This window comes from Erpetoichthys calabaricus, chromosome 3 (assembly GCF_900747795.2).
Source record: "Erpetoichthys calabaricus chromosome 3, fErpCal1.3, whole genome shotgun sequence".
Classification (NCBI taxonomy): domain Eukaryota; kingdom Metazoa; phylum Chordata; class Cladistia; order Polypteriformes; family Polypteridae; genus Erpetoichthys; species Erpetoichthys calabaricus.
In genome coordinates, this window is record NC_041396.2 from 305,906,401 (window position 1) to 306,162,045 (window position 255,645).

Sequence of the window (255,645 nt, forward strand, 5' to 3'; positions counted from 1 at the left end):
GTTTGAGTATTTCTGTAACTGCTGACCTCCTGAGATTTTCATACACAACAATGTCTGGAGTTTAACTCAGAATGGTGCAAAAAGCAAAAACCGTCCAATGAGCGGCAGTTCTTGTTTGATGAGAGGGAATGGGCAACCTGTCTGGAGCTGACAGCTGCAGCTCATATAACCGACTATGGTGAACAGAATGCAACATATGTTGAACCTGGTGACGGATGGGCTTCAACAGCAGAAGATCCCATTTGGTTCCATTGCTGTCAGCCAAGGATAGAAAGCTGAGGCTGCAGTGGGCACAGACTGACCAAACCTGGACAGGAGACGCCTGGTCTGATGATTCTCGGTTTCTGCTCTTCTCTTCATGGCCACCATTGACCCATCTTGGAAGATCTCAGTAATCGTCAGGTAGAGGAATCCTTTCATCTGATTGGACAGCCCAGTGCTAAATCTCAGCTGTGGAGTGGCCAACAGGGGGTGTGGCTTGTTGGTCGAGGTCTCCAGGACTCTGAACCAATCGGAATCCTCTGATGTGATGTCATCTCCTGTTGAATCCTGCTCTGTCCTTGTAATATTTCTATTGTAGTGAGGATGACTTGTGTCCAGTTCTGTGTGTTGTGTTGTATTGACCCCCTTATTTTGACACCCACTACACACCCAATCTGGAAAGGGGTCTCTCTCTTTGAACTGCCTTTCTTGAGGTTGCTTCCATTTTTTTTTTCCCCTACAGGGGTTTTTTTGGGGGTTTTTGGCTGGGGGGTGGGAGGGCTGTCAAAAGGCAGGGTCTGTTAAAGCCCACTGTGGCCCTCCTTGGGTGATTTTGGGCTCTATAAATAATTAATGTTATTGTACTGTATCTTCTAATGGCCACCTCCAGCATGATAATACACCACACGCCACAAAACAAGCAGGTCTCATGAACAGGACCACGAGTTCAGGGGCCATCTCTGGGACATGGGGGTGCAGGAGACGCACGCCCAGTGGACAAACCTGCAGAGATTGTGGGATGGACAGAATGGACCAGAATCTCAAAGTGATACTCCTGATGTCTTCACTCTGAAAGATAAAGGTGCCTTTGATGTACTGCAGAGTAATACCCAAAGACCCCCACTCCCACATGAAGGTCCTAGAAAGACCCTTTCCTTATTTCATTCTTCTCCAGGTGCCAGACGTGGCCAGATGGGCACAGAAACACCAAGGGGTTGTGACTTTGAAATGGACTCTTCCAGTAGCACAGACTACACCTGTCCATGCAGGATCTTCTATTCTGCAGGTAGCCCACCATACAATAAAGACGTGAGGAAGTTCTTCAAAGCACAAAGAGCCAACTCAATGTGCCAAGACCCCCAATCCTGGAATGAAATACTGTTTGGCCAAACCATGGAGCTGTGAAGGACCACACAAGCCAGGAGAGACCCATAAAGTGCCATTACAGAACCAGCATGAAGAACTGAGACTCTTTGGAGAACTAAAGGGGGTCCTGCCCATGCAGGATTAGAATAGCGACCCCCAATGACTTGATCAGTGATACATCGTTGCCTTTTTCTTTGATTTGTGCACACTTTATGTATGGGGGCATTCAAATCACGCTGAACCCGTTTTAGGAGACCACCTTCTCCTTGATGGTCCTTTACATTAAATTGGCATAAAGTGGCACTGGACTGGATGCCAGAGCTGACACTTGACCACACCTGGCACTGAAGCAGTTTCCAGGGTCACACTTGAAACTGGAATGTCAAGGCTGGGCCCATCACCGCAGTTCCTTCATGTTCCTCTGTAAATACAAGTCCACGGTGGGCATCATCTTGGCAACCTTGTAGGCTACAGCAATGCCAACTAGAGAGGGCTATACTCTCCTAAATATCATTTGAAGGCCCAACCTCAAGCTGTCAGGTATAATATTACTTGTTGGATTTTTTTGAGATTTATCACATTGTGCCCCCCCCCCCCCCCCACATCAGGACCGTCTTAACAGCATAACAGCCCCCTCTCCGCACTCCCCAGGGGCAAAATAGTGTGCTGAGACGCCTGTTTTGATAGCACAACAATAAAATAGATAGGCATCGAAAACATCCTGGAGCCTCATGCTCCTGGGGTGCCAACTGTGCCCTTACCTTAAGATGGCTCTGCCCAACATGTTTTTCAAACAACCCCCCCCCCTTACTATTTTGGTCTGGAGCCCACGACAGTCCAGGGCCTCACCGCAAAGCGAGGGGGCCATCAAGCGCCTGGCGAGAACTTCCTTCCCATTCAGCAGACTTCCCTAAAGTAGGTTAAACCGGAGCGATGGGAGAAAAACCAATCGCGATGCGATCCTCCGGTCCCAAGTACCGATTCGCTCCCGCACTGAGAACATTTACATTTCATTAATAAATACTGCATAAGCGAACACGGAGTGGAAACGAGCAAAGACGCAAACACAAACGCATTATTATGCAAAATGGTAGAAGTCAATCTATTGATGTTGCTTTACTAATTGTATGGTGAGGGACCCGATCCAGATGCTGCATTTCAAAGCAGTTGGGCGAGCGAAGCCGATTTATGCTAAACTCGGGGCTTCAAAGCTGCATCGTGGCTGCTCGACAAATTGGACAAGTCAAGCGCGATTCACCCAGGAGCGCGCGAGGCTTCCCGGGCTCAGATCAGAGGCGCGCCGGTGCCATCCCCAATATTCCTCAGCGGGCCCCTCGAGGCGCCACAGCAACGGGTTAAAATGGAACGAACGAGCGAGCGAGCGCTGCCAACATCTCCTCACTCCGGGAGGGGGGTCCTCAAGAGCCCCACACTCCTCCAAGCAGGACCGGCCGGGCATTAGGACAGTTAACGATCGGGATGAGCGGGGTCTGTCCGACCGGTGGATCGGCGATCAGGTTACGAGGTGGGTGCGGGATCACCCTGAGTTTGGTCCTCGGGTGGCTGCTGCCTGTTGCTTCCGATTGAACTCTCGTTAAAACAATGTGGCGTAGTGGAGGAGGCTTTGGAAGATGTCAAAGAAAAACTATATATATATACGCGCGTTTATATACTAGGGGGCTCTGCTCCCTGCTCGCTTCACTGGCCTACCCCCGGGTTTGCTTTACTGGATATACAATTTAAAGAGATTGTTATTTTCATGGGAATTGTTACGTATGCATTATTTTCACTTTTACTTTAAAACTTTTGTAAAAACAATACTTGTCCTTTATTTTCGGCCCTGGCGCGTGGTTCTCTCTTTCTCGCAGTATAATGCTACTCAAGGGGGGGTGCAGGAGGGTGGGCGGCTGAACACACGCTTAGGAAATGCCGACGGATCATCTGCTGTCTTTCTGCTGCTGTTGCTGCTGTCGCCTTGCCCGTCGATCATTTTAAAGCCTGTACAGCAGTCCTTTTGCCACTTCACGTCTCTGCGTTGAAAAGAGTGGCAGAGGTGGTGGCTGGGGGGCGTTTGGGGGTGGTTGTTTAGGGTGGCTGAACGCACGCAAGGAGAAGCGGAGGGATCATCTTCTGGGTTTCTGCTGCTGGTGAGCTGTGTGTTTTGCTTGTCTCTTGTCGTTGCTTTAAGAGCTGAGAGCAAGTTAATGTGTCTCTCGCGGGACTTTAAATTGTCTTCCAAGAAGATCTCGTCTCCCTCCCAAACATTTTTTTATAATAGAGAGACGTGTGTGTGATATATATATATATATATATATATATATATATATATATATATATATATATATATATATATATATATATATTATATATATATATATATATATATATATATATATTATATATATATATATATATATATATATATATATATATATATATATATATATATATATATATATATATATATATATATATACTGCGGTGGGTTGGCACCCTGCCCGGGATTGGTTCCTGCCTTGTGCCCTGTGTTGGCTGGGATTGGGTCCAGCAGACCCTGTGATGCTGTAGTTAGAATATAGCGGGTTGGATAATGGATAGATAGATAGATAGATGTGAAAGGCGCTATATGATAGATAGATAGATAGATAGATAGATAGATAGATAGATAGATAGATAGATAGATAGATAGATAGATAGATAGATAGATAGATAGATAGATGAAAGGCACTATATGATAGATAGATAGATAGATAGATAGATAGATAGATAGATAGATAGATAGATAGATAGATAGATAGATAGATAGATAGATAGATAGATAGATAGATAGATAAAAGGCACTATATGATAGATAGATAGATAGATAAAAGGCACTATATGATAGATAGATAGATAGATAGATAGATAGATAGATAGATAGATAGATAGATAGATAGATAGATAGATAGATAGATAGATGAAAGGCACTATATGATAGATAGATAGATAGATAGATAGATAGATAGATAGATAGATAGATAGATAGATAGATAGATAGATAGATAGATAGATAGATACTTTATTAATCCCAAGGGGAAATTTACATAGTCCAGCAGCAGCATACTGATACAATAAATAATATTAAATTAAAGCTTGATAATAATGCAGGTAAAAAAACAGACAATAACTTTGTATATTATATATATATATATATATATATATATATATATATATATATATATATATATATATATATCATGAACATGATAAATAGAGAAGAGGGAGGTTAGGAGCACGCGCTGATACAGCGCATTGCCGCACCCACCACATTACAAATCATTTCAGGATCCCCAAATTAGGACCCCAGTGCAGTCATGCAACGGGTGACACCTCAGCACCACATTAGTTCACGTGGAATGGAACAGTGGGAGGTTTTTTATGGCGGCTGGAGTGCCAATTCTGCCACCAACCCCCAGGTTTTTCCTTGCCGTTTGTCGGGCCTATTTGCAGGGCTGGATGTAGACTAACCGCAGGACGAATATGATATATGCATTAAATAAAAACAAACAAATAAATAAATAATACACATTTATATAAGATAGATAAATTAAAGAGAAGTATAGCCTCGGATAAGCGGAAGAGGATGGATGGATGGATGGATGGATGGATGGATGGATGGATGGAATCGGTTGTTAAGTCTCGAAAGATCAGTCCGATAATAAGGTCATCTTCACCTGCCGGTGCTCCAATTGGACAAAACAAAAAGAACTGAAATATTTGAAAGATAAAATTCACTCAGGTCGTCTCAGATAAAGTCAAATAATAATAATAATAATAATAATACATCAATGAACCGATGCGAACCCACAGAATAGACGACGCGCATGCACGTCCACGATAAAAGAAAGCGCGCAAGCTCTTCTGTGAGAAAGTAAGCCCCTCGGTGCGACCCGCAAATTGGGTGTCAGACTTCAAAATTGTAAATGTGAAAAATGGAGAGCCATGAAAGGCGCTGAGGTGGCGAGGGCCCCTTTGAAATGCCCAGGTGCGTCGACCTCATCGGACTCCATTAAAGCCGCGCGTTTATCCGTCAGACTGGCATACTGGTTAAGGCTTTGAACTCCAAACCCTGAGGTTGTCGGGGGTTTAAATCTGGCATTGTGGTACCCTGATCAAGTTACTTCACCTGCCTGTGCTGTAATTGAAAAACAAAATGAATTGCCTCTGAGATATTGTAAGACGCCTTGGATAAAGCCACAATTCGACGTGCCTTAACTTACAAGATGGGCAACATGTGCCCAAGACAAACCGTGAAAGAAAAAGTGCAAACCAGGCACCGCAAGCTCTCTTGCGTCTCGCCCCAACCTGTTTCATTCTTAAAAAAACATAAACATGAAAGATGGGGGGCCATGAAAGGCGCTATAGAGATGCCTTTCAGATGCCCAGGTGCGACTTTCTCATCGGACCCCATTAAACGCGCTCACCCTGACGTCAGTGTGGCATACTGGTTAATGCTATGGACTTAGCTGTGGAATTGGATCCTGTTCCTGACACTGTGTGACCCTGAGCAGGTCATTTCACCTGTTGGTGCTCCGATTGGAAAAAAAAATAGAAACAAATATGAAATGGTGTTAGTCGCCTTGAAAAAAAAAGCCTAATAATAATACGTAATAATAATAATAAATCGAGGAACCCCACCAACTTACAAGTTGAGCAACGTGGACCCGCAGATATGACGACACGCACGTCCTTAGCAAAAGAAACAGCGCAAGTGGGCATGCGCAATCTCTCCTGCGAGCTATGAAGACCCCCGGAGCGACCCCCAGGTTGAGTGTCATACTCCAAAATTATAAATTTGAAAGATGCGAATAAAGCAGACACCCATGGGACCCCTTAAGTCCTCGAAGACTAATAATACCGAAAGCACACCGAGGGGTGCCATTTGTTAAGTCAAGGGGCGCGAGTTATCGCACCGGTAATAATAATAAATCGATGTACTTCGCCAGTTCACAAACTGAGTAATGTGGACCCGCAGAAAACACGACATGCTCGTCCGCTGCAGAAGAAACAGCGCATGTCGGGCACGCGCAAACTCTCCTATGAGCTGAAAATGCCCCCCACCGATGACCCACCACCTTCAGTAGATCGGCGTCAGACTTCAAAGTTGTAATCATGAAAGACGGGGAGCTATGAAAGGCGCAGTATAGAGGGGGCGAGTGCCCGTTTGAAATGCTCAGGTGCAGCCGACTCATCGGACTCCATTAAATGCGCTCGCGGCGTAAAGTGAAGGCTTTGGACTTCAAACTCTGATTTCATGGGTTCAAATCCCACTTAGTGACAGCACTGTGTGACCCTGAGCAAGTCACTTAACCTGCCTGTGCCCCACTTGGAAAAACAAAAGAAATGGAACCAGTTGTATCTCAAATGCTGTCTGTCGCCTTAAAGGTGTCCGGCACATTATAATAATAATCTTTTATGTAACGCCTCCCGAAGCCAACGCCAACGTTAAGCTCTTTGTAAAGTAAGATGGCACATCAAAAACGTTGAAGTCATGGAGGTGACGACAGCAAAGGCTCAACAGTGCGCTTTACTTGACGAGAAGCTTAGCAGGGAATCGTGCGCTTTGCTCGACGTTTGACGCCGAATTCGGAGTCCGTTCTGCTTGGCCCGGTGAGCTACGAGCGCGAGGACGGACGCGTTTAGTGTCTTCCGGGTTCAATGATTTCACTTAAACATTTAAAATGTCCACCCACCCCGCTGTTCTCTGCTTTGGATGAACGACTCTATCAGTTTAGCGCCTTGCACAGGTTATTACTTCAGCGAACGGAGAACAACAAAGACCAGTCAATCTATTACTCTTTATTTTATACAATGTCTGTCACGGAGAAGCACTATACACTGAGAATATGTCGGATGAATGACTCTAGCAGGTTTGGCTTTATATAGTGCCTTTCACAGAGGCAAGGTGTTGAGAAGAGCTCTGATCCAAACCATGTCATTCATCGTTTTGAGTTTTTGACCCCTTCGGTAGAGACCACACTCATAAGACACTGATGATAAATAAGATGAGTCAATTGACTAGTTTGGATTGTATATAGTGCCTTTCACAGACACGTTTCTAAGAGCTGACTTGATCATGCAGTGCATTAGTAATTACCACATGTGAACTTTGACTTGTAAGGTACCGATAACAACTTACATTGATTCATTTGTAACACTCGTTTACATATAGCGCCTTGCGCAGGTAACTGTTCCATATTACAGAGAACAATGTAGACATGCCAACGCATTCATCTGGAGCTCATATAGTGCCTTTGACAGAGTCTGCCAACGCTAGACCCTGCAAATATGCCATCAGTTTGAATTCTATATAGCGCCTTTCACAGATGTCCCTACCGCAAGGTGCCGAGGGCTACTTTGGTGCACCAGCCTGTTGAAATTAATTCCCATTTGTATTTTGTGTCGTGCCTTCTGCAGACATCTTTCCCGCTAGTCAGATGGATCAATTTGGCATACGTGTTTGTGCCTTGCAGATGACTCTACCTGAAGGCACTGAGAACAAGACAGACAAGCCAATGTGTTAGAGTTCACTTTGTAAAGTGTCTTTAGTAAAGATCTAAGACACTATACACTGAGAATATGCCGGATAAGTGAATCCATCGGTTTAGATTTTATAGCGCCTTTCACAAAGTGTTGAGAACAGCTCTGATAAGCCCATACATTAATTTTGATGCTGCTTGATTTTTTGAAATGCCTTCCATAGATTTTATGCTCACCAGACACTGATAACAAATGTCCATCCATCCATTTTCCAACCCGCTGAATCCAAACAGGGTCACGGGGGTCTGCTGGAGCCAATCCCAGCCAACACAGGGCACAAGGCAGGGAATCAATCCCGGGCAGGGTGCCAACCCACCGCAGGACACACACAAACACACCCACACACCAAGCACATACTAGGGCCAATTTAGAATCGCCAATCCACCTAACCTGCATGTTTTTGGATTGTGGGAGGAAACCGGAGCGCCCGGAGGAAACCCACGCAGACACGGGGAGAACATGCAAACTCCACGCAGGGAGGACCCGGGAATCGAACCCAGGTCCCCAGGTCTTCCAACTGCGAGGCAGCAGCGCTACCCACTGTGCCACCGTGCCGCCCTGATAACAAATGTAATACATTAATTAATTTATATAGCTCCTTTCAGAGAGGGTCGTAGCGCCAGGTGCTCCAAATATTTTATATGACTCAGCAAAACGGACTTGGCTTTTATATAGCGCCTTTCAAAGATGACTCCATCAGAAGACACTAAGAGAAACCCCCATAAGCCAACACATTATTTGTATGTGAATTTTATATAGCGCCTTTCACGGAACTCGTGATCACACGGCCCGGCGGTAAATCCAGATGAGTTCCTGAGTCCGTTATTTGACTTTACAGAGAGGTGACTAGCGCAAAGTGCTAAGGATCAAGTCCGGCAGGTGAACATGTCACGCTGGACTTTATGTAGCGCCTTTCACAGAGCTCGACACACTGATAACAAATGTAATAAATTAATGGATTTTCCAGTTTTGAATTTATATAGCGCATTTCAGAGAGGGTCCCTAATGCAAGGTGCTCCAAATATTTTATATGAGTCAGCAAATCAGACTTGGCTTTCATATAGCGCCTTTCACACATAACGTCATCGGAAGGGGCTAAAAGCAACCCACATAAGCCAATGCATTACGTGTATGTGTATTTTAAATAGCGCCTTCCACGCAGCTCGTGATCACACGGCCAGGCGGTAAACCAGATGAGTTCCTGAGTCTGTTATTTGATTTTACAGAGAGGTGACTAGCGCAGGGCGGCACGGTGGTGCAGTGGGTAGCGCTGCTGCCTCGCAGTTGGGTGATCTGGGGTCCTGGGTTCGCTTCCCGGGTCCTCCCTGCGTGGAGTTTGCATGTTCTCCCCGTGTCTGCGTGGGTTTCCTCCGGGCGCTCCGGTTTCCTCCCACAGTCCAAAGACATGCAGGTTAGGTGGATTGGCGATTCTAAATTGGCCCTAGTGTGTGCTTGGTGTATGGGTGTGTTTGTGTGTGTCCTGCGGTGGGTTGGCACCCTGCCCAGGATTGTTTCCTGCCTTGTGCCCTGTGTTGGCTGGGATTGGCTCCAGCAGACCCCCGTGACCCTGTGTTCGGATTCAGCGGGTTGGAAAATGGATGGATGGGTGACTAGCGCAAAGTGCTAAGGTGAACCTGTCAGGTTGGACTTTATATAGCGCCTTTCACAGAGCTCTCCGACTTTGTCACTCATTGTTTTCACCTTTTTATTTATTCTATTTTATTTTTTTTCTTATCGGCGGCCCCGTCCCTGTCATTGTGCCGTTCGGCAGCCCGGCCTGTTTGTTCGGCGCCCGCGACATCCCCTGCTAAATCTTTAATTAACTTTATAGCATCTGCACCGCCGGCTCCCCGCTCGCTCGCGCGCCCGCACTTTCCTTTTAACCTCTTCCAGCACATTTGCACACCAAGGTAGCTCTCCTTTGCTTGGCACCCTTACAAGAAACAAAAAAAAAAAAAAAATCAAAAATGGAAATCAAGTCTCAGTTGTGTTCCCACATCAAAGACGCAGAGTTTAAGTTTTGCTGTTCTTGATCTTCAAATAAAAAATGAAACACGGAGGCCGAGGTGCCGGAGCTTCTTGAACATTCCGTAAGTTTGTTGATTTCGTTCTTTTTAGCCCAGCATTCTTTCGTCTTTTTATTTATTTTTTTGCTTTATTTATTTATCTATCTATTTATTTATTTATTTATTTTTGCTCTCTGTGCGGGTTGGTACCTCTTCTCCTTCTGTCTATTAATGCCAGTGGTTCTGGCAGGCCCATCTGGTCAAACTCCTCCGTGGTGGTCCGTGAGGGTCTCGTCTGTCTGTCTTCCACACTTCTGTTTGTCTCTCTGCAGGACACTTTAGCCCGGGCACCCACGTCCAGGACAAGTCTGTCCATTGGAGGGGAGAAGTGACTGCCAAGTCTCAAAAGAGCAGGCTAAGGAGAAGAAAGGGGCGTGGCGGGTCGGGTCAGGTGGGGTGGGGCGGGGTTCGGGGCGGAGACTTCTCAGGACCACTTACTGGCCAAGCAGACAAGACAGGATGTTGAGCGCTGGAGTCAGTCCCACGTGGACAGTTCGTGCGCAAATCTGGAGTGAGCCTGTGTCAGTTTCAAAGTGTGTATGAGTGTAAAATGCATGTGTGTGTGTGTGTGCGCGCACACTGTGTCTATTTAGTTCATGTGATTCAGTACAAGTTAATGCAAATGTGTCTAACACTTGGAGTGAGACAATGTCAGTTTAAATTTGTTTGCGTGTGTGCACAAGTGTGTGTGCGCGTGTGTCTAGTGTAGAAATGTGGAAAATTTGGAGTGAGCCCTTGTCAGGATAATATCCTTCCTCTTGTGTTAGGGTCTGCACCGACCCGTTTTAAATTTTAAATGCATACAAGAACATAAATTTGTTTATTGCATGAAAGCTTTTTGACTTTGTCAGGAACCTCTATTTCAACAAAATAAAGCAAAAAAAAAATATTTTTACTAAATTATATATATTACATATTATTATTATATTTACTGATTGAAATTATGACCTTTGTGTTGTTAGGGTCGGTTTCGACCCAGTTATGATAATACGATGATAAAGCAATAATTCGAGCCAAACCTGAAATCCTAAGTGCACTGTCAGCTGACACACTGACCACCAGCTCCTCTCCTAATCATGTGACCTTTCTCATTTTGCGTGGCTTTCCAGTAGACCTGCACAAAGACGGGCAGTCCAGACATGTGAGGTGAATTCACTCATTTGAGTGGCCATTTGACTTGCAGAGTGCACATTTACAATTTGCAGCATGCAAAAATGAGAAGAAGATTTACAGTGAGCCAAGTTCTGGATCATATTTTTGGTGAAAATGAAGGAGAGGACACAGAACAGCATAGCGATTCAGATGAGCAGGTTTCTGAGGAAGAAGACAATGTTTAGTATCATCCAGAAGACACAGACACATCTGATGAGTCGGATGAGGAGGTCACTGGTGCTGAAGCTGCTCCTGCTGAAAGATTCAAGTCCAAAAATGGTAAGATCTTTTGGAGCTCAGTACCTCATGATGTACATGGCAGGGCAGCTGCTGCAAATGTCATCAAAATGACCCCTGGAATCACAAGGTTTGCTCTGACCAGAGTCAGTGACATCAAAACATGTTTTGAGCTATTTATGCCATTGTCACTAAAACTGATCATCATTACTATGACGAACCTTGAAGGAAAAAAAGTCCATGGCGACATGTGGAAAGACATTGATGATGAATACCTGGATGCTTTCATTGGTGTTCTTCTTCTTGCTGGAGTGTACAGATCCTGCAATGAGGCCACTGATAGTCTATGGGACGCATCAACAGGCAGAAATATTTTCCGGGCAACAATGTCACTTCAGACATTTCAAATGATATCAAGAGTCCTCAAATTTGACAACAGAGAGACCAGAGTGAGATCTGACAAGTTTGGTCCCATCAGGGATGTCTGGGAGAGATGGGTGCAGCTCCTTCCGCTGATGTTCAACCCAGGGCCAGAGGTGACAGTGGATGAACGTCTTGTCCCTTTTCGTGGAAAATGCCCCTTCCGGCAATACATACCCAGTAAGCCAGGGAAATACGGCATAAAAATCTGGGCAGCCTGTGATGCAAGAACCAGCTATGCCTGGAATCTACAGATTTACACAGGCAAAGCTGCGAGTGGCATCCCTGAGAAAAACCAAGGAAAACGTGTGGTCCTCGATATGACCACTGGACTGCAGGGTCACAATATCACTTGTGACAATTTTTTTTACCACCTATGACCTCGGACAAGAACTTCTCAAGAGGAAGCTTACCATGGTGGGAACAGTGAAGAAACACAAACCCGAGTTGCCTGCTGAAATCTTGCAGGTGAAGGGCAGGGCTCCACTTTCCTCAAAGTTTGCTTTTACAGACACCACCACCGTTGTCTCATATTGTCCAAAAAGAAACCGGAATGTGATACTCATGTCTACTCTTCACAAAGACGCAGCTGTATCATCAGGAAGTGACAAAAAGCCGACAATGATCCACGACTATAACAAAAACAAAGGAGGAGTGGACAACCTGGACAAGCTGACAGCCACATACACATGCCAGCGAATGACCAGAAGATGGCCAATGGTTGTGTTTTACAACATCCTTGATGTGTCTGCATATAATGCATTTGTGTTGTGGAGTCACATCCACCAAGGGTGGAACTCAACCAAAAAAACAAGCGGAGACTGTTTCTTGAGGAGTTGGGAAATTCCCTTGTCAAGCCACACATTAGGCGAAGGGAACGGGTGACCCAAGACCCAGACGCTGCAGAGCTCACCCAGCACTCCATCCTCACCATCAGCAACACAGAGAGAATCTGCATCAGCATCCTCCTCAGCCAGCCCTGCCTCAACACCAACCGAAACAGCAACAACCCCAGTCAGGCCGCCTGATTCGAAAAGAAAGAGGTGTCAGGTCTGCCCAAGCAGTAAGGACAGAAAGAGAAATGTATTGTGTTTCAACTGCAAGAAATATCTCTGCAAAGAACACTCAAAAAGTGACTCTAAACACACACATACACAAGCGTGTTCTTGCACACAGAGGTTTTTACTCTGATTTAGCTTTGTATTAGTTTTGGAACTTGTAATTGATTTCGGGGCGGCACGGTGGCGCAGTGGGTAGCGCTGCTGCCTCGCAGTTGGGAGACCTGGGGACCTGGGTTCACTTCCCGGGTCCTCCCTGTGTGGAGTTTGCATGTTCTCCCCGTGTCTGCGTGGGTTTCCACCGGGCGCTCCAGTTTCCTCCCACAATCCAAAGACATGTGGATTGGCGATTCTAAATTGGTGCTTGGTGTGTGGGTGTGTTTGTGTGTGTCCTGCGGTAGGTTGGCACCCTGCCCGGGATTGGTTCCTGCCTTGTGCCCTGTGTTGGCTGGGATTGGCTCCAGCAGACCCCTGTGTTCGGATTCAGCGGGTTGGAAAATGGATGGATGGATGGATTATGAATATTATGATGAAGATGATGATTATTATTATTATGAGGAGGAGGATGATGATGATTATTATTATGATTAAAATTATTATGATTATTATTATGATGATGATGATTATTATTATTATTATAATTATGATTACCCTATGTTCGGATTCAGCGGGTTGGAAAATGGATGGATGGATGGATGATTATCATTATTAATATTCTGTGGTGGGTTGGCACCCTGCCCGGGATTGGTTCCTGCCTTGTGCCCAGTGTTGGCTGGGATTGGCTCTAGCAGACCCCCGTGACCCTGTGTTCGGATTCAGCGGGTTGGAAAATGGATGGATGGATGGATGTAATTGATTTCTATTTGTTTGGTTTTCTTGATTGGTTTTTGTTTATTTGACATTGCAAATATATATTTTGTGTCATGACCTGTTCTCCTTTTCATTTTTTTCAGTTTATATTAAAGTTCTATTGCTGAAAAAAATATTTTTTTGCCTTTTCTTGATGTAAATATCTATGGGTCGAAATTGACCCGTAACACCATAGATGTCACTTTAGTTATTAATATTAAAATGAAAAAATAAATAAAACAAATTTATTTAAGAGATGTGTTCTGTACCCCTCAGTATTAGTCAGGTAACACAAGAACCTTTTATTTATTAATATGATTCTCTTGAGGTTCATGTTACCATTTTTTTAAATTGAAATCAAGGGGTATGCTGACAAAAAAAGGCCCAGAGGCCCACACCAAAAGTATTAAAACCAACATTTTCATCGATAAGGAAGCCTAACAAGGTAACCAAGAGATGAGAAACAAATTGGATGATAGCTTATTGTTTTTAGTGTATTTTATAGCTGATTTAATACACGGGTCAAAACCGACCCGTTAACATAAGAGATGATAACAGAAAGCTAACACAAGAGGAAGGATAAATGTGTGTGTATGCACACGTGCTTGTGTACAAGTTGATGCAAATATGTGTAACACTTGGAGTGAGACCAATGTCAGGCTGAATTTGTGAGTGAGTGTGTAAACCGTTCATGTGTGCTACATGTGTGTGAGCAGACTGGGTGTTTGTGCGTGCACAAGTGTGTCTACAAGTGAGTACTGATGTGTGCCCACCTGGGAGGCTGACACACATTTATGACCGTGTGTGCCCATGCTCTGGTCATGTGACATCATGGAGGCCAGTCTAGCCTGTGCACTCGCTTGTGCATGGAGATGACCCCGAGAGCCCACACGTCACCATGAGTGGCAGTGCCCATGCTGCAGGTCTTGACTGTCATGAAACACAATGGTCACACCCCCCCCCGTGATGTCATCGTCATGTGAAACACAATGCCAGCCTATCATGTGTGACACCAAAGGTGTTAAAATTGAGAGGAAAGTGAAAGAAACAAACAAATGTGATGGTGGGCAGTAGGTGGGGGCACAGGGTGACCCTGGTGGGACTCGGCCTCCTTCTGTCCAACTGCAGCACTTCCTCTTCTGGTTTACTCTGAGGTCCTGCTGTTTTCTGTCACGAAGGCCACTATAGTCACCCTGTGTGGCATCAGGTGCTTGACATCGTCACCCCACTCACATCCCCATTCAAGTCCCACTTAGATCACTGCTCAGAACCAAGACCACCACCAACACTTGAGCCATGCAGAAGACCCCAACACAGGCCACCACTCAAGCCTATGAAGGACTTCCAGTAATTGTCCCCCAGAGCCCATGAATGACAACTCACTTCCACACCTTGGGTTCAACCTGAGAAGCACTTCAGGACAGCATTTTCCGCCCCTGCCTATGTGAGAACGAATGAGCCAAAAGATCCTCTGAATCAGAGGCGTCAATAGAACTGACCGGACGGGCGTGCGACATTAAGCCACGTTTAAACATGACGCGTCCGCACCGCGAAAATGACATCACACTTGGAGACACGCCCCCGCGCGCTGCGCAAGGAAACGTTTCTAACTACGCGGCGCGGCTGCTGTGTATCCGGATTGCAAAGGCTGGTTACCAAAATGATGAACGAAGGGCCGAATACGACGGCACAGGTCATCAACACGCAAGACGACATGCAAAAACATTTGAAATGAATCTTCTCATCATGCAGGTCCTCCACTCACGAGAATATTACACTCGGCCTTCCTTCACCGCTTTTGGCCAATACGTCTGACTCTCCACCTTCCACAGGTATATCTTAATAGCAGGCACGGCTCTTCCTCCATCATCAGCCTCACATCCTCTGCCGTGACACTGACCTAAACACGGTCACCTGTTGACTGGGTGACGATCGAACGGACCGCGACAAGCAGAAATGCGTTTCGGTCGTTCTCCGTGCGCGCGCTTTGCGGTGCAGTCTGCGCGTCGGCTTCACGTGGTAAGTATAAACCAGGCTTTAGAAAAGAACAACGAAGCTTGTGGGGGATTGGGGGCTGTAGTCTTTGTTTTTCACCCCCAATCAAATTTTTAACTCCCCCCAACAACTCATTTTAGTGATTTTCGCACGCTAAGCGAATTTTAGTGTCAGTTTCATGCACAGATTTTCTGCCCAAAGTGACGCGGTAGGGCAATTTTATACTTTTCATTTATTTAACGTACAGTATTATCCACGCTCTAGGACAATGATAAGTGTACTGTTATTAAACAAGTATAATAAACACAGTATTAAATATGCAATTCATAGCATTTGGAAAGTGTATGTTGACCTGTCCTGCGGTGGGCTGGCACCCTGCCCGGGATTGGTTCCTGCCTTATGCCCTGTGTTGGCTGGGATTGGCTCCAGCAAACCCCCTGTGACCCTGTGTTCGGATTCAGCGGGTTGGAAAATGGATGGATGCTGACCTGTTCAGTGACCTGTACGATGAGGCCTAGTAATGGCGACACACGGCGCTTAATAAAATAAAGGAAGACACGGACCAAAATCTCCAAATATCCAAATTATGCATAAGCTCAGTGTCGAAATAAGCAAAAACAAGCTTAAGAACAAACGGCAGAAAGGGATACAGAAGTAAAACAAAAGGAAAACTACGAACTTAAATCGAAGCAAAATGAAGAAACGAGGACATAAAGAGAGTGCATGCTGGGATTTGGGAGACCACCGGAAGCATCAGAAGCATCACTAACATGTGAAAATAACATAAAACAATACAATTGGTTTAAAGGGAGTGCGACATTTGTATTGAGACCAAGTATTCAAAAATCTGTATACTTCAGCAAAATGCCGCCACCCTGCGTGACCACCTTGTTCACCTAAATGGTGGAGCTGGCCCTGGTTTTGAGTGACTGTTTCGCTCAGCTCTTAATAAATAATGAAATGTGCCAGCGCAAAATATGTGCTTTGCTCTTATTTACCCACATATCAATTTAATTATTATACACAATATGAAAGACGCCTTGAAAGGCAACCTGTCATTTTCTCCCATCAAAACTGACAGGGCGGGCTCTAGAGAGTCCTGTGTTTTGATTGGTGAATCCTCGCTCGATCATGTCAGATGCAGCGATTCTTGAATTAAAAGTCTCCCCTGCACCCAGTTGTTCTCGCGTCCGCCCTGGACGGGCACAGTCATAACGGTGAACACGCGCGCTTAAAAATCCGGGATCTTCAAAGACACGTTACTGGCTTGAGCAGATCCTTGTGGAGCAGCCATTTCATTGTGTGAAGGGTTCTGTATCCCATACCAAATGGCATATAACCAGGTGTGTGGCATAGATCTCTGTGCAGTATAAGTAGTCTCTGTGGGCCCCGTCCTCTCGATCCATGTCTGTCACACGTCCTTTTCATTCCAGACTTCGAGAACAGCCAAGCCCCCGTAATCATAATCCTTTTCCCCCCCACTACGACGCCCATGCATATAACAGAGACATAGCAACCGGATACCCAGACACTTGTGCTTTTATTAACCCATTTATGCCTAAGGTTGAAATTTTTGAGTTTGTGCGTGAAATTCACATATGTTGCGTAGAAAAATATAAGGAACAAGAATTTGAAGAGAACATTTTTTTATTACATTCCATTATTGAGTTATGTGGCGTTCCAAAATTGGAACACTATGCAAATCCACTTCTTACATTATACATAACGTATAAAATTATGTTTCTTATCTCAGGAGATGGTAAATACCTGCTATTCAGTGTGATATCCAGCAGAGCATTTGACATGTAAGGCAACATCACATTTTTCACATGGTGTTCTTATGACATTGAGCACACCGTGTTTGCTTTCCCTGTTTGACTATCACATGATTCAGGCCATCAGAACGTGAATCAATGTGGCGCTTCTGAGAAGGTCTTCCTGTTCGACCAGGGTCTGCAGGATGACCTTGGGTTTCCAAATAATGGCATGCGATACGTCGGCGAAACTCCAGAAGATCCATTGGCTTCTTATCATATGTTTTATGCAGTTGCCATGCATTTTGTAAGGCCATATTCGAAACAGAACAACAGAGGACTTGATTTCTTTCCACGGATTGATGCCCGATACTTATCAATGTTTTCATCAGCTCTGTCTATGCCTCCCATGAAATGGTTATAGACTTTGATCATGTTTGGCTGCTGGACTTGGATCTTCTTTTTCAGTTTCTGGGAATAACGATTGACAAGACACAGGGGATCGATGCCAGCACCAGATGAGGCAACAGTGACAACACTGTTATCATGCCATCTGCATACAATATTGCCATTGCCATCAATTCAATAATCGAATGTGCCTCTTTCTTTTTTCTTTTAGTACAGGCACACCCTGGACTGGAACACGAGGCATAAATGAGGGTGGACTCATCTAAGACGTGTTCATATCTATGTAATCAGTAAAGACCTCAGCATTAATGTTTGCAGTGCGCCATCTATTGGAATGTATTTTGTAATGCATACACAGTTAAACGCATTGCATTTGTGGTTCAGAGGTGCCGTCTTTTGGAATGACAACTGTAATACTTCTGTCTTTGTTTTACCATTTGCTATGGGATGTGTAAAAGCAATGTCAATGTTTGTGCTGCGGCATCTGTTGGAAAGACGAATGTATTGCATTTTATTACTAAAAATGTTTTGTTACACACCATCTTTGCAGTAAGGAGACTGTGGAAGATTGTGGGTTCGCTTCCCGGTTCCTCCCTGTGTGGATAGCGCTATTATTATTATCTGTAGGAATGACAGAGCAACCGGATGGAGACACCCCAGAGGCAGCCTTAGGGGTGTGCGGGACCTAGGGCTGACCAACCCCACGCAGGAACGGTTAAGTCAAAACGCTGTTACTGGTATGTGTGAACTGTATAAACGTGCGCGAAAATGTAATAAAAATAATGCTAACATACACCAGATTTTCTCATTAGAGTATTCAGCTACATTTTGACAAGATAACACTTATTGTCTGCCTGTATACCTGCATTGTTGTCATACTCTGTCGGTATACTGCTGCTGGAGTATGTGAATTTCCCCTTGGGATTAATAAAGTATCTATCTATCTATCTATCTATCTATCTATCTATCTATCTATCTATCTATCTATCTATCTATCTATCTATCTATCTATCTATCAGTTATAGTGCCTTTCATATCTATCTATCTATCTATCTATCTATCTATCTATCTATCTATCTATCTATCTATCTATCTATCTAGCTGTCTATCTATCTGTCTATCTATCTATCTATCTATCTATCTATCTATCTATCTATCTATCTATCTATCTATCTATCTATCTATCTATCTATCAGTTATAGTGCCTTTCATATCTATCTATCTATCTATCTATCTATCTATCTATCTATCTATCTATCTATCTATCTATCTATCTATCTATCATATAGTGCCTTTCACATCTATCTATCTATCTATCTATCTATCTATCTATCTATCTATCTATCTATCTATCTATCTATCTATCTATCCATCTATCTATCTATCTATCTATCTATCTATCTATCTATCTATCTATCTATCAGTTATAGTGCCTTTCATATCTATCTATCTATCTATCTATCTATCTATCTATCTATCTATCTATCTATCTATCTATCTATCTATCTATCTATCTATCTATCTATCTATCATACTGTATAGTGCCTTTCACATCTATCTATCTATCTATCTATCTATCTATCTATCTATCTATCTATCTATCTATCAGTTATAGTGCCTTTCATATCTATCTATCTATCTATCTATCTATCTATCTATCTATCTATCTATCTATCTATCTATCTATCATACTGTATAGTGCCTTTCACATCTATCTATCTATCTATCTATCTATCTATCTATCTATCTATCTATCTATCTATCTATCTATCTATCTATCTATCTATCTATCTATCTATCATATATTGCCTTTCACATCTATCTATCTATCTATCTATCTATCTATCTATCTATCTATCTATCTATCTATCTATCTATCTATCTATCTATCTATCATATAGTGCCTTTCACATCTATCTATCTATCTATCTATCTATCTATCTATCTATCTATCTATCTATCTATCTATCTATCTATCTATCTATTTCCCATTGGGATTAATAAAGTATCTATCTATCTATCTATCTATCTATCTATCTATCTATCTATCTATCTATCTATCTATCTATCTATCTATCTATCATACTGTATAGTGCCTTTCACATCTATCTATCTATCTATCTATCTATCTATCTATCTATCTATCTATCTATCTATCTATCTATCTATCTATCTATCTATCTATTTCCCATTGGGATTAATAAAGTATCTATCTATCTATCTATCTATCTATCTATCTATCTATCTATCTATCTATCTATCTATCTATCTATCATACTGTATAGTGCCTTTCACATCTATCTATCTATCTATCTATCTATCTATCTATCTATCTATCTATCTATCTATCTATCTATCTATCTATCTATCTATCTATCATATAGTGCCTTTCACATCTATCTATCTATCTATCTATCTATCTATCTATCTATCATATAGTGCCTTTCACATCTATCTATCTATCTATCTATCTATCTATCTATCTATCTATCTATCTATCTATCTATCTATCTATCTATCTATCTATCTATCTATCTATCTATTTCCCATTGGGATTAATAAAGTATCTATCTATCTATCTATCTATCTATCTATCTATCTATCTATCTATCTATCTATCTATCATACTGTATAGTGCCTTTCACGTCTATCTATCTATCTATCTATCTATCTATCTATCTATCTATCTATCTATCTATCTATCATATAGTGCCTTTCACATCTATCTATCTATCTGTCTATCTATCTATCTATCTATCTATCTATCTATCTATCTATCTATCATATAGTGCCTTTCACATCTATCTATCTATCTATCTATCTATCTATCTATCTATCTATCTATCTATCTATCTATCTATCTATCTATCTATCTATCTATCATATAGTGCCTTTCACATCTATCTATCTATCTATCTATCTATCTATCTATCTATCTATCTATCTATCTATCTATCTGAAATATTCCTCCGTGTGTGTGGCGAACGGGGTGAATCCTGGTAGTTGCAGAATGGAGGGGTGTGGCCATGCAAATGAAAGCCGCTTAACATAAGCAGTGGGCGGAGTTCGGCAGACTACTAATGGCTTAGAGGAGGAGCCACCAGTGCGAAAACAGCGTTCATAAATAACAGCGAGGAAGGGAAGAGAAGCGAAGAGAACTCAGCCGCGGAAGATGAAACAAGAGATGCGTACGTGCTGTGGGGTCCCGAGAAATGTAGTGTGAGAAGACAGCATTTAGCTAGGGAATGATTTTGGGGGATCAAACACGATCTAAGGAGACATGCAAGTCCGGTCGTCTTATGTGCACAGTGCGGTGAGGTTGATGGCTGGTGACTCCATCACAGTCCGATTTACAAATCTATGAACCCAAGAGTAGCTTATTGACTATTCAATTGGCACATTGACTACTGGTTATGTTTCATACCTCATCTTATTCTTTACGCACACACAGGTTAGGCGCATATTTGGCTAAGAAAGAACTTTAGGCTTATAGGAGAGAGCGAGAGAGAGAGAGAAAGAGAGAGAGCGTTTCCTCCTCACCCTCCATGTGTTCTAAATTTGCCGTTGCAATTCCACAATTCATACTCATTCAATACAAATAGAAGTATAAAGTGGTGTAAAAAACGGATTTCAATTTGGACCTTCATTGAAATACTTAGTTGTTTTGAAAAGCTTTTAATTCTGACGCTTTAATCAATTTGAATACAGACTGTTCAACAAATGGATAACAAGAAAATCAAAATTTAGTTTTAAAATATTGGATTGTTTTTTTTCTTAGTGATCCCATTTTTTATAAAATTGAAAACCGTTTATGGTCTTACCTTTATCTGTAAGTCCATGCGCCTATCCTACTCCTTGAAAATCTCCATCAGTTTCTTGTAAAAGTCCTCCTCATTTTCCTTTCAGTTTTAAAAATCTTAATCTTCCATTTTGGCAGTCAGTTGGAACAAAAAATAAAACTAAACGGCCTGCTGCAGTGCACTTCACTTTCTGATATCGCTAACTTATCGGGGCCCAGAGCGTCTACGTAAAACAGCAGCAACGAACACCTGTTGGGCTCACGTGCGCCCCCTTCAGGGCGGTATGGTACTGTCTGAACTCTTTGGTGTGAATGCCAGGCGTCACGTTTGGAGGAAACCAGGCACCGCTCATCACCAGGCCAATACCATCCCTACAGTGAAGCATGGTGGTGGCAGCATCATGCTGTGGGGATGTTTTTCAGCGGCAGGGACTGGGAGACTAGTCAGGATAAAGGGAAAGATGACTGCAGCAATGTACAGAGACATCCTGGATGAAAACCTGCTCCAGAGCGCTCTTGACCTCAGACTGGGGCGACGGTTCATCTTTCAGCAGGACAACGACCCTAAGCACACAGCCAAGATATCAAGGGAGTGGCTTCAGGACAACTCTGTGAATGTCCTTGAGTGGCCCAGCCAGAGCCCAGACTTGAATCCGATTGAACATCTCTGGAGAGATCTTAAAATGGCTGTGCACCGACGCTTCCCATCCAACGTGATGGAGCTTGAGAGGTGCTGCAAAGAGGAATGGGCCAAACTGGCCAAGGATAGGTGTGCCAAGCTTGTGGCATCATATTCAACAAGACTTGAGGCTGGAATTGCTGCCAAAGGTGCATCGACAAAGTATTGAGCAAAGGCTGTGAATACTTATGGACATGGGATTTCTCAGTGTTTTTATTTTTAATAAATTTGCAAAAACCTCAAGTAAACTTTTTTCACGTTGTCATTATGGGGTGTTGTGTGTAGAATTCTGTGGAAAAAAATGAATTTAATCCATTTTGGAATAAGGCTGTAACATAACAAAATGTGGAAAAAGTGATGCACTGGGAATACTTTCCGGATGCACTGTAAGAAGCACATATGCATTGCACTTGTCATTCCAACAGATGGCACAGTACAAACTTTTATACCAATGCATTTTCTGCTACAAATCCTTGTGATGCACCATCTGTTGGAATTACAAATGCAATGCATTTGCTTATAACATATATTAACAAATATTTATATATACTAGCTAAGCCATGCAATACCTGTCAAATAATGCAAAGAGTACACAACACCTTTGCTTCCCCTTGCAAGGATAGAACCTCAGACACCAGCACCTCAGATGTTGCACCACATTGACTGGTTCGCTTACATGACAGGGTGAAGATTGGAGTATTACAGTACATACATGCATACCAACCAAGGTACCTGACCTAACTGTCCCATCTGTCATCCACACTGCTTCTATGTCAATGTCTCTACTCTCATGAGTCATGAATTTGTTTTTTTTTTGGTGTCCCCAGAATTGTGATACCACCTTACCTGGGTTGTAACCATGAATGATGTCATGTCTGACTCGTCCCCCTTGCATAGTCGTGACAGCACAAGGCCCCAGGAAAGAAAACTTTACCCATCCCAGTCAAGAATCCTTCTAATCGGGCACGGGCCCATCGTCCACCCCAGATGGGATATCAGGTCACACATGTTCCTTACAATATAAATATATAAGTATGGTGACCTGTTATTACCTTTCCAATGATTGTGTTCAGCACACCAGGGACGCCAACCCAGATGTTCCTCAGCTTGCAACCATACAAGTTCACTCTCCAACTTAGAAGGGGATCCCTGCATGCAAGGTCTGTCCGTCTCACTGGGGCTGATCTAAGGGTGGGGGTCCGTTGTCATGCATGCAGTCAAGAGGGATGCCTTCCAGGCTCATCCAAGGTATGCAGTACCATCCTGGAACGAGAGGGGGCACTGTCACTAACGCTCTTGTCTCATCTTTTTTCCCTAACAATGACACGGAGCCACCTACTGAGGGCAACACAGCTTGAGAAACCCCTTCTGGTCCAGACGATATGAAAGTGAAAGTCCCCGGAAGGTGGCGCTGCATTTTGGACCTGAGCACCTGAATTTTGGAGCTTCCCCCCACAGCCTGACAAACCATTTTCTGTAAAATACCACCAGGGGGCGATTGTAAGGCGATTGCCTACTTCACTTTTGTTTATGTGCCACTGGAATTTTTGACTTTCTGTTATTTTACTTTAGATGTCATCAAGACCCCGTTTGCTGTGTGGATGTTCTCAGAACAGACATCTCCATTTGGTATTGTCATTTCATTTCCATGGTACATATTGTTATCGATGATGCCAGCCTATTTCTCTCATACTGTTATATGAAACAGTTTGGGAGCCCCTCTTAATTCTTTTAATTTTTGTTTCTCGTTGGCTGAACTTCCTTTTAATATCTGACATGCTTTATGGAAACAGTAGGATTTCAGCAGTGACATGAAGTTTACTGAATTAACAGAAAATATGCAGTATGCCTCATAACAAAATTAGACAGGTGCATAAATGTGGGCACAACAGAGATATCACATCAATACTTAGTTGATCCTTCTTTTGCTCCTTTGAGCCTCTAGATGCTGTCCTCCTACATCCTCTGATGAGTGTCTGGATTCTGGACCATTCTTCATACAAAATCTCTCCAGTCCAGTTCAATTTGATGGACAGCCTGCTTCAAATCATCCCATAGATTTTCAATGATATTCAAGTCAGGGGACTGTGACGGCCATTCCAGAACATTGTACTTCTCCCTTTGCATGAATGCCTTTGTAGATTTCCAACTGTGTTTTGACTCATTGTCTTGTTGGAATATCCAACTCCCGCGTAACTTCAACTTTGTGACTGATGCTTGAACATTATCCTGAAGAATTTGTTGATATTGGGTTGAATTCATGCGACCCTCGACTTTAACAAGGGCCCCCAGTCCCTGAATTAGCCACACAGCCCCACAGCATGATGGAACCTCCACCAAATTTGACAGGAGGTAGCAGGTGTTTTTCTTGGAATGCGGTGTTCTTCTTCAGCCATGACAAGCGCTTTTTGTTCTGACCAAATAACTCCATTTGTGTCTCATCAGTCCAAAGCACTTTGTTCCGAAATGAATCTGGCTTGTCTAAATGAGCATTGGCATACAACAAGCAACTCTGTTTGTGGTACGAGTGCAGAAAGGGCTTCTTTCTCATCACTCTGCTATACAGATGTTTGAATTGTAGAACGATGTACAGATACACCATCTGCAGCCAGATGTTCTTGCAGGTCTTTGGAGGTGATCTGTGGTTGTCTGTCACCATTCTCACAATCCTGCTCATATGCCGCTCCTGTATTTTTCTTGGCCTGCCAGACCTGCTGGGTTTAACAGCAACTGTGCCTGTGGCCTTCCATTTCCTGATTCCATTCCTTACAGTTACAGAAACTGACAGTTTAAACCTCTGAGATGGCTTTTTGTAGCCTTCACCTAAACCAGGAGACTCAACAATCTTTGTTTTCAGATCTTTGGAGAGTTGCTTTGAGGATCCCATGCTGTCACTCTTCAGAGGAGAGTCAAAGGGAAGGAAGCACAACTTGTGATTGTCCACCTTAAATATCTTTATATCTCATGATGGGACACACCTGTCTATGAAGTTCAAGGCGTAACGAGGTCATCAACCAATCAGCATTGAGCAGTGACAGGCATTCAAATCAGCACGATGACAAGGGGACCCACATTTGTGCACAGCCAGTTTTTCACATTTGATTTCATTTCATACAACTAAATTACTGCGTCACTAAAAATCTTTGTTCAGAAAACACCATAGTGCTCAGATGTTCATGGAAATGAAAGACATACCACTGTTATCTTTATTGTTGAAAGGAGAGTCAATTATTATGCAGGCGGAGAGGGGGTCCCAAAGTTTTTCATATGATTGTATATGAATGTTACCATAAGCCAAGAATGCAGCCATGATCCCTGGAGAATGGATTTAAATAGAGGAGCAGCTCTCATATGTGGAGATCTTGCAGGGCTTCATCAGCTCTCTGTCTGACACAGACACAAACACACACCTCAGCTTTACATAATGGCTCTGCCTCTTCTAATAGAGTCTCTCCCTCTCTCTCTCTCTCCTGGGCTCCTCCCCATCTGTCATCTTATTGCTCTCTCTCTCTCTCTTAAGCTCCACCCCTTCTAAAATAATTTCAGGCTCTGCCTCTTCTGATAGAGTCTCTCCCTCTCTCTCTCTCTCTCGGGCTCCACCCATTCTGTCATCTTATTGCTCTCTCTCTCTCTTGCTCTCTCTTAAGCTCCACCCCTTCTAAAATAATTTCAGGCTCCACCTCTTCTGATAGAGTCTCTCTCTTGCTCTCCTGGGCTCCACCCCTTCTGTCATCTTATTGCTCTCTCTCTCTCTTGCTCTCTCTTAAGCTCCACCCCTTCTAAAATAATTTCAGGCTCCGCCTCTTCTGATAGAGTCTCTCTCTTGCTCTCCTGGGCTCCACCCCTTCTAACATCTTATTGCTCTCTCTCTCTTGCTCTCTCTTAAGCTCCACCCCTTCTAAAATAATTTCAGGCTCCGCCTCTTCTGATAGAGTCTCTCCCTCTCTCTCTCTCTCTCGGGCTCCACCCATTCTGTCATCTTATTGCTCTTTCTCTCTCTTGCTCTCTCTTAAGCTCCACCCCTTCTAAAATAATTTCAGGCTCCACCTCTTCTGATAGAGTCTCTCTCTTGCTCTCCTGGGCTCCTCCCCTTCTGACATCTTATTGCTCTCTCTCTCTTAAGCTCCACCCCTTCTAAAATAATTTCAGGCTCCGCCTCTTCTGACCCCCCCCCCCCACACTTTTCCCCAGGTCCCCAGCAGGGATGAAGCTGACTTCTATAATAAAGCCCTCACAATGATGAGTTTCCCCATTGCTAGAGGATACCCTTCTCATATGGGGTCAGGACCCTCAAACCAGCTGGGAGTGGATCTTGTAATAACATCCCCTCCAACAATGAAAGCCTCATGTCGCTCACTGTACTGCTCCATTTTTGCAGGCTGATCCTTCCACGGGAGCATCTTTTCCTACACCTGCCTTGACCTCCTTCCATTGCCCACCTAACCTACACCAACTCCTCGTATGATGTCACAGAGGAGAGCCACATTTGTCCTCCAAATATGTCACCAACATCACCCTTGGACTTGGGCCCTCTGCTGAATTAAATTTTAAACAGTTAGCTCATTGCCAGCGTACTGATCTTATCTTCTTATTTCTTGTAGGAAGTGACCAGCCATCTACAGAGGTGACACAGGGGGGACGGCTAGCAGACCGTTTCAGGGAGGATGTCTGAGCCGTTAAAGCCAAAGCCCTCACAACGCCACGTCACACCCCTGATCCCTGATCTTTTTTTTTCTTAGGTCCTTGCGGCCCCACCAGAATTTTAATGCCAAAGATGCCAAACTAACAACCCTTATACAGGAAGGACAAAGCATAAAGAAGACCCTTGGTGGGTGGACAGCGGCCTTCCACGGGTTGTTTTATGTTTTCCGTTCTCTTAACTCAACGGGTCAGCTGACCGTCCTCTCGGCTTGAGTGTCAGCTAATTGGTGGGACGGGAGCCTGCCAGTCTAGCGTCCGTGTCTTCTGTCCTTGTCCCCTTTGTTCACCGTGATGGGCTGATTGATTGATTGAAGCCCCCTTTTCCCGTCTGTTAGTTTTGCCCACCCGCCTGGCTGCCCGCCCCCCCATGTTTATTTAAAGCCCCTGTTTGTTTTCCATGTCACACAATCCGGTCGTGCCAATAAATTCATTTCCACTTCGGATATTCCAAGCGACTCCTTTCAAAATCTTCCAACAATGGGCGCTCCTGCTAACTTCTCCGGCTATTCCCTCAAGTGCACTTTGCCTGTCATGTCTCATCCGGGACAGCCTTGACTTTTATTTTTTATTCTTTCTTGAACTCGATTCAATGGGGAGGAAAAGTGAATTTGCAATTTCTGTAGGAACAATATGGCAGCATTTGGACAATGGAGTTCAAGGTTATGTCAAAGGTTTTGAATTGAAAATAAATAATAATAAAAAAAAAAAAAATCGAGGGGGGGGGGGCCTTTCAAAGAGAGGGGCCGAGTCCACGGAGAGGCCAGGAAAGGACGTCGCTCCACCCGTGGCGTCCCCAGACGGGACTTGAGAGGAGATTATTTTTAACTGCTTTTTTTTTCATGTGCGCCCCCCACAGGGCAGACCCCTACTCTGCACCCAAAAAAGGAGAAGACTGAGCAGTGTAAGGCAAGAATGGGGGTGACGGTGGGCAGTCGGCATGGGGTCAGGTGAGGGACGTCGTGTTTCGCTAACACGCTAGAATTCAACAAGGAGGTAACTAACCATGAGATGATTTATCTGGACTTTCTGGACCCTTCTGATGAGGTCCACCGTGAGGGGCCGGGCATCAAACTAAAAGAGCTGGGGGTTCAGAGTGTTTGGCATGTAGGCTGATGGTGAGAGGAACCTCGTCAGAAGTGGCCGACATTATGAGGGCTGTCCAGCAGGGGGCAGTGCTGGGGCTGCTGCTGTTTTTTAATATCTATAAATGATTTGGATGGGAACATAAATAACAGGCTGGTTAAGTTGGCAAGTGATGCCAAGCTGGGTGGGTTGGCAGATCACAGAGAATCCGTTGAATCATCACAGAGGGACTTGGACTCGAGCAGAGCTGAGGACGACATAATTTAAGGTCAGCAAATGTCAAAATATGTTGACCCCAGCTCTGCTCAAGTGCCAACCCGCCCTGCTTGGCATCACATGCCAACTTAACCAGTCTGCTATTTATGTTCCTATCCAAATCATTTATAGATATGTCAAGATATGTTGGGACCACCTCTTGCACCAAAATCCGCCTACTGAAATTTAGGAATGAGTTTACCAATTTCCGTCCCTCTCTAAGGGGTACAGTTGGCATTTCCACCACAGCGCCACCATATCCACATGTCCGATTTCCAGGACCTCTGTCTGTTATGAACCAAGTGGTCTCTCACTCTACAGCTCCTTCCATCTCTGGGACCCTGAAAGCTCTCAGCCTCCTTCCCAGTTCCATGGACTTCACAACCTGTGCAGCGATGATGCTGACTTCGGTAATGAAGCTCCCAGAATGAGGGGTTTCTTCTCTGATAGAGGAGACCCTTCTTCTATTGGGGGCATGGTGCTCAATCGAGACCGCAGCAGCAGAAGGACCCCACAACATCCACTCCAACAATGAAACCCGCATCCCACTCGTCCTCCCATTCTCTCTCACAGGTCATCAAACCGAATTTTCCTGTTCCCCTCCTTTGATCTCTTTCTGCGCAAGCTTCTCGCCCACAGCTCCCTTCACAGAGGAGAGCCACAGACCCCCCCAGGCGCTGTCTTACGGGACCCTTGGACCTCACCCCTCTGCCAAATTTAACATTAAACTGTTGGTTCCTTGCCTTGGGTGGGTCTTATTTCTTGTAGGAAGTATCCGGCCATCTACAGAGGTGACACAGGGGGACGGCTAGTGGACCGTTTCAGATAGGAGGTCCGAGTCACTGAAGCCAAAGATCCCCACAGCGCTTGTTACATTCTTGGCTCATGTCTCCCTCTTTGTGTTCTTTCACAGGCCTTCAAAAACACTTTTCAAAGAAACCCAAGAGAAACTCAGCTCACCCACCAGGTCTTAATGGCCAACAAACCTTTGAATCCTCTCTTCCTCTTCTCCAGTTTCTGCTTATCCTCGTGTTCTCCTTTCCTCTGCTCTGCTCGTTCCTTTTCAGCTGCATCTTTCTCCTGCTTTTTCTTTTCATCATACATCATATCCTGTAATGTTTTTCCATTGCAGAAAAGTGAAGCACGACACTCACAACATCGGACACAAACTCAGTGGTCCTGCACTGGGCACTCAGCTGGGTATCTGAGGGCTCGGTTAGGCAACGGCCGTCCATAGTCTCATCCTGGATCTTTCAGTATTGTTTGCTGTTAGTTCAGGGTGGGGCTCCACTGAATCCCACTCAGTTAGGCTTGTTGTGGTTGGGGGATGTTTGACATATTTTTCCCTCACGTTACCTGCTCCCCTTTTTTATTTTTTGACTAACGGTTACTTTCTGTCCCTGTTTCCTGACTCTTAACTTGTCACCTTTCTGTTTGTGAACATTGGCTTGTAGGTTTGACTCAGCGACATCTGCTGACTGCACTTTAACTGCACTCAGGGCTGTGGGAGAAAAGGGAGAAATTAGCATCAGCGACATCGCCCTCATGTGTCCAAGAGTGGTACTGCTTACCTCAGATGAGCCCGGGAGTTAGTTGGGAAATTCTACCATTCACTATGCATTATGCTTATGCTTTTGTTTCCTTTTTTATATATTTGATTGTAAATATTGTTTTGCTTGTTAATTTTATTTTACCACTTTATGTTGACTATGTATATTTTTCTAATTTAAATTATGTGTCCTGCTCTTTGTGTCTTGAGCCTGGGGGGGGGTGTAGGGCCACCATGGAACTGCATAAGTGAGGCCCTTTGACACTACACCTGGAGGCGGGGCATTCTGACGTTACAGCTGGGGGAGGGTCCACTGATGCTAAACCTGGAGGCGGGGCATTCTGACATTACAGCTGGGGGAGGGCCCTCTGATGCTTAACCTGGAGGCGGGGCATTCTGACACTAACACATGGAGATGGGGCACTCTTACACTATAACTGGAGGCGGGGCATTCTGACAGTACAGCTTGGGGTGGGCCCTCTTACGCTAACACCTATAGGTGAGGCCCTCAGACAGTACACCTGGGTGGGGTCCTCTAATGCTAGACCTGGGGGCAGGGTCCTATGACCCTACACCTGGAGGTGAGGCACTCTGATGCTATAGCTGGGGCAGGGCTGTCTGATGCTATACCTGACGAGAGCCCCTCTGGTGCTAACACCTGAAGGTGGGGCCCTCTGATAGTACACTTGGAGTTGGGACACTCTGACACTACTCCTGGGTGGGGCCCTGTAACGCTATATATGAAGGCGGGGCAATCTGACACTACACCTGGGACAGGGCCTTCTGATGCTACAGCTGAGGGAGGGGAACACCTTTTATTTTAGCTTTCATCCCCCCCCCCACCACCACCACCAGAGAGGCCAGCAGCTCATTTGTGTTAATTTCTGTCTTTCAGTTCCTCTTTGTAAAATTTGGGAAATAGATTTTGAAAGTGCGTTCAGCTTTGGTAGTTGGGTTATGAACCCTCTCTTTGTTAGAGGGCATGATTTTTGGTTTTTTCTGTGAACTTCCTTTCCTGAATTCAGTTTCACTTTTGCCTTTGTCTGTTTTTGATTTTTGTTTTTATTCATAAATCTTTAAAGCATAAAGAAAGTCTGTTTTTTTAGTGTGGGCTAGGATTTTTTCTATGGTTCCCCTCTTCCCTTCAAATATTAAACATCACCTCCTTTTGTGTGTTGGGCCTTTGCAGGCCAGCTGCCTGCCCCTTGAGTTCAGGGCCCTGTTCTGAATATCATCTTAAGTTATGTGCTGAGGCCGACTCCTGAAGGTGACGTCATCTCTCAGAGGGTCAATGAAGCCTTTGTGTTGTTAGAAGCACCAGCAAGTCACGAATTGTGACTTTTTTTTCCACCACAGTATAGGGTTGGGCAGAGTGGACTTTTGGGTTGTCCAAGGTTGTGGATACTCAAAGAGAGAGAAAACTCTTCATGAGTCCATCATTGGTATCTTCGGGGTTAAAAGAACTTTAAACAAGGAAAATGTGACTTGCTGTTTTTTTCTCTTTCATCCCCACATGGCCTGCCACCTCCTGACAGGACATTCCTCGTGTCACATGACCCATGATGTCATCACGATCAGGCTATAAAGCATAGCCATGCACATTAAAGGAATATCATCATCATCATCTTCATCATCATCATCATTTTCATCAAGTGCTGTGTCTTTATACAGGTTCTCACCTCCATTTTGCTGAGTCTTCATCTTCATCATCTGTCCTTCCTTTTTGGTCATCTTTTCTTCTCACCTGGACTCTTCCCTTTAGCTCCTCCTTCTCCAGACCCCATTATTTGCCCCCTCTTCTCATGCCTGATGTGTGTCCTCCTTTCCTTGAAGTCCAACTCACCTTCACTGCTCTTTTGCCAGGTCCACATTTTGAAAGTCTCCAGTCTCTTTATGGCTTCCTTTCCCACACTTCATGACTCACATATGTCAGTGCAATACGGTGTGGCCACCAGAGGGCAGCACCAAGCCCCCCAAACCCCAGACACAAGTTCCTGGTTTCAAATCAAATGCCAGCTTTTCACATGGCACAATCCTTGTTTCTCTTTTGCTCCTCCACTCCTCCCAGATGAGTGTCCATCTCAGTTTTTCTTCACACAGAGAGGACCTCAGCCACGTGAAGTAAGTGACCAAGTAGTGGACTTTAGGGACATTCAAAACTCAACTTGACGTTTTTTTTAAAAGAATGAAGTGGGCAGGATTGGCAAGCTTTGGTGGGCAGAGTGGCCTGTTCGCGTCCAGATTGTTGGAATGTTCTAATGCTCCTCTCCCGACTCTGACCCCCCAGATGAAGTGGGGGGTCCCAACCCAGAAGTACTTTCAATGCCAGCTGCTTGTCTCTGGAAAGCACTTCTGGGTCTGGTGGAACCCGAGCCTTAACTTCCTGAAAGCTTCCCCCTGGAAGGCAGCGAGTCCTTCTTATGGAACCACAACTCCCAGGCTACCCATACTGGGGTTTGTCATAAGGGATGCTGCCACCCAGTGTACGGAGGAACAACCTGCACGTGAAAGGCAGTCTCCCATTTTTCTGACCAGGAAAAAGTCCTTGACTTGTCCTGGTTGGGGTTCTTCCTCCATTTTGTCGTTTCACATCCCAGTTGGGTATGCGATTCCCATCCACAGCTGCTTCCCTTCCCTACCATTCAATATGTTGGTCTCCCAGCTTGGTAATAATAATATATATAATATTATTTTCCATAATAAAAATTCATTAGATTTAGGTAGCACTCTTCTCACTACCACACAGGAAGGACCCCAGGACAGGAACCCACGATCTTCTTACTGCAGGACAGGAGCGCTGCCACTGCACCAAATGCACCTTTTCGGCAAGGGTACCCATTATCCTGCATGGGCTGGCGTCCCTGCAAGGATGGGTCCCAGTCCTTTACCTGGTTGGGAGGCCATAGTAGTGAGTGCACCTAAAAGAGGGCAGGACCTTGGCATGAGATGCCACTGTGGATACCTAGCGTCCCAGAGGGATGAATGAAGCAAGGACCCTTACCCACCTGGGAAGTCAATATAATGGAGAATCCGGTGGGGGGGGGGGAGATGATATGTTTGCACTATGGATAGATTTTCTAACTTGTGAAATAAGAAAGTACTCAATTTGCAACAATTAAAATACGCGGACATCTTCAAAACACAACGCTTTCTGTCATTTAAATCTCGTTAACGGTATTTGTGCCCTGAATGTGATGAAGACGGACGTAGGAGTTTCATGTCTCCCAGTAAAAGCCAAAAGGGTTAAAGGGCAGTGCCCAAACAGCGCCTCAGCCTGGTGAGAAGCCGACAATACAATGACACCTTCCCAGCATGCAGTGCGCTCCAGCGGATCATCCGATGTTATGAATTTTTTTTTTTTTTTAACATTTGCATTTATTTGCTCAGCAGACGCTTTTCTCCAAAGCGACTTCCAACATCATGGAGTAACCATCAGTTTGGGGGGGGGGGGGGGGGGGGGGGCGCAAAAGTGACCAAATACAAGAGAGTCTCGTATCCATGGTTACGAAAGCCAAACATCTGATATCAGGTAGACAAGAGCTACCAGACATCGAGGGAGTTAGCAGTGACGATAGAGGTGTCCAGCCTGGACACCACGAAGAGGTGACGTCACCAGATGTCATCCATCAGTAGAATCTGAGTGGTCCAGAAGGAGCAGCGGACCTCACAAGTGTCTCATTGCGTGACTGCTGTGAGGACAAGCATCAAGGATCTGAACTTTAACGTGTGCCACCAATGGGAAGCCAATGGAGTGATCTGAAGAGAAGAGCGGCGTGTGCCCACCTCAGCTGGCTGAACACCAGACGTGGCACTGCATTGTGAATCTTTGGTGACCCGGGCAGGTCCTCCTGCCAATCGAGGGTCGAGGTAATCCAGACGTGTCGAGACCAAAACCTGGGCCAGCATATCCTGTCAGATGCGGCATGGGTGTCGTATTGGGGGGAGAAAAAGGGGGAATGATTATCCAGGGCCCACTGCGATTGGGGGGCTTCCCTTGAAGCCTGGAATGAAAAGTTTGTTTGTTTGGGAAAGGAAGGGGCCCACAGAGGCTGCTCATGTAAAGGGTCCAGAGTTGGGGTCTGATCTTCTAGAGTGAAATCTGCAAGGCCAAGAGGCAGAAGCCACATGGTCAGTGAAGGAGGGCTTCGACTTGGTGACCCCCTCAAAATGGCCGACGTCGTCAATGGACTCCACATGGAGAACGAGTGTGGGGCGGTGAAACATGAAGAATGAAAGTCTTGAGCCAAGGTGGACAGAAACTGTATATGTCAGTGTCCCTTGAGTTGGGGTCTCAGGGGACAAGGAGCCCCTAGAATGGCCAGTCTCACACCTCTCATCTCTGGAAGATGGTGGACACACACATGTTTGTATTGTCAACTGTTGTGACACCCAGAAGTGCCAACAGTGACACAGCAGGCTGATCTTTGGTCATCAACTGTTATGTAATTCAGTGGGCAGTGACAAAGGTGACCACCAGGGCCATCCAATGATTTGATGGCACTCACAGTGCCACTTTCGGTCAGTACCCTTGCTTAACTGGTTTGCGCTCTGTGAAGTGGAGTGCCAGGTGGCAGGATGCCAAGATGTCAAGTGCCGGGTGGGGGGGCAGGCGATCAGCTGAACAGAGGAGCCTTTCCCTCTTCAGAACAATGAGTCCTTTCTGAGAGGTTGTGCAGGTCGGCCGCTCCGAGGTGGGACTCGGACTCGCAGGACGTGCTGAGGAGGCTGAAGTAGGCGGCATGGAGATGAGATAAGGAATTCCTGGAACAATAGTAGGAATCAAAAAAAAAAAAAAGTCAGGGAGACCCACCCAGCCTAAGAAGAATAGCCCCTGAGATAAAAGGCTCACCCGACCAGAGACTCTCAAAGGGGTCAGTCTGGACAGCTTGAGGGGGTTTGATTCCAAAACAGGACGAAACAAAACCGGCATTCTTTTACTTTTTTTTTTCTTCTTGTTTTGTTTTTCACGGAGTCATCCCAATGAATGCCCACTTTTGTGGCAGACAGTTCAGGTTGTGGACCCCGAGACGCGGGATCAAGTGGACGAGACAGGAGCGAGGTGGAGGAGGTCACAGGAGCAGCCAATCGTGCATCTCGCTCAGAAGATTTGGCTCCAGGATGAGATAAATAAGAAGCAAAGAACAAGAGCTTTATGATGGACCTGTCAGACTGGCACAGCGGGCACACTGACTGGCACACAGGAGGGCAGCTCCTTCCCTTCAGTCTCTGTCTATCAAATCGCACGGACAGGACAGGAGGGATAAAAGAGGGACAGTGGTGCCCAAGAGCACCTTGATTCTATATAGTGCCTTTCGCTGTTTGTCCAATGCTAAAATGCTTTAGAGGTACAGTGTGGCCTGACCGGTGACATTTGAAGTGGCTCATTCAGGGCTACATGGGGAGTCATAAATAGGTCTGATTTTATAAAGTGCCGTTCATAGTGAAGCACTGCACACTGAATTTGACATCTCTATGACTTCCATGAAGAATCCCCAGGGTCCCACAGTGCCTTTCAAAGTGAGCCCCCATATCACAGTGCCTAACGGTGCGGTACCATCGATTCTGCATTGATGCTTGTGAATGGTGGTGGGTGAGGTGACTCACACCCACTGAGATTTGGATGTGGGATTAAGCCTGTGACCCTGTGGTTGTATATAGCGTCTTTCATGATGAGTTAAACTGTTTTACAGGTACAATGAGGTAGATGGTATTATATTGTGATGGGTAGAGTGACTTGCCTGTGGACACATTGGGAGTCAGTGGTGGGACTGAGTCTGCGATTGTTAGTTCATTCCTATTATAAACTAAGCACCTTTAAAATTGGGCCCCATATGCCCAACAAGTACAGTAAAGTCAATTAGGCATTCCAGCATTTAAATGGTGTCAGCAGTGGGATTCAACTTGTGACCATGTGGTTGTATATAGTGCCTTTCATGATGAGTTCAACTGTTTTACAGGTACAGTGAGGTGGATTCAATAAAGCACCTTTAAAATTGGGCCCAATACCAAAATGCCCAACAGGTATAGAGAAAAGCCAAGCAAAATGACACCTTTTACAACAGGTATAGTAAAGTCAATTAGGCATTCCTGCATTTAAATGGTGTCAGCGGTGGGATTCAACTTGTGATCAGCCCTTTGGTGTTTATATATGGCACCTGTCACTGTGAGTCTCATACTAAAATGTTTTAGTATACATGCTGTTACCGTGTGACTGCCCGTGGCATTGAGTCCATGCTGCATCACTAAAATGTTCTACAGGCCCAGTGCACTTACTGTGATGTGACTTTTGGTGAGTAAGGGGGCTTGCCTAAGGCCACGATGAGAGTCAGCGGTGGGATTGGAGGAACTGAGCCTGCGATTGTTAGTTAATTCCTCTTATAGGCCAAGCAACTTTAAAATTGGGCCCCATAAGCCCAATGGTACAGTGAAGTCAATTAGGCATTCCTGCAATTATATGGTGTCAGCAGTGGGATTCAACTTGTGACCATGTGGTTGTATATAGTGCCTTTCATGATGAGTTCAACTGTTTTACAGGTATAGTGAGGTGGATTCAATAAAGTACCTTTAAAATTGGGCCCAATACCAAAATGCCCAACAGGTACAGTAAAGTCAATTAGGCATTCCTGCATTTAAATGGTGTCAACAGTGGGATTAGACTTGTGACCAACCCTATGGTGTTTATATATGGCGCCTGTCACGGTGACTCTCATACTAAAATGTTTTAGTATACATGCTGTTACTGTGTGACTGCCCGTGGCATTGAGTCCATGCTGCACCACTAAAATGTTCTACAGGCCCAGTGCACTTGCTGTGATTTGACTTTTGGTGAGTAAGGGGGCTTGCCTAAGGCCACAATGAGAGTCAGCGGTGGGATTGGTGGGACTGAGCCTGCGATTGTTAGTTAATTCCTCTTATAGGCCAAGTACCTTTTAAATTGGACCCCATAAGCTCAATGGTACTGTAAAGTCAATTAGACATTCCTGCATTTAAATGGTGTCGGCAGTGGGATTAAACTTGTGACCCCATGATTTTATATAGTGCCTTTCATGATGAGTTAAACTGTTTTACAGGTACAATGAGGTGAATGGTATTATACCACAATGGGTAAAGTGGCTCACCTGTGGACGTATTGGGAATCAGCGGTGGGACTGACCCTGTGATTGTTAGTTAATTCCTCTTATAGACCATGATGCACTTGATTGTATATTTGTTTGACATGTGCGCTGGTGTGTTATATTAGTAAAGGTAACACAGGCTATCGTTGGTGTGATTTTGATAAAGCACCTTTAAAATTGGGCCCCATACCAAAATGCCCAACAGGTACAGTAAAGTCAATTAGGCATTCCTGCATTTAAATGGTGTCAGCAGTGGGATTCAACTTGTGACCAACCCTGTGGTTTTATATATGGCGCCTGTCACGGTGACTCTCATACTAAAATGTTTTAATATACATGCTGTAACCGTGTGACTGCCCATGGCATTGAGTCCATGCTGCACCACTAAAATGTTCTACAGGCCCAGTGCACTTACTGTGATGTGACTTTCGGTGAGTAAGGGGGCTTGCCTAAGGCCAGAACGAGAGTCAGCGGTGGGACTGAGTCTGTGCTCTTTATGAAAATCCTTTTACAGGTCAAGGTGCACTTTGCGTTTTGCATAACATGTGCACTTTGTCTCACACACACACACACACACACACACACACACACACACACACACTCACACACACATGTGGGCCTGGGGGACAGTAAATATGCTCAGATAGTGTTATATGTCAGCCAGACCAGGGATTGGCGCTCTCTCCCCTGATCCTCTCTCCTCTTGTTCAGCTCAAGGCCCTGCCTCTCAATGACATCACCACCAGTCCAGCCTCACTGTTACCTTCACTTCCCGGCAAACCCTGATGACATCATTTCCGGTCCCCAGAATCCACCGCCCGGACTCCGCCTCTTCCTCCGATCCTCCATATTTCTAGCGCAGACTCAACCCGTCAGTCAGTTCAGTTGTGAACTCCGCTCCTGTAAGGACGTCTACCTTTCTTTTCTTTTGCTGATCTTTCATTTTACGGGGGGCTTGGGTGGGGCAGGTCATCTCCAAACCTTTTTTCTGTCTGCTGCCTGTAAGTGATGTCAGTTAGCCGGAGTAACATGGACTGTCGGCGGCATGGCTGAGCCTGTGAACTTTCTTATTTAAGATGGCATCTTTCAAGGTGAGCCCTCTATCAAAATGCCCGACAGGTACAGCCGAGTCAACTGGTGGTGACAGGTGAGGTGACTCACAGTGGGATTAGGCCTCTGACTGTATGACTTTCATTGTCATCCCATACTAAAAGATTTTACTGGTTGTCTCGCATGTGCACATGGGATGCAGCTAAAGGGCTCAGAAAAGGATAATTCCATGCCGGGCCAGGGGGTGGCAGAGCGCACTGATCCTTTCTCTTTTTCCTCTGCAGGCCGATCATGGGACATTCGAAGACGTCACATCAAGGTTCCTTGTGGAGTCAACCATCCTGCCGACTACGCCATTCAGACAACACAGCAAAAAGGTTTGGCGGGGCGGGGGGAGGCAGCCACTGTTGAAGCAAATTAGGCAGCAGCAGGTAAAGAAGGCACTCGGAGTCTCAGGACAGGCAGCAGAATCGGGTAAAATTGACAGACTCGATTCAGATGACTTGAACAAACCCCAGTGATAGGCAAACCTTATTTTTCAAAAAGTTGACCTCACTCCTCACTCTAAGTAGTTCTACTGATATTTCCAAGCCTAATGAGCGTAGCCCTTTATCTTATCTATTATGGCCCCCTGGCAGGCCTTCTCCTCTCCTTGAACCCGTCCAGTTCCTGCCACCATTAATTATCTGTAGTCCTCAGCTCGGGCTCGCCACCTAGAGAAGTGTGTGTGGGGTGGGGGGGGTGTCTGATTATTAGTCCCCTTCTTCACACTTGGTCTCGACTCCTAAAATGTTGGGAGTTTACCAGCTTGTTAAGAAATAATAAAAAAAAAACACACAGGCGCAAGCCGTTTTACCATTTAACCCTTGCTGTGCTAACGTGCATTAAGACATGTAATGCTTGTTCTCATACATACTTTATGACTCTGTAAATCGTCCATTTGAAAAATATGCTTTTAATATACTTATCTATACCAGCTGTGTACTTGAAAATAGGCTGTCAAAATGCAAGGATGGGTTCAAAGGGTCTTACCGGGTATTAGTCCACAAAAAGAACTGGTGAGACGGACAAAACACGAGGGGTTTAAAGCTGGGCGGGGGAAATGATGTCATCATGCCTGGAACCGGAAGTGATGTCATCAGGCCCGGAACTGGAGGTCACATTGTTGGGCCCGGAACAGGAAGTGATGTCATCGGCCCCAGAACTGGAAGTGACGTCATTGGACCCAGAACCAATAGTGACATCAATGGGCCAGGAACCGGAAGTGATGTCATTGGGCCTGGAACTGGAAGTGATGTAGCTGGGCCTGGAACCAAAAGTGACATCATTGGTCCCGGAACTGGAAGTGATGTCATTGGGCCTGGAACCAAAAGTGACGTCATTGGGGCCCGGGACAGGAAGTGATGTCATTGGGCCCAGAACTGGAAGTGATGTAGTTGGACCCGGAACCAAAAGTGACATCATTGGGTCCAGATCCGGAAGTGATGTCATTAGGCCCGGAACAGGAAGTGATGTCATCAGGCCCGGAAACTGGAGGTCATGTTGTTGGGCCCGGAACAGGAAGTGATGTCATCGGCCCCGGAACTGGAAGTGACGTCATTGAACCCAGTACCAAAAGTGACCTCATTTGGCCAGAAACCAGAAGTAACGTCATTGGGGCCCAGAACAGGAAGTGATGTCATCGGCCCCGGAACTGGAAGTGACGTCATTGAACCCAGTACCAAAAGTGACCTCATTTGGCCAGAAACCAGAAGTAACGTCATTGGGGCCCAGAACAGGAAGTGATGTAGTTGGGCCTGGAACCAAAAGTGACATCATTGGGCCCAGATCCAGAAGTGATGTCATCAGGCTCGGAAACTGGAGGTCATGTTGTTGGGCCTGGAACAGGAAGTGATGTCATTGGGCCCAGAACTAGAAGTGATGTCATTGGGCCCGGAACAGGAAGTGATGTCATCAGGCCCGGAACTAGAAGTCATGTTGTTGGGCCCCTGAACCAGAAGTGATGCCATTGGGCCCCCGAACCAGAAGTGATGTCATCAAATCCATGTAGAACTTTCCACAAAAGGATCGGTGCAGTCTGCCCCCCCCCCCCCCCCCCCACCCTGGCCCAGCATGGAATTATCCTCTTTTGAGCTTTTCAGCTGCCTCCCGTGCACACATTATATGTGACAGGGGACAATGCAGTGGCAGGTGTAAAGGTTAATCTCTCAGTGGCCTCTTTGAGAGTCAGCGGTGGGGTCAAGCCCATGTAAAGAGTCCAGTGAAATTGTTACATTCATTTGCTATTCAACATGAGAAGATGGTGTCATTCTCCAGCAGCACCCTCGGTGAACGTCACTACCTTACCATGAGACTCCTGACCTTCTTACCTGTAAAACCTCGCAGCACGTTTCCCAATGCAAGCTCAACCCAACAAGACAATGACACGTCACTGTAACCCTCAGCGCAGAACATACGCATTGTGAGACAAAATAAAAGAGGACCCCCTTTACGCCTGCTAAGATTGGGTGGCTGCACGTCGTTTAGTAGTCAAATGTATTTGGTGCCCCCCCCACCGGAAGTTCACATTGCAGGGGGAGTCAAAATGAAAGGAACGAGTCCTCTCAAAGTACTGAAGGGCCACAGGGTGGTGGCGTGTACACAGTATGTGTGTGACAAGTGCCCCGTTAACTGAAGGCTGCACAGAGTGACAGAGACATGGCTGGACCGGTGACATTCTGATCTAAGTGACCAAAACATCCCGAGGCCACCTTAAAGTCGATTCTCCATTACTTCGTGTGAATGGTGACTCACAAACACTGGGTGCCAGAAGTGGGCTTGAGCGGACCACCCTATGATTTTTTACAACACCTGTCATTGTGAGTGGTCTCACGGCCCTTCCTACTGGTCGGGAGGTGGCGACAACAAGGCAGTGGGGATCGCCGTCCTCGTCAGGGGGAACCGTTTCATGCTGGACTCCGTCTGGGAGCTCGTCTGCGGCCAACTGCTGGTCGTCGATGGCTCTTGGGCGGGGGAGCCCGTCAGGCTCATCTGCGTGTACGCACCCCCTGGGAAGAACGAGCGCTTGGAGCTTTTCCAGACCCTGCGGCCCCAACTCGCCACTTCCAGGGCGGTGGTGATGGCCAGGGACTTCAACTGCCCCCTGGAGGAGGACGGGCGCAGCTCCGGCACATCCGACCGACTGGACACCACATCCAGGCTGCTCAGGGAGATGGTGACGGAAGCATCCCTGTCGGACGCGGCGGGGACTAACGGGACGGGCTCGGCCAACTACACCTGGAGCCAGCCCGATGGCTCGACCCGCTCCCGGATCGACTTCGTCTTCGTCTACAGAGCAGTGACAGCCGAGAAGTGCACATTGGTCCCGTGCTTCTTCTCAGACCACAGGGCGGTTCACTTCCAGGGATCCCTCGGCCAAAACTTTTCGCATGGCCCGGGGTCGTGGAAACTGAATTGTAGCCTCCTGGAAAGGGAAGACGTCATGCAGGAGCTAAGGACCGCTTACCTCGCTTGGAAGGATGAGAAACGCCACTTCCAGAAGGTAAGCGATTGGTGGGAATTCATAAAAATTAAACTGCGCAGTTTCTTTCAGGCCAAAGGAAGACGACAGGCGTGCCAACGGCAAAGGGACTTCGGCAGACTGCAGAAGGAGCTGGGGTCACTGCAAGAGCTTCACCAGTGCGGCTGGGACGTGAGACGTGAGTTGGAGGAGACCAGGGAGAGCCTGAGGAGGCACTTCAAGGAGGAATCCAAACGCATTGTCTTTCGATCCAAAGTGGAGAACCTGGAGAAGGGTGAGAAGTGTAACTCCTTTTTCTTTAGGAAACTCCACTCCGGCCACACACCCCTGAGAGAACTTCGAGATGAGGGAGGGGTCGTCAAAACGGGGAAGGAGGCAGTGATGGGAGTGGTCCGGGACTACTACAGCGGCCTCTACTCCCCAAAGACGACTGAAGCAGACGCGACCGACCGGTTCCTAGCAGGTATTAACAAAACCTTGGATCCCACAGGTGAGTATGCCCTGAACGCACCCTTGACGCCGGGGGAGCTGCACTCTGCCGCCAAATCCTTCAGGGCCGGCAGGACCCCGGGCTGTGATGGACTACCGGCCGAACTGTACGTCGCGCTGTGGGACCTCATCGGCCCGGACCTGCTGGAGCTCTACCGGGAGATGCTGGCAGAGGGCAGGATGCCCCCGTCATTGAGAGAAGGAATGATCACAATCCTGTACAAACAGAAGGGAGAGAGATGCGAGCTGAGGAATTGGCGCCCCATCACCCTCCTGAACGTGGACTACAAGATCCTGGCCAAGGTGATAGCCAACCGGCTAAAAAAGGTGATCGGACAGGTCGTCCACCCAGACCAGACCTGCGGCATCCCCGGACGCAGGATCGCCGACAGCTTAGCCATGATCAGGGACTCGGTGCACTACGTGAAGGAACGCCGCATCACCGCGGCCTTGGTTAGCCTTGATCAAGAAAAAACCTTCGACCGGGTGTCTCACGAGTTCATGATCGGGGCTCTGCGAGGTCTCGGCATGGGTGACACGTTCTGTTCGTACATCAGCCTGATGTACCGAGACATCTCCAGCACGGTGCTGGTGAACGGCTGGAAAACTGACCCCTTCCCGGTCCTGTCCGGGGTCAGACAAGGCTGCCCTCTCTCCCCTCTTCTCTTTGTCTGAGCTCCTGGTGGAACGAATCAGAGGAAGACCAGAGATCAGAGGGATCACCGCACCGGGACCGGACAGACGAGAGATCAGATGCTCCCTCTACATGGACGACATCACCGTGATCTGCGTGGACCAGACATCGATGACGGCGCTGGAGGAGATCTGCGAAGACTTCGGACGAGCTTCAGGGGCTAAGGTCAACTGCGGGAAGTCAGAGGCGATGCTCCTTGGGGAATGGCACCTGACGCCCTCCGCCCCCCCTCCCCTTCACCATCAGACGGGACTCCATCAAGATCCTGGGCAGCTGGTTCGGCGGAGACGGAGCGGCCCTGAAGACGTGGGACGAGAGACTGGCCAAAGTCAGGCAGAAGATCGGGCTGTGGAGCCTCAGGGACCTCACCTTGGAAGGCAAAGCGCTGGTGCTGCGGAACGAGATCCTCCCTGTCCTGCAGTACCCGGCCCAGGCGTGGCCACCCCTCGCCACTGTCTGCAGAGCCATCACCAGAGCAGTCTTCCACTTCATCTGGGGCTCCAAGATGGACAGAGTCAAGCAGGCAGTCATGTACAAGGAACCCCAAAAGGGTGGGAAAGGCATCCCCGACATCCCCACCCTGCTCAGGGCCTTCTTTGCCTGCAACTGCATCCGCAGGACACTGAGGGAGTACAGCAGTGGATCATCCGGAAACTCCATGTCCCGCTTCTTCCTCCTGCCAGTCTGGAAGAGGCTTGGCTGGGACATGTGGGACAGCTCCTACCCTTACAACTGGGACACACCATGGTTCTACACGGATGTCGTCCGCTTCGTAAGGGAACACGGACTTCAGGGAGTCAAGCCGGACCTGTGGAAGCTGAAGACCATCTACAAGCTCATCAGAGCCAAAGACACGACGGAGACTATCGGAACCCTACCATCCACAACAGCCACGGTGGTCTGGGAGAACATAGCCTCCAAGGAACTAACAAACAAGCACAGGGACCTGGCGTGGATGGCCGTGCGGGGGGGACTGCCTCTCCGCTCGTTCATGCACGCCAGGAATCTGTGCAGGTACAGACATTGTCCGTGGTGCATCCTGCGGGAAGAAGACGCACTGCACCTCTTCTGGGAATGCCCAGTGGCACAGTCACTCCTTGATGCCCTAGAAGAGGAATTGGAAGAGTCGGTATCCAGAGACAATCTTTCGCACTATTCGGTGCTCTATGGACTTTTCCCGGGTACCCACTCGCTGGAAGCCACCGAGGAGGCATGGCGTCTCATGTGCTGCGTGAAGGACGCTCTATGGGTCGCCAGGAACCGCCTCGTCCTCAGGAGGGAAAGGATGACAATCCAGGACTGCTGCAGATACATCCGCAGCCTCCTCAGAGACTATTCTATTCTGGACTCCTTGAAGAACTGAGGATATGCAAAGGCACCTCTCCCTCCAAGAGGTGCATTAATGTGACTTTTGTTTTACTGCAGCCATTGGCAAAGCCCCGTCTTTGAGGACAAGCCTTCGAGGATGGGGACCAAGTCAAGACTGCAATAACCTGTAAAAAGTAATCCAATGTGGAACAGTATATTGAATGTAATGTTAACTGTGATCCAATTTGTAAACCAAATGTTATCATGGATTGTAAGATTGTAAAAGTTTTTTTTGGTTTTTCTTTTGTTCATATATTTGAGCAATGTATATATAAATAAGGTGTAATAGTAATGGAGTAGTGTAGGACTGTATCAGACTATAGCTGAATACAGTCGTTTCTATTTGAATTTGTAAACAGTTATATATTGTACTTGTACTGGATTGTGTTTTATGTATATCATATATGTAAATAAAGTATATTTTTTCAAAAAAAAAAAAAACCTGTCATTGTGAGTCCCATATGAACTGTTATAGACACACAGCAGTGTGCTCTCTTATACTGGGTGGCTGCTCTCGGCAACAGTGGGAGTCAGCGGTGGGACTGAGCCTCTGGTTGTTATTAAGCTCCTTTCCATGGGGCACCAGACGGTATGAAGTAGACTATGGATTTGTATAAAAACAATTCACATCAAAGTGAATAGAATTGCTAAGGATAACATAGAGTGTCATCTGTGTGGCTGAGGCTGGGACCTTCTGATGTCATATAGCGCCTTTCAAAGCGAGCCCCATAACAAGACGCCTCATCTGTACAGCACAGTCGACTCTGCACCTCTGAATTACTCATACACTTTGAGTCAGCAGTGGGATTAAATTTGTCACCCTGTGACTTTATGTGGCACCATACTAAACTGGTACAGATGTAGAGCAGTGCACATTCTATTACTGTGTGCTAATGGCCACACTGGACTCAGCGGTGGGATTGAGCCTCAGGTTGTTATTCAGGACCTCGTGAAGTCCATGCTGCACCAGACTGTATATTTGTATAACATTCTGAATGCCCTGCTGTGACATATTCACTAGTAAAGATAACACAGAATGTCCGTGTTGTGGCCGTGTTGGTGACCTTCTGATGTCATATAGCGCCTTTCAAAGCGAGCCCCATAACAAAATGCCTCATCTGCACAGTGCAGGCAGCTCTACATCATTACATGTGAAGGGGCTCACACACTGGGAATCAGCAGTGGGATTAAGTTTGTCACCCTGTGACTTTATGTGGCACCAGTCATTGTGTGGCACCATACTAAACTGGTACAGATGTAGAGCAGTGCACATTCTATTACTGTGTGCTAATGGCCACACTGGAGTCAGCGCTGGGATTGAGCCTCTGGTTCTTATTCAGGTCCTCGTGAAGTCCATGCTGCACCAGACTGTATATTTGTATAACATTCTGAATGCCCTGCTGTGACATATTCACTAGTAAAGATACCACAGAATGTCCGTGTTGTGGCTGTGTTGGTGACCTTCTGCTTTTATATAGCGCCTTTCAAAGCGAGCCCCATAACAAGACGCCTCATCTGTACAGTACAGTTGACTCTGGATTACCAGGTGTGAAAGGTAACTGAAACACTGGGTGTCAGAAGTGGTCTTGAGCAGACCACCCTGTGATTTTTTAATAGTGCATGTCATTGTGTGGCACCATCCTAAACTGGTACAGGTACAGAGCAGTGCACATTCTGTTACTGTGTGGCAGCTCATGGTCACACTGGAGTCAGCGGTGGGATTGAGCCTCATGGTCACAATAGAGTCAGCGGTGAGATTGAGCCTCATGGTCACATTGGAGTCAGCAGTGGGATTGAGCCTCATGGTCACTGTGGAGTCAGCGGTGGGATTGAGCCCTCTGTGCCCATTGTGAGCCTCTGGTTCTTATTCAGGTCCTCGTGAAGTCCATGCTGCACCAGACTGTATATTTGTATAACATTCTGAGTGCCCTGCTGTGACATATTCACTAGTAAAGGTAACACAGAATGTCCATGTTGTGGCCGTGTTGGTGACCTTCTGATTTTATATAGCGCCTTTCGAAGCGAGCCCCATAACAAGACGCCTCATCTGTACAGCACAGTTGACTCTGCACCTCTGCATTACTCATACACTTTGAGTCAGCAGTGGGATTAAATGTGTCACCCTGTGACTTTATGTGACACCAGTCATTGTGTGGCACCATACTAAACTGGTACAGGTATAGAGCAGTGCACATTCTGTTACTGTGTGGCGGCTAATGGCCACACTGGAGTCAGCGGTAGGATTGAGCCTCATGGTCACAGTGGAGTCAGCGATGGGATTGAGCCCACTGTGCCCATTGTGAGCCTCTGGTTCTTATTCAGGACCTCGTGAAGTCCATGCTGCACCAGACTGTATATTTGTATAACATTCTGAATGCCCTGCTGTGACATATTCACTAGTAAAGATAACACAGAATGTCCGTGTTGTGGCCGTGTTGGTGACCTTCTGATTCAAAGTGAAGACTGGACTGCTTCATCACTGTGTCTGTTCAGAGAATCCTTGGGTCCCGTTGGTTTGACTTTGTGTCGCTCACGGAGTCCCGAATGAGGCACATCACCTGCACTATGAGGGAGCGTCAGTTACGGCACGACAGCCATGTGGCGCCATTACCCGAGGGTGATCCAGCTCGTTGTTGAGGACCCGAGTGGCTGGACCAGGCCAACATAACACCTGACTGTGGCAGATAGAGGGGTGGGACTGGACCGCGTGTCTGCATGGGGGGGTTGCCTACCAGGATCCCAAGCTGTGGTGGGTGCAGCAGCGTGCTGTACCAGTGCAGGCCCCCTAACCTGACCTGACCTGACATTTCAAAGTGAGCCCCCTTAACAAAATGCCTCGTCTGCACCATACAGTCGACTCATTCAATTTGAGTCAGCAGTGGGATTACGCCTGTCACCTTGTGACTTTATGTAGCCCCTGTCATCGTGAGGCCCATCCTAAACTGTGTGATCCACTTGGGGGCACCAGAGAGCCTCAAACCCCAGGCACAACTACACAGACAGCAGTCCCTTTCAAATAAAGGCAGATTTATTTATACCAATACCTAGACAGGTTGAAAGGCATAAGCCCCACAATTCTCTTCAAGTTCTCCTCTCGTTCTCTCTCTTCTACTCCTCAACACCACCCAGGCCAGCTTTGTCCACTCCCACCCGACTCTGACTCCCCTTGGATGACGTTGGCAAGTCCTTTTATATTGGGTAACCCGGAAGTGCTTCTGTTCTTCCGCCCACGTGGTTCACAAGCACTTCCGGGTTAGGCAGAAACCCCATGCCATTTGGCCCCTCCGTTTCCTCAGCACCCCCCTGGCGGCACACAACAGGGCTGAGACAAAGGACTCCAAGTCCCATAGTGCCCGGTTGGGAATTACGGGGCACCACTACAATCCAGGGAAGCTGCCATCTAACCTTCTTGGGGAGGCAATCTATTGTTTTCCCCCAGTCCTTCCAGTATACGGGCCTGCAGGCCGGGCATTGTTCCTGGAGCTCACCCAACCAGGACGCCTGTGTATTTCTCCTGGCACCAACATCCTCTACCTCTATTCTGGGCAAGAAAGAGTTTCTCGAAGTGGCATTGGGCTGGTCTCCTGTCCGGTTATAAGATACCACCATCCTTCCCAGCCAGGATGCCCACCCCCTGTGTTTCATCCATCCCAACTGTTACAGGTGCAGAGCAGGATACATTAAATTACTGTGTGGTGGCTCATGGCCACGGTGGGAGTCGGCGGTGGGATTTGTGAAGTCCATGCTGCACCAGATTGTGTATTTCTATAACATATCAATTACTCCGTTAAATTAATTAGTAAAGATAATGCAGAGTGTCAGTGGTGTGGCTGATTTAAAGCAAAGTGAGGATGAGCTATGAGGAGAGATTGAACTGTTAACCATTGAAGCAAACGGAGATGAAGAGGAGACCATTGTGGACTGGTCAGTGGTTACGAGAACCTCATCGGATCTGGTGGTCACCGATTTCATTAAAGACTGAGCTGAGAGTTGCGTGTGCCCGCTACGTCACTTTGCACTTCAGTTTCCCAATCACAAACCGTGGACTACCTCCGGTGGACGTTTCAAGTCCAAACTGGTGACCACCAAGCATACAAGCAAAGCAAATGTGAGTACAGCATCCAACTTGGGAAGTGGACGACGGGCGCACTGAACGTGGCAGGGACTATCGACCACAGTCTCGCTCATTCGCTGCAGATGGCACATCTCTGCCTTACGAACTAAATGAGTGTTATGCCCGCTTTGAACTCTCAAATGAACTTCCAGAGGGAACTGCGACACACCGTTAAGATGCCAGCTTTACCAAATCAGTGGATGAGAGGAAGACCTTTTATAAAGCAAGCGGAGCAGATGGCATTTCGGGATGTGTGCTGAGAACCTGCAGTGTCCACCTGGCAGGTGTTTTCATAGACATCTGAAATCTCTCCTCAGCACTGCCAACCATTGCTGCTGCTGTGCCCACCACAGGACACACACACACACACGCTAGGGACAATTTAGGATCACCAATGCACCTAACCTGCATGTCTTTGGACTGTGGGAGGAAACCCATGTAGACACGGGGAGAACATGCAAACTCCACGCAGGGAGGACCCGGGAAGTGAACCTAACTGTGAGGCAGCAGCGCTACCCACTATGCCACCATGCCACCCTTCCACAATTCATATTCATTCAATACAAATGAAAGTATACAGTAGAGTGGTGTATAAAATAACAGATTTCAATATGGACCTTCATTGAAATATTTAGTTGTTTTTAAAAGCTTTTAATTCTGACGCTTTAATCAATTTGAATACAGACTGTTCAACAAATGGATAACAAGATAAACAAAAGAATATTTTACTTAAGGTCAAAATTCAGTTTTTAAATATTGGATTGTGTTTTTTTTTTTAGTCTGATCCCATTTTTTTTATAATATTGAAAGCTGTTTATGGTCTTACCTTTATTTGTAAATGAAGTCCATGCGCCTATCCTACTCCATGAAAATCTCCGACACTTTCTTGTAAAAGTCCTCCTTAATTTTCCTTTAGTTTTAAAAATCTTAATCTGCCATTTTGGCAGTCAGTCGGAACAAAAAATAAATAAATAAATAAATAAACGGCCCGCTGCAGTGCACTTGACTTTCTGATGTCGCTAACTTATCGGCGCCTCTGCGTCAGCAGCAACAAGCACCTGTGCGGCTCACATGCGCCCCCTTCAGGGCGGTACGGTACTGTCAGCCTCACTCATCTTGTGCCTTCTCACTGCGGTTTATGTCAGATCAGCGAGACTGAATATGTCACACGCATTCATTAACGATATTAGCCAGACTGTGGAAAGTCAAGGTGTATAATAAACGTGTCTGCAAACCTTATTTTAAATAGATAGATAGATAGATAGATAGATAGATAGATAGATAGATAGATAGATAGATAGATAGATAGATAGATAGATAGATAGATAGATAGATAGATAGATAGATAGATAGATAGATAGATAGATAGATAGATAGATAGAGTGCCACTCTACCATACAGGCCTGATTGGTGGATTGCTGCAGAGATGGTTGTCCTTCTGGAAGGTTCTTCTCTCTCCACAGAGGACCTCTGGAGCTCTGACAGAGTGACCATCGGGTTCTTGGTCACCTCCCTGACTAAGGCCCTTCTCCCCCGATCGCTCAGTTTAGATGGCCGGCCAGCTCTAGGAAGAGTCCTGGTGCTTTCGAACTTCTTCCACTTACGGATGATGGAGGCCACTGTGCTCATTGGGACCTTCAAAGCAGCAGACATTTTTCTGTAACCTTCCCCAGATTTGTGCCTGGAGACAATCCTGTCTCGGAGGTCTACAGACAATTCCTTTGACTTCATGCTTGGTTTGTGCTCTGACATGAACTGTCAACTGTGGGACCTTCTATAGACAGGTGTGTGCCTTTCCAAATCATGTCCAGTCAACTGAATTTACCACAGGTGGACTCCAATGAAGCTGCAGAAACATCTCAAGGATGATCAGGGGAAACAGGATGGGCCTGAGCTCAATTTGGAACTTCACGGCAAAGGCTGTGAATACTTATGGACATGGGATTTCTCAATTTTTTTATTTTTAATAAATTTACAAAAACCTCAAGTAAACTTTTTTCACGTTGTCATTATGGGGTGTTGTGTGTAGAATTCTGAGGAAAAAAATTAATTTAATCCATTTTGGAATAAGGCTGTAACATAACAAAATGTGGAAAAAGTGATGTGCTGGGAATACTTTCCAGATGCACTGCAGATAGATAGATAGATAGATAGATAGATAGATGTGCAAGGCACTATATAATAATGATAGATAGATAGATAGATAGATAGATAGATAGATAGATAGATAGATAGATAGATAGATAGATAGATAGATAGATAGATAGATAGATAGATAGATAGATAGATAGATAATTAATTATAATTTTAAAAATAAACTTTATTTAGCACAATAACAAAAACATGAACACAGCAGTAAAATGCAGTTAATAAACATGTTGCATTACTCCACTACTATTGCCCCGTACACGCCTTCTACTCCACACCTAATATTACAGAATTTCCATAATACATAAGTAATTCATCATTTGTTCATTACACCACTACTCCCTGTACATGCCTCCTAATCCACACATAAATATAAATAATTGCCCCTAATAAGTACACATTTCATAATCAGTTTACTCCCCCTGTACTCGTCTCCTACTCCGTACATCACACTCCATTATACACACAGCACTGTATTCCTCAGGACGTCTCCTGTTCTATGCTTACAACCATCCAGTATGTAAATATTGTGAAGGACATTTGGAGAAGTCACCACCCAGTCACCAACTTGTCCCTCTCAACAGAACATAAAACACCCCTAAGCCCCCATAAATCACAGAAGGTCTGCATGTCTCCAATGAGGAGGTGGTATGTGAATTCCAACTTCAATCGGCACTTCACCAGCACTTTAAACATCAGGAGCACATCGGTGGTCTTTGAGGTTTTCTCTTTGTTCCTCCTGGTTTTGAGGATTGAGAGTTTTGCTTGGCCCAGAAGATAATTGCCCAGCACACACTTGTTTCTCTGTCTCAGAGTATACTTAACACCAAAAATAAAGCAAACAGGTGACAATGACAGTCCTATTCTATCAAAGAGAATCTTGAGAAATGTAAAAAATGGTTCGAGCCTTTTGCAGTTAAAAAAAAGGTGAAAGACAGTTTCTCGCTGTTGACAAAACGGACAACAGTCTGATGTTTCCGGTGAAATAATCGATAAGAAGGAGTTGGTGGCGAGAGCCCCATGAAGAATCCTCCATTGTAGGTCGCCAATTCTTTTTTGCAGTGGGTGTTTGTAAAAAGTTCTCCACGCTGGAGTTTCATTCACTCCAACATGCAGTTCTTGTCTCCACCTTGTGTCTGGCAAGTCTCTAAGAAATCTGTAGAAAGTCACCTTAACACACACCTGGTAGAGCTCATTTTTTCCCATCATGTCATACTGCTTGTCTATTAAGTTGCCAAATCTCAGAATGGAGCCCGGCTGGTCGGTGCAGTCTGTGACGTTGGGCTTGACTTGAATGATGAGCTCCTTCACATCTGAGTTGAAGATCGTATTGTCTGAAGAGACGTTCTGGCACAGTGACCCTGCACCTAAGGCCTCCTTAAACTGGCACAGAAAGTGGTGTATGAGCCGTTCAGACCTCACGCCCAGGATCGATGTGAGGTGTGCTGCAGTGTGCCATGTGCCAGTGTGGTTATTAACAAGATGGCCAATCTTCGTAAATCCACTTTTAATAAGGACTGAGGTGAAATGATATGAGCAGAGCAGAGGAGATTTCAGCACATTATTCCAAATCAGAGGTTCCTCCAAAAAACAATGAAGATTACCGAAAACAAAACAAGATCTCTTAAACTTACTATGCCAAGTAATCAACATGGACTGATAAAATTTTGGCAGAAATGATAAAGTTAGTTTAGAAACATCTAAGAGGAGTAGCTGTTTGTCAAATTTTAACTCGTTCACTTTGTGTAAAAGTACAAACGCCAAGTCTCTCCAAGGCAGGCCGTCTGGACCATAGAACAGCCTCTGCAGCGTCTGGAGCCTGAAGGCCTCGATTTTACTCCGGACGTCAATCAGGCCCTGCCCTCCTTCTGCCACTGGTAGGTGCAGCACACCTCTCTGGACCCAGTGCAGACTGTCCCAAAAAAAGTCAAGGATGATCGTCTGTACAGATTTGATCAGAGCTACTGGTGGATCAGCACACCTGAGCTTGTGCCAAAACATGGAGGCAATCAAGTTATTCAGAATTAATACCCTGCCTCTACATGAAATGTCCCTCAGAAGCCACTTCCAACGGTTCAGCCTTGCTTGGATCAGATCTGTCCACCCCACCCAATTGTCTACAGCGGTGCCATCCGTGCCTAAATACACTCCCAGGTACTTAAAGACATTCTTGTTCCATTGGAGGGTCTCAGGAAGAGCCGGAGGAGATGCGAGTCCCCAGTCACCCACCAAGAAAGCATTGCTCTTCAGCCAATTGACTTTTGCTGACGTCAGTCTTTGAAAAACATCTAAGCAGTTGACTAAAGTGTCTACGTCAGATGAAGAAGACACAAACACAGTCACATCGTCTGCGTAGGCAACGACCTTAAAACATGTAGTGGGACAAACTGGGATGCTGAGGCCAGAAAGACGACACCTGAGCTGCTGTAGGAGGGGCTCAATTGATAAAGAGTAGAGCATCCCTGAGAGGGGGCAGCCCTGGCGAATACCCCTGGTGACAGAGAAGGGGGCTGTCAGGGCACCATTAATCTTCAGAACGCCAAAGACATTTGTGTAAAGCATCTCAATATATTTGGAGAAGGAGGACCCAAACCCAAAAGCTTGTAAGACTCTGAACAGATATTTGTGATCCACTCTGTCAAAAGCTTTTTCTTGATCCAAAGAGATCAGTCCTGCCTTTAAACCAAAAAGCTGTGAAGTCGTAATTAGGTCTCGCACCAGAAATATATTATCAAAGATGGAGCGGTTTGGCACACAGTAGGTCTGATCTGACCTGATGACGCTCCCCATTACCCTACGCAGGCGAGTAGCCAGAGCCCTGGACAGAATCTTGTAATCCGTACATAAAAGGCTAACAGGACGCCAGTTCTTGAGGTCAGACAGATCTCCTTTTTTTGGGAGCAGAGCGAGAACAGCCCTTCGACATGATAATGGCAGTTCATTGTTCATTATGCTCTCCCTGAAGACTGCTAATAAATCTGCACCTAATAAAGTCCAAAATGTTCTAAAAAATTCAACCGTCAGGCCGTCTATGCCAGGTGACTTTCCCGTATTTAGTCCGCTGAGGGCTGTAGTCAAGTCCTCCAAGCTGAGGGTTGTATCTAGAAGCTCTTTTTCTGTTTCGGGGATTTGTGGCAGGTTGTCTAGGAGACTCCTGGTCTCCGAAGAATCTTCTGTTGTTTCGGCACAGAACAGCTTTTTATAAAAATCCTGAGCTAGAGCCCTGACGGCCTCAGGCTCCTCGATGATGCACCCATCCTCATTTTTCACAGCGTGAATCACTTTACTCTGTGATCTTTTTTTCTCAAGTCCAAAAAAATATTGAGAAGGAGAATCCATTTCAGCCAACTCCTGAATTCCTGAGCGCACAAGAGCACCATGCACCCGTCTGTCCAGTAAGTCCATAAGATCTTGTTTCTTTGTCTTTAAATTCTCAAAGACACCATCACTGAATGAACTATCCAAAGATGAAGAGAGTTCTAAGATGTCTTCCTCCAACTCTGCCATTGCCTTCCTCATATTCTGAGTTACATTTTGTGTGTATTGCTGACACAGCACTTTGATTTCAGTTTTTGAACAGTCCCACCACTGCCGCAGAGAGGAAAAAGAAGATATTGTCAATCTCCACCTCTTCCAGAAGAATTCAAAAACTTCAATGAAGCGGACATCTTTCAGTAGACTGTTATTGAAGTGCCAGTATGACGGAAAAGAAGATTGAAATGGAAGAGAAACTTTGAGAAGGACAAGACTGTGATCAGAGAAGCCAGAAGGATGAATGGAGCAGTTCGCTATAAGATTGCTGTGGTGATTCAAACAATACACCCTGTCTAGTCGCGCCATGGAGATCGAGCCCGCCGAACCCTTCACCCACGTGTACTGGCGAATTCCTGGGTGTAATGCCCTCCAGACATCAAAAAGGTCGGCCTTACTGAGGACTGACTTCAAGTGAGCCGCGGAGCTGGGGTGAGACTCCAGGCCATTTCTATCTAACATGGCATCATCGGTGCAGTTAAAATCCCCCCCCACAAAAACAAGATCTTCATCTTTGCACTGCAAAAGCAAGTCATGGAGCAATGAGAAAAACTGCAAACGCTCTCTGCCTTCATTGGGTGCATAAACATTTATAAAGACCCACGTTGTGCCCGCTAAGCTGGCTTCCACTTTCAACAGTCTGCCTTTAACCACCTCTGTCACGCTAGTCGAGTCGGGTGAGAAAAAAGTAGAAAAAAGAATGGCGACCCCGGCACTAACACTTGACCCGTGACTCAAAAACACCTGCCCTTGCCACCCTCTGTGCCAGTCTGCTTGGTTAGCAGGGTCTGTGTGAGTTTCTTGCAAAAACACAACACCAAGCTGTTTATTAAGCAGATAATCAAACACGGCGACCCGCTTGTTGTCATGTCGACATCCATTGATGTTAAGAGTGCCAAAGTTACACAAAGGCATCAAAAAGCAAAAAAGAAAAGCAGTCACCAAAAACAACTTTAAAAAAGACATGGAAGGACGTGTCCAGCAGCGCATCATACTGGCTTGGGATTTAAGGAGCGTTTCACTCTGCTCATAACATTTTTCAGCCGCAGCGCTTCAGTTCTTTTAAGGCCTAAAACTGTAGCCTGGCGTAGGACCCCCTTAGCTGAGCTCAAAAACAGTTGAAGATCAGGGAAATGGTGACTAACATTCACACCCCTCTTGCCCTCAATAAATTTCACGAAGCGGATTATGCTGTCGTTACTGTAGCCACCACGGAAGCTCAGCTGAGGTGACAGACTGGACTTCACTGATGTCCCCGAGCCACCGCCGTCATCCTGACTCGTTGTACCCGTGTCTGCAGGCACCTCAGGCTCAACCTGAACATTCACAGAGTCGTCAGCTGCGGAGACTGAGCTCTCAGTTTTATTGTGCTTAACAGCAGCTTCGCTATATGCGGACCCGTCTTTCCTTTTTCTTGTCACGGGCTTTACCCGCTCTGTCTCGTCCTCCATTTCTTGAACAGCACTCTCGCTGTTATCCGCTGGGGTGCTCATCTTATCGATCGCACCTTCAGCCCTAACATTCTCCTCAACACCTCGTATATGTTGTATGGATTCTGCGTCTATGATCTCAGCGCTGGGCAGAGCCTCGTTATCATGTACGGCAGCCACACTCACAGGCTGCTCAGCGCTGCCACTCGTGTGTGCAGAATTAACAGTAAAATCGTCCGTAGACATTGATCCGGCCTCGGCCGCAGCGTCCTTCTCTGGGGCGCTCTCACCACTCTGCGAGTCTGTAATTGCGGGCTCGGGCTCTGCCACAGCCGCCGGCTCAGCTGCACGTTCAGGTGCCGGCTGCGCCATCATAGCAGATAAAGAACTGCTCTGATCCTGCACACTCTGACCAGGACCCTCCATTAAGTCCTCCTCCACATCAGAAAAAATGATGGAAGACTCACTGCCTTCATCGTCATATAATATCGAGTAGTCCTCACGGGTACTTTTTGAAACTACGGGTACTTCTGAGTCTGCTGTTACCTCAGAGCGCTTACACTGGTTAGCCTTGTGCCCCACTTGTCCGCACTTAAAACATTTCATGGACTCTGATGATACAAACACCACATAATCAAACCCATCCACTCTGAATTTGAGAGCCACATCGAGTTCACCCTGTAAATCGTTTAAAATCATCTGAACTTGTCTCCTGAAAGAGACGACATGCTTTAAGTCAGGTGATCGACAGCCCAAGGGAATCATTGAAACTTTCGATATGATCTGCCCATATCTTTCAAGTTCTTTAATAAGAATATCATTTTTTAGAAACGGGGGAGCATTTGAAATAATCACTCTCCGTGCAGGAGTAGAAAGAGGCAAAACAGAAATTAACGTGCCATGAATAATCACACCATTTTGGACAAGAGCATGGACCAAACTCTCATCATTTAGAAAAACAACAACAGTTTTATTCATTCGAGACGCTGAACGGACATTTTTGCAGCCGATTAACTTGCCGACTTCCACTACGCACGTCTCAACAGAGACCATCGGATCAACCAGCAACTTCACGCCATGCCTGCGTGTTAAGTTTTCAAAATTGCACGGCATCAAGCCAGGCGGCGTTTGTCTCGGCGCGGCCATTACGGCCACGCCGCAAATACAATACTGGGGCAAATAAGAAAAACAATATGTAGACAGCAAAAGAACCACTACACTTTAGAAAAAACAAAAATGATAAAGATTAGGAAAAAGAATAGAAAATACTCACAAGACGACTCCGCACACCACCACCTCCCGCCAGCAACCCACAGACACGCCCACGACAGACCTACGTAATCAAACCACAGACGGACAGCGAAACAGCATAGAGATAGATAGATAGATAGATAGATAGATAGATAGATAGAAAAGGCACTATATAGTAGATAGATAGATGTGAAAAACACTATATAATAGATAGATAGATAGATAGATAGATAGATAGATAGATAGATAGATAGATAGATAGATAGATAGATGTGCAAGGCACTATATAATAATGATAGATAGATAGATAGATAGATAGATAGATAGATAGATAGATAGATAGATAGATAGATAGATAGATAGATAGATAGATAGATGTGCAAGGCAGTATATAATAATGATAGATAGATAGATAGATAGATAGATAGATAGATAGATAGATAGATGTGAAAGGCACTATATAATAGATAGATAGATAGATAGATAGATGTTAAAGGTACTATATAATAATGATACACTGTAGATAGATAGATAGATAGATAGATAGATAGATAGATAGATAGATAGATAGATAGATAGATAGATAGATGTGCAAGGCACTATATAATAATGATAGATAGATAGATAGATAGATAGATAGATAGATAGATAGATAGATAGATAGATAGATAGATAGATAGATAGATGTGCAAGGCAGTATATAATAATGATAGATAGATAGATAGATAGATAGATGTTAAAGGTACTATATAATAATGATACACTGTAGATAGATAGATAGATAGATAGATAGATAGATAGATAGATAGATAGATAGATAGATAGATAGATAGATGTGCAAGGCACTATATAATAATGATAGATAGATAGATAGATAGATAGATAGATAGATAGATAGATAGATAGATAGATAGATAGATAGATAGATGTGCAAGGCAGTATATAATAATGATAGATAGATAGATAGATAGATAGATAGATAGATAGATAGATAGATAGATAGATAGATAGATAGATAGATAGATAGATAGATGTTAAAGGTACTATATAATAATGATACACTGTAGATAGATAGATAGATAGATAGATAGATAGATAGATAGATAGATAGATAGATAGATAGATAGATAGATAGATAGATAGATAGATAGATAGATAGATAGATAGATCAAATGCGCTTTTCATGCTATAAACATAACATTCTTTCTTAGCCAGATGTGCTCCTTACCCATGTGTGTGTAAAGAATGCTGATGAGATGTGAATCATAACCAGTAGCCAATGTGCCAACTGAACAGTCAATAAGCTGTGGGCTCATATATTTGTAAATCTGACTGAGAAGGAGTCAGTGCCTCAGCAGCCATGGACCATTGCGATGGCAATGAAGTGTTTGGAGAGGCTGCCACTCAACACATCAAAGACGTCATAACAGACAATTTGAGGTCACTTTACTTCAATTTGCAGACTGGCATAACAGATCCAATGATGATGCCAATATACCCCACTTCATTCTACCATGTCTCACCCCAGAAAAGTAAAACTGCTATGCCAGGCTGTTTGTTGTTCATAGACCTGCATACCACCTAAAGCCAATAGACCTGGGGACTTGAGCTGCATTCTGGACTGGCAGACCCCAGCAGGTTCAGACTGGCATAAGCAGCTCCTCCACCCCGGTGTGACGGTGCGGGTCAGCCCCACTCTACAGGGGCTCTCTGGGGAGCCCCTTGAACCCAGTACCCACTGATTTGATGAGGACACAGCACACAAAGCAAAGGGGTCATGGCAAAAGTGCTACCAACCATCCCAAATAAATAGCGCGGTGCTCAAAATGCTCAAGAATTAAATAATCCAGAGAAAGAAGTGTCTGTGGAGGTGATAAAACAAGCCATAAATAAATCCATTCAAATGAGGTTAAAATAAACCTCAGTCATGAATCTGTCCTTCAAATTCGAGTCCCCGGTGTCTCTCCATCTTATCCTATTAGGATCTCACAGCCCACAGAGACTTCAAACCAGCAGACAGAGACAGCCTTCTCTGCCAGGCCCTGTCCTCACCACCAATCCCACCCGAGCCCAGTTCCGTTCACACTCTAAGTATAATGGTCACTCCTGCTCCATAGTTGCTCAGCGGGAGCCACACATGGGCACTCCGCAGGGCAGCGTGCTTACACCTTTCCTGTATTCCCTGTACACAGTTCAAAGTCCACCATCAAGTGTGCTGAGGACACTACAGACAGGGCCATCTTGGGGGGGGGGGGGTGAGTGATCCCTCAGCCCCCTCCTAATCTCCATCTTGGGTGCTCCATTCCCATCCAACTGCTTCTTCCCGTCCAACTCCTGCCTTCTTCTCCTTTCCTTTCAATTTTCCAGTCGATTCTCCTCTTATTTCTCACGTCGGCCAATCCATTATTTGTGGGCGCAGCGTCTCAGTCGTCCACCGCAGGGAGTAGAGGAAGCAATCGAAGACAGACCGGACCATCATGTGAGTCCTGCCCCAATTACTCCACCAAACCCCGGCAGGTGCATGAGCACACACACCCACAGAGATCAAACCAGCTAATTAATTAATTAAAAATTAGCCACCTTTTTCCAAGCCATGGACTTGCTATACCCACACGGGCATTCCACAGGGCAGTGTGCTTAGACCTTTCCTCTACTCCATGTAAGCTGGGCATTGCTCAAAGTCCACCATCAAGTGGGCCAAGGACACTACAGTCAGGGTGTATGATCCCTCAGCCCACTCCTAAGCTCCTTCTTGGGGGCTCCATTCCCATCCAGCACCAGCTCTCTCTCTCTCACTCCTTCCTTTTCCCTCCTTTCCTTTCGTTTTTCCGCTCAATTCTCCTTTAATTTCTCATGTTGGCCCCTCCCTTATATGTGGGCACAGCATTTCAGTCATCCACCCGCAGGAAGCCAATGAAGCAATTGAGACAGACCGGACCCTCATGTGCGGGTGTGTCCTGCCCCAATTACTCCACCAACCCCAGACAGCTGCGCGAGCACACACACCTACAGAGATCAAACCAGCTAATTAGTTAATTAATTAATTCATTCATTCATTCATTAATTCATTAATTAATTGAAAATTGGCCGCCTTTTTCTGAGCCATACCCCACACGGGCACTCCACAGGGCAGCGTGCTTAGACTTTTCCTGTACTCCCTGTAAGCCAGACATTGCTCAAAGTCCACCATCAAGTGGGCCGAGAACACTACAGTCTGGGGGTCTGATCACGGGAGGTCACACGTGTCGTCATCTCCTTCAGTGGTGAGGCTGTGGAGACGGTCAAAGAACTTCAGATTCCAGCAATCGCCGATCGTCCAACACCTGAGAACAGCACGATGGATGTCCCCTACGGTACTGGCCAGTGTCAGCAGGCGTGCTGTGGAGTCGGCCCCCAATGAATATGTTACACCCCCCTGCACAGGGCCATAAAACCCTAAAAAGAACACAAGTGACAGGCAGTTCCCAGAAATTCTGCTGTGGACGAGGCCTCAGAATGGCAGAGGGACTCCATGAAGGACTCCAGTCATCCTGAAGTGACCCGTTCCTTTTATCTTCAGAGCCCCCAACACAGGTGACAAGTGGCAGCAGGGACACTACTGACCCACGATGTTCACTTAGAATCTCTGGATTGTCTTCCATTGTACCAATGATTGGAATATCGGCTCAGGTGGGTTACTGATTTGCCTGTTACAGGAGTGCTGGCAGTGAGCAAAAAATGGGACAGTTTGGGGGGCAGGTGGATCCCCGAGGACTGGGATGGGAACCCCATAATAGTCTTGAAGTGACTTGAGACACAATCGCTTCCAATTCTTTTGTTTTTCAAATTTGTGCACAGGAGGGTCAAGTTACCTGCTTGTGGTCACCCAGGTGTCAGTAGTGGGATTTGAACCAACAACCTTAGAGTGTGAAGTCCACAGTCTTAACCACTGCACCACATCAGTCCCAGCCCACCTGTGCCAGTCAATCAGTGTCAGTGTCCTAACCCATATGGGCCCCATGTGACACTTGGGTGCACAATTTGATGGGTCTCATATGGGCCACCCACACTAAACACATTGGGGACCCATATGGATTTGCTGCCTGGGTCGTCACTTACAGCCCTTCCCAGTCCCCCTTTTTGACTGTGGTGCCCTCATTTGAGCCATGCAAGGGCAACCGGGAGCCGCAGAGTCTGAGCTCCAGTCAAGCCACCCGGGGGGTCCCACATCTTCTCGGCCGTGCACCTCTTCTCCTCAACATCCGCTCATTTGTCTCACTGTACAAAAAAGTTTACGTTTCAGTGTTTCATCTTCTTTTGAAGCCACAACGGGTGAGCGGTCAGACAAATCACAGGGCCGCTTGGTCAGCGGAGCTTAGCGCCCATCGCGATCAGATTGCACAGATAGGCGGACATGAAAGCCCCGACTTGACTTGGTCGTCCTCTGTGATGCTCGGCTTTCTTCCAGCGGAAATCCTGACTGCAAGATGAGCAGCTTCTTTCTTTCTTTCTTTCTTTCTTTCTTTCTTTCTTTCTTTCTTTCTTTCTTTCTTTCTTTCTTTCTTTCTATTCTCCTTATTATCCCTCCTATCTGTGGGGATCATACAGGACTGCCAGTATCTGCGGTTGCAAATGAACAGCAAGTTAGAAGGGTCTAAGAACTCACCGGCCTTATATAAGAGGGGTCAAAAGGGGGCTCTGCTTCATAGGCAGACTCTTTTAGAGTCGGCCACACTGCACTGTGGATGTTCTGGCCATGCGTAGTTGCCAGTGCCATTTGTTTCACTGTGGTGTGTTGGCAGCATGAAGATACATCAGTGAAAGTTGTCTGGACTTCAGTCTGTCATTGAAAAGGCTAAGCGGTCACTTCACAGTGCTGTGGTCAGACGGAGGGGCGTTTTCATCAGGAGACTGAGCAACATAAAGACCTCCGCTGACCGTCCCAGGAAAGCCACCATCAGACTCCAGGACTCCTCTTCTGCTCAATCATCCTCACTATAAGTCAGCGTTTCTCAACCTTTAAGTATTTGCGACCCATTTTCATAACAGTTTTAATCGCACCCCCCTAACATTTTTGTGAAACCCTAATAAAATTTATTCCTATATTTTTTCTGCCGATACACCGCTAAAAGTTTAAAATTTCCCTACAAATAACAAAATTACTCCACATATGAGAACCGCTTCTATAAGTCATCCTCTCTCCGCTTAATGGATCTCCTAGAATATTATTTCAACTACTTAGATGAGCAGCAACTCGTCTTTTCCTACTCATCTCAAAAACTTTCACTTTTTTGCTCTCAAAATATGCAACACTAAAATGTGAAAAAGTTCCGCTCAGTGAAATGGGGATTAGGAAAGAGACGCAGAGGTGCAGAATATTAGAAAATTAGAATAAATTAAATTGACAGCACACCTGTAGAGCATAGCAAAAGAATATCTATCTATCTATCTATCTATCTATCTATCTATCTATCTATCTATCTATCTATCTATCTATCTATCTATCTATCTATATAGTGCCTTTCATATCTATCTATCTATCAGTTATATATAGTGCCTTTCATATCTATCTATCTATCAGTTATATATAGTGCCTTTCATATCTATCTATCTATCTATCTATCTATCTATCTATCTATCTATCTATCTATCTATCTATCTATCTATCTGGATGTATGTCTGTCTAATCCTGCCAACTACACCATCTATCTATCTATCTATCTATCTATCTATCTATCTATCTATCTATCTATCTATCTATCAGTTATATATAGTGCCTTTCATATCTATCTATCTATCAGTTATATATAGTGCCTTTCATATCTATCTATCTATCTATCTATCTATCTATCAGTTATATATAGTGCCTTTCATATCTATCTATCTATCAGTTATATATAGTGCCTTTCATATCTATCTATCTATCAGTTATATATAGTGCCTTTCATATCTATCTATCTATCTATCTATCTATCTATCTATCTATCTATCTATCTATCTATCTATCTATCTATCTATCTGTATGTCTGTCTAATCCTGCCAACTACACCATCTATCTATCTATCTATCTATCTATCTATCTATCTATCTATCTATCTATCAGTTATATATAGTGCCTTTCATATCTATCTATCTATCAGTTATATATAGTGCCTTTCATATCTATCTATCTATCTATCTATCTATCTATCTATCTATCTATCTATCTATCTATCTATCTATCTATCAGTTATATATAGTGCCTTTCATATCTATCTATCTATCAGTTATATATAGTGCCTTTCATATCTATCTATCTATCTATCTATCTATCTATCTATCTATCTATCTATCTATCTATCTATCTATCTATCAGTTATATATAGTGCCTTTCATATCTATCTATCTATCAGTTATATATAGTGCCTTTCATATCTATCTATCTATCTATCTATCTATCTATCTATCTATCTATCTATCTATCTATCTATCTATCTATCTGTATGTCTGTCTAATCCTGCCAACTACACCATCTATCTATCTATCTATCTATCTATCTATCTATCTATCTATCTATCTATCTATCTATCTATCTATCTATCTATCTATCGAATCCTGCTAACTATGCCATCTATCTATCTATCTATCTATCTATCTATCTATCTATCTATCTATCTATCTATCTATCTACGATGTGTTTAGAGGATTCCTGCAAGGTAAGCATTTTCACTCCAGGTCGAGAGAGGGCGCTGTTGCTAACTTCCTCTTTCTTTCAGTCCGCAGTTCAAAGTCCTTGAAGGCGCGTGACCTCATTTCCTCTCTTACTCTGAAGCCCCGCCCCTTCTGAGAGACTCACCATATATAGCGGCCACTCACAGGAAGTAGCCATTCCATTTCATGAGATGGAGTTTCTGCCCGGTTAACGGATCCAGCCATACTCTGAACTGCAGATGTGGCCATTTCTTTTGTTTATTTAAGCTTTTACTTTGTTGAACCATTAAACAGGGTTTACCAGGAGCTTATCCAAGGCAGACTCCACAGCCTTGTGCCACCACACCCACTGATTCTCCCAAGGATTGGCCATTATGGCTGGCCGTTGAGTCGACTCCATGTTAAGCTGCCTAGACATTGGATGTGTCAAACTTGCCGACTTCAGTTGCTGATCTCGTCAGTTTACCCGACTGGCCTTCACCAGACTCGTGAAATGATATGGCTACATGAGGATTTTCCAGCACAGCTGAACTCACGTCCCTTTTTGTGACAGCCAATAACATGATGCCTGGAGGAGCCATTGCTGTATGAAGGGTTAACAAGTACGGTGAGTTCAACGACAGTTTCACCCCACCTCCCTTTTTTTTCCATTCTGTTGTGATAAATAAAAAACGAGACATTAAACAGATGGGGTGGCGCAGTGGGTAGCGCTGCTGCCTCACAGTTAGGAGACCTTGGTTTGCTTCCCAGGTCCTCCCTGCGTGGAGTTTACATGTTCTCCCCGTGTCTGTGTGGGTTTCCTCCCACAGTCCAAAGACATGCAGGGTAGGTGCATTGGCGATCCTAAATTGTCCCTGGTGTGTGCTTGGTGAGTGTGCCCCGCGGTGGGCTGGCACCCTGCCTGGGGTTTTTTTTCCTGTGTTGGACCCCTGTGACCCTGCAGTTAGGATATAGCGGGTTGGATGGATAAACAGACGGACTTCTCTTCAGTTTGTGAGGTCCAAAGCTCCCAATGTTCCTTATTCTTTCCCGTTTCATTCTATGCTTGCACTTCCAAACTGAGCATTCATTGGTTGTCATCTGTCATGCACACTGAGCCCTGCACCATCACGGCTAAACACACAACCAAACCGATTTTCTCGACACTCTTGGTCCATCTGAGTCACTGGGGATGCCACATTACACGACTTATTTTTAAAATGTATGAAGGCGTCGACTGAAAATCGAGGCAAAAGTCGTCTCATGTGACTGGGCCTTAAGCGATCTGAAGACTCCGACGCCCCCAGGCCAGTAAATGATTCGTTTTGCGTCTGTTTAAAGACAACAAAGATTTTTCATTTAAAATGGTTACTTTATGCATCTGCTTAGGAACGGTGTGTTTTTCGAAAGTGCCACAGTATCACTTTATTGCATTTTAACATGTGGCGCCTCTTCGCAGGAGAACACAGGACGCCACCCTCCCTGCAACGCCCTGTCCTTATCAGACCCTCTTCGTCCCGGTCCCAGTGCTGTCATAAGGGCGCAGCAATAAGAACGATCGACGCCGTCCCCGTGAGGTACGATGGCTGCTTTGCTTCTTCATCGTCACGTTCTTTTACAAATCTCTTCATTCTGGGAGTGTGTGCAGCAGAAACACTTCTTAATTTAAGAGAAGGTTCAAAGGACCGGGACATTGTAAGCCTAAAAGACAAACAGACACAAGTAGCAGCCCGACCGGCCACGCGCGCCGCCCCTTGTCTGCATCCCACCGTGAGGACAATCGCAGGTGTGTCTCCAGAGCAGACGGAGGGCCGTAGGACCCCGGAGAGCGGCGTCGCGCCATCTCGTTGACAGGTCTCTGTTGTTTAAAGAAAAGAAAAAAAAGGCGACCCCTGCCTTCTCCAGGGATGTGCAGAACAAAAACAGCCGCCCAGCTCCACTCTAGCGTTTCAAGGAAGCCCGTGCCGTGAGGGCTCAGCGCACTTTTATTGGCCCGGGACGCTCACAGGAAAGCTCAAGCTGGCGTCTATAAAAGGCGGCGGGTCCGAGGGCGCGGACCTGGAGAAGGAAGATGAGCGCCTCGGTGGCTGTGTACCGGAGCCTCTACACCGAGGACCACTTCAGACAGGTGTATGGCAGCCCGGGAGAGCCGGCCTCCGGAGAACTACGGGAGCGGATCCGCGGCCGCTGCAAGTGCTCCCGGCAGGCGTGTGCCCGCGTCATTCGAGCCCGCGTCCCGGTGCTGGACTGGCTGCCTCGGTACCGGCTGAGGAGATGGCTACTAGGGGACGCGATTGCAGGACTCACCGTGGGGATTGTGCACATTCCGCAGGGTGAGTGTCATTGAGCGGAGCCGGCAAAATGGGCGCTTAGCTCGCCGCCGAAGAGCGCAACTCAAGTGCGAAACAGAGCCTCTGATTCAGAAAGGCGGGCAAGATGTCGCACCTGCTTACAGGTATGACGGGCGAGGGGCGGTGGGCATCATGAGCGATGTATGCAGTCTGAAATAGACGACGGCGACGCATAAAAGCGTATTCTGCATGGGTGGCAGGTTTGCTAAGGGAAAAATCAACTTTGGGATGAACGACCAAAGAAAATTGTTCAGGAAGCATAACAATCGAAAAGAACATTCAAATAAAAAAATAATAAGGCAACAGAACTCGATTCTCCCCGACACCTGGACCCTGGGACTGGTCACAAATCCAATGTCGGGCTTCATCTTCATCTATTCTTCTATTTCAGAACTCCGAACCTGTCATCGGGCACAGAGTCGGTCGGTCAATCAACACAGGCGGCCGTACAGGACGCGGTTTATGAAAGTTAAGGGGCGCGCGCTCCGGAATCCCCATCCCGATCCCTAACCGGACCCCCACCAACCCGCTCCGTACCGCCGGCGTTGTGCTATGGTAACACATGAGGGTCGTTTTGGGGGCGAGGGGTGTGCCAGAAACCCGGGTTGGGCAGCAACAGGAGCTCGAAGTCTAATAATATGAGTGCGCGCTCAAGACCCTTTCTTTCTTTCTTTCTTTCTTTCTTTCTTTCTTTCTTTCTTTCTTTCTTTCTTTCTTTCTTTCTTTCTATTCTCCTTATTATCCCTCCTTCAATTCCTAAGAAAACTAAAGGAACTATTAGTCTTTTGCAATCTCAGTATTTCCTTTTCCAGTGCTGTATCGCAGGGAAAAATTGTATTTTCACCAATTTAGAAAGACATTTTTTTTAATCGAAAGCTCCTATAAAGATGGCAAAGTGACAGCACTGCTGCCTCGCAAGAAGGAAACTGGGCTCATATCCAAGGTGCACCTTGTGTGGAGTTTGCATGTTCTCCCCGAATACACGTAGGTTTTGATCAACAATCCAAAGACATCCAGGTGAGGTGGACTAGCAGTCTTAAATTGACTCGTGTGTGTGTGTATGTGTGTGTTCACCCTGTGATGGACTGGCATCCCGTGGACTGTTTGCTGGCATACCCTCCAACTTCCCTGCAATCTTGATCAAATTTAAACATTTCTGCTTATATTTAAATTTATTCAAAGCAACATACAAAAGAGGTCAGCAAAATCGAGGAAGCATCAGATGGGGGTAAGTGTGACAGGACAAGAAGAAAAAAATAATTTCCACAAGTTATGCTCATATATAATTTTTTGTATTGTCTATGTTTCACATAACTGGACATCAAAATGAGTCAAATTGTATGCAATATGCGGGGATTTTATCTATCTATCTATCTATCTATCTATCTATCTATCTATCTATCTATCTATCTATCTATATAGTGCCTTTCATATCTATCTATCTATCTATCTATCTATCTATCTATCTATCTATCTATCTATCTATCTATCTATCTATCTATCAGTTATATATAGTGCCTTTCATATCTATCTATCTATCTATCTATCTATCTATCTATCTATCTATCTATCAGTTATATATAGTGCCTTTCATATCTATCTATCTATCTATCTATCTATCTATCTATCTATCTATCTATCTATCTATCTATCTATCAGTTATATATAGTGCCTTTCATATCTATCTATCTATCTATCTATCTATCTATCTATCTATCTATCAGTTATATATAGTGCCTTTCATATCTATCTATCTATCTATCTATCTATCTATCTATCTATCTATCTATCTATCAGTTATATATACTGCCTTTCATATCTATCTATCTATCTATCTATCTATCTATCTATCTATCTATCTATCTATCTATCTATCTATCAGTTATATATAGTGCCTTTCATATCTATCTATCTATCTATCTATCTATCTATCTATCTATCTATCTATCTATCTATCTATCAGTTATATATAGTGCCTTTCATATCTATCTATCTATCTATCTATCTATCTATCTATCTATCTATCTATCTATCTATCTATCTATCTATCTATCTATCTATCTATCTATCTATCAGTTATATATAGTGCCTTTCATATCTATCTATCTATCTATCTATCTATCTATCTATCTATCTATCTATCTATCTATCTATCTATCTATCTATCTATCTATCTATCTATCAGTTATATATAGTGCCTTTCATATCTATCTATCTATCTATCTATCTATCTATCTATCTATCTATCTATCTATCTATCTATCTATCTATCTATCTATCATCACACCCTAACCCTAATCTCATGCTGGACTGTGTAGAGCACACGCGTTCAGGGGATTCGCCTTTCCTTTTCTGACAGATGGCACACACTCTGTCGTTTAATGAGCCCTCATTCTTTTTTATTTATTTCCGATCAGTTTTAGTCCTCATGTTTCATTAATAAGTCACTGGCTTTGGTGGGGCGGCAGGGTCACATCTTTCGCTTTTTTATGTTTTCTAACTTACATCGACAGCAGTTATACTGCAGTTGGGTTGTCTTTGAGAAGTGACTGTCGGTAGAGATGGCAGTGAAAGGCGCTATATGATGATTGCATGGATGGATCTGGTCAGGCAGGGTCGACCCTGATGGCGTTTTACAATGAAGCTGCTCTCCTCCACTTATGGCGGTTGCTCACAGCTTCACTTCCGGAGGACCCTTGAAATGCCAGTGGGGCACAGTTGCGCCATCCCTGCAGGCTCACTTGAGTGTTCATGCTGTGTGGCCTCTTAATGACCACTTGAGGTGTGTCACACGTAGAAGTTGTGCCAGCCTGAGTGGCACTTGACAGGACTGACTCAGTAAAAGGCTTCTCCACAGTGCCATCTGCAGCTCTAAATGGCACTTCCAGTGGTTGGCACTCAGTCCATCAGCACATTTCCCCATCACCACCAGTGTGCAGTTTCAAGGCTTTCCTGCTACATGTCCATTGGTGACACTAAACCAACCTGGACATGTGTGACTGGCACTCTGGCCCCTCACAGAGCTATGAGACCATCCAGGTTGTTTCTTATTTTTTGATTTTACCTTAGATGTCCACCTTATGTCATTCATTTGCCACCACCTGAGGCCATCACTGAAGTGACCCTGGATGGCCTGTCTTCACTTATTCATTTAGTTTTACATGTGACAGACCAGAATGAGCCCCCAGGCATTTCATTTCTCTCCCTGCCAGGCTCTGAGCACAGACGTGGGTTCAAATGCTGTGGGCATTTGAGGTCCCAAAGCTTCTACAGGTGGAGTGGTGGCTCTGAGGCTAGGGATCTGCACTGGCAATCGGAAGGCTGCTGGTTTGAATCCCGTAAATGCCAATAGGGACTCTGCTCTGTTGGGCCCTTGAGCAAGACCCTTAACCTGCACTTGCTAAGTGCTTTGAGTAGTGAGAAAAAACGCTATATAAATGCAAAGTATTATTATTAAAGTATTATTATTAAAAGGTTCATGAGGGGCTGGAGTGCCAATCACACATGCCCAGAGTCAACATCAGTCAATATCAGATATCTGCAGAGTTGCAGTGCCATGAAGGAAAGGAGGTAAGGGTAGGGTTAGGTTAGGGTGGGCAGGTCTGCTTAGGTTTAGTCCGACATTCAGATGTCAGGCCCCACCCAGATATGATCCCACCTCCCGCAGCCAGGACCCTCTTGAAAGATTGATGGTGAGATTGCCTTCTTTGCATGCATGAGTGGGGACATAGTAAAGGGGAATCATGGGTAAAAGGTTAGAGATACCCGTTATATTTCAATTTCATTACATTTTGTGGTTATTTTATGGTAGTTAGCTTATTGATCTAAATTTACTTTATAAGGTTATGGTTTATGGTGCCACTTTGGGAAAAATTATGAGAATGCCGTCACCGTGACTGTAAGCAGTCAGGCTAAAGAGTTAAATACAGAGCTCTACCTGCAGGAAGTTACCTTAATATACAGAAGATTGTTTTTATTTTTTATTCATACAATACAGTGTAACCACCAGGGGGTGCCACTGAGCCCCATACTACAGACTCAGGAAGGCACAACACGACTCTGGATTTAAATCAAAGATATTTGTTTATGCCAACCACCACCCCAATAATCACCAATGCCATAAAGAACAGAAATCCAAATACAAAATGCTGTTGTTTCCTCCTCCTCCTGCCTTCCTCCATGAGTTTTGCCCGACTCTGACTGTAACCCGGGAATGCTTCTGCTGCCATAGCATGTCCTCTAGGAAACACTTCCAGGTCATATGGAAAGCAGGGTGGTCCTCCCCAAACAGGGTTGCACTTCCAGACCCCAACTCCCAAACACCCAAACTGGGGACCCCACCAGACGACAACTGTTACCTGCCGTAGGTATCCTTCAATAAAGAAGCGCGTAAATAAAGGCGAACTTCAAAAGGGCGACCTCAATTGAACGCGGCCAATAAAGGCGTTCGTAGATAATTTAGATAATTACAGATAGATAATAATAGTAGATTTTATCTAATAAATTTTCTGTAATAATTTTGTTGCGTTTGCCTTCATTCGCTGCGCCCAATTGAGGTCGCCCTTTTGAAGCTCGCCTTTTTGTGCGCGCCCTTATTGAATAGAACCCCTGCCGTATAACGAGGACGGAACTGGCTTCCATTCCGCTGGGAAATCCGTTACGTGTATTATTAGCGGCCGCTCGACCAGCCAGCCGGCAAGCTCGTCAGTCCTTCCATTCGGGGCAAGAAATGATGCTGGGATGACCGTCCATCCGCTTGGGTACTTACAATAGATTAGATCTTTAGAAAGAAAGTCATTCAGTGAGTCATTTTCCAACCCGCTAGCACAGGGTCACGGGGGTCTGCTGGAGCCAATCCCAGCCAGCACAGCGCGCAAGGCAGGAAACAAACCCCGGCCAGGGCGCCAGCCCACCGCACTATGAAAAAAAATAGTCATACAAAAAAAAAAAAAAAAAAAAGGTCATCTTTCCGGTTGGTTCAGTTCATAGAGTCACGTCTCGGTTAACAACATCCGACTAACAACGTTACGCTTTAATGACGGAACTTCCACAAAGATACGATAATAACACTGAAATGTCATCATAGGCGGTCATATTAAAGTATTCATATTGTATTGAGTGTAATATTATCATTAATACTGTACTTCTATAATACTGTATTATTCATTTATGTGATGTATGTATGTATGATGTATATTTCGACTGTTCAATTCCACCCGGGGGGGGGGGGGTAAACGTTAACATTATATAAAGTTATTGTCTGTTTTAACCTGCATTATTATCAATCTTTAATTTAATATTGTTTTTTTGTATCAGTAAGGTGCTGCTGGAGTATGTGAATTTCCCCTTGGGATTAATAAAGTATCTATCTATCTATCTATCTATCTATCTATCTATCTATCTATCTATCTATCTATCTATCTATCTATCTATCTATTATATAGTGCCTTTCATCTATCTATCTATCTATCTATCTATCTATCTATCTATCTATCTATCTATCTATCTATCTATTATATAGTGCCTTTCTATCTATCTATCTATCTATCTATCTATCTATCTATCTATCTATCTATCTATCTATCTATGTATTATGCTCTGCGGTGGGTTGGCACCCTGCCCGGGATTGGTTCCTGCCTTGTGCCCTGTGTTGGCTGGGATTGGCTCCAGCAGACCCCCGTGACCCTGTTGTTCGGATGTAGCGGGTTGGATAATGGATGGATGGATTATGCTAAAGTGGGGTTATGTTAGATTAGGGTGGGCTACGTCCGCTCAGGTCTACACCTGACACGTCATTGCGCATCCTTACAGGCGTCCTGCGGCTCTCGGAATGACGCGATACGAAGTTAGCGCAGCGACAGAGACATCAGACATCAACCATCAACCCCCTTAATCTACGTCAGGGGTCCTCACTGGGTTAGAACAAAAACCTGCAGCCACTGTGGCCCTCCAGGACTGTGATTGAGGACCCCTGATCTACGTCAACGTGCTTAATGACAAAGTCGACTGAGAACGCACTTGTCGGAACCACCCGCCGCCATGAAACGAGACGCGACTATCCTCTGTGAATGACGCCGACTAACTAACGCAACCCAACTACAGACTGCCCCCCCCCCCCCCCTACGAGCCGTGCGTCACTCACTTTCTGAATTTGTTAAACCCCCCCCCCCCCCCATGACACGTTGATATACGCGCCCCTGACTGCTCTGTCGTGCCCACCGGTTTCTAGCCGCAGATCCAGCCGCGATGCTTTTCCGCTTTCTTTCTCTCTTTATTGTGCTCGTGAGCGGATGACTTCGCGGACATCCTGCACTGGAGACAATCCGGACTCTGCAGGGTGGGCAGGATGTGGAGATGGAGGGAGGTCGCTGGTTTTCATGGTTGACTATGAGGGTGGCATCTGTCTGACGAATGATTTTTATGAATGTCAGGATCGATATTGGTAAACAGTCATATAAGATGTGAGTCACCTGCAAGATTCATTTGAATAATCGGATCAAAGAATCGCATGTGAGCCAAAAATCAGAACTGAGCTCCATGGACCTGCCGTCCTGAAAGCAGCTTTAGCAGGCAAAGTCCGGACTCAGGGGCGGCACGGTGGCGCAGTGGTAGCGCTGCTGCCTCGCAGTTAGGAGTCCCTGCGTGGACTTTGCATGTTCTCCCCGTGTCTGCGTGGGTTTCCTCCCACAGTCCAAAGACATGCAGGTTAGGTGGATTGGCGATTCTAAATTGGCCCTAGTGTGTGCTTGGTGTGTGCTTGGTGTTTGTGTGTGTCCTGCGGTGGGTTGGCACCCTGCCCGGGATTGGTTCCTGCCTTGTGCCCTGTGTTCGGATTCAGCGGGTTGGAAAATGGATGGATGGATGGAGTCCGGACTCAGACATGGCTGCCAGGGTCTGCTCGATGCACTTTCTCTAGTATCACTATAGAACTGGGGGTACACTTGGTTATTTGCGTTGCCCCCTTAAGCCTCCCTGACTTTAAGATTAGCTGTAGCTTCTCCATGAGAGTTGACACCGCAGGTCCAGCATACCTGGTGGGTTCCGACACCACATCAGCTCCTTTTCTGTGTTTCGGTCCCCAAGAGTCCCCAAGCCGTGTGGCATCTCTAATTTTGTGTGTGTGGTGGTCTATCCTCCCAGTCTGAGCCTGTGGCATCCTCTCCAGGTCCATAGGCAAAGTCACCCTGGATGAAGAAGGTGTCATTATGGGTGGGTGACTGTGCATGTGGTCTTCAGACACTGCTGGGTGGTCACCAGAAGTGTGCCAGCGTGATGTGTACTGTAGTCGGGTTTAATTTATATAGTGCCTTGTAGCGGTGCGTGCTCTTTAATGGGCACTGTGTCAAATCCGGTGCGATGATCTGATTCTGCCAGTGTGTCTTGCGTAGGATTGCCTTCTTTGTGTTTGTGCCATCTTTATATGCCCACCTCATTGAGTTACCTCTACCATCCGTCTGATTTGAGACAGTTTAGGTGGGACGCTTGATGCTGTGAGTGGATGTCATGAATAACCCTGGGTGTTTTTTAGGCGACAGAATGGCATTGTGGGATAGGACGTTAGCACCCCTGGACTCCTCAGTCTGTGCATGTGTGGGGGCAGAGGGGCAGCTGCCCGTCTCCTTTGTCCGCTAACCCCACTTTTGTATTGTCATCATGGATGGCTTTGTCACAACTCCCTGCCGACTTTGCTTTTCATATCAGTTAACAGGACAGCCTTCGTGTATCCCACTCTTCACTCATTGGTTTAAAGTTGTGAGTGACACTTCAGCAGACTAATCAGGTTTAAGAATGACGACCTAGGTGGGCAGAGGATAATTCCAGCGTCCATTTCCAGGAGCAGAGTGTTAAAGAAGCCCACCTCTGTGAAACCTGGAGGTCTGAGAATCGACTGGCGGGTTGGGTCCATGTGCTGCCTTGTCCATCATGTCGCCGTGGTCTCCTGATTTGATTTCTACAGTCCTGGGTTCAAATCCCCTGGGCTGATCGTCCCATGTCCGGCACACCGGCATCTCCACACCCCAGACGTGTGTGAGTTAAGGTACCTGGCAACTGTAAAGTGTCCCCCATCTGTGTTGGTGTGTGTGTGAGGGACTGGATTAACCCCCTAATGAACGGGCATCCTATTGGGGTCTTCCTAATACTTTGTGGCCAGCAGGCTCTGTGGTGGACCAGGCAGACTCCATGGATGGTCCAGTTTTGGTCCATTTAAAAGCCGCTCTTCTTGGACTGGAGTGAGGTGCCCACAGTAAATGCCACCTGTGATGTCCCTGTGATCCCTTCATCCATCCATGACTTGAACCCAGAGCAGGGTAATGGGGTGCCTTGTCAGACAGCATTTAAAGAAAGGCAGGAATTGGCACAGGAGGAGCCACATGTTAACTAGGGGGCACATCCACGACCTTGAGTACCCGGGCACTCCACATGGTTCTCCGCAGTGGCACAGTGGTTAGAGCTTTCCAAGGATTTAAAATAGACAAACATATTTTATATTTAAGCCAAAATTGTTAGAAATTGTATAGTCACTTAATACCAGTGCCAAGCTGCCAAGGATGCCAGAATCAGGTACCCCTCATGTAGCTGTGCCCCATCACACCACGAAGACCCAAATATGTGACACGGTTGCCAGAGTGACTTCTTTTTTCTTAAGGTCTCTTACAGCCTATTTTTATCTGCTGTGCCAGCCCGACTGGCACAAAGGTTGCCCTACACCTGCTAGCACGTGCTGACGCTGCCCTCTCTCCTCAGGCATGGCATTTGCCCTTTTGACCTCAGTGGCTCCCATCTACGGCCTCTACACGTCCTTCTTTCCGGCCATTTTGTACATGCTCTTCGGCACCGGGAGGCACATCTCTACAGGTGAGTGGGGCTGGTTAACCTGAAGATAGCGGGCACCTTGCTCCTGAATTGATCTCAGCTTCTCCCACATGTGCTAGGACACCCTAGTGGGGGGCACCTCTAAAGCAATGTGGCATTCTCAAATGAAGCCCTATAATCTGGACATTACTAGGGATGATCACGGGGAGAAACACCTGAAATAAAACACGATGCCAACCTACCTCTCTGGGCTTTGGTACACATGCAGTTATGCTGTCCCACTAGAGACCGTCCTAAGTGGCACTCACAGGAGTTACAAGATAAGCCCCCTTAAATGAGCTGAAACCCCCACAATTCATTTCCCACTCTTAATTTTTCATTTTGACTTATAGGTGCCCTCTTGCTCTCCACTTTGTACTGCTGCCAACTTTGCCAGTCCTATGCTGTAGTTCTCTCAATTCCTATGAAATGTCACCTGGGCACGCTGTGTGGTTAATGGAGGTATTGCCCTATAGGGGGTGCCAATTCTTGAACCCTTTACCCGCCTTGTGCCACATTAATAGCAACAATCGTATTGGCTTTTCATTCCACGTTTCACCAGGGTTGCCATCTTTTCAGTGACCCACAAGTTTGGATGCCAAGGGGGTCGGCAAGCTGGTCAGGTCAGCGTGTTAGGTGCCAGTGGTCTGTACCAGCCTGGTCATTAACTTTGTGTGCCTTGCAGGGACCTTTGCTGTCATCAGCCTCATGACGGGCTCAGTTGTGGAGCAGCTGGCACCCAGAGCAGTGGACCTGAACTCGACGAGCCCCGAAGCCCAGGAGATAGAGGAGCAGAGGATTGGCGTGGCTGCCGCGGTGGCCTTCCTCTCGGGCCTCCTCATGGTAGGCTAGATGGTGGCACCTTTGCCCCTCACAGAAACTGGCACTGAGTCTTCAATACCCCCACATTTCTCTGCCCCCCTTTCCACAGATCTGCATGTTCCTCCTGCAGCTGGGCTTCCTGTCCACCTACCTGTCGGAGCCCATCGTCAAGGCCTTCACCAGCGCCGCCGCCTTCCACGTCACCATCTCCCAGCTCCAGAACATGCTGGGCCTTCGTCTGCCACGCCACACGGGGCCCTTCACGATATTCAAGGTAAGTGCCAACTGAGGTGGGGGGAGGGGGTGGGCTCACTGGCACTGTCTCTAATATCTTTGTGCCCCCATAGACCTTGGCATCGGTGTTTCAAGCTCTGTCCCTCACTAACATGGCAGAGCTCGTCATCTCCATTGTCTGTCTTTCCATCCTGATTCCTGTCAAGGAGATCAATTCTCGTTTTCGACACAAGTTACGCACGCCAGTCCCGGCAGAAATTCTTGTGGTATGTGTGTGCGTGCGTGTGTGTGTGGGGGCATGCGGGCATTGGCTTGTGAGAGTGAGGCTTGGCATGGCGCACACTCACTCTGTTTTACTCATTTTAGGTCATCGTCGCCACTGGGATCGCCTATGCCTCCTCGCTCGATTCGCTCTACGAGATTCAGATTGTCGGACACATCCCTGCTGGGTGGGTCTTCTGTTTCGAGGTGCCACGGGGCACTCTCTCTCTCTCTCTCTCTCTCTCTCTCTCTCTCTCTCTCTCTCTCTCTCTCTCTCTCTCTCAGGTCTGCCATAATGCTAGAAACCCCTAAGGGTCGAGCTATGCCAGCTGCATCCTGACAGACCACTCTTTTTATCAATTGCCAGGTTCCCCAGTCTACAGGTTCCTGCTCTTGACAAGATCCCCAGCATAGCAGGTGACACCGTGGCCATCACCTTTGTGGGTTACGCCGTCTCCGTCTCCTTGGCCATGATTTACGCCGACAAGCACGGCTACACCATCCACCCAAATCAGGTGTGTGAAATGTGAACAGGTGGGCGGGTGACCTCAAAGTGGTCAGTAGCTGATGAAGGGCATTTGACAGACAAACCGGTGGCAAAACTGGTAAGCACAGACCTGCAGCAGGGTGTTGGCCATTCAACTGGACAGTCAACAGAGGTCAATAATACCTGCTGAACAGGTGATAAGGAGACAAAGGTATCAATGATCAGCCAGAAAAAGAGATGAGCTACCACCAGATGGAATGTGTCAGCCTAAGGGACAGGGGAGGTACAACTTGTAAGGACATTCTCCCAGGAAAACAGGAGATGGACAAGCACAGGTAGTAATGGTCAGCTTAGGGACAGGTGAGCTACAGCACAGCCAAACATGAGTGGTTTACCTGTTATAAAGGTAATAGACAAACTCAGGTAGACATGGTGAGCTACAGCAGATAGAAGGTGTCAGCCTGGGGGACAGGTGAGGAATAGGCTAAGGTAATAAAGGTCACCTTAGGGACAGGTGAGGTACAACTGGCAAGGACAGTCTCACAGGAAAACAGGAGATGAACAAGCACAGGTAATAATGGTCAGCTAGAAAAATAGATGACCAACACCAGAACAGATAAAGGATGGGCTCAGGTAACAATGGTAAGCTTAGGGACAGGTGAACTACACCTGGCAAGGACAGTCTTCCAGGAAAATGGGTGATGGACAAACTCAGGTGGACATGGTCAGCCAGAAAAGTAGATGAGTTAAAACAGAGAGAGGGTATCAGGGTGGAAAACTGGTGAGGAATAGGCTCAGGAGATGATGGTCACCTTAGGGACAGGTGAGGTACACCCTGCAAGGACAGTCTACCAGGAAAACAAGAGATGGACAAGCACAGGTGGTAATGGTCAGTTAGAAAAATAGATGATCTACACCAGCTAGGTGGAATCAGAAAAAAGAAAAAATAAAGGATGGAGTCAGGTAACAATGGTCAGCTTAGGGACAGGTGAGCTACAACACAGCCAAACATGAGTGGTTTACCTGTTAAACAGGTGAGAACCAAACTCAGGTAGACGTGGTGAGCTACAGCAGATAGAAGGTGTCAGTCTGGGGGACAGGTGAGGAATAGGCTCAGGTAACAATGGTCACCTTAGGGACAGGTGAGATACACCTGGCAAGGACAGTCTACCAGGAAAATGTGTGATGGACAAGCACAGGTAGTAATGGTCAGCTAGAAAAATAGATGACCAACACCAGAGCAGATAAAGGATGGGCTCAGGTAACAATGGTCACCTCAGGGACAGGTGAGCCACACCTGGCAAGGACAATTTACCTGGAAAACAGGTGATGGACAAGCAAGCACAGGTAGTAATGGTCAGCTTGGGGACAGGTGAGCCACAGCACAGCCAAGCACAAGTGGTTAACCTGTTATAAAGGTAATAGACAAACTCAAGTAGACATGGTCAGCCAAAAAGGTAGATGGACTAAACAGAGAGAGGGTATGAGCCTGGGGGACAGCCTGAGGAATAGGCTGAGCTGTTAAAGGTCACCTTAGGGACAGGTGAGGTACAACTGGTAAGGACAGTCTACCAGGAAAATGGGTGATGGACAAGCACAGGTAGTAATGGTCAGCTAGAAAAATAGATGACCTACACCAGCTCGATGGAATCAGCAAAGAAAATAGATAAAGGATGGGCTCAGGTAACAATGGTTAGCTTAGGGACAGGTGAACTACACCTGGCAAGGACAATTTACCTGGAAAATGGGTGATGGACAAACTCAGGTGGACATGGTCAGCCAGAAAAGTAGATGAGTTAAAACAGAGAGAGGGTATCAGCCTGGAAATCTGGTGAGGAATAGGCTCAGGTGATGATGATCACCTTAGGGACAGGTGAGGTACACCTTGCAAGGACAATCTACCAGGAAAATAAGAGATGCACAAGCACAGGTGGTAATGGTCAGCTAGAAAAATAGATGACCTACACCAGCTAGGTGGAATCAGGAAAAAGAACAAATAAAGGATGGAGTCAGGTAACAATGGTCACCTTAGGGACAGGTGAGGTACACCTGACAAGGACAGTCTACCAGGAAAATGGGTGATGGACAAGCTCAGGTAGTAATGGTCAGCTAGAAAAATAGATGACCAACACCAGAACAGATAAAGGATGGGCTCAGGTAACAATGGTCAGCTTATTGACGGGTGAGCTACACCTGACAAGGACAATTTACCTGGAAAATGGGTGATGGACAAGCAAGCACAGGTAGTAATGGTCAGCTTGGGGACAGGTGAACCACAGCACAGCCAAGCACAAGTGGTTAACCTGTTATAAAGGTAATAGACAAACTCAGGTAGACATGGTCAGCCAAAAAGGTAGATGGACTAAACAGAGAGAGGGTATCAGCCTGGGGGACAGCCTGAGGAATAGGCTGAGTTGACAAAGGTCACCTTAGGGACAGGTGAGGTACAACTGGCAAGGACAGTATACCAGGAAAACGGGTGATGGACAAGCACAGGTAGTAATGGTCAGCTAGAAAAATAGATGACTTACACCAGCTCGATGAAATCAGCAATAAGAACAGATAAAGGATGGGCTCAGGTAACAATGGTCAGCTTAGGGACAGGTGAGGTACAACTGGCAAGGACAGTCTATCAAGAAAACAGGTGAGAGACAAACTCAGGTAGACATGGTCAGCCAGAAAAGTAGATGAGTTAAAACAGAGAGAGGATATCGGCCTGGGGACAGCTGAGGAATAGGCTGAGTTGACAAAGGTCACCTTAGGGACTGGTGAGGTACACCTGGCAAGGACAGTCTACCAGGAAAATAAGAGATGGACAAGCACAGGTAGTAATGGTCAGCTAGAAAAATAGATGACCAACACCAGCTAGATGGAATCAGCAAAGAGAACAGATAAAGGATGGGCTCAGGTACTAATGGTCAGCTTAGGGACAGGTGAGCTACAACACAGCCAAACAGGAGTGGTTTACCTGTTCAACAGGTGAGAGACAAACTCAGGTAGACATGGTGAGCCAGAAAAGTAGATGAGTTTAAATAGATAGAAGGTATCAGCCTGGGGGACTGGTGAGGAATAGGCTCAGGTAATAATGGTCACCTTGGGAAAAGGGAGGTTGGGGTTCCACAGTTGGAAAAAGTAGTCTACTAGGACAACAGGGAATGGATAGCTTGGGAAAAGGTCTGCCTGAAAAATGTATAATAACTACCACCATGGATAACAGGTAATAATAATAATAATAATAATAATAATAATAATAATAATATATGTGTATATAGCACCTTTCCCATTCTCAAGGCGCTTTGATGAATAGACACAGGTGACAATGGTCAACTTGGGGACAGGTGAGCTACACCTGGCAGGAATGGTTTACCCGTAAAACAGGTGATGGACAGAATCAGGTAGCAATGGTCAGCCAGCAAAATATATGAGCTGTAGCCACCAGCAGTGATCCAGCAGGAATATAGGTGATGGAGACACTCATGAAGTAATCATCAGCTACAACAGACAGAACTCATAAGCCTGGACAAAAGGTGACAAACAGGCTCAGGTAATAATGTTCAGATTTGGGACAGGTGAGCTAAACCTGGCACCTGGAAAGCAGGTGATGGACAGACTCAGGTAGCAATGGTCAAGTTGGGGACAGGTCAGCAATAGGTGAAAAAAGAGTGGACTACCTGGAGAACAGGTGATAGACAGGGTCATATATCAATGGTCAGCTAGAAAATGAAGGGATTCAACAAGATAGAAGGGATCAACCTGGAGAACAGATAATGAAGAGGCTCAGGTATCAATGGTCAGATAGGAGACAGGTAAGCGGAACCTGGCAGGAGTGGTCTATCTCAAACGTAGGTGATGGGCAGACTTGGGTAGTAATGGTCAGCCATGAAAGTGGATAAGATATTTCAGATAGAAGGCATCAGGTTGCAGAACAGGCTATGATGGGCTCAGGTAAAAAGATCACCTTAGAATTGTCTAGAAAAAGAGGATTACCTGGGGAACAGGTGACGGACAGGCTCAGGTAGCAATGGCCAGACAAATAACTGTTTGAGGTACACCAGATAGGAGGCATCAGTCCAGAGAACAGGTGAGCAATAGGCTCAGGTAATGATGGACACCTTGGGGACAGGTGAGCTGCAGCTGGCAGGAGTGACTTCCTTGAAAACAGGTGATGGACAGGCGCAGGTAGCAATGATCAACCAGAACAATACTCGGCGGCACCAGATGGAGTGTATAAGAGAAGGTGATCAGGTAATGGTTGATCACGTCAGGGACAAGTGAGCTACAGCTAACTGGATGGAGTAGTGTACCTGGATAAGAGGTGATGGGCAAGATCAAGTAGCAAAGGTGGTCCAGAGGTGTCAAACGAGTAAACAGGTCTGTGAAGATTCTCAGTCATCAAGGTGAAATTATCTGGTGGTTGAGTCATGGCAACTGGACTTCTTCCTTGTTAAGAGTAAACAGGTGTCCAGCTGCTCAGGTGTCACTGGCCACCAGCTGATGAGCCATCACCCATCCAGGGCCTGTCACAATTTCTTCTGTTTTTCAGGAGCTGCTGGCCCATGGCATCTCTAACATGGTGTCCTCCCTGTTCACCTGCTTTCCCAGTTCAGCCACCCTGGCCACCACGAACATCCTAGAGAGCGCTGGAGGTCACACTCAGGTAGGGTCCTGGAGGGCATACAAAGCAGAGCTTGGCATGTCACCCGTGCTAAAGACCCCCTTCCTGTCTCCTCAGCTCTCCGGACTCTTCACCAGTCTCGTGGTTCTCTTCGTGCTCCTGCTCGTTGGTCCCCTGTTCTTCTACCTGCCCAAGGTAAGGCTGCAGGTGTGGATTGTAGGAGACCCTGCCGTGGCCTGCTTTGTCTCAGTGTTCTTTGTCCCACAGGCTGTCCTGGCGTGCATCAATGTCACGAGCCTCCGTCAGATGTTCCTGCAGTTCCAGGACCTGCCTGAGCTCTGGAGAGTCAGCAGGATTGACTTTGTGAGTTTGCCTTCAGGACATTCGGTTGTGTCGGCGGGGGTGCTGAACAGCAGGGGGCGCTGGTGTTAACACTCCTCTGGCTCATAATGGGCTGTGTTCTACAGGTCGTGTGGATTGTCACTTGGCTTTCTGTCATCGTTCTTAATGTAGACCTAGGACTGGCAATTGGTGTGGTTTTCTCCATGATGACCATCATCTGTCGAACCCAGAGGTGAGTCAGGGCATGGGATGTGAGTCAGTGGACTCTTATTTTCGATAATCTCATCATGCTGGACCCTCACACTGTCCCCTTGAATTGTCACAGGGCAGAATGCGCCGTGCTGGGGAGAGCGTCCAACACCGAAATTTACCGATCTGTGAAGAGCAACAGCAAGGTGAGGAAAACATGGAGAACATCCAACAGCATATGTCCATCATGGGACCTGCTGAGGTCCGGTGCTGGAGTCTTTTTGGAGGCCTTGCATTTGCTAGTGTCGGGGGTTAGAAGGGGTCAGTCAATGGGCTGAGGTGGACTTCCACTTGCGCCAGTAGTGCTCTGAATTTCAAACAGTCGTCCTCTTCATCCAAAGGTTAATCCATTGAATGGGAGGTTTCTGCTTTACTCACTGAGACGCAATGGACAGTCATTTCCGACACAATAAATGGCTTCCTGTCAATTGTCCACCTTCTCGCCTTTCTTTCAGTGTCAGGAAATTCCCGGCCTGAAGATTCTGTCCTACAATGGTCCCATTTACTATGGAAATCGTAGCTTCTTCCGCGAGGCCATGGCCAACATCCTGGGTCTGACACCAGAGAGGATCCGCAAGCTGGAGAAAGCACAGAGAGCCCTAGAGAAGAGGAAGATGAGCATCTCCACCGTGGTAGGGCAACCTCAGGCTCCGCTGGCCAACCTTAAGGATGTAGAAAAATGGGAACGGTGGGAAGAGACGTGGAGTTGGGGTCCTCCCTCACTCACTCACTCACTTCCTTGTGTTTGCTTCTTGTAGGATGGCAGCGTGGCCAACACGTCCTTCACATCGGAGAATGAGCTCTTCAAGGCAGGTATGAGAACCTGCCAGGTAAGCTCGGACCACATGGGGTTCGGCTCCAAAAAAATGAGGAGGGGAGGGGGCTGCACAGGGAATGCCCGAGGGGCCCCCAAGAAAAATGAGGGGTTTTCTGAGCAAGGGGTTACAAGATGACCACCCAGAGTCAAACCTGTTCATGACAGCAGCCTTGAGGCGTACAGGGTGCCAGATCTGTGATTTAATGTGACATGTGAGGTGCCCCCTTATCCAGGAGTGTGGACCCCATGAAAGTAATGAAGAGGTTCTGCTCTTTGGGCTACTGGGGGGGGGGGGAATAAATGAGGCAAATCTGTGGTGGGAGTGTAGCATAATACGCAACTAGTGAAAAAACGGGGACCCTCGAGGAAAGAATGAGGGGACGGTGACATCAAGTGTGACTGCAACAGAACCCAGTGATCCATGGTGTGTGTGGGACAAGATAGGGGATACTAAGAGACTCCATTTGGTTATAAAATGTAGGTGCAGAAGTGAGGACCCCCAAGAAGGTAAGGGTCTGTGATGGGACACACCAGGGAGGACCTAAAAGAAGAATGAGGAACTGGTGTCTTCAGGTGGGACAGGACCGAGTGACCCAACAGTCTAAGGCATGACTGAGGCAAGACTATGGACCCTCAGAGAGGAATGAGGCTAGTGCTACATAAGGGGGACACTACTTGATATCTGAGGGCCATGGGACTGTACCTTAAAACTGACTGGGACCCGGAGACAAAATTTGTGAATTGTTCTGATATGAGGTGCCACCCTAAACAGAACTGAGGACCCCAAGAAAGTAAGAAAGGGGTTGGGCTATTTGGGCTACTACTAGAGAACTGGGGGAAAATGTATGATGATGTGTAACATAATGGGCAACTGGTGAAAAGACAGGGACCCCTTAGAGAGGAATGGGGGGGGGGTGGTCTGTGTAATTAGATGTAGTTGGTGTAGGACTGAGTGATCCAGGGGTCCAAGAAATGACTGAGATGAGACCGTGGACCCCTAAATAAGAAAGAAAGAAAGAAATGCTGCATAAGGAGACAGTACAAGACGTCTGGGTTTACCAAGGCAAACCCGTAGTGATGGCGGCCTTGGGGCTGTGCTGTAAAGCTTAGTGGGACCCTAAGACAAAATCTGTGATTTGCTGTGATGTGAGGTGCCTCCCTAAACAGAACTGAGGACCCCAAGAAAGTAAAAAATGGGTTGGGCTATTTGGGCTACTAGGAGAGAGCTGGGGGAAAACCTATGGTGATGTGTAATATAATGGGCAACTGCTTAAAAGACAGGGACCCCTTAGAGAGGAATTGGGGGGGACTGTGTAATTAGATGTAATTAGTGTAGGACTAAGTGACTTGGGGTCCAAGGAATGACTGAAATGAGACCGTGGACCCCCAAATAGGAAACAATGAAATGCTGCATAAGGAGTCAGTAGAAGACATCTGGGTTTACTGAGACAAACCTGCTAGTGATGGTGGCCTTAGGGCTGTGAGGTAAAACTTAATGGGACCCCAAGACAAAATCTGTGATTTGCTGTGACGTGAGGTGCCCCCTAAACAGAATTGAGGACCCCATTAAAGTAAAAAGTGGGTTGGGCTATTTGGGCTACTAAAATAGACCGGGGGAAAACCTATGGTGATGTATAATATGATGGGCAACTGCTTAAAAGACAGGGACCCCTTAGAGAGGAATTGGGGGGGGGGGGGTACTGTGTAATTAGATATAATTGGGATAGGACTGAGTGGTCCAAAGAATAACTGAGAAAAAACTGTGGACCCCACAGACAAATGTGGTAACTGTGTCATTAGATATATTGGTCTGGGACTGAGTGACCCAGGGGTCCAAGGAGTGACTGAGATGAGACTGTGGACCCCCAAATAGGAAAGCTGCATAAGGAGTCAGTACAAGATGTCTGGGTTTACCGAGACAAACCTGCTAATGATGGCGGCCTTGGGGCTGTGACATAAAACTTAGTGGGACCCCAAGACAAAATCTGTGATGTGAGGTGCCCCCCCTAAACAGGAATGGGGACCTCAAAGAGAGTAATCAAGGGGTTGTGCTATTTGGACTAATGGGCTATGCAAGTCTGTGGTAGAGTGTGGCGTATTGGGCAACTGATGAAAAAACAGGGACCCCCCGAGGGAAGAATGAGGGGGCTGCATCATCAGGGTGACACTTCAACAAATGACATGAAGGCTAAAGAATGACAGAAACAAGAGAAGAAAGGAGTGGGATATATTTGTCTGAAACAAATTTGGGGGGACCCCTTATACAAGGATCAGGACCCCAAGAAGGTAGGGGGCTGTGCTATATGGGATACTGGGGCATATCTGGGAGAATCTGAGAGAGGAATGAGGGACTCTGTTTAATCAGGTGTACGGTAACTGGGACAGGACTGAGTGACCTGGAGGTCAAAAGGAATGACTGAATCAAGACTTGGGACCACCAGAGAGGAATGAGGGGAATGTTGAGCAAGGGGTTAACAGACGGCAACCCTGCATTGAGAAAGTGGCCTCGGGCTGCACCTTAAAGGTTAGAGGGACCCTGAGACAAAATCAGGAGCACAAGGTCCTCCTTTAAGCAGGAGTGGGGTCCTCACAGAGAATAATGGGGGGGGGGGGGGGTTGTAGCATAAGAGCTGCGAGAGCCTGATAGGGTGAAGCTCAGGAAATCCAGTGGTGGTCTGTGACACAATAGGCTACTGATTAGAGACAGAGGACCCCCAGGGGAGCAGTGAGGGGGCTGTGGTGTCAAAGATGTCTGTGAGACACCTGGGGCACCCTGACCCAAACCTGTTAATGATGGGGGCTTATAGAACCTCTGCGTCAGGATTATGGACCTTAAGGAAGCAAAGTGGGGGCTGCAGTCTGACATGTGACTTTGCTACACTCGAGATGCAAGCCTGAGGTGCTTGTGTAGGGTCTATGAACTTAAGGACCACCAAGAGAGGGAGGGATAAGGTAGTTATGAGGAACAATCGAGAGATGACAGTGGTCTCGAGAATGAATGAGGGGTCCTAGGGTGACCTTGGTGCAAACCTGTGAGTGACAATGAGGTCACCAAATGTGCCATGGGACTGTTAGGTCACATCTGGGCAAAGCACAAGTCAAAAGTAGGTGGCATAAGAAGCCACTGATGCAACACTTTGAACAGAATAGTTGACCCCCAAGTCAAACATCTGGAGTGGTCAAAGGATCATCTGAGAATGGACTGGGGTCTCTGGGGTCTCTGAGACAGACATAAGGGGGGCTGCATGGTTACATGTAATACCAACAAACCGCTCTGCCACCTTGGGGGTCCTGCCTGGGTGTCTTGACTGGCTTTATGTTGTCCTGTCGTGAGCTTCATGCTGTTTTCATTTCATGCCCCAGAGGTGACGGAGGGCAGCGTCCAGGCCGTTCTCATTGACTGCAGCAGTGTGATCTTCATTGATGTTGCCGGTGCCCGTCTCTTCATACAGGTGAGCTAGCAAAAGGACGGGGTGGGGCCTACTCGCACGGGCACCTGGGCAGGTAATGGGCTCTTGACTCTTGTCTTTTATCGTTCCAGATGTGCATCGAGTGCCAGAAGGCAGGTGTCAGGGTGTACCTGGCCATGTGCAATGGTGAGCTCCTATACAATCGCTAAGTCCACATTCTCAATGCCTGACACTGGGCTAACAATGTACCCAGTCAAAGTCCACTGCCAACATTCACCAATTCAAGCTACAGACTCTCTAGTACCCTTTCATCCATTTGGTATGCTGGCAGCTTCCGGGCCACGGGTAGCGGCTGGTGGGTTAAAGCAGACAGAGGATGGCGATGTCTCAGAAAATGCCCTCAGAGTCACAGAGGGGTGCCACGTGTGGGCTGCATAGGTGTACTCACTCTATGATTGGCACATTGTAAGCCCACATGACAGATGCATATTTTACAATTCCGCTAATAGTGTGACACCCCTGCAATGACTGACGGGCCACCCTATATATGCCAACAGGGGGTACCCAGTGCAGTTGCACTATGAACTCAAGAAAATATTAAATTCACTGCGCCCTTCTAAGCGCCAGCAGCATGGTATGGGTGGGTTGCTGGGAAGAGTGATTTGCCCACCACTGAAAGTGAGTAAATATGAAAGTTGGCAATTTTGGCATTTAGTTGTCCTCACTACCTCTCTAGATGCCCACTAGAGGATGCCATCCTATAGAAACACCACATGTTATGTTCAATGGACCAGTCTGGCTCACTTATTATGGGATGTGCTTGTGGTTGGGAGACGAGGACTTGGTGGGCTCACTTGACATGTGATGTGGCCCTGGACCAGACAAGCTCACTTCTCGTGTTGCGATATCAGTCTGTGAAGCTGGAATCGGACCACCTCATTTGAAAGTGATTTGGATCTGGCTGGCTGGACCCGGTTCGCTTAACTGGGACCAGTTTGGATCTGTTATATAAAGGAGGCTTGACTGGGACAGGTTGGATCACTGGTTAGTGATATGGACCAGGAAAGCCCACCTCACTTATGTCAGACTGGGACCAGTCGGGCTCATTTGTGACACGGACTAGACTGTCAGACCTGGACCACCTAACTCATTCATAACGCAAGGTGGGCCTGACCCTGAGACTTGGAACCCTCATTTACTTTGTTGAGGTTGAAAGGCGCTATATAATATAAAGTCTAACTGAATGGCAGAGCTCAACATGGCACATCCACTCTGGCACAGAGACAAGTGGCCATGATGCCAGTGGTGCCCAGTTCACAGTGCAGCCATTTCTCTCCCCACAGAAAGCGTTCTGAAGATCCTCACCCACAGTGGACTAATGAACTACATGAGCCCCCGGCACATCTTTGTGACTGTGCATGACGCGGTGGTCCACATTGAGCAGATGAAGGTAAGCGCTAGTAGCGGCGGGTCAAGGGCCTGCCCGGTGGTGTGTGGGTTCAGCTCTCCTTGTCTCCAGTGGTGCCCTGTTGTGTTTTGGAGAGTTCAACCTTGCACACAGAATGGCTGGCACCTGGCATTTAGACCACAGACACTCCTCCAGTGCTCAGCTGGTGGCTTGGTGACTCTTAAATGGTGGGTGGCACTGTGGCCGAGCTGGACAGTAAGTCAAATGTCTGTTTGTGTTTGCAGGAGAAATCGTCACACAAAACAGAAACCGTCTGGGTGTAGCTGCATCGCCCCTCTCCACACATGCCAGCGTGGGACTGTGCAAGTATTTGGGCATAGGCATCTGTTGCCAGCATCTGCGGGTCTGGATGCCATGGCATTGATATGGGGGGGTTGGTAATTCTCTACAGTGGGAGCCTGGGGGGAAGGAAATCACATGGGCAACCAAAACCCAAAGAGGACCCTGACAAATTAGATGTGGGGTCTGCACAGAGATGCCAGCAGTGACCGCAAGAAGATGCCAGCTGATGCAGCAGTACCTCGAGGTCTGCCCACAGACAGAGACTCCTGTAGCTGGTAATGTGACCAAAGGTGGAGGAAGGACATTGTGCCACCCTGAATATGGGCGGGTATGGTGGCACAAACTTTGGGGTGGCATTTGCACTTTGTACTAATAAAGAGGCTGCAGACGCTGACTAAAAAATTGTTTATTTGCCACTTTTTATAAATCTGTAAGATGCCCAGAGTGGCATCGTGTATCCGCGTCTTCAAAGTACAAGAGGAATTCAAATAGTTGAGCTGCCACATTGATTTAAAAAAAAAAAAAAACATGCATTGTGAGTGAATGTCCCGTCAGATGCCGGGATGGTGGGGGATTGGGCCATCATGCTGGCAGGAGGTGTGTGCCAAGGCCAGGTGTGCCCACTCTATAGCACCCGGCAGCTAGTCTGTGCCCCCTCCCTGTCCCTCGGGCGCCAACAATCTGGAGGAATGTTCTGGAAACACCGGGCGCTCACACCTGCTCACCCTTTGCTTTGTGCCCATCGAATCGCATTCACATGCTGGGAATAGGCGTCCCTGGCAAGAGAGCCCATTTACCTTTACTGAATTTTCAAGAGCAAAACTTATCAAAAATAGAACTCAATATAAAAAAATGAAAAGTAAGCAACCTGGATCAGGTTTACACGCGTTTGAAACCTCAAACAACAAAGGAACCTGCGGCAAAACAAACAAAGTCAAAAGATGGTGCCATCTGGTGCTGTTGTGTTGTGAGGAGCCCGTCCTGATGGGCGTTGCCATACTTCACCCCTGCCCAACGCAGAGGAGTGCGGCTGCCCTTCTTTGGCTCTGTTCAGTGCAGGAGTGTCACTGCGGGCACCCGTTGCATTGATTTGGCTTCTCTGTTCCTGCAGCATTGATCGGGGTTGGCACAAACACCCTGACCCTCATAAAAAGCAACAGAGCGCTCTGCACCCCTCAAAAGTGACGTGTGTGCCCTCTAGTGGCTACCCCAGCTGCTGCATCTCGCGCTAGCGGCAGTCTAAAGCTGACTGACAAGAATCCACGGGCTTAGGGGTCCCCCTAGTGGTTATTGTAAGTCATAGCTCTGGGAGATCTATTGGAAATGGCTGAATGCATTAAGCAGGATGTCTGTGACCCCCTTGTGGACTTTCTGGGTACTGCACTCGTAGGGAAGCTATTTGGATTTGCTGATCTTTCATCCTCGGTGTTTTCCTTATACAATATGCAGAAACCTGCACTATAACTGCCTACACAAAAATCTGCTCACTCCAGGTTAGGCTCTGTCTATCCAAAGTCTGGTATCTCTACTATTTTTTTTTTTTTATTCCCGGGATAGCAGAACCAGTTATAGATTGGTTTTCTGTCTGTTTGGACTTCTGCATCACTCGTATGGTTTTCACACGTTTGTTCCATGATATGCTGACCCCCAAGTGGCTCTTTAAAAGTCATTATGCCCGTAATGACTGGTCAGATACTTCAGTCAGTCCAAGTAGGCTTTCAGAATTCAGAAGGGACCCTTACTTGGGACCACAACAGGGCTCGGTTCCACTAATGCTCATTTAGAGGTCTCTTTGTCCCTGCCTCCCCCTAGTGGTCATTCGAAGGCGTATTTATTTCCACGGGCTATTCAGAATTCCCGTGGCGACCATCCTCAGGTGTGTGTGTGTGTGTGTGTGTGAGAGAGAGAGAGTTTCTGGGCCCCTTCTGAACGTTCAGAATCCCTCTAGTGGCCATTCACCTTACTGGCTTCTCACAATCCAGCTAGTGGTCATTCAGGGGTGCCCCCTAGTGGTTATTCAGAGGTATACTTCACCCTGCAGTTTTTTTCCCTCTAGTGGTGAGATTTGGAGTTGTGTGCCCCTATTTGAAATTCGCTGTCCTTCCTAGTTACCATTCAGTGGTATGCTTGGCCCCTACTGGCTATTCAGAATCCCCCTAGTGGTTATTCAGAAGTATGTGCTTGTACTAAAATTTCGGAATCCCCCTAGTGGCCATCCAGAGGTGTACAAGTTCCTACGGACTTTTCACAGTCCCTGGAATGGTTATTAAGAGGGGTCTTCAATTTTTGTTATTCAGAATCTTCTTAGTGGCTTCTCTGGGGTATATGTGACCCCACTGGCTATTCAGAGGGGTGCATACCACAACTGAATTTTCAGAAGCCCCCTAGTGGCCACTCAGAGGTATACATGTCCCTAAAGGCTTGTCACATTTGCCCCCAGTGGTCATTCAGTGGTATGCATGCCATCTACTGACCCTTCAAAGTCTCTCTAGCAGCCATTCAGAATCACGTATGTCCCTACTTACTATTCAATAGTTCTGAGGTTTGGGTGACCCTAATGGTCATTCAGAGGCGTGAATGTCACCAGACAGGGTTTTCTAAATCCCCCTAGTGGCTATTCAGAGGTATACATGACCCTAAAGACTCTTCACAGTCCCTGGAGTGGTTATTGAGAGGGGTCTGCTTCACTTTTTGTCATTCAGAATCTTCTTAGTGGCTTCTCTGGGGTATGCGTGACCCTACTGGTTATTCAGAGGGGGTGTATATCAAAATTGGGTTTTCAGAATCCCCCTAGTGACCACTCAGAGTTATAACTGTCCCTAAACGCTTTTCACAGTTGCCCCTAGTGGTCATTTCTGCTCTCTACTGGCTTTTCACAATCGCTCTAGTGGTCATTTAGAGATCTGTGCGCCAACTAAAAACTCCAAATCCCCCTAGTGGCCATCCAGAAGTGTACAAGTTCCTAAGGACTTTTCACAGTCCCTGGAATGGTTATTAAGAGGGGTCTTCTTCCATTTTTGTTATTCAGAATCTTCTCATTGTCTTCTCTAGGGTATATGTGACCCCATTGGCTATTCAGAGGGGTGCATACCACAACTGAGTTTTCAGAAGCCCCCTAGTGGCCACTCAGAGGTATACATGTCCCTAAAGGCTTGTCACAGTTGCCCCTAGTGGTCATTTCTGCTCTCTACTGGCTTTTCACAATCGCTGTAGTGGTCATTCAGAAGTATGTTTATCCCGATTTGCCGTTCACAATCCCCCTAGTGACCATTTAGAGATCTGTGCTCCAACTAAAAACTTCAGAATGACACCTAGTGGTCATTCAGAGGTATGCATGCCCTCTACTGGTCACTCAAAGTCTCTCTAGCGGCTATTCAGAATGCTGTATGTCCCTATTTACTATTCAATATCCCCTAGGGGCCTCTCAGAGGTTGGTGTGACCCAAATGGTCACTCAGAGGTGTGTATGTCATCATAATCCTCCTTGTGGTTATGTAATAATAATAATAATAATAATAATACATTTTATTTATATAGCGCCTTTCCCATGCTCAAGGTAGCAATGTAGAGGTGTGTGCGCCTACTAAAATTTCCGAATTCCCCTAGTGGCCATTTAGAGGTCCACATGTCCCTAAAGGCTTTTCACAGGTCCTGTTGTGCTAACGCAGAGGTATGTGGATGTCCCTCTGAGGCCCCCTAGTGGCCATGCCACTGCCCAAACTCCCATACCTCCTATATGCCCTCAAGTGTTTTAACTCAGACTTTTCTTTTAACCTTTACAAGCAGTTATTGGTTACCCAAAAGTCCAAGGGTGCCCCCTAGAGGCTCATCCAGGTTTCAGTGACAAGTTCTGTATCCCTGGCATTTCCCAGACTTCTACCATCCCTTCTACTCCGTGCATGCAACACTAAACCTGAATTTTAAATGGCAGGCAATCATGCAGCTGACGTCAGGACCTGCTGTCTCTTAAGTGGTCATCTGTCTCCCCCTACTGGAATAAAAAAAAAGCTGCAGGCTGCCAGCAATTTCACTGGGATTCAAAAAATCTTTGGATGAGCGGCTCTGAAGATGACAGCTTTCTCAAATTCTAAAACCCCTTTCTGGTGGCACAGTCGGGTCACGTGCTCCAGGATGGCTATTTGAAGGCTTGCGCTTTGTCTCCCCCTAGTGTCCACATCATGTAATTCCCACTAGGGGATGGCTTTCGTCAGTAGGGTTCAGTGCTGTCCGGTTTCTTTGTGTTCCGAGTGAAGCGCGGCTTCGAAGATGGGAGATGCGGGTAACCTAAGAGATGGGCAGCACTGCTGGAAAAAAGGAAAGATTGGTCATCTAGAGGTATGCTGTCCACTAAAGACTTTTCACAATCCCCTTTGCGGTCATTCGGAGGTGTCTTTGTCCTTATATGATTTTTTAGAAGTAATGCATGCTCCTACAGGCTTCTCTGAATCCCCCTGGTGTTCATTCAGAAATGTCTATGCCCCTATATACTTGTTATAGTCCCCCCTAGTCGCTATTTAGATGTTACAAGCCCCTAAATCCCCCTAGAAAGAGTGGTCTGCACCAGAGACCAAGAGTGGCCAGTGAAGGTGAATGGCTCTTGCTCACGGTTGGCTGCAATGCAGTACTAAAAATAAAATCCCCCCTCCCCAAGACACCCTAATGTCCCACGCGGAACTGTGCCCTCCTTACTTAGGCAGCATTTAGATGGTCACTCGGGGGCTCCGAATTTCCAGTGTCTCGCCTCAACCCCCAAGTGACACTTCACCTAAGGCCACTTTGCAAACAAACAAAACCGAGGGAACTTTGAAACAATCACCGCATCCCAGAAAGAGTCCAGATTTACATTCAAGAGACATAAAAGTGCCTCAATGGCGCCTCCGTGTGGAAGGATATGCATTTCTGTTTGCACACGAATTGATGAATATAATAAATAAATTAATGAAATGGCCGTCTCCATCATTCAAGTGTCTCATGTAGCAGAGCAGGACTAGCGTGTCGAGATCGTCTGCCCTCTGCTGGTCATCAATCCACACTGCAGCTCTGCACTGCCCCTTCCTACACTCCCTGTTGTCTTTGCCATGTCCCCTGTGTCACCTCACAGGGTAGGGGAACTGGCCTCCTGGCCATCGACTTTGAAAGGGGGTGCTACAGCTGCTGCCAATGTGATAATGGGGGGCTTCAGCTTGAGGTAAGAGACACAGAGCAGAGGCACGGTTTCTTAACCCACTGTGTCCATCTCTTTGTCCACTTCTCTTTTCCTCCATCTTCTCTCCTTCCCCACCATTTTACGCCTCCTCTCGATTGTCCTCTCCCTCCTGCCCGTTCGTCCACTGGCTTGGAGAAGTTCAAAACTAAAAGTCAGGGACCTTTAACTGCTTTGGCACATGTGGGAGGCTGGCCAGGTAGTCACATTCCTCACCTTGGTGTGCCCGCCGTCTAAACATATCAGGCTGGCGTTGGCCTCTCAGAACCCCCAGGAGGATGATGGGGTGATGGCACTGGCTGGCTGGAGAAGCAAGTCCAATGGGACACAAAGGCATAGAAAGAGCCACTGGCACTTAAGAAGGCACTCCCTGGCAATCAGGAGCCGCGGCCCTGGACTTCAGCTAATTGCTCGTCATGCACTTGAAGCGGTTCTTGAAGTAAAAGAGGGTCTCCTTCACGCGGGCCGAGTCATGGAAACTCTTGGGGTAACGGAACTTGGCGTACGTCTTCTCGCTGTCTGTCCGCGTCCATGGGAGCTTGATCTTGGAAGCGTGGTTCACAATGACGTCGTCACACGAGCCCACGTGGAGCATCCCAAGGCCATCGATGAAGAACTCTACAATACAAAGAGAGAGAAGGGGTGTGAGAAAGGGCAGGGCAATGAGCCGAGCTCAGAGCGTTCATATGTGACATGATGGAGAACAGCAAGCTGAGCGCACAGCACAGAGCAGTAAAACCGGCAAGAATCAGAGACAGGCCAGCAAATTGAGCGCAGAGAAGATAAATGTGACATAATGTAGGACAGCGAGCCGAGTTCAGAGCAGTCAAATTGTGTGTAAATCGGCAGGGCAATGAGCCGAGCTCAGGGAACACAACTGTGATATAAAGTAGGACAGCAAGCCAAGTTCAAAGTGGTCAGGTATATGTGAAAGGGCAGGACAGCAAGTCGAGCTCAGAGCAGAGGGCAGAAGAACCTACAAGAGTCAGAAACAGGCCAGCAAGTTGAGCTCAGAGAGGACAAATGTGACATGAGGTAGAACAGCAAGCCGAGCACCCTGCAGAGAGCAGAAAAAAACAGCAAGATTCAGAGACAGGCCAGCGAGTTGAGCTGAGAGAAGATAAATGTGACATAAAAATGTAGGACAGCAAGCCGAGTTCAGAGCAGTCAAATTGTGTGTAAAAGGGCATATGAAAGGGCAGGACAGCAAGTCGAGCTCAGAGCAGAGGGCAGAAGAACTTGCAAGAGTCAGAGAAAGGCCAGCAAGTTGAGCTCAGAGAGGACAAATGTGACATGATGTAGAACAGCAAGCCGAGCACCCTGCAGAGAGTAGCAAAAAACGGCAAGAATCAGAAACAGGCCAGCGAGTCGAGCTTAGAGAGAACAAGTGTAACATATCTTAGGACAACAAGCCTGGCTCAGAATGTTCCGGTACGTGAAGAGGCAGTACAACAAGCTGAGCTCAGAGCAAAGGGTAGATACACCTTAAAGAGTCAGAGACAGGCCCGCAAGTCGAGCTCTGAGAGGTTAAATGTGACACGATGTGGAACGTGAAGCAGAAGTCAGAGGAGTCAAGTGTGTGTGAAAGGGTCGGAAAACAATCCGGGGTCAGAGCAAAAAAACCTGCAAGAGTCCGAGACAGGCCAGCGAGTTGAGCTCAGAGAGGACAAATGTATTATGATGTGGAACGGCAAGTGGCGCTCAGAGAAGTCAAGTGTGTGTGATAGGATAGGGCAAAAATCCAAGCTCAGAGCAGAAAAACCTGCAAGAGTTAGAAACAGGGCAGCGAGTTGAGTTCCGAGAGGACTAATGTAACAAGACTTAGGCCAGCAAGCTTGGCTCAGAATGTTCAAGTATGCGAAGAAGAAGTACAACAAGCTGAGCTCAGAACAGAAAAAGGTCAGCAAGTCGAGCTCAGAGAGGAGAGACGTCACACAAGATAGGACAGTGCGCCAAATTCAGAGCAGTCAATATGAGGCAAGACAGAAAACTGAACTCAGAACAGATTAAGGGGAGGTGACAAGTTTGAAAAACTGAAAGATGGTCAACCTCATGTCCTCACAAAGAAGGACAGTTAGCGGAGTTCAGATCAGTTGAGTTCTAAATGAAAATGGAGGAAGAAACAAACAAGGGTCTGAGAATGTGCTGACAGGCCAGCGAGCCGAGCTCAGATTATGCAAATGTAAGACAACGTAGGGCGATGAGCCAGATTCAGTGGTCAAGTGTGAGAAGCGACAGGACAGAAACCTGAGCTCAGAGAACAGATCTGGAAAAACTATTATAGGGAAATAAGCCGAGCTCAGATAGAACAAATGTGACATGATGTAGGACAGCAGGCCGCGCTCAGAGTGATCAAATGTGAGAAGATTAAGGGCAGAGAGTCGAGTTCTGAATGGAATAGGGAGACAAGTCATAAAACACCTGAGAGTGTGAGGGACAGGCCAGCGAGTCGAGCTCAGAGATCAATCCTCTCGCCTCAGCCAATCATTAATCTAGCATTTTGGCATTTATAAGCCAGCATTCTCCAGAGTCTCACTCTTTCTGATTCTTGTTTGTGATTTTCACTCTTCACTGTGCCTCCTCTTCATCGCTTGATCCTGTCTTTGCCCTCCACTGGCCATTGTGCCATCCTGTCCTCCAGCCAGATATCCACATGATCAATTCTGCCTCTGTCTACACTTAAACAAGACCACTCCAACCCAGGGGGTCTACATATGAGCAGGAAGAAGTTATGAGTGAGGGTCACCTGGCATGTGAAACACTGGGTGACCTGAGATATGGTGGGCATGTGCCACTGACTCTGTTGGGCACCTGGTCAGATCCCCAGGCTCATCTGAAAACCAAATTCCAAGCCTTGTGCCACCTCCAGTGGCTCATGGTGCCCACTGTGGGAAGGTTCCTGTTAATCAGGATTGAATCAATCAGTGAGTAAGCATGGACCCCCTCATCATCAAAGTGAACTAAGCTTAGGGACAACTGAGTCAGATCGGCACCCGTAAGCTGGCACTAAACACAAAAGTGCAGTCAGGTGTCCGAGAATTCTAATTTGCAGTTGAAGGACGGCCAAAGCGTATTATTGATATTCTCACCCATCATTGGCACAAGCGACATTACACACTGGCATACAGGCAATGGGAAGGCGGTCTGTGATTTGCAGTGGGTCAAAACGTCACCTCAAGATCTCCATCACACCACAGTACAAGGCTTGCTCGCCAGGTGGGCAAGCCCCTCCATGCCCACTTACAACACTACCAAAAGGAAAGAACGGGCACTGAACCAGACACTTTACCTCACACACTCTCTTACCTAGATGGGCAACCCTGGCCAGTCGTGGGTCAAAGCCCACCTGCTGCAGCTTCTCAGTCCGGGCCAAGAAGAAGTTGATGACGCCATCCGTGACGACGCAGTTGGGGAATCCATCGATGACGTGGTGGTAGCCGCGGCGAATGTGTAGACAGTCACCAGCCTCACCGCCTGCCTCCACGCCGATCTGCTGCCGGTATGTGGTGGTGTATCCCGTGATCTCCCTCACGGCGCCCCCTACCTGCGTACAATTGCAACAACAACAGGTCTGGTTATTCTGAGGGCTGATGTGCTACACAGGGCAGCTATCTAAGACGGCTCATTCCACAGCCATCTGTTGTCATGGAAACACACAGGACCCCCATTTAAGCCCACGCAGCTGGCTGGGGTCACTGAAAGTGCAGCGTACCTATGACCCTTTGTGTGGTGGCACAGGATGCCATGACTCACCAGGTCCAGGGTGGTCTTCTCCAGCACGTCCACCAGCTTCTCCACCCGCGTGTTGCCACTGAAGATGAAGTCGTCGTCGACCCAGAGGACATACTTGGTGGTCACCTGAGAGATGGCCAGATTGCGTCCGGCGAACCAACCCTGTCAGAAAATGGGGGGGGGGGGGGCAGGTTAGAGATGGGGGCTCAAATGGATAATTAAAAGTTCATACGACAGATTTGTCAAGTCCATTTAATCCGGTTCGGGGTCAGGGGGAGGTGGGAGGACATCCTGGCAGCATTAGGGGCAAGGCAGGAATCAACCCAGCAATAATGGCAATGAAATGGACTGATGCTGTGAAGGGACCACCCATAGCAATCAGTCGGGGACTGCATTGTGTTCCTGTGTGTCTAAACTAGTCAAATGTGTGTGTGTGCGTGTGTGTGTGTGTGTGCGTGTGTGAACTTGTTACAGCACGCTGAGCCTGCAATCAGGGAAAGGCGCTATACAAAAATAAACAGAAACCCAACCCTGGATGGGATGCCAGCCCACTGCAGTGATAATGAACTGAAATCTTGAACTGTCCTCATCAATATATAAGTGTTAATTAGGGTGGACCTGAAGGTGGGCAGAGTCAAAGATGGGGGGCTCCGCAGCTCCAGTTCAAGTCCATGGGCCCATAGTAGTGGAGGAGAAGAAGAAGAAGAAGAAGATGAAGAATGTTGAGGAGGAGGGAGCAGATTGCAAGAAGAAGTGAGCTTCAAAAACAATGGAACCCCAGAAGAGCCTGCTGATCCTGGCCAGCAGAGGGCACCAGAGAGCAGGATCAGTCCATACCAGTTTTAGCATAAAAAAGTGGGAGATGAGAGCTGGGCACAGCAGAAGAGCAGAGGGGAGCAAGGTGGGCACTAAGGATGAAGCAGCAGACCAGAGGACAGCAAGATGGGCACTGAGAGTACAGCAGAAGAGCAGAGGAGATCAAGGATGGTATTGAGGGTACATTGGCAGAACTGAGGACAGCTGGGTGGACATGGAGGGTGAAGCAACAGACCCAAAGATGGCACGGTGGGCACCAAGGACACAGAGACAGATTGGTCTGACGCAAGATGGACGCTGAGGACAGCAAAGTGGGCACAGAGGGTAATGTGACAGAGGAGAGAGAAAGCAAGATAGGCACTGAGAGTACAGCAGAAGAGCAGAGGAGATCAAGGATGGTACTGAGGGTACATCGGCAGAATTGAGGACAGCTGGGTGGACATGGAGGGTGAAGCAACAGACCCAAAGATGGCACGGTGGGCACCAAGGACACAGAGACAGATTGGTGTGATGCAAGATGGACACTGAGGACAGCAAAGTGGGCACAGAGGGTAATGTGACAGAGGAGAGAGAAAGCAAGATGGGCACTGAGAGCACAGTAACAAAGAAGAGAACAGCAAGTACACTGACAGAGTGGCAGACAGCAACATGGGCACTGAGGTCACAGCGACTGAGCTGAGGACAGCAAGGTGGGTACTGAGGGTACAGCAGAAGAGCAGAGGAGATCAAGTTGGGTATTAAAGGTACATTGGCAGAGCTGAGAACAGCTGGGTGGACACTGAGGGTGAAGCAACAGACCCAAAGATTGCACGATGGGCACTGTGAATACAGAGACAGAGTGGTGGACAGCAAGGTGGACACTAAGGACATGGTGTCACAGCTGAGGAGAGCAAGGTGGGCACAGAGGGTAATATGACAGAGCTGAGGGGAAGCAAGGTGGGCACCAAGGGCACAGCAACAGAGTAAAGAACAGCAAAGTTGGCACTGGAGGCACAGTGACAGAACTGAGGACAGGAAGGCGGGCACTGAGACTACCAGTTTGTGAGACACTCTGTATTGTACAGTGCTGTGTAAAAGTATTTGCCCCCTTCCCGATCTTTTCTGTTTTCATAGATTTGTCACATTGAACGGCTTCAGGTCTTTAGACAGAATGTCACTTTAGACACAGGGAGTCTGAGTGAACACAGAACACCATTTCTAATTTGCCACTTGATGTACTGAAGACATGAACCAACGCCCGTATTGCCCATTTGATAAAGTAACTGCCCCCTAAGTGACCCCCTCAAACAGCTGACCAAAGCCGACTGATCATTCAACTCCATTGACCGAACACAGCCAACCTTGTTAATGTCAGTCTGCCCACACACTGACCCTCATCATGAAAGTGAAGAAGTCACCACAAGAGGAACACGAGACCTCCATAAAAGCACTTAACAGAAGCGATGAGGGCACAAAGCTGTTGGGTCCAGAAAGAGTGACAAAGCCACGTCAATGGCACCTTAGTGAGAAGAGATTTGGAGCAGCAAAGGCCAGCCTACCACAATGACCCCACGGGCACAGTGAGGACTCATTCAAGGTGTCACCCAGGATCTCAGAAGAATATCCAAAGAACTGCGGGCCTCAGCTCAGCCTTAGCTCAGCTCAGCTTTCAGAAATTTATAATTAGGAAAAATGGGCTTCATGGAAGGAAACCTGTGCTATCCGAGAGGAATATCAGTCCAAAGGAACACCAGGATGATCCCCAAGCCTTTTGGAGTAATGACGGATGAGTCACAAGGAGAACTCCTGGGACCACACAGGACCCTCTATGGCTGGCATTTGACAGTCAGATCATCAGACCCCCAATAAAAAATGGTGGTGGTGCTTGTGTGATGGGGTGGCGATGCCTGGAAGACCTGTCACTATTGGAAGACCATAAACTATTTTCCAGAATATTCTTAAGGACGATGCCCAGTCAGCTGTCTGCCCTGACCTGGAGCAGAAGCATCCTTGGGTTATGTGGCAGGACAAGGAGCGAAAAACACAAAGGCAAGACTACAGCTGAAAGGCTCAGAAGTCAAAGTCCTGACCTAAAGCCAATGGAGAGGACGCTGAATTAAAGCACCGAGCAGGGGGTGATGGGAAAGACTGCGATCAAATCACAGGAAATCATTGCGGCCAAATATTGAAACAAGGGGGGCAATTACTTTTTCACACGTATAGCTAACTCTACTCCTTGACTTCAGACAGTCCGTGTGCTCACTCCAACTCCCTTTCTCCAGGACTGACTTGCATCTGAAGTGCTGAGGCCATTCATTGAGTGAAATATCCGAGACAGAGGGGGGCAAATACTTTTTCACAGCTCTGTTTTTTAACGACTTGAAAGCAAGTGTGTCAAGAATGTACAGACAACCAGAAGTTGAAATGAGAATGGAGAGGAGTCAAGAAGGGTGCAACGGGTGGGCTGACAAGAGGACCTGTGGGTGACCAACAAAAGGTGACACAAAGGCACAGCTTAAGACATGCAAATCACTCTGGTCATCCCAGAGTGGTCACCTGACCCAGGGGGTGGAGCAGAAGGAGGCGGAGCTCCACCTCCTAAACAGGCGGCAGGGCTCACCTTGCCAAAGGGCATGAAGTACTGCTCGATGTACGGCCCCTGGACCCTCTCGGGCTGCTCGCTGTCATCCGCGATGACAATGGTGACCGTCGGGTAGAAGCGCCGGATGCTGTCAATCAGGGTGCGGAGTTTGTCATAGCGCAGGAAGGTCTTGGTGGCGATGGTGACCAAATTGCTAATGTTATACCCTGTAAACACAGATAGGCAGGCGGCACAGCCTCATCACTCTGGCAACTCACCCACAGCCAAGCGGCTGGCACTGCCATCTATGGAAATACGTACCATCCTCCGATCCGGTGTCATAAAGCTTTGGCACCACCGCATGGTGGATCTTGATGGTGAAAGACGCCTGGTGTCCGTCTGTCCCAAACTGCACTGAAAAACAACAAGGGGAACGTCCTGAAATTTCAATCGCAGGATTGGCAGGGGGGGTCCGTCACAGTGGCACTCTTTTGGGTCTCGCTGCATACATTTCGCTTCCCTTTCACCTGTAGCCCTTAGTGGGGGCATGTCACCTGAGGGGAGCTGAGCATCCGACTGTCAACGTCATAAAATGAACTGCAAGTCAAAATGGTGAGGTGACCTCAGAGTTAAATAAACCAACAAACGCATGGTGGAACTGAGGTGGGCTTCATAACAGGTCACAATGCAGGACGGTACTCTAACGTCACAGCGGGTACGCAGGAGACCATAACGCCACGTGTGCAAAGCCCACCGCAGGCTCTTTATCAGGACAATTAAAAGAATTTTGAAGATCATACAGGAGCCCACCAATGACCCGCTTGTTCTCCCACCCTCATCCTTGGGAGTCCACGGAGACGTCCAGAGCACCCAGGACTCCGTCAGAAGTGAGTAAGTCACGGACACCCAGGGGCATCAGACACATTGAGGAGACGGGGATCATCAAGGCTGTGCCAGCCAGGTCACCACTCATAGGCTGGCAGACCTTCCTAAGCTGAATGTTACAGAGAGGCAGATGGCGAGCCCCCCGATGAAGAAGAGTGAACCTAAGCAGAGGTCAGGTCGGGTCGGGGAGCAGGCACTGGTACAGCGCCTTGCCACGCCCACCACAACTCAAAATGACTCAGGAACCCGAGGCAGACATGTGGTCCAATTACCCCCCTACGGAAATGACTGCCAGGTGTTACGTGGACGTCCCCTTGGCCTGGTCTTCAACAATGAGCCGGACCACCCTTGGGTAATGGCGCCACATGGCTGCAGTGCCGTAACTGACCTCACAATGCAGGTCATGTGCCTCATTTGGGACTCCGTGAGCAACACAAAGTCACACCAGTGGAGCCCATGATGCACATAAATGAAGACCCCTAACCCTCTAACCCGAAGTGACACAAATGAAGGAGTCGAGTCTTCATCTCAGGTCACTGGATGGTGTCCATGTCTCACAAACAGGCTTGGACCTTCGTCCTTTTGTGCCACACACCCCTTTCCAGTGACCTCATGACCCCCCCAGTCCGTCTACTGACTTCATAGGAAGAGTCACCAGAGTCACATGAATGTCACCGCCGAGGTAAGTAAACCTCTCAATGACGAGGTCGACTCTCAGACAGACCCCAAGAGGTAATTAAAGGTCTGGATGTTGGTTTTTATCAGGACGCTCGCAAGCCCAGACAGTCAGACCCCTCACTCAGTCTCTCAAGACCCCCAATCAGAGCCCCCATTGACTCCGTGAAGATCACAGCCCCGTCAATTTGCAACAGGCAGACACAGCCGAGATGGAATCTGGAACTGTTTTCAGCATGCTGGGTACAGGTTCTGTCCCAAGTGGTCCTTCTGAGACTGAGAACCACTTGGATCCCCCCCATCATAGACGTCTTTGACTCAGCAAGTACCCATCCATGGCGGCCATGCTTGTCAGTGGGAAAAGGGTGTTGGTACAGGTGGCAGATTTCATCTTCTGATTCAGTTGGGGCCCGGACAAGGTGAGGGGCATTTGTCCATCCTTAATGACCTCAGCAGCTACACTGGACCCTGGAGAGCATGGTTGTCCCCAGGCCATGTCCCTGGAAAGATCTTCAGCCAAAGGTAAATCTCACCAGGGGGACATGAGTGAAATTTAAAGTGGAGGAGAGAATATAAAGAGCACATAGCAGACCTTTTGCTTGCTCCATTATTTTGAAGATGGGCATTATGAGGACAGAAGGGCTCTGTGTTGTGTGACATTCACCTCCCCAGACTCCCAGTGACACAGGAGCCACTTAAGACATGAAGTTTTATGGCCGGTGTTTCACCCTGGACTTGAGACTTGAGGTAGTCACCACCACCCATTCTGAGTTACTCTGCATGCTGGCTACAAATTCCAGCCCAAATGCTCTCCTTGAGGCCGAGACCCTTCACAGACATCTTTAACCCAACAAGCACCCACCTCTGTTGGCCTTGTGTGTGTTTGGGGGTGGAATTGGGTGTCAGTGTAGGTGACAAACTCCAGCTGCTGTTTCGGTTAGATAGTTAAGGACTTGACTTCAGTGTCATGAACTGGGAGTTCAAAACACCAGAGTGTGAGTCCCGAGAAGTTCCAAAAAGCACTTCCAAAAACGTCCACTAGAGGGGGAAATCTCTTCAAAAACCCTAGCCAAACACATAAAGGGCCTCACAGAATCAGAAAAATAAAAAAAGGTTACTTTCAACAGACAGCCCGGAGGCACAAAAGAAAGCTCAGTGGAGTACGAGAGGAAAAGCGGAACTGTCCGTAACACAAAGGCAAACGAAAGCAAACAAGTCACAATGAGAATATCAAAAACAGAGCAAGATGGTGAAAAACTGGAAGAAGAACAGCAAGAGGCACAAGAAGTCACCAACTCCATTCACAATGAACCATCAGGGAGACACTGCAGACCACCCTATGGTGCCCAACCCCTACATACCCACTCAGTGGAGTTACCATTGCTGAAAACGTCACCCACACTGTGTCTGAACCCCTAAAAGGTGAGTCCATCAGAAACTTCATCCCACCATGCATGTGGGGGTCTGAACCCCATAAGGACTCCTACTGCAGGAGCTCATCAGAACCCCAGCCATAAATAACCTGAAGTGTAAAGGCTTTGCCAAAACTTACTAAAAGCTAAGACCCCCCCCCCCATCTACACAACATCTCAAACCCCCAGGTGATGTCATCACAGAGCCCTGCCCCCGAAGCCTAAGAGCTCCACCTACACACTATCCGGATTCATAGAACTCCTCCCACACAGGACCTGAACCACACTAAGCAGTCATAGCCCCGCCCCTAATCCTTAGAGTCCTGCCTGGTTGAACCAATCAGAGCGCTTCCTTGACTTTTAGGAGCCCCACCCACTTAATGCTAACAATGACCCACACACAACCTCTGAACTATAGTGGGTGGAGCACTCAAGACCCCACCTCAAACATTTAAAGAGTTCCCCCCAATGTGCTGCTAGCAGTGGATGAGAGAATGACGGCCTGAATCTTTCTGGATGAGGCTATCAGAGTGTCATTCAATCGTCACGTGAATTCCTCCACATATGTTGGGGTTGTGAACCTCATAAGGACTCACATCCTACTGCCTCAGCCAATCAAAACCTCAGCTGCACATAACCTGAACTATGAAGGCTGTGAGAGAACCAATCAGAACATCAATTCTAAGTGCTTAAAACCTCCTAAGCAAGGCATTCAAAGTCCTAAAGGCTCCGCCTACACAGCACCATAACACTATTGGCTGAGGAACTCAGAGAGAGCTCCGCCCCTTCAACCCTAAAATCTTCACCGCCACACTACCCACTTCCTCAGAGCCCCGCCTACATAGAACCCAAACTACACTAAAAGAGGGAGTCATAGCTCCGCCCCCCCAATCCTGAGATCCCAGTATACACAACACTCTCAAAGTCTGAACTTGAATTGCTCTACCACCTTCTGCTAAGAGTGCCACCCATATAGGACAGGGATCCCAGTGGGTGGGGCAGTCACAGCCCCGCCTATGAACTGTAATAGTCCCGCCTATCTTCTGCTAAGAATGCTACCCACATAGGATCTGAACATCAGTGGATGGGACAGTTACAGCCCCGCCTCTGAACATTAATTGCTCCTCTTATCTATGGCTTAAAGTGCCACCCGTACAATGAACCATTAGGGAGACCCTCCAGATGTATTGGGCAGAGAGCGGCGCCTGGTGGTGATTGGCAGGTGGTGCCCGCCTTTTGGGGGATGACCAACAAAACACATTGCAATATTATCATAAGGAATTGTCTCAACAAAAATAACAAAAATGAACATAAAACAAGGCCTTGAACCCCAGCCGGGTGAGGAACCTTGAGATATAAGTGTATGGCGCACCTGTCCATCCTTAGAGTCCAGCAGCCACACTTAAGGCTTAAGGCTGACAATGGTGAACGTCAGCCCATGTGCCAGCAACATAAATGAAGACCCCTCTACCCCTAAAAAGGTGTCTTACCAGTAAGGTAACAGGGGAGAACATAATGAGAAAGTGTCACCCCGTCCCTTTGTCCCATTATACTGAAGATGGGCATCAGGTGAACAGACAGGCATTGTGTTTTGTGACCTTCATGCTCTCCAGCCCCCCCACCGCATGAGGAGCTTCACTGGCACGAGCTTCACACTGGACATGAGGCTTCAGCACCAGCTCAGGGTGAACAGCGCCACCCACAGGCTCCTTTCGTAAAGCACGTAGCATGCTGGGTGCAGACTCCGCCCCATAATGTTTATTTATGAGGCTGAGGCCCAGTTGAAGACCACACCCCCTGTCCCCGCTCACCTGGCTCCACACCCAACAAGGACCCACCTGTGTCAGCTGTGTGTGGGTGAAACAGAGTGTTGGTGTAGGTGACAAACTCCAGCTGGCGGTTAAGGTGAGACAGACGAGGACTGGACAAGGTAAGGTGCATCTGTCTGTCACCAGCGACCTTCACTTCCTCAACCTCGGCAGCCACACTGAAGGTGCCCAGGGTTGCTGTGAGGTTCACCTGAAAGCAGAGGCAGATGGTTAGTGGAGAAGATGCCTGCTTGTCATCTCCTGAAGGCACCCATGCAGGAAGACGTCGCATGGAGGGCCCCGTCTCACCCTTTGGCATGATGACCCCACCAAGCTGTGAGTGAAGCTGCACATGGACTCCTCACGATGACCAAAAATTAGGAGACACACTAGAAAATCCATAACAACCATACAATTACGTCTCTGTGTGCCCACCTTGTGCAGATTAGTTCCACCAGGTTCAACCAAAGGTGACCCTTTAACCCTCTGGGCAATCAGTTGTGAGCCTCTGAGGGCACAAACCCTTCCTGTGCTCCTAATCAATGTACGGGTCAACACTCAAGAGACAGAAAAGAAGGTCCACTCTGGGGTCTGTAAGGGGGCGGCACCATGCCTAGTGAGTCTTTATGACATATGCCATGACACCCACAATGTCTCATATGGACCCCACTTGGCCACCCCTTCCCAATTTGACGTAAATCACCTTACCCAGTAAATCTCTTTCGGGGGGGCCTGTAAGCTGAGACCTAAAAAGACAAAAAACAAAAATGAAAGTCAGAGGCACAGGTGGTCTTCCAAAGGCTGCCAGGAATGATACACTTGAGGACTGGGGGTTGGGGGGGGGGGGGGGGGGGTGTCCATCATCATGCCTTTGCCTTTTTTTCCTTTCTCTCCCTTTCAGCCCCCATTTTGATTTTTCAGGTTCACTTCACTTGTACTGTGGTGGGTTGGCACCCTGCCCGGGATTGTTTCCTGCCTTGTGCCCTGTGTTGGCTGGGATTGGCTGCAGCAGACCCCTGTGACCCTGTGTTTGGATTCAGCGGGTTGGAAAATGGATGGATGGACTTCACTTGTAGTTGGACTCACCAGCCACCCAGCAGCCCACGAGTTCCTACCTGGAATGAGGATTGTCTTCAGGGGTCGCACCTCCACACCTTGTGTTGGGTATTCCAGGGGGCTGTTGGCCTTTGCAATGAGTAACTGATCGGCCGCTGACTGGTGCCTGGAAGAAGGAAAGAAATAAAGTTCTTCATCTCAAACAACTAGAGAGTCAACCCCAGGGGATGATATTGGGAACCCTCCACAAAGTCTTTGAACCTTAGTCATGAGCCATTCAGAGCCCCCGCCCCCCCCCCCAATAACAGATGATCCTAGTGTGTAAGTGTGGCATGACCACCCCATGGTGCCCAACCCCTGCATACCCACTCAGAGGGAACCCTGCCATGTGATGGAGTTACCATTGCTGAAAATGTCATCCACACTGTCCCTGAATCCCTAAAGGCAAGTCCATCAGAAACTTCATCCCACCATGCATGTGGGGGTCTGAACCCCATAAGGACCCCTACTGCAGGAGCTCATCAGAACCCCAGTCATAAATAACCTGAAGTGTAAAGGCTTTGCCAAAACTTACTAAGAGCTAAGACCCCTCCCCTTTAACACAACATCTCAAACCCCCAGGTGATGTCATCACAGATCCCCGCCCCTGAAGCCTAAGAGCTCCTCCTACACACTATCCAGACTCATAGAGCTCCTCCTACACAGGACCTGACCCACACTAAGCAGTCATAGCCCCTCCCTAATCCTTAGAGCCCTGCCAGGGTGAACCATTCAGAGCGCTTCTTTGAATTTTAGGAGCTCCACACACACACAGCCTCTGAACTTTAGTGGGTGGAGCACTCAAGGCCCCGCCTCCAAACTGTAATGAATTCCCCCCAATGTGCTGCTAGCATCGGATGAGAGAATGACGGCCTGAATCTTAATGGATGAGGCTATCAGAGAGTCACTCAGTAATCACGTGAATTCCACCACAAATGTGGGGTTGTGAACCTCATAAGGACTCACATCCTACTGCCTGAGCCAATCAAAACCACAGCCACACATAACCTGAACTGTGAGGGAACCAATCAGAACATCAATTCTATTAAGCAGAGCAGTCAAAGTCCTAAGGGCTCCGCCTACACAGCACCATAACACTATTGGCTGAGGAACTCAGATAGCTTCGCCCCTTCATACCTAAAATCTTCACCTCCACACTACCTACTTTCTCGGAGCCCCGCCTACATAGAACCCAAACTACACTAAAAGATGGAGTCATAGTTCTGCACCCCAATCCTGGGGATCCCAGTATACACAGCAGTCTCAAAGTCAGACCGCACCTCTGAACTTGAATTGCTCTTCCACCTTCTGCTAAGAGTGCCACCCATATAGGACAGGGATCCCAGTGGGTGGGGCAGTAACAGCCCCGCCTCTGAACTGCAATAGCCCCGCCTATCTTCTGCTAAGAATGCTGCCCACTTGGATCTGAACATCAGTGGATGGGGTAGTTACAGCTCCGCCTCTGAACATTAATTGCTCCTCCTATTTACTGCTTAGAGTGCCACCCACACAGGGTGAAGATCAATGGCTGGGGCAGTCACAGCCCATTCTCTACAAATGAATAACTTCTCCTCCCCATCTTATGCTCACAGTGTTGCTCACATAGGTCCAGGAACTCAGTGGGTGGGCTAATCCCCCCTGCCCCTAAGAGCTCCTCCATTTTCAGTCAGTGGGATAATCAGAGCTCCACCTCTGTACTTTATTAGCTCTACCCATCTTCTGCTAAGAGTGGCACCTACATAGGACATGGCAGTACCAGCCCAAACTCTGATCTTTAATAGTTCTACCCATCTTCTGCTTAAAGTGCTGCCCAGAGTCCCACCCAGCACCAGTCCCCGCACTACTTGCCCACTAGTGGGGAAGTGAGTTAGAATACTGGCTCTGCCCATGAGTATCTCACCCATTGGGTGCCCAAGTCTAGTTAGGCAAGACCACCAGAGTTTCACCTGCACAGTGCCTGAAAACTGCAGTGTGATGCAATCAGACAGACCCCCCCCCCCCCCCTCACAAACCCCACCTGCAGCATCCTGTTTGAGGCAGGAAGAGCCGCACCACCAAGCTTTAATACCTCTGCCCACATGGCATCTGAGGTCTGCATGACCCCTGCATTTTCTGAGTGATGTGGTTAGCATCCTGTTCAGTGTCCTATCGAACACCCAGGACTTAGCCCACTTTTGGTGCCCCCCCCCCCATTTTACCTCTGCAGAAAGCTATGGTACTCCTGGGCGCGCCTCCTCTTCACCTCCTCCAGCTCGCTGGCATTATAGGCATTCTGGAAGGTGGCTACATTCACTTGGGAGAAGAGCTTGGCAGAAAACGGCAGGTTAAGGACGTTCTCCTCCCGTACACACTGGCAAGAATTGTGAGAGAGCAGCCTGAAGAGGGATAAGCAAAGAGACCCCTTTGAGTGAGGCCTGCAGGTATACCCCACCTGAACCCACCTACCCATTACCGCTGTGTGCCAACTCCAGGTTTTCAAGCTGTCTCAGCTCACCATGACCTAAAAGAAACCCCTGGTTGGGCACCTCTGAAGGCTGAGGAGTCACCCGAGGTGTGGGTTGCATAGCTTTGTGCTTTACAGGTGCACTGGTGACAATGACGTCAGCATGAAAATGAGTCTTGGAAGGATCTTAACTTTGGACATGGGCACTGCCCACCTTCATGCACTGATGCCTAAACAGAACCCTGTTTCTTAGTGGGCTTCCATCACATCCCCACAAACAAGCCACTGGTATCCTGCCGACTACTACAAGAGGTTAAAACATGACTGTGAATGCCCTGGCATGAACTGCCAACCAACTCCACACATCTTTTACTGCTCACCAACAAGACTCTACTAAACAGGCACATCTGAACCTGTGTGTCCCCAAGCCTTGCTTTACAGTGCCCCTAGTTGGGACCCCGAGGTGATTCCTTTTTCTAATGTATCTTATTTAAAGTATTTTATGGCAGCACTCAAGGTGAAAGGTGCTATATAATCCCTAACAAGATGGCACGATGCTGCACTTACCTCATGACGTCACTCTTCGGCTGGATCGGGATGTGCGCGTACTTCTGGGACGAGATGTGTACTCCGGGCTCTGGGTTCCCCCTAGTCCTGTAGTGGATGTTGACCACGCTGTAGGGCTTCATGGACCACGTGAAGAGGAAGAAGCACGCCAGAGGCACCGCGGCCATAAGCACCACACACAGGTGTCTTCGTGAGGCACGCATCCTGCCGAACAAAAAAAAAAAAGGGAATCTGGTGAGCCGCGTGCACCTGGACGCTCTTTTATTTTTATCTCATTGTAACCTTAGCACACACCTGCTGGCCACACCCCATATTGGATTTCAGCCCTGACTGCTGGGGCCCTCAAGTGTTGAGGAGGGCGATGCCAACTGGGGCCGAGTCATACTGACACCTGTGTCAGAGCCCGAGAGGACAGCCGGGCAACGACACACACACCAGGGGGATAATAACCAGCTGCATGGCACTTCCAAAGACAGAGACACTAAAAGTGACATTAGTTAACTGCCACCATGGTGATGGGGGGAGTAGTCCTAGCAACGTTTCTAAGACCTCCACTAAAGCGATTGAGCAAAGGGGCATACAGAGTGGTAAGCCTGCTTCTACAGACAAAGATGCCATGAGGAGGAATCTCCCACCCTGTACTCCTCCCTACCTCTGCACTGGGTACACAGAAAGAAAGTCAGCTGACCACCTGAGGAAACCCCCCGTCCTGTCCCCCCCCCCCCCAGCTCCCTCAACCTCCTGACTCCTTATAGACTCTGTAGAGTATAGATGGTGAGCTGAAATATATCCAACACACTGAGCCAATCAAAACCTCAGCTGCACATAACCTGAACTATGAAGGCTGTGAGAGAACCAATCAGAACATCCACTATAGGTGCTTAAAACCTCCTAAGCAGGGCAGTCAAAGCCCTAAGTGCTCCGCCTACACAGCACCACAACACTATTGGCTGAGGAACTCAGAAAGCTCCGCCCCTTCAAACCTAAAATCTTCACCTACACACTACCCACATTCTCAGAGCCCCGCCTACATAGAACCCTACCTACACTAAAAGAGGGAATCATAGTTCCGCCCCCCAATCCTGAGATCCCAGTATACACGACACTCTCAAAGTCAGAGCCCCACCTCTGAACTTGATTTGCTATACCACCTTCTGCGAAGAGTGCCACCCAATATAGGACAGGAATCCCAGTGGGTGGGGCAGTCACAGCCCCGCCTCTGAACTGTAATAGCCCCGCCTATCTTCTGCTAAGAATGCTGCTCACACAGGATCTGAACATCAGTGGATGGGGCAGTTACAGCCCCGCCTCTGAACATTAATTGCTCCTCCTATCTACTGCTTAGAGTGCCACAGCCACACAGGGTGAAGAGCAATGGCTGGGGCAGTCACAGCCCACTCTTTACAAAATAATAACTCCTCCTCCCCATCTTGTGCTCAAAGTGTTGCTAACATAGGACCAGGAACTCAGTGGGTGGGCTAATCCAATACCCCCCCCGCCCCTGCCCGTAAGAGCTCCACCTTTTTCAGTCAGTGGGATAATTAGAGCACAACAAGGCTGCATGAGCCAAAACTGCCAACCCACAAGTCAATGGAATTGGAGAGCCAGTAGGATTAACTGAACGTGTAGATTCTTGTGGTGAAAGGCACTATATAATGATGTAACAACAATCGAAAATGCCAGAATGCATCAAGAGTGTCCAGTCCACCTGCTGAAGGCTAGTATTTGTCAAAGATGCCATCCTGGACAGACATGCTGGCATGGTTAAGTGCCACTTCTCCTGCCCCTGGCACTTGAGATGTTTGTGTCTGCTCTAGGTCAAGGTCCTGGAATTTCATTTTTGTTATTGTCTCAATTTTCACTGAGTCAGAGGAGTTTTGAACCTCCATGGCCTGGCCTCCCCATCATGAACCTTCAGCCAGACAGATGGGCACTCCAGTACTGGCACCGTAAATCACCCAGCACATCACCTCACTGGTGATGTGCTGCACCTGGAATGTAGCTTGGAGTCTTGTTCACTATGGACAGGCGCTATATGAAATCAGAAGAACCTGAACATGCGCACTGTGTGACCCTGAAGGGGAGCACTTCACGTGGCACTGCTGGCATAGAGGAAATAATTAAACAGTTATACTGAGCTGGTAAAGTAGCTTGGCATGGCGGGCACTATGCAAAGGCACTAGCACTACATACAAAAATAGTTTCTCTTGGTGTCCACTATGGAAATGTGCTACCTAATAAAGTAGCTTATTACAGTGATTACTACTGAAAGGCGCTATATAATAAGTAACATGCCATAATTTTCAATTTGGAGAGACGCTATATAATAAAGCAATTTGTCATAGTGGCCCCTTTGGAAAAGCACTATACACTAAAGTAGCTTATTTTAGCATATTTGTGCACTTATTATTATAATAAATTTAATTATTTGGACTTTTATCTGGTGTCTGACGAGTGGTCTGAGGGTTCAAGGGGACGATAGCGCCCCCTATCTGTCACAGTGTATATAATAAAACAGCTTACCATGGTGTTCACAATGGTAAGGCACTATATAATAAAGGAACTTGCCATAGTGTTTAAAATGGAAAGGGTCTAGAATAAAGTAGCTTATCATAGTGTTGACTTCTGAAAGGCACTATATAATAAAGCAGCTTGCCATGGTGTGCATGATGGAAAGACAAGCATTCACTATTGAAATGCATTAAAATTGCATGCTGAAATATTCACTGTACAAAGGCACCTTATAATAAAGTAGACCGTCAATGTGTTTTCCATAGAAAGGCGCTATAGTATAAAATAAAGGAGGTTGGCACAGTACAATAAGTGAGCTCGTTTTGGAGTTTATTATGGGAAGACACTACTGTATATGAACTTCTAATTACAGCCTTGTCCCCTTCACCAGAGTCCACTGTGTGATTTGAGCAAATCATCTCACCTGCCTGTGGTCCGCTCTTTAAATACAGAAGCACCTGTACTGTCCCTGTTAGGTGACTCGCGGTGGAGTCCACTATGGAAAGGCACTATATGAGATCCTAAGTACTCACCTCCAGAACTCTCTACAGGCGCCACACTTTCAAAACAACAAAACGCCCGCACTGTACTTAATAAACTTGCTTCTTGTGGTATTCACGGCGCTACATAATAAAATCATAAATAAATAAACAATGCCCACCCAAGTGCCCCAGGTTCAACCTCGTGACCTGATCAAATCACACTGTTTAAACACGAAAGCGCTTCTACTGCACCTGTTGAGTATCTTGAGAGGGTGTTGAGAATGGAAAGGCGCTATATGAAGCTCACCTTTCACTCCCGCTGCGACACTAAGGGAGTCGGTGAAACGATCCAAATCACGTGACTTATACATGGCGGCAGGGAGGAGTATGCTGTCGATGGGAGTGGCTACAGCGGTGAAGGAGAAAGAATTATGGGAAATCGATGCATAAAGCCCCGCCCATTGACTCGCGCTATTTCTATGTTGAGAACTTGAAAATGAGAAGACAAAGTGGAAAATGCAAACTCAATGAACAGCAGGTGGCGCCAGTGCTTTTTTTACGTTTGACTTTTCATTTTCGCAGCGTCTTTGCTGTTCAGGCTGAAAAGGAAACTGCAAACGGCGCTTGTTCCTTTTATCTTTATTGTTGTGGCATTCTTGCACATAGATATTGCAAGAGAATAGGCTGCATTTTCATTTCCATTTTTGCAGAAAACACCTCCCATAGATGAAAGGCACCCAAGCAGCTTTAAGGCGCCCTAGTATAGTGTGGAAAGGCACTATATGAAATTGTGCCCATATGCGAGGCATTGCCCTTTTTACTGCCAATAATATCTTACTTTGGATCAGCGCCCTGAGAGCAGCGTCTCTATGACTGGCGCCCTGCCATACATTTGCATTGCTAGTGATGCTCCCCAAGGCCAGCAGCAGGTGCCAGGTGTCACTGTGTCACTTTGTCTCATCCATCATGCAAAACTAAGCCTGTTGCTTTTGCCATTTGTCATCCTGCTGACACGACATGGAAGAATCCAGAAGAGAAGCCAATGCCACCTGGTCCGGACACATGCTGTGTTTGATCCATGAACTGAACTTGAGGGAAAGGTGACATTTAAAACAAAAACTGGAGCAGGTTATTCTATTAATTAATGACACATGAAATGACGCTGTGAAAGAAGACAAGGTGGCACTCAGAGTGGCAGCCAAAATAAACTAGGGTGGTGAGTCCTGTCTCCGCAGTGCACTCTGTGCCAAGACATTTTTTTTTACAAATGACAATAAATAGATGGCTGGCATGGTGGCACAGCAGTGCATTTGTGGTTGAGCGTCCATTTTATTCCTGTATCTATGCAGAAATTGGCCAGCGATGGTGTTTGTGTCAGTGTGCCATGCAATGGGCTGGCATCACTCTAGGGTTGCTTACTAGATAGACAATGGTGGCCTGAAGTCCCTTTGTGAGAAATAATGGTTGTGAAGTTTGGCTGGGGACATGAATGGCACAGCACTGATGCCAAAGACCCTCAAGTACAGAATAGTAGACTGGGCATCCAAAGGACACAGGTGTGAGTGAATGTGTTCCGCTGTGGTGGTCTCTGGGTCCCTGAAGTAAGAGGGTGGCTCCTGCCAGCAGCACTTCCTCCATGTCCAGAGGGCTTTGCTTGCTTTTTACATCTGATGTGTGGTGAAGGGTACTAAAGATGGTCAACTCAAGATGGTCACCTCACAGTGCAATGCAGGGGGGCACACAGATCTGTCCATTCTTGGGACCACTGATTCCAAGGTCAGAGGGAGCCAAGGAGTAACTCTTGAGCACTGGGCACGGGTCAAGAGTCAACACTAGACTGGGATGCCAGTCCATCAGCACCAGCGCAAATATTTACAGCATTGTGATGTGGGAGGGAAGCAGAGAACTGAAGAAAACACACACAGACACTGGGAGAACATGCAGACTGCGCTGGTCTTGAACCCGAGTCCATAGCGTACAAGGCCAACAGCTGAAACACAGCAAATAAAAACTTGTAGACAAGAGGTGACCAGAAAATGGGATTGAACAACTTGAAGTTCCCAACGAACTGGGAGTCCAAACACACTGGAGAATTTGATCACATGGCGTGGAATCATCTGAAGACCTGTGGCCAAAAAATTAGGAACAACACGCTTTGGTGGCAAAGATGAAGGGGTGTCAGGTTTACGCGGAACTGGGATCTGGGATCGGAATACAACTGATTCATCTGTTTGGACTTGGCTCATATAGAAAACCACGGCTCCTGAACTTACATGCTTCACCGGTCAACTTGTATGGTGCCCACCCAAGGGGCACCACAGACAGAAAAGATGACAAAACCATGTAGGGCATGAGAAATCAGTAGCAGGCAATGTCACCAATGCCAGTCAGTGATGTTTTGTGTTCTTTAAAAGATCAGAAGTTTAAAAACAAAAAACCTCCTGGGGGCAGACAAGGCCAAAGTTGTCACAAATTGCATTCGCACCACTGGCTTAATCCAGTTGAGGGTTGGAGGGAGGAGCCTATCCTGATGACAACAGGGACAAGGCAGGAGGCAACCTTGGACAAGGCATCAGTCCATACACACAATGACACAGGGACAGTTTGGAGTCACCACTCAGCCGGACTCACTCACACACACACACACACACACAAACTCACACACACACATGCATGCATGTTGGAAGGAGACAAAGTGCCAATCCCACACAGACCAGGTGCTGGAATCTACTGTACAATAAAACACTAAAGATCTGTGTGTGTGTGTCCGGTCCCTCAGAGCAATCTGATTGGTCAGTTCAACTTTGCTCTGCTTAATTAGTTTTGGCTTTGCTCTGACTGGTCAGTTTGGTTTTGCTTTAATTAGTCAGTTCAACTTTGCTGTGATTAATTAGTTTTGGCTTTGCTCTGATTGGTCAATTTTGCTCTTGCTCTGACTGGTCAGTTTGGCTTTGCTCTGACTGGTCAATTTTGGCTTTGCTTTAATTGGTCAGTTCAACTTTGCTCTGATTAACTAGTTTTGCCTTTGCTCTGACTGGTCAATTTGGCTTTTATCTAATTGGTCAATTTTGCTCTTGCTCCGACTGGTCAGTTTGGCTTTACTTTAATTGCTCAGCTCAACTTTGCTGTGATTAATTAGTTTTGGCTTTGCTCTGATTGGTCAATTTTAAGTTTGCTCTGACTGGTCAGTTTGGCTTTGCTCTGATTGGTCAGTTCAACTTTGCTTTGATTGGCAAGTTCAACTTTGCTCTGACTGGTCAGTTTGGCTTTTCTCTGACTGATCTGTTCAGTTTTGCTTTGATTGGTCAATTTTGGCTTTGCTTTGATTGGTAAGTTCAACTTTGCTCTGATTGGTCAATTTTGCTCTTGCTCCGACTGGTCAGTTTGGCTTTGCTCTGATTGGTCAATTTTGGCTTTGCTTTAATTGCTCAGCTCAACTTTGCTGTAATTAATTAGTTTTGGCTTTGCTCTGATTGGTCAATTTTAAGTTTGCTCTGACTGGTCAGTTTGGCTTTTCTCCGACTGATCTGTTCAGTTTTGCTTTGATTGGTCAATTTTGGCTTTGCTTTGATTGGTAAGTTCAACTTTGCTCTGACTGGTCAATTTGGCTTTGCTCCGATTGATCAGTTCAGTTTTGCGGTGATTGGTCAATTTTGGCTTTGCTCTGAATGGTCAGTTTGGTTTAGGTGATGTGATTGAAAGAGAAAGTGCAAGTGTGAATGAGACACAGGAAGAGGAGTGAAGCTTTAGGAGACAGAAGGAGAGTCGCCCTCTACTAACAGCGGACAGGAGGTGAGGAAGGCGCCTTGAAATGACAGACCCTGGAATGCCCAGGAGAGATGACGTGCTGGTCAAGGGAGCTTCACACATGCGGACCACGAGGAAAACCAAGGGAGCCATGTGTAGGGAAACAGATAGCCAACATCTTTTGATTATCCAATTACCCGTCTTTGTACAGATAACGACATTTAAAGCACATCATCAGTCGTTACACGTGCCAGCGTTTACAGGCTTTCCTACTTATTGTGTTAAACTCCATAACGTGGCTGTTAGATGGTTTTTGAAATCTGTCGGTTTACGCTTTTCGTCTTTTGCTATTATGACTTGCTGTCCAATCATCCGCCCTGCTACATGTCAAACCGCAGCGTCTGCTTTTCTGCAAACCTCTCGGCGTGACCCAGAAATGCACGGAGCTCGTTGGCACGCTAAGCCGTGCGCGGGTATAAAACTTCTACCAGAAGCGTGAGAAACGAACAAAACTATGGAGGGGTGCGCTTCTTCGTACAGTCCGGGCAACAAACAAAACTTAACCCCAGACGGTGTTAGAAATCCCAGGCCGGACTGCCTACATCAGCCCTCATCGACAGGACACGCTAAAGAAAAAAAGGACCCTGGCCACCCTAGACGTCGAGTCAGGCCAATTGGAAAGGCTCAGACCAGCATGAGAGAACATGTCCACGATGCACCTCTGATAACTCCAACAAGTAGCGCCGTGAGCCGAAACGCCCGAGAGATCCAAATAAGAGGTGACACGCCAACCCCACTAGAGGGCGCCCACGTGTTGGTACTGAAGAGCCAGACTGTGAGAAGGAAAATACATGAGAGAAAGAGGGGGGGGGGGGGGGGGGGGGGGCAGGAACTGCAGAGTGAGGGCTTGGGGAGCAGGGTGCCGCTCTGAGACCAAGCAAGTGAATCCTTATAAACTTTAAATTATTCCTGAATTAATAAGGAAATCGTGCACACCAGATAGGAAACATGGGTTCAGAATGGCAAGCACTGAGCACCTTCGGGAACTACAGGCTCCTATCAGCCAAAAAGCAAAGAATAAGCCAACATGACCCATGCACTCACCAAGAAATGGCTAGAAAAAGGGCTTATTTACTTTCTACATCTATAACGCCTATAAAAAGTACTCCTCTCCCTCGAGGTTTTCTCATCTTATTGTTATATACTACCTGTGTTACCCGGCTAAGATGGGCCGAAATCTGACTAAGTGACACAGACCTCAGCATTCATACATCCAGTTCACCTTCTATTGGAATGCATTTTGTAATGCATGTAGTCATAAAACGCATTGCATTTTTTGTTCCAACACACACAGGCACATTCTGTTACTACAAATGTTTGCGGTACACCATCAGTTGAAATGACAAATGCATTGTAAATGTCTCTGTTGTATGCTATTTGTTACGGGATTCATAAAAGTAGTGTTAATGTTTCTGATACACCATCAGCTGGAATGACAAATCCAATGCATTTTTACTCTAAATGTTTTCGAAGCACCATCTGTTGGAATGGCTGATTCAATGCATTTTATTACTAAAAATGCGTGTGATGTGTCATCTGGTGAAATAACAAATGCAATGCATTTTATTATTTTATTGCTACAAATGTTTGTGATGCACCGTCTGTTGGAATGATAAATACATTGCATATGTTTCTATTGTATGCCATTTAATAAGGGATTCATAAAAGCAGTGGTATTATTTGTGATGTATATCTGTTGGAATGACAAATACAATGTATTTTATCACTATGCTGTGAGGTATGTCCCATTATATGCCAACTCCCTGGCATCTGCCCCTGCCCATCCAGTGTCTCGCAGCGTGCAGTGGACGCACTCAAACTCACTAGTGTTTGCAAATGGACGGCCATCCATTTCTACAACATAACCTTTCAAACTTTTTTTGCTTGCACGCTGCAGGTTGCAGATACGTGTTTCACGTTCCTTAAAATTGTTACAGACGACACCCATGAACTTGTGGTTTCCTCAGTATTATCATGCTTCCTTTTCTTTGTTTCTCAGTTCCCCTTTTAGGTGGTGAGTAGGTGAACAGAATGAAGCCGTTTTCATATTCAGCCATCTATTGGGGAGCCTGACTAGCTCAGTTTAAGGTTGCACTGGTCATACCCTGCCTCGGGGGCACTGGGCACAGGGGACAAGCCTGGCCATCCACATTAGTACATTAGCCAATTAACTTGACCTGCACTGGGGAGCTTGGGGTCCACTCAGTGTGGCCTTCCCTCTACCCTCCTGACACGAGAGGCCACGCCCACAGCACACAGACATAGCCAGGCGGACTGGGGTTCAAGTACCATCTCCTGGACCCCCTACGTCCCCTTGCTGCTTTCATAAACAGCAAAACCAGGCAGGAGGGTCGGGCATTCATACCGCTTTGTGAAATTGTACTACTGTGGACAAATTGACAGTTACTTCTGTCAATCTGTGGTGAGCCATCGAAACGAGTAGCTAAAAGAAATCAAGGCTCGTTTTCATTTCACAGAAAAAAAAAATCATTTTTATTTTAATCAATTCACATAATAAACTTCAAAACTTTCAAGCAGCACACATTGATAGACTTGTTTCCTCTACCAGGAAACTAGTTGTGCTACTCGTCTAAGATGGCCTGAAATCTAAGTAATAGAGACAGACCTCAACATTAACGTTTGCGGTATACCATCTGTTGGAATAACTAATGCAATGCACATGTCTTTGTTACATGCCATGTTTTATGCGATTTATAAAAGCAATGTTAATGTTTGCAGTGCACCATCTGTTGGAATGAAAAATGCAGTTCATTTTATTACTACAGATGTTTGTAATGAGTCATCCTGTTGGAATGATGAAGACATAGCACAGATACAAAGGCACTTATCCTTTACTAGCTGTGCTACCTGTCTGATACTGGCTGAAATCTAAATAATCAATGAAGATCTCAGCATTTTTAACATTTGCAGTGCTCCAACTATTGAACTGTATTTTGTAATGCATGTAGCACTAAAATGCTTTGCATTTGCCATTTCAACAGATGGTGCATCACAAACATTTGTACTAATAAAATGCATTACTACAAATGATTTGTGATGTGCCATCTGTTGGAATGCCAAATGCTATGAATATGTCTCTGTTGTATGCCATTTGGTATGGGTTTCGTAAAGGCATTTGTTGAAATGACAAATGTAATGCATTTTATTACTATAAACATTTGTGAGCCATCTGTTAGAATGATGGAGATATGTCAAATGGGTAGACACACAGATTAACAGACACCTATCCTTTTATTAGCTGTGCTGCCCATTTAAGAAAGGATGAAATCTAAGCAATTCAACATAGACCTCAGCATTAACACTCCCTGTGCACCGTGCAATCCATATGTCTCTATTATATGGCATTTGGTATGTGATTCGAAAAATCAGTGTTAATGTTTGTGATGCGCCATCTGTTACAATAATAAATGCAATGCATATGTCTCTGTTATATGCCATTAGGTATGGGTTTCATAAAATCAGTGTTAATGTTTGTGATGCGTCATCTGTTAGAATAACAAATGCAATGCATTTGTCTCTGTTATATGCCATTAGGTATGGTTTTCAAAAAAGCAGTGTTAATGTTTGTGATGCACCATCAGTTAGTTTGACAAATGCAATTTATATGTCTTTGTCATATGCCATTTGTTATGGGATTCAAAAAAGCAGTGTTAATGTTTGTGATGTGCCATCTGTTAGAATAACAAATATTGATTTATCTCTGTTATATGCCATTAGGTATGGGACTCATAAATGCAGTGTTAATGTTTGTGATGCATCATCTGCATGGAAGTACAAATGTAATGCATGTGTCTTTGTCATATGCCATTTGTTATGGGATTCATAAAAGCAGTATTAATGTTTGTGATACATCATATGTAGGAATGACAAATGTCCATCCATCCATTTTCCAACCTGCTATATTCTAACACAGGGTCATGGGGGTCTGTTGGATCCAATCCCAGCCAACACAGGGCACAAGGGAGGAACCAATCCCAGGCAGGGTGCCAACTCACTGCAGGACACACACCAAGCCAAGCACACACTAGGGCACACACTTAGAATCGCCAATCCAATTGCAGAACATGCAAACTTCATGCAGGGAGGACCCGGGAAGCGAACCCGGGTCTCCTTACTGCGAGGCAGCAGCACTACCACTGCCCCACCCGGAATGTGAAGCACTTTATTACTAGAAATGTTTGTGATGCGACATCTGTTGGAATGGAAGAGACACAGCAACCATATGAGCACATAGACGGACACACAGACACCTAATCTTTTATTAAGGTGTTTATTGTCAAGTAAATTTGAGTAAAAGGCAGAGTTATATGCCCCGTTGGCACCAGGACAAATTTAAAAGGAGGGGGCACTGGATTTTCACCGGGGACAGTACGTGATTTCAATACAATAATAACAGCAGCAACAATTTCCTGTGTACCCCCAAAATCACACAAGGATTGCCATAATGGGCTTAATACAAAAGAAAAGCTCACAGTTTTTTCGATTTACAACAAATAAGTGGGAAAAGAGTGAATATGCAAGATAAGAGAGAGCAAACAGAAGTTCACGTCACACAATTCACACACGTGCCAGGCGCGCATAGAGAACACCAGCGCAAGACCAACACACAAATACAAAGGCAGGTAAGATGGTCACCGCCGAACTTCGCATGTGGAAAAGGTGAACTTGCCGAGTCTAAAACTAAACTCGAGCAGGCGTTACCTCATCAGAATCGAAGCACTCGGAACAGACGGGCTCAGTAATGTTTAAATATTCAAGGTGGGAAAAAAACCCTCTCCCCTTAATAATCTCCACATTTCACGAACGGCACACATTTAAATGTAATTCCAATTATGGTGTATGATCCTCCTGTGAATGGTGGGTTTACTACTAAATGATGTATTAGAAAGATATTTTAAAAATGAAAAAGAGACGAGGTTGTAGTAATGGAGAGTAAACACAAAACCATGCAATAAAAGAGGAATGTACAGCGCCCCCTTATGTTCAGTTCTTCTCAAAAAGACCACTAAATCGGTGTGAACTTGCGGGCATTCTAAAGTGCGATGCGCCTCCAAGAGCTGCAGCACAATCCCCGCCTCTTTACTGCTGAGCACTCTGTGCTTGGTGGTCTTCTAATAAAAAGAGAATGGGTTACAATGTATGGCTGGATGATTTACATCACGGGTGTCGAACTCCGCTACTGGAGGGCCGCAGTGGCTGCAGGTTTTCATTCTAACCCAGTAGCGTAGCGTGGGTGTCCGCCGCCCCCTTATTTAGGTATGGAAGATTTTTACAAGATATTATTATTATTTATTGTGAAATTTTGCCACCCCCTAAAAGTGCCGCCCGGGGCGGGTCGCCCCTACCGCCCCCACTACGCTACGCCACTGTTCTAACTAGTGATGGGCCGCTCGATACTCAGGTTTCGACACTGTGTCGAGCTTTCGAAGCACTGGAGATCGAAGCGCCGCTTCGAGGCTTGCTTCAAATGCGCCCGTCACGTGATTTTGAGTCACGCTTGCGTAATGACGTCATTGATATCTGCGCAGTCAGCAGTCGATTTGGTCATTCACTAGTCTGTTAAAGCGCTTTGGCTCAAAGCGTAAAAGCAGTTGTTCTTACTACAGCGATAAGGTTCGCTAACCCGAGATCAAATCCTAATTTAGGCTCGCATATGTTGAAATAAGAATTTTGTATAAAACAGTTAAGTAGTACTTGTCTGAAAGTTAACAAATATATTTTGGAGACATTATGAACGATTTACATGGGGCACCTTTTTCCTTGGTGTGGAATCGTGTCCACCTAGAATCTGTAACAAATTAATGAGCATATTTTGCGTAAGGTAGCACGTATTATAACAATCCAGAATCTACTCTACGCCATGTCGATCATATCAGAGAGGCTAAGAAACGCTTCACTAAAGCCGACGTGGCCATTACACCAGTATATGCGCAAGACACTCTCATTAAACGTTTTTACTATTCAGTGATTCCCAGATCTGTAGCTGATTTGTATTACTGATTTCCAAAAAGCAATGTGTGTAAAAGCGTGTGCTGCATAACTAATCACAACTGTCTTCTGCAATTTTAGGTAAGTTTCGGGAGTTCTGCGTTAATGAGACAAAAACGTTGTAAAGAAACTTTGCGAATTCATCCAGAGGTGACCATAAAGATCACTCAAGTACTGACAAGAAGGAGCAGCTGGATAAGCACATCTGGAGCCAAACTTTCAAAATAACACCTGACTTTGTCAGCAACATCCTTTCCTTCTGAATGCATTTTATCAAAGGCTGCGCCGGGGGGGTAAATAAGTAATCTTCCGAACTGCAGCTCAACGGAGTAAATCATTGATGTAAATAAAATTATTGAAAGACTAAGCTTTTGTCGTTTCTGTATTCTTAAACCATCTTCCAGTCCCACAATCCCCCGCAGTCACTGTCACATTTAACGTTCCCTGCTCCTCACCTGTCGTGTCACCCAAAGTATCAACACTCAGTGTCATTCAAGGCTTTACTGTCCTTCCTTTCATAGACATAAAATAAGACACACATTCCCTCTACATACGTGTCCAATAATAATAGTAAACTGGCAGGAACGAGAAAAAGCACAAGATGGGAATATTCATGACAAGAGCCTCGGCATCAGGGTGAGGATGTGCCTTGTCACCCATTACATGAGCTCGTCTGCCACCCTTCAGTTGCACTGGCACACGTTACACTCTGGGGCAATTGCAATGGAGAATACCGACAATGTACACCTTCAGAAGTGGAATAAATCGACTGTATAAGTAGAACATTTCAGATAAACTATGAATTTTGTTAATCATAAACAATGCAACATAACTATTATATGTGTTGTTACTTTTTATTTATTCTCACCAAACGTTACATATCTACATGGGAAATGAACATGGGTAATATGTTTATAACCATTCTCACTAAAATACACTGTCAAAATATATTAATGAGCAAACTGAGACACATTGGCCTTTAGGAAATATAAAAAAGCGTATGCGCTGCCATTTAGGACAGAATGCATTGTTAATTTGACGCACTCTCTACTGATGCGATGTCACGAAAAAAAAGAAACAGCACAGTCCGTGCAAACTCTTCGCCTCCTTGGTTTTTGACCTTATGATTGTCAACATCAAATCAATAAAGTCATTTTAAGAAGATGACAAGTCTGCTATAGTCAGTTCAATGAACGCTCCTTTTAAAAAATTGCTTATACCGAATATAAATCAGAATCTCAATGATGCGGGACTCGCGAGTAGTAACGAATAATATGTGACACTGAGAAATTGTAATTCCTAATAACGGGAACAAGTAAAAACTACGATTTCCTAAAACGGACACTGTAAATGTAGGCATTTCAATAAATAATTTAGGAGACTTGTGTGTGCATTTCAATACCAATTTAAGAGCTACGTAGGCTACCTGTTGTACTATAAACGCTACCTCAAGCAGCACTTAACAGTAAATAGTCTAACAGGACAATGACTGACTGAAACGAAGATGCTGTGCCGCTACAATAAAGGTTCACACTGTCATTCTGCATGTTTAGAAGGCGCTGATTGGCTGAAACTGTTTATAGCGAATTGTCTTAAATTGGTAGTGCCGTATAGCGATCAGAAACGAAAAGACACATTTAGGCATGCTGCACAGTAGTTTGTTTTTCTACAATACAAATTCAGTACGACACCAGGGTCTCCAAACACACAAATATGAAGCTTATTACGTTTTACAGTGAAACTCTTTACATACACAATATAATTAGGGACGTGTGCCCCCTGCCCGTCTACGGCGGCCCAATCTTCCCTCGACAGCTCGATTCGCTCACTATCCGTACAAGCTTAAAATATTGTTAAATGGAGGAATTGAAAAAAACCTTTATCAAGTGGAGGATCGACGACGCGAACCGCTGGTGTTTTTATCGAGAGAGAGTTGCGATACCATTGAGCCACCTAATCAGGATAATCAACGAGCTTCGCACAACTGAACTACTACTACTGTTCTTACTGCGGCGGATGTGGAAATATGTTGTTTGACATATGCACGTTAAATTGGTTTAATTGACACGAGAGTATCATTGTTGTATTCTCCTAATGAAGACAAAAAAATTATATTTATAGATGTATACTATATGACGTACGGTTTTGAACAAAATTAAGCGTTCCATAAAAAGGTTGTACGATTTACCTAATCTTTTTATATATATAAAGTTCATATATGACAATATATCTTTGACACTATGTATCAGACAAAGGAAATCACAGCAAACCACAAGAACAATAATTACTTCTCAGCAACTACCTGAATTGTAGTTTAACTATATTAAGTGAAGTGTGTAATGTCAATACGAATTACAAAATATAACTAGAGAGTTAAGTGTCAGATAGACTCTCAAAATATAGAGGTCAATGCCTTTGAGTGTGCTGAGGCTTCACAAACATTCAGTAACCAGTGACCATGTCTGCTCGAGACTTCGAAGCCCTATCATGATCCAATCTCTGTACTACGCATGTCTGAGGCTTCAAATCCCCGTTTGAAGCCCGTCATGACGCAATCTCAGTAGTACTACGCATGTCCAAGGCTTCGAATCTGCTCGACGCTTCGAAGCCTCAGTTAACCCAGTGCGCATGTCTGAGACTTCGGCGGCACGTCATGAGCTCAGTACTACGCATGTCTGAGGCTTCAAATCCCCGTTTGAAGCCTGTCATGACGCAATCTCAGTAGTACTACGCATGTCTGAGGCTTCAAATCTGTTCGAGGCTTTGAAGCCTCAGTTAACCTAGTGCGCATGTCAGAGGCTTCGGTGTCCCGTCACGATCTCAGTACTACGCATGTCTGCTCATTGCTTCGAACCGCAATGCATGGAGGCGGGACATTTCCATTCCTCATGTCAGCTTACTGCTTTGACCCGAGAGTTAGGAAGTTATATTAATTACATTACACTGCATATTCCACCACCAGGTTACAAAATTTCAACAGAGTTGTGATTGGTGAAACAAATATTTCTGGATCATCAACACAACTGAAATTATTGTGCAGTACATTACTTAGTGTCAAAATATAAAATGACAAATTTTGCATATTAAAATGCTGACTATTAGAATGCATAAGAACAGCTGTACTAATATGGTTCAAAACACTTCCTTCACCATAATACTCTGGCTGTTCTCATAAATATTCCAGTCTCTGTGTTGCACTGCCTCACTTCTATAGTGAACAGTGTTATGCGTGTATTCACTGAATATAGAAATCAACATATATATGATTGTACCGCTACTTCGCGGTTCACTTTTCGCGGATTCACGACTTCGCGTGTTTTTAAATACAAGTGATTGCCCGCCTATCGCGGAAGTTATGTTCCAGACCCATCAGCAACAGGAGAAAATCCGCGATATAGAAAGACCATATAAATAAACATTTCTATAGTTTAAGCCTTAAAATACCCATCCCACATGCTTTAAACACATGTAAACTTATAAAACACACTTTGTTAACACATATGATATGTGAATGTCGGGCTAAGGATATGAGTAACATCTCACTATTATAAAACATTTTAACTTCACGCAAGACAAGACAGTGAGACAGGAAAATTGGTGATGTACAAGCTTTTAAATTATTGACAAGCAGCACAAAGTCCACTTCTCCTTAGCGCTCATTCTGCTCCCCACCCCCTTGACAATGCGAAGTGGCAGGAGCTTACTGCGCTTCCGGGGAGGGGGGGTTTGAGCGAAGGTGCGTTCAGCTCTCTCTCTCTCTCACACACACACACACACTCCTCCTCCTTCCAAACGAGCAGAGCAACAAGCAGTCATTTTGGCAGAAGCAGCACAAAGTCCATTTCTGCTCAGCGTGAGTTCAGCTGCCCCCCTTCACAAAGCGAGTGCAGACACATTGACATCTGATCGCTGTGTGCAGTGTGCAGTGTTGGTCTGAGGTGTTTAAGAGCATAGGAAGTGTTTATAAGAGTGTGGGAAAGGTTTATAAGAGTGTGGGAAGGGTTTATAAAGCCTTAGAAATATGTATAAATAATAAAATAAATATAGGTCGCTACTTCGCGGATTTTCACCTATCGCAGGGGGGCTCTGGAACGTAACCCCCGCGATAGGTGAGGGATTACTGTATATATATATATTTGCAGCTGGAGATCCACAAAGGGAGAAAAAATGTATCATGTATCATAAAGTAGTTTTTATTCCCCTGCCAGGGGTCTTCATCAGAGGATAATGCTTAGACTTGCAAGAATCAAAGGCAATATATAGCAAAACATTATGTGGATGGGGGGGGGGGCTAAATCAGTGTGATGGGGGGGGGGGGGTATTGGGTGTACAGTTTATTTATTATGAACATGTTTTTCGTCTGTGTCCTCACAGGTGGCTCAGTGGTAGTGCTTCTGCTTTGCATTAAGGTGACTGTGGAAGATTGTGGGTTCGCTTCCCGGTTCCTCCCTGTGTGGATAGCGCTTTGAGTACTGAGAAAAGCGCTATATAAATGTAATGAATTATTATTAAGTTTACATATGCTGGATTTACGTCCAAGTGTCTGTTGATGGCGTCATCATTTGATAGCCAAGATTCGGCCAGCTCTCTGCCACTTTTAGTACTGGCCTTAAATTTGACTTGTCCCAGTTAAATGTCTGTCCTGTTGATTTAGTATGCGTGTAGATCAATGAAAGTGAGTCCTTTCTTCTGATGGCGTTGCGATGTTCCTGTATACGTGTTGCGATTCTTTTTGAAGTTTGTCCTATGTATACTGCTGAGCAAGAACTGCGTGGAATACTATAAACTGCGTTTCGTGTTTCTGCTATCGATTTCTTGTTTTTAGCATTAAAGAGGACCGTGCGCAGATTGTTCGTGGGTTTACTTTGGTCAGCGGCTGTTGTATGTAAAGTGCTTTATAAATAAAGTTGACTTGACTTGACTTGACTTGTGCACTATTCTGACACCTGACTTGGCCAGGATGCCCGCTGTACCTTCTGACACATTGTGGTGATAAGGGAGTGAGTGCCAGGTGGGGTGGGGGTTCTGATTCAGTTCAATTGTTTGCTGAGTTTTTTGGCGTCTTCTGTGTAAGCTCCGATTAATGAATGTTTTTGAGTATCCGTTTGAAGTTATTCATTCATTTTTGTTTCCTTCGTATTACAGTGGGTGTGGACTCTTCTGAATAGAGTTTTAACACAGCTCCGTTTATGAGATACCGGGTGGTTGCTGGTGAAGTGTAATATCTTGTTTGATATTCTATATGTTCTATTTACTGTGTTATATGTTGTTTTTATACTGTTTGCTACGATATCACTGTTTCTGTCCCTTCTCATAAATATTCCTTTTCTTCCTCAGGTTCATTATTACTGCTATAATTACTGCATTAATGTTCAATATGTCTGTCAGTCAGTCAGTCATTGTCCAACCTGCTATATCTAAACACAGGGTCACGGGGGTCTGCTGGAGCCAATCCCAGCCAGCACAGAGCGCAAGGCAGGAACAAATCCCCGGCAGCCTGCCAGCCCACCGCAGGACACACACATACACCAAGCACACACTAGGGACATGTTAGGATCTCCAATGCACCTAACCTGCATGTCTTTGGACTGTGGGAAGAAACCGGAGCACCCGAAGGAAACCCACGCAAACACGAGGAAAACATGCAAACACCACGCAGGGAGGAGCCGGGAAATTAACCCGGGTCTCCTTACTGTGAGGCAGCAGTGTGATCAAGATGGATCTAATGAAAATATGTGTCTTGTTTCATGTATATGATGAAATGGTAGATCTAGCTAACGTAGAGGGTTTCATTAATTGTATTAGCTATATTATGTTACAATAGGTAAACTGCAGGTCTTGTACTTTGAACGTTAGGTGATGTACGTGTATCAAGTCTTATTTGCGCATGCTTCAAGATAAATGATTAGTATGGGCTGCTCTTACGGTAAACAAGAATAAATGTTTCTGGCAAAGACAGATTTTTTTTGAAATTAGTATAAATATGGATAGCTGCCTGCTCTTTGTTTCCAGTGCATTAGTAGATCTTCATGCCGGCGTTTGTATCAATCGATGAAGAGTCTACAGCGTCGTCATTAACAAGGCTAACATGGGGTGAAGTAATTGACAGTGCTGATAAAAGTAACACACGACATATCTCAGTGACATTTGGCTTTACCTCCCCTTCATCATCTCACGTGCACTTTTAAACAAGCTTCAATGTGTCGTTTTGAAACATTTGTGCGTCAAAAGCTCAGCGTCTCATTTCCAATGCACGTGATGATGTGGATGTGTAGCGCCAGTTCGTATCAGTATAGTTATTGCAAAATTTAGTGACAGTTAGTGATGGACCAATCGCATTTCCACGAGGTGTAGTCTAGTTTGGTTGAAGAGTTTAATTCAAATACTGATATATGCTGGTTTTACATTGGAATTAGAATATGAATGTACATTATGCAGATTAAATTCCCGATTACAAGTCTAACACCAACCAGGTTTTCAAGGAGCATTGCCGCATAATCGGAACGCATCAGGCAACGGCAATCTGCAATCCCCAGACAGATGCTGACCAGGTTTGTTATTGAACACGAGACCTGGCGCTGTCCGACTGGCGTAATTGTTCAAGCCACCGTTACGCATACATTTACTTCTAAACAACGGTAATCCGTGCTAACGCCTAACATAACTAGTCAACGTTGATCCGATTATTGCAGAATAATTACTTGCTAAGCGTATGTCGATTTACAATTGCCAATTATAATTTTTGACTTCAAAGATGTATATCACAACTTCATAGAGATTCGGTATTCGTCCACAATGCTCTAAGGGTTTACTGTTAAAATGTGCTGTTAATACAAATGGCCAGGAGGTGTCCCTAGAGAGGTGAGTGTCAAATGCTTCGAAGCTTCGATACGATTTCCGACACAATTGCTTCAAACGTGTTGATGCTTCATGAGGCTTCACTCCGCCCATCACTAGTTCTAACCATCTTCTTCATTAGTGACCAGTTTTTACTACTAATTAACTTCTTTTGCTTTGGTTTTAATTAACTTGACTCCACCCCCTCAGTTGTCTCCTTTTCCTTAATTAGCAGCCAAACAACAATGAGACGCAAAACAAGCTGCCACGTTGACCAGCTCACCTGTGCCCATCACACAATATCTGAAAATAAAGAAAGGCGACGGTATGGGTAAGGCTGATCTCTCAGGTCACCAAAACATTTTGATGGTGATCTTAGAAAAAACAGAAAAAATCAACACTTTTGGAAATGTCTGCTGTGGCAAAATGAGAGCAGCAACAAGCCGTGGAATTAAATAACGGCTTTAATTAACAGCAAAAATTGGCTTCTCATTAAGAGATTAGTTGGAGTGAAATTGGCTGGAGTTTGACGTTCCAGTTTAGCTGGTCGTTGGTCGGCTCGTCTCACATCTCATTTCTGATTGGCTGCCATTTAATGAAGAAACAAATCAATTCAGGGGACTGAATCCTTAAAAACAGGGCTGTGAAAATGGAGTGAAAACTGGTCACTGATTAGGGAAAAGGTTAGAATGAAAACCTGCAGCCATTGCGGCCCTTCAGGCACCGGAATCCGACACCCCTGATTTACATTATTAACTCTTTCAGGGCTGATGTCATCTCTTGTCAAAAGGAGGAGCTGACAATGGTAATCAACTGTGACAAAACCAACCGTTATATTTTAGTTGGAAACTCGTTGCTAGAAATTGGTTTGCCCGAGATTTCCTGCGCTCGCGTGAGTAGCAAGGCGCAAACAAGAGCAAAAATGGCACCGACATCTGGCAAGAGATCGTAAAGCAAAATACTCTGTGGACGAAGTTTTGCCTGTCATCTCTGAATTGGACTATGACTTGTCGGACTCCGGTTTTGATACAAGTGATCGAAAACGAATGTGAGGTTCCAGCTTCAGCTGATTGGTCCCCAGCTAATCGTGGTGCTGAACAGGTTCATATAGCTGACATGCCTATGGCAATGTTCAGCCAGGAGAACTGTCACTTAACAATGATAAGAGGTAGAAACCAGATTACAAAGCACAGCGACCATGACCGGTGCTGATACTGCCACAGCCATGCCGCACATTCTTGGCAAACGGGCAGCCACAGCATGCAGTAACAGACATTTTATGTTAGTTTCTGAAAAGCAATGGTTTCACACACACTGTAAAAAATGTAACTAAGTGATAGTCGACCCAGTGTAAAAATGTTTGTTGTTCCAGCATTTCTGTGTTAAATGTTTAGCTTGACAATCGTTTCTTCATTGTGTGGCGCAGATGTGAGTTCTATTTTTCTTTTGGGTTCAAATGTAAAAATCATCATTGTGAGAATTAATAATCTGTTGTTTGTGCGAGTTTTTCTTTTGCGAAATGCGCATGTCCTGCGAGAATATTCTTGATTTATGAGATTTGGACACGTGCATGACTCCACGACTCCACAATCTGTTACTAACGTCTGAGAGCCCCGACTTAAGGTAAGTACATGCATTTACAAGAGTAGGACTTTCCTTTGTTGAAAACCATAAAAAATCGGGGTACGAAGTATTAACAGTTACCACGCGAGTAACCTTACTAACTTCGACGACCATCGATTATAACCAACTGCCGAACGTAAAAAAGTTTTTTATGTGTTTAATGTTCGCTTGTGTTATTTGCAACGTGTAATGACGGCGGGTCCGTTAATTACGGAAGATTTTAGTGACTATAACAGAATCTGAAAAATGAAGAATTATAAAATGAAAGCTCAGTTGTGCTTACTGTGGTGGCACTAACTTTTTATCAAAAGCCACGTAATTGCGATATTTCCCTCTTTCCTTTTTTCACTGTAACAACTTGTGTTTTTATACCTCAAAACCCGACGTCAGGACACTTTTTTCACTTAAAGTTAGCGGTCTGAATTCCCGTAGTAGCTGCGGTGACCGACTCGAGCTTTTGAGGCACCATACTAAAGTTTAGAGTAGAGACTGAACGCAGATGATTACACTTTATTCAAGTGGATTCGGCAATAAGAGAGTACAACAACGGTCAGATAATTTTGTTTTTTAAACGGTAAATTAATAAAATGACATCAATATTCTATTCAGTACCGTTTTTTTCGTAAAATTGCATACAGTCGAAAAAAGTAAAAGATGGCGTGCACGCTTCTGTGGTGACGGCGCCTTTTTTTCAACTGAATGTTCTAGTAAATTATTACGGGCGCTGGGGTGCATAGGCATAACAGCTTGTAAAGGCAGACGCACGATTACTGGTTGGAGTACTCCTTTCTTTCTTGTGTACATTCAATTTATGCTGTTTCTTTTATAGAGGAAAATTGGGGTGTGTGTCCTAGAGGGAGAAAGCGAGTGGTAAAGGGGGAAGGACCTGAAATTAACACACTGAGCAGACCTCAACAACAATTCTTAGCTCCTTCAAGGAAAAAAAAAATATACCCTCACAAACATATGTTAATAAATATAAGTCGCACCACACGACTGCTCAGGTGTAAACGTGATGTGTAGTTTACTGTGTTCATTTTCAGATACTGTACCACCTTAGACATTTGTGATAGAATTATTAAGATATGATTTCATATATTAACTGAACCTACTTTAATTCTATTTAATGCAGTGTTATGGTATACAAACTCTTTTGAAGGCCATCCAAATCAGCTCTTATTTCTTTATTGTGATTTTTAGGGTATTCATGCATTGCAAGCTCTGTACATTTTGTACTACAGCTCAGGACACACTTCTCAGACATTATAGATTGAAGCACTGGTGTGGACCATATTCATCGTTTCCTTGCATTCACAGTGACTGCATTTGTTCATTCCGGACTGCAGGTGCGTTAAGACACATCTCAACAGAATACATCCCAATGCTACCATTTCAAAAGTTAGCAAGGATTTGGCTTGTTTGAGCTGTGAACTTTGTAAATATCAAGATATCTGTGATGGGAAGACCTTTTACAGCCATATAAGAAAACATCTAAAAACTACGCATATGTGAAATGTCCTTTTGTAAACTGTGACTTTCAGACCAATGTATATACCATATTTAATGTACTGTACATAAAATTAGGAAGCATAAGGGTCAGTCTTTTCATGATTTCAGGCTATCCATTTTAAGTAGTAATCATACAGGCCAAGAAGACAGTCCTGATAGTAGCTCTGCTGCAGACAATAGTGGACCTCTTATTGATGGTGAGGATGATCATGTCTGCGGTGGGTTGGCACCCTGCCCGGGATTGGTTCCTGCCTTGTGCCCTGTGTTGGCTGGGATTGGCTCCAGCAGACCCCCGTGACCCTGTGTTTGGATTCAGCGGGTTGGAAAATGGATGGATGGATGGATGATCATGTAGGTAGTGGATGTGTTGCTTGCACTGAGGATTTAGGAGATGCAGTTGAGCACAAACTTGCTTCTCTCTTTTTTTGTATGCAAACTGTTCTTCACATGTCAAAAAGTGCTACCCAGCAAATACTTGAAGGGTTAAATGATATTTTTTCAGGACCTCACTTTTTCCCTGAGAATAAAGGAGATTGTCATGGATGAACCGCTGGTCTCTGTAGTCCAGCAGAGATGGCCAGGCCTTCTCATAGAGCAACAGGTGAGTTTTATCTAATCTTATAAATTAATTGTCGAGTAGCGAAGCTAGTATCTTGAAAATAAGTACATTATTAATTCCTGAATTTTGTTGCAGGTGTATGCAGAATTTTATTGCATTACCCAAGTGCAATTGAAAGAAACATCGCTGACATCCTTGGACAAGTATTCGACAGCTCTGATCAAAATGTACAGAGCAAAAGGAGGCAAGAAGGCACATGAATTGAAATTACTTTTAGAATTACTAGATGAACAGGTACGTAATAAGGATCAGGAAAGAATTGTTTTATATTCATAAGCATGAACTTAAAGTAGTATGTGCAGGGCAGTGTTGTAATTAAGGCTGTTAAACTGTTTGCTTATGAAGGTGCATGTGGCAAACCCATATACTTATCAAATGTATGCAAAATGATTTTATAGAACAAGCTAAATTATACTGTATATGTTTATATCTGAGTCATTGGCACTGCACATATTCCCTCCAATGTCATGGACTACAAATTCATAATGTATTAATTTACAGTTTTATTTAATGGTGAGATTTACACAAACAATATTTTACCAGAAATAAAAGTAAATTCCTGAGCTATTCTGTTTATTATAAATTGACAATTTAAATTATCCAGGTTAATAGCATTTTTTTTTGTGTGTGTCTGGATCTGTGCATACATTTTAAATAATTTGCAGAAGTGCAAAATCCTTTCATTATTTGGATCATTTAACAAAAATGGATTTTTGTATATGTACAGTAATGAGGAAGAAAATATGTCAAATATATTTAGTTGTTTTGTTTAAAGTTTTCTTAAATTGTCATTCAGTTCAAATATTATTTCTTTGTATATTCTACCTCTATGACTATCATTCTTGTTACTGTACTTTTCAGACTATGGATGTTACCACACACAAGAGGGCAACGGTTCTACAAGGACTACCTCTGTACTTAAGAGAATACAAGAAGTTATCAACAACATGTCATGTAAGTTCTGTTGGAAATGTAAAACTAAATGATTAACAAACTAGAAAGTTAAGTTGGTAGACAACCTTTCACTTGGCTTTGGAAAAGAGTCAACTATGGTTTATTTTTTCACACTTTAACTATATTATTGTTCTATATTTTTAGGATACAGACTCCCTTCAAATATATACAAATGAAATGAAGATAGGAATATTAGAGGTTGTGAGGCACCATGAGACCAATCCTGGAGCTGCGGCAATGAATGTGGCTGTGGTAATAGAAGGTCGAGTAGTATCTGAAGAGCTTGTCGACTTCACAACTGCATTTGTCATACATGTTGGTCTTCTGTATGCTCGAAACATTCAGTACCCAAAAGAACTTAAATTCACTTTTGAAACAGTGCAGAAGGTGTTTCTAAATATTGGAGACTCATACTCACATAGAGTATTGTCACTCAAAAATATGCTGTATAAATGTTAGACAAATGTGTCTCAGATCTGCAGAATAGGATGTGCTTGTCTTTTGATTTTAGATTAACATTGCGATAGCTACTTTTCTTTGTGTGAAATTCTTTCTCAGTTGCACTTTAGTGTTAATGTTATGACAGAATCCCTTTACCCTGTGCAGGTTCTGTTCAAACATTTTGGAATTATTGATGTAACACTTTTCAAATTAAGATTCCACAACATCAGAGATGGCATGGCTTGTGGTTATTAGTAATGATAACAATGTTAAGACAAAATTTGAACGTACTGAATATAAATACATTTGTATAAGTGATTTTCATATTTCACATTGTAATAATAATGTAATGCCATGTCTAAGAAAATAAAGCTGCATTATTTTCAAAAAAGCTGTTTTTTCTTTTTTGTTAAAATAGAATATGTTGCTCAATAAAGTCAGAGTTTTTAAGTAACTGATTACAATGTGCTTTTTGAGTTTGCAAAAAATAAATATATTAATTTCTTGAATTACTACCTTGAAGTTTGCCTAAATTTACTTACGTTTATTCAGCATAGGTTTTTTAGTTGCGCCAATTAGAGATGACATTGACAAAGCCCTAAAATTTATGTTAGATGGGCTTAATGCTGTTTTTACATATTAGTTATTTCTACTTGAGCTAATTTAATTTTCTTAGTTTGGCATAGTGTAGCTTGTATCCAGTGAACTCAAATTTTGTAATTGGCAGGATTTGTCAACGTAATGTTGAGCAAACTCAAAAAGCACATTGTAATCAGTTACTTAATATTTTTTAATTGGGAGTAGGATTGATTTTTTACAGTGCAGATATCATGTTTTTTGGAAAAAATATTTAGCCCTCAAAGAGTTAAAGATGCCTTTGCGCCGAAACAGGAATGCAGCTTCTTTTAAAATCTTTTATTTTACAGTTTGGACGCAGGGGGGCACAACATATCATATGTAAGCAATTATTTTAAGAGTTCGTGTGGGAATGGGGCTTTTGAGCTGCAGCCCATCCTCCATGGCACCAACTCAGGTTACAAATGGCCTTTAAAGATGAAGTGTTGGGCAGCACAGGATGAGCTGTGCTGTGCTGTAACGTGTGAAACACGTTAGGATGTAAATCAGAGGGTGGCTTATCTCGATAGGGTAAAATGCCTTATCAAGACATGCTGCCAGGCTTGCACGAATCTGTGTTTGCACCGAATGCCATTTTTGACCCACTTTTGAAAATAAATTAACAGGGGAGCTCAGCTCGATAATGTGCAATGACGGGTCTAAGGGCTCGTTTTGTATTTCACGCGCAGGATGCGTATGCGCGCGCATCACGGCTGCCACGAGTCCCCAGCGTTCATTTGCGCAGATCCTCGTGCTGAGTTGCAGTGCTAGCAAAAAGGGGGAGGGGGGGCGCAGTGTGATAAAAGTTGGAATGTGACGTCAGAGTCTCTACATGTGACAGAAAGCCGCTATGCGAATCCTAGTAGGTTCGATGTGCGCGCTTCGATGTGTGATGAACGGTTCGAAAATGCCGACATACAAATGCATTCGTGGTGCTTTTATATTCAAGCGTCGCATATTCCCGATCGTAATGACACAATATATTTTAAAAGTCTCACATCTTTTGTGCCGTCTTTTTTTTTTTTTTTTTTTTTGCAACTTCACAACAAGAACATAATGTACAGCGCTGTGTTTGAGGCACAAAGAAAAAAAAATTGAGGACATGGTGAAAAGGTACTTGGACTTTACAGGCAGCCAGTCTGGACACGCGAAAAGACGGCGTAGCTGGGATTGGAGCATGCGCAGTTGTCATCCGCCGCGCAGCTCGCCAGATGGGACATTTCGTCACAACACCTGAGAATAAACTTCATGGCTGCGCCGCCAAGATCGTCTTTTAAAAGGGAGGCGTGCAAGTCATCTTCGTGCTACCTCAAAGAGATACCTGAACACAGTCTCACTCCGGAAGTGATGTAATCGGAGCCAGAGTGTGCAAGTGTCTCCAGTGCTAACGGGATGTAACCCCCATACCCTCCCCAAAAACACACAAAATCAAAGGAATTTATCTCAAGAGTGGAATTCGACTGGACCCCCGCCGGACACCAGGACGATCATACCTTCTAGTGCGCGTCAGCCTTTTTAATCCAGGCGTGGTTGACACTCATCTCTTTCTGTGCCACCACTGTCCTTTTCTCTAGGCTTGTTTTATTCTCATTGGGTCCGCTGGTCTAAAACTCTCCACCTATTTGCCTGTAATGTATCTTAATTTCCAACTCCGATCCCTTGACTGGAGCCTTTACTCCTCTGTGGTGTCCTCTGATCATTTAACAGCTCTGTCTGACATTTACCGCACTGCTGTTAGTTTATGTTGAAAGTGTGTTGTTCCTCTTTCTCTTAATTCCAGTGCCCTTGAGTACACCGAAAGGCGCTATTGAATAAAAATGCATAATTACTTAAAGCGCTTGGGGGGCAATGGGGGGGATATGAAACAAAGGAGCGTTCTGAAAAACTGATCGCCGTCCCCCGTCTACACTCGAAGTGAATCAGAGACAAATTGATTCGCGCGAGCTGGGCAGGTAGGTGGGAGAGATGCCAGGGATTCTGCCAAGAATCACCAACTTGGTATAGGCGTGCAGGGGTACACATAGGGGGTATGCAGAGTATGCCTTGTGTAGCGGGCTTCCCTTTCTTACCAAGAACCTTCAAACATGCAGAATGCATACAGATATTGATTACCCACCTCAGGAGAACTTGTTACGCCCCCATATCTATCCATCTATTATATAGTGCCTTTCATATCAATCTATTAATATTATATAGTGCCTTTATCTATTATGTACTGCCTTTCATTTATTCATTATGAGTGCCTTTCATCTATCTTATAGCGCCTTTCATATCTGTTCTGTCTATCATATAGTGCCTTTCATCAATCTATTATATAGTGCTATCTATCCATCTATTATATAGTGCCTTTCATATCAATCTATTAATATTATATAGTGCCTTTATCTATTATGTACTGCCTTTCATTTATTCATTATGAGTGCCTTTCATCTATCTTATAGCGCCTTTCATATCTGTCTATCATATAGTGCCTTTCATCAATCTATTATATAGTGCTATCTTCAATCTATTATATAGTGCTATCTATCCATCTATTATATAGTGCCTTTCATATCAATCTATTAATATTATATAGTGCCTTTATCTATTATGTACTGCCTTTCATTTATTCATTATGAGTGCCTTTCATCTATCTTATAGCGCCTTTCATATCTGTCTATCATATAGTGCCTTTCATCAATCTATTATATAGTGCTATCGATCCATCTATTATATAGTGCCTTTCATATCAATCTATTAATATTATATAGTGCCTTTATTATGTACTGCCTTTCATTTATTCATTATGAGTGCCTTTCATCTATCTTATAGCACCTTTCATATCTGCCTATCATATAGTGCCTTTCATCAATCTATTGTATAGTGCTATTTATCTTTTATTATTATATAGTGCCTTTATCTATTACGTAATGCCTTTCATCTATTTATTATGAAGTGCCTTTCATATCTATCTATCATATAGCACCTTTCATACTGTATATATCTATCATTATATCTATTATATAGTGCCTTTCACCTATCTATTATAGTGCTTTTCACCAATCTATCTATCTATCATATAGTGCCTTTCACTTATCTATCTATTATATAATGCCTTTCGGGTGGCACGGTGGCACAATGGGTAGCGCTGCTGCCTCACAGTAAGGAGACCTGGGTTGCTTTGCTTCCCCGTGTTTGTGTGGGTTTCCTCCCACAGTCCAAAGACATGCAGGTTAGGTGATCCTACATTGTCCCTAGTGTGTGCTTGGTGTGTGGGTGTGTGCCCTGAGGTGGGCTGGCGCCCTGCCTGGGGTTTGTTTTCTGCTTTGTGCCCTGTGCTGGCTGGGATTGGCTCCAGCAGACCCCCGGGACCCTGTAGTTAGGATATAGCGGGTTGGATAATGGATGGATGGATGGATAGTGCCTTTCACTTATCTATATTATTATTATATAGTGCCTTTATCTATCTGTTATGTACTGCCTTTCATCTATCTATCTATTATATAGTGCCTTTCACCTATCTAACTATCTATCTATCCAAATCATACACACAGTTAATTTGGAAAGTCTTCAGACTGCTTCATTTTAAGCACACTTTATTGTGCCCACTTTAAGGTTTAAGTTTAAATGGATACATTTGCCACGTTTGCCCATCTGTCTATGCTCCATAAGTCATAATGACGACATGAGTTCAGAAAGGTTTACAGATTCATTAAAAATGACAAACGGTGATCACCCACCCCTCGGCGTACTCAGACCCTTTGCTGTTGGACTCCACATTCGACTCGGGTGCCTCCTGTTAATTGTAAATCTTCCTGAGATGTTTTTGTCAGAACTCCACTGGGGTCCCCCTGTGGGACACTGAACTTGCAAAGGCACACGTGAGCACCTGTGTGTAGAGACGGCTCTATAATTCACACTGCATGTCGTCACAGAGATCAAGCCATCAAGTCTCTGTAGACCCCTGTGATCAAACTGTGGTGAGCCCCAGATCAGGGTCAAGGCGGGTCCAAATTGTTTGTAAAGCTTTTGAGTTTTCCCAGGAGCACAAGGGGCCTCAAAAATTGTGAAAAATTTGGAGCCACCAGGACTGTTCCTTGAGTTGGCCCATCTGGTCAGGAAGGGTCTTGGCGAGGGAGGTTGACTTTAGAGGTCCTTTGTGGAGATGGGAGAACGTGGACCATCTCCGTAGCACTCCATCAGTCGGGCGTTTGTGGTCAAGTGTCTAACTTCCAGTTGGAGTTTGCCAAGCAGCACTTAAGAGGGAAGAGACTCTCTGGTCTGATGAGACAAACGCTGACCCCTCTGGGCAGAACTCCAAGCGTTACATCTAGCGGAGGCCAGCACTGCTCATCACCTGCCTAGTGCCATCCCTGCGGCGAAGTTTGGTGGTGGCGGCATCAGGCTATGAGGACGGGGAGACTGGTCAGGACTGAGGGGTGGATGAAGGCAGCCAAACACAGAGAGGTCCTGCAGAGTGCAGACCCCCTCAGACTGGGGCGGTGGCCCACCATTCATCACGACAAAGATGAGAAGCATACAGCCAGGGCAATGCTGGTGTGGCTTCGGGAAGGGGTGATTAATACAGAAGGGCATGCCACCCTTGCCATCCAGCAGAGCTGTTGGACTAATGGCTACTTGTCCAGCTCTGGAACAGAACAGCATGCCACCCTTGCCATCCAGCAGAGCTGTTGGACTAATGGCTACTTGTCCAGCTCTGGTACAGAAGGGCATGCCAACCTTGCCATCCAGCAGAGCTGTTGGACTAATGGCTACTTGTCCAGCTCTTGAACAGAAGGGAATGCCACCCTTGCCATCCAGCAGAGCTGTTGGACTAATGACTACTTGTCCAGCTCTGAGTCAGAAGGGCATGCCACCCTTGCCATCCAGCAGAGCTGTTGGACTAATGGCTACTTGTCCAGCTCTGGTACAGAAGGGCATGCCACCCTTGCCATCCAGCAGAGCTGTTGGACTAATGGCTACTTGTCCAGTTCTTGAACAGAAGGGCCTGCCACCCTTGCCATCCAGCAGAGCTGTTGGACTAATGGCTACTTGTCCAGCTCTGATACAGAAGGGCATGCCATCCTTGCCATCCAGCAGAGATGTTGGACTAATGGCTACTTGTCCAGCTCTGATTCAGAAGGGCATGCCACCCTTGCCATCCAGCAGAGCTGTTGGACTAATGGCTACTTGTCCAGCTCTGGTACAGAAGAGCATGCCACCCTTGCCATCCAGCAGAGCTGTTGGACCAATGGCTACTTGTCCAGTTCTGATACAGAAGGGCATGCCACCCTTGCCATCCAGCAGAGATGTTGGACTAATGGCTACTTGTCCAGCTCTGGTACAGAAGAGCATGCCACCCTTGCCATCCAGCAGAGCTGTTGGACCAATGGCTATTTGTCCAGTTCTGATACAGAAGGGCATGCCACCCTTGCCATCCAGCAGAGCTGCCCCTTGGAGTTAAGGCAACTTTGGTGGCAGTCAGGACCAGCTCTAGGCACAAGCCGAGTGGACACCAGCCCAAAGCCACCAAAATGTCATTTCATTTGTGATCGCCAAGGGGGACTCCCCTCCGCCTGTATCGATCCAACCATGCGGTTCTAAAAGGGGGGTCTCTCTTGTTGGCCACTTGCACCCTTTGTTGCGGTCACACACTATAAGCTATGAGTCCTGGATAGGGACGGCCAAAGTTACAGCCAGGTTGAGCTGTAGCTGATATCAAGAGCAATAAGTTAGGGTCATACAAGGGTTTTTAATAGAAAGCTGGGCACAGATTTGTACCAGTTGACCATTGGTGTAAAGTTCTCACCATCAATGCTACACCTCCTCGAGTGTTGGGCCTCTACCTGAACTTGAGTCGCCAGCCCGTACCTCCGAGAGACGTCTCTGTGAAGTTATAAAGTCTGACATCCATCGTCTTATCAGATAAGGTGCCAAGCTGCATTTCAGACAAGGGTCCCTGCCAAGGACACGGAGACTTTATAGCTGTCGATAAGAGTGGGTGTTCAAACCATAATGTCAGCCTGTCCTGAAACCCCTCGGAGAGACTTGGTGGAGAGACCTGGACAGACGCTTCCCACCCTAACCTAACAGAACTTGAGAGGATCTGCTGGGAAGAATGGGATGAAAGGCCCAAATCCAGGGGTGCAAAGCTTGTAGAGACCTAGTGACGCAAGAAGCCTCAAAGCTGGAATTGCCGCTTCAATGAGGTTCAGAATTAGGAGGCTGAATAGTTTGATGAAGGAGAGATTTCAGTTTTGATTTTGTAATAAATTTGCCAACCTTTCTGAAAACATGTTTTCACTTTGTATTATGGGATAGTGACTGTAAATTAGTCAGTCAGTCAGTCATTTTCCAACCCGCTATATCCTAACACAGTGTCACGGGAGTCTGCTGGAGCCAATCCAGGCCAGCACAGGGCGCAATGCAGGAACAAATCCAAACACACACACACACACCAAACACAATTTAGGATCACCATTTCACCTAACCTGCAGGTCTTTGGACTGTGGGAGGAAACCCACGCAGACACGGGGAGAACATGCAAACTCCACGCATGGAGGACCTGGGAAGCTTACTGTGAGGCAACAGCGCTACCCACTGTGCCACCGTGTCGCCCTGATTGTAAAAAAAAAAAAAAAAAAAAGGAAAATGTAATTATTTAAAATTAAGTCTGCGCGGTGGGGGTCTGAAGACTTTCTGAATCTACTGGAGATGTGAATGTAGAACCTGAGGCAATAAAATGGAGAAAACAGCTTTGGGGGTGTAGTCATGGGTTTCAGGTGTGCCACTCTAATCTGCCAAGCCATTAATTAGGTGACAGAGAGATGGACCTGTAGAGGCGGCTGGCAGGCTGGCTGGTCATTAATAATCAGGAGCCCCCTGTCTTCTATTTGAAGTTCCCCCAGGGTTTGTTACTTTCAGGTAGAAGTCATGAGAGATTAGGACAGGAGAAGGCACTGTTTGGGCACAGTCCAGAAGTGACACAGACGGCTCAGATGGCAACTGCCCATGCCAGGCAGGGTTCTTAGCAAGCCCTATGAATATGCAAATATGGGAGTGTGTAGACTGACGAGGATCCATCATGAAGCCTGAAGCCCACCAAGGCAACCCCCCCCCCCCCACCTTGCAGGACTCGTATAGCTGTCAGCATTCTCCATTGAAGAACTGAATGATCCATTTGATGCTCTCCAACCTGGATATGTCTGGATAAATGAGTATTTTGGGGGTGAAGCTACATTTTAAAGTAAGTTAAATCCATATATTTCATTTTGTACCACATTGCCCTCCTTTCATTATTTAACCACCATGGTGACAATAGGGACGTGGACGGCTTGAGTCTGTTCTGCATCAATAAAGAACATAATCCCAGGGAGCAAGCGCCCCCTGCTGGAGACACGGGGAGAATAAATGTTCAAGGCACTATATATATATATATATAATATATCCATCCATCCATTTTCCAACCCGCTGAATCCGAACACAGGGTCACGGGGGTCTGCTGGAGCCAATCCCAGCCAACACAGGGCACAAGGCAGGAACCAATCCCAGGCAGGGTGCCAACCCACCGCAGGACACACACCCACACACCAAGCACACACTAGGGACAATTTAGAATCGCCAGTCCACCTAACCTGCATGTCTTTGGACTGTGGGAGGAAACCCACGCAGACACAGGGAGAACATGCAAACTCCACGCAGGGAGGACCCGGGAAGCGAACCTGCGTCACCCTTATATAATATATATATATTAATAAAGTATCTATCTATCTATCTATCTATCTATATATATTAGTGGCAAATGGCTGCGGGTGGCACCCAGCCGGGATGCCCGGAAGGACCAGAGGAGGGATTACGCCTCCTCCAGACCACGAGGGGGCGACCTCCCTGGTGGCTTTGATGACCATGGGAACCCTATAAGGGCCCGTGGTCACCACCCGGGGGCACCCCAATACCTGGAAAGCCCTGGTCCTGGGCACACCCAGAAGTGCTGGGGGGGCGGGGAGATGACCAGGGACACCCGGAGTGCTTCCGGGTGCGCAGCCGGTACTTCTGCCACCCTCGGGAGTGCCAGCAGAAGATTATTGGGAGGCACCAGCAGCACATCCGGGTGATTATAAAAGGGGCCGCGTCCCTCCGTTCAGGGGCTTGAGTCGGGAGCGGAGAACGATGGAGCCCAGGAGGAGTGGAACGCAGGCGGCCTGAAGAGAGGCATCACTGTGAGAGGCCTGGACTTTGGGGGAATTGGGTTGTGTGGCACTTTATTGTATATATTTGTAAATAAAGTGTGTGTTGGGTGATTCAAACGATGTCCGCCTGTCTGTGTCTGGGCTGCTTACCACACATATATATACATAAATTATGACTTCTGCCCCGTAGGCATCACAAAGTAAACCATTCCATATTATTATTTATCCACACACCTCTCCCTTTTTGTAAACTGCTAGTTGCACCCTTCCTTGGAGGTTCTGGGCACAAAGCCACCACCTCCATGGCCAACTCACCCCTGGGCAAACTGAATGAATGTCAAGAGCGAAAACATATCGGAGTGTGCAAGGAGACGTCAAACTCTGAGAAAGGGGATTTCATCATGGATTCCATGTGGGAAGCCAAACCACATAAAACAGAGATAACAGCTCACGTCCTGGGTCCTCGCTGGGTGGTGTTTGCATGTTCTCCCCGTGTCTGGGTTGGATTCCTCTGAGAGCTCAGGTTTATACCCACGGACCAAAGACATGCAATGCAGGGTGAGGTGACTCTGTGATTCTACATGGGCCCTTGTGTGTGTGTGTTTAATGTGTGTGAGTGTGCATAGTGTGTATATGAGAGTATGTATTTAAGGTGTTTAGTATGTGTGTGTGTGTCTGCCCTGCGATGGACTGGCATCCTGCCCAGGGTTTGTTGCTGCCTTATGTTGGCAGGGATAGGCACCAGGAGATCCCGCAACCCTCTTCAGCAGGTTACACAATGCCTGCCTGAGAATGAATGCGGAGAACTCCTGAAGGGCATTTCAAGATAGGTGTGCCCAGCATGTCAGGGTGTCTAAGGTGCATGGATGAAGACGAGACGAACTCACGGAGAGCACACATTCAGCTCTCGAGAGAGAGGGCCTCACATAACAACCACGCACATTTTTAGTGCAGGTCTGGATGTTTTCAAAAAGGAAGGCCCTGCCATTTTAAGACTGCAGGAAATGTGCTTTTGGGTTAATCTCCACATTGATCTGCTTGATGTTTCAAAGCCCTTCTGGATGTAAACTTAAAACGCGATTTCGAGAAGCGCCTGGGCCTGATGTCACCTTAAGGGACCTCCAATGCTCGTCCACAAGGGTCTTAAAATCCCTTTACGGATGGCAGGGGTTTCTTCTCCGTTTGAAAAACCATTTCAAGATCTCGCTGTGGTTTCCGTATTTTAGTAAAATCCGCAGCAAGCGGCACACCGAATGCGTTTTCAAAGCTCTACTCGGACGGGATGAGTTTTACACCAGAAAGGTGCAGGGCTAAAAGCCAGAATTAATAGAGGACCTCCCTTTTTTAAAAAAATCTTAAACCCAAAGGGGAAATTGTCTCGTCGCATGGCATCCGGACGTAAAATGCGCCCAACACACGCGCTGGGGCAGCCATAGCGCAGCGCCCTCTGGAGCAATTTTCAGGTGATCGTGAGCCCAACGGGATCTGTTCGGATGAGATTAGATCGACCACAGTGGTCTGAAGTGGGCCGCTACACGCTGGTCCTCTGTTCCGGCAGCCTCCAGTAGTTAACGCATGCGTATCGTCAATGCGGAAAACAATAAGCACCCTTATTTGTAAGAGGAGTATGTCTGTTCACAACACCAAGCGCAACCTACCTGCTTTTGAGCATACATAGCTGCGCACCTTCGGACGTCCGCGGGGATTTTAGACCTAAACACCCCCCCCCCCCCCCCCCCCCACCCCCCCCCCCCCCCCCCCCCCCCCCCCCCCCCCCAAGCAGCACCACCGACAACACACATAGCTCGTTATCCAGGGCGCACATTAGCGGCGCCCTTTCTTCATTTCGGGCACTGGCTCTAATTCGGAGGACTTGTGCAATTCTGATTTAATTCGATTTGCTCATATAATGTCATCTGACCGACATATCGACTAAAAAGCAGGATTAAAAAAAAAACGTCACCTTAGCGTGCGCGATTGTACTTTGGGAAGCCGGTGCTATTTTATAAATCTTCTATTGTTTATTCATGATCAAAAGTATCTTTGCAGATCCTCCATGTGCTCTTTAGCAAAGTAAATATGGCCAACAATGTCATCGCTCAGGAGAACCGCAGCGGCGCCTTCATGTTTAAGAGCGGCGCAAGGCAAAAAAAAAAAGTTAACTTTACAGTGTAAAAGTTATAAATAGCGAAGTAAACAACTGTAAAAATGTAAAACGGGAACATTGAAACAGTGGAATTAAACTTACAGAACATATATTTTTTTACATTTACAGACTGGTAACCATTGCAAAAAAAAAAAAAAAAAAAAAACGAGGTTACGACGTCAAAAAGGAAATCACTTTAAACCGTCCATTTTATAACACCAAACAATTTAAAGAAAAGTTGTTGTTTGAGTCCGAATGTCGATAGATAGATAGATAGATAGATAGATAGATAGATAGATAGATAGATAGATAGATAGATAGATAGATAAGTTGGGACGTTGTGTAAAACGTACAGTGCATCCAGAAAGTATTCCCAGCACATCACTTTGTCCACATTTTGTTATGTTACAGCCTTATTCCAAAATGGATTAAATTCATTTTTTTCCTCACAATTCTACACACAACACCCCATAATGACAATGTGAAAAAAGTTTACTTGGGGTTTTTGCAAATTTATTAAAAATAAAAACACTGAGAAATCCCATGTCCATAAGTATTCACAGCCTTTGCTCAATACTTTGTCAATGTACCTTTGGTCACAATTCCAGCCTCAAGTCTTGTTGAATATGATGCCACAAGCTTGGCACACCTATCCTTGGCCAGTTTGGCCCATTCCTCTTTGCAGCACCTCTCAAGCTCCATCAGGTTGGATGGGAAGCGTCGGTGCACAGCCATTTTAAGATCTCTCCAGAGATGTTCAATCGGATTCAAGTCTGGGCTCTGGCTGGGCCACTCAAGGACATTCACAGAGTTGTCCTGAAGCCACTCCTTTGATATCTTGGCTGTGTGCTTAGGGTCGTTGTCCTGCTGAAAGATGAACCGTCGCCCCAGTCTGAGGTCAAGAGCGCTCTGGAGCAGGTTTTCATCCAGGATGTCTCTGTACATTGCTGCAGTCATCTTTCCCTTTATCCTGACTAGTCTCCCAGTCCCTGCTGCTGAAAAATATCCTCACAGCATGATGCTGCCACCACCATGCTTCACTGTAGTGATGGTATTGGCCTGGTGATGAGCGGTGCCAGGTTTCCTCCAAACGTGATGCCTGGCATTCACACCAAAGAGTTCAATCTTTGTCTCATCAGACCAGAGAATTTTCTTTCCTCTCTCCACAGAGGACCTCTGGAGCTTTGACAGAGTGACCATCGGGTTCTTGGTCACCTCCCTGACTAAGGCCCTTCTCCCCCGATCGCTCAGTTTAGATGGCTGGTCAGCTCTAGGAAGAGTCCTGGTGGTTTCGAACTTCTTCCACTTACGGATGATGGAGGCCATTGTGCTCATTGGGACCTTCAAAGCAGCAGAAATGTTTCTGTAATCTTCCCCAGATTTGTGCCTCGAGACAATCCTGTCTCGGAGGTCTACAGACAATTCCTTTGACTTCATGTTTGGTTTGTGCTCTGACATGAACTGTCAACTGTGGGACCTTCTATAGACAGGTGTGTGCCTTTCCAAATCATGTCCAGTCAACTGAATTTACCACAGGTGGACTCCAATGAAGCTGCAGAAACATCTCAAGGATGATCAGAGGAAACAGGAGGCACCTCAGCTCAATTTGGAACTTCACGGCAAAGGCTGTGAATACTTATGGACATGGGATTTCTCAGTTTTTTTATTTTTAATAAATTTGCAAAAACCTCAAGTAAACTTTTTTCACGTTGTCATTATGGGGTGTTGTGTGTAGAATTCTGAGGGAAAAAATGAATTGAATCCATTTTGGAATAAGGCTGTAACATAACAAAATGTGGAAAAAGTGATGCGCTGTGAATACTTTCCAGATGCACTATATACACACACACACACACTCTGTAACGTTAAGCTGCTGCCTTACAACTCAAAGTGATCACACTATAGCTTCATGGAGCTGCTCTACATTTAGTTACTGTGATAAGTTTGTGTGGTTTCCAAATAGAATAGGATGCAATTTTTCAGAATTTCGTCATTTTCCTTTTTTTGCTTTTTAAATTTGAATACATACAATATTTGCATAAAGGAAAGTCCCCAATTTACCATATCGTTTCTAGTCAGAGGAACGCCTTCGCACAGTGGAGGTAAAAACTTAAAACAGAGTTACCAAGTCAGTCAGTCATTATCCCACCCGCTATATCCTAACACAGGGTCACGGGGGGGCTGCTGGAGCCAATCCAGGCCAGCACAGGGCGCAATGCAGGAACAAATCCAAACACACACACACACTAGGGACAATTTAGGATCACCATTCCACCTAACCTGCATGTCTTTGGACTGTGGGAGGAAACTCACGCAGACACGGGGAGAACATGCAAACTCCACGCAGGGAGGACCCGGGAAGCGAACCAGCGCTACCCACTGCGCCACCATGCCGCCCTTGAGTTATCAACTGTTATCAAGTTATCAATTAAACTTAAAACAGAGTTATCAAGTGTGTTTTTCTCTTCAGAGTGCTGACATTTTTTTTTTAGATTATAGAAGCTGATTTATGGTGGGTTGGTTTTAATAAACCGGCAAACCTGTAGGACATCACAAAAGCAAACTTTACTTCTCCACCAGACCACATCCCATAACTTTATTAAACACTGAATTCTTTTCAGTGTATAAACTGAAACGGCCCGACACATTTGTTCTTAAATGCTGGTATTTGATTGGTGTTCGCCATTTACTGGTTTGTGTTTCTCACAGCAGAATGCAAATTTAGTAAAAGTAGAATGTAAAATTAGCAAACACAAAAGCTCTAGTGACAAAACTTGTTAGGTCTGCGGTGTAACTTTTGAAAGCTGCTAAATGACTGTTTATTGCCCTGCTTATATAGAAGTTAAGGTTTTTACCACAAACTGAAGTTCATAGCCCCCTATAGAGATTAAAGATTTGTTTTATTGTTCCAAATATTAGAAAACTTTTACAAACACCAAAGAACAAACTTCACTTGCAAAGACCCCTTCGTGGAATCAAGCAGTTCAAAAAATCAAGCTACATTTCAGTGAAGAACCGCACAAGTGTCACTCTAGCTCTTTTATTTTTACCTTTGGGGTCATTTTTACGGACTTTAAAAAAAATAAAATAAATAAAATAAAAAAATCTCCATTCTAGCTTTACAAAGACAACTAGAGATGTGGGAATTCTCATACACAGAAGTGTCCTATTTGTAGCATCAGATGTAGTATCTGATCCTGAAGGGAGATATGTGATGGTCACGGGCAACTTATTTAACAGTAAAATGATTTTGATAAATGTTTATGCACCCAATGTTGATGATAAGGAATTCATGCAAAATCTATTTGCATCCATTCCCAATGTGAACACTCATAAAATGATAATGGCTGGGGACTTTGAGTTTTAAATCCACTCTTAGATAGGACTCCTGTGACAGGGGGGACGACATCTAATACTGCAAAGATAATTACACAGTTTTTAAATGATCACAACTTATCAGACCCCTGGAGGTTTCTTAACCCAAACTCAAGAACATATTCGTTCTACTCACCAGTGCATTATAGCTACTCAAGAATTGATTATTTTTTTATAGATAATAATTTCCTGCCTACAATTAAATCATGCAAATATGACACAATTGTTATCTCTGACCATGCCCCTCTAGTCTTGGAGCTAAAATCATTAAGCCCCTCACACTCACCTCGCAGATGGCGTCTTAACCCTCTTCTATTAGCAGACGAGAACTGCACCGAATTTATATCCAAACAAATCAGCTTCTTCCTAGAGACAAACACGCCCACAGAGGTTTCTGCAGGAACACTCTGGGAAACTCTAAATGCCTTCTTAAGAGGACAGAGTATTTCATATCTTTCCCACAGAAATAAATTAGAAACCAAAAAAGTGTCAGAGCTAAAAAGCGAAATTACTAAAATGGATGAAGAACAAGCCAGGCGTCCAAGTGAGGCTCTTCATAGGAAAAGGCAGGCCCTGCATACAGAACTCAACCTCTTGACAACTAAAGAAACTGAACAACTAATTTATAAATCAAGACATCATTATGAAGAACACAGAGAAAGCTAATAAGCTCTTAGTCCTCACAGGTGGCGCAGTGATAGTGCTGCTGCTTTGCAGTAAGGAGACTGTGGAAGATTGTGGGTTCACTTTCTGGTTCCTCCCTGTGTGGATAGCGCTTTGAGTACTGAGAAAAGTGCTATATAAATGTAATGAATTATTATTATTATTTAGCTCAACAAATCCACAAGCAAGAAGTTCGCAATGCAATCCCAGTAATCCCCAACACTAATGGAGATGAAATCATTGACCATAAAAATATAATGCACACATTTAGAGAGACTACTATAAATCCTTATATTCTACCGAGTTTAAAGAAGACAACACGAAATCTAATGCATTTCTGGATACATTACAGACACCACAAATAGATACTTTTAGTGCTGAGGAACTGGATAAACCTCTGACCCTATCAGAATTACTAGATGGTATAAAGTCACTTCAAGGCGGGAAATCAACAGGCCCTGACGGCTACCCTGTAGAATTTTATAAGAAATTCTCCACTCAGCTAGCTCCCCTCTTATTGGCAACATTTACAGAAGCTAAAGACCACCAAATACTACCTCAAACATTTCGACAAGCATTAATCACCGTCTTTCCTAAACAAAATAAGGACTTGTTACAATGTGCACCATACAGACCAATTTCACTCCTGAATAATGATGTTAAGATACTCTCCAAAATCCTAGCTAGAAGGATGGAGAAAGTGCTGCCCTCGGTAATATCACAAGATCAAACTGGATTTATTAAAGGCCGACACTTATCTTCCAATCTCCGACGCTTGTTTAATGATATATATTCACCAGCAAAAATCAAACACCCCAGAGATATTACTATTATTGGATGCAGAAAAAGCATTTGATATGATTGAATGGAACTACCTTTTCACTGCATTGGAGAAATTTGGGTTTGGCCCGAACATTTGTGCATGGATCAAACTACTGTATACCAATCCAGAAGCTTCAGTTTGTATTAATAACATTTGCTCAGGCTATTTTAACTCTTTCAGGGCTGGTGTCAACTTTTGTCAAAAGGAGGAGTTGACGATGTTAATTCACTGTAAACTGTGACAAAACCAACCGTTATGTTTTAGTTGGACTCTCATTGCTAGAAGGAAAGTTAGATTCATTGGTTTGACCGAGATTTCCTGCGCTCGTGTGAATAACAAGGCGCAAACAACAGCAAAAATGGCACTGACATCTAACGAGAGATCAAAGCGAATGCGTAAAGCAAAATACTCCGTGGACGACATTCTGCCTATTATCTCTGAACTGGACTATGACTTGTTGAACTCAAATTTTGAAACTAGTGATCGAAAACGAATCTGAGGTTCCAGCTTCAGCTGACTGGTCCCCAGTTAATCGTTGTACTGACAATGTTTGCCTGGGAGGACTGCCACTTAACAATGATAAGAGGTAGAAACCAGATTGCAATGCACTGTGACCATGCCCCAGCCATGCAAAGACAGCCTGGCAGCAAGCCTGCCACACATTCTTGTCAAACTGGCAGCCACAGCATGCAGCAACAGACATTTTATGTTGATTTCTGTGTGAAACGATTGCTTTTCAGAAACTGTTTTTTGGAAAAAATATTCAGCCCTCAAAGAGTTAAGCTAGAACGTGGCACCAGACAAGGATGCCTGCCCCTTGTCACCACTGCTGTTTGCAATCGCCATTGAACCACAGGCGGTTCACTGTTGAAATTCTTATCAGATAATCCCCTTTATCAGAGAAGGACTGGAACAGAAAATTTCTCTATATGCAGAGGATATGGTCTTATATATATCAGACCCAGAAAACATTGTGCCTGCAGTTTTAACAGCACTAACAGAATTTCAAAAGATATCCGGTCTCAGAATTAATCTGAATAAAAGTATACTCTTTCCAGTGAATTCACAAGCATATAATATTAGATTGGACACCCTACCTTTTACCATAGCAGATCAGTTTAAATATCACAAGTAAACACAAAGCTCTTTATCAAACAAAATTTCGCTGTCTGTATGGAAAAAATTAAGCAAGACTTGCAGAACTCTAGCTGGAAGAATTAACGTTGTTAAGATGAATATCCTTCCTAAGCTTCTTTTTGTATTTCAAAACATTCCAATATATATCAATAAATTATTTTTTAAGCAATTAAATTCAACCCTAACCTCATTTACTTGGAACATTCACGTATCTGAAGAGCGACCCTACAAAGACCTCAGGCAGAAGGTGGCATGGCTTTACCTAATTTTCAGTTTTATTACTGGGCAGCAAACATACAAGCCATAAAAACCTGGACACAAATAAATGCACACACACAGGCTTGGTCCGCAATAGAAGTAAAATCCTGTAGTACTTCTTTATATTCCCTGCTCTGCTCTCCAATAAATGCAAGTTATCACAAATATACTAATAACCCAATTGTGCTTTACTCACTCAGGACATGGAACCAACTTAGAAAGCATTTTAAGATGGAAACTCTTTTATCTGTGGCACCCCTGCAGGAGAACCACCTCTTTCAATCCTCGCAAACATATCCAGTGTTTAATACCTGGAAAGGATTTGGAATTAAAATGCTCAGAGATCTTTATATAGACAACATCTTTGAATCCTTTGAACAATTACGTTCAAAATTCAACCTTATAGCTACACATTTCTTTCACGGTCTTCAAATTAGAAACTTTGTTAAACAGAAACTGCCCGATTTTCCTCATCTCGTACCCTCCACCATACTGGAAAAAATTACTGCTCAACTTCGAGGAATTAAACACCATTTCTGCAATATATAGCATTTTATTAGAGTCCCTACCTTTCAAAGATCCAAGAGGACAATGAGAAAAAGATCTCTTAATTAATATATCAGAAAAGGAGTGGAAGGTAGCATTGCAGAGAATTCACTTGAGCTCCATATGTGCAAAGCATACAATTATACAACTCACAATTATATATTGAGCTCATCTGTCTCGCTTAAAACAATCTAAAATGTTTCCAGGGCAAGAGCCAACCTGCAAACCCTAAAACCAAAGCTCCTGCCTCACTGGGTCACATGTTCTGGGCCTGCACCAAATTAACTTCATTTTGGAACAAAATTTTTAAGTGCCTCTCAGACAGCCTTGGTGTCCCAATCCCTCATAACCCACTAACAGCTGTGTATGGTGGGCTACTAGAGGGGCTTAAAGTGCAGAAGGACAAGCAAACGGTGATTGCATTCACTACACTTGTGGCACGCAGACTTATTTTGTTACACTGGAAGAATCCTAACTCACCTCTAATAAGTCAGTGGGAAACCAATGTTTTATATTATTTGAAATTGGAAAAAATCAAATTCTCAGTTAGAGGATCTGTACAGAACTTTTTCAAAACCTGGCAGGATCTAATCAATAATATTGTAGAATAAGAAGAAATAATTATCTCCGCATTTCTTTTCCTTCTCCATTTATCTTTATTGCCCTATTAAACTCAGCAATTTCGGTATGTTTACCAGCTTTAAGTTTTACTCCTTTGGCCACGCTCTCCTTCTGAGGGGTGGGGTTTGATTTGTTTTCAATCCTATTTTTTGTAAAAATTGATTTGTATGGAATGATTACAATAAAATAATTTTAAAAAAATCTCCCTTACTTTTTACCGAGACGTGAACACGCAGTTTGTGGACAGCCAACTGCCATGAGCGATTCAGACGGGACTAGAATTACGGAGGAGCAGAGCAGAGCAGAGCAGGAACAAACAAACCCCGGACAGATGCCAATCCATCACGGGGTGAACACATACAAACACAAACACACTACAGCCAGTTTGGAGTTGTTAACTTGCCTAACCTGCATGTCTGGTTCATAAGAATTTGAAATGTTGTGAAGGCATTTGATGGTTTCTTGTTAAATAATAATAATTCATTACATTTATATAGCGCTTTTCTCAGTACTCAAAGCGCTATCCACACAGGGAGGAACCGGGAAGCGATCCCACAATCTTCTTACTGAAAAGCAGCAGCACTACCACTGCGCCACCTGTGAGGACTAAAATGCCTTCAACCCGTCCGGTTAAGGGTTCACGTTATACCACGGGTGTTGAACTCTAGTCCTGGTGGGCCGCAGTGGCTGCAGGTTTTCATTCTAACCATCTTCTTCATTAGTGACCAGTTTATGCTGCTAATTAACTGGACTCGGGCCCCTTAGTGGTTTCTTTTTCCTTAATTAGCAGCCAAATAGTAATGAGAGGCAAAACAAGCTGCCACATGACCATCTTACCTGTGCCCATCACACAATATTAATACATAATTCGCCAGCCTCCTCTCTCACGTCCGTCCGAAGCCGAATGCGCAGTCGCCTTCTGCGCACGTCCGAAGCCGAATGCGCAGTCGCCTTCTGCGCAGCTGCCCGAAAAACCTTACGAGACCGACATCGCGGCAGGCGGCAGATTTACGGCCACAAAAATTCAAAGAGAAAGGCGACTTCGATTAAAGCTCTAGAGGCCTGAAAGGCGAGTTCAACTACAGCTCCAGGACTAATTACGCATTCTGATTCAATTACGCATTCATTCAATACACCGATATCAGGTTTGTGGTGCTTATACTTATTACTATTCCATATTGTACTGGAACATTCATCATTCAATATTATACTATAGGCCTGGAAAATTCATCAACTAACAGTACAAGCCTGTACAGTAATGAATAAAGCGGACTACAATCATTACAAAACAACTTCTTCGTTACTTATCATTTGTTCTTTGTACACTGCTGACACAAACATCGTGCCCGTTTCATCTTACGTTGTCAAAACAGGCTCTTTGTCTAGTCTAAAAATAAAGAAAGACATTGCTCAGGTCACCAAAACATTTCGACTTAGAAAAAACAGAAAAATCAACAGTTTTGGAAATGTCTGCTGTGGCAGAAAGAGAGCAGCAACAAGCCATTCCATTAAATAACGGTTTTAATTAACAGCAAGAATCAGCTTCTCATTAAGGGATTGGTTGGAGTGAAATTGGTTTACTGGTCATCTGTTAGCTCGTTTCACATTTCATTTCATTTCGGCTGCCATTTAGTGAAGAAAGGAATAAATTCAGGGGACTGAATCCTTAAAATCAGGGCTATAAAAATGAGGGGAAAAAGAAGTTAATTAGCAGTGAAAACTGGTCATTGGGTCAGAATGAAAACCTGCAGCCAACTCGGCCCTCCAGGCCCAGAGTTCGACAACCCTGCGTTATACCATAAAATACACAAGAGCGCCTTCCAAACGTTTGTCCAGGTGATGAATCTTACATATTTTACATGCACAGGAAAACCGGTTGTCAGAAATGTCAAATTGGACTGCAGTAACGTTAAAATGTAAAGGAACTGCCAGACCCGACATGGCTTTCAAACCTGAATTGCACTTGGAGAGCACAGCGTGTGCCATTTGACAAGCCGCGCCCGACTTCCATGTGTGACGTTTCGAAAGAGACGCCGCTGCCATTAGCTGGATTTTCTACACACGAGAACATTGGGTGACTCCAAGGAAATCTGTCCGCACAACCCCCCCGTTTTGAGTGTGCCCTTCGAGATCGGGGCTCCCTCCTGCCTCGCGCTCTGTGCTGCTGCCGCAGGAAAAACGCGCAACGGAACAGAAGGAAAAGTCCGACAGCGCCATACTAATGGCGGCTTGCTAAAGCGGAAGGTCTCCGCTAACACCGCTGAAGGACCTCTCGTTTAGCGATCATATCGGTGTACTTTCCGGTGTTGGACGCCCCGCCCTGTTTACATTTCTTTATTTTGACGAAACTCTGAATTTGAATGTGGCAGTAGAGGTCAGTAAATGTAAGGAGAGGCAGCACGGTGGTCCAACACATTTGTCGCATTATTATTATTGTTGTCAGTCAGGATGTCGTTCTCAAATCCAATTAGTTCTGGACAGTGGGAATTATGGAGCGGGGCTATGCAGGGCGCAAGGCAAGAACAAACCCCGGACAGGTGCCAATCCATCACAGGGTGAACACACACAAACACAAACACGCTGCAGCCAGTTTTGGAGTTGCTAACTCGCCTAACCTGCATGTCTTGTTCATAAGAATTCGGAATGTTATGGACGCATTTGATATGCCGTTGGACTCGTCTTGATACCTGCATGGCAATGTGGGACGTCGAGCCTTTGCCTTTTTACTTTAAAAAATTTGCGCCCCCCCAGACTGCATTCACTGTCAGTGACCAAGTCGATCATGTGAGCCTCGGACCGTGTGACAATGACCACATTCTTTTATTGTATTCCCAAGATGAATATATATCATTAACCTCTTATTATTATTATTATTATTATTATTATTGTATATACACACGTGTGTGTGTGTGTGTGTGTGTGTATTTAACGTGGGAGGCCATTTTTTGTGGACCCTGGTTCATTAGCATGCATTTTCAGTTTTGCGCCATATGGTCCGACAAATCTGGAAATAGAACATTTCATTGGTGACCCCCCACCCCCCCCCGATGTCATATGAGCACCTGCTTATTTTGCTTAATGATTAATCCAACCCTAGGCTGCCCGCTGTTTTTGGTGCTCCCCCCTTCCCTTGATGTCCCATAAGAACCTGTTTATTTTGCTTAATGATTAATCCCGTTTTTGGAGCAGAGGTAATAAGTGGAATGTATGTTGTGCTGGAGGACATTATGATAGATAGATAGATAGATAGATACTTTATTAATCCCAATGGGAAATTCACAAACATCCATCCATTTTCCAACCCGCTGAATCTGAACACAGGGTCACGGGGGTCTGCTGGAGCCAATCCCAGCCAACACAGGGCACAAGGCAGGGAACCAATCCCGGGCAGGGTGCCAAACCACCGCAGGACACACACAAACACACCCACACACCAAGCACACACTAGGGACAATTTAGAATCGCCAATCCACCTAACCTGCATGTCTTTGGACTGTAGGAGGAAACCCACACAGACACGGGGAGAACATGCAAACTCCACGCAGGGAGGACCTGGGAAGCGAACTCGGGTCCCCAGGTCTCCCAACTGCGAGGCAGCAGCGCTACCCACTGCGCCACCGTGCCGCCCTTATGATAAACAGCATAAACAAAATGATCAGAAGCACCTGAAGTTGTGCTGCCCACATCACCCGCCCCTTTGGGGAAACAGAATCGGTAATACGGGCGTGCTGTGTGTCGTTTTATGCGACTGAGTGTCCTGAATATGATAACTTTTTTGATATTTGATTCATTATCGGTGGTCCTCGTCCTCTAAGAGCCACTTAAGAATAAAAAAAAAATAAAAAAATCAAACATAAACATGTGGAGTACCGTTTTAGACTTTTTCCAATGCCATTTGTATGAATATGAAGTTTGATTTGCGATCATCTACAAGCCCTCTATGGACCCCTTATAGGGGTGAAAAATGACAAATTTGAAACCAAGGCGTGTGACATATCGTTTTCGACTATTTGAAGGTTGCGGATTACGAATATGAGGTCGTCTTTCATGTTTGACCCTTTACTAGTCCTCTAACCGAGGGTGAAGATGATGAGTTTTACAATACAACCGACAATATTTCAGGCTTCAGACATTTAAATTCAAGCACGCATTTGAACATTTCAATTATTTGCCAGAACTATTCTTTTTTATGTACTTTTACACTTCTACGTCATAAGAGGCACCGATTCGGTTTCAAAATAAGAACCATCCACATGAAGGTTCCAGAAATAACGTCAAACAGCCATGAGCAGATGATAACAGATTTGTGAAACTGTGCCCGGTATATAAGGACTCACAGGGACTACAATCGCGCAGGCTCAGTTCAGGTTTTCTTGATCTCTTAGTAGCCTATCTTGGCAGCCAGCCATCCATCCATCCATCCATTTTTCTAACCCGCTGAATCCAAACACAGGGTCACGGGGGTCTGCTGGAGCCAATCCCAGCCAACACAGGGCACAAGGCAGGAAACAATCCTGGGCAAGGTGCCAACCCACCGCAGTCTTGGCAGCCATCTGGATATTAAAGATTTCTGTGTTGAAAACTTTTTCAAAGCCCAACCAGCTTTATGTAGAGAAGTCTTCCCAGAATGAAACGATTCTTCATCAAGTAATTGGATCACACAGCCCAGAAGAGTGACATTAAAGAAAAAGGATTTTTAATTGTGTACCTCATGAGGTAAGTCATTACATTTCTTATATGAACACCACGAATTAGGGAGGAATACGCTCATTCTGACTTAGTATTATTATTACTATTATTATTATTGTAAACAAAACACTCCGATCCCGGAGCCTCCGGCTTGAACACCCCCGATTCACCGGTCATAATGGATCTGGATTCGGGTAATCTCTCTCTCCCCCAACCTCTAATTTGTCACAGTTCTCGACGAGTATCGGCGACCCCAGGCTGCCCGCGTGCGACACGACGGTGTTGGTGAAGATACCTCGCGGTGGATGGCGTCTCCCAAGCCTTACGCGCAATGCCGACTGGCTGAATCCTTCAAATCTGCCTCTTTATCTTAAAAACTCCACTCGCCATTTACCACAAATATTTAAGAAAATGCAACAATCTCCTTTATACGCCCTTGGCGCACCAGAGGTCACAAAGTGGACGGAACGCGGAGTTAATAAACGGATCGACTTACTCGCTTCAATGAACCCGCGCGCCTCTCAGCGAGCAGCTGCCCTGCGAAGTCCCGACGGGCGTGTAGAAGATCTGCTCGGCTGTGTTCCTCGCGGGAGCTGGCCGACAGCCGACTTGCTCAGAAAAGTTGCTGGGCCGACACTCACGAGACTCGCAACGCCTTCCCAGTGACTCATCGCGACAAAACGGGCAGATGATCCGCAGCCGTATAATCCCTTAAGCGCGCCTCCGTCCAGTGATGAAAAAGCACGACCTGCGCGTGCACATGCGATCACCGCCAACTCAGCTCAGCACTTTGCTTTTTATTTTTTTTTTCGTGGAGTTCTTTCAGACGTTCCCGTGTACAATAGCGACTTTCTGTAGACCTCTGGATCTCTGGACTTCAGTACTATCGGGTTAACATAAACCATCGGTAGGTCGAATCGTTCCGATTGGAGCAGGAAATCGGAAGCCACAAATGCACCGAACGGGCCTGGCTGCTGGGACGTCTGCAATCTACCGAGCATCCTGTTTGATTGATTTATTTATTTATCTATTCATTCATTCATTCATTCATATCTGGAATAGATAGATAGATAGATAGATAGATAGATAGATAGATAGATAGATAGATAGATAGATAGATAGATAGATAGATAGATAGATAGATAGATAGATAGATCTGCTGAAAAGGCTGCCACTCTCGGCGGCGCTGGAACTAACACACTAACACACCGAAGTTTACTCTCGTTCTGTGAGCATTTATCGATTGGAAGTGTTTAGGTTTTGCAGAGGTGCTGTCACAGCACAAGCCCACCCACCCTCCATTTACGACCGGATTTCCTGCTGTGTAAAGCGCGGGCCCCCTAAAAATCGAAATCGCTTTTCTGGTCATACACTGAAAAAAGTATAACATTGATGTTGTTCATTCAACGTAAATTTTCTCTTTCAAACAACTTAAGATTAGTAATTTACTGTTGTAGCTTGAAATATTTGGTTTCACATCTCAATCAAAGTAAAAAAAATTGTTTCTACCAAAGTAAGTTATGCTGGAGGGAATAAACATAGAAATCCTATTTCAGTTAACTTAATATTTTAGTTTGTTTGTGTGTTGTGTTTGAGGGGCCGTTTGTATTTTCTTCCGGTCGAACTTTCCAGCGTGCTGGCTTTCCAACTGCCAAAAAAGAAGAACAACTTAAAAAATAGATTTTGTATAAAACAAGTGAATTGCATCCAATCACTCTAAATGATTTGCCTCAACTTAAAAATTGTGGGATCAATAAGCTAAAAAGAATTATTTTGGTTCAGATTGAAAATATTAAGTGTAAATCACCACCTTTTTTTTTCAGTGTATCTTTCCACCAGTCTTAGAATTTGGGGAGCGACTACTACATTTACATTTATTTACTTGGCAGACGGACGCTGGTCTATCGCTGGTTCTTCAGTGGCACTTTATGGTTCTTTAGATAGATAGATAGATAGATAGATAGATAGATAGATAGATAGATAGATAGATAGATAGATAGATAGATAGATAGATAGATAGATAGATAGATAGATAGATAGATGTGAAAGGCACTATATTATAGATAGATAGATAGATAGATAGATAGATAGATAGATAGATAGATAGATAGATAGATAGATGTGAAAGGCACTATATTATAGATAGATAGATAGATGTGAAAGGCACTATATTATAGATAGATAGATAGATAGATAGATAGATAGATAGATAGATAGATAGATGTGAAAGGCACTATATTATAGATAGATAGATAGATAGATAGATAGATAGATAGATAGATAGATAGATAGATAGATAGATAGATAGATGTGAAAGGCACTATATTATAGATAGATAGATAGATAGATAGATAGATAGATAGATAGATAGATAGATAGATAGATAGATGTGAAAGGCACTATATTATATAGATAGATAGATAGATAGATAGATAGATAGATAGATAGATAGATAGATAGATAGATAGATGTGAAAGGCACTATATTATAGATAGATAGATAGATAGATAGATAGATAGATAGATAGATAGATAGATAGATAGATGTGAAAGGCACTATATTATAGATAGATAGATAGATAGATAGATAGATAGATAGATAGATAGATAGATAGATAGGAGAGGCACGGTGGCTCAGTGGGTAGCGCTGCTGCCTTGCAGTTGGGAGATCTGGGGACCTGGGTTCACTTCCCTGGTCCTCCCTGCGTGGAGTTTGCATGTTCTCCCCGTGTCTGCGTGGGTTTCCTCCGGGCACTCCGGTTTCCTCCCACAGTCCAAAGACATGCCGGTTAGGTGGACTGGCGATTCTAAATTGGCCGTAGTGTGTGCTTGGTGTGTGGGTGTGTTTGTGTGTGTGTCCTGCGGTGGGTTGGCACCCTGCCCGGGATTGGTTCCTGCCTTGTGCCCTGTGTTGGCTGGGATTGGCTCCAGCAGACCCCCGTGACCCTGTGTTTGGGTTCAGCGGGTTGGGCAATGGATGGATGGATAGATAGATAGATGTGAAAGGCACTATATTATAGATAGATAGATAGATAGATAGATAGATAGATAGATAGATAGATAGATAGATAGATAGATATGAAAGGCACTATATTATAGATAGATAGATAGATAGATAGATAGATAGATAGATAGATAGATAGATATGAAAGGCACTATATTATAGATAGATAGATAGATAGATAGATAGATAGATAGATAGATATGAAAGGCACTATATTATAGATAGATAGATAGATAGATAGATAGATAGATAGATAGATAGATAGATAGATAGATAGATAGATATGAAAGGCACTATATTATAGATAGATAGATAGATAGATAGATAGATAGATAGATAGATAGATAGATAGATAGATAGATAGATAGATATGAAAGGCACTATATTATAGATAGATAGATAGATAGATAGATAGATAGATAGATAGATAGATAGATAGATAGATATGAAAGGCACTATATTATAGATAGATAGATAGATAGATAGATAGATAGATAGATAGATAGATAGATAGATAGATAGATAGATAGATACTTTATTAATCCCAAGGGGAAATGCACATACTCCATTCAGCACCTTACTGATACAAAAAACAATATAATATTAAAGATTGATAATAATGGAGGTAAAAACCGACAATAACTTTGTATAATGTTAACGTTTACCTGCCTGGGTGGAATTGAAGAGTCGCATAGTGTGTGGGAGGAACGATCTCCTCAGTCTGTCAGTGGAGCAGGACGGTGACAGCAGTCTGTCGCTGAAGCTGCTCCTCTGTCTGGAGATGATCCCGTTTAGTGGATGCAGTGGATTTTCCATAATATTTACTGGGTTGTGTGGTCCCACATTGCTTGACAAATGGAAATGGCAGTAGGGGGTCCATGAACAGGCATCATACATTGAGTAACACTGAGTAGATGGTAACAGAACCGTGAACACACCAATGGGTCCCGCTTTTCAAAGGAACCCCTCCGCTGTACACAACGACACGGGCTACGTTCAGGTTTGCTAAATCTGTTTAAGTGCCCTGCGGTATCCGAACATGCGCAGAACGCTCCTGGTTTCTCCTCCGTGCTGTTGAGACCTTCTCGCGACTATACGTTCAGCATGTGCCAGCATCGTGGAGGAACTGGGCGACCTGTGCCACCTGAATGACAAGGACAATAGCAAAACGCCAAACTAGAATAGAATCAGCCAGAAAGGATACGGAGAGAGCAATTGAAGATGTGAGTTCCAAAATCTGCTAATTACACCTTTTGGTAAAATTTAGTGAACACGTGATTGTGACTTTTCATGCAGTTGGTCACGCGCCGAAAATATGTTTGTACTTCAAAACCTGCTAATTGCACCAGTGTAGCGCTATAGTTTTAGGGATTTAGTTTCAAAATCTGCTTACGGACCCAGATTTTCTTATTTCTCTCCAAAATGTATCTTTTGTACTTCGCTTATTTTGGAACTGAGCTCTTCAATTGTCTGTGGCCACCATTCCCTTTTTTTGGGGTGCGGGGGGGAGGGGGGTGTCGCCTCTCCTGGTCAGAGGTTGTCACTTTTCATTTGCACCAAAGCAGGTGACGTTGTGCTTCCTCGTCCTTCACGGGGTATCAGAGTAGCGCACAAGCCCACAAACACGCGGCGCGCAGCCCTTTTTAACTCCAAAAGCAGGAAATCAGCTGCGGAGACACCACGTGATTCATGTCCGGCGGTCCACGTGGGGCGAACATCAAAAACACTCGCCACACATGGAAGTGAGGTCAGAAGATATGGACCCACGGTCTCTGATTTACACACGTGCACGTTCGACCGGACACACACACACATTCAAATGGGACTCGGTGCGAGTCAAATTCAAGTGTCGGAAACGTGATGGCTGTCCAATGAAAACGTCATTAACGGACTCGTGGGCGTGAACCCAGCATAGTGCAGGATTGAAAAGAAGTACATCCATCCGTCCATCCATTTTCCAACCCGCTGAATCCGAACACAGGGTCACGGGGGTCTGCTGGAGCCAATCCCAGCCAACACAGGGCACAAGGCATAAATAAGACTTTATGACCAACGTCCTCTGAACCCCACCTTATTTTTCCATCGCTCCCTTCCCTTCCTTATTTGCTGTATCGACTTTGTGTTCCTGTAAGTCTAATCATGTCCTTTTGACAATGATTCGCGATAGGACTCTTAGGAAGCTTAGGAATAAAGAACTCTTTTAACATTCGTGATTCATTCTCTACTGCTGTGGATTTCCAGCTACAAACCTGCACACCTTATCACAGACCTTTGCCTCCATATAATAAATGTGATTATGTCCTCACATAACTGCGGTGGGTTGGCGCTCTGCCCAGGTTTGTTTCCTGCCTTGTGCCCTGTGCTGGCTGGGATTGGCTCCAACACACCCCCGTGACCCTGTGTTAGGATATAGCGGGTTGGAAAATGGATGGATGATCACATAAATGTGATTTCTGAACTCTTTTATTACTTTATGAGAGCACAGACGTACATGGCCTGATGTCGGGTGGCACACAGCTGCATAAATAAACGATCTGATAAAGAGAAAAAAAAAATGCCAGGCTGGTTAATTTGGCAGACGATAACAAACAAGGGCAAAGTGCAGATAAGGAGACTCAGCTGAAAGGGCACAGAGGGTCTCAGGCAGGAAACAGCGTTACAGAACATGAAGTTGAATGTCTGTCAATGTAAAGAATTACATGAGAGAAGCAAACATGTGAGGTTCGAGTACACAATGGGAGGTCTGAAAAATCGAGAGCCCACCTTATGAGAAGGTCACAGTGGAGTGGTCACTGTTAACTTCCAGAAAGTGTTCAGAAGCCATTCAGAGTGTTAGGTTATATAGCGCCTTGATGTGTGGAGTACAAGTCCCAGGAGGATCTGCTCAAGCTTTATAACACACTGGTGAGGCCTCATCTGGAGTCCTGAGTGCAGTTTTGGTCTCCAAATTACAAAATAGACATAGCAGCACTAGAAAAGGTCCAGAGAGGAATGATGAGGCTGATTGAGGGGCTGCAGGGGGCGAGTTATGAAGATTAAAAGAGCCGAGCCTTTACGGTGATGAAGAGGAGACCTGACTGACGGGTTTAAAATGAGGAAGGGAATCAGTGCAGTGGATCAGACAGTGACTTTAAAATGAGGTCATCAAGAACACAGGGACACAGCTGGACACTTAACAGTAAATTTCACACAAACATTGGGAAGCTTTTCTCCACAGAGAGCGTCTCAGACACGTGGAATGATCAGTGACGTGCGGTGAGGTTCATGGCTGGTGACTCCTTCAGAGTCCAATTTACAAACCTATGAACTCCAAAGAGTCGCTTATTCACTTTTCAGCTGGCACATTGCCTACTGGTTATGTTTCATATATCTCATCTCATTCTTTACACACACACAGGTGTGGCGCATATTTGGCTAAGAAAGAACGTTACGTTTATAGCGGCGAGAGAGAGAGAGAGAAAGAGAGAGCGAGAGAAAGAGAGAGAGAGAGACAGAGAGAAAGAGAGAGAGTGAAAGAGAGAGAGAGCGAGAGAGAAAGAGAGAGCGAGCGAGAGACAGAGAAAGAGAGAGAGAGAGTGAAAGAGAGAGAGAGCGAGAGACAGAGAAAGAGAGAGAGAGAGTGAAAGAGAGAGAGAGCGAGAGTGAAAGAGAGAGCGAGCGAGAGACAGAGAAAGAGAGAGAGAGAGTGAAAGAGAGAGAGAGAGACAGAGAGAAAGAGAGAGAGTGAAAGAGAGAGAGAGCGAGAGTGAAAGAGAGAGCGAGCGAGAGACAGAGAGAAAGAGAGAGAGAGCACATTGATCCTCACCCTCCATGTGTTCTAAATTTGCCGTCGCAATTCCGCAATTCAAACTCATTCAATGCAAATGAAAGTATAAAGTGGTGTAAAAATAGAAACGGATTTCAATTTGGACTTCAATTGAAATATTTAGTTGTTTTGAAAAGCTTATAATTCTGACACTTTAATCAATTTGAACACAGACTGTTCAGCAAAAGGATAACAAGAAAAACAAAGGAATATTGTATTTAAGGTCAAAATTTAATTTTTAAATATTGAATTTTTTTTTTCTTAGTCTGATCCCATTTTTTTTATAAAATTGAAAACCGTTTATGGTCTTCCCTTTATTTGTAAATGAAGTCCATGCGCCTATCCTTCTCAATGACAATCTCCATCAGTTTTTTTTATAAAAGTCCTCCTTATTTTCCTTTAGTTTTAAAAATCTTCCATTCTGGCAGTCAGTTGGAACAATATATATATATATATATATATATATATATATATATATATATATATATATATATATATATATATATATATATATATATATATATAAATACTTTTTTCAAAACCAAGCTTATATTAAGTTAAAAGGTGTACTAAAAAGTAAAAAATAAGTCTCTTATACATCCATCCATTTTCCAACCCACTATACCCTAACACAGGGTCATGGGGGTCTGCTGGAGCCGATCCCAGCCAACACAGGGCACAAGGCAGAAAACAAATCCCGGGCAGGGCGCCAGCCCATCGCAGGGCACATTCGATGGCAGACCTGAGTGGTCAAAAAGGAGCAGAGGACCTCACATATATGTCTACATATATAACCATAGGTGCTGACCCAACACGAAGGATTTGAACTTAATTATGTTCTGATACAGGAAGCCAATGTACTGATCTGAAGAGATGGGTGACACGTGCCCACCTTGATGCTGCTGCATTTTGAATCATATGTGGTGACTTGGTGACACATGTTGGTCCTCCAGATGTGACAAGACCAAAGCCTGGACCAGAAGCTGTGCTGCATACTCTTCAAGATGCTGTGTCATAGATGGTCAGATGGGACAAAAATTGAACTCTTTGGGCAGAACTGATGAAGACCATCAGATGCCGCTCATCACCTGTCCAATGCCCTGCCTATGGTGAAGCGTGGTGGTGGCAGCATCATACTATGGAGACAGGAGGTCAAATCCAGAGAGGTCCTTGAAGAAGACCACCTGAGACTGGGGTGACAGTTCAATGACCTGAAGCATATACAGTCAAGACAACACCGGACAAGTCCCTGAGTGACCTTGAGTGGCCCACGGAACATGTGTGGAGAGTCCTGAAGATGGCACTTCACAGATGATTTCCAACCAATCTAACAGAGAGGTTAAGAGGGTCTGCCAGGAGGAATGGGATCAACTGCCCAAGTCCAGGTGTGCCAAGCTTGTAGAGAGTCACCAAGAACACTTAAACATGGAACTGCTGCTAAAGGGGCTTCTGCTAAGTTCTGAATGAAAGATCAGCGTACTTCTGTGAAGGTGGGCTTTCCGTTTTTGATTTGTAATAAATGTGCAAACCTTTCACGTTGTCACTTTGTCATTATGGGATATTGAGTGGAGATTGATTGATGGGCAGAAGGGGCAACGTTATCCTTTTAGAATCAAATGAACAACACAGTAAAGTGTGCAGAAGGTGAAGGGGACTGAAGTCTGAATGAGTCCGCTGGATGGTTCAAGTCATCGTTGTTGTTTTGTTTTTGGTGTTTTAGTGTCGAGTGTTAGTCATCAGGACGCCGTCGCTTGCTTCTCTCTCTTTAATTCATTCCATCTTTTGCTGCACCACTCCGCTCTCGTTTTGAATGACCGGCCATTTTACCCTTTTCTGCACCTCAACGCATCAAATGAACAGTCTCGTAAAAGAGACCCCCAATACACCGGCTGTGATCGCGCCCACCCACAGCAGCCACCCAGGATGCCCTTCTCTCTTTGAAAAGCGTTTTCTTGAATTGGGTTTACAGTCGCCAGTGTGTACCTGCACCTGAACTTGTAACCTTTTGTGTTTGTCACATATGGGACATAAATCCAATAAAGTTAAATGCTACACTGTAAAAAGCAATTCAAGGGACCTCTAACCACCACTTAATCAAGTGCATTCTATTAGGTTAAAAATTCAACTTCAATGATTTTATTAAACATTTTAATTTGAAAACATTATTTAATGCGTTGACGTGAAAGAATTATATTAGTACATATTTTAGCTTAGACTTGTAAGTAATCTGAACTCAAATTCCTTTTTTCATTTATTGAAAAACAAAATTCAAGTTCCTCTAACCTAATCTAACGTTATTGCTACTTAATTTCTCTGTTTCATGAGTGGGCATGAAACTCCTCCCACTTAACATGCTGTGAGAAGATCGTAACGCCATATTGCAAGTGAAACAAACAGCTACGGTGAGTGATAGAGCAGCTATTTTAATTGCTGTCAAAGGTGAATAGAACTTAATTTCTCCTTCAATAATCCTGCATTTTTATTTGCGCAATGCTGATAGGACTAGTAAAGTTACTTTACGTCTGTAGAGGTTAAGCTACGGATTCAGGCAGGCTAACGTGATGGCTGTCTAACATTAGGCAGATGAACAGGTAAAAGCTAAGTGATAGAGGAGCAATTTCAAGATAATAATTATTTACATTGCTCTAACATGTAATTTACTTATTTTGCATAACCGGTTGAACAGCTCTAGTGAAATTTAGTGCCGTCCATCTTACCATATTTTCTCAACATTACTTTTTTTTTGTTCGAGCCGCTAATGATTTCTCACGTGCGTTTCAATGTTGGTTAAGGATTTTAGATGCAATGCTGCCTTACTGCATGTAAGCCTGATGCCATTTTGAGAAGATACTTCATTAATTGTAATAATCTTTCTTTGACTTTACTTATTTTCCAGTTGTTAAGTTTAGAGTATACTCCGAAGCTGTACAGACATTTTTCTTAAAATTGCTGTTTGTTATTTTCATTTTTGTGCCTTTTTTGCAATTATTCAAAGTAGCCATTTTAATCAGGATGTATGCTAAACTGGCGGCACGGTGGCGCAGTGGGTAGTGCTGCTGCCTCGCAGTTGGGTGACCTGGGTACCTGGGTTCGATTCCCGGGTCCTCTCTTTGTGGAGTTTGCATGTTCTCCCCGTGTCTGCGTGGTTTCCTCCGGGCGCTCCGGTTTCCTCCCACAGTCCAAAGACATGCAGGTTAGATGGATTGGCGATTCTAAATTGGCCCTAGTGTGTGCTTGGTGTGTGTTTGTGTGTGTCCTGCGGTGGGTTGGCACCCTGCCTGTGTTGGCTGGGATTGGCTCCAGCAGACCCCTGTGTTCGGATTCAGCGGGTTGGAAAATGTATGTATGTTAAACTCACCACCATCATCATATGTGTGTGCTTTGCCTCAACTGGATTGTAAAGTGTTCCTTTGCTTATAAAATCTGCAGGGGGGATGGAATCAGTGCAATATTATAAATTTTGTCCAAGTTTGTCTTGGTCTTAAAGGTTGAATTGCATAGAGCTCTTTCTGTTTGACCATTGACTGTTTTGACCAAATTAATGGATGTAGTCTCATCGAGAGGAGGAACTTCAGGATTGAGGATAAGGCACATTAAGAATCAGCTTCTAGAGGTATGAGAACTAATCAGACTCGTCTTTGAAATTAAGCTTGCTGACTTGTCACCCTTTTGGATTAGTCATATTGGAATTTAATTTTATTCTTTTTTCTCTTTTTACGCAATTAGAACAATGCAATTGAAGTACGGAGAGAGGTGGCCATTCGTTGCCTGGTTGTCTACCTTGGAGAAAAGGAACAGGACCTCTTCAAGGAGTTTAATGTAAGTAATTTATCACCGTGGAATCTACACTTTAATATTCCAGACAAAAACCTGCTATAGATGGCTGTAATTGTTACTGAAAACCTGTTTCACTTATTTTTAAAATTTTTGTTGTTTTGATACCTTTCACTGTGATATGCCTAAAGCAAATCATGACATTTTAAAAAAGGAAATTTTTCTCTGTAGACCTCAACCAAAGAATTGAAAGTTGAAAGTAAGTTCTACTGTGGCACAATTTGACATCACAAATAGTTGAAACATTCTCACTTTCCTAAAGAATGACACATTATAATGCTAGAGGATAACACAATATATGCAAGAAGGCTTCTTTAAATAATAGAAATAACCACAACAGCATTTTGCTAAATCCTGGCAATGGATTTGACCATTGTCCCATTTGTAAATGAGAAAAAAAATTATGAGTGTATTGACTTAATGCTTAGTCCAAACATATTCAGGTTTCTGATTAGGCTGCCAAACACCATCTTTTCTTTTTGGTGGATTAATACCTGACAAACTTTGCCACTATGAAGATTCTAGTAAGCTTTCATGCTCTTGTAATACTTCATATTGGCACTTTTGACCCCAACAAACAAAGAAAGTGAGTTAAATTTGTCTCCATAGCTACTGTGTGATGGCAATGCTACTCACTGCTCATGTTGAGCCAGTTCATGTAAGTAGATGTGTATGGTTGTGTGTTGGAATGGTTAAAATAACGTCAGCAGTAATAACACAATTCTGTTTTACTAAACCTCTTAATATACTTTTACATTTGTTCTGCCAGAATATTGAAGAGTTTGAAGCAAACCTTGACAGGCAAGTATTGAAGATTGCCATCATCAAAGACCAGAATCCAAACACTGGAACCATCATGATCGAGGGAGCCAAAATCCTGGATGGTATTGATGTCCCAGGGTGCTGTGCTTTGCTCATGGGTTTAATATATACTGTGAATCTGAGCTATCCCAAGGATCTAAAATGTACATACGAAGTATTTCGAAACTGTTCCTTGAACTTGATGGACTAAAAACCAGTGGGAAAGTAATGAATCTCAAGTACAGCATTTTCTAAGAACACTTTTCTTTCAAACCACTGCCATTTTTTTTTAAACCCATGTTATTATTTAATCCATAAACAGCTGTTTCAATTGTAAACATTCTCAGGTTTTGTTTTAAATTTTTGTTGATTATGTGCTGTTGAAAACATGTTCATTATGGTTTTGTAATACTATGTTCAAAGAATGTTGCTCTTTTGTCCAAGAATGTTCTTAGATGAGGGTCGGTGCTGTTGTGTGTTCGTACCTCATGATCTTTGTAAGCACTTAGTATTTTCATAGTGAGGTTGCTATATTTTTCAAAATGTTTTTGCATCCTGCAATGGAAGTCAGGTTTGACAAATTTGGCAGTTGAATATTACATTGAGGCCTATATTTTTGCTGCTGTAGTATGGCTGTTTGTTGAAAAATATAAAAATGCAACATTATATTTCCAATAAAGTAAATTTTGCAACATTTTCATTCTTTAAGTGGCTGTAGTTTTAATAATTTAATAAATAATTAAACTTGATAAAGCTGAAAATTATAGGCTGAAAACACTAATTACACCAACTTCACTTTTTACACCATCACAACTTTAAAATATATTAATAATTAAGTACGTAGAACTTAAAACAGTCTTTAAAAATGTAACATAAATTAGTTGGGACAACTTAATTTTTCTATGCAGTGAATTTAAAAAGTTCTGTGTATCCTATAATTTTTTAAGCTGATGGTGCTTAAAAGCAATTTAAGATCTGAAGGGAAAACCTTTTCCAGTTACTCAATGTTATGGGTTGGTTCTACGTAATTTTAACCAGAAGTTATAGTAACTTAAAAAGCTTGATGCAGAGCGTTGCGTTAATTTTTTTTGTTGGCCCAAAACAGTAGTTTTTAGAGTGTAGGATACCCTCATTCGGAGTCCCTGTTACTGGCATGAAGGAAGCAGATTCAAAACACGTTGGGAAATGTCCACATTGTATAACATGCAGGCGCCTTCAGTGGTCAAGCAAACTGATAAGAAAGTTTGTACTGAAATGTTTTTACAACAAAGAGACGATGTCATCAAATAGATAAGAGAATGCGAGATCGTGTGTTAATGGACGACAGGACGTGACAATGGAGTTAAACACGGAGCCCAGGCAGGCAGGCCGTCGACTGGTGGGTGTCAGCGCTCGAGGGTCTCTTAAACATAACAGCGGCCGGTAATAATAATATAATAATAATAATTCATTACATTTATATAGCGCTTTTCTCAGTACTCAAAGCGCTATCAGCAACTGGGGGACAACTGAAGCGGACTTAAAACTTCGTGTATAATCTTTAGTACTAGGGTGTTGTACCGTGTTAGCCATTATGAATGTAGAGAAAAGCCAAGCAAAATGACACCTTTTATTGGCTAACTAGAAAGATTACAATATGCAAGCTTTCGAGGCAACTCAGGCCCCTTCTTCAGGCAAGATGTATAATCTTAAAACACGTTTTTCTTTATTTCTCTGATTAACACAATTGAAACTCTGCAGATACGTCAGTGAGTCCTGAATAAGGTCGCGGGGGTCTGCTGGAGCCTGTCCAAGCTAGCATAGGGCGCAAGGCAGGAACAAACCCTGGATGGGATGCCAGTCCATCACAGGGCAAACACACACACACACACACACACACACACTACAGCCAGTTTTGCATCTCCAGTTTACCTAAACTGTATGCACTGTACAAAAAAATAATAGATAGATAGATAGATAGATAGATAGATAGAAGGCACTATATAATAGATAGATAGATAGATAGATAGATAGATAGATAGATAGATAGAAGGCACTATATAATAGATAGATAGATAGATGTAAGGCACTATATAACAGATAGATAGATAGATAGATAGATAGATAGATAGAAGGCACTATATAATAGATAGATAGATAGATAGATAGATAGATGTAAGGCACTATATAATAGATAGATAGATAGATAGTTAGATAGAGATAGATAGATAGATGTAAGGCACTATATAATAGATAGATAGATAGATAGATAGATAGATAGATAGATAGATAGATAGATAGATAGATAGATAGATAGATAGATACCGTAGCTGTCCGTTTGGATTTTAAATCACCGGTCGCTCGCAAACCGTTAGAACTGTTGACCTGAAATTTGGTACACATATACTACGTGACGTCTACTATCTGCTTTCAGGGTGAGGACTTACCTCCAAAGTTATTCCTCTTTCTATTTTTATTTTATTTTATTGTAGAATCAACTCTTGGCAGCGGCCAGCAGGGCGGCCGTTGCGGCGCATGCGTACCGCCGTCACTTTCCCTATCCTCTTCATATCTTAAATCATCAATCATTTAGTTGTATCGTAAATTAAAGGCAGATTGAAGACTTAAGTGGCAGCTTAAGTGAAAAATTAAGGAACAAGTAGTAAATAATTGCAACACAAACACTGACTTAATCAGTCTGAACGCGGAAAGATGCCGACGAATGAAGAGAAGAAGCGGTCTGCTATAGCTTAACTGTTAACACTTCGAAAAATGTTTAAAAACTTTAGAAGCAAATTACACGGGCAGTTATTTTAAAGTTTCATATTCAGAAATAATGGTTAAAATACATTTCATGTATGAAGTGGTACTGTTCAATTTAACGTACAAACCATGATACAATTTTAATTCTGGACTACATTAATTTTACGGAAACAAACAGTAAAGTGGTCTATGTTTGTGATCGTTTTTTGACGGTTAAATGACTGGCAGCTGGTAAAATTATTGTGAAATATTTTACAGTGTAGGGTGGAGAAAAGCTGCTCAGGAAGCAGGAAGCGCATCAACCTCCGAGCAAACGAATGCTACTGAGAAAGAAAGAGTCTGAAAACTAGAAATGCTCAAGTGCGCCGTTACTGGTATAATATTTACATTTACATTTACATCATTTAGCAGACGCTCTTATCCAGAGCGACTTACAACAGTGCTTAGTAATCTACGACTGTTCTTCAGTCTTTAAGGCTAGGATTAAATCTACTGTCATTAAACAAGTTACCGCTGACCAAGTTGTACACAAAACCATCCTAGAAGAAAATAGTAAGTTGTTAGTACAAATTTTTTTTTTTTTTTATCTACTGGTATAATATATTATGAGCATGGGAAAGGCGCTTTATATAAAATCATGTTCTATAACCACACAAAACCTACAGAATTCTGAAGAAAAATCAATTCACAAAAACTCTTGCACTTTATTTCCAAATTTATAAAGGCCCCTTGAACCACAATGCAACACATGGGGCGAGTCTTTATGCAGGTATGCGATAGTCACGTGCACAGGCACGTCAATTGACGTCATCTTCATTGCTAAACGTTTGTCAACTCTGTAAAGACACGCGACAATCCGGCCGGACGGCTGCTTGCGCTCCAAAGTAACTGTTTTGATTCCAAAACATGTAATTTTTGTTAACGTCACAGCGATAGAGAATTATGCCAAGATAACTAGAAAAAGCTAAGTAATCGCAACAAACGAATAATCAACAAGCAATGGTCGGCAAACAGTTATTTCAAGTGATATTCGTTAATTACATTTGATAAATAAACTAAACCAGCGCGATTTTTTTTGCTTTGCGCGAGTAACTGAGACATTAGACATTAATGGACCCCCAACCCCCCAGTCACCTTGTCGGCCTCAAGTTAAAGCACGTCTTGGCGGCGGAAATGGCCTTTTTCTTATTTATTTATATTCTTGTCGCCTGTAACGACCCGCCGACTCAACACGCTTCCTAATGGCGGTGCAGGTGGTTAGTTTGATCAGGTTCGGCCGTTTGCGTCTTCTAATTTGCTGGATTTCAAGCGTCTCTTGGTCGCTCCCGCGTCTGCATACTTGTAAAGCCCCTTACATACTCACTCACTCATCCCAGGCGGTGGTGAATGGCGATCCCCTCAGGACTGGGTATCCCGCTCTCTCTCGAGACGAGCACTCGGACCTCGGATGGATTCTTGCGGCGTGCGCGCACCGAAACTCGGCCACGCCAGTACTGATCTCCAATTTGTCAATCCACGTCCATGCAGACGTAATCCAGTGTCTTGCTTTATGTGGAGCTGCTCGAGTGATCGACTTCATATCAATTAGTTCTTCAGAACTCCATACCCGTCCACATCGGACCTACGCCGTAATGACCCTCCCTGAACCCGTGCGTGCGATCCTTATAAAAGATTTTCTCGGCAGCCAATACTTTCACATTCACATGTTAAAGATTATGCCTGGGTGTTCATTGGCGGACTGAAAGTTAATGTTATAACCCCCCAACTGCCCATCTGTCCCGGTGTTTCCATTCGTGTGAATGTGGATCACAGCCACTGCCGCTCTGGTCCCGGCACTGTGGAGTGCGCATGTCCGTCCAGCTGCAGACACCACGGATTCCTCATTCCGTAGTTCATGTTAGTTAATAAATGACACTCGGTAAGGTGGTCCTGCAGACCAACTGCTTAGACTTTACTCTCTCGCGAGCCTTCAGCCTGGCATCAATGCAAACCCTCGTTGCACCAGTGGAGTCCTCACTGTCCTTCATGCCCCTTGCCCAGCCCGTGCCCCCCTTTAATACCAGCCGTTCAAATATCACAAGAGAAACGGTTGCGTCAAAATCTGGGAAGGAAATGCTGCTTCATGCTTTTATTTAGACTGCTGTAATGCAAAGTCCAAAATGCTGCTGCATTGCTTTCGATAGGGTCCAACAGAGGGTCCCATATTTACCCCCATTTTAATCTCCCTTCACTGGCTTCCCGTTACTTTTAGAGATTTCATTTGAAACCCAAACAGATTGTGGACCTACCTCATCCATATTCTGCAAACCAGTCCCTTAAGTTTAGTGTGCGTGGGACAGTTAAAAGTCCCTGATCAAACCGAAGCTCTGTGCTGACCGAGCTTTTAGGGGCTTAGTGCACTAAAATTCTGGAATGTTCTTCCATTGGCCCTGCAGTGTGCCTACAACTATAAATGTCTGCTAAGAACTCCTTTGGCTGACATTGTTTGTTTCTTTGGATACTTCTGTCTCATGTATCATTTTAATGAGTTCTAGTTACTTTATATCCCTTTAACTTTATATATTTATTGGTTTCTCGCTTGCAAAGCAACTTGTGAGCGTGTCTGTGAAAAGCTCTAATAAACTTCACTTACATTACATTACTTCACTTTTAATCAGCTCCTCGCCGTTTCACTGACCCAATATTAAAACTGTCAGAATGATCTTTAAAACAGAATGGCGGATAAATATCTATGTGAACAGATGGACCAACTAATCCTTGTCTCGTATGTGCGCCTGGGGACCACCTGTGAGGCTGTGAGGAGGTGAGCACTGCCACCCCAGGATGAGACGGGGCGCTGGTGCTGACAGCAGCTTCTCATTTCCTCATAGCATCAAAAAGCCGACCAAAAGAGAAAGCCTGGCTCCGCCCACAAAGCCCGAGAATGCTCCACCCCTTCTAGTAGAGACGTCATAAAACCGGAGCGGTCCGGAAGGTGGCGTCAGATCTTGACCCGGCATTGAGGAGGACGGAGCTCCGATATTCCTTTGACGTTTTTAAGGCTGACTGAAGCCCATTTATTTTCTGCTTCTGTGCCTGTCAGTTTTGCTTTGTTTATTAAAAGGGGTGACCCCCAGATGGTACCCCCCCACACTCCTCAAGTGTACTCTGGGCTGCTTTCCCTGGACTCACTGCCCACTACAGCTTATTTGTTTTATCAGAGGACCATCCTGACCAAATGCTTAGCATTAACTGAAACTGGGGTTCAGTCTTGTAGCACTCTGAGGTTCATTTACACTTACAGTGCATCCAGAAAGTATTCCCAGCACATCACTTTTTCCACATTTTGTTATGTTACAGCCTTATTCCATAATGGATTCAATTAATTTTTCTCCTCAGAATTCTACACACAACACCCCATAATGACAACGTGAAAAAAGTTTACTTGAGATATTTACAAATTTATTAAAAATTAAAAAACTGAGAAATCCCATGTCCATAAGTATTCCCAGCCTTTGCTCAATACTTTGTCGATGCCCCTTTGGCAGCAATTCCAGCCTCAAGTCTTGTTGAATATGATGCCACAAGCTTGGCACACCTATCCTTGTTTGCCAGTTTGGCCCATTCCTCTTTGCAGCACCTCTCAAGCTCCATCAGGTTGGATGGGAAGCGTCGGTGCACAGCCATTTTAAGATCTCTCCAGAGATGTTCAATCAGATTCAAGTCTGGGCTCTGGCTGGGCCACTCAAGGACATTCACAGAGTTGTCCTGAAGTCACTCCTTTGATATCTTGGCTGTGTGCTTAGGGTCGTTGTCCTGCTGAAAGATGAACCGTCGCCCCAGTCTGAGGTCAAGAGCGCTCTGGAGCAGGTTTTCATCCAGGATGTCTCTGTACATTGCTGCAGTCATCTTTCCCTTTATCCTGACTAGTCTCCCAGTCCCACAGCATGATGCTGCCACCACCATGCTTCACTGTAGGGATGGTATTGGCCTGCTGATGAGCGGTGCCTGGTTTCCTCCAAACGTGACGCCTGGCATTCACACCAAAGAGTTCAATCTTTGTCTCATCAGACCAGAGAATTTTCTTTCTCATGGTCTGAGAGTCCTTCAGGTGCCTTTTGGCAAACTCCAGGCGGGCTGCCATGTGCCTTTTACTAAGGAGTGGCTTCCGTCTGGCCACTCTACCATACAGGCCTGATTGGTGGATTGCTGCAGAGATGGTTGTCCTTCTGGAAGGTTCTCCTCTCTCCACAGAGGACCTCTGGAGCTTTGAGAGAGTGACCATCGGGTTCTTGGTCACCTCCCTGACTAAGGCCCTTCTCCCCCAATCGCTCAGTTTAGATGGCCGGCCAGCTCTAGGAAGAGTCCTGGTGGTTTCGAACTTCTTCCACTTACAGATGATGGAGGCCACTGTGCTCATTGGGACCTTCAAAGCAGTAAAATTTTTCTGTAACCTTCTCCAGGTTTGTGCCTTGAGACAATCCTGTCTCTTAGGTCTACAGACAATTCCTTTGACTTCATGCTTGGTTTGTGCTCTGACATGAACTGTCAACTGTGGGACCTTCTATAGACAGGTGTGTGCCTTTCCAAATCAGGTCCAGTCAACTGAATTTACTACAGGTGGACTCCAATGAAGCTGCAGAAACATCTCAAGGATGATCAGGGGAAACAGGAGGCACCTGAGCTCAATTTGGAGCTTCATGGCAAAGGCTGTGAATACTTATGGACATGGGATTTCTCCATTTTTTTATTTTTAATAAATTTGTAAAAATCTCAAGTAAACTTTTTTCACGTTGTCATTATGGGGTGTTGTGTGTAGAATTCTGAGGAAAAAATTAATTTAATCCACTTTGGAATAAGGCTGTGACATAACAAAATGTGGAAAAAGTGATGCGCTGGGAATACTTTCCAGCTGCACTGTAATTTAAAGCCTGGCCTAGCATGGAAGGCGCTATATATGACATTGTGCATTGAGCCACTTGATTCTGTTAATAATAATAATTCATTACATTTATATAGCGCTTTTCTCAGTACTCAAAGTGCTATCCACACAGGGAGGAACCGGGAAGCGAACCCACAATCCTCCACAGTCTCCTTACTGCAAAGCAGCAGCACTACCATTGCGCCACCATTGCTTTGCTCTTTGAGGTCGATGGCTATCCAGAGCAGCTCACTTAGCCACACTAGAATGGAGACCGCGCCACGGTGGCAGGCTTGGCACTGCAGCTGCTCAGCACGGAATGCCCACTCATACCACCGATGACGCCATTCTCGGCTGACAGTGCCATTACAATATTGTGAGACCCCGCTGCTTCAAAGTGGACACTCACCTCCCAGTAGGACAAAGTCTTTAAACAATGAAGGTGGTCCGGCGAGTGAAGGAGGGTCTACTGGTGGCAGCGTCAGCAGTGTCTGAGGAGATGCCGCATGCAGGAGAGAGAGTGGCTGTGGTTGGGGACCGCAAGGAGGTGTGTGGCATTAACTGCACTGCTTGTGCTTACGTACAGGGTAGCTGGTGACACGTCTAGCGGCCTGAGTTGGCCTGCGCACGTCTGTGTTTGATAGGAGCTTGAGATTTAGTGTGAAAGGCACTATATGGCAGGCACAGAGACACAGGGGGGAAACATCGCAATATAATAAGAAAAGATAGATGCTATGTAACCGTCTAAGAGGGATGGATAATGAAAGGCACTATATGACAGGAGGCAAATGAGGGCCTCTATAGGATAATCTAATTCAGGATATGTAAAGATATTATATAATTGTCTAAGAGTAATGATGATGAAAGGCACTATATAATAATCTAAGAGAAAAGAATAGTGAAGGGCACTATGTGACAGTCCTAAGAGGAATGGACAATGAAAGGCACTATACAATAACCTAAAACCAAGAATGGTGAAGGGCACTGTGTGACAGTCTAGAGCAGCGGTTCTCAAACTTCTTTAGAATTTCTTGCGTGGCGGTCCCTTTAAAAATTGTTCGATGGCTTGCGGACCCTTTTATTAAAAACTAAAAAATCAATATTATTTCAAGAAAATTGGCGGCGCCATATACTTTGCACAAGGGTGCCACATACCCACTGCGCGGCACTGCATAGGTACAGGCTGCTGTGAATAAAACATTTTTTGACAAATAATTATGTATTAAGAAAATATTACGTACATCTTTGTTATTACATTTAAGTTGAAACTTTAATGGGATGGATGCATCTGCTTTGCCTTAACCAGTTCTTCTATGTAAGTTGTTGATTATCTGTATCCCCCTTTAGCGCTCTTATTTACTTCTAAAATATACGAAAACCGTTGGCGAGTGTTTTGATTCTACAAAAGAATCGATCATTTTTGGTTATGATAAAAATAATAAGGGCTGGTTTGTGCCGAGTGATAACGGTGGGAAAACAATGCGGTGGCAGCGGATTAGTGGTGGAGGTAACGGCGGAGCTCAGTCACTTACTTCCCCTTGGATGGTAAAGGTTATTAATTATAAAAATATAAATAGTATAAAAGTGCAATCATTTCTCACAGTCCCACCGAAACCGCTTGACCGCGGACCCCAGTTTGAGAACCGCTGGGCTAGAGGGATGGATAATGAAAGGCACTAAATAATAACCTAAAAGCAAGAATGGAGAAGGGCACTATGTGACAGTCCTAAGAGGAATGGACAATGAAAGGCACTATATACAGTCATATGAAAAAGTTTGGGACCCCCTCTCAGCTTGCATAATAATTGACTCTCCTTTCAACAATAAAGATAACAGTGGTATGTCTTTCATTTCCATGAACATCTGAGTACTGCGGTGTTTTCCGAACAAAGATTTTTAGTGACACAGTATTTAGTTGTATGAAATGAAATCAAATGTGACAAACTGGCTGTGCACAAATGTGGGTCCCTTTGTCATTGTGCTGATTTGAATGCCTGTCACTGCTCAATGCTGATTGGTTGATGAGCTCGTTACGCCTTCATAGACCGGTGTGTCCAATCATGAGATATAAAGATATTTAAGGTGGTCAATTACAAGTTGTGCTTCCTTCTCTTTGACTCTCCTCTGAAGAGTGACAGCATGGGATCCTCAAAGCAACTCTCCAAAGATCAGAAAACAAAGATTGTTGAGTCTCCTGGTTTAGGGGAAGGCTACAAAAAGCCATCTCAGAGGTTTAAACAGTCAGTTTCTGTAACTGTGAGGAATAGAATCAGGAAATGGAAGGCCACAGGCACAGTTGCTGTTAAACCCAGCAGGTCTGGCAGGCCAAGAAAAATACAGGAGCGGCATATGAGCAGGATTGTGAGAATGGTGACAGACAACCCACAGATCACCTCCAAAGACCTGCAAGAACATCTGGCTGCAGATGGTGTATCTGTACATCGTTCTACAATTCAAACATCTGTATGGCAGGGTGATGAGAAAGAAGCCCTTTGTGCACTCACACCACAAACAGAGTCGCTTGTTGTATGCCAATGATCATTTAGACAAGCCAGATTCATTTTGGAACAAAGTGCTTTGGACTGATGAGACACAAATGGAGTTATTTGGTCAGAACAAAAAGCGCTTGTCATGGCTGAAGAACAACACCACATTCCAAGAAAAACACCTGCTACCTACTGTCACATTTGGTGGAGGTTCCATCATGCTGTGGGGCTGTGTGGCTAGTTCAGGGACTGGGGCCCTTGTTAAAGTCGAGAGTCAGATGAATTCAACCCAAGATCAGCAAATTCTTCAGGATAATGTTCAAGCATCAGTCACAAAGTTGAAGTTATGAAGGGGTTGGATATTCCAACAAGACAATGACCCAAAACACAGTTGGAAATCTACAAAGGCATTCATGCAGAGGGAGGAGTACAATGTTCTGGAATGGCCGTCACAGTCCCCTGACTTGAATATCATCGAAATCTATGGGATGATTTGAAGCAGGCTGTCCATCAAATTGAACTGAACTAGAGAGATTTGGTATGAAGAATGGTGAACAAGACCTCCATCCAGAATCAGACACTCATCAGAGGCTATAGGAGGACAGCGTCTAGAGGCCAAAAGGAGGCTCCACTAAGTATTGATGTCATATCTCTGTTGGGGGGCCCACATTTATGCACCTGTCTAATTTTGTTATGATGCATATTACATGTTTTCTGTTAATCCAATAAAATTAATGTCATTGCTGAAATCCTACTGTGTCCATAAGGCATGTCAGATATTAAAAGGAAGTTCAGCCAACGAGAAACAAAAATCTAAAGAATTAAGAGGGGGTCCCAAACTTTTTCATATGACTGTATAATAGACTAAGGTGGATGGATAATTTAAGGCACAATATAATACTGCAGCCTAAAACAAAAGGATATGGAGAGACACTAAAGACAGAAGGACAGAAACACACAGTCTAAGAGTAATGATGATGAAAGGCGCTATATAATAATCTAAGAGAAAAGAATAGCGAAAGTCTCTATGTAACAGTCAAAGAGGGGTATGTAATGAAAATCACTCTACTGTATATATATATATATATATATATAAATAGTCAATACTTAAGGACAGTGAAAGATAAAATGCAACAGTCTAAGACGGATGGATAATGAAATGCACTATATAATAATAGTGTAAAACAGAAGGATAATAATCCATCCATCCATCTATTTTCCAACCCGCTAAATCCGAACACAGGGTCACGGGGGTCTGCTGGAGCCAATCCCAGCCAACACAGGGCACAAGGCAGGAACCAATCCACCACAGTGAGTGCGAGTTGAAACTTCATAAAACCTTGAAAAACCGGCGGGCCCGCTCCTCAAGAATGTGGAGCTGAGCAGCGAGAAGATGAGAGCCGCGGGGTCCGCCGGACAGCTCGAGTGAAAACTCTTGCCATGCCACATTCCGCCAGCGTGCAGGGTGCAGTGGCGTAGCGTAGTGGTGCCGGCAGGGGCGCTCCGCCCCGGGCGGCACTTTTAGGGGGCGGCAAAATTTCACAATAAATAATAATAATATCTTGTAAAAATTTGAACCATACCTAAATAAGGGAGTGGCGGAATTTTCCTCCGCCCCGGGCGGCTGACACCCACGCTACGCTACTGGCAGGGTGACACAGAAAAATAAAATAAAAGAGCAAGTATGGCAGGTGTTGGTATCTCTGTGTGACAAAAGAGGAAAAAGTCTGCAGAAGTGTCCTCAGATGTCGTTATCTTTATGTGACAAACGAGGCAGACGTGTCGTCAATTCCGGTCCATGAAGAAAGGCTGCGGCTGCTCGTCTGGCTTTTCTCTTGAGCAGCCAGCCTGCCATTTCACTTCTCCGATGTTATCTCCAGTCCGAGGTTGACGTCCTAAATCAGGCGCTGCCACCTTCACTCCTGCCTGTCCAGTGCGTCACCTTTCCCGGTTTCTGCGCCTTCTTGGTGCTGCTCCAGAGACCCCGCTATTTACTGCATGTGGCGGGTGCGCGCGCATGCGCGTATCAGCGTGTGATTGACGGCGTGGAATTCAATCTTTTCATTTTAATATTTAACATTTTAAATCTTTGTTAACGTTCAGGTCATTTAAGTTATTGTTTCGTCATTATCATACGCGGATAACACGTTGGCAGTCACGGTCATTTGTAAATAATAATAATTGTAAATAATTGCCCGTACTCGTTGTTTTTGTCGGCTTTGTGGTCCTCCTCGCGATGCCTGGCAAATTGTAATTAAATCCATCCATTATCCAACCCGCTATATCTGCTGGAATCAGTCAAAGCCAACACAGGGCGCAAGGCAGGAAACAAACCCCGGGCAGGGTGCCAGCCCACCGCAGGGCACACACACCCACACACCCAGAATAGAGTAGAGACCATTTAGAAACCTGCATGTCTCTGGGCTGTGGGAGGAAACCGGAGCACCCGGAGGAAACCCACACAGACACACGTGCAGACTCCACGCAGGGAGGAAGCGAACCCGGGTGTCCTAACTGCGAGGCAGCAGCGCTACCCACTGCGCCACCGTGCCGCCCTGTAATTAAATCCTCCTCGGATTTTTGTGCGCCTTGATATTCGACTAATGTACCAAAGAAAGCGGGGGTCCAGTTGGGCTTTCGAGCCCGCTGATATACTAATATCAAATTGAGGGGGCCTTGGACTTTTTAAGGTGGCGGGGGCGGCGTTGGGGACCGCTTGAAGTGTCAAACGCGCTTTTGGCAGTCGGGGTTTGCACCGGCTTACAAACCCCAAGTGCCGGTAATCAGCCCGTACACCGGCAAACTTCAGTGTTCGTGTCAAACGCAACAGAAAAGATGAATTACAGAAAGAAAAAAGAAAACAAAATGTTAAAACAACGTTATATATTTAAAAAGCTACCACAAAAAAAATCTTTATTTCTTATTAAGATAAAATAATCGCATAATTAAATAATGAGATTAATTCAAGGAAAAATTTTGAAATTGGCTGGGAAAAAAACAAAAACTTGCAGCCCCCAGGGGTCTGTCGAGGTAGACAATCCAATCCCAGAATGAATTCCACTTTGCTATAACGCGACTTGATTGATTCCAGGGAGGGGTCTTTTCACTTCATCCATCCATTATCTAACCTGCCATAGGGTCACGGGGGTCTGCCGGAGCCAATCCCAGCCAACACAGGGTGCAAGGCAGGAAACAAACCCCGGGCAGGGCACACACACACACCAAGCACACACTAAGGACAATTTAGAATCGCCAATGCACCTAACCCTGCATGTCTTTGGACCTGAGCACTGGGAGAAAACCCACACAGACACACGGGGAGAACATGCAAACTCCACGCAATAACTGTGAGGCAGCAGCGCTACCCACTGCGCCACCGGACTGCCCCCTTTTCACTCCAAAACACGATAAAATGATCCGAGTGTACAGGCAGAGAGATAACCATATGGAACATGCCCCCCCCCCCCCCCCCATAAAAAATGGCAACCAAGTCAAGGAGATGATGTGGACTCCAAGTGTCAAAACAGCCAACGGAACTCGCACGCCATGAATCGAGTGAATCTTCCTGCTCCGAACGCAAGAGAGCGAAATCCGGCGGAGCGTCAAAGCAGAATCAGAATCACATTTCTTGGCCAAGGAGTTTGACTCCGGTTTCTTGATGACTCTGTAAGTGTTGTTACATGACAGACATACACACAATTGAAATTAAGGACCGAGTTGTCTGCACGGTGCCATTATTCAAAGTGTCATCAACTCGCTGATAAGTAGCTAAATTACCCACGGGTCTGTGGGGGTCTTAATCCGGGGTCGATTATTCCGGATTAACTGGCGTTCATCAAGACTTACAAACCCTTCTGATTTGAACTCTAAACGGCTGGTCATCCACAAGTCTGAGAAACAGAGGGTGTGTGTGTGGGGGGGGGGGGGGGGGGGGGAGTAACGTCCTGGGCAGCAGAGTTAAGAGGTGCTGGTGGCAGGGCGTGAAAATTATGGGCACATCTGGCAACAGGGGACCAACACCCAAGGAAAGGGATCTGATGTGAAGGAGTATCACTGACAGAGTGAATGCGTGAACCACGTAATCTATGACATCTGTGTAAACTTTGTGTGATAAATTATCATACAGTCGTGGCCAGACGTTTTGAGAATGACCCCAGTGTTGGTGTTCACAAAGTCTGCTGCTTCAGTGTTTATAGATTTTTGCATCAGATGAGATACTGAAGTAGAATGACAAGAAGTTCAGAAGTTTCAAAGGCTTTCATTGACAATGACATGAAGTTGATGCACAGAGTGTCCATATCTGCAGTGTTGGCCCTTCTTTCTTTTCCAAGACCTCTGTGATTCGCCCTGGCAGGCTGTCAATCAACTTCTGGGCCGAATCCTGACTGATGGCCGCCGCCCATTCTTGTATAATCAGAATTGGTGGCTTTTTTGACCACAAGGTCTCAGTGGGGAGTTTCCTGGCCATGGACCCCAAATTTTGGTGTTTTGTTCCCCAAGCCACTCAGTTGTCACTTTTGCCTTATGGCCCGGTGCTCCATCATTGTTGGTCGTGGATGGTTGGTAGAAGTTGCCCTCGGTTGATGTTTGGGTCCCATTCTTTACTCCTGGCTGTGTTCTGAGCCCTGCACTTGCCTTATCTGGCATGAATGGTCTCCGGATGCTTCACTGTTGGCCTGGCACAGGACTGATGGTAGCGCCACTCACCTTTTCTTTTTTCCGGATCAATCCGGAAAGGGGATTCATCAGAGACAATGACTTGACCCCAGCAGTCCAATTCCAGAATATCAGTCTGTCCCTGATGGCTTCTTTGCTGCCTTTCTTGACACCCACCAGGCCATCCTCCACAAGTCTTCGCCTCACTCCCACCTGCCTGCTGACATTCTGGCGATGCCCACAGCCGAATCCACTTTAGGAGACGCCCCTGGGACTTGCTGGACTCTCTTGGGCGCCCTGATGCCTTTGTCACCTCTCTATTGTAACTCCAACAGCGTGACAGAGTGACCACCAGCCTTGTCCTCGTCACTCTCACCTGAGTTAATGACAGGATCACTGTGGTGACGTCAGCAGGTCCTTTGGTGGCAGTAAGTTTTGTTGGCATTAAGTTCATTTTCACGCCAATGAGGGACTTTACAATTCATTGCCTTTCATCGGATCGCTCGTCAGAACATTCTGGAGTCGATGCCAATGGCCATCATATAAAAGCCGAGGCAGCAGACTTGGTGAAAATTCATATTTGTGCCATTCTCTAAACATTTTGGGCCACGACTGTACTGCGCACAAATCGGACCCCTGACCGTGTCACTCCACTTGACCCCGAGTGACCACTGCGGTCCCGTTCTGCAATATTAATGACATCCAAAAAGCGCGAGGGCCGTGGCGCGATGTGTTCTCCGCATGTCGAGTTGTTAGACGTCGTTCCCGTGAGACACGTCCGTCGTTCTCTGAACCCTGCGTGGATTACGAGACCACCAAAGGCTAATTACGTTCAGGGTCAGCTCGACCATTTTTGTTGCTCTGGGTGACATTACCTGCCACCTGCTTTGAATGGCACACCTGAAACATTAAAACCCAGGGGAAGATGAAAGAGGAGCCCAGACTGGGGAGAGCAAAGTATGGAGGGTTTGGATACCAAAAAACCTGAGAAGGTCAAGTGGGAGCGGCTGATTACTTAAAACAAGAGAACGGCGCTCTGGAGGGGATACCATTTCAGAAAAGCAGGAAGAACTGGGCTTTATGAGGAGGACTGCTTTAGGTAACATTTCACTAAAGAGAAGGGAGTGAGACGGCACAAACATTTCACCCTTTTCCAATGAAGTCATACGCTTTTGTTTAAACAGCCACAAAAGGATCGACGCAACTCTTAGTAAGGCCACCCAGATACGTTTACTTCACAGAGCCTCACAGCTCAAGACACGGCGGAGGAGTCGCAGTAATTGTTAGAGCGGAGCCTCACGTCAAACTTGTCTGCCCACCATCTTTCGAGGGTCTGCCTCTTGAGCTAATAAAGAAAATCAGGTCCTGTCTCATTCATTGTTCTCTGTCGTCCCCCCACAATGCAACACGTCCTTCTTTTTTTTTTTATCTGATCTGAGAGTCATCCCTTCTTTTTTCGACTTCATCGTCCATTTTTGACACTCCCGACATGTCAAGTGAGAAATGAATTCCTGTCCTAGCCGGATTGTTTCTGATTTGGTGCAACTTGTTGATTTTCCTACCCACTCTGGTGGTCCCATATTGGAGCTGATCTGCACATCTGCCTTATCTGTACAGTGGTGATCTCATCACCTCTCCCTCCTCTTACCTGTGAACATCAAATGTCCTTCAGAAACCTTGAAAATATCTGTCCCTGCTGGATCCATTTCTGATCTTTTCCTCTTTTCCCCTATTCCATCAACACTAGATAGTCCTGCTGACCACCATAACGCAACACTAGAGCTCCACTGAAACATAAGGAGGTTTCCTTCAAGCGCTGATCTCCATGGCACAACTCAGAGTGACGGTCCGGGAAAGCAGCTGGCCGACGTCTTGAGAGAATGTCATGTAAGACATGACTCACTGTGCACGTCCAGACTGGCACTGACCACCAAAGGCCTTACAAGGGATGGGCTAACTGCAGCCAAGAACACACATTCTTCTTCTTCTTCTTTTGGTTGCCACCGTTAGGGGTCGCCACATAGGATCATCTTCTTCCATATCTTCCTGTCCTCGTCATCTTGTTCTGTCACCCCCATCACCTGCCTGTTCTATCTCAGCACATCCATAAACCTTCTCTTAGGCCTTCCTCTTCTCCTCTTACCTGGCAGCTCTATCCTTAGCACCTGTGAGATGTGCCCGGACACCACCAGACTGAGACCACATCCTTATAAAAACCACATGTTTATTTCTTCTAGGTTGCACACAGCACACAGTGCTCTCAGCACTAACCACGTCCAACACGGGCCTCTTCCCCAATGTCTTTGGACCGCCTTTCCTTTCTCCACGGGACCTTCGTCCTGCTCCCATTTCTGTCTCTAGCTACTGAACAGAGGGAGGCGGCCCCTTTTATAATCACCTCCTGATGATCCCCAGTATGGCGGAAGTACCAGCTGCGCTCCCGGAAGCACTCCTGGTGTCCCTGGTTGTCTTCCCCCCTGGACCAGGGCTTTCCAGGCAGCGGTGACCACGGGCCCCTATAGGGTTGAGCTTCCAAGCTCAGTTCCCGTGGTCCCCAAAGCCACCAGGGCGGTCGCCCCCTCGTGATCTGAAGGAGGGCACAATCCCTCCTCCAGTCCTTCCGGGCATCCCGGCTGGGTGCCACTCCCAGCCGCTTGCCACACACCCTTCTCTCAATATCCCCAGCATCTCTCCAAACCAATACCATCTCGTCTCCCACTCGTCCCACCTGAGCTGACCCTCTAATGTCCTCATTTCTAATCCTGTCCATCCTCGTCACACTCAATGCCAGTCTTCACATCTTTAACTCTGCCACCTCCAGCTCTGTCTCCTGTGCCACCATCTCCAGCCCATATAACATAGCTGGTCTCACTACCATCCTGTAGGCCTTCCCTTTCACTCTTGCTGATACCCGTCTGTCAACAATCACTCCTGTCACTCTTCTCCACCCACTCCACCCTGCCTGCACTCTCTTCTTCACTTCTCTTCCACAATCCCCATTACTCTGCACTGTTGATCCCAAGTATTTAAACTCCTCCACCTTCGCCAACTCTACTCCCTCATCCTCACCATTCCACTGACCTCCCTCTCATTCACACACATGTATTCTGTCTTGGTGGTCCTACTGACCTTCATTCCTCTCCTCTCATATCTCCACCTCTCCAAGGTCTCCTCAACCTGCAGATCACAATGTCATCAGCAAACATCACAGTCCACGTGGACTCCTGTTTAATCTCGTCTGTCCATCACCACTGCAAATAAGAAAGGGCTCAGAGCCGATCCCTGATGTAATCCCACCTCCGTCACTCCTACCGCAGACCTCACCATGGTCACACTCCCCTCGTACATATTCTGTACCACTCTTATGTACTTCTCTTCCACTCTCGACTTCCTCATACAATACCACAGCTCCTCTTGAGGCCCCCTGTCATCTGCTTTCTGGTCCACAAAGACGCAATGCAACTCCTTCTGACCTTCTCTCTATTTCTCCATCAACACCCTTGATGATGCTGTAGCTTCAGTATGTCATCATAATTACAATGGCCAAGAGTTTCATGCCACCTCCTGACAACTCTAAACAACTGGCATTGCGTTCATCACGTAGCGTGTTCAAGAAGTAAATACTGTTCTGCTCTTTGAGGTCCAATGAAGTACCGTCTTTGGACTCAGTCACATCTCCATCTTCTCATACTTTTCAAGAACATGCTGTGACGATGCCGGTCCCCTCCAGACTCCCTGTTCCCACATGAGAGTCTGCTGAACCAACACCGTCGATAGTGTGGTATATCGCCGGCCGTTCTTCCCGGCCAATACCCCCATGCCGCCAGATGGAGCCCTCCCGGCAACATGGAGGTTGCCCCAAATTCCAGCAGGGCATCATGAACCTTGGAGTTTTTCTTCACAGCCCTGTTGGATACCGTGGGGGCCGCCAGGGAACGCTGCAGGGATGCCCAGGAACTTGTATTTTCCATATAGCCCGGAAGGACTTCCCAATCACAGGAACGGAAGAGATGATATACTTCCGGGCTGAGGAAGAGTTTTGATCTGACCTGGAAGTGCTAAGAATCACATGGACTGGGGGGGATCAGAAGCACTTCCGGGTCATGGACTATAAAAGGACTATGGGAGACCCCAGCAGTGAGCCGAGCTGGGAGGAAGGGTGCCTGAGCTGCTGGGAGTGGAGGATTGGTTCTTGTTGATTGTATTGATGTATTATTGGAGTATTGTGGAGTGCAGGGTGCTTTGTGCACATTTATTACAATAAATTTAGTTATTGGACTTTTTATCTGGTGTCGGGCCTCTGGTCTGAGGGTTCAAGGGGACGATAGCGCCCCCTATCTGTCACAATAGTTATGGCCGAGATGAGCTGACAAATCTCATTGACGCCAGGGGATGGTGTAAAATGCTCAGGCGCTTTTATTATAAAACAAACGACCCAACACAGAAGTAACATCAAAAGTGTCCACTGTGCAGTGTTCCAAAAAAAAAAACAAATCCATAAAATCATTGAAACGTGGAGATAAAATCAATCAATCAATCAATCCGTTAAAATAAGAGGTTAAAATGCATCACCCGATCGCAGCCCACCACCTTCTATCTCCCCGGCTCACCCATCACTGGCGTTGCCAGCGGAGCCTCTGCAACACAAACTCCTTTGTGCCAATCCCTGCCACACAGTGCAGCCAGACCGTCCAAGGTTGGCACACCTCCCGTCTTCCTTGGCGCTCCCTCAGTCGCTCCTCGGATCCATTGGGAGGTCTTACTTCTTGCGCTCCCCACTCTACTCGCTTTGTCAGTGGGGCAAACCAACCAGCCCCTAGAGCGCCTCAACCTGCGCCCCCTCACGGAGCCCCAGCTCAAGCTACCGTCTTCTTCCTGGTGTCTGGATCATCTCCCATGACTGCCTTTTTCCGTCCCTTAACCTCTTTCTATTCTTTTCTTTCCTCTCCCATCCTTCTGTGCCGGCCCGTATTTATACACAACTGTCTCCGTGGGTGCAGCGCCTTCACCCGCCGCAGGAAGCCAATGACGGAACTGAGAACGATCGCACCCACACGTGCAGGTGCGACTTGCCCCAACGACTTCATGAACTCCCCGCGGTCGTGAAATCTCAACCATGAAGACTGACACGGCTTTATGGATTTAAAACCTGGCCATTTTGTAGTAGCCGCGGACCCGCTATACCACACACGCATTATGGCAGAATACTAGAAAGGTGGCCATGATAACCCGAGAGTGTTGTTCTCTGTAGCTAATACACGACTTCACCCCGCGTCTGGCCCAATGACCTCCTCCACCAAAGCCTATGAAAAATTCCTCCACTTTTTCCCTAAAACCATTAAAGTATTAGGACACCTGGGGTCACACAGTGAGAACATTGAGGAGGTTGTTGACTGCACTACTGACTACATTAACTTCTGTATGGACATTGTAGTTCCAGTAAGAACTGTATGCTGCTATGCTAACAACAAGCCATGGATTACAAGTGACATCAAGGGCCTTTGAACCAGAAGAAAAGGGCTTTTAAAGGCGGTGGTCAGCATGAGCTCAAGCGCCTGCAGAAGGAACTCAGAGTCCAGCTCAGGGCGGCGAAGGAGCAGTACAGGAGAAAGCTGGAGCAGAAGTTGCAGAATAACAGCATGAAGGAAGTGTGGGATGGGATGAAGATCATCACTGGCTGCAGCTTGAAGTGGGGTACCACCATCGAGAGAGACGTGAAGAGAGCAAACCAAATGAACAACTTCTTTAACAGGTTTGACCACCCTAATCCACTCACTGTCACCTCGGAGTACTGCACCCTCCACACATCCTTCTGCTGATACCAGCATAGGAGAGACATCCCCACCCATAATTACAACAGCGCAAGTGAGCAGAGAGCTGAGGAGACTTTGTGCCAGCAAAGCAGCGGGTCCAGATGAAGTATCGCCACGACTGCTGAAGGTCTGTGCATCGGAGCTGGGGAGTCCTCTACAGCACATCTTCCACCTGAGCCTGGAACAGGGGAGAGTCCCGAGGCTTTGGAAAACATCTTGTATCACCCCAGTCCCAAAGGTATCACGTCCTAGTGAGATGAACGTCGCTCTGACGTCACATGTGATGAAGACCATGGACAGGCTGCTGCTTCACCACCTGAGGCCACAGGTTCAACACGCCCTCGACCCTCTGCAGTTCGCATACCAGCAGAAGGTGGAAGCGGAGGATGCCATCATCTACATGCTACACTGATCCCTCTCCCACTTGGACAGAGGCAGTGGTGCAGTAAGAATTATGTTTCTAGACTTCTCTAGCGCCTTCAACACCATCCAACCTCTGATCCTTAGGGACAAGTTGACAGAGATGGGAGTAGATTCATACCTGGTGGCATGGATCATGGACTATCTTACTGACAGACCTCAGTATGTGCGTCTCGGGAACTGCAGGTCTGACATTGTGGTCAGCAGCACAGGAGCGCCGCAGGGGACTGTACTTTCTCCGGTCCTGTTCAGCCATCGGACTTCCAATACAACTCGGAGTCCTGCCACGTGCAAAAGTTCTCTGACGACACTGCTATGGTGGGCTGCATCAGGAGTGGGCAGGAGGAGGAGTATAGGGATCTAATCAAGGACTTTGTTAAATGGTGCGACTCAAACCACCTACACCTGAACACCAGCAAAACCAAGGAGCTGGTGGTGGATTATAGGAGGACCAGACCCCTCATGGACCCCGTGATCATCAGAGGTGACTGTGTGCAGAGGGTGCAGACCTATAAATACCTGGGAGTGCAGCTGGATGATAAATTGGACTGGACTGGCAATACTGATGATCTGTGCAAGAGAGGACAGAGCTGACTATACTACCTTAGAAGGCTGGCTTCCTTCAACATCTGCAATAAGATGTTCTATCAGACAGTTGTGGCCGAGCGCCCTCTTCTACATGGTGGTGTGCAGCATAAAGAAGGACGCCTCATGCCTGGACAAACTGGTGAGGAAGGCAGGCTCTATTGTAGGCACGGAGCTGGACAGTTTGACATCCGTGGTAGAGCGACGGGCGCTGAGCAGAGACCTGTCAATTATGGAGAATCCACTGCATCCACTGAACAGGATCATCTCCAGACAGAGGAGCAGCTTCAGCGACAGACTGCTTTCACCGTCCTGCTCCACTGACAGACTGAGGAGATCGTTCCTCACCCACACTATGAGACTCTTCAATTCCACCGGGGGGGTAAACGTTAACATTATACAAAGTAATTGTCTGTTATACCTGCATTGTTATCTAAGTAATCTAATCTAATCTAAATAATCCATCCATCCATTTTCCAACCCGCTGAATCTGAACACAGGGTCACGGGGGTCTGCTGGAGCCAATCCCAGCCAACACAGGGCACATGGCAGGAACCAATCCCAGGCAGGGTGCCAACCCACTGCAGGACACACACAAACACACCCACACACCAAGCACACACTAGGGCCAATTTAGAATCGCCAATCCACCTAACCTGCATGTCTTTGGACTGTGGGAGGAAACCCACGCAGAAACGGGGAGAACATGCAAACTCCACACAGGGAGGACCTGGGAAGTGAACTCGGGTCCCCAGGTCTCCCAACTGCGAGGCAGCAGCGCTACCCACTGCGCCACCGTGCTGCCCTCCCACTCCATGTGGCTTCCTTTTCTCACTTCTCACCAGTCACATCTGCATTTGTTAATGGCCTGCTTTGTAAGATGAGGCCCACTATCTGTGTCCTGGACCCCTTCTTAAAATCCACCGTCATGTCATAATCCCGACTGGGACGACGCTGATAAATACATCCCTTGACACCGGCTTTGAAAATCACTTCTGTGACCCCAGCGTTCAAAAAGTCTGCTCTTCATGCTGACCATCTTAACAATTTTTCCTCCCATCTCTCACTTACTTTTTTCTGTCAAAGGTTCTTGAGCGTGTTGTAGCCCCCCCCTTCAGCTCACCAGTTACATAACATCTAATAATTTGATGGCACCCTTTCAGTTTGGTGTCAGGGCACAATGATCTGGTTAGGGCAGCAGACCCTGGGCAAGCCAGCGTATCAGTTCTGTTAGACCCCAGTGCAGACCTGACATCCTACTGTCCATGGTGGGGAACACGCTGGGCGTCTCTGGCGCTGCCCTCCAGTGTTTTTTAAGTCCCATCTGACTGACAGGCAAGAGTTTGTTAGTCTCTGCCACAGCTGGTCACACAAGGGGCTCCTCAGGGCTCTGTCCTCGGCCCTCTGCTCTTCTGTATCACTAGGCTTCCCCCTTGGCCGTGTCATCTGTAGCTATGGACTGGGTTTGCATTTTCATGCAGTGGATACTCAGTATTAAAAATGAAACTTCATCAGGGCTCTCTCAGCTCACTAACTGCTTCCGTGAAATGAAAACCTGGATGGAGCCGAACTCTTGAAAATGAAACTTCTGCAAATCGACACTAAAAGAGCAAAGGAAGATGATAAGCTCCTCCTCGGTCACTCGTGGCGGTGACCTCATCAGACCTTCTTCGAAAGGAAAGGAATCTGGGGGTCTGTTCTGATTCCTCCGCAACCTTAAACCTCATTAAGAAACGTTCTTACTTCCACCTCTGTCATGTACTCCATGTTCGCTGTTTCCTCTACTAATGCTGAGACTCTTGTCCCTGCTTTTATCACATCGATTCTTGTAACCCCCCCCCCCCCCCCCCCCCCACTACTGGCAGGTTTCCCTCTTCAAATCTTCTATCACAGTTCCAGTGGATTCCAAACTCTGCTGCAAGGGGCCTGAGATGGACCACCAACAATCAACACGTCACAGCCATCCTGCTTTGCCTCCACTGGCCCCCTGTGTCTTACAGGATTGAATATAAAATTCTATTAGTAACCTACAAAGCTTTAAATGGCCTCATGCCACACGACATCGGTGCCCTTCTCCATCGCTCTCCGCTCCTGTTCACCCACTAAGGTCCTTTGATTGTGGCCATCTTGTTGTGTCTGCCTGCCCACTAAGGTCCTCTGATTTGGTGGCCCACACTAACCTGCACTCTGTGGGTGACGCCAGGGCCTTCAGCTGGTATAGCGCCCTGACTTTGGCATGACCGGCCGAAATTAAGGACATCAGCTGACTCCCTTCACTCGTTTAAAAAACAACTTCATACTCGTCTGTGCAGGAAGGCGTCAAACGTCACCTGACATTCGGCCCCTTCTCTGAGTTTACCTCTCTGTTCAGGTGCTCAGGCTAATCTGTGTGTGTGTGTGTGTGATATCACAAATGGTGTGACTTGTTCAGGGTTTTCTGTTAGTATTGAATGGAGTACATTACTCTGCTTTATTGTCTTTTATTCTGTTTAATGCCTTTGTAATAATAATAAAAATAATAATACATTTTATTGATATAGCGCCTTTCCCATACTCAAGGCGCTTAATGACCGTTCTATTCACCCAACATCTGTATCCAGTGCTACATCTACCTGCTGTTTCTATAGGAGACTCTGTGAAGGGCCTTGAGCATGAGAAAGGCGCTATATCAATAAAATGTATTACTGTTATTATTAGTATTATTATTAAATTGAATTACTTCATTTCTTTCCATAAATGGCAGCCAAACAGAAATTAAATGTGAAGTGAGGGAGTCAACAGAAGACCAGCTAAGTCAGGGCCTCAAACTCCAATCAGTTTCATTCTAACCAGTTGCTTAATTAGATTCTGATTCTTGTCGTTAATTAAACCCGTTCTTTAACTCCATGGCTAGTTGCTGTTCTCGTTGTGCAATGGCAGACATTTGCAAAATTGTTGATTTTCTCTTTTTTAAGACCACTGGTCAAATGTCTTATGGACCTGAGCAGATCAGCATTCCTGAGACCTTCACCTTTCTTTATTTTCAGATATTGTGTGCCTCGCAGTTTGGAGACCTGAGGTTTGCTTCCCGGGTCCTCCCTGTGTGGAGTCTGCATGTTCTCCCCGTGTCTGCGTGGGTTTCCCCTCACAGTCCAAAGACATGCAGGTTAGGTGAATTGGCGGTCCTAAATTGTCTCTAGTGTGTGCTTGGTGTGTGTGTGCCCTGCGGTGGGTTGGCACTCTGCCCAGGGATTTGTTCCTGCCTTGCGCCCTGTGTTGGCTGGGATTGGCCGCAGCAGACCCCTGTGACCCTGTAGTTAGGATATAGTGGGTTGGTCAATGGATGGATGTGTGATGGTCACAGTTTGCTGGTCCTGTTTTGGCTCTCGTTATTGTTTGACAGACAATTAAGGAAAAAGAAACAATTATGGGGTCTGAGTCTTCAGGAGCAGGTCAATTAAAATGAATTCAAAAGAAGTTAATTAGCAACATAAACAGGTCACTAATTAAGAAAAGGGTGAGAATGAAAAGCTGCAGCCACTAGGGCCCTCCAGGACCGGTCTTGGGGTGGGGACCCCTGCTATGAAGTAAGGTTGTCGACATTAATGCAAAACCTGTAACAAAGATCCATCCATCCATACATTTTCCAACCCGCTGAATCCGAACACAGGGTCACGGGGGTCTGCTGGAGTCAATCCCAGCCAACACAGGGCACAAGGCAGGAACCAATCCCGGGCAGGGTGCCAACCCACCGCAGTGTAACAAAGATGAAGTTGCCAAAGTTCAAAGGATTTATTTTTGGCATGTAAACTGGGAAGTCAGCTTTCGTTTTCACGGAAGGTCTGGAAGACTTTTGTTACAAGAATGCATAGCAACGTGAGAGCGAGTGGAGCTCTTAACATAGGACTGTAAAATGCGCTCCATTGCAAGACGCGTGTTCGTCTAGGATAGTCACGTGATTTTCATTTTTAAAGAATGCCGGGTGTGCGCGGTGGTGCGCATGTGCGTGTGATCTGAGTGTGGTAAATAAATAAAAGGCAGCAAGACCGGCGGCGGGCGGTAGCGCTGCTGCCCCGCGGAGATTTGGGTTCGCTTCCCGGTCTGCATGGGTTTCCTCCCACAGTCCAAAGACATGCAGGTGCATTGGCGATCCTAAATTGTCGCTAGTGTGTGCTTGGTATGTGGCTGTGTGTGTGTCCTGCGGTGGGCTGGCATCCTGCTCGGGATATGTTCCTGCCTTGCGCACTGTGTTGGCATGGATTGGCACCAGCAGACCCCCGTGACGCTGTAGTCAGGATATAGCGGGTTGGAAAATGACTGACTGACTAAAGACCGGCGGCGGGTTGAGAAGTTTCTAAGAGTGTTGCATTCACTTTTCCTCCGTCAGTATATTACTCTGTGCAAATTCCGTGTTTATTGCCGCCTTACTCTCAAACGTACATTGTTTTTCATTTTCTTGCCTTTGCGCAGACGTTTAGTCTACGCGACCACATATACGCATTTTTGGCATTACGGCTCACGTTGCCTAATTCTCTCTTAATCTCCAGAAAAACAGGTTTACCGAAATCCTGATTTTAGATCAATTAAGAATCATTTACCAACGTCTTTGTGTCATCAATCAATATAATTACTATTATTGTGGTTATAAATATATATACATGATAGATATACTACTAATAATAATAATAATGTAACGAGCACGAGACTAGAGCAGCGTTCGGACGTCACCAAGTATGAGCAGCCTGAGCCCCGCCCCTTTGACACAAGTGCGGGTTTATTACTTTGCTTTACAACAAGCAAATCGCATCACCTCAGCGCGACTGCGCAAATGTTCCCCCGGTTGTTGGGACTCAACTGGAAATGGAAATCGTTTTTATGATTGAATCGCTTCTTGATCCTGTGTTAATCTGCGCTGTTGTTGTTTTCAACAACAATAGCTGGGGGAAAGTTTGCGCAGGCCTGCTGAGGTGATGCGATTTGCCTGTTGATAGCAAGTAATAAAGCCACCCGTGTGTCAAAGGGGCGGGGCTCAGGCGGCTCATACTTGGTGACGTCCGCACGCCGCTCTAGTCTCGTGCTCGTTAGATTATTATTATTAGTATGGGGCAAATAAAGATCTATGTATAAAAACAATAACAATAATAATATTGATTGATGACACAAAGACGTTGATAAATGATTCTTAACTAGTTTTTAATAACTGTAAAATCGTGTCAGTTTCTTATTGGGTTCTCCCAGTAACAGCAAAAAAAACATTTTTGAGAACTTCCCTTTTCCCCTTTAAAATCCCACCCATTAACATTCTGCTGGAAATGACCAATAACAGGAATGTCAATCAAGATCAATATAAATTTAACTCGTTAATGTGCGTACAAATACACAACAACAACAACAACAATAATAATAACAACAATAACCCCCGAATCAGATAGATTGACTCCACAGTAAGATCCCCGTATTTCTCAGTTCTCGCACAGGCCTGCGGTCACTCCCCGTAGTTACCGAATAACCAGCGCGCTCGACTTCGATCCTCCCGAGGGCAGCCGCTGGCCGACGAGTCGTCGATGAGCTCAGCGGTTTATAAGTTTGCTGACAGGGCGGTGTCTACGAGGATGTCGGGGTCAGTGGCGTCTCTGCGAAAAGACGAAGACGCGAGTACGCTCAGGGCGGAAAGCGAAAAAACCACGGACTGATAAATATAACCCGCTATCCGTGCCGAACCCCCCCCCCGGTTTGCTTTCCTCACTTTGAACACACTTGCAGTTTTTTTTTTTTTTTTTTAAACTGAATGCGTGACAAGATGTTCCGAGGTCAGATGGAGATCCGGGGCGGAAGTTAAAAATGGCATTTCAAGTTCATTTGGTCGGTGTTGACACACTTTAAAGACAGGTTGATGTCTGTAAATGTATGAAGCAGGATTTGAGATTTGATTTATCTTTGTATGTCATTTTTAAGCTATTCCAGTTTAACTGACAGAAAAAGATTTACCATATCAGTATTTTAAAGCCCAATTTAAAATCGTTTTGAACGAGTTCTCTGCGACGAGAGTATTTTTTGTTTTTTACCTCATTTTCTTACTAACAGCACTTTTACTGCAGTTCGGCTTGGTAGCGCGCATGCGCGAGGGCGGCCGTACGTAAGCGCGTGACCTGTGAGCCCCGGCTTGGATGCATATTAAGATTTTGGGGCCGATTAGCGGAGAACTGGCATTGTCAGAGTGGGGACTGAGTCTGCGTGTGCAATCTGCGTTTAAATTGACTTTGCGGTGTGGGCTTTTCGAAAGTGTGAAAGGCACTATATGAGGGGCAGTGAGACGTGAATGATAAAAGTCATTATGTAATAAATTTAAGACTGGATAGTAAAAGACACTATTTAACAATCTAAGAGTGATTAAAAACTAAAGACCATATGATAATCTAAGACAGAAGGATAGTGAAAGGCACTGTATAGTAATGAAAAAGAAATTAAAGTGAAAGGCACCATCTAATATTCTGAAATAGAATATTGCAACTCATCATTTAACAGTATAAGAGTGATGGATGAAAAACACTATATATTAATCCAAAAAACAGAAGATAGTGAAAAGTGTAACATAATAATGCAAAACACAGAAGGATACTGAAAGGCACTATATAACAGTCTCAGACGTGTGGATAATGAAAGGCACTATATAATAATCTAGGCAAAAGGTTAGTGAAAGGCACTATATCAGTCTAAGAAATATGGATAATGAAAGACAATATATTAATTTAAAACAATAAGGAAAACAAAATTATAGCAAAAGGGGCTACATCATATTTGGAAAGGGAATTGATAAGGAAGAGCAATATACAGTATATTAATCTAAAACTGAAGGATAGTGAAAGACACCATATATCAGCCTAAGATGGATGGCAAATGATTTAATTTTTTGTTTAATTTGTTTAATTCCTTTTTTGTCCTTTCTTTGGTCTGCTATCAATTGGTTTGCCCCTCCCTGGTTGAGAACGCAGCTGAGGAGGGCGGGCCCTTCAATTACTGCTATTTATTGAGGTGTTGCTGCCACCACAGGCTTTGATGGGCGTCGTGTATTTGCCTTGGCATTGTGTGTTCTGCCAGCAGCCTTCCTGTCACGTCACTCCTCTGATTTCTTGTTTTTCAGGCTCTCAATTATTGGGTTGGTCTCATTTAATGGTGCGGTAATGGTGAGGCCCCCCCGAGTTAATTTTATAATTTCAGGGTCCTGACTTGAGGTATTTGAGGTTTTCAGTTTTAAGGGTTCTATCTCTTTGTAGATTCCTTTCTTGGTTATTTTTGTATTAATTCTGATTGTTAATTAATTCTTTGTATTTGAAATTTGCCGTATTGATTCTATCAATTAATCCTGTGGAGACTCCATGCAGTGGCTGTCCTTGGAGGTTTGTGTATTTCTCAAAGCCCTTAAAAGAAGAAGAGTCAGCGGGGGGCCTGCCACCGGAGGTCTGCAGCTAGACTCTATTGCTTAAAAGAAGCAATCATAACAAGAATGAAAGAAAAATAAAATGTCCATTTAGTGCCGGCAGGTCACAGGACAAATAAGCGGAGTGGCCAGACACAATCAAACTACCAGGAGGGCTGAATACAAATACCCAGATGGCAACAATGGCAGGCAGAAGGGCACCTCTGAACCCAACGGACCTTGACAGGCAAAAATGGCACTGATCAGCAGACCTGCTCTGACAAATCTTATGAAGATATGAAGACAGTATAAATGGCCTGAATCCATGGACCGACGGTGCTACGTGCCAACGGTTGGACTCTAGTGACGTTGGCACACATTGCACATCTGACTTCAGACTGAGCCGAGTACTCTTGGTGGCCGTGCACATCCCTTAATGGTCACAGTCCATCCTTAATCAAATGGATAAGCTGCTGGATCTTCAGATGAGAAACTTCTGGACATCTGGTGGTGGAACTTGAAGAAGGGGGGCCCATGGGGTGTGGAAACGGCAGTCCCATCTGTGGGAACTGAACTCGGAAAATCTGACAGAATATTAAAGTCACATTGGAGGGAACTGAGCTCTAAACTTAGATGTTTGGACAGAAGAAGGGGGCTCCATAGGGTGTGGAAATTAGAATCATGGAAGTGGGAACCCGTGAACTGAACTTACATCTTCAAAGAGAATCGGGAATTTTGGGCACAGGAAGCGCAATCACCTCAGTGAATGGCGGGCAGAAGGGCATCTCTGAACCCAATGGACCCTCAAGGCTCGGCCACCTGCACTCCTTTGATCATTGCCAGCCACGGGTGGGTGGGGGGCACACGCTGGATTTAGTGATTTCAAAAGGAAAGGCAGACAGGTTGGGGATGTCAGTATGTCGGACCACTCTGGCATATTATTTAATGGAGAAACACTGAGGACTACAACTAACGGGAAGCGTATTGTTAAAAAACGTTATCTTCTGTGTTTGCCAGCCCGACGGTAATGCTTACCTTAATGATGCTAACCCTGTAAAGAGTAAGGTGGGACATCTTAACGCCAAGGTGACAGCAGTAGCTGACATGGTGGCCCCTGAAAAGGCAGTTAAGAACCCCCCCCCCCCCCCCCCAGCACTGTCGTACCCTGGAAGACCCAAAGAGTGTCTGTGTAGTGTGGCAGGTCCGCGGTTCCGGTTTTTAAAATAATCCATTTCACCGTGTCAGTCTCCATGGGCGCGCTCGTGCAGCCGCGGGGTGTGGAGGAGGTAATTGGGGTGAGACGCACCTGCATGTGAGGGGTGGGATCGCTCTCAGTCGCTCAATCGGCCCCCCTGCAGTGAGTGACGGAGTACGGGCCGGCATGGGAGACCAGAAAAGGAAAGAGAGACCGAGAGCAACATCGTGAGAGGTCAGCGCGGTCAGGGGTCCCAGGTGGGAGCGAAGGATCGGCGCTCGAGGGACGGATTGCGCCCACTGACTATGTGGAGGAGCTGTCCAATCGAGATGGCGTCCGTCTTAGGGATCCGAGGGACGACAACGAGAAGGAAGACGACCCCGAGGGGTCTGGCAGATGCGGGCAGAGGCAGCCAAGATGGGGGGGTCGGTAGCGTGAGGACCGCGACTGCTGAAGTCTCCTCATCTGAGCAAGACTTGGGTGAACTGGAGAGACTGGGAAGGAGCCGTGCTTGGCTGGTTTGGCCCCAATGACTGTTGTCAAGTTTTAATTCTCGTGTTTTAAAGATTTGGATTTTGTTTTGACCTTCTTTATGGATGTTTTGGAACACAGCATTCTCTCTGGACACTGGCTTTGATTTTGGTTTGTTAATACAAGCACCATCCCCTTTGATCAGTTTGATTACATTACCGACAGTTGCTCCCGAATCTGGGAGAGGGGGCACGGAGCCGGGACCCGCACCCTCATGGTCTGATTTAAAGAGTAAAGCCGGAGAGCGGAGCCTAAAATGGAGAAAAACTAAACGGAGAGTCCACTATGAGCACAAATAACCGAATGTGACGACAAGAGGCAGCCCAGTGTCTCTAAAATTACAAACGACAATGTCGGTAATCCAAGAGTTTTATTCTCAACTGTCCATCGTCTTCTAAACCCGCTCATTCCATGGAATGCAACCTAAGAACTACCGGTGACACTTGGGAGGCTTTTGCTATACTTTTGAAAAATAAAATAAACGACATGAGAGGGTGGCACGGTGGCACAGTGGGTAGCGCAGTTAGGAGACCTGGGTTTGCTTCCCGGGTCCTCCCTGCGTGGAGTTTGCATGTTCTCCCCGTGTCTGCGTGGGTTTCCTCCCACAGTCCAAAGACATGCAGGTTAGGTGCATTGGCGATCTTGGTGTGTGCCGTGTGTGTGTGTGCCCTGTGGTGGGCTGGTGCCCTGCTCGGGGTTTGTTTCCTGACTTGCGCCCTGTGCTAGCTAGGATTGGCTCCAGCAGACCCCCCGTGACCCTGTGTTAGGATACAGCGGGTTGGATAATGACTGACATTAGAAATAATATTAGTACGTCCCCCCAAAGTTAATCCCGTTGTATCCCAGCATGCCCTTCGAAGTGAGTGTAATGGGAATAGATCCACCCAAACTACACAGAATGGTTTCTCAGCTGAAGCCCCTCGACCCTGATGAGCTTATTGAGGGTGTGCTTGACGTAGAGAACTAGAGAACTCATCATTACATACTGGGTCTTCCCTGACCGTCATCTCGACTCCCCCATCTTTGATTCCTGACCTGCCTTTGTTAAGTGACAGTCTAGAAAAGGCCGTCGTGACGCCACTCAGTGATTACTCGACTCGGCCTTCTCTTCTCAACAAGTTGAAGAACAAACCACCGTAGAGAAACGGCACTGGTGAAAGTAGTCAGTGACTTCACGTGGATGGCGGCCGTCTGTCTGTCCTCGTCCTCTTAGATCCGAGTGCAGCACTGGACACCACAGACCACCGTAATCTTATAAGTCACTTTAGACACTGGGTGGGCTCCTCCGGCAGGGTCTTAAATTAGTTACACTTAGAAAGTTCTTGGTGCGTTGTGCTGATTGTACTACGGAGACCCCTGATATTGTATGTGGCGGACCACAAGGGTCTGTTCTGGTCTCCGTACTTCTGTTAGCACAAGGTGAGCAGCACAGACGACACTTGGCTTTATTTATCACGAGCGCCTGATGACCCTGATGCTCTCGACTCTCTGATCCAATGTCCAGGAGTCGTAACATTCAAAAAATACATAAGAATAAAAAAGCAGGAGCCTTAGTGATTGGCAAACACGGATATAATGAGGGGATTAGAAATCGACTTGATCACTATGGGTTAAAAGTCACGGCGTAGGTGAAGAATTTAGGGGGAAACGGCGGACTTGAAATCACACATCAGCCAGATCACGAGGACTGCGTCAGTTCACTTGTTAGGCCGCCTTTACCTTTACGAGACGCTGAACAACGAATTCACGCTTTTGTGTTGAGTCGCCTAGGTTACTGTGATGGTCTCCTCACCGGACCACCTAAGGAAGACATCAATCGGTCACAGTGAGTGCAGAACTAGAAAAAGAAAATGGGAGCACATCACCCCAGTCTGAGCGTCGCTACACTGGCTACCCGTGTCATTCTGAACTGGCAGTGAATGAAGCCTTCAGTAATCTGTGTGGAGTGTCTGCCCCCCGACACTCCCAGTCATAACCTCAGATCTTCTAATGGGGGTCTGCTGATGATTCCAAGAGCCAACCTGAAGAGAAGTGCTGAGGTGGTCATTGGCTGTTAGGCACCTACATTCTGCAACGCAGGAGAGATTTGCTCTGTTTGGCCTTTCAGATTATACATTAAAGTTCACCTTCCAGGTCTGCTTCAGTTTGTGTGGCTAAATTCTGTGTTGTGAACTTGAGAGTCCCCAAGCATGAAAGTCCTGAACGGTGATTCAAAACTGCCACTAGAGGGGGTAACACTGTCAAACCCCAGCTAGTAACAAGATGGGTAATGAAGGATCTGTTCATTCATTCATTTTCATCCATAGATCTCCGACCAGCCAATGGAAGCAACTGTCTTAGCAGTGAATCCCAAACGCCCCTCTCGCCAGCCACACTTGACAATTCATTCTGTGGGAATCCCCCATATCATCCTCTCAGCGGACCCTGAGTCTTCCCCCGGGGTCTGGTGCCAGCTGATCATACCCATAAAGGATGGCACCCGTATCAGATGCCCGGACCACCTTTTGATTTGGAGGGTCTGCATTTCTACCCCAAGCCTCTCCCAGGTATCTACGCTTCTCGCTGTTATCTCTATGGCCGCCAACCAGGGAAAGCTCATTTCAGCCATTGGTACCTGTGGTGTCCTTCTTTCGGTCATCACCCAAAGCTCGTGACCACAGGTGAGGGAGGGGACACGTCAATCGACGGGTAAAATGGAGAGCTTTGTCTTCTGACTCGGCTTCTTCTTCCCCGCTACAGATCGGTGCTGACTGCCCTAATCCATCTGTCGTTCTCATTGTCCCGTGTCCCCTCACTCTCGAGTAAGGCACCGAGGTACTTAACGTCTTCCCCGTGAGATGCTAACTCACCTCCCACCCCGAGAGGAGAGTCCACTGTTTTCTTACATCCTAAATCTTTATAAATAAAAAGATGTATTTGTACAAAAATGTTCTGCAATCAAAATAAGCTCTGAGGAGCACAAAACCAAAGGATTTGCCTGAAAAGGCAGAGGCCATCCAAGGCAAACGATTGTCCTAAAATAAAAAGCGAAAGAAGAGTAGGAAACACAAAGCACAAAGGTCAAAATCCCAGAAATCACAAAAGCAGAGAAATAAAAACCTTTGAGAACTCACCTCCTCCACCACACGCACATTCACAATGAACCGCAGGGGACTGTGGGTTGTCCCTGCTTTACCGATGCTCAAACGCACTTCACAAAACTTCAAAATGACCAGCAGGAAATACACAGCACAGCACTGGATACAAATAATATCCGCATATACGTAACACTGACTGAGGATGGATAGATAGATAGATAGATAGATAGATAGATAGATAGATAGATAGATAGATAGATAGATAGATAGATAGATAGATAGATAGATAGATAGATAGATAGATAGATAGAAGGCACTATATAATGGAGAGATAGATAGATAGATATATAGATAGAAGGCACTATAGATAGATAGATAGATAGATAGATAGATAGATAGATAGATAGATAGATAGATAGATAGATAGATAGATAGATAGATAGATAGATAGAAGGCACTATATGATAGATAGATAGATAGATAGATAGATAGATAGATAGATAGATAGATAGATAGATAGATAGATAGATAGATAGATAGATAGAAGGCACTATATAATGGATAGATAGATAGATAGATAGATAGATAGATAGATAGATAGATAGATAGATAGATAGATAGATAGATAGATAGATAGAAGGCACTATATAATGGAGAGATAGATAGATAGATAGATAGATAGATAGATAGATAGATAGATAGATAGATAGATAGATAGATAGATAGATAGATAGATAGATAGATAGATAGATAGATAGAAGGCACTATATAATGGAGAGATAGATAGATAGATATATAGATAGAAGGCACTATATGATAGATAGATAGATAGATAGATAGATAGATAGATAGATAGATAGATAGATAGATAGATAGATAGAAGGCACTATATAATGGAGAGATAGATAGATAGATAGATAGATAGATAGATAGATAGATAGATAGATAGATAGATAGATAGATAGATAGATAGATAGAAGGCACTATATGATAGATAGATAGATAGATAGATAGATAGATAGATAGATAGATAGATAGATAGAAGGCACTATATGATAGATAGATAGATAGATAGATAGATAGATAGATAGATAGATAGATAGATAGATAGATAGATACAGTGGTGTGAAAAACTATTTGCCCCCTTCCTGATTTCTTATTCTTTTGCATGTTTGTCACACAAAATGTTTCTGATCATCAAACACATTTAACCATTAGTCAAATATAACACAAGTAAACACAAAATGCAGTTTTTAAATGATGGTTTTTATTATTTAGGGAGAAAAAAAATCCAAACCTACATGGCCCTGTGTGAAAAAGTAATTTCCCCCTTGTTAAAAAATAACCTAACTGTGGTGTATCACACCTGAGTTCAATTTCTGTAGCCACCCCCAGGCCTGATTACTGCCACACCTGTTTCAATCAAGAAATCACTTAAATAGGAGCTGCCTGACACAGAGAAGTAGACCAAAAGCACCTCAAAAGCTAGACATCATGCCAAGATCCAAAGAAATTCAGGAACAAATGAGAACAGAAGTAATTGAGATCTATCAGTCTGGTAAAGGTTATAAAGCCATTTCTAAAGCTTTGGGACTCCAGCGAACCACAGTGAGAGCCATTATCCACAAATGGCAAAAACATGGAACAGTGGTGAACCTTCCCAGGAGTGGCCGGCTGACCAAAATTACCCCAAGAGCGCAGAGACGACTCATCCGAGAGGTCACAAAAGACCCCAGGACAACGTCTAAAGAACTGCAGGCCTCACTTGCCTCAATTAAGGTCAGTGTTCACGACTCCACCATAAGAAAGAGACTGGGCAAAAACGGCCTGCATGGCAGATTTCCAAGACGCAAACCACTGTTAAGCAAAAAGAACATTAGGGCTCGTCTCAATTTTGCTAAGAAACATCTCAATGATTGCCAAGACTTTTGGGAAAATACCTTGTGGACTGATGAGTCAAAAGTTGAACTTTTTGGAAGGCAAATGTCCCGTTACATCTGGCGTAAAAGGAACACAGCATTTCAGAAAAAGAACATCATACCAACAGTAAAATATGGTGGTGGTAGTGTGATGGTCTGGGGTTGTTTTGCTGCTTCAGGACCTGGAAGGCTTGCTGTGATAGATGGAACCATGAATTCTACTGTCTACCAAAAAATCCTGAAGGAGAATGTCCGGCCATCTGTTCGTCAACTCAAGCTGAAGCGATCTTGGGTGCTGCAACAGGACAATGACCCAAAACACACCAGCAAATCCACCTCTGAATGGCTGAAGAAAAACAAAATGAAGACTTTGGAGTGGCCTAGTCAAAGTCCTGACCTGAATCCAATTGAGATGCTATGGCATGACCTTAAAAAGGCGGTTCATGCTAGAAAACCCTCAAATAAAGCTGAATTACAACAATTTTGCAAAGATGAGTGGGCCAAAATCCCTCCAGAGCGCTGTAACAGACTCATTGCAAGTTATCGCAAACGCTTGATTGCAGTTATTGCTGCTAAGGGTGGCCCAACCAGTTATTAGGTTCAGGGGGCAATTACTTTTTCACACAGGGCCATGTAGGTTTGGATTTTTTTTTCTCCCTAAATAATAAAAACCACCATTTACAAACTGCATTTTGTGTTTACTTGTGTTATATTTGACTAATGGTTAAATGTGTTTGATGATCAGAAACATTTTGTGTGACAAACATGCAAAAGAATAAGAAATCAGGAAGGGGGCAAATAGTTTTTCACACCACTGTAGATAGATAGAAGGCACTATATGATAGATAGATAGATAGATAGATAGATAGATAGATAGATAGATAGATAGATAGATAGATAGATAGATAGAAGGCACTATATAATGGAGAGATAGATAGATAGAAAGATAGATAGAAGGCACTATATGATAGATAGATAGATAGATAGATAGATAGATAGATAGATAGATAGATAGATAGATAGATAGATAGATAGATAGATAGATAGATAGATAGAAGGCACTATATAATGGAGAGATAGATAGATAGATAGATAGATAGATAGATAGATAGATAGATAGATAGATAGATAGATAGATAGATAGATAGAAGGCACTATATGATAGATAGATAGATAGATAGATAGATAGATAGATAGATAGATAGATAGATAGATAGATAGATAGATAGATAGATAGATAGAAGGCACTATATGATAGATAGATAGATAGATAGATAGATAGATAGATAGATAGATAGATAGATAGATAGAAGGCACTATATAATGGAGAGATAGATAGATAGAAAGATAGATAGAAGGCACTATATGATAGATAGATAGATAGATAGATAGATAGATAGATAGATAGATAGATAGATAGATAGATAGATAGATAGATAGATAGATAGATAGAAGGCATTATATAATGGAGAGATAGATAGATAGAAAGATGTAAGGCACTATATGATAGATAGATAGATAGATAGATAGATAGATAGATAGATAGATAGATAGATAGATAGATAGATAGATAGATAGCTTTGAATTACAAGAAGAGACAATAAACCAAATAAGAATTATTAATAAGAATATTGTATGCATAATAGCAAAAGGCTCCACAGAGCTTAAAAAGTCCACATGAGGATGCCAAGGCAGGGTGGACCTAAATTTATGAGGGAAATCTATGCCTCCAATCAATGAGGTCATTCTTGTTGTTTTCTTCAGAGTAGGGGGTGGGGACATAAAGCATGGTCATACCTGAAACTGAGGACCACCAGCAATGGGCATCTGTGCCAGTAGCTTGACTCATGCCAGCACATGCCATGCATTGGCCTCACCCCAGGCAGTCTGACCTCCCAACTCCACAGAGAGGCTTAAATGAGGAATTGGCAAGGCATCAGTCATTCCATGGCGGGGACTCCCCTATGACGCTTGCACTGGCTCAGTTCATGGATGATCAATTGAAGGTTAGGGAGAGGGTGCGCAGCTAAAACGATTGACAATTAATGATTAACTGAAATCAAATAGAAGCATTTGGGGGGAACTTGGCATCTAAATGGGTGGCCTGGGCCCACCCAGGCCCCCGGTACCTTTGCCCCTGTCTCAAGGCATGAGATACGTTGTGACTCAGTCCGAGTGGCTCCTGATGAATTTCTTTGACGTGTCGGGAGAGGCACGAGATCGAGACCAGGAACCTAAAGAGGGCTTCAAAACCCAAACTGCACCTCAAAATGGAATTGAGAACAAAAGCCAGGAGTTCGGAGACATGAGGACAAAAAGGAAAAAATTGAAAGCAAACAGACTGGGATTTAGATGTGAATCCATCAAACTTGGACAATACAGTCCCATCGTGTCATTGACGTAAGGTACACAATCTCCAGTACCGCTCACCGTGGCAGCAGCAATCAGAAACCACAGGAAGAAAACAAGAGCAACTATGAATTGATTGAAAAAATAAATAAATCACGGCAGGGCAATGGAAGCAGGACAGCTGGCGTGAGCTCATCAGGTGAGCCGCTTAACCTGCGCTGGCCGATCAGGAAGTGACCCTCAGGGACGAGCACTTCAGACAACGCGGGTGGCAGAGACAGGCATTCTCACCCTTAGGACAAACATATTTAGGGTCTGTTTTGTTGACCCCATGATGTTGCTCTGGGGTTTCAATAAGCCACCCCACATGACACCTTAGTAATAAGAACTGGGCATCCAAAATCCCAGTGCAGAAGTGGCCTTTGAAATCGGCCTGCACACCAGTGGGATTGGCTTGAGCATTTTCGTTGCCCTGACTGAAGTTGTAAATGGTGAAACATCCAACCCTCACCACCAAAGACCCCCCTCGCACTGCCCCCTTTGATTTGAGCGGCATCATCTGTGCCAGACCTGGAAGTAGAAATCTGGAGACAAAAGAGGACCAGGGATGGGGGTGGGGGACTGGATAAAAAACAAGTGACATCACAATTTGAGAATGTCGGGTGGGGGGGGGGGGGGGGTCAAAATGTCTCCTTATCACCAAATGTTTTAAAAACAGGACTCAGTAATACATACATGTGGAGTGTCATTTGATGCTATTTTGAGGCTGCTGATCATGCCTATGATCATGTTTTTGATTTGTGTTTATGTGATGGTGGTCCGGACCCTTAACCCTAAGAGCCACTCACGGAAGGTTCAAAATGACAATTTCCAAACCTTAGCATGTGAGATATCGTTTCAGACTATTTTGAGGTCAGTGATATGAATATGGGGTTACTTTTGAGTTTTGATCCTTTACTAGCCCACTATGGACCTCCATCTGTGTGTGAAAAATGCCAAATTTCAAACTTTAGCATGATAGGTATCATTTCAGACTATTTTGAAGTCAGTGATATGAATATGGGGTTACTTTTGAGTTTTGATCCTTTACTAGCCCACTATGGACCTCCATCTGTGGGTGAAAAATGACAAATTTCAAACCTTAACATGTGAGGTATCGTTTCAGACTATTTTGAGGTCAGTGATATGAATATGAGGTTACATTTGAGTTTTGATCCTTTACTAGCCCACTATGGACCTCCATCTGTGTGTGAAAAATGACAAATTTCAAACCTTAGCATGTGTGGTATCGTTTCAGACTATTTTGAGGTCAGTGATATGAATATGAGGTTACTTTTGAGTTTTGATCCTTTAGTAGCACACTATGGACCTCCATCAGTTGGTGTGAAATGACAAATTTCTACTACAATGGAGAATATTTAGACTTGAAACATTTAAACTGAAGCAGACATTTTAATATTTCCAGTATCTGACACAATTCTTCTTGTTTCTGATGTACTTCGACCACGTGACGTAACTCCTTACATTTCTTATGAACACATCGAATTAGGGCGGCAGCTTACATGCACTCAGACATGTTTCAAAGTTAGTCTTGACACTTCATCAGAGTCAGACATCATTTTTTTATGCAATATTTTCACAATTGAGGAGTCATATTCAAACACCGCTGCGGTAACAGAATATCACGAGGGGATTCTATGAAGTCCATGCTCTCTAATGGCACTTCACAACATCACGCAGCTGGGCTTAAGGTGGCTCAAGTGACAGCAGACCGGCGATTCTGGCAGCGAGCGACGACATGTTGTTAGTAGTCATCGGGTGTGGAGGGTCGGTGACTCGCTGGAGTTCAAATGTGACATTTTTGAAAGACGTACCCAATGGAGAGTTAATGTCTGCTGACGTCTCGAAGCTAAATTGCTGTAATAAGTGTTTAAGTTTAATGTGTCACTGTGATCCATGTAAATATATTTTATAAATCTGCTTTTTTCTACTCACATGCACAGTTGACACAGAGCCAGATTTAGCACAGGGGCTCATCATACAGAACTGCTAGGCAGGCATTATAATGTAAGACAAGACAGATAGAGACATCTAGAAAACGTGCAGTCAGACTGCTGTATACTGTAGCCACTGTGGCCCTCCAGGACCGACTTTGGCTACCCCTGGCCTAAAGTGTTTGCCTCGATTCACGTCTTCAACATTCACTCGGCACAGATCAGCTCAAATATAAAGTAGAACATCTCAGCACAGGTCAAGGTCAGCAATCTCGACTTTCATAACTTACCTACCGGGGGGCTAGAGGCCATTCCGCTCATGAGGCGTCCCTGCTGGGATTCACTTCACCTCCTAAAGGGCTGCACTTCAGAAGACCCCCAAAAAAAACCCAGGAATGGCTAATCCTGTCGGGCCGCCTTTGAAAGGACTACACAGTCTAACAGAAGCCGAGGGCTAATCGGACACCCCTGACAGTACACAACCTACACGGACACAGTGGGCTTCATTAATAACCATCAGCCATTAAACAACAGGACACTTCAGCACAGCGATACTCAAAATTATAACAACGATTACTTATATTTATCTGAAGGAGAAACCAGGTGTAAATGTCAGATATGAGAACATACAACCTGAACGATTCAGATCAGGGTCACACAGCAGGCTTTGCTTCGGGGGGCTATGGCTTTGGTAGTTGTGGTTTTTGTTTTCTTACACACCTGGCGTGATGCTTGGGAGTGGAGGGGCCGCCTGTAGGTGAAGGCAAAGTCTGGCCGAGTGGTCTTCCCCAGGTTTCTCTGGCAGTACCTTTTTTAAAATCTTTGGAATGTATAGGGTCTTGCCGACTGCCCCTTTTCACAATAAAACCCCATCTTATGCATCAGTCTAAGTTTGGGACATTGAGAGGTGTGGGTGATTGTTGATTAAGTTAATTTGCATGTTCATTTCAATGTCTCCAGCCTCCATATTACATATTCTCACACGGGTCACTTTATCTCAACTTAAACATTTATATTCTAATACACAAAGACACTCTTTAATAATTTACACTTAGTTTCCCAGAATTCCTGTCCATATCTGTTTTGCATACACTCCACTTATTGTATCCGCCTTGGGGAAGACCCCTCATGAATATTAATGATCTCATTTGCATATGCCTTGCCTGCCCTTTCACTTACAGCACATTTTGATTACAGGATGTCATATGAGCGCCTGGCCACATAGTTGAAGAGCCATTATCTAAATCATTCTAAATTAAAAACACGCCAAGGCACAAAAGGACACAAATTACAGAATACGAGTCACATTTAGCGCAATACAAAGGCGCAATTCACCACAGATGAGCAGATAACGCGGCCGTGAGGCGACTCATTACGTTACGTACTCGCCGTGCCTGCAGAGCTACACTTACACAATTCATCTCCTCTGACGTCCTCCTCTCGATAAGCGAAGTTTCCTTCCACTTTTTACCGTTATGGTTAACTCACCTCAAGCCGGGGGGTGGGGGGCTTGTGTCTGCACACCTCCCTCTGACATTTCGCTAACTCATATTGGGGGTCTGCTTTGATGGTGTGGTGGACAGCCAGGATGCTCCGACAATGGAAGGAACAGGCGAGAGTGTGTTTCTTCCCCAGGCCAATAGAGGGCAGCCACCTTGGCTTACAGCATCTTCACGGGTTTAATGCATGGAAGCTCAACCCTGTAGATGCCCGTGGCCACCACCAGGGGGAGCCTGGACTTTTACTAGGCCCTGATTTGGTAACATTTCCACCACACCAGGAAGTGCTGCCAGAAGAAGGTCATTGGTCACCTGGAGTCCATCTGGGTTGCCCAATATAAAGAACCAGTCACCGCTACTCAATGCCCAGAGTTGGGAGGAAGAAGGACAAAGCCTGTGAGGAAGAGTGGAACCAGAAAGGACTGTGCTTTACTGATTTGTACTGTACTGTTGCTGTGGACATTGTGCTCTTGTGGGGAGTGAAGGAAGCCCCCCCACCCCCACGTGTAAATAAAGGTGTCTCAGCCTGTCTGTGTCGGGGGCTGTACATGACCCGGTGGTCCACTCCGCTGAAATAGCAGAAGATAACCTGCACATCTGTAGTGACCTCTCAAGTGAAGTATAAAACAGTAAACCAACCCCGTCAGACAGAAGAGAACCTCCAGTTGGGGATTCTGACATCTCACCACTTTGTACCACACGCTCACCTCGAGGTATCTTCACCCAAACTGATTTCCTGGAAGAACAAGTGGGCCAGAATTCAACAGGGAGCCCACATTCTGATCGTTCCCTTTGTAGCCCTCAATTCATTCAAAATGCTGCTGCAAGAATCATGACAAGAAGTAGAAAGTACAAACTCATAACCCCAGTCCTAGAGTCCTTACACCTGCTTCCAGGTAAGTTTAGGGCTGATGTTAAAAATCCTCCTTTTAACATCCACGGCCTTCAATGGCTGAGGCCCTGCTGAGCGATCTGAACTTCTCACGAGTTACAAACTGGTGTCAACATGAAGATGTCAAGATGCTGGTCTACTAAAAATTAACAAACTAACACTTGGGGAGGGGGGGGGGGGGTTACAGGACCTAAAGCTGTGGACTGAATGACCCGCCTGGTTAAATCAGAGATGCCCATTTGGTGTCAGGCTGAAGACTCTCAGCTCTAGTCTGGCACACCCTGACTAGAGCTGCTGGTTGGGCGTGCCTGCTCAGTCTCTTCTCTGTTTATCATTTCCAAAAAATAAAAAGGAATAAAATATTCATAAGCTGCCACTAATCCCCCTCTGCTGTACTGCCATACTGTATTATGAACACTTTGAAATCATTTAAATTTTTTTCCTAACTTATGATAAAGAGAAAACCAAATGGTGACTTCAGCAAAAAATGTTCAGAAGGACTTGAAGTTGTTTGGGCCAGGCCACGTCAACTGACCCCTTAATGGGAAACGGGTTTGGGTCAAAGTGTCTCCTTGTCACCAAACGTTTTAAAAACAGGACTCAGTAATACAGATGTGTGGAGTGTCATTTGATGCTATTTTGAGGCTGCTGATCACGGCTATGATCATGTTTTTGATTTGTGTTTATGTGATAGTGGTCTGGACCCTTAATCTTAAGAGCCACTCGCAGAAGGTTCAAAATGACAAATTCCAAACCTAAGCATGTGAGGTATCGTTTCAGACTATTTTAAGGTCAGTGATATGTATATGAGGTTACTTTTGAGTTTTGATCCTTCAGTAGCCCACTATGGACCTCCATCTGTGGGTGAAAAATGACTTTCAAACCTTAGCATGTGAGGTATTGTTTCAGACTATTTTGAGGTCAGTGATATGAATATGAGGTTATGTTTGAGCTTTGATTATTTAGTAGCCCACTATGGACCTCCATCTGTGTGGGTGAAAAATGACAAATTTCAAACCTTAGCATGTGAGGTATCGTTTCAGACTATTTTGAGGTCAGTGATATGAATATGAGGTTACTTTTGAGTTTTGATCCTTTAGTAGCCCACTATGGACCTCCATCAGTCGGTGTGAAATGACAAATTTCTACTACAATGGAGAATATTTAGACTTGAAACATTTAAACTGAAGCAGACAATTTAATATTTCCAGTATCTGACACAATTCTTCTTGTTTCTGATGTACTTTGACCACGTGATGTAACTCCTTACATTTCTTATGATCACATGGAATTAGGGAGGCAGTTTACCCGCACTCAGACACGCTTCAAAGTTGGAGTCTTGACACTTCATCAGAGTCAGACATCGTATTTTTTATTCAATTTTTTCACAATTGAGGAGTCATATTCAAGGCTCGGGTCCAGAAGTCCACACTCTGGGGGGCTGGTTACAGGACCTAAAGCTGTGGACTGAATGACCCACCTGGTTGAATCAGAGATGCCCCTTTGGTGTCAGGCTGAAGACTCTCAGCTCTAGTCCGGCACACCCTGACTAGAGCTGCTGGTTGGCTGTGCCTGCTGAGTCTCTTCTCTGTTTATCATTTATAACCAATAAAAGGAATAAAATATTCATAAGCTGTCACTAATCCCCCTCTGCTGTACTGTCAGGCTGTTCTTCTGTCCATGATAAAGTCAAGTGAGGTGACTTTTCCATGGCCAGGTGGGAAGTGTGTTGCAGTGGTTAAGGCTTTGGACTTCAAGCCCTGAGGTTCGGGGTTCACATCCCACCGCTGACACCTGTGTGACCCTCAGCAACTCACTGCAATTGGCAAAATTGACAAGAAATGGAACCTGTTGTATCTCAAATGCTGTGGCCCTGAGTAAAGGTGACAATCTAGTTATATAGCGCCTTTCATTTCTATCTGTCTGTCTAAGTAGTTAAGGCTTTGGACTTCAAACTCCACTACTGACTCGGTGTTACCCTGAGCCAGTCACTTCACCTGCCTGGAGAGTGTTGTGTTCCAATGCGTTGCCCAAAAGATGCCATTACAACAACCATTCTGAATCATGTGGCGTCATACCAGTGCACGTTGGCACAGTGTGCCAATGGTTTCTTGTGCTGTCCATCACTCTCTTAGATTGCTTGCCATCCTTACGCGGTCCACCCACTGTTATATTCTAATGCAACTGGCAACCTTGGCATTTTTTAGGCTCCTTTGTAGCCCGTTTGAATGATGCAATGCCAGCTCATTCAGGCAAATACCACTTGCCAGTGCTGTTACATTAGCGATGCAAAAAGCACAAATCCGTCGTCACTCTGGCGCATGTCATAAGCCACCACTAATTCAGAATTACATGACAACTTTTCCACCTTGAGGCAATGTGACAGTTGGCTTTGGAAATCCTGTGAGTGTACCTGGGGGGGCACAGCGAGTCCCCAGGGGTCTGGTGAATGGGCGGCAAAATGAAAGGGGCAGTGGAGAGGGGGATTTAAGGGATGTGCCTCCAGTAGCCTTTTGTTTGAATGGCACACTATAAGTGCCTGTACTGAGGACCACCACTGTAGGGTATTTACCTAATTGTCACTTCTGGGGTCCGCATTTATTTCAATATTCTCTCCGTATAAAATGCAACAATCCGTATTGAGACAAAGTCCAGAGAAGAACAAGTAGATGATTGAGGGCCGAGAGGTCTGAGCTACGAGAAGAGACTGAAGGAGCTCAACCTGTGTAGCGTAACAAAATGGAGGTCCATGGGTGCAATGGGGGGTCTGAAGTGTTTAAAATTATGAAACGAACTGGTGCAGGGGATCCCACTTTAAAATAAAACGAACACGGGGACAGATTTTGCCCAAATGTTCGCTGGTCTGCTGTCGCATCGACGTTCTCAGGCAGCCCCCCTTGTGCCTTTTGTGCCCTTTGGTGCTCTGAGTGTGACCTTCCATGTGTGAAGATTCGGCGTTTGGCCTTCTTGTCTGACTAGCTGGCTTTTGACATCCATGTGGACAATATGAGCATTTTTTTTTTTTCATATCACTCCCTGAAAGAATTATGGGATGGCCCCTCACTGGGGGAGTAGGGGCTCGGGGTCTCGCTGTTTTACACAAACGCGTTTCCGCTGCTCAAACACTCAGCAAGTCCAAAGAGTCAAACCCAATCCATGCACCCTTGAAAGCTGCTCATATTAATGAGGTCCTTTATTATTTTAACCAACACCTTACGCTCCTGCCAGGGGTCTTTGACACGGCCACACACATCCCATTGTATTAATGACATGTGAACAGCCCTCCACTTATATAAATTAGATTAGTGTGCCGACACACTTGACTCTTCTTGGGTTCCTTATACTTATCAGTCTGGATATGCTGAGTAATATCTCTGCGTCCTCCATGGGAAAAAAGACCACCTCCCTCCATGTATTCAGCATATCAGTTTGTTGTTCTCAGGACCAAATCCATCTTTTGTTAGAAATTTCAGTTCTCTCCCATGTTATGAACTTGCAATACTCCATAATGCCCACTAGGGAGGGGGAATACCGTAAAACCCCGGCAAGATATAAACACAAACAGAGCATCTTTAGAAAAGAAAAGGTTCCTTCTCACAAAAATATCCTGATGCAAAAAAAAGGAGGAAGAAATTGTCAGTAACAATAAACTGACCCAATATGAACAAAGTCCCAATGTGAAATCCAAAGTGGAGTCAGAAGACAACAGAAAAATGGCGACAAATCCTCAAAATCACAACAAGCACAAGGCACGGCAAAATCTCAAGAAACGTTCAACTACTCCCTGGGGCATTCCAATGAACCGCAAGGGACTCTGGGCTGTCCCCGCCTTTATAAGGTTGAGGGCAGTCCTGCCAAGAAGGTGATTGGCAGGTGGCCCCTCCTCTTTGGGAACCACCCACACAACACAAGGAACATAAAAGCAGGAAATGGATAATTAACAAAAGTAACCTTAACGTTAATAAATTACACCAAAAGGACATGAAATAAGGAATTGAACCCCAGCCAGGGGTGGAACCTTGGATGACATACAACGTCCTGAACTAGAGAGGGAAAACACTGTCAAAAACCCTGGCTAGTAATACAGAGGGCCACATAGAATCTTGATAAAATAAAGAGATTTCTGAATACACAACGCTCTGTAATAGCGAGAAGCTCAGTGGAGCACAAAAGGCAAAAAAGGAATTACCTGACAAAATAAAGGTAATCCAAAGCAAATAAAATCTTAAAACCGTAATCCAAGGCAAAGTCAAAAAACACACGGCAAAGGTTCAAACATCCAGCAAATCACAAAAAGCTCACAGTGACCCAGAGAAGTCACCACAGCACGAGCGCATTCAAGTGAACCGCAAAGGACCTGAGAGCAGGTGGCCCCGCCTTCTGGGGAACCCCCCACAAAAAACACCACACAGGCATAGAGAATCAAGGAGATCATTCACCAAAGTAACTTTAACTAAAATAAGTGACACAAAAATGAAGACATAAAAGAAGGATTTGGACCCCCCACCCCGGGGAGGAACTCTGGCTGAAATATAACACTGACATCGATACATGAAATATGAGAAAGTGCAACAGACTTCACTTAGTGAGCTTGGGGGGCGCTCGGCTCTTTCTTAATCTCGTTCTTTCTTTCTTTCTTTCTTTCTTTCTTTCTTTCTTTCTTTCTTTCTTTCTCTTTCTTTCTTTAGTTTCTCTTTCTTTCTTTAGTTTCTTTCTCTTTAGCTTTCTTTCTTTTTTCTCTTTCTTTATCTTTGTTTGTTTGTTTCTTTCATTCTCTCTTTATCTCACTGTTTCTTTCTTTTTCCTTTTTTCTTTATCTCTTTCTTTCTCTTTCTTTATCTCCTTTCTCTTTCTTTCTTTCTATCTTTGTTTCTTTCTCTTTCTATCTTCCTTTCTTTATCTCTTTCTTTCTCTTTCTTTATCTTTGTTTCTCTCTTTTTCTTTCTTTCTCTTTCTTTATCTCTTTTTCTCTTTCTCTCTCTCTTTCTCTATCTTTGTTTGTTTGTTTCTTTCTCTTTCTTTAGCTCTTTGTTTCTTTCTCTTTGTCTTTATCTCTGTTTTTCTTTCTTTATCTCTCTCTCTTTCTTTATCTCCTTTCTCTTTCTTTCTTTATCTCCTTCGTTCTTTCTCTTTCTTTATCTTTTTGTTTACTTCTCTTTCTTTCTCTTTCTTTATCTCTTTCTTTCTTTCTCTATCTTTGTTTGTTTTTCTTTCTCTTTCTATCTTCCTTTCTTCATCTCTTTCTTTCTCTTTCTCTTTGTTTCTCTCTTTTTCTTTCTTTCTCTTTCTTTATCTTTCTCTCTTTGTTTGTTTGTTTGTTTTTTTCTCTTTCTTTCTCTTTATCTCTTTCTTTATCTCCTTTCTCTTTCTTTCTTTCTCTTTCTTTCTTTATCTCTTTCTTTCTTTCTTTCTCTTTCTTTCTCTTTATCTCTTTCTTTCTCTTTCTCTCTTTCTCTATCTTTGTTTGTTTGTTTGTTTGTTTCTTTCTCTTTATCTCTTTGTTTCTTTCTCTTTGTCTTTATCTCTGTTTCTTTCTTTATCTCTTTCTTTCTCTTTATCTCCTTTCTCTTTTTCTTTCTCTTTCTTTATCTCTTTCTTTCTCTCTCTTTCTTTATCTCTTTGTTTATTTCTCTTTCTTTATCTCTTTCTTTCTTTCTCTTTCTCTCTTTCTTTCTTTATCTCATTGTTTCTTTCTGTTTCCTTTTTTCTTTATCTCTTTCTTTCTCTTTCTTTATCTCCTTTCTCTTTATTTATCTCTCTTTCTTTCTCTATCTTTGTTTGTTTGTTTCTTTCTCTTTCTATCTTCATTTCTTTATCTCTTTCTTTCTCTTTCTTTCTCTTTGTTTCTCTCTTTTTCTTTCTTTCTCTTTCTTTATCTCTTTCTTTCTCTTTCTCTCTCTCTTTCTCTATCTGTTTGTTTGTTTCATTCTTTCTTTTTCTTTCTTTCTTTCTCTTTCTTTATCTCTTTGTTTATTCCTCTTTCTTTCTTTCTTTGTTTCTTTCTTTCTTTCTTTGTTTCTTTCTTTCTTTCTTTCGTTCTTTCTTTCTTTCTTTCTATGTGAAACAAATATAAGGAGTCCTTCCAAACCCAGCTTTGCTTCTCACACGTGTCCACTCTCCCCTTGTGGAGGTTTCTGAATGAACATCTACTTGAACAATTTGCACATTGCTTCTTTGATCCGAGATGAGATGCCGCTTTCCTTCAGGGTGTAGAGACATTCCTGTGTGGAGGACCTAACAACATAATGTTAATGATTAACAACTGCAGACCCCCCAACCCCACGTTCTCGTCGCTGCAGAGCCTCCCTGGACCCGCATGCCCTCGGCTGCTCCATTCCTGATTCATCCCACGGACTACGCTCTCCTGTTTGCTTTACTCAGGGAATGCCAGGAGGTGAACAAGGTCGTGACATCAGGATGTTCTTTATTAACTTCAGTCTGTATAAAAGGCAGCAAAAATCAAAAAGTCGGAATTAGCATAAGCTGCCCTAATTCGGGGCGTTCCTAAGAAATGTAATGATTTACTTCATGAGGTCAAAGTACATAATATACAAAAATAGCTGAAATGTTCAAATGTGATCTTCAGTTTAAATGTTTCAAGACTAAATATCCTTGACTGTAACAGACTTTTGTTATTTGTTACCCTCTGATGGGTGTCCACAGGGGGCAAGCAAAGGCTCAAAAATCAAAAATAACCTCATATTCATATTGCTGACCTTGAAATAGTCTGAAACGATACCCCACATGCTTAGGTTTGACGTTTGCCATGTTTAACCTTCTGCAAGTGACACTTAGAGGGCTCGGACCACCACAAACACGGTCATATTCGTGACAGGCAACCTCAAAATTGCAACAAACACCCCTCCACGTGCCCTTTACTGGTGAAGCCTGTTTGTTCAAAGTTTTGCGTATGGTTTTGCGCTTTGACCCCTCGTATGCCATTAGGGGGTCAGATGATGTGGCTGAGGCAATTTCAGGTCCTCCTAATCATTTTTGCTGCAGGCACCTATTGGTTTTCTTTTCATCATAAAGTTGTCATTTCCTCCAAAAAACGGCCTAAGAACATTAGTGCTTTCTGGTTTAGAGCAAGGCCGGATCTAGGGGGATGTTTGCAGGGGGTTTGCCCCCCCCACCCCCAAAAAACTTGCCTTGCCCCCACCAAGCATGATGCAGACTCGTTATTGTGTCACTCAACTGCTTCCACACTTTACAGTTGCCCTCCATTCTTTGATCGCACTCATCAGTTACACCAAAGGGGGACCCCCCAGCCCCTCCAAACTCCCTCCATGCTCAATATTTCCAGCTGCACCACCACCACCAGCCTGAGCGCCCTAAACCAGTCCTGGACTAGAGGGCCAAAAATAAGGGGGAGCGGAAACCCAAATCAAGGTGAGATTGACAGTAATTTTAATTTGTGGGGGGCTTTCTTGTACCAGTGAGTCAGACAAAAAAGATGACGCAATTTCCAAGCTTTCAGAAAGAGTTCTTATCAACTGCAACATCTCTGAATGTACCTAAGGTGTTCGTTTTATGACATTTTGTAAAATGGAAACCAAGATGAGGGTTCACTGGTGTGGTACAAAGCTTAGGAATAACCGCAAAGAGTTGCTCTGCACACATAGGGGGCGCTATATAAGCCGTCATTCTATTAGTCAGTCAGTCAGTCATTATCCAACCCGCTATATCCTAACACAGGGTCACGGGGGTCTGCTGGAGCCAATCCCAGCCAACACCGGGCAAAAGGCAGGAACAAATCCTGGGCAGGGTGCCAGCCCACTGCAGATCTATTATATAGTGCCTTCATCTATCTATCTATCTATCTATCTATCTATCTATCTATCTATCTATCTATTATATAGTCAGTCAGTCATTGTCCAATCTACTATATCATAACACAGGGTCACGGGGGTCTGCTGGAGCCAATCCCAGCCAGCACAGGGCACAAGGCAGGAATGTGAATTTCCCCTTGGGGATTAATAAAGTATCTATTTATCTATCTATCTAGGAACAAATCCCAGGCAGGGCGCCAGACCACCACAGGGCACACACACCAAGCACACACTAGGGACAATTTAGGATCGCCAATGCACCCCTGCATGTCTTTGGACTGTGGTAGGAACAGACACAGGGAGAACATGCAAACTCCACGCAGGAAGTGAACCCGGGTCTACCACTACCACTGCGCCACCGTGCTGCACGTCATTCTATTAGCCCTAAGTAATTCTTATGATTATCCAAGTGAGAGACATTTTTGTAATTGCCTCATTATATCATTACGAAGTGTTTATGAACATCACCGTCACCATCCTGGCGAATTATAAAAACAGTTTACCTCTTAGCGCATCTCACTACAAAGACAAGCAGGCACAGTTACAAACGAACGCCGATTGACTTCAAGATAAAGATTAAAAAAATAAAAGAAAGAAAAAAAGAGAAAAAAAAACTCCACCTGCTTTCTCGATGCCGGACTCGTATGTTCTTTTAGTTGCCATTTCAACAAAAACACCTAAACATTAGCGCAGCGTCATTTCTCGGGTAGGTGAGCGCGTGTCACAAGCTGTCAATCACGTATCACGGTTGAAAGTCGCCGCCCACCTGCAGACCTATAAAGGACCTGAACCAATCAAACGCCTCTCGCCTTAATATAACCACTAAGGTCGTTCCGCACATCGCGCGCCGAAGATGACGTCACACGAGAAGACGGCCACGCCTCGTGCGCTGAGCTCGCAATGTTTTCGAAGTACGCGCCGTTCCGAGGAGAGGTCCGTTACGTGGCTGTGAGAATGATGAACGGACATAACGCAACAGGTCATCAAAGCGCAAGGAACGCACGCAGACATATCTGAAGTGCATCTGCTCATCCCCACATAGGTCCCCCCACCCCCGCTCGTGAGAATGTCACACTCGCCCGTCCTTCCTTCACCGCATTTTGGACACTCCAGCTTTCTTAATTTCTTCACAAGCGCCCGTCTTCTTCCTTCAGCAGGGTCCCACTTCCTAACCTGTGATATTGTTAGGAATGCGACATTGATACATACCGATTGGAGAATATCAACAAGCCGGGCGGACCCTCCATTCCCCAAGGTGCTCGGGGCTCTAAATGTCGCCTTAGTCACGGGACGCTTACGGCCAAACAGCTGCCACTTTGTTATTCCGGTATTTTTATGCCCCCGTCAGATGAACATTAAACCGACATTCCTTGACGACATTCTTCTCCTTTTTCTATGGAATTTCAGGACTGACTAATGAGTGGGGCGGCACGGTGGCGCAGTGGGTTGCGCTGCTGCCTCGCAGTTAGGAGATTTCGCTTCGCCTGCGTGGAGTTTGCATGTTCTCCCAGTGTCTGCGTGGGTTTCCTTCTGGTACTACAGTCCAAAGACATGCAGGTTAGGTGCATTGGCGATCCTAAATTGTCCCTGAGGTGTGCTTGGTGTGTGTGTGTGTGTGTGTGTGCATGCCCTGTGGTGGGCTGGCGCACTGCCCGGGGGTTTGTTTCCTGCCTTGCGCCCTGTGTTGGCTGGGATTGGCTCCAGCAGACCCCCGTAACCCTGTGTTAGGATATAGTAGGTTGGACAATGACTGACTGACTATATGATAGATAGATAGATGAAGGCACTATATAATAGATCTGCGGTGGGTTGGCGCACTGCCCGGGGTTTGTTTCCTGCCTTGCGCCCTGTGCTGGCTGGGATTGGCTCCAGCAGACCCCCGTGACCCTGTAGTTAGGATATAGTGGGTTGGATAATGCATGGATGGACTAATGAGTGACCTGCGTCGTGTCATTTGACCCTCGTTTGCCGTTAAACCCGCTGTATTAAGTGGAGGCCTTACAAGATTATCATTCGTGCCCACACCCCCCCAACACCCCTAAAACTTGACCCTGCCAGCTGGACTTTTGTGTCCTTCTTGCCCATCCTGCCTTCCCTTTTGCACCTCGGCTCTTCTGACCCCAACACTGTGACCACCATGACACGTGGTGGGCACACACATCTTCGAAGGCCACGGTTTCGGCGCTGAGCTGGTCACTACCGGTGAGGAGCAGGCAGACACTGTAAATCACTCTGGACGCCACAGTCACCGATGTCCAGTCTTGATTGACCAATCGCTTATCACAGCTCTTTGAACCGATAGGAGAACATGCACAGGCTGGAAGATGAACCCATGTCCTATTGTGCCATCACGGCGCCCAGCTTGGACAATACACGACTACCACAAACAATCCAATAACAATTTAGACTTTGGTTTCTGCCCAGGTAGGCAGTCATGCTGGTCATCTCTACTAAGTCTCAAGTCACCCATTAAATGCTGTGACCACCATGACCCCCCTGAGGTCACCCCCCCGGGTCCAGCACTACAGAACCTCACAGAAGATTATAAACCTCCTTGGCGACCACAGATGGAAAGTCCATCCCAAAGCCCTGTGTCACCTCAGGGTCACACCAAACCGGAACTGCAAAGACCAAGCAGTCACAGAGTCAACCGAGTGTCCTCCAGAAACTCTACCCTTAATCAGCAAGGCGCTAAATAAGGCAAAGAGTGAAGGCGCTACGAGGCACAGTGCACTACACAAGGCAGACTGAAAGAAATCAGGAGAATTAGGGTGTAAAGCACAGCTGACTGCTCAAAGGGCACAGCACATCTGGCATCCCCAAAGATGAAAGGCGCTATATGAGAGACAGACAGCAGTTCTCATTGTGAAAAGAAATTAAACTCCTTAAAGCCAGATACAGAAGGCACTATATATAACAAAGACAGACTCGAAAATGCAGAGCGCATTTTGAAGATGAAAGGCGCTATATAAAACAGACTGCCTTGTAAAATGCTTCCAGATGGTGTTTTGAGTGAAAGAAGCTATATAACAGCTGGATGATAAACTGGACTGGACGGCCAATACTGATGATCTGTGCAAGAGAGGACAGAGCCGACTATACTTCACTAGAAGGCTGGTGTCCTTCAACATCTGCAATAAGATGCTGCAGATGTTCTATCAGGCGGTTGTGGTGAGCGCCCTCTTCTACACGGTGGTGTGCTGGGGAGGCAGCATTAAGAAGAGGGACGCCTCACGTCTGGACAAACTGGTGAGGAAGGCAAGCTCTATTGTAGGCACGGAGCTGAACAGTTTAACATCTGTGGCAGAGCGAAGGGCGCTCAGCAGACTCCTGTCAATCATGGAGAATCCACTGAACAGGATCATCTCTAGACAGAGAAGCAGCTTCAGCAACAGACTGCTGTCACCGTCCTGCTCCACTGACAGACTGAGGAGATCGTTCCTCCACCACACTATGTGACTCTTCAATTCCACCGGGGGGGTAAACGTTAACATTATATAAAGTTATTGTCTGTCTGTATACCTGCATTGTTATCATTCTTTAATTTAATATTGTTATCAGTGTGCTGCTGCTGGAGTATGGGAATTTAATAAAGTATCTATCTATCTATCTATCTATCTATCTATCTATCTATCTATCATAAAGCACCTTTGCTATCTATCTATCATATAGTGCCTTTCATATCTATCTATCTATCTGCATTGTTATCACTCTTTAATTTAATATTGTTTTTATCAGTAGGCTGCTGCTGGAGTATGGGAATTTAATAAAGTATCTATCTCTCTATCACCTTTCCTATCTGTCTATCTATCTATCATTTATATAGAGCCTTTCACTCTATGTATCTATCTATATATCATATAGTGCCTTTCACATCTATCTATCATAAAGCACCTTTCCTATCTATCTATCTGTCTATCTATCAATCTATCATTTATATAGAGCCTTTCACTCTATCTATCTATTATATAGTGCCTTTCTATCTATCTATCTATCTATCACCTTTCCTATCTGTCTATCTATCTATCATTAAGGACTTTGATTCTGTTACTCTTAGCAGAAGCTGCTATTGAAGGCACACACAGAGAGTGCATAATGCAGAGGCCATTAGGTAACACTCAAGGTGGAAGGCGCTATATTAAACACACACTACGTCTTCTTGATTGTGGTTTCAGTGACAGGAGCTCTATAACATTAAGGACTTTGATTTCAGTATCACAGGAAGAAGCTGCTATAATACATGAAAACAGATTGTTCACAAGGTAGAGTCCATCGGGCATCATGCAAGGGAAAAGGGCGCTATATAAAATGGACAATTCTTTAAAATGGGGCGGCCCGGTGGCGCAGTGGTAGCACAGCTGCCTTGCAGTAAGGATACCCAGGTTCACTTCCCGTGTTCTCCCTCCCTGGAGTCTGCATGTTCTCCCCGTGTCTGCGTGGGTTTCCTCCCACAGTCCAAAGACATGCAGGTTAGGTGCATTGGTGATCCTAAATTGTCCCTGGTGTGTGGGTGTGTGTGTGTGCCCTGCGGTGGGTTGGCACCCTGCCCGGGATTGTTTCCTGCCTTGTGCCCTGTGTTGGCTGGGATTGGCTCCAGTAGACCCCCCGTGACCCTGTGTTCGGATTCAGCGGGTTGGAAAACGGATGGATGGATGGAATTCTTTAAAATGCTTGGTAATGCTTACTGGGAAAGGCGCCATGCATAAAGTAAAGCATTAATGGCAGTCCTGTAAGCAGAAGGCACTGTCCTAAACCAAGACAGATTTTACAATGCAGAGTCCGTCAGGTGTCATCCCAGGTGGAAGGCGAGATATTAAACACACAGATTGCTTTGTAAGGTGCTTTGGAGCGCCAGTTCGTACCCAAGTCGCTATATAAAGATATACAGTACTCACTTTAACGCAGATCTTCAAGCCCGGCCACCCTCCTCTTACAAATGTCTGCCTTGTTTGTGACAATCCCTGGAATGTTCCGAGAGCATGAAATTGTAATCTTGTGACTGTCTGCAGCCAAAATGTGTCCTCTTGTTCAAGTGGGCAGTGCCAATGAGGCACTCCACTCCGCACTGCAGGATCAGAGATGCCACTTGATCTTCAGATTCCTGGTCTCGCCATCCCATCCTCGTCCCCCTGATCTCAGCCCCCTAACCCCCCCCACCAAACTCATCCAATGGCCAACCGATTTTTACATTTCCTTGATTTGCCCTCCCCATGCCCAGTTGTGCCTTTCCGGCCTTGAGTGAACATGGAGCCTGTCCTCCTTCGTCACAGTTTGGCGGCCTCCTCTCCCACCCCTCGTGGCTTCTGTAAGCCTCAGGCAGGCCACCTAACATTGAGAGCGGGTGGCAGAGAAAGGCGCTACAAGAGGGGACAGCGTAGCCCTCTAGTGGGTGATGTGTGACGCTGCACCTGTGAAGCACCTCATTCATGTGAGCACCTGCCTTGTGGAGGTGCCAATCCGTGTTCCCAGAGTGACTTGTGTGCCCCCTGGAGCAACTGTTAGTGAACAGGGTGACAAGTGGGTACTGGCATCCTGGTGGGTGCTGAGGGTGGGCCAGAGGCCATTTATATATGAGCATGAGAAGAGCAGCCAAGAGCTTCACTGTAAGGCACTATATATTGTACATTTTCATGGGCACCTGCTGGGTTCACCACCTAAGATCATTTGCTCACAGAGGTTCGGATGCCAGGCTTATTATGGCAGCGAGTTTGTGCGACTGTGCACTCAGGGAGCACAGCAGGGGGTCCACCTGTGAATGACCATGCTGTGGTTAGAAGTAGTCCTGTGACAGACAGACAGGCAGGCAATGGGCAGTCAGTTGACTTGTTCCACCTGAGCTGTGGTCAGTGAGCTCTCTGTGCTGGTCAGTGCCCATCTGCCCCTCCTGGGTGCCCACCATTGCAGTCCTAACTTACAGCCTGCAGTGTGGCCTACCGGCTATGGCATTGGGCCATACAGCCCAAAGATGTCACATCAGTCCTATCCAGGGCACTGAGGCATACAGTGGCACTCTTGTCTCAGTACCCGTAAGCCCTTTGGAGTGGCGCTCAGTGTGAAAGGCGCTGTATCAAGTAGAGGCGGCCTGTTTGTGTGTGGACTCTGCCGTTTCTTTTTTTTAAACGAGTGTCAGCCTGACTCTCTTTATCCTCCACCAGCCTGTGTGACTCGGCCACTGTATGTGACAGTGACACGGTGGCACCTTTAATCATCAAGTAGTCTGCCTGCCTTGCCGGTGGCACCACGTGGGGGAAGATGGGAGTTTGAGTTTTAAAGAATTAAACCAGCTGTGAGAAGATCTATAAGACATTGGGTGGGGTGGTCTGGCTTTGGCACAGCTGGGTCAGCTGAAAAGAAAAGAAAGGAGGCCAAGAGTGGGCTTCTTATTATATAGTGCCTTTCACAGTGATCACCTGAAGCTCAGAGGGGAACACGAAAAAAGAGCAAAAAGATGGCAACGAGACCCAGAACCAAAGCAGTGCACAGGTACAAGAGGGCAGAACTGCCACAAACCACGGTGCCATCCCACGAAGACCTGAAGATGGCACTCTAGCAGTCCCAGTTATCAGGTCTCAGGCCAGTAGTGCCACCTTAGGGGTGCAATCTGCTCTTGTCTGGACCCCTAAATGACAATTCAGCTCTCTGTGTTTATTAATGTCCCTTTAGCAGTCCAGCTTAGTGTCCTCAAGGGTCAGTTGTCCAGCTTTAGTGTTCTTCAGTTCTGGAGTGCCCACCTGCACCCAGATGATGTCATTTAGTCAACACTGATGTTGTCCTCTCAGGTCATCACATCAAATCTAACAGCAGTGGGCACTGGATGAGTGGTGGTCCAGCAAGAGAAGCCCAGTTAGGGGGTCTCCATGTGATATCTTCACTCAGATATTAGTACCGTCAAAACAGCAGTGTGAGAGTGACCAGCGGCTCTTTAGCTGTTTACAGGTCGGGAACTCAAGAGTTTCTGATGCAGGCCTCCATGGAGGAGTCGCCATTCTCATCCCAGTTTAACAAACCAGTTTCAGGAGTCCCAGCAGAATCCAGTCCCAGTCATTAGTCGTCTCCTTTTACGGTTAAATCTCAGTTGGACTGACCACTAAGTCTTTATCGATTTAGTTGTTCGCGTTCAATACGCCTCATTTTGCAGGCTAACTTTAGCAGGCTAAGTTAAGCTTAGACTCATTTGCTTTATCATTAGTCACCATGGGAAAGGCGCTATATAAATAAAATGTATTAATATTAGCTGAGATCTGATTTAGTCACCATTCATGAATGTCAACAGGCCAACAATCCCAGGTGTGATTAATCAAAGTGAATAAGTTTAGGTGACGTTCCCTGATTCAGGAGTCCCAGAGTGACACTTAAGTGACGACACAGCAGGGGTCTAACTGAAGTCCAGTCCCAGTTAAGTCATCTCAAATTTGCGGTTAAATCCCATTTCAGCTGACCGGTAAGTCTTTATCAATGTAGTCATTTCTGTATAGTCATCCTCATTTTTTAGGCTAACTTTAGCCGGCTAAGTTAAGCTCAAGTTCACATGCTCCATCATTAGTCATCATGGGAAAGGCGCTATATAAATAAGATGTATTAATATTAGCTGAGACCTGATTTAGTCAGACTCGGTCAGCATTAATAAATGTCAACAGGCCAACAATCCCAGGTGTGTTTGAGTCAATTTAAAATCTCAGGTTGCGTTTATTTGGCCAACTCAAAATTCCAGTTTAGTAGTCGCTCTTCAGTCACCTCACCATATTGAGAAGTCCTGGTGACGTCCAAACCCGGTCTAACTTCTCTGTCATTAGTCGTCTCATTTTCAGGTTCCATCCCAGTTTATTTGAGCAGTACGACTTCGTCAATTCGAATGTCTCAGTCCAGTCGTCCTCGTTTTGCAGGCTAACTTTAGCCGGCTAAGTTAAGCTCAAGTTCACATGCTCCGTCATTAGTCATCATGGGAAAGGCGCTATATAAATAAAATGTATTAATATTAGCTGAGACCTGATTTAGTCAGCATTCATGAATGTCAACAGGCCAACAATCCCAGGTGTGATTAATCAAAGTGAATAAGTTTAGGTGACGTTCCCTGATTCAGGAGTCCCAGAGTAACACTTAAGTGACGACACAGCAGGGGTCCAAGTGAAGTCCAGTGCCAGTTAAGTCATCTCAAATTTGGGGTTAAATCCCAGTTTAACTGTCCGGTAAGTCTTTATTAATTTAGTCATTTCTGTATAGTCATCCTCATTTTGTAGGCTAACTTTAGCCGGCTAAGTTAAGCTTCGGCTCATTTGCTCCATCCTTAGTCTTCTCCATCACAATTTTGTCAGAGTACTCCATCCGCATTACTGAACGTCAACAGGCCAACAATCCCAGGTGTGTTTGAGTCAATTTAAAATCTCAGGTTGTGTTCATTTGGCCAACTCAAAATCCCAGTTCAGTAGTTGCTCTTCAGTCACCTCACCATATTGAGAAGTCCTGGTGAAGTCCAAACCCGGTCTAACTGCTCTGTCATTAGTCGTCTCGTTTTCGGGTTCCATCCCAGTTTATTTGAGCAGTACGTCTTCGTCAAGTTGGATGTCTCAGTCCAGTCGTCCTCGTTTTGCAGGCTAACTTTAGCCGGCTAAGTTAAGCTCAAGCTCACGTGCTCCGTCATTAGCCATGTCAGTCACGGTTTAGTCAGACTCATTCTGCATTAATGAACGTCGGCAGGCCAGTATTTCCCAGGTGTGGCTGAGCTCATTTAATCACGTCGGTGTCATGAGCAGGTGCGTAAAAGGAGATGCCGAGGGAAAAGCCAGGAGGTGGAAATGATCTTTTAGGAGCAAAACAAATTGTAGTCAGAAGAAAGAAACCGAAGTGAACCAGCAGGACTGCACAGAAAGGCCATAAAACCACAAGGCTGGAGCCAAAACCATGATGGCCAATGGATGTCTTCAGTCCCTCACATGACGTCCGTTTGTGTTTCACGTGTACACGGCCATCTTAAATAAGGGGAGCACGATGACCCAACGTATCATGTGACCTGCAACAGGCATGATGACTGTGAAGATCCACACAACATGGTGTTGACAATGCCAAAAAAAAACCAAGAACAGCGATATTGTACGTACCGTAAATAAAGTTCCAAAAAAGTGAGTGAATAGGTAAAGAGACGTCCACCACACACACTCACAACACGGGGGTACCTTGTAGTGAGTCAGCAGACCCCATCCGACCAGTGTCTCCATTTAGAACTTTCTTTTTCAGTCCCAGAATCCAGTCATGGGTCTCAATTTGAGATGGGATCCATCCATCCATTTGGGATTGAAATCCCACTTAGGTGACTATGCCTGATTCAGGAGTCCCGAGTGCCAGTTTAGTGTTGTACCTTCAGATGTCCCAGTGGAGTTCAAACCCAGCTGAGCTACTCTGCCATGAGTCGTCTCATTTTAGGGTCTCGGTTTAGGTGACCAGTTCAATTGTCCTCATGTTGTAGGCTAACTTCATCAGGCTAACTTAAGCTTAGGCTTAATCGCTCTATAAATTGTGGTTTAGTCAGCACTAACGAATGTCAGCAGGCCAGCAAATCCTCTCTGCCGCACTCTCCATTGCTGTGGCCCGTTGAACCCAAGGATTTAAATTGGTCTGCGCTCACCACCTCTGTTCCTTGTAGTGTCGGAATTAACGAATGTCAACAGTCCAGCAATCCCAAGTGTGGTTCAGCTCATTTTATAATCGTTGGTTCCTTTTATTGATACCGTAGACCCCGAGTCCCACCTTAGTAAAACAGCTTCAGGAGTCCCAATGAGCTCCGGTCCCAGGATTCTGTCATTAGTCATCTCAACTTGTATTTAAATCCTCGTTTATCTGACCAGAAGGACGTGATTGATTGAGTCGTCTCTGTTCAAATGTCCTCGTTTTGTAGACCGACATTAGCAGGCTAAGTTAAGCTTAGGCTCATCTCTCCTGGTTTACACCAATGGAGTCAACATTAACGATTGTCAGCAGGCCAGCAATCCCAGGTGTGGTTGAGCTCATTTTATAATCTTAGGTTTCCGTTATTCATTTGGCAGACCCAAGTGTCCCAGTATAGGAGACGCTCTTCATCTGCCCCAGTTTAGTAAACTAACTTGAGGAGTTTCAGTGAAGTTCAAGCCTCCTCTGTCGTTAGTCATCTCAGTTTGTATTTAAATTCCCTTTCATTCAACCAGGAGGACCTGATCAATCAAGTCATCTCTGTCCAATCGTCCTTGTTTTGTAGACCGACATTAGCGGGCTAAGTTAAGCTTCTACACGTTTGATCTCTCATCAGTCACAACAATCCTGGTTTACTCAAATGGAGTCAACATTAACGATCGTCAGCAGGCCAGCAATCCCAAGTGTAGTTGAGCTCATTTTATAATCTTGGGTTTCTGTTATTCATTTAGTAGACCCCACCAAGTCCCAGTTTAGTAGTCGCCATTCAGTAGTCCACTGTAGTGAACGAACTGCAACTGAATTCTGGTCCCAGTTTAAATATTCAGTCGTTAGTCATCTCAACTTGTATTTAAATCCTCGTTTATCTGACCAGAAGGACGTGATCGATCGAGTCATCTCTGTCCAAATGTCCTCGTTTTGTAGACCGACATTAGCAGGCTAAGTTAAGCTTAGGCTCATCTCTCCTGGTTTACTCAAATGGAGTCAGCAGCCCAGCAATCCCAAGTGTGGTTGAGCTCATTTTATAATCTTAGGTTTCCGTTATTCATTTGGCAGACCCAAGTGTCCCAGTATAGGAGACGCTCTTCATCTGCCCCAGTTTAGTAAACTAACTTGAGGAGTTTCAGTGAAGTTCAAGCCTCCTCTGTCGTTAGTCATCTCAGTTTGTATTTAAATTCCCTTTCATTCAACCAGGAGGACCTGATCAATCAAGTCATCTCTGTCCAATCGTCCTTGTTTTGTAGACCGACATTAGCGGGCTAAGTTAAGCTTCTACACGTTTGATCTCTCATCAGTCACAACAATCCTGGTTTACTCAAATGGAGTCAACATTAACGATCGTCAGCAGGCCAGCAATCCCAAGTGTAGTTGAGCTCATTTTATAATCTTGGGTTTCTGTTATTCATTTAGTAGACCCCACCAAGTCCCAGTTTAGTAGTCGCCATTCAGTAGTCCACTGTAGTGAACGAACTGCAACTGAATTCTGGTCCCAGTTTAAATATTCAGTCGTTAGTCATCTCAACTTGTATTTAAATCCTCGTTTATCTGACCAGAAGGACGTGATCGATCGAGTCATCTCTGTCCAAATGTCCTCGTTTTGTAGACCGACATTAGCAGGCTAAGTTAAGCTTAGGCTCATCTCTCCTGGTTTACTCAAATGGAGTCAGCAGCCCAGCAATCCCAAGTGTGGTTGAGCTCATTTTATAATCTTAGGTTTCCGTTATTCATTTGGCAGACCCAAGTGTCCCAGTATAGGAGACGCTCTTCATCTGCCCCAGTTTAGTAAACTAACTTGAGGAGTTTCAGTGAAGTTCAAGCCTCCTCTGTCGTTAGTCATCTCAGTTTGTATTTAAATCCCCTTTCATTCAGCCAGGTGGATGTGATCAATCGAGTCGTCTCTGTCCAATCGTCCTCGTTTTGTAGACCGACATTAGCAGGCTAAGTTAAGTTTAGGCTGAACTAAGTAACTGATCTTAGGCTCCTTTTACTGATCCTGTAGTCCCCCAGTCTCACCTTACTAAGCTATCTTGAAGTGTCCAGCTGAAGTCCAATCCCACTTTAAGTTTCAGATTTAAATCCTAACTACACTCAAACCCTCACCGACTCCATAATGGCAGGTCCATCTGAGATCGCCCGATAGTCAACCTGAATTTTCAGTCCTCCTTGAACCTCCAGCTCTGCCCTCTCCGTCATTGAATCCCACTTTGCTAATCTGTCGGTGACAGCGGACTCGGGTGTACTGAAGAGTCTGAGACTGCAGACCAATGGGCTTATTGAGATGATGGACACACATTTTGGGTTCAAAGCCTCCCACTCTTTATGGCCCGACTCGTGAAGACCCCTCTTCTGATGGAGGGAGCGCTGGGATCAATGCCCACCAGTGAAGGGCTGCAGCTCCAAATACTTCCAAACACATTGACAGTAATAAAATACTCTGCATTTGTCATTCCAATATATGGTGCATCATAAACATTAACACTGCTTTTATGAACCCCATACCAAATGTCATATAATAGAGACATATGCATTGCATGCGTCATTCCAACATATGGTGCATCACAAACATTGACAGTAATAAAATACTCTGCGTGGGCGGCACGGTGGCGCAGTGGGTAGTGCTGCTGCCTCGCAGTTGGGTGATCTGGGGACCTGGGTTCGCTTCCCGGGTCCTCCCTGCATGGAGTTTGCATGTTCTCCCCGTGTCTGCGTGGGTTTCCTCCGGGCACTCCGGTTTCCTCCCACAGTCCAAAGACATGCAGGTTAGGTGGATTGGCGCTTCTAAATTGGCCCCAGTGTGTGCTTGGTGTGTGTCTGTCCTGCGGTGGGTTGGCACCCTGCCTGGGATTGGTTCCTGCCTTGTGCCCTGTGTTGGCTGGGATTGGCTCCAGCAGACCCCCGTGACCCTGTGTTCGGATTCAGCGGGTTGGTAAATGGATGGATGGATGAAAATACTCTGCATTTGTCATTCCAACAGATGGAGCACCACAAACATTAACACTGCTGTTATGAACCCCATACCAAACAGCATACAACAAACGTATGCATTGTATTTGGTATTTCAACAGATGACAGATCACAAGCAGTGACATTACTTTTATAAATCCCATACCAAATATCATATAAGTGGCATATGCATTGCTTTTGTCATTCCAACATATGGTGCATCATAAACATTAACGCTGCTTTTATGAACCCCATACCAAATGTCATATAATAGAGACATATGCATTGCGTGCGTCATTCCAACATATGGTGCATCGCAAACATTGACAGTAATAAAATACACTGCATTTGTCATTCCAACAGATGGAGCATCACAAACATTAACACTGCTGTTATGAACCCCATACCAAACAGCACACAACAAACGTGTGCATTGTATTTGGTATTTCAACAGATGACAGATCACAAGCAGTGACATTACTTTTATAAATCCCATACCAAATATCATATAAGTGGCATATGCATTGCTTTTGTCATTCCAACATATGGTGCATCACAAATTTTTTTTATGAGTTTCACAGAGGTCATGGCCATGGACTGTACACCCCATGGACAAGCCACTTGTAGTGAGGATCATGAATGGTGTCATGGAGTGGCCTTCCTTCTACAGGTGCTGCAGTTTATTACAATAGCAGTGCGTTTTTGTTCCTTTTTCCCAGGATGACGATATTTTTCATTTTTTTTTTGGCTCCATCACACACACCCCATCATGGCTGTGGTGGTTCTCCTGATAAGTCTTTCCACCTCCCTTGCCTTTGGGGACCCACAGGTGACAGCTCTGTGGCAGGGCTTGTGGCCCCCGAAGCGACACCTGAGTGAGATTTCACTTAGCGGATTTCACTTTCCTACCTCACCAAGGCCGCCTGGGGGTCCTTAATGAGGCACCTGCTTCCCCTTCCATATTAGGTGTTCCCCACTGGAGGCCTGACTGCCTCTAGCTGTAGGTAATTAAGCCTTCTGGGCCAGCGCCACACGTTCATAAATTTCCATTATGCGTAAAGGGGGTCCCTGGTGGATCGCAACCCTTTCACACTTTCGCTGTCCTCCTAGAAGAAGTTCTCCTAACATTTTTGCTTCAGTTTGTCAGTTATGAGCCCAAGTCACTCACTGGACTGAATCAGAAGGCACTCCACTTCCCACATCACCTGTCTGCCCGCTTGTCTCTATGGTGCTCTATGATGCCCACCTAGCGGCTCCTGGAACTTGAAATTACTGCCTCCTACTGGCACCTCTAAAGGAGACCCCCAAACAGAGCACTGGCAAGCAAGAATCTAACCGATGGCTCCCTTTCATCATGAGGAGAGCCCAACCTGGCAAACCAAGGTGGTGCCCTCATTGACACCTCCCCACCCTCACGACCTTGGCATAAGTGTCCCCGTTTGTTTGCTTTCCATCGCCTTAAGTGCCAACCATTGCCAGGAGCTTACAGCATTGGCAGGGACACCACTTTGACTTGAACCTTGTCCCCTCCAACTGTTCTGTTTCTCTTCTCCTCTTCAATCAGCAGATGCCTAACTTCTCAAATTCCATCCTCACTTTTTTGAGCACCTTTACAAATTAGCTGATTTAGCTGAATCTTAAAGGTGGGTGTTTTCTGTTCATTTTGGGTGCCAGACTGGCCCTGGGTTTGTGTGAGTGTGCCCTGCATATGCTTGTGTCCACTTTATCCACCTTAATAAAAGGACGAGTATCTGTGCATCTGTGTGTCCAACCAATTGCCATGTCCAACAGATGGTGCATCACAAACATTCAAACTGCTTTTATGAACCCCCATTCCAAATGGCATATAATAGAGACATATGCATTGCATGCATCATTCCCACATATGGTGCATCGCAAACATTGACAGTAATAAAATACTCTGCATTTGTCATTCCAACAGATGATGCATCATAAACATTAAAACTGCTTTTATGAACCCCATATCAAATGGCATATAATAGAGACATATGCATTGAATGTGTCATTCCAACATATGGTGCATCGCAAACATTGACAGTAATAAAATATTCTGCATTTGTCATTCCAACAGATGGAGCATCATAAACACTAACACTGCTTTTATGAACCCCATACCAAACAGCATACAACAAACATATACATTGTTTTTGGTATTTCAACAGATGATAGATCACAGGCAGTGACATTACTTTTATAAATCCCACACCAAATATCATATAGGTGGCATATGCATTGCTTTTGTCATTCCAACATATGGTGCATCACAAACTTTTACAGTAGTAAAATACACTTCATTTGTCATTCCAACAGATGCAGTATCATAAACATTAACACGGCTTTTCAAATCCCATACCAAATGGCTTACAACAGGGCTATGCATTGCTTTTGTCATTCCAACATATGGTGCATCACAAAATTTTACAGTAGTAAAATACACTTCATTTGTCATTCCAACAGATGGAGTATCATAAACATTAACATGGCTTTTCAAATCCGATACAAAATGGCTTACAACAGGGCTATGCATTGCTTTTGTCATTCCAACATATGGTGCATCGCAAACAATTTTAGTAATAAAATGCAGTGCATTTGTCATTCCAACAGATGGTGCATCATAAGCAATACTTTGCTTTTGCAAATCCCATTCCAAATGGCATATAACAAAGATATATGCATTGCATTGCCATTTTAACAGATGGCAGTGTGACGGTCCAGGTTGGCAGCAGCCTAAAACCGTCGATAGTCATTAACTGAGATACACCAGTGCAATGAGGACACTTACACAAAAGACATGGTGTCACATTGTGCAAATTGCTCTCATCTTTACAATCCCAAACAGCAGTTTTAAAACCCCAAAGTGCAAGTTGTGCATTTCCAATAAATCAATAAATAAAATGCAGCACTGATGTGCAGGCTGAAAAACAATTAATTGTTAAAATTCACTAATTGAACCAGATCTTGTGTGGCCATCATTAATCCTGTCATAGCAACTCACTCTCTCTCTCTCTCTCTCTCCGTCTCTCCAGCTGACCCCAACAGCTGCAGTCTCTCTCTCTCCAAACTGCCGTCCTGCAAGCCTCCACCAGCATCTGCCAGAACACATTGAGCTGGACCTCTGTCATACTTCACACTTCCTCAGACGCATTCTGGATCCCTGAGTGACTTAGATCCTGGCCCCCGCTTCAACACAATTGCTCAGCAGGGACACCCCTCAGAGCATCAAGGCTTTGCTTCCATCCAGATGCAAACCCGACCACATTGCCTTCTCACTTCCGCCTTCATTCGCTCCCTCACTCGTCCTTTCCCTTCATTACCTTCCAAAGTCTCTCCGTCCTCTTCCTGCACGACTCTTTTTAAACTGCATTTGCATAAACCGCACACCTCTGAACGTGAATACTTAGCTACTGCCTCACCTACGCCCTGGAGCCCCTCCGCTTCGCTACCACTTACCTACACCACACCCTGAGCTTGGATGCACTGCATTTACCTAAAACTGACATGGACCTCTCCTTATCACAGATGCATCACAAACATTTGTAGCAATGCATTTTATTACTCCAAATGTGAGGCGCCATCTGTTGGAATTAAAAAAAGAAATGCATTTTATTACTCCAAATACTTGTGATGCGTCATCTGTTGGAGTGACAAATGCAACACATTTATTTACTACATACATTCCAATAAATGGCATGCTGCAAATGTTAATGCTGAGGTCTACGTTGATCACATAGATTTCAGCATGGCTAGTCCACCTTAAGAAAAGTATAAGTGTCTGTGTATCTGACCAGTTGGTATGGAATTTGTAAAACAAGTAATAATATTTGTGGTGCACCATCTGTTGGAATGACACATGCACGACATTTTATTGCTACACTTGTCTGTGATGTGCCTTCTGTTGGAATGCCAAATGCAATACATTTATTTACTACATGCATTATAACACACATTCCAATAAATGGCACACTGCAAATGTTATTGGTGAGATCCATGCTGATTATTTAGATTTCGACCCATCTCAGATCATAGCACAACTAGTAAAAAGGATAAGTGCATGTGCCTCTGTGTCTGTCCAGTTGCTATGTCTCTGTCATTCCAACAGATGGTTGGCATAGCATTTTATTACTACAAATAGTTGTGATGTGCCATCTGTTGGAATGTCAGATACAATGCATTTTATTACTGCATCCATCCATCCATTTTCCAACCCACTGAATCCGAACACAGGGTCACGGGGGTCTGCTGGAGCCAATCCCAGCCAACACAGGGCACAAGGCAGGAACCAATACCGGGCAGGGTGCCAACCCACCACAGTTATTACTACATGCATTATACAAAACATTCCAATCAATGGTGCTCTGTAAATGTTAATGCTGAAGTTCACACTGATGATTTAGATTTCAACCCATCTTAGACAGGTAGCACAGTTTGTCCACTATAATTAAAGTACAAGTGCCTGTGTGTCTGTCCGGTTGCTCTGTCTCTGTTAGATGCCATTTGGTATGGGATTCGTAAAACCTGTGCTAATGTTTGTGGTGCACCATCTATTGGAATGGCACATGCAAGGCATTTTATGACTATAAATGTTTGTGATGTACCATCTGTTGGAATGACAAATGCAATACATTTATTCACTTGAAATGTTTGTGATGCGCCATCTGTTGGAATTTAAAAAAGAAATGCATTTTATTACTCTAAATACTTGTGATGTGTCATCTGTTGGAGTGACAAATGCAATACATTTATTTACTACATACATTCCAATAAATGGCATGCAGCAAATGTTAATGCTGAGGTCTACGTTGATCACATAGATTTCAGCATGACAAGACCACCTTAATAAAAGTACAAGTGTCTGTGTATCTGACCAGTTGGTATGGAATTTGTAAAACAAGTAATAATATTTGTGGTGCACCATCTGTTGGAATGACACATGCAAGGCACTTTATTGCTACACTTGTTTGTGATGCACCATCTGTTGGAAAGTCAGATACAATGCATTTTATTACTACATGCCTTATACAAAACATTCCAATCAGTGGTGCTCTGTAAATGTTAATGCTGAGGTTCACACTGATGATTTAGATTTCAACCCATCTCAGTGCCTTTGTGCCTGTGTGTCTGACCGGTTGCTCTGTCTTGGTTAGATGCCATTTGGTATGGGATTTGTAAAACCTGTGCTAATGTTTGTGGTGCACCATCTATTGGAATGGCACATGCAAGGCATTTTATGACTACACTTGTCTGTGATGTGCCATCTGTTGGAATGACAAATGCAGCACATTTATTTACTCCATGCATTATAACATACATTCCAATAAATGGCACATCGAACATGTTCACCCATCCACTTTCTGAAATCGTGTAATCGGAGTCAAGGGGCACATTCGGTGACACAAGGAGACTCCACACACCTTTCATTTAAGATTTGCTCTTGTCTCCAGTGTGGGTCTGAGCGAGTTGAGCAGTTTGTTCAAATGACATGCTGAGGTGGCGACACCTGGCCTTGCCATTTCTAGTCCAAAGCCACAAGGGGGCCATGGCGCGTGTCCCTATTCTCAATGACAGGCTTTTGTTGGTGACAGCTTTGACCTTCTTGACTTCTTTGCCCACCTCACTCGACTTTTCTTTTGTTTTACCCCTAAAACCCTCACACCCCCCCCCCCCCCCCCCCCCCCCCCGATCTGTCCCGATACAGAACCCTATACCAAACGGCATATAATAGAGACATATGCATTGCATGCGTCATTCCAACATATGGTGCATCACAAAAATTGACAGTAATAAAATACTCTGCATTTGTCACTCCAACAGATGGTGCATCATAAACATTAACACTGCTTTTATGAACCCCATACCAAATGGCATATAATAGAGACATATGCATTGCATGCGTCATTCCAACATATGGTGCATCGCAAACATTGACAGTAATAAAATACTCTGCATTTGTCATTCCAACAGATGGTGCATCATAAACATTAACACTGCTTTTATGAACCCCATACCAAATGGCATATAACAGAGACATATGCATTGCATGCGTCATTCCAAACATTAATGCTGAGGTCCATGCTGATTATTTAGATTTCAGCCCATTTCAGACGGGTAGCACAGCTGGTCCATGAATATAAAATGCGAAGGTCAATCCCACGATTACTCACCACCTACTGGGGCTAGAACCTTATTCTTGGCCCTAATCGAAAGTTTGTGACTTGATATGCTGTGGAAATTCAAAAATATCCAGGCGGCAGCAGCAACTGATGGCCATGACCTGTGGCCGTGTGTTTACAGCGAAGTGGATAAGAAGTCAAGTGATAACCACCATGATGGCAGAAATGAAAAGAACAGCAAGTATGGGAAGGCAATGATGTGATGAACGAGAAAGAAGATGACGACAAGATGATGAAGCACAAAGATAAGCAAGAAGGGATCCTGAATATGACTTGTTATGTTCTGGAAATCCAAAAAGTGTTTGGTCACAGCAAAGTGGTGGACACTTCACTGCTAGCCAGACAAGTTTATTGTAATAAAAGCTCTGCCCCCGCAAGCCCATCTATTGATAATCCCCCACAGCACAGTAGCTGTGTTCAGAATTCATAATCAAGCGTAAGTGTTGTGCTTCAGGATCATCGAACTTTATTACACATAAAGATACCAAGTGCTAACCACCATAATGGCAGAAAGCAAAAACAAAAAAGAACAGCTGCGACATATGCTGAGCATTCAGCAAATTACAGAAGGCAATTAAGTGATGAAGAACGAGAATGAAGAAGAGGAGGACAAGACGTGGAGCCACACTGACAAGCGAGAAGGAATCCGGAATGTGGAGCAGCAGAGTAGCAGACAAACACGGACGAGGACAAAAGAGAAATGTCCGGGGACAATCGAGAAGACTGTCAGATAGTCGAGACCCCCGGCGATACGCAGGCACTGCTTTAACATCATTACTGCAAGGTTTCCTCAAAGGCCGTGTCACACACATGTGTATAGGAGGAAGTCAAAGGGCTGTGGCAAAGGCGCTATATAGGCGTCGACCCAACACAGACTGACAACGGAGGCACGTGTAGGAATAAATTAAAAATGTTTTTTTAATTTTTTTTCAGCCCGTCTTCCCCGTGTCCCACAGTCCCAAACCACACTCTTCTTCCTCCACTACTCCTCCCAGGCAGCTTCATCATCGTTGTCCTGCTCCCGACTCTGGCGCCCGGAGTGGTGACTTTCAGCACCTTTTATAGCCCACCTGGAAGTGCTGCGGGTGCTCATTGTCCTACTTCCTGCTGCACCTCCGGGTGTGGCTGTGCTCCCGCCCACATGGGCTCATTAAGCCGTGGAGATCACCCCCCACCCCCACCCCCAACAGGGCTGAGCTCCGGTGGCTCCAATGCAACCAAAGGGGGCTGCCACCAAGTATAGTGGGCATCCCATGGCTGCTCCCCCAGATCTAATGACAAAGGGGCATCCCGGCTGAGCGTGGGTCCCGGCTGTCCGTCACAGGAGGGTGAGATGTCAGCTCGGGGGTCTGATGAAGTGCACTAACCCCTCTTCTCCCTCTTCTACAGGTCAACAGAAGGGACACCCAGTTAAACCAACAGCAACTTCCGCATTCCTGTCCAGGCCACGCCCTCCTACTGACCTCACTTCTGCCACTCCCCCCTGCCCCGCTCGGCCCCGCCTCTTCCTGCACACCACCTATAAAAGCCCACAGCTCTCCTCTCCAGGGGGCTCTTTGACTGCTCACTCGTTTTTGGCCTTACAGTATACGGTGGTGGACCCCCCAAACCTTTCTCTCTCTCTGTCTTTGTTACAAGCCCTATGTGCTCAGCGCCACGTTGGAGTTTTTCACGTTGAACACAAAACAAAAGGACGACCTGCCAACGTAGAAAAAGTCCGCTCGCTCTGCAGGAGGCACCAGGAGGAACCAAAAATATTTGGCCTCAGAGAGGAACTGAAAGACGTCACTAGAAAGCAAAGCAAGAACGGGCAGCCCCCCCCTCCTCTCAATCTTGGGACCACAGGGCCGCGTGTTTCACTTTTATTACAATACGAGATTGGAAGATCACGAATCGAACATTCACTACACGACATGCAAAGAGTGTGAAAACAAAACTGTAATCAATAACACAAAGCATGAAATCAGAAAAAGAAATCATTTACAAGACCACCTAGGAGCATGATGAAGACCCCGTCGGGACACCCTATCCGGTGGGGCTTCCTCAGTCCTTCCTGGGGTTTTGACTGTGATGTGTCCTGCCAAGATGGAGATACAGCAGGCTGACAAAGCGCTAACTGACACTCGTGGCTCTTCGTTTGGAGTCAGGGTAGACCCCTAAACTTTCATTTTTTTCTTGCTATGTGGGGGGACAGATAGACGCCAAACCACAGGCCACGTGCCCCTCCTAGGGGCCAAGGGGATTGTGCTTGCTGTCAGGGGTATGATTAATACAAACACTGACGGATATGGCGCCTTTAATCCTGGCACGCGTTTTTTATTTAATCTACTTAGCAGGAAGTGCACCACCTAGTGGCTAAGATGGTAATGCTTGCCGTGATAGGTGCTGCATCATGTAAACACGTGTCCTCTACAGTGACCTATATAGTGCCTTTCCTCTAAGCCTTTAAATGTCCTTCTTATCTTTGCTTTTGCGGGCAGTGTGCCCCCTAGTGGTTAAGAAACTCTGAAACGTTCTATATAATATAAACACGGCCTATTAACTTGTAATCTACTTTCCAGGAAGAGTGCCCCCTAGTGGCTAAAATAAGAGTGCTTCCACTGACAGATGTAGTGCCTTTCATGCCAGTCATTGAGTTGTTGTTTTTTTGGCAATGTTTCTTGATGGTATTGTGCCCCCTAGTGGCTATGGTACAGTTAAAGGTTCTTTTTAAAAATTAAACACTGACACATATAGCATCTTTTATCCTGGCAACCGTTTTTGTGCAATCTGCTTTTGAAAGCTGTGTGCCACCTTGAGTCTCTGGTAAGGGTGCTTGAGATTTAAAGACCCTTTTGACTATAAACGCTGACTGATATAGTGCCTTTCAGTAAAGCGCCTGCTCCTGTGTAATCTGCTTTGCAGGCAGTGTGCCCCCTAGTGGCTAAAACGGTGCTGTAACAAATACTATATAACATAAGCATTCCCTTTATAGTGGTCTACAGTATATACAGTAGGCCTATATAGTGCCTTTCTTCTAAGCCTTTAAGTTTTCCTTGTTATCTGATTTAATAGGAAGTGCGCCCCCTAGTGGCTATGGTAATGGTGCTTGCTCTAATTATTATTATTTTTTTAATATACGTTAATATTGACCTTAGGATGTCAAAGTGCAGGATCAGCCATTGCGCAGAACCCATATAGCCATTTTCAGGTTGATCCAGCGCCTTTCATCCAATCTGCTATTGTGGGCAGTGTGCCCTCTTGAGGCTCAGGTAAAGATAGTAAGTTATATAAACGCTGACTAATATAGCGCCTTTCATCCAATCTGCTATTGTGGGCAGTGTGCCCTCTTGAGGCTCAGGTAAAGATAGTAAGTTATATAAATGCTGACTAATATAGCGCCTTTCATCCAATCTGCTATTGTGGGCAGTGTGCCCTCTTAAGGCGTAGGTAACAATAGTAAGTTATATAAACACTGACTAATATAGCACCTTTCATCCAAGCTAGGGTTTTGTGTAACCTACTTTACAGGCCGTGTGCCCCCTCGTGGCTAAGATAATGAGGCTTGTTGTATAAAGGACGAGATAATATAAACATTTAATACATAGTGGCTTACATACTGTACAGTAGTATCTTGGCCTATGTAGTGCCTTTCATTTAAGCCTTTAACTTTTCTGGTTATCTACTTCAACAGGCAGCGTGCCTCCTAGTAGCTATGGTAATGGTGCTTGCCCTTAAAAATGTGTGGGTCCGATTGATATAGCGCCTTTTGTCCAAACACCTGTTTTGTAAGCTGTGTGCCATCTTGAGCTTCTAGTAATGGTGCCTACTATTAAAGATACTTTCTTCTGATATAGGGCCTTTCATCCAAGCAACTGTTTTTGTGTAATCTACTTTACAGGCAGTAGACCCCCAGTGCTGCGGTGGGTTGGCACCCTGCCCAGGATTGTTTCCTGCCTTGTGCCCTGTGTTGGCTGGGATTGGCTCCAGCAGACCCCCGTGACCCTGTGTTCGGATTCAGCGGGTTGGAAAATGGATGGATGGATGGATGGATAGATCCCCAGTGACTAAGATATTGGTGCCCGCTATGAAAAGGACTGCACAATATAGCTCCTTTCATCCAAGCCTCTAAATGTCCTTATAATCTAATTTTGCAGGCCATGTGCCCCAATGGCTAAAGTAACGGTGCCTGTTTGCTGTTGAGGGTCCTCAATAATATAAACACTGATTGATATAGCGCCTTTCATCACAGCCCCCGAGGATTTTTTTGTTTTGATGTCATCCTTGCAGGTAGTGTGCCCCCTAGTGTTTAAGCAATGCTACTTACAGTTAAACGTCCTTTTTTAAATTATTGTAAGCACTGATTGATATAGCGCCTTTCATCCTGATGCCTGTTTTTATGTAAACCACTGTGCAGGTAGTTCGCCCCCTAGTGGCCAAGTCTCAGGACTCTAAATCTCAAAACTGCCCTCCTTCTTTCATAAGATTTTGTGACCTCAGGAAGTCACTCAGCCCTGCAAGGCACACAATATAGACACGTCTGCCAAGGAGCTCTGGAAAGCAATTTAGGCTCGAAAGGCGCTATATACAATAAAGTTTGTTTCTTATTCAGACATCAATACATCTCAACCATCATACTCCTAACTTTCTCTGCTTGGTTCTCTTCATGGTCACTGCCTCTTAACCCCAGGGGTCAGGCTTATCTCTAGGATCACTCGCCTCAGTCACCTAAGTGTCACCGGCCCTGCCACTGTTACATATTGATAAATGGCACATGTCCCTCTTCTCTCTTCTCTGATTCAGTCTGGCACACACCTCCAGGGGTCAAGCCATCCCAAAGCTGCTAGGTGGGCTCTGTATGTCTCCGTCTCCTTCGCTACCACTCGACTCCCAGTTCAGTTTCGCTTATTCCTCCCACAAAAGTGACGCCAGTGACATTTGGGCAAAGCAGACAGAGGAGGAGGGACGTGTCCATGTTGTGGCCTTCAGCTGCTGCACTGATGACACACCTATTAATAACAAAATGTGCCACTTGGCGAGACCAGGGCTATAAATAAATCGAGACCCGAGGGCTCGCCATAGCAATCGCACGACTTCTGTAGCTATGCATGAGCCCAGCGTGTTGGCACCCAGCAGCACGGCCAGAAGCTCACATGACCGACCACCTTGAACCTTCTAGAAGCAGGCAGCAGGCTCCTCTGAGGAAGTCGAAACTGTAAGTCAAGGGCGTAAAAGAAATAACAGCTGACCGTGCAAGGCTGTGGGTCCAAAAATCACTGAGGCTTCTTTGTATTTAAAAAAGTAAAATGCCAGCCAACCACCACACACTCATCGGGCATCTCCACATGTCTGCAGCGCAGACAGACAAGAAGACTCCACCAGGGCTTATATAGGACCTGCAAATGGGGCTTCACCAGTATGTAACCACACCTCACTGGAAGTTTAAAAGGGAGATGCCAACTACCAGACTGGCAGGGTGTCTGCGATTTCTTTTCTACTCTAATAAAGTCCGCAGCCTCCAAAAGTGCATACCCCCATCCTGCCCGGCTTAATCAACTTCCATTTCGGCTCGGGATGACCTCGGGGAGCTTGATAATCGAGGCACTTGGCCAGCTGCGCCCATGCTGAGAGTGGCACGCTGCCCCCCTGAGCCTCCTGCTGGCACTTGAACCCGAACGAGCCCCCTCCACTTTACGCCGCAGAGGCCACCATTACGCACGCAGTCTGCGCTGCGCTCGGCCCTCGTCTGAGGTGGTCTGCTGATATGTCATCTGTCACGCAGTGAAGCAGCGACTGTCACCCCGCTTTATTATTGTCTTTGGGATGCTCGGACGGCTCTTCCTGCGATACAATAGGGTGGGTGGGCACGGACTGGACGCATGCCGCCTGCCCGTTACGCCGGTGACCTACCCTCATGGAGGTGTAACGGCGGCTTGGGCATGAGCCGAGCGCGTGTGCCCCCCATCTCCTCACCGCCGTCAGTCTCCGAGGGTCTCGGGTAGAGTCCGTGCCATGCCTCGACTCAATGAGGGGTACGGGAGTTTGGGGGGGTCTCTCTCGCTGTCGCCGGAGCGGTGCATACACTTTGCCACACCTCCTGCCGCAGCGCGTCTCAAGCTTTTCGGTCGGCCGGCACGCGCGCTCCGCACCACGCATCTTCGGGGCTGTGCCCAGCCTGCCTGCCGCCCTCCCTGCACGTTGCCCGCTGCCCCGCACGGTTCTTACCTTTGGCGAGCTCTCCTCTCGTCCCTCTTTCTAAATCATCTTGCGTTCTCTTCACCGGTTCCGTTTGCCATCTCCCAGTCTTGTCTGTTCAGCCGAAGTGCGATCGCTGCCCCCTAGTGGCGGCCGAGGGCTACGCAACACTGCGGCGACCAGCCGGTCTGCAGGATGCCGGGATTTCAGTTGACACAAAGGAAAAAAAAAAAACTGGACGAGGGGACGCGAGGAAAGAAGCGCTGGGGGGGCTGCAGTTGGCGGATGTGGAGCTCCGTTTTGACACCCTGGGGAATTTCCGACGAGTCTGTCAGTGCGCAGCTGCGGAGACCCCCATCTTCAAACAATAAACCCTCCCCTTCGGTCCGTCTGCCACTTCGCCTTAGCGGTGTTCTCGTGCTGCAGATAATGAGAGAGGGAGAGGGAGAAATACAGAGAGGAGCCCACGGCGAGCAGGAGGGGATGCTATTCCGCTATGACACGGGTTCAAGGGGCTCTAGAAAAGTGATCTGTTATCTGAGGCGAGCCCCGCCCCTTTTGTGACGTTCTTGTTTTGGGGCGCATCCTTTCCATGTTTTCGCCAAACTGCGCACGGGAGAGAACGAATGGATTAGTAAATGAATAAAGGGCATGAAAACGCCAAACAATGCCACCCCGTTAAATAGTGAATGGTGACAAGCAAGCAAGAATGGTGATCTGCGCACTTCACGCCGATCGCGTGCATTTGACTGAAGGTGAACAATAGAAGGGGCGGATCAGCCGACTCCAGATATGGCCTTCATTAATGTATTTTCGTGACATTGAATGCCAACCTGCTCTATTCGCCTTTAGGATGGCAAGGGGGTCGCAGTTAAATCCCCTAAACTTTCTTGACCCATGCCCACAGTTCGATGAGGTGACTCTATTGGGCTAGTGACAGCAGGACAAAGACCGGCAATACGTACAAGAAACGATCACGCAGTAGTCAGCGAGAATGGCCGAAGAGTGGCCGTATGACCCGCGTGCGTGAATCTGGTGGGCTGAAAAAGTGTCCGAGGTCTTCAACAATCCTGTTAGCCTGTCTAGAATGGGTCTGGCACATGTCCTGGGTAGCAGCAGGCAGCCGTGTGCCAGGGATGAAGTGAGCCAACCTCTCCATCACTGGACTTCAGTGGGCACCAGTAGTCATTGGTCATCGATGAAGCCACTTGGGCTTCTTGACTTTGGATGAGGTGTGTCATGCCCTCTTTAGGCGGTCCCTCCCAGAAACTAGAGGCGGCTGATGGCAGTGTGGTCTGTCTCACTCTTGTTCTGGCATTGCTGCCCGGCACCACTGAGTGGGAAGGCACATCTCCTTCGGGCTGCAATGGCAGTGTGTGTAGTTAATTTATCGGTGGGCACAGAGCTGCATTTGGCCATGTGGTCATAGTAGGGGCTCAACACAATGCACCCTGGGCAGTCTGACCACCCATGTGGACTTGCTGAAAGGTTGAAAATGAAGTGGCAGTTGAGATGACAGGGGGCAATGGACTGGAGGCAGAGACCCCAAGACTCTGAGACCACCTAGCTGCTAGCTAGCCACATGAGCCATTCCCATGCTGAGTGGTCTCTGCTCGTTTGATGGGCTTTTATAGAGCGTCTTACTCAGCGGAGGCAAACAAGCAAGCATTTCGTTGTGAATTTTAATTTGAGCTCCTCATACATTTCATTCTGTGTATTTGTTGGGTGTCCACTCATTAGGCGCAGGAAGGACTGCTGTGCAGACACCGTGGGTGACCAAAGACCCCCTCAGAAGACTCGGCCCGACCAGAGCCCTAACCTAACACTCCTACTGGAAGGCCTCATGGCACCACGCCATCCTGGCACTCTCAGTCTTCCTCACATCTCACTCTCTTACTGTTACCTCCTCGCATGCTCACTCTCTCACTCTCTACTTCCACTTGCTTACATGTCTCTCTAATTCTCATGCACTTACTGGCTAACTACCTCTCTCTCACTTTCTGTTTGGTATTCTCTCACTCTCACACTCCTTCTTGCACTCTCACTCTCTCATGCTAACTCTCTCTGAGAAAGGCAAGCTTTCTCTTACTCTTACTATCTCACTCTCTTCATTCACACATCTCTCTCACTCTCAGACACTCACTGTCTCACTATGTCTCTCTGTTTCACTCCCTCACTCTCTTTTTGTCTCTTTCTCTCACTCTCACTCTTGTACGTTTTCATACTGTTACACCCTCACTGTCTCACTCACTCTCTCTCGCTGTTATTTTCTTGCTCATGTCTTTTAGTCTCACTGCCTCTCACTGCTCTCTAGCATTTTCTCACTCTCGCTCTCTTACTCTTACACTCTCTCATGCTTACTTTCTGTCATTCTCTGCGACTCTTCAAATCCACCCGGGGGGATAAACGTTAACATTATTCAAAGTTATTGTCTGTTTTTACCTACATTTTTATTACTATTTAATTTAATATTGTTTTTTATCAGTATGCGGCTGCTGGAGTATGTGAATTTCCCCTTGGGATTAATAAAGTATCTATCTATCTATCTATCTATCTATCTATCTATCTATCTATCTATCTATCTATCTATCTATCTATCTATCTATCTATCTATCTATCTATTATATTGTGCCTTTCACTTCTATCTATCTATCTATCTATCTATCTATCTATCTATCTATCTATCTATCTATCTATCTATCTATCTATCTATCTATCTATCTATTATATTGTGCCTTTCACTTCTATCTATCTATCTATCTATCTATCTATCTATCTATCTATCTATCTATCTATCTATCTATCTATCTATCTATCTATTATAAAGTGCCTTTCACATCTATCTATCTATCTATCTATCTATCTATCTATCTATCTATCTATCTATCTATCTATCTATCTATTATATAGTGCCTTTCACTTCTATCTATCTATCTATCTATCTATCTATCTATCTATCTATCTATCTATCTATCTATCTATCTATCTATTATATTGTGCCTTTCACTTCTATCTATCTATCTATCTATCTATCTATCTATCTATCTATCTATCTATTATAAAGTGCCTTTCACATCTATCTATCTATCTATCTATCTATCTATCTATCTATCTATCTATCTATCTATCTATCTATCTATCTATCTATCTATTATATAGTGCCTTTCACTTCTATCTATCTATCTATCTATCTATCTATCTATCTATCTATCTATCTATCTATCTATCTATCTATCTATCTATCTATCTATCTATCTATTATATAGTGCCTTTCACTTCTATCTATCTATCTATCTATCTATCTATCTATCTATCTATCTATCTATCTATCTATCTATCTATCTATCTATCGACAGGTGAGGGGACGCTGGCGCACGCATGTTGTTGCCGCTCCTCCCTGTTAACAACACTTTTCACAAAATTCACCTTAATTCTACACTTTCTTACGTTTGTTTTATTTCTTTTATTGTACGTATAGTTCGTGGATACAGCGACTCGAATTGTATGGATCTGGCTTAATATTTACAGATTTTATGGACTCTACTTTGACTGGGAACAGCTGAGTCTGTGGATCACGGGACGAGAACCTACAAGCATTTCTTTGTGCCTGGCAATCTAGGACCTCGGGATGATCTGTCTCCGTGATTATATTAAATTCGCTATGCTGATCTGCTCCCGTTTCATCTTACAGTACTCTACGACTGGAAACTGATCTAATTTTCATATTAACCTGGCTTTTGGCTCCGGGGCGATCACGCCTGAAATTACCAAGCGTTACTCCTTGTGGCTGTGTATTGGAACCTCCAAATCCTGCTACCTCCTCCTGCTATGCTTTCTGCTGCTTTGCTATCGCCGCTCACCTACGCTACCTATTGCCCAGTATCATGCTAAAATACTCTCATGACAAACTCCTTCTTATTAAACAGTTTGTCCAGAGCAAATGGTCTGACTGCAACATCCTAAAGGACGCCGGTATTTTGCAGCGCCCGAAATACATACATCGTGGGTCAGGTCGCCACCACCGCCGGGCTGTGAATGAAAAGACCACCGGTAGCATTTGCTCAGGAATACGCCGTCCTTCTCATTACCCTGGAAATAGAATTGTCGGTGTGCCAAATTTGCATTATGTGGAAATAAACCCTGATCACGGCTCTGTGCAGAAAGAAGCCTCATTATGTAATATTGCACTGTTTAACTCGAGGTCTCTTGATGGCAAAGCATTGGTGTTGTCAGAACTCATCACTGACACCAAACTTGATATTCTGTGTCTAACGGAGACTCGGCAAAAACCAAACGAATTTGCGTCTCTCACAGAGGCGACTCCAATTGGTTTCACTTTCCACTCAGAGCCTCGCAGCTCAAGACAAGGCGGCGGGCTGGCAGTAATTATCAGAGAAGACTTAAACGTTAAAAGAATCCCAATTGACTGCCCATTGTCTTTTGAGTGCCTGGCTCTTAAACTAATAACAGAATCAGGTCCTGTCTCACTCATTGTTCTTTATCATCCCCCAAAATACAATGCATCCTTCTTATCAGATCTGATTGAACTTTTGACCCACCTAAGCTCTTACTCTCAGAGAATTATCCTTCTTGGTGATTTCAACATCCATATTGACACCCCCACATCTAAACTGAGAAATGAATTCCTGTCCTTACTGGACTGTTTTGACTTGACACAACATGTTGATTTCCCCCCCACTCTGTTTGTCATATACTGGACCTGATCTGCACTTCTGGATTATCTGTTGCCAACATTTACAGCACTGATTTGGGACTCTCTGACCATAAAGCAGTATTTTTCACTGTCTCATTACCTCTCCCACCTCTTACCTGTAATATCTGTCCCTCTATCCTTTCTGGATCCATTTCTGATCTTTTACTGTCTGCACCTATTCCACCAACACTAGATAGTCTTGTTGACCACTATAACACAGCATTAGATAAAACAGCTCCTTTAAAACATAAGGAGGTTTCCTTTAAACGTTCAGCTCCTTGGTATAACTCAGAATTGCGATCTATGAAAGCAGCTGGCCGACGCCTTGAGAGAATGTCACGTCAGACTGGCCTCACCGTGCACATCCAGGCTTTCTCTGACCACCAAAGAGCTTACAGAGAAGCACTAACTTCTGCCAAGAACACCCATTATGGCAGAATAATAGAAAGTGGCCATGATAACCCAAGGGTTTTGTTCTCTGTAGTTAATAAATTACTTCAACCCGCATCTGGCCCAACTACCTCTTCTACTGAAGTCTGTGAGGAATTCCTCCACTTTTTCCGTAACAAAATTAAAGATCTAAATAATTTAACTAACATAAACACATCATCTGTTTATATCTCTCCCTGTTTTCCCACTCCATCCAGTTCTTTCTCTAAGTTCTCACCAGTCACATCTGCGTTTGTTAATAACCTGCTTTGTAAGATGAGGCCGACTACTTGTGTACTGGACCCCATCCCCACCTCACTACTTAAATCCTGCCTTCATGCCGTAATCCCGACTGTTACAACAATAATAAACTCATCCCTTGACACTGGCTCCGTGCCGCTCACTTTTAAAATTGCTTCTGTAACCCCAATGTTAATAAAGTCCGGCCTTGATGCTGACAATCTTAACAATTTCCGGCCTATTTCCCACTTACCTTTCCTGTCAAAAGTTCTTGAGCGTGTTGTAACTTCCCAACTCACCAATTACCTAACCTCTAATAATTTGATGTTACCCTTTCAGTCTGGTGTCAGGGCGCGGCACAGCTGTGAAACTGCTCTGCTACGGGTAACCAATGATTTGCTTATGGCAGCAGACTCTGGACAAACCAGCATATTAATTCTGTTAGACCTCAGTGCAGCATTTGACACTCAGGTCAGACATGACATCCTACTGTCCAGAATGGAGAACATGCTGGGTATCTCTGGCACTGCCCTCCAGTGGTTCAAGTCCTATCTGACTGATAGGCAAGAGTTTGTTAGTCTTGGCAACAGCAGATCCAGCTCAGCGCCAGTCACACAAGGAGTCCCTCAGGGCTCTGTCCTTGGTCCTCTGCTTTTCTGTATTTATATGCTTCCCCTTGGCCATATTATCCATAGTTATGGATTGGGTTATCATTTTTATGCAGATGATACTCAGCTCTACTTCAATGTTAAAAGTGGAACTTCATCAGAGCTTTCTCAGCTCACAACCTGCCTTAATGAAATTAAAACCTGGATGGAGCAGAACTCTTTAAAATTAAATTGCAATAAAACTGAACTCCTGCAAATTGGGACTAAAATGCAACTTCATAAAATGAGCTCCTTCCCAGTCCATCTCGGCAGTGATCTCATCAGACCTGCCTCTACTGTAAAAAATCTTGGTGTCATTTTTGATTCCTCCCTCTCTTATTCTGCCCACATAAATCACATTAAGAAACTTTCTTACTTTCACCTCCGTAACATATCCCGTGTTCGCTCCTTCCTCTCTTTCTCTAACACTGAGATACTTGTCCATGCTTTTATCACATCCCGCATCGATTATTGTAATTCCCTACTGGCAGGTGCCCCTTCTAATCTGATATCACAGCTCCAGCTTATTCAAAACTCAGCTGCAAGAGTCCTTACTCGAACCAGCAGCAGCGAGCACATCACACCATCCTGCTCCGTCTTCACTGGCTCCCTGTGTCTTACAGAATCGAATATAAAATCCTACTAATAACCTACAAAGCTTTAAATAACCTCGCACCAAACTACATCAGTGACCTCCTCCATCACTATGTGCCTGCCTGCCTGCCCACTAAGGTCCTCTGATTCTGGTAATCTTGTTGTGCCCCTCACTAATCTACACTCCATGGTTGAGAGCAGGGCCTTCAGCTGTATAGCGCCCACACTCTGGAATGACCTACCAAAATTAATCAGGTCAGCTGACTCCATGAATTCTTTTAAAAAACAACTCAAAACTCATCTGTTCAGGAAGGCTTTTAGGTCTACTTGACTTTATTACCCTTCTCTCAGTTTACCTCTCTGTCAAGATGTCATGTAACCTGTGTGTGTGTGTGTGTGTGTGTGTGTGTGTGTGCGAGACCATCAGTTATGTTGTCTGTTTCTTTTTTTCCCAATTTACTGTCTTATTCTTCTTTATTTATTTATCTGGTTTGTACAATGCTATATACTGTATACGCTGCTGTTCTTTATTTATTCTGTAAGTGCCTTGAGCATGGGAAAGGCGCTATATAAATAAAATGTATTATTATTATTATCTATCTATCTATCTATCTATCATATAGTGCCTTTCATATCTATCTATCTATCTATCTATCTATCTATCTATCTATCTATCTATCTATCTATCTATTATATAGTGCCTATCTATCTATCTATCTATCTATCTATCTATCTATCTATCTATCTATCTATCTATCTATTATATAGTGCCTATCTATCTATCTATCTATCTATCTATCTATCTATCTATCTATCTATCTATCTATCTATCTATCTATCTATCTATCTATCTATTATATAGTGCCTATCTATCTATCTATCTATCTATCTATCTATCTATCTATCTATCTATCTATCTATCTATCTATCTATCTATTATATAGTGCCTATCTATCTATCTATCTATCTATCTATCTATCTATCTATCTATCTATCTATCTATCTATCTATCTATCTATTATATAGTGCCTATCTATCTATCTATCTATCTATCTATCTATCTATCTATCTATCTATCTATCTATCTATCTATCTATCTATCTATCTATTATATAGTGCCTATCTATCTATCTATCTATCTATCTATCTATCTATCTATCTATCTATCTATCTATCTATCTATTATATAGTGCCTATCTATCTATCTATCTATCTATCTATCTATCTATCTATCTATCTATCTATCTATCTATCTATCTATCTATCTATCTATCTATCTATCTATCTACTCTCACTAGCTCACATCTCTCTCGTTCTGTCTTTCTCTCATGCTCACTTTCCCTTACTTTCACTCTCTTACTCAGACACCCTCCCTGTTGCACTTTCTCACTCTGTCCTGTTGAAATGTAAAATCCGCCGAAGATTCTCATCTTGAAAGAAGGCTCTAGGAGTCGAAGGACAGGCAAGCAGAGTAATTAGCTTTATTGCAAATAAACAATCACACGGACTCAACCCAATTAGACCAAACTGAGCTGAGCCCCGAGTGTCCAGAGAGCCACAAATACATTACAGTTCTTATCTCAAAATGCCCCCCTTCCAGACTAGTTTCCCATCATCTACTGCAGCGTTTCTCAACCTTTAAGTATTTGCGACCCGAGTTTTCATAACAGTTTTAATCGCGCCCCCCCTAACGTTTTTTTGAAAGGAGTCCACTAATACCAATTTGTTCTTTTTAAATTAATGATAAATCATAGACTGCGGTGGGTTGGCACCCTGCCCGGGATTGGTTCCTGCCTTGTGCCCTGTGTTGGATGGGATTGGCTCCAGCAGACCCCTGTGACCCCGTAGTTAGGATATAGCGGGTTGGAAAATGGATGGATGGATATATCATAGATGCATATTTTATTATATCTGCTTAACTTTTATCGATATTTATCTAACTCTATATTTATTTTTCTAGTATCAGAATTGAGTTTAGTTTTGGTTTCAATAGATGTAATTTTTTATATTTTCAATTCTTCTTTTCACATCTTCGTGCCCCCCTTTTTTGTTACTTCGTGCCCACCCCACAGTTTGAGAACTCTATGGAGGTTCCCACGATGTTTTCCCCACTCAGCATCTCTACCCATAACAATCCCCTGATGTCCCAGACCTTCTCATAACAATATTCCTGTTGGCAGGACATCTTTGCCATCTGGCGAGAAGCATCACCTGATTACCCCTCCCTTCATTCTCACAGCCTAATTATGTATGACAACTGGACTGCCTAATTATAACTCAATAAATTGCTCCTGCATTTCTCAAAACAAAGTTTGCCTGCTTGCTTCCTCGGAGGGCAGGATGACCTCGTCTCACAGCTCGACTCACAGAAACTCAAAACAAGGCGAGAGGCCTCTCTAACAAAAGAAATGGTCCGGTGCCCCCCTTGCTGTCCCTGTCTATCCTTCTCCCCCTTTTCCTGCCAATTACATGTGCCTTTATTGAACTATCCATCCATCCATCCATCCATTTTCCAACCCGCTGAATCCGAACACAGGGTCACGGGGGTCTGCTGGAGCCAATCCCAGCCAACACAGGGCACAAGGCAGGAAACAATCCCGGGCAGGGTGCCAACCCACTGCAGGACACACACAAACACACCAAGCACACACTAGGGCCAATTTAGAATCGCCAATCCACCTAACCTGCATGTCTTTGGACTGTGGGAGGAAACCCACGCAGACACGGGGAGAACATGCAAACTCCACGCAGGGAGGACCCGGGAAGCGAACCCAGGTCTCCAGGTCTCCCAACTGCGAGGCAGCAGCGCTACCCACTGCGCCACCATGCTGCCCCCTTTATTGAACTAGTATACCGAATTTGTGCTGCTGCATACACTAAATTTAAAATGTATAAGTTTTCATATTTATTTATGCTAATACATGAATATAATAACTTTTTATTTTCCATAGTCCACGGCTCTGCCCCCTTCGGCAGTCCCATTCATGTCCGGACACCACCTTGCCCTCTCATTTTGCTGGGGGCCGACTGCAGTGTCTGCCACCTCAGTCTCTGTGGCTCTTCGGCCATTAGAGGGGACTCCCCCAGCACACTCGGTGCTGATGAGCTTGGATTGGTGGGATTGGTGGTCCGGGTTCCTCTCCGCATCCAGTCCATCTGCTTGGGGATCCTGCCACCCTGTGCCGCCAGCCCTCTGCTCTTTTCCCCCTCATTTATTGCTCTTATTTTTGGGGAGGGACAGCTCTCCAGTTCAAAAAGCTCAACCCCCGGTGACTTGTGCTGTCCTGTGTGTGACGTCCGCTGAGTGGTGCGGCTCGTTCTCTTTACTGATATTGGGCATAAAAAGAAAAGCACATTCTTGAAATTGATGATTTGCATATATTCATAGAGACTCATGAGCAAATATGAAAATAAGTATTAAATCCTAATGCACGCTAATATAGCAAGGGTTAAATCATAAAAAGCCCCTCACCTGCATATTTTATTATTTTCCTCTTTGCCGCTGCAGACCACCAATATATAACTTCAGTCGAGGGCACTGTGTGTGCGTCGAGAGGGCTAAACAGGCCATTGTTTTAAGAAATGCAGTCACTGAGGCCTTAACCACGAGACAGGCCGCTCTGGCGTATGCTCAGGACCCTTGACCGGCCGGGACACCTCCACGGGTGTAGAGGCATATCTAGAGCATTACCTCCCCCGGACCGCTAGGTGGCAGCGGTGCCTCAGACTCCAGCAAGGCTCCATGGGAATTGGAGTTTGGCACAACCCTGTTGGGTTCTGTGGGCGCCACCAGCTGCTGCTGAGCCCTTATGGGCAACTCTTCTGCCACACCCAGAAGAGGAACAACGAGCACCTGGAGCACTTCAGGGTGCCTTACAAAAGGAGCCAGAGTCGGGTGGGAGAAGACGACGCTTGCCAGGAGGAGTGAAGGAAAAGAGAAAGAGAGAAAGAAGAAGAAGAGATTTGCTTTGTGCTGTGCTTGTGGGAAACGGGGGAAGGCGTTTCCCACGAGGAAGAAGAAAACTAAAAGCGTGTGCGCCTTGAACTTGTGTCCCGCATCTGTCTGTGCCCCCCTGGTGGTCCACACTGCATGCCTTCACTTGCGGCGTATGGGCCTCTGCCTGGACACTAACATCTTTTGTGGGGGTCCGCCCGATTCCAACTTGCTGGTGGGAATCGATCGCTAAAAGGGTCTCAGACACCTGCACAGGGTAAGGAGTAAGCCATTTTGGAAAGTTTCAGTCAAGTGATGGGCATTGGGTTATGGTGAAGACCTGCCAGGTGAGCGCGACAAGCAGGAGAAAGCACTGTCCTCATTAGGCTGGAAACAGTGGTGGACCTAAGTGGAGGCTCCAAGGCTGCACGGTGATTGGGAGTCAGACGAGGATGAGTAAGGGCTTTTATGAGAAGAAGTGTAATAAAAGTAGGGTCGCTGCATTGCTGGGCGCTCAGTTCATCTGAACTGGCACCATATGGGCATCACGTAATAAAGCTCGATTCTGCTGCCTGTCCTGAGACCTGTGACTGATCTGCTTCAACACGTCTTGCGCGTGGATTGCGAGCACACGACTGGATGGCTTGATGTGTGCATGATGAGAAAAGAGGAAGGTGACATTTGTTGTTTCCCATGGATGCTTGTCACATTGCATGTCACTGTCCAGCACTGGTCACCATTGTTGTAGTGGAGAATTTAAGTAATGCGCAACAAACTCCAAAACAAGGGTGTAACTTATGGTGACGGCACTGACATCAACTGAATGGACCTTTAAGAAGGATCTGGAGGAGGTGCTGGGACAGCTGGGCTACCAGCTAAATAAACGGGCGACAAACGGACTGAGTGGTCTCTGCGCGTTTGTCACATTTCTTATGCTTTTGTGTGGCAGTAGATTGGGCGGGGCTAGATGCTTGAGTGGCTGTCGATTGGGCGGGGCTAGATGAAAGAACAAACCACTGAGCCATGGAGTTGATGCAGAAACCTCGAAAACCTTTAAGAGGGACCGGGAGGGGACAAGGGACAGCTGAGCTCGACAAATGAACCACAAATGGGCTGAATGGGCTCCCCAAATTTGTCACATTTGTATTGTGTTTGTGTAGCAGCAGGCCGGATAGGGCCAGACATTTGAGTGGCAGCAGTCTGGGTGGGGCTAGATAACTGAGTCTCAGCTGAATGGGTGGGGTTAGGACCTTGAGTGGCAGCAGGCTGGGTGTGGCTAAATGATGAAATAGCTGTGGATTGGATGGGGTGAAATGAATGACCAAACCACTGTGACGTGGAGTTGAATCAGAAACCTCGACAACCTTAAGAGGGACCTGAGCTACTAGCTAAACTAAAAAGGGACAAATGGAGTGAGTGGTCTCTTCATGTTTGTCAAAGATCTTACGTCCCGTATGTTCGTATGAGTGAGTTCCATGAGTGGTCTCGTCAGGCCAAAAGACTTTCTTTCGACATTTTTGAAGGATCTTCCTTAGGGCTGAAGACATGCATGTTTGTCTTTTGCTCTTCCTTGCCCCTCTCCCATTAAGACCCTTGTGTCAATGCCTTGGAGGTTGCTGAGCTTGGGCTGTCTCTGGTATTTGGTTCACACGTTTAGCTCCACCCACTCAACAGCCACTCAAGCATTTAGACACACCCAGCCTGTTGTCACTCTAGCATCAAGCCCCGCCCAAGCAAGCGACACTAAAGGCTCTAGCCCCACCCAGTCTACTGCCACACAAAAGCATAAGAAATGTGACAAACGTGCTGAGACCACTCAGTCCGTTTGTTGCTCGTTTGTTGAGCTCGTGGCTCAGCTGTCCCATCACCTCATCCAGATCCTTCT

General features: G+C 45.3%; 2 protein-coding genes and 1 long non-coding RNA gene across 10 annotated transcripts; 2 read left to right on the forward strand and 1 right to left on the reverse strand.

The window, feature by feature from the left end:
* The first annotated feature begins 65,205 nt into the window (after positions 1-65,205).
* slc26a10 (solute carrier family 26 member 10) lies at positions 65,206-87,883 on the forward strand. The gene is made up of 18 exons (XM_028798662.2): positions 65,206-65,622; positions 74,386-74,496; positions 75,179-75,336; positions 75,425-75,589; positions 75,663-75,815; positions 75,916-75,998; positions 76,178-76,325; positions 80,841-80,954; positions 81,030-81,107; positions 81,180-81,275; positions 81,380-81,486; positions 81,580-81,649; positions 81,959-82,135; positions 82,262-82,316; positions 85,684-85,772; positions 85,862-85,916; positions 87,074-87,180; positions 87,423-87,883. The coding sequence occupies exons 1-18, from the start codon at positions 65,361-65,363 to the stop codon at positions 87,459-87,461; spliced, it is 2,067 nt and encodes a 688-aa protein (XP_028654495.1). The 5' UTR covers positions 65,206-65,360; the 3' UTR covers positions 87,462-87,883.
* LOC127527268 (uncharacterized) lies at positions 76,581-79,389 on the forward strand. Of its 3 annotated transcripts, XR_007934558.1 has the most exons (5): positions 76,674-76,868; positions 77,261-77,348; positions 78,063-78,145; positions 78,311-78,340; positions 79,071-79,121. It is a non-coding gene; the product is annotated as an uncharacterized LOC127527268 (long non-coding RNA). The 3 variants fall into 3 exon arrangements; XR_007934560.1 differs by lacking the exons at positions 78,311-78,340; positions 79,071-79,121 and adding an exon at positions 79,341-79,389 and having other exon boundaries at positions 78,063-78,109; XR_007934559.1 differs by lacking the exons at positions 77,261-77,348; positions 78,063-78,145; positions 78,311-78,340 and having other exon boundaries at positions 76,581-76,816.
* Positions 87,869-243,415, reverse strand: b4galnt1b (beta-1,4-N-acetyl-galactosaminyl transferase 1b). Of its 6 annotated transcripts, XM_051925380.1 has the most exons (13): positions 172,057-172,079; positions 108,676-108,879; positions 107,864-108,040; positions 105,686-105,792; positions 105,279-105,316; positions 104,601-104,781; positions 100,112-100,204; positions 99,830-100,017; positions 96,436-96,576; positions 95,989-96,226; positions 90,572-93,300; positions 89,841-90,527; positions 87,869-89,796 (listed from the first exon to the last, which is right to left on the reverse strand). In XM_051925380.1, exons 1-11 carry the CDS (start codon positions 172,062-172,064, stop codon positions 93,086-93,088), a joined length of 1,590 nt encoding a protein of 529 aa, XP_051781340.1. In that variant the 5' UTR covers positions 172,065-172,079; the 3' UTR covers positions 87,869-89,796; positions 89,841-90,527; positions 90,572-93,085. The 6 variants fall into 6 exon arrangements, with proteins under 6 accessions (XP_051781340.1, XP_051781343.1, XP_051781339.1 ...); XM_051925383.1 differs by lacking the exon at positions 172,057-172,079 and adding an exon at positions 243,233-243,415 and having other exon boundaries at positions 87,869-90,527; XM_051925379.1 differs by having other exon boundaries at positions 87,869-90,293; positions 90,619-93,300.
* Between the last annotated feature and the right edge of the window lie 12,230 nt (positions 243,416-255,645).

What these genes read in the sequence shown, in the direction of transcription:
- b4galnt1b (XM_051925379.1), bottom strand. An exon ending in TGACACCGGATCGGAGGATG is followed by an intron (nt 100,018 to 100,111) that starts GTACGTATTTCC and finishes CTGTGTTTACAG; the next exon opens with GGTATAACATTAGCAATTTG. An exon ending in ACTTCATGCCCTTTGGCAAG is followed by an intron (nt 96,577 to 99,829) that starts GTGAGCCCTGCC and finishes ATTTTCTGACAG; the next exon opens with GGTTGGTTCGCCGGACGCAA.
- slc26a10 (XM_028798662.2), top strand. Translation starts at nt 65,361, where the DNA reads ATGAGCGCCTCGGTGGCTGTGTACCGGAGCCTCTACACCGAGGACCAC. An exon ending in CGGGAGGCACATCTCTACAG is followed by an intron (nt 74,497 to 75,178) that starts GTGAGTGGGGCT and finishes TGTGCCTTGCAG; the next exon opens with GGACCTTTGCTGTCATCAGC. An exon ending in TCCTCTCGGGCCTCCTCATG is followed by an intron (nt 75,337 to 75,424) that starts GTAGGCTAGATG and finishes CCCTTTCCACAG; the next exon opens with ATCTGCATGTTCCTCCTGCA.